Source organism: Kogia breviceps, chromosome 10 (assembly GCF_026419965.1).
Source record: "Kogia breviceps isolate mKogBre1 chromosome 10, mKogBre1 haplotype 1, whole genome shotgun sequence".
Lineage (NCBI taxonomy): Eukaryota > Metazoa > Chordata > Mammalia > Artiodactyla > Physeteridae > Kogia > Kogia breviceps.
The window spans coordinates 17,833,349-18,097,448 of record NC_081319.1 but is presented as its reverse complement, the minus strand read 5'-3'; the positions used below and the strand labels follow the sequence as shown (position 1 = coordinate 18,097,448).

At 41.5% G+C, this 264,100-nt stretch overlaps 1 protein-coding gene, 1 non-coding gene and 1 pseudogene across 2 annotated transcripts; 1 reads left to right on the top strand and 2 right to left on the bottom strand.

Annotated features, from left to right (window-relative positions):
- Positions 1 to 38,196: 38,196 nt before the first annotated feature.
- Positions 38,197 to 173,831, top strand: PPP4R2 (protein phosphatase 4 regulatory subunit 2). Its single transcript, XM_067043614.1, is given in 15 exon segments — positions 38,197 to 38,310; positions 38,473 to 38,665; positions 45,761 to 45,892; positions 79,037 to 79,288; positions 91,560 to 91,732; positions 103,400 to 103,421; positions 103,423 to 103,489; positions 118,121 to 118,202; positions 155,495 to 155,665; positions 166,632 to 166,725; positions 168,504 to 168,541; positions 169,398 to 169,472; positions 169,725 to 169,868; positions 170,880 to 171,169; positions 171,430 to 173,831. Coding segments are annotated over 15 exon segments (2,124 nt in total). The 5' UTR covers positions 38,197 to 38,224; the 3' UTR covers positions 171,735 to 173,831.
- LOC131764751 (U6 spliceosomal RNA) lies at positions 152,187 to 152,294 on the bottom strand. The gene has a single exon (XR_009337949.1). It is a non-coding gene; the product is annotated as a U6 spliceosomal RNA (small nuclear RNA).
- Positions 173,832 to 260,546: 86,715 nt separating the features above from the next.
- Positions 260,547 to 261,079, bottom strand: LOC131763572 (S-phase kinase-associated protein 1 pseudogene; annotated as a pseudogene).
- Between the last annotated feature and the right edge of the window lie 3,021 nt (positions 261,080 to 264,100).

Sequence of the window (264,100 nt, the reverse complement as noted above, 5' to 3'; positions counted from 1 at the left end):
TCTTTATTCCTTTAATCAATGATTATGATAGTAAGGTGACAGTACATTTAAAATACAAAAATTAAGATACAAACATTTCTATAAACTTCTTATGTTTTTCTAATATTTTCTAAATCATTCCTCCCTTCTTTTTTTCCCCCATTTTTATTTTTAAAATTTTTTTCACACACACACATACTGTATTTTATTTTTACAAGAGATAAATAAATTGACACCAAGCATTGTAAATGGATGACCACAACAAAAGCAACAGTGATTGCAATTACCAAACACGAAACACACTCATACTATGTCATAATATTGACATTCAGTCCAGTTATACTCCATTGTAACAGCTCCTTTACTTTGCAGTGAAAATTGATTTGTATATTTTTGCCTCTGAGTCCTTGTGGGATTTTTTTTTAATTCAAACAGAAAGTCACCAAAATTATAATCATCCTCATCAGTTCACTCAGTCCCATCTAATTAATTTTTTTTTCACCTTGATCTTTTGTTAGCACTTTTATGAATTCATCAGTTTTCCATTAGAGTTCTGAAAATGCTTGTTCATTCAGTTCAGCAGTGTCGTCAGTTACCAGAAACCTGTACTTGTCAGAGTCTTTTCCATGAATTCCTTGAAGATGAAACCCCTTTATAGGAACATTTTTGCAAAAGCATCAGAGTACACCCAGAACTGCCTGTAAATGACAAAAGACTTAAAAATGACCACGGTTAACGATTTGATGAAAGTTCATAATAATGCAACTGACAAGGAAATTTAGTTATTTCTGAGATATACATTTTAAAGTAATAACTAGAATTATGACTTATAACATTATACCAGAACATATAAGATTTTTAGAAATGTCATGTAATGTCTGAAACATTTATATTAACATATTTCCATACAAATAACCCAAAGAAAGTTTATTATTAGTTGTTTTTTTAGTTTGTTTGTGTGCTTTTTTATACTGCAGGTTCTTATTAGTCATCAATTTATTTTTATTTTTATTTTTTGCTGTAGGTGGGCCTCTCACTGCTGTAGCCTCTCCCATTGCGGAGCACAGGCTCCAGGAGCGCAGGCTCAGCGGCCATGGCTCACGGGCCCAGTCGCTCCGCGGCACTTGGGATCTTCCCGGACCGAGCACGAACCCGTGTCCCCTGCATCGGCAGGCAGACTCTTAACCACTGCGCCACCAGGGAAGCCCAAGTACAGAACGATTTTAAACAAAATGGTATCACACTCTTATTTTCACTTTTTCCACCTAACTTAGCATTATAATATTTCAATTTGACTACTTTTTTGTCAAGAATAGTATAGCATAATTATATCCTCCTTATTTATCACTGTTAGTACTGTTAATTCTTAAGAAGTGAACAAGATGATGATTCATTTTGAGAGAGGAAAAAAATGAAACCAATAGTAAAATCATAAGCATAGATCACAAAACTAGACTAAAAATAGAAAAGTTGGAATACAAACAGATAACACATTTTGAAGTTTGAAAAACAATTATCCTTTTACATACAATCCTAAGTTTTGCAATTCTGAGTTATAAACTGATTCTAAGAGGGCTTGGAAGAATTCATGGATAATTTACAGATAAATACTGGATTGTAAAAGAGGATTAAGGGATGGTCCCAACAGGATACAGACAGAGCAGACCATGAATCTAAGACTGGTGATGTCTCCAGAGTTTTTCAAACCCCTTTATAGTTAAGCACAACTATTTTTGATCCTTGCTCCAATCCGTCAGCCCATTCAAATTACAGTTGTTAAAAGAGCACAGTGTTAGCAATAATATAGCACAGTCATGGGTGTTTCTGGTGGGATTTAGCCTGATTCCAATTGTATACAAGCTCAGTAAAGTTCTGCAGAAAATCTAAAACAGTTACAGCTGATCCCAGGGTATTTTTGTTTTGTTTTGTTTCGGACATTTTTGTGCAGTGTGTAGCTAAGGGCTTAGCAACATATATTTCAAAATGCTAGTCCCATCCCATTAGATGAAATACAGATCACAGGGGAATGCTAACCAAACTGCATTTTGAATTTCCTTCATTGTTTTTTTTTTTTGGCCGCCCTGTGCAGCACTGCAGGATCTTTCTTCCCCAACCAGGGATCAAACCTGCACCATATGAAGTGGGAGCCTGGAGTCCCAACCACTGGACCTCCCGGGAAGTCCCATGAACTTCCTTCATTGTTTAATGTTGTATATCTAAAAGACATCTACAGAAGGTACCATTTTGATGCCCTGCCCAGATGTTCTTTATGGAACTGGGGAGCCCATCTGTCACTGGCTGCAAACACTGGGGATGACTTCTTCTCCAAAGACTTTCTCTAGTCCGGGGTTTCTCCACCTCAGGTACCTGGAGCCAGATAATTCTTTGCTGTGGGGGACCCACCTGTGCATTGTGAGATGTTTAGCAGCATCCCTGGCCTCTCACTTCTCAATGCCAATACCAGCCCTGTTATGGTGAGAACCACAAATACCTCCAGACTTTGCCAAACGTCTCTTAGGAGACAAAATTGTCCACAATTGAGAATGACTGCCTTAGACTGATGGGAGGCTCCCGGAAGTAATTACCACCACAAGCTTGAGGACTGGTATGGGGTAAGAAGACTGCCTTAAAGGGCAGATGACTCCGGTGTGGCTTACGCTCCAGAGTTCCTTAAGGGATCGGGCCAAGGGTAGATTTTCCCTGCCCATGTCTTTGCTCAGCACTTCCCCTTTCCCTGTCCTTCACTCCCTCCCTTACAGGTTTCCCCTGAGTAACACCCCACAATAAAGCCCATGCATCCGATGTCTCAGGTTCTGCTTCTAGGGAATAGATTGAAGGTACCTGACCTATGTGCACATCTTGAGGAACCCCTTAACATTCCTTACAGTCCCTCAAAGCTACTGGAGAAAAGTATCTACAATATCTATGGAGAATACATGACACAAATTTTTATGTTACTTTTTTAAAAGCTCTTATAATCCTGTTATCCTTAGCATAACTAATCTTTTCCTTAATTCATAGTGAACATGTTTTTAGTCCGTCATGCACAAATAATTTCTACCCAGCTCTTTTGGCATCAAAGATTGCAGTGGGATTGTAAATCAGTACAACCACCTTAAAAAATTATTTGGCAGTATCTACTAAAGCTAAACGTATGTATGCCCTAGCATCCTACAATTCCTCTCTTTGATACATAACCGAAATAAGTGGTAATCGTCCATTAAGAGACATGTACAGGAATGCTCAGAGATGCATTATTCATAACAGCCCAAACTGGATACAATTCAAATGCCCATCAAGAGTAGAATAGACAAATTGTGGTATATTCACTCAATAGTGCTAAACGGAAGTAAGAAAGAATGGACTAAAGCTATACACAGCACGCATGAATTGCATAGGCAAGTTAAGTCAAAAAGACCAGATCCAAAAGACGATGTGGTTTATATACAATGGAATATGACTCAGCCATAAAAAAGAATGAAATAATGTCATCTGCAGCAACATGAATGGACCTAGAGATTATCACACTAAGTGAAGCAAGTCAGACAAAGACACATACACGACATCACTTATACGTGGAATCCAAAAAACTGATACAAAAGAACTTATTGACAAAACAGAAATAGACTCACATAGAAAACAAACTTAAGGTTACCAAAGAGGAAAGTGGGGGGGGATAAATTAGGAGTTTGGAATTAACAGATACACATTATTATGTATAAAATAGATAAAAAACAGGGACCCACTGTATAGCACAGGGAACTATATTCAGTATCTTGCAATAACCTATAATAGAAAAGAATCTGAAAAAAGCATATATAAAAATATATATGTTCAAATATATGCATATATTTGAATCACTTTGCTATACACCTGAAACTAACACAGCACTGTAAATCAACAATACTTCAATTTTTAAAAAATAGTGAAAAAAATTTTATTTTATTTTATTTGTTTTGCGTTACGCGGGCCTCACTGTTGTGGCCTCTCCCGTTGCGGAGCACAGGCTCCGGACGCGCAGGCTCAGCGGCCATGGCTCACAGGCCCAGCCACCCCGTGGCACGTGGGATCCTCCCGGACCGGGGCACAAGCCCGTGTCCCCTGCATCGGCAGGCGGACTCTCAACCACTGCGCCACCAGGGAAGCCAGAAAAAAAATTTTAAATCCAAAAAACAGACACCCTCTGCCTTTCTAAGTAATAAAATCACTCAGATAAGAGCGTTATTAAAGAACGTTTATATGTCAGGAAAAAAAAGACCAGATTCAAAAGAGTTCATACTAGACGTTTCCATTTACACGAAGTTCAGAAACAGGCAAAACAGTCTATGGCTATAGATGTGAGAATAATGATTACTTTTGTGGGGATGGTTATTGACTGGGAGAAGGCATGAGGAAGCCTGCTGGGTGCGAAATATTTACTCTATATCTTGATTTGGGTGGGAATTATGTGGATATATACTACGTAAAACACACATATTTAAGACTGGGCACCTTACTGTATGTAATTAATCAATATATAATAAAAGAAATTCTGTGCATGACTAGAAAACAATAAGAAGAGCTGACTGACCCCTGGATGCTGGGAATACAGGCTGCTGATGGCTCACAGCTGTGTCCCTCACAGGGCATTGCCCTTGACTGCAGAAAACTGCCTTGTCCAAAGTTAGCCACCTCCAAAAGGCTCATGCAGGATACAAAGGTCTGGCTCACTGCCTCAGATGGGACAACTCTGAAAGCCATCCCGGCTCCAAAGCTCCCTGCAGGATTGGCAGAGGCCTTGGATGCAATGGCACGGCGGGCCTCTGTCCAGTGTCACTTTCTCTTTACAGGTATATCTCCCAAGGCATCCCTCCTAAAACCACCTTCACTCAATGGTCCTCCTTAGACTCTGTTTCCAGGAGCTCCAATCTAAGATGCTGTCTGTGCTACAGGTCTACTCTTCCAAATAGAGTGGAATGTCCACCTTGCTTTCAATATCGAAATTCCTAAAATTAACTCAACAGCCTACTTCTTGATTTTTCTGCAGTGTCATTTCCTGGCATTTCCTCACCAAGGGGTCTTGAAGCCATGATTTTGCCTAGATTTAAAAAAAAAACTGTTGCAAGGACTCTCTTTCTTCCTGAATGCCTTTTGATTATTGCAGCCACGCAGGAGAAAACCAGCCTTTTGGAGAAAATACTAAGCAAAACTATGAGCTCTAAGGAGGAGAAAAATAGGTCCCCCTGCAATTTGAAACAATTTCTGTTGGTTATATGTGTTGTAAACTCATTGTAAGTACTTCTCTGTAAAATTGAAATAGCATAACTGGATTATTTTATGTTATTTTCCCGGAAGAGTTCACATTAGTCACTTTTTTCCTAAATAAGAATAAATCCTTTCAACTAGAGGCCATAGTATTTGAAATGCAGATAGTAATTATGTCATTGTCAATGGTACATAATGAAGGACCTAGCCTTGAATCCTCTCCCAATCTTCTCCCTTGGCTTTGCTCCATTCTGCACTCTGGTTTTTGCAGTTTCTAAGTGCTCATTCATCCCTCAATTTATTTACACTTCTTCTCCTACCTTGACATTTTCTTCATTTCAAATCAATATTTTTTCCTTACGGGTTTTGTTTATTTACACTTGCTTTTCTTGGTCATTTCAGTATTTAACAACCTTTTTATTGTGATTTTAAGTCATAATTTGTAGCCAATTAGATGTCTTCTTTCTTTATATGAGACATGAAGAAATAAGAAAATTTAAACTTACGTTTTCACGGCATCAGACGTCTCCAGCCAACGGGACAGAGCCTGATGCCTTCATTATCATAGTTTATGGAATTTTTTTCACCCTGGAAAATAATGCTTGGATTCTTTCCTTTTCCTCTTGGCAATACTGCCCCCAAGTTATCATAAATTTATGGTATAAATGTAATCAACAATAATAGATGGTATTTATTGGTCACTTATTACATAGGAGCCATTTTTCCAAGTGATTTGCAAACAATGTCATTATTTCAGCTCCAGGAGGAAACAGCCATTATATCACCAGAACCCTCATTTTATAGACAAGGAAATTTGGACTTAACAAGGTTGAATGACTGCCCAAGTCTCATGGCTTATACGTAGCACAGCCAGGATTGGGACCCACCTCTAGTCCACCATCTATAAAACACATGTTTCTGTTCTTGATGATCTGGGAAGAGGAGAGAGAGGAAATAATACAAGATGAAAGAAATGATGTCTAACTTCACATAATTTAGACTTTAGCTATGAAAATAAAACACAGAAGGATTAGCAGTTGTGGTAGCCAATTTCCAAAGCTGTGTCTTCCCACAATGAGCCACTACTCCCGGTAATCACACCCTTGTGTGGTCCCTTTGCACAGTGAATCTGGGTTGGCCCTGTGGAGCCAACAGAATGCAGCAGAGGTGACACTGCATGACTTCTGAGAGCCAGGTCATAAAAAAAACCTTGCCACTTCCAACTGCACTATTGAAATGCATGCTCTGAAGGAAGCCAGCCACAGTGCAAGAAATCCAGCTACTCCTGAGGCCACCAGGCTGTGGGGAAGTCCATCCTGCCACATGGAGAGGTTGTGTGGCCGGCCCTAGCTGCCTCCGCCATCCCAGCCCAGGCACCATTCCCAAGAGTGAAGAAGTCACCTTGGCCATTCAAGCCTCAGCAGATGTCACATGAAGAAGAACAGAGGACTCTCACTGTCAGCCAGAAACACAGCTCTAGGTTTATGGCTCCATCCCACCCACCTCTAGGATCTGAGCCACCCCAGCTGAGGCCCCAGTTACATCAGAAGAGAGACAAGCCATCCTCGCTGTGCTTGCCCTACTTTCTAACTTGCAAAATTGTCAGCCTAAGAAAATGATTATTGTTTCACATTGGTAGGTCTGGGGGAGGTTTGCAATGCAGCAATGGATAACTGGAATTGCAATGAAAGACAATACAGTGTAGAAATTCAGTCAGAGAGATCCAGAGATAGAGAAATGCATGGGGGTTGGAACAATTAGAAAACTCTCATTGCTGATAAGTCTGGGGCCTGAGCAAAGGCTCCCAGGAGAAAAATCACATAAATGGGGTGGAACCGGGTCACCTTATCTGATGAGGAGGATACAAAAAATGAAGCAACAAGCATTAGGATTGGAAAAGAGGTTGGGGCAAATTGGTAAGGGTGGTGAACGCCAAGGAAGGTAATTCTGCAGCTGAACAGAACTATAAAAACCATCTAGTACAATCCCCTTTTTTTTTTAAGATAAAGAAATTGAAACTCAGAGAAATGAAGTGATTGGGGGAAGGTCACATAGCAAGTTGGTAGCAAAAGATAATACTCAGGGCTAAGACTTAGTTTCTTTTCTCCAGGAGCCCACAGTTGGCTAAGGAAATAGAATCATGATTCTGTGCCTAACCTAGATAAGCTTTCTCTCCTGGCATCCAAAAATACCACGGTGGATTCCCATGGTGATGCAGTGGTTAAGAATCCACCTGCCAGTGCAGGGGATATGGGTTTGAGCCCTGGTCTGGGAAGATCCCACATGCCGCGGAGCAACTACGCCCGTGCTCCACAACTACTGAGCCTGCGCTCTAGAGCCCGCGTGCCACAACTATGGAGCCCGCATGCCACAACTACTGAATCCCGTGCGCCTAGAGCCTGTGCTCTGCAGCAAGAGAAGCCACCGCAGTGAGAAGCCTGCGCACCGCAACAAAGAGTAGCCTCTGCTCGCCACAACTAGAGAAAAAGCCCACGCACAGCAACTAAGACCCAACACAGACATAAATAAATAAATAAATAAATAAATAAATGAATAAATAAATAAATAAAAACACCATGGTATATCCATCCTAAATATCTGATAAATACCTGGACAGATCCTGTAGTGTTTAATGCCAGATTCTTTCCTTTGTAGTTGTAAAGTCTCTAATCATTCTTTCCTCATCCTCTCTTTCCATGTTAAAACCAAACCAAACCAAAACCTCTAAACCTTTTAGGCTCTGAATTTTCACCAAATTCTCCATTAAGATTTTTTTTTTAATTAATTAATTTATTTTTGGCTGTGTTGGGTCTTCGTTTCTGTGCGAGGGCTTTGTCTGGTTGCGGCGAGCGGGGGCCACTCTTCATCGTGGTGCGCAGGCCTCTCACTATCGCGGCCTTTCTTGTTGCGGAGCACAAGTGCCAGATGCGCAGGCTCAGTAGTTGTGGCTCCACGGGCCTAGTTGCTCCGTGGCATGTGGGATCTTCCCAGACCAGGGCTCGAACCCGTGTTCCCTGCATTGGCAGGCAGATTCTCAACCACTGCGCCACCAGGGAAGCCCTCCAGTAAGTTTTTGAAAAAACTTTATTGAGGCATAAATTACATTTCATAAAATTCACTCTGTTTTAAGTGTACTGGTCAGCGATTTTTTTCTACTGAGCTGTGCAATTATCACTTTAATCTAGTTCCAGAATATTCCCATCCCCCCCCAACAAAATCCCTCTTCATTTACAATTAATCTTTCTTCCTGCCTTGAGTTGCAGGTCACAAATAATTTACATTTTTTTCTCTATAGATTTGCCTTTCTGGACATTTCAGGTAAATTGGACCATACAATAAGTGGTCCTTTGTGTCTGGCTTCCTTCATGTAGCATAATGTTTCTGAGGTTCATCCGCGCTGTAACATGAATCAACAGTTAATTCCCTTTTGTTGCTGAATAGTATTCCATTATATGGATATGCCGTATTTGTTTATCCATTAAGCAGTTAGTGGACATTTGGCTTGGTTCCACTTTTTGGCTATCATGAATAAAGCTGCTTCCACTAATTTTTAAAAGTAGTAAGGATTGCTTAGTATAGAGAAGTCTCACAGAAGTTTGGGGAGTTTTGTGGATTGTTTATTTAAATAAAAAAGTACAAAAAACATACAGAAGAATATAAGTTCACTATTCAGAGATAACCAGACTATAAATGGTCTACAGTTTTTTGCTAAATATATAGACTTTTCTTATAATAAGACTGACCTGTACTTACTTTTTTGATAGCTTATTTTTTTTAAGATTGTTTTTGATGTGGACCATTTTTAAAGTCTTTTATTGAATTTGTTACAATATTGCTTTATGTTTTGGTTTTTTGGCCTCAAGACATGTGGGATCTTAGCTCCCCAACCAGGGATGGAACCTGTACCCCCTGCATTAGAAGGTGAAGTCCTAACCACTGGACGGCCAGGGAAGTCCCTTGATAGCTTATTTTTAAATTAATGTTGTCATGAATAACCTTTCTATGTGAATTACATTGTATTGAATTGAGGTACCACAATTTAACTGATCTCAATGATTAGGAAATTCAGTTACATCCAGTTTGCTGGCCGTTATAAACAATGACTTTGGCTATGCTCACAAAAGTTGTCTCCAAACTAAATTCATAAAACTATTTACTTCTGTGTTCTTTCAGCTCTTTTATGGTTTATTGTTTATATTCCACTTTTTATTTCTTCCTGATGGTATTTTGGCATTTGTTTACCCCAAAGTCATCCTTCCACACTGACTTAAAAAGCATTCTTTAATGCACAGCACAGATGGATATTGTCCAGAATCATTTCTTAGGTTTCTACTCTATTTCATCAAGTGACTTAAGTGCCAATAACCTCCTGCTGTAATCAGAGCTGACTAGAGCATGATAATACATAGCAGCATTAGTCTTCCTTCAGCGTTATCTGGTTTCTTTTTGTGCAGTTCCCCAACGAAAAATCCTCAGAAGTCTAATTTCAGTTAATATGTGTATCCTGGAAATTTAGATAAAATTCACACATTTTAATAGCAAAATTGTTTTCTGAGTTCACCAAGAGAACTCCTGGTTGAAGAGACCTTGGGGTTACTTATTTGGAATCCAGATATCAATAGTCCCCTCTTGTCCCTCTTTGTCTATCATCTTCTACTCCCCCACATGACCACCACGTTCTATTCGGATGGGAGCTCTGCACTCCTTCTCCTGTCCCTGTGATGACACGGTCATGAACTCTGAGTCAGGTTGTTCTCAAAAGTAGATGGATCTTAAAACCCTAGTGTAGGGCTTCCCTGGTGGCGCAATGGTTGAGAGTCCGCCTGCCGATGCAGGGGACGCGGGTTCGTGCCCCGGTCCGGGAGGATCCCACATGATGTGGAGTGGCTGGGCCCGTGAGCCGTGGCCGCTGAGCCTGCGCGTCTGGAGCCTGTGCCCCGCAATGAGAGAGGCCGCTACAGTGAGAGGCTAGTGTACCACAAAAAAAACCCACAAAAAAACAAACAGAAAAACCCCCTAGAGTACCTACAAAGCACCAATACAATCCGTGGTAGATATGAACTTTCAACTCAGGTACCAAAAAATGTAACTCTGATTTTTCCATATATGAATTTAATTTTTCTCTCTAATAGCAGTTTACCTGTCAATTTATGGTAAACTCAGTCACTTCAGAGCTTTTCTTTAATCTCTTTGAGGTAAACTCAAGGGGTTAAGATTTTTCTCTTCCTCCCTAATTCACCCCAAGGTGTCATTTTATTTCTAGGAAGTTTTCCAAAAGTCATGGAACTGAGTAGAGTGGGGTGGGTCTGAGAGGGCATCTGATGCTTGGAGTCATTTCTGTTACACAGACACGTGCAGGAATGTCCAGTCCTGTGTGTTCCTCAGTCACGGTCATCTCTCCATACTACCATCTACGGGGACATCCAAAGTCCTATGTCATAGCTGTACAGTCCGTTTCAGTTTCTGCTGAGAAATCGCCTCATCAGCGCAAGGACTTTTATTGTCTTCAAACCACAGGTAGAGTGGCTCCTGCTGGGGCCCATGTTTTACTGAGACCCACTCTGGCCCTTGTCAGGCAGTGCCCACCAGCCCTGGACCCTCCTCCTTCTAGAACACACTCTGGATAGCCAAGATTCTGTCATTCCTTATCTAAATGGTCCTGAGCCCAACTCCAGGGTTGGTGCAGGCCTCTTTCCTGAGTGGTCCTTCTGAGGGCAAACTGCCCCTTGTATACACACCCTTGGACCTGAGCGTGGCCAAAAGGCAGCTGTTTGCAGGGGCGTGGACAAAGCTTAGACCTATGGATAGGGGTGCCCATGCATGGGCCAGGGTGGAGGGAGGAGGGGAGAAGCTCAAGGCTGGGGCTGAGTACTTGCTCTCTATCACTCCCAGGCATACATGTAGAAATCTTAAAGTTCCTCCTGGACCTCAAGGCTGTTATCAAAACATATTTGCCATGCAGGAGCATAGAACATATGTCATTTGACAGTGGTTAGTTTGACTTACAACTTGTCAACAGGTAAGCATATGGTAGATGGGTCTCCATTTTTAAAAAATTTTTTATTTTCTATTGGAGTATGGTCAATTAACAATGTGTTAGTTTCAGGTGTACAGCAAAGTGATTCAGTTATACATATACAGGTATCTATTCTTTTTCAAGCTATTTTCCCATTTAGGTTATTACAGAATATTGAGCAGAGTTCTCTGTGCTATAATGGTGGGTCTCCATTTTTACTCTTGCCCCAGACCCTGAGAATTCTAGGGATGGGCCTGATAGGGCGCTATTGCTCAGCTCAGTAATGCTTTATATAGTCTGTGACTGTTAAGAGTCAGACTGCCGCTTTTTGGGGGACCCAGTTTATTCAAGTGTTCCCACTCCAGCCTCATACCTTGCTTGGGTGGGCTCTAGGTTTTATTTCCTGTCCAAAGAAAAATTTGACTACAGTTCTGAATAATCTCTCAGGTTTCTTACTTTCTTGTAGTTTCTTGGCCTCAGAGATTTTCCTCATTTTCCCACCCACTCAGTTATACTTATCAAAAGTTTATGCATCCTTGAAGGATACCAGATAAGATTAGAACCAATAAGGGCCACTTAATCACTCTTGATTGGAAAAACAAGATTGTGCAGATGTTAATGTGTTGTAAGTTAATTTAAAAATTTGTCTTGGGCTTCCTTGGTGGCGCAGTGGTTGAGAGTCCGCCTGCCGATGCAGGGGACACGGGTTCGTGCCCCGGTCCGGGAAGATCCCACGTGCCACGGAGCAGCTGGGCCCGTGAGCCGTGGCCGCTGAGCCTGCGCGTCCGGAGCCTGTGCTCCGCAACGCGAGAGGCCACAACAGCAGTGAGAGGCCCGCGTACCGCAAAAAAAAAAAAAAAAATTGTCTTAATGCCAATAAAGTTGTTTTTTTAATTTTAGAATGAGACAAACTAGTTCTGAGTTCATATGGAAAAACAAATAAAAATAGCCTGGGAAGCTCTAAAACAATAGGACTCATCCTGATTGATATATAAGCATGTTTTAATGCTAAGTACCTAAAATTGCATGCTCACACGGGAGACAGACAAGCAGAATGGAATAGAAAACCCAGAAATATCTCAAAATACACCTAGGACTGCAGCCCATGACCAAGGCGACATCTCAAATTGATGGGGGAAAGATGGACAGTGCAGTATTGGTGTTGAGAAAACCATCTGGAAAAAAAAAAAAAGTTGGGCCCGTACTCACCCAGGATAAACGCCAAGTTAACCAAAGATTTACATTTAAAAATGCAACTATATTTATTGATAAGGGTTCTTTATGCAGATTCTGGAGAATCCTACAAATCACTCAAAGGCAACTCAACAGAAAAATGAGCAAAAGACTGGAGCAGATATTTCATAAAAGACATAAAACAAGAGTCTAATTGGCCAATACATACATGAAAAGATGCTTAACTTCATTAGTCCTCAGGGAAATACAAAATAAAACCACAATAGCACTACACACCCACCAGAGTGGTTAAAATGAAACAAACAGACAAACAAAATGTTGGCAAAGACATTTAGCAACCATGACTGTCATGCATTACTGGTAGGTGGGTACGTTGATAAAATCACGTTGGAAAACTGTTGGGTAGCATCCACTAAAGGTAAGCTTATGCCTACTTTGTAGCACAGCAATTTCCATCCTAGTATATACGCAACACACATGCATTCTTTTTTTTTTTTTTTTTTTTTTGCGGTATGCGGGCCTCTCACTGTTGTGGCCTCTCTGGTTGCGGAGGAGCACAGGCTCCAGACGTGCAGGCTCAGCGGCCATGGCTCACGGGCCCAGCCACTCCGCGGCATGTGGGATCTTCCCGGACCAGGGCACGAACCTGCATCCCCTGCATCGGCAGGCGGACTCTCATCCACTGCGCCACTAGGGAAGCCCCACATGCATTCTTATGCTCACCAAAAGACAAATACAAAAATGTTCACAGTAGGTATCCAGTGGAAACATTTCCTTCCACCCCTGTCCTCCATCTGTTCTGGATTTCCTACTATGTAAGATAAAGATGTCTTTGTTATTCAAGTCCTTGCTACTTAAAATGCTGGATCACCACTAGCAGCTAGAGCAATGTTTAACAGCTTATTAGAAATGCAGGATCTCAGGCCGTGGCTCAGATACACTACCTTGATATCTACATTTTAACAAGGCCTCCAGATAATTTGTCCACCCATTAAAGTTGGAAACGCCATAGATTAAGCCACAGTTAGTCAGATATTCTCTTCTGTTCCTTCTAACTGATACAGACATAACCCCAAACCTCCTGTCCTGCCCACTGAGGTATCTATTGGCTACCATCTTGTAGAGGTCATTTCACAGCCTTCTCTTTGTTCGAGCAACATATATACATTATACTCTCTGGGGCATGGTTAACAACAGACAGTAGACTCAGAGTACTTGAGTGAAAAATCCCAAACCTGTTTTTTAAAAGAATAGATTTTTTTTTTAAGAGCAATTTTTTAGGTTCACTGCAAAATTGAAGGAAAACTGCAGAGAATTGCAATACATGTACTGTCTCCTCGTATACACAGCCTCCTCCACCATCAACACCTCAGCACCAGAGGGATACATTCGTTCAATTCATTATCACCCAAAGTCCACATCCACCTGTGCGGATGTACTACACTTTATTGATCCATCACCTGCTGAGGGACACCTTGGTTGCCTCCAAGTTTTCACAATTACTTTTTTTTTTTTTTTTTTTTTTGCGGTACGCGGGCCTCTCACTGCCGTGGCCTCTCCCGCTGCGGAGCACAGGCTCCGGACGCGCAGGTCCAGCGGCCACAGCTCACGGGCCCAGCGGCTCCGCGGCATGTGGGATCTTCCCGGACCGGGGCACGAACCCGTGTCCCCTGCATCGGCAGGCGGACCCCCGACCACTGCACGGCCAGGGAAGCCCACAATTACTATTAAAGCTGCTATTACGAATTACTAATAACTAATTAGTAATAACCTGCACTGAAGTGCAGGCTATTGTATAGATATAAGTTTTCAGCTACTTTGAATAAATACCAAGGAGTGTGACTGCTGGTTGTATGGTTAAGGGTGTGTTTCATTGTGAAGAAACCACCAAACTGTCTGTACCATTTTGCATTCCCACCAGAAATGCATGAGAGTCCCTGTTGGTCCCCATCCTCGTCAGCATTTGGTGGTGCCGGGTACCAGATTTTGGCCATTCTGACAGGTGTGTAGTGGTATCTCACTGTTTGTTTGTTTGTTTTTTAATATTTATTTATTTATTTGGCTGTGCCGGGTCTTACTTGGGCCACATGGGATCTTCACTGCAACATGCAGGGTCTTTAGCTGCGGCATGCAAGATCTTTTTTTAGTTGCAGCATGCAAACTCTTAGTTGCGGGATGTGGGATCTAGTTCTCTGACCAGGGATCGAACCCGGGCCCCCTGCATTGGGAGCGTGGAGACTTAGCCACTGGGCCACCCTGGTGACAGAACGTGGAGCATCTTTTCATTCGCTTACTGGCCATCTGTATATCACCTGTGGTGAAGCATCTATTAAGGTCTTTGGCCCATTTTAAAATCAGGTTGTCTGTTTTCTTATTATTACGTTTTAAGAGTTCTTTGCATGTTTTGCATAACAGTCTTTTGTCAGATGTGTCTTTTGCAAATATTTTCTTCCAGTCCGTAGCTTGTCTTCTGAATCTCTTGACTTTTGTCTTGCACAGAACAGAAGTTTTTAATTATAATAAAATCCAGCTTATCAATCATTTCTTTCATGGATTGTGCCTTGGGTATTATATCTAAAAATTTGTTGCCATCCCTGAAGAGTTGTAAGCAAAGGAGAAATAGGATTCAGTTTATGTTTTTAAAAGATTATTCTGGTTTAAGGATTGGAAGAAGCCATGGGGAAAAGCAAGGAGATCAATTAGAAAGTTTCTAGGCCATAGAAGAGCCACTTCATATAATTCAGAGTCGTGGGGGATGGAGTGGGAATAACTTATGTGAAATACTATGGGAACAAGGCCATTAGGAATTGGGCAAGGTTTGATCTTGTCAAGCAAACACTATTGACAATTCAGGAGAGAAGTGGAGAGATGCCGATTATGTCTTGGAGGCAGAGTCAACAGAACTTGCTCGCTCTTTGGATATGGGAGGTGAGGGAAGTAGGTTTCTAAAACAGCTCCTAGTAATCCTGTTATTCAGGCCCTTGTGTAATCCTCTCTACCTGAGTGTCTTGATGGCATTCTCTCTCTGGCTCTTCTGATGTGCTTATTCTGTTAGAGAGAGACACCTGGCAAGGCACTGAGGGCAGCCTCTGACCAAGAGCCAGCAAGGACCAGAAACCCTCAGTCCAATGACCTGAAACCCTTCCGACGACCGTGTGAGTGAGCTTGGGAGCAGATCCTTCTCCAGTTGAGCCTTCAGATGAGACCACCACCCACCGGGCCAACACTTTGATGGCAGCCTTTTGAGAGCCTGTGAAGCAGAGGACCCAGCTAAACCGTGCTGGATTCTTGACCCACAGAAAGCATGAGGTTGTATGTGTATTATCTTAAGCCACCACACTTGGGGTAGTTTGTTATGCAACAACAGATAACTAATACAGGAGGTGAGAGGAAACAGAGAAACCAAGGATGGTTCCCACCTAATTTCTGGCTTGAGTGACTGAGTATCTAGACAAGGGGAGAAACAGATTTCTGGGGTAGGGGGACAAATACAGAAGCATTTGGTACATTTGACATCCAAGTGACAAATGGGATGAGTCATAGATATGGAATCTGGAATCTTTTTTCCATGATGTTAGATATCAGAATGGTAACCAAAACATGAATTTGGACTCAGCGGAAGGAGATAAATCAGGCCTTTCATTTGTTTCAGCAAGGTTAAAGAAAACAGAGTCCTCTGTTTGGTCAAACCTAGCTGTTCCAAGTTCTACTTTGGTGTTTGAGGCCAAAACCTTAGCTGTTAGCCAAGTGTTACTTTGCCTTACTTTATTCTTATTTCATGTGTCTCCTTGAGGAAGAGAGGACGTGGCAAGACAGTTTGGGAATTCTTGCTTCACTGGGCCACATACTAACATAATAGTGGCCATTTCTAAACTTGGATGGCCTGAACACCAGGCTTTAGCCTAGCCCAGTGTTTCTCCACAGTGCCCCCATGTTGGCAGTTGGCCCAGGACAATTCTTTGTGCTGCTGCAGTGTCCTGAGCATTGTAGGAGGTCCAGTATGTGCCAGCAGAACTTGCCAGTTATTGTGACAACCTAAAACATCTTTCCCACAATTCCAAATGCATCCTAGCAGGACGATATCTCACCCTCAGTGGAAATCGATGGGGTTTTTTTGTGCTCGTTCACCTGCAACATCTGCTGTGCACATCTTGAGCCTGCATCCTGCCATCTCTTAGGTGCCTACTTGGCCAGAGGTTCCAGGTGTTTAAATATTCTCATTCCTAGAACTTTAAGTACAATGGGATCTCATAGAATTAAAATGTAATGCTAATTTGAGAGCCATTCGGAATATAACTGAATTTTAGACGATTTATAAGGCAACATGGAATCTTGTAGAATCTCAGAGACGTTGTCATGACTGCTGTTCCTTGTCCCGTGGCCAAGCAGAAAAGAGAGTTAATAGAACGCTGGCTGTCAGTTCATGGTGAATAATAAGAAGAGGTGTCCTCATGCTTCACATTTATGATTGGGGATGCCCTGGAAGAAGAGTTGGGAAACTCTGGAAACTTGATCTGGTGATTGTGGCTGTTAAAGTCTCAGAAGAATTCATTTCTACACTGGGTTGTGAATATTACTCTATATCAAATCTATGTCAGAAAGAAAAAAATGTGCATTTATGTATATATGACAAGCTCTGTTTTATTGCACTAATTATCACAGAGCTTTTATTGGGCACCACTTGTGAGCCAGGTACTGTGTGAGTTTCTTCGAATACTTTGTTCAGTGTCATGTCCACACAACGGCTCTGCGGAGAGCAGCAATACAATCCCAGTTTGCATGTAAGGAAATTAAGGCTCAAGAAAGTTGTGCACTTGCTCATGATCACCTAGCCTAGATGATGAGCGGCAGAGTCAGATGTCAAACCCAGACTCTAGAATTCACTCTGTAACTTGTTTAGACAACGTGGATCTGGAGTGGTTATCCTACAGGTATCCACCAAGTGCCAGGCTCTGCATTGGGAAAACGGGACAGAGATGTCCCTGCCTGATTGGATGTATGGATAGGTGCACGAGTGCGTGGATGGATGGGTAAAAATAAATGATGGGGCAAATGCATGGAATAATGAGAGAATCCGATGAAGAGAAGATGGAATGGGAGAGTAGGTGAATGAGTGACGGAATTGAGGAAGTAAACGAGGGAATGGAACGCAGTGGGAGACAATGAATGAATGAACGAATGAATGAATGAGTGAATGAACGGATGAATGAGGAGGTGAGAGGTGTTTAGGTTGCCCTACCTGAAGACGGAGCGCCTGGCGGCTGGCGGGTGGGCGGACGGACGGGCGGCTACTCCACACAGTACGGTAGGCGCGGGCTGCCCCTCCTCGGGCCGGCTCACGCCTCCCCCTCCCTCCCCTTCTTCCTCCTCCGTCGCGCGCCCGCTCGCCTGTCGGCCGCCCGGACCCCAGTCCCCGGCGGGCGGGCTGAGGAGGCGGCCGTCGCGCGCCGCTGCCCTTGCCCCGCCGCCGCCGCCGCCCGGCGCGCCGCGATGCGCAGAGGGGCCGCGCCGCCCAGGGGCCGCCGCCGCCGCCGCCGCGCTGCACCATGAAGCTCCGCAACAAGGCGGCGGCGCTGCTCCTCCTCGCGCTGGCCGCTCTCCTGCTCGCGGGGCTGTCCCTGCGCGCCCGCCGCGCCGCACCCCCCTCGCCGCTCGCTCTCCCCGCGTCCGCCCCACCGCGCCGCCCCGCGCCGGCCCCCACGCGCCTCCCGGGCCCAGGGGCCCTCCCGGGGGCCGGCCAGAGCGCTCGCCGGCGCCGGCCTCCGCGTCCGCGCCCCCGAGCCAGCCGTCGGGGCGCCGCGAGCCTGAAGAAGTTGGCGAGGTGAGTCGTGGCAGCCCCAGAATCCCATCCGCGGACCCGTGTCTCCCTCCTTCCACCCGTGTCCGGTCCAAGGGAGGCTGTGGGCTGGAGGGACGAACTCCAAGTTCACCCACGGGCTGCCCACTTTTATTTCTTTCCCCGCTAGAAATGAAAAACCGCCTTCGTGGAGTCCTGTTACCAGCGCAGTGCTGGTCATCACGTACCTTTTGGAAAGAAGTGTCAGGGAAAGTGGTCTGCATGGTACATTTTTAACTGGCAGGGCAAAGGCTCTTTTTTTTTTTTTTTTTTTTTTTTTTTTTTTGCTTTCTTGCAAACATGCACCCTTTGTCGAATTTCTCAAAAGCCATCACGATGCAAAAATGCTTTATCTAACTCTCATGTTTCACTGGAGAATTTCTACCAAAAACTTAGATCTGATTGAGTTGGAAAAGTTAGATGTTTACTAAGTACTGGCTGCCTCTCATTGAACCGCGAATCTCCCCCTGTGCTTAGAACAGAAGAGGCGCTCGACCTGAGTGCACTAAGAAGTGTTCTCCTTGGAAGCGTGGGGCTTTCCCTGTTCCTCCTTCTTTTTCAGACTCATGTGTCGTCAGAGCCCTGCAAGGAAAACATCTTAGCCTTCGACATTTTGTGTGATATCCTCTTTATCTGCACAGAGCTTAACCCGCCACAGCTTTTCATCTTTGGCCTTAGGGTTGCTGGGACAGCCGCAGGTTAGGGATTTGCGTTCATTTCCTTTGTTGTGGAGAGCTTTTTAACAATCCCCTTGCCTTGTAGCCCTCTGTTTCCTCTACCCTTTGGAGACTGTTGATGTTTCTAACTGCCAGTTGCAACGTCCACATTTGCTGGGCTCCTTAATTACTCGAAACGAGTGGAAGACTTCTTTTTCACCGTAATGACTAAATTTGGTTTGGCGTTTTTACTGTAAGTGAGAGAAAAGTCAGGAAACCTAGTAAGTAGCTGTGTCAGCTTTTGTTTCTCTTCTGCCTGGTAAGAAATGTACAGATGGGTGTGGACAAGATTTAGGGGAAAAAAACTCCAGTGATGTATAGAATTGCTTTTAAGTCTATTTAGAACCATTTACAATCTCTTTTGAATGTATTCGCTCTTTAAAATAAGGATATTTCTGTTAGGAAGTTAATAGGGTTTTCCCTCCTATGTACTGAGGTTTCTTGTAATGGATTCTATTACAGTTTAACTGCAAAGTTGCTATGATTTGTAAGTTGATGGGACAAGTTGGAAGATAATTAGAATGGACACCATTTATCACAGCTAACTTTTTACGAGGCATAGTGTTAACCACAGTACATTAAAATAGTCATTATTAACACTTAGGTTACGTTCATTAACTATGCCATCTACACCATAACCCTAGATAGTGGTTCTGTTGGAGTTCCCTTTGAACCAGCAGCACCAGAGTTACCTGCGGCTTTGTTGGAAATGCTGAGTCTCACCCGTCCCCTCCTCCACCCAGGCCCACGAAATCAAAACTCAAGAGGTTGAGTTCAGTAGTATGTGTTTTAACAAGCCCTCTTCGTGTTTCTGATGCACACCAAACTTTGAGAGCCTGCTCTGTGAAGTAAGCACTGATTAAGCACTAATATTATCTCCATTTTACAGATGAGGAAAATATTACACAAGGTCTAGCAATCTGTCCAAGGTTCCGTGATGAGGATACAGATCCCAGCAGTCTTGGTACAGGTTGAGCCCTTTCGTGCTAATGCAGATTTCTTACACTAGGCTTGCCTGCACTCATGATTTTCCTGAAATTTTTCTGAAGAAACATCATAGATTTTTGGAACTGTCTTCATCCTTCAAGGTGTTGGGAACATTGGGGCAGCGTCTTCTTGTCTCTGTCTGAACAAATTGGCTCTGGCTCGGGAGGGATCATAAACAGAATCCAAATGGTTGTTTTCAGGAAGGACTATTTCCATGAGCAACAGTATCTCCTGAAGCCATTTTTCTTCTAAACCTATCTCTTAGATTATCATGGAAATCATGGGCAACACCATAAGACTAAAGAAGAAAATTTTCAAACTCAGGAAAGAGGAAAAAACAAAAAAGCCACAGGAAGTCTCAGGCTCGAATGCATAAACATGAAAGTCTAGCGTCCTCTGGCGAAGTTGACGTTTTCAGGGACTTATTAATGTTTCTATTGCTACCTGGACAGAAATAGAGACAGAGCAGTAAGGGAGCAGGAGGAAAGATCTCTGCATGGATGCCTTTGTTGCTTTCCTAATCCTGCCTGGGTTAAATTTTTGTGGTTTAGGAGGAATTTCATTTAGGGAGGGAAAAGAAAGCCTCATGCTTTCAGAAAATGAGTGCTTTAATCTCTTTACATGGCTAGAATCCAGAAGAGACGAAGGCTACGTACGTGATCTTGTATCTCGAGCCTGGAGAGTAGTCGGCAGAAAGCGTGGAGTTGGGTGGGACCCAGTCCACCACCTGCTGACCGTCCTCAGACCAGGCTGCACTGCTCCCCCCAGGGTCCTGGTGTAAGTGAAATCCTGCCACGTCAGCACAGCAAGCATGGCACTCTCCTTCCACATCTTGTTTTCATTTCGGAGAAGTTTCCAGGGACTTGCCTAGTTAGCAGGCAGACCCTACAATTTTGTAACTAGTCATTTGTATGCAGTCTGTCCTGTGGTGGGCTCTCCTTTCTATAAATATAAAGCTGGGAGGTAAGGTCTGAGTTTTAGGTCAAGGGTGGGATCTGAAAACGTACACCACACTATAAGTAGCCGTTCCAGTGCACAAGAGAAATGAAATCTTCCTTCTATTTTGGGTTTTTTTTTTTTTTTTTTTTTTTTGGTGATTTAGACCTGGCTGACTTCCAAAACAAATTTGAGACGACTAACAGTAACAGAGACGTATACAATAAGGCCATTGAAATACTTATGAAACATGAAAAGTCATAAAGAGGAGTAGGAAAGAAGTACTTTTTGTCAAAAACTAAGGCCACTGTTGTTTTTTAATTACTAATTTTTCCAAATCTGAATTCTATTCATTTTTTATTTTTGCTGCGTTGGGTCTTCGTTGCTGCATGCGGGTTTTCTCTAGTTGCGGCGAGCAAGGGCTGCTCTTTGTTGAGGTGTGTGGGCTTCTCATTGCGGTGGCTTCTCTTGTTGTGGAGCCCGTGCTCTAGGCGCACGGGCTTCAGTAGTTGTGGCACACGGGCTCAGTAGTTGTGGCTCGCGGGCTCTAGAGCGCAGGCTCAGTAATTGTGGCACACGGGCTTAGTTGCTCCGCGGCATGTGGGATCTTCCCGGACCAGGGCTCGAACCCATGTCCCCTGCATTGGCAGGAATATTCTTAACCACTGAGGCCACTGTTGTTCTGAGGATTAAGTGTTCAATTTAGCTCTAACCTTCCTGGCAGCCATGTCAAAAAGGGAACCATGGTGGGCTGCCTTATTTTCTTTGAATGATAAGGGGAAAAGTTTATCAAGAGGGATCATTTATTCTTCATGGAACTGAATTCTAAGATGAGAATTTTACATTAGTATAGACTTAGGATTTCAGAAGACTATCTCTCCAGCTTGCTTCTGAAAACTCCTCTTTGAGCCTACATCCGGAAGAGGAAGTTCAATATAACTGCCCATCTGTGTGATAGGAAAAAGAATTTGGCATCTGGAGTCCACAGGATCGGGTTCTAGTCCTGAGCCATTTCACCCTATTTGCTTATCTGTAAATGAGTGTGTCGATCTGCAAGTTTTCTAAGATCTCTTCCAGCTCTGACATTTGATGGTCCTGTGATGAGATCAACAAGTTCAGCTGCAAAATCCCAACAATGACTGTTGCTTATCCCTTTGTGCCATCTCTTGCAAAATCACTGTTTCTCATTTACTGGCTATAGCCTAGAGCTCCAACTGATTAGTCAGCCTCAACCCCCTCCTGAACTTTATTCTTTGTCTCTGTGTTAGCCTGGCTATTGCTGTTTTCTCTTAAAATATGGCTTCTAAGGGAGACTTAGGCTACCTCTGTCATTTTATTCCACAGTCATTCGGCAAATGTTTATTGCACATGTATCCTGGGGCAGGTACTCAGTGTTCAGTGGTGAATGGAGTTGCTTCCCTCCCAGAATTTGGGGGGAGGGGCGAGGGGAGACAATACAGAAACACATTACACATTTGGCAGCCTCTGGAGCTGCCCTGAGAGGAAGCGTGCGTATTTGCTCATCAAGAGATAGCACTTCCTGCAGTTCTCTTTGGTCTCCGAGATAAGTCTTCTCAGAGGGTTCAAGCCTGAATAAATGTCTCAATAAAGAGGGATGATGTTATACAGCAAAATGCCAAGTCTGTGGCCATCCTATAATTAGCTGGTCGCCCCAGAACACGTTACGGATCTTCAGATCTTGGGGACCATCTATGATATTTTGTCACTGTGAGTCCTGATTCTTGTCCAATTCATTTTTGTTGATTGGTCCATGAGACCCCTCTTTCACCCTCTCCGTGTATTCAGTTAGTAAGCCCTCTTGGTTTTATCCCTAAATATAACCCCAATCCCACTGTATCTACCACTTCTATGCTACCACTGAGCTAAACACCATAGCTTGACACATGGACTACAGTAGCTTCTCTCTGGCTTGGGGTTTCCACTCTAGCGCCATCTACAGTCCATTTTCCGTACAGCGGCTGGGATCATCTTAAATATGTAACCGGATCACTTTGCTGGTTCCAGTGCCTAACTTCCCATCATACACAGTAAAATTCAGTTTCTTAGAGTGGCCTTTGAACCCTTGTTTGATTTCAGCCCGTTTAGCTCTCTGACTTCATCTCCTACCCTTCCCCACTTCACTCACTCTGCTTCAGCCTCACTGGCCTTCAAATGCACTCATTCCTACCCCAGCACTGTTTACTTTTTCCTGTGGTGGAATGTTCTTTGCTCACATGCCTGTGTGGCTAGCTCCCTCATTTCTTTCAGGTCTGCTTTCAGATTCTGTCCTCAGCGGGATCTTCCCAGCTGCCCTAGAAAAAAAGGACCCTGCCCATCATATTCTACCTCCTTATTCTTATTTCGTATTTTTTTAAAAATAGCACTCATCATTGTATGAAAATCCTACTTTGTTTGCTCCACCCCCCTTATGCACACTTCATGTCTTATTAATCAATGTACCACTGGCACCTAGAACAGAGATGATTTCATGGTAGGTACTCAATAAATATTTGTCAAATGAACTAATGAATGAGTAAATGCAGCAACCCCCCCTTGTGCCAGCACTATATTGATACTAAGACTTTACTTATATTATTAAGTTACACGTTATCTAATAATATTCAAAACAATCTTACACCCTTTAGGAAAATAGTAAGCATCTCTAATAGTAACATCCTTCCAAGAGAGGGAATGTTTTTCTTTTTAAGAGGTTTTATTCTTTAGAACAAATTTGTGGAAAAATTGGGGAGTATGTAGTACAGAGAGTTTCCATATATCCTGCACCCAGTTTCCTCTCTGATAAAAATCTTACACTGGTATAATACATTTGTTATCAAATAATAGTGATACATTATTACTAATGTTTAATGTATTTAGATTTCCTTAGTTTTTACTTAGTGCTCTTTTTCTGTTCCAGGATTCTATCCATGACACCACAGTACATTTAGATGTCATGTCTCTTTCAGCTCCTCTCGGCTGTGACAGTTTCTTAGACTTCCCTTGTTTTTGATGACTTTGCGAGTTTTGAAGAGCACTGGTCAGATATTTTATAAGATACTCCGCTGTTGGAATGTGTCTGATGTTTTACTCATGGTGATAACTGGGGTTATGGGTTATCTGGAGGCAGACCATAGAGGTAAAGTGCCATTTTCATCACGTCCTATCAAGTGCGTATACTATCGACATGATTTAACGTTGACCTTGGCCACTGGCTGAGCTAGTGTTTGTCAGCTTTCTCCACTCTAGACTTACTCTTTTCCCCCTCTCTATACTCTACTCTTTAGAAGGAAGTCACTGTGCACAGCTCCCACCTAAGGAGTGCGGAGCTATGTTCCCCCTCCTTGAGGGCGGAGTATCTCTCTATAAATAATTTGAAATTCTTTTGTGTGGGAGATGTTGTGTTTCTTCTCCCCCCTTTATTATTCAGTCATAAATCAGGATGGACTTGTAGATATTGATTTTGTACTTCGAGTTACAATCCAGTATGACTTTATTTTTTGTTGCTGAAATTGTTTCCGTCTGAGGGATTAGTAGCTCTTTCAGTTGGCTGCTCTGCTCCTTTGGTAGACCCCCATCACTGTGTTTCGGCTTTTTGTTTTCAGTTTTGCCTTTCTGAGCACTTTCTTACTCTCTGGCGCTACAAGATGCTCCAGGCTCATCTTGCGTCTCTGGATGAGGGAGTGTTTTTATTTCCTAGAAGCGCCAGCAAAAGTTTTCTGCCATCTCATTGGCTTTGGTTGGTTTAAATGCCTACAGTGTGGATGAGGAAATGGGAAGGAGTAGAGGGGTGGGATGGGATTAGCTAATTGAAGTAAACCAAGCAAGGGTTGAGTTAGGGTTGAAGCCAAGACCACCTAAACCACTGGGGGGAGGGTGATGTAATAGACTTGTCTTTGGCTCCTGACCTCCATTCTCCCACCCCACCCCCAATCTGACAGTGAACTGTACCTCCAGGCAATGGTCTAAGCCTGCCATGACAGTCCCATCCCTGTTGTAGTGTAAACTTTATATATCCAGGGCTAAGACATATTTTCATTTTTCCGGCAGTAGTTACTGGTCTGCAGGTGTTACATGACCCAAGCTGGCCCAATCAGCTCCTGATGAAGAAGGGAATGGGATAAGAAGGGAAGGACTTATCTTACATTATTGGACAAAAGACTGTATCTTCTAGATATGAACAAGGAAATAAATAGTCCTAGGTGTCACCATGATCCTTAGAAAACCAGCTTTGGCTGAAGTATCACTCTGGGCAGTAGAGTAGAGAAAGAAGGAGACTCTGGGTCCTTGAAGACAGTCCTGAGCCCTGAGATCCACAGATCCAGAGGCCTGCCCTATCTCAGACCCTTCTCTTCCACGCTGGAGCTGAGGTTTCTGTTACTTGCATCCAGAATCCTCTTAACAGAACCAGATGGTTCTTTAAATCAAAACCTCAGCGCTGTTGATGGAGAGGGGAATGTCTGTAGGGGGCACACAGGAGATGAAGGTCCATCACACCCTGGAGTGGCCATTCTGTGCACCTGACCTTGTCTCAGGTGGCAGGTGATTCCAGGATAGGTTCCTAAGCCAAATTAGAGCCTTTTTTTTAGGGATTCAAAAAATTGGGGTCAGAGACAGCATAAGGGAAAACTGTTTCTAGTGGCTGCAGCTGTGTCTCTGCCAGGTGGAGAAAGCTGGTCTGCATGGAGAGTTCATGGACCCAAGATGACCTGGAGGGGTGAGAAGCAACATCCAGCAACTGGGGTGGGGGTGGGTCCTGACGTTGTTCCCAAGGCCAGCTTCTGCCCTTTGCCACTGTCCCGTCCCTGTCCTAGCTTCCATGAATTGAGTTTCTGTCACTCACCACCACAACGTCCTGACTGATGTGGATATGTAGCACCTGCTTTTAGCACCTTTAGAAAATTCCTTAAATCCTGGTCATATTGACACATCTCCCTAGAAACTCCATAGGTGTGAGTCCTTGGAAGAAAATTTGAGAACAGATTTGTTTTCTTTGGAAATACTTCTCTTCATGTTATAATTTACTGTAAGAAAATAAGAGGTAAAGTTTTATGTTATATCTATCTTGCCACCATTTAAAATATTTTTTTTTTAAAAAAAGGAAGATAAGAGGCTTCAGTTGGAGACGGAATGCATTTTATGTTCCCCTCCAGATCTTCCCCAGCGCTTGATTTAGCTCATAGGATGAAACTTCGAAAACTGCCCCATGGAAAGAGGAGTTTCTTGACTTGATGCCTTTATTGGGAGTCCGTGATTTTTTTGACAGCCAAGAGGTCCCTTCCCCCTGACCTCTTTTAGCAACACGGGAGACTGTCATCTTCTGGTAAAAATTCATCATGGTACAATTTAGAGTCCAAGCTTTCCATAAATAGGAGGCAATAGAGAACACATAATCTGAAGCGTGATTTCCTTTTATACAAGAGGAAACTGAGGTCCAACGAGCTAAAATTAGAATAATGCACATAAAGCACCAAGCACAGGGCTAGCTCATGGAGATCACTCAGCAAGTGACGTGCTGTTCTGAGTACTGTTGGTGTCCATGGTTGCTTTATTATTTAGAAACTGAATCTTAACTAGATCCAGCTGACTGGCTGTGTGGCTTTGAATGAATCAGTGCTCCTCAGCCAATCTAGGCTTTCTCCTAAGTTCAACGAGGAAGTGAAACGATGTGAGGTAAAGGCTGGCACGGTACCTGCAACACGAGAAGGTCTCAGCAAATGTTAGCCAGAGCTAAGATGTGGATTTAGGCAGGCTTTTCCCTGTGTTGTGTCTTGAGGAAATGAAGACAGCTCCCACATATATATAATGAATGCTACCCTAACCCCAGTGTCCTGGTCCTTCGTAAAAGCTCGGGGAATAGATGGGACAGGACCCTTTTCACTGCCTTTGGTTGAGTTGGGTGATTGTTCTGGAGACTTTGAGACCTGGAAGTCAGGCTGTCTGTAGCTTTTTTTTTAAGCGGTACGCGTGCTTGTCACTGTCGTGGCCTCTCCCGCCGCGGAGCACAGGCTCCGGACGTGCAGGCTCAGCGGCCATGACTCACGGGCCCAGCCGCTCCGCGGCATATGGGATCTTCCCGGACCGGGGCACGAACCCGTGTCCTCTGCATCATCAGGCAGATTCTCAACCGCTGCGCCACCACGGAAGCCCTGTCTGTAGCTTTGATTTCTACTCAAGGGCAGAGAACTATTGTTTCCGAGCTTAGAAAAGCAGAGGGTAAGTGAAGAGTTTTCGGGAATTACGAGGTGTCCTCAGGCACCAAAACGCAGAATTTTGTTCACAGACATGCTCTGAATTCAGGGGCCTGTGTCTCTGCTTGGGCTTGAAGCCTTGCTCGGCTTTTCCTCATCCCAGTTTAGTGGGAATTAAAAGGAGCCGGGTTGTCTGACCACTGGTTCCAAAGTAATGAGCCTTAGTGTTCAAGTATCAGATTTCATCCCTCAGGAGGAATGGGTTAATGGACGTCGGTGTTAATGTCTGAGAACTTTTAAAAATGTACAAACACTTCAAATCTCGTTTGCAATAATTTGGAGTATTGACGCTTAAAATAAATGTTTTGCTGCTCTGCCTTCCCATTTTGGGCATGGACGTAAAATATTTGGAGAAAAATGAAGGCTTCTGATGCATCCAAGTTAATATTTGATTATAATGATGATAACAACTAATATTTAATGATGACTTAAAACATGTCAGGTACCGTATGAAGCACTTCACCACGTTATTTCATTTAATCTTCGTAGCGACCTAAGGGGGGGGGTACTATTACTGGATAGGTCAAATTCTTTTTCATTTGGAGTGATGGAATCCCAGCTCATCCGCTAATATCACTTAATCATAAAAGGGGATTTACTAGCTCATAAAACTGTGATGTGCAAAGGAGATAAAGCTTCAGTCATGGGTGTGTCTAGGACGTGTGACCATCTTGCCTCCATCTTTTAACTCTGCTTCCTTCTGTGTGGGACACACTCTCAGGTCAGATTTTTCCATGCGATAGTTCCAATGGATCTGGGCTTAAGTCCTCCTCCTTTAGTAACCTTGAAGGGAAAGACTTCATCCAGCAAGAGTCCCAGGGCTGCCTCTAACCTCCCTGGCTTGGATCACACGCACATCAACCCCTGATGGCCGCACCTGGGGGAGGATGCTTCGGTCCCTCCAAACCTCATGAACTGAGAACAGTGGTTTCGCCCAAAGAAAACTGAGGTGCTCTTAACCAGAAACACCTGGAGATGGACGCTAGTAAGAAACACCAAAACCAAAAGCAAAGAGCCACTAGAATCAACAAGCCCTTTTTACAGATCGGGAAACTGAGGGTGAGAAGTAGTTAAAATGTTTGCCCAAGATGGGACAGCCAAGTGGCAGACCTAGAATTTGAAGCCAGGTTTGTGTGCATCTAGATCCATATTGCTTACAACCATACTGTACTTGGGAACAGATCTTGAAATTTGAAGTATTTGATGGCTTTCCAGAATCCCTTTGAAAAAAATCTCTTTTCTTTTTTTAAATTTGAAAATTGTTCGTATTTGTAAGGGAAAAAAACCAGATTATAAAAATTATCCCATTCTTTAAAGGTTTTTATATATTTACATATTTATATACACACACCCACATATAGTGGTTATAACTCTGGAAGATGGTATACCAAAACATTAACAGAGGTTATGAAGTTGGTTTGGTTACCCCTCGCCCACCTTTGCTTGTCTGTATTTTACACTTTTTTCTGTGATAAATATATGCATTACTTATATATTTATAAAACAATTTAAAGTATATTAATTATCATAAAAATTTAAAATCCCTATTGGCCTGAGGCATAAGAGGATGGAAATTAACTGGGGAGACCACTTTTCCTTCGTTTAAATGGGTAAGTCCCTTATGCTCTTTTTCAGGAAATGGGATAGAGGTGCCCATTCGCAGAATATGTAATCCTCATGCTTCGCCCTCGTATGTCACCAGACGTTTATTTCAAACCAGCGCTGCTGGTTCATATTTTTAAAATCGCAATAACGTCTTAATGTGAAAAGAAGAGAGAGGTGGAGAAATAGAATACCCTGTGTGTCAGGAACAATCACGGGGGGGGAGAATGAAATGAGAATCAGTCCAGGCAGCATCCTAGAGTTTTGGAAGGAGAAGAATTATAAACCCAATTGTGCGTGGCCTCCGCTAAGGGCGAGAGGATGGATTATGGAGGTAGAGATGGTGCAGGTGTGCCGTGCGAGTCACACCTGGCAGGGCTGTGGGTGAGGACTGAAGTCCAGTCCACCTTCGGATCACTGAGTCAGGAGCTCTGAGTAGAGATAAAGGCTTCATCTGCCTGGAGGGGCTCCTTTCCTGACTCGCTTGTGTGTGACCCCAAATACAGCGTCATAACTAAAAGCAGGGCTTCTTATGTCCAGCTCCCTGAGTTTGAATCGTTGCTCTGCTACTTCCTAATCATAAAGCATGTGTATGTGTACAGTGATGGCTAAAAGCAGACACACACACACCTAGAGATGCACAAAGTCACCGACTTTGGACATTGAACATCTACTGTGCGTTAGACCTAGTCTTTGTTTAGGAATACAGCCATGTTTCAAATATCATGATCCAAACTAAATACAAACTATTAGTAATTGGATGCACTTAACAAATGATTTTATCCAGCCTCCCCCCATGGCAGATATTTTTGGCACTGTGTCAACACTGTTTGTGCAGTGCTGGGACTTCAGGCTTTTCTGTCTGCCTTGGAAGATTAAAGATCGTTGATTTAACTCCAAACCATGGGTCGTTAAACGTGATTTAACTGTTAGCACAGTCCTGAGCATCACGTCTGGGTTGCTAAGTGAAGGCTCTGCTTACAGCTTCAGTGCGGAAATTTTTTGCCAAGGGTCTCCCGTGTTCCCAGACCTGTGGTTTGTGAGGAGCTTCGCTAGTGCCTCTGGCTGCCAGCACTTAAGGCAGATATAACCACCCATCACCAGACGCTCCTACTAGGGGCTGGATCAAGGTATTTCCACGTCTTCAACTGCCACTCTGACCTCATTTGTGAACTTCCACGTTCAGATAGCCATGGCTTCGTCTTTTTTTTTTTTTTCCCCAGTACGCGGGCCTCCCACTGTTGTGGCCTCTCCCGTTGCGGAGCACAGGCTCCGGACGCGCAGGCTCAGCGGCCATGGCTCACGGGCCCAGCCGCTCCGCGGCACGTGGGATCTTCCCGGACCGGGGCACGAACCCGTGTCCCCTGCATCGGCAGGCGGAGTCAACCACTGCGCCACCAGGGAAGCCCCATGGCTTCGTCTTGTAAGAGATTCCACTAGCGGAGAGGGGAGCGGCATTCTGCTAGTCAAATATTCAACCTCTTAAAATTTGTCTGCTTCCCTCCCCACCCTCATATTTCTGTGTTTCCTTCCCGGTTAAAACTAGTCACCAAATGTCTCAGGCTGTGTTTGAAAGAACTGTGATTTTTTTCCATCCAGCTCACACTGCCGGCCCGTATCATAGCATCGGGTTTACCTGAGTTAATTTAGCCTGTCAGTTAAGGAGAAGCCCTGGAAACAGAGGTAGCAGCAGACGGCAGAAAAGATGGTCTGAGTAGAAGCAATTACTCGCTTTAATAATTCAGTGTGTTTTGCAGTAATAGGCTCCAAAGTAAACAGCATACACACAAATGCCGTATTTTATTATTTATACACTCCAGAAATTGAAGTTTAATTAAGTCACACGCTTGAGACATTTTAAGCAATTAAGGAGATGCTTCGTCTTGGACAGCGCAGAGGTGGTGAGGCCGCTTCTGCCTTGAGCCTTCTGTGTTATAATGAGCATCATTTCTCATTGGATCACAGGGCTGGCTTAAGCCAGGACAATGGGGGCGGTGTTTTCCAAACCTCAGTTGTTCCCACATCAGTATCATGATTCTTTTAACATGACTGCACTACCATAGGCTAACTTTAAAAGGAAAATGTTTAAATCTATCCTTGTTATAAATGTGTGCCTTTATGTATTTAATAAACAGGTTTATTGCAGTATAATTCAAATACCCTTAAAAGGTGTACACTGAGGAGGTTTTTAGTTTACTCACAGAGTTGTGCAACCGTCCCTGCTATCCAATTTCAGAACAGTTCCATCACCCCAAAAAGAAACCCTATACCCATAAAAACAGTCACTCCCGGGCTTCCCTGGGGGCAGTGGTTGAGAGTCCGCCTACCGATGCAGGGGAAGCGGGTTCGCGCCCCAGTCCGGGAAGATCCCACATGCCGTGGAGCGGCTGGGCCCGTGAGCCGTGGGCGCTGAGCCTGCGCGTCCGGAGCCTGTGCTCCGCAACGGGAGAAGCCACAGTAGTGAGAGGCCCGCGTACCGCCAAAAAAAAAAAAAAAAAACAAAAAAAAAAAACAGTCACTCCCCATTTGCCCCTTCTGTGAGTCCCTGGTAACCACTAACCTGCCTTATGTCTCTATGGATTTTTCTATCCTGGACTTTTCATACATATGGAATCATAAAACATGTGGTCTTTTATATTTTCATGAGGTTCACAGTTCACGGTTTTAAAGGTTCATACATGTTGTCACATGCATCAGTACTTCATTCCTTTTTATTGCCAAATAATATTCCATTGTATGGATATACCGCATTTTGTTTATCCATTCATCAGTTGATGGACATTTGGGTTGGAACTTTTGGCTATTGTGAGTGATGCTCCTATGAACATTTATAAATGTACACGTTTTTGTGAGGACATACGCTTTCATTTCTCTTGGGTAGATACTGAGAGATAGAATTGCTGGGTCATATGGTAGTTCTATATTTAAAATTTTGAGGAACTGTAGAACTGCTTTCTGAAGTGGCTGCACCATTTTGCAATCCCACCAGCAATGTTTGAGAGTGCTAATTTCTCCACATTCTAAGTATATTTGTTTTTAAAGGAAACTTTATAACATCCACATGAATTGTCAGCAAAAACATAAACAGAAGGTAATTGTCAAATCAAGCACTAAGAAAACCAAGCAATGTTGTTCATTTCTAACTTGATACTCCTGCTGAAGGTTCTGTATCTAAAGTCTAGTGTCTTTTCAGTCGAAAGGGAGGATTAGGCAACATTAGAAAGGTGTTTAGGGGACTTCCCTGGTGGTCCAGTGGTTAAGACTCCTTGCTCCCAACGCAGGGGGCCTGGGTTTGATCCCTGGTCAGGGAACTAGATACCGCATGAATGCTGCAACTAGGAAGTCTGCATGCTACAACTAAGAAGTCCACATGCCGCAGCTAAGAGTCTGCGCACCACAACTAAAGATCCCGCGTGCTGCAACTAAGAGCCAGCACAGCCAAAATTAGATAAATATTTAAAAAGAGAAAAAGAAAGGTGTTCAAGACATATTAGCACCAACTCAGACTTTCTTATTGCCATTGTTGAAAAAGAACTGAAAACGGAATAACTCCTCACTATGAGACTCAATGTTATTTGATGCAGTGTCTAAATGATAACTGCAACCTAAGCATCACCCCTTCAGCACACAAGGAATTTGGAGGCACTGATGCCATATGCAAGTGTGTTTCATCTTGTTTCAGCAGTCAGCTACACAGTTACCTCATACGAGGGGCTCAGAGGTGGCTGGGGTAATGTTTGTTACTTTTTTTTTGTTTTCCTTTTCATGGTCTTGTGTTTTCCAAGAACTCTTGGGTAAATTTGAGAAACTGTCAAAATTACTACATTCTTGCTAGGATAATAGCTATTAACCCAGTAAATCCATTCCAGAGAATGTAGTGCAAGGAAATAATGCAAAGAAAGAAAATAATCTATTGGCTCACGCATGCTTAGTGCAAGATTTTTTAATATATATGACTGAGAACAATTGGAAACAACAACACAAAGGAAATGATGATATGCCATGGTGTTTTAGTTGGATGGAATAAAATGATGGTCATGAAGACTTAAAAAGTAACAAGGAAAATAAAAGAATCAGATGAAAAGAGTAGGATATAAAATTATATGTACAGCATTACTGCAGCTGTAAAAATATGTATTCAGTGGAATAAAGACCAGAATGCAACATGCAAAAAACCCCATTTTTCATGGGGCAAGAAGTTTTTTCATGTATCAACTTTACTATTTCAACACGTTTTACATTTTTTAAATTGAAAATGTGCATTGTGTGTTTTATTCCAGTCTTTTTTCTAAAGATATTTTTTATGGATTGATACACTGTCTTATATTGACTGTAAATAATATTGTGTACTTGCCATAAATTACAATGAAAGAATATATAATCACCAGCTGAGGTTTATTTTTGGAATGAAATAAACAAAGACCATGGTAGAAAATAAAAGACACTGTGCTCCTTCAACGAGGTGTCAGGGCAGGCCATTCTACTGTCCAAAAGAGAAGGAGGAGGCTTTGCAAAGAGCTAGGGAAGAACATTCCAGGTGGAACAGTTTGTGTGAAGGTCCAGGATATGAGCCCAGCACTAGGTGCTTCAGGAAGTAAGAAGGAAAAGGTGCAGGCTGTTCAGCTCACAGAACTGAAGGATCAGGAACCATCTTCTAAAGAGCAGATGAAGTCCCGAAGAATGTTGAGGAGCTGGGGTGAGGAGAAACACTGGGCAAGAAGCTCAACTCCTCAGTGAATGAAGAGGAGTAAACCGGCAGCTGAGAGATGACAGCGATAAGCAAGGTGGAATAGTTGCATCCACGGACTTCGCCGTGGAGACATGGTCCATGTCTGGGCGCAGCAGTGAGAAGCAAGGAGAAAACCAGCCCCGCCTCCTGCCCTGAGGCTCCTAGGACAGGGCAGGAAAAACAGCTGCCACTCGAGGGCTCTGCTGGGGAGGTGGCGTCCTCACAAGGCAGCATGTTTTCATTACGGCTAGAGGTGAAGAGGAGACGGCGAGAAAAGGCAGAGGATAGAATGGGCATTCCTGAGGGCTCGGGGAAGAGTTTGGGAGAGAGAGGAGAGGGGAGAGGTCAGCTCAGATGATGCGTTCCTGGCTGGAGATGAACTGCAGGCGGTTGTAGTCCAAGTGTGTTCATATGCAAACTCTGGGGCCTCACCCCAGACCCACGGAATCAGAATCTCTGTGAGCTGAGGTTTCAATACTAACAAACACCTCCCGTGATGATGATATGCAGCCAGGTCGGGAATCTGCCGTGCGAGATGGTATCTGGTGTCTCTTCCACCCACGAAACTGGTAGAGTGATGGAGATTTGATCAAGGTCCTAGCAGTGAGCTACAGAGAGGGAGTGGATTCATGGAGCATTTCAAGGATGACTCCCAGTGAGAATATGAGAGAGGCGAGTGAGTCCAAGGTGATGGGAAACCTATTTTTAAGACCTACCTTAAGACACTTTTGATTGCTAAGTTGTAAGTTTGTTTCAAACTGACTTAAGTAGAGGAGAATTTATTGGCTTGATCAGTGAACTTCCAGGGTTAGGGTCGGTGCACCTGGATTCGGGCGCTCAAGTAATGCCACCTGAGACCTGACCCACCATCTTGTAGCTCTGCTTTCTACTCTGCTGACCGCCTTCCAGGCTCTACCAGTGTGGTGGCCAAGGTGCCTGCCATCAGCTCCAGCCTCAGCAACAGGTCTTTAAAAATCCTGGACAGCAAATGTCCACTGCAGTCTTCTTTTATAAAGTGTAACTAAGAATATAGTTGACCACCAGTCAGAGCAGGGGAAGTACAGTTCCCCATCTCCCATTTGCCACCAACACCTGGTGACACAAGGGGTTAAGAAGTCCTAGGTTCATAGACTGGACTTCCCTTGGTCCTTGCAGAGCCGTCAGGTGACATTTGAGAGGGGCTGAGTGTGCTGTTGGTAAGATCTGGTGAAAGGCACACCATTTCAGCACCCTTAAACTTGATTATTCCGTGTGACCACACAACACAGACGCTTATTACCTGAAGCCCAGGATTTTTAATGTAACGTGAGAGGTAACACAGTAGGGGCAGCAAAGGTCTCGTTAAACCCCAGCCGCTGATACTTGAACTGCCACCAGGAGAGGCTTTTATTTGTCTTTTTTAGTACCTGTCACCAGACACCAAAAAAGATTGCAGGCCCCAGCCCCTGCTCTGTGTACCGTGCAGTCCCATATCACTGAAGCCTACAAAGAAAAGAAGTGGCCTGCTGTGCTGCAGGGAGGTGCAAGCTTTTTTTTTTTTTTTTTTTTTTTGCAGTACGCGGCCCTTTCACTGCTGTGGCCTCTCCCGTTGCGGAGCACAGGCTCCGGACGCGCAGGCCCAGCGGCCATGGCTCACGGGCCCAGCCGCTCTGCGGCATGTGGGATCCTCCCGGACCGGGGTACGAACCCGCGTCCCCCGCATCGGCAGGCGGACTCTCAACCACTGCGACACCAGGGAAGCCCAGTGCAAGCTTTTTTAATCAAAAAGAAAAAAAAAAGTATATGTCAAATAGTTTGGGCGTATGAATAAGACAAACAATAACATCATGCATTTCTGTGAACCCTGCACTCATCTTAAGAAATAAAAACTTAAGTCCCTGGAAATAGCCATTCCCTTGCCTTTGATGTTATAGGTCTGTGAAAAACACGCAGTGCTGTTTTGCTGGTTTTCAAGCTTCATCGAAATGGTCTCATTCTATCACTATCCTGCTACAAATTGCTCTTTCTCCTCTTTATCCTTATGTTGACACGTGACTTTCTGAGTTGTTCGTTTTCACTGCTGTGTAGTATTCCACTTAAACTTGTCAAATATATTCATGATTCTCCTGTACGTAGACAGAAAAGTTTTTTCCAATTTTTCCCTATTATACACAGGGCTGCTGTGAGCATTCTTGTGTGGGTCCTGTGCAAATGTGCAAGAGTTTCTTCAGGTCACATATGTAGGGGTAGAACCAGAAGAGTGAGGGCATATATATATATATATATATATATGTATATATCTTCACTCCTGATACGTGTTGCCAAAAGGCTTTCCAAAGTGTTTGGGTCAACTTACACTGCCACTAGTAGCATCTGAGCTGTCCCCCACCTCCATATCCACTCTGAGACGTGTATGGTCCAACTTTTATTTTTTATGTTTTGCCAGTGCATAAATAACGTGGAATCTCTTTATTGTTTGAATTAGTATTTCCCTGATTACTGAGGTTATAACTTTTAATTTATGTAGAAGCCTAAGGTGTAAAGCTAAACTAGGCGGAGTTGTTCTATTTGGGGGTGGGGTAACGGTTCATATTTAAGATATCTAAACTATTGTATTTATTATTTTAGTACCTTTGGATACCTGTGTTTTTAAATATTGAACATAATTTTAAGCAAGTGAGTTTGCATTAAATCTCTTTTGTAGCATATTTTGGCTGGTATTTTGACTGTCGTTTTTAAAAATTGACTGTGATTTTAGCATTATCTGTGACACATCCTTCCCATCCCTTTACATAAATTGGTTGGGAGTCGGCTATAGTAGCAGGTATGAAAACCCATCCATGAAGCTGAGCGAGGGAAGACGTCTGAATCCTGAAGGCAAGGGTTCTTGAGTTCACCAGGCATGCTCCTGATCTAGTGTCTTTGCTCTGACTGTCCCCTCTGCCTGGATTCCTCCTCACCCAGAAAAGCACGTGACTCCCTCCTGCCCTCCCCACCAACAGGTTGTCATGAGATCTCACTTTCTCAGTGAGGGCTTCCCTAACTTTGCACTATATAATATATTCCAGCCCATCAGCCACTCCTGTATCCCTCCTGGCTCCATTATCTATTTCCTCCTAGCACTTACCACTGGATAACTTTCTGTATAAGTTACTTAGTTATTGTTTGCTTTGACCATTCTTTCTTTGTCTTTTTCCTACCACTTGTAGAATGTAACTTCTGCAAGGGCAGGCATCTTGGTTTAGTTTGTTCCCTGCTGTCTTCCTGGCACCTAGAACGGTGTCTGGCACATAGTAGGCACTCAGTATAGCTTTGTGGGCTGCAGTTAGCAAGGCAGAGAGAGCAGAGAAGAGCATTTCTGAGAGACAGTGAATGTGCCAAGGCCCGAAGGCAACCCAGCATGGTCTCATGACTAGGGGTGAGCTGGAGAGCTGCAATACAAGTGTGACTGTGATTATGCATGGCTGCCCATGCAGGCGGAGGGTGCTAGAGGCAGTTAGAAGAGATATAAGTAGGAGCCACAGTCAGCAGTTTGGACTTGACCTTGAAGGCGGTCGGGAGCCCTACATGATTTTTATCAAGGGAATAACACGATCCTATGTGCATATTTAGAAGAACATCACTCTGGCACCCACGAGAAGAAATCACAGGATGGGGGTTAAGGATCAGATTGGAGACAGGTGGACCATCTAGGGGGCTGTCACAGCGATCAGGTGAGGGAAGATGGTGATCTCATCAGGTAGCAGCAGGGGCATGAAGAGCCGTGGACAATTTCAGGAGACACGTAGGACATCTCTACTTGTCTTTTCCTCCTATCCCCGAAATAACCAGAATCTCAGTAACTCCCCGAATCTGAGCTTAACTAAGCCAGGAGGCTCTGCTTCTATTCAGCGTGCTCTTAAGTAATCAAACTGGAAAGCTATCAAAAGTGCTCCACCCACATCTTCAGCTTTCCTCTTGGTGAAAGAAATCTGGAGCAAGGCTGCCTTTATTCGACCGAGCAGTGAATAATGGAGCAGCGCGCTGATTGAACTCGAAGGTTTTGGAAGGAAGGTAGCATTCCACGTCCAAGTTCCCCTGGTCTCGAGATCTTTTGTGCAAGTAAATTAGTTTCATTTGTCTCAGGGCACCTTTTCCAGGCCAGCTTCTTCCAGCTTGCCTGCAAATGTTTCTCCATGGTGTGTTTGAGGCTTGGCTGTGTCTCCTTGTCTGGAACAAATGTTTTATTATGAGGAAATAGCTGGATGATGATTCTGGACTTCTTGGACCCTATTCCCCTCTCAGCTGTTGACTGGATATTTGATACCTTGGTAATTTTCAGCTTAACCTGCCCCCTCCCCTGCCTGCGTCTCATTAATATGCATTTCGCACTGGAAGCTGAATTTCATACCTACCAGCTCCGCAATCTTGAGCGAGACAGTTAGGATTAACACCTGTTTCGTTAAGACTCTCCCAAGATGGAATGGAGGCCCACGTGTTGTTTTCTTTGCTCACTTCCCGGGTGTGCATGATTTTCCTTTGGTCCGGTGGTCATGCATTCCACTGCAAGCTGAAACCATCCAGATCATGGGAGTATCAAGTTGCTCCTTTCACATGGGAAAGCCACCGCCCACCTTCCTCTTGTTCAAGTTGCGTTCAAATCTAATTTCCATGGCCCATGTGAGTGGGAGCTCCACAGCCCTGTGTCAGCTGTCAGAGTTTAGCAATACCATTTCCAAACATGGGCCAGTAGGCAGCCAGCAGGCACTAGACAGCTGAATGCTGGCGGAAAAAGCCTCAGACACCTATAGCAGTCCAAACAGTGACTCATCCTGCTATTGGCAGGAGAAATATGGGAATAAACGGTATTTTTCTCTAAGCGGGGAGAATTGTCAAAATGCTTATCATTTTATAAAATGTAACAGATTGTGCCTGTTCATGTTTTGAAATGTTCCAACCCTTCACTAGCTGTTTTTATTTCTTTTATGAGTTTAATAACAGCTTTCCCCTGTTTTTCTTCTTTCTAGGAGGCCTGGAGAACTCAGGAGTTTCCAAGCTGTGCTGCCCCGCGAGCTCTGGATCCACCTGGCCGTGGTGGCCTGTGGCAATCGGCTGGAGGAGACACTGGTCATGCTCAAATCGGCCGTGCTCTTCAGCCACAGGAAGATGCAATTTCACATCTTCACCGAAGAATCTCTGAAGCCTGAGTTTGACAAGCAGGTGAGTGTGCAGGAATTGTGGCACGATGTTTACTGAGTGCAGACAGACTGCATTGCGGGAAACGCATATCCTGTTTCCGAATTATTTTGCTACATACTCGGCTGTGCGCCCATGAACCCTTGACTCCGAGCCTTACTGTTCTCATCTATAATATAGGGATAATTACACCCCCGGTAGAGAGACTTGGTGAGGATTAAATGAGATGATGCCCTTAAAGCACTTGACCTAGGGCTCCATCCCTCCTGGTGTTATTCACATTGTTCTTAGTGGGCGTCACGTAGCTAATTTTTATCTATGTGTGTATGTTTTTTGAATGACAAATAATATACGCTCATCAAAATAAATTCCAACAGTATAGATGTTATAAATTAAAAAGGTAGAGAAGTCCTTGCTACTGTTCCTTCCCACACAAGAAACTGCCAGAGTCAACACTTGTGAGTGATTCTCCCATATTTTTTTTCATATGCAGGTGTGTGTGTGTTTACACATCTGTGTGATTGTGTATGTGTGTATACGTGTATATTTGTATAAGTATAAACACATACATGTATAACACATGCACATGCATGTATTCTTTTATTATATATATAAATATATAATATACTTATTCATTATATTTATTTATCAAAACATATTTCTTTTACAAAATCCAGATTGCTCTCTATGTATTATTCTGGAACTTGCTTTTCCTCACTTAAAGCCATATCATCAACATCGTTCCAGGTGAGGACTCTTGATAGAGTCTCACCTCATCCCTTTTTGCTGACTACACAGTCTTTTATGATGTAGCTGAGTCATCATTTATTTGACTCTTCCTGTACTGAGGAATAAGTAACAGTTTCCTCCCAGTCCAGGAGGGCTTTGGAAATGACTCTTCTCCCCGGGCTTGGTACGTGTGTGACTGCAGACTGAGCTTTGTTTTCCTGGAGAGGCTTCTCCTGCAGTGAGTTCTTGTGTGCTGGCAGAGAGAGAGGCTCTTTTGTTTTGTATCTACCGACTTGTGTCACCAGCCTGCATCCTGCCACTGGGGTAGCCATGCTGATAAGGAAGGCCAAAGCAGCACGTTGGGTAGAGAAAGACGAATAGCAGAAAGCTAGAAAACCTGTTATGTTTTCTCAGGAAAAAAAATCACCTCGACATCCTCACCAAGAGAAGTCAGGGAAGAACGGTCTGGTCTTGGGGCTTTGAAATTGATTGGAAAATGGCTTGAGAAAGGTCTGAGTCAGTGAAAGGGGCAAAGAAAAACATTGAAACACACATAGGTAGCTTCTCTGAAGCTGTGGTATAAGGGGAATTATAATTAATAATAATAACAATGATAGTAGTAATAATAATTTTAAAAATAAAATAGCCTTTATCAAGGGCTTCTGACTTATGATTTACTCTTACTTAATCCTCACAAGAATCCTTGGAAGGTGGTGATAAGCATGTCCCTATTTTACTGACTGAGATCACTGAGGCTCAGAGAGTCTTAGTGATTAGCTCATCAGGTGTCAGTTCAAGGTTACTGACTCAGACCTCCACGAACTTAACCACTATACCACACTACCTCCCCAAAGTCTTGAATTCAAAATTTAGCTCCACTCTTGCCGTGTGATCTCGGGCAAGTCTTGTGGGCTTTTTGGGCTTCCGTTTCCCCCTCTGTAGCTTGGGACCAGCAGAAGTGATACAAGAGTTGCTTCTCTGTAATCTTGATAGGCTTGCTCAGGCTGCAGTGACAGCTTCCAGAAAGCTCAGAGACTTTCCGCATGCCTGCTGCATGTCATAGGCAGGCACAGCAGGGTCCCTGTCCACACGGCCCCCTCAGCCTGGGACCACAGTTGACAGAGACCATTCATGCACGTAGCTGCACCTGCTGGCACATTTGGCCTCTGCAGTTCTTGAGATGCCACTAAAGGAAAGATTGGGACTATCGGATCCTCCCTCAACTCCACAGTGACATTTCTGCTCCTCTTTAACTGTCCAGAAGCAGTTGGTCACAAGGCCCACCCAACTCCAAGGGGGTTGAGAGGTATCCTACATGAAGGAATGGAGGAAAAGTGGCTATGGGTCAACACTAGTCAGTTCATGTACAATATCCATTGAACAAGTATTTATTGAGTACCTACTGCATGATAGAAGTTGGGGCATGAGGATAGAGCAGAACAGAATACAGGCTTGGACTTAAAAAGACAAGAGAAGGAAGATGTGTATGTGTAACTATAGATGTGTAACAGATTGTGTTTTCCAAAGGGCCTCCAGTGGTCCCGCCTCCTGTTATTCACACCTTTGTATAGTTCCCTCCTGCACTGTCCCAGGCCTGGCCTGTGTGGCCAGTAGTATAGGGAAGAAGTGATGCTGTGTCACTTTTGAGATTAGGTTCAGTAAGGCACTGCACCTTCCACTGCACTCTTTCTCTGTTGGAGGTCAGCTTTTATGTCAGAGCAGCCCTTGCAGAGGCCTGTGTGTTAAGGAATGAAGGCCTCTTGCGGACACTCGTGTGCTTGAGCTTGGAGACAGGACCTCTAGCCCCATCCAGCCTTCACATGACTCACCCTCATGAGAGGTCCTGAGCTGGGACAACCCAACTCACAGATTCCTGACCCTAATAAATGATGTGAGTTAATGAATGTTGGTGGTTTTAAGCTACTAGCTTTGGGGGTAATTTGTTATAAGGCAAGGGCTAATACAGATACGTCTACATACATGATATGTTTGTGTATATAAAATAGAGTATGCCAAATGTCCTGAAGCTAGATCACTGAAAGGATACAGCTTGTGCCTGGCTCTCTCTTGGGATGCCTGGCCCTGGAACCTGGCCACCATGCAGTGAGAAAGTCCAAACTCGCCCACATAGAGAGGAGCTGAGGTCCCAGTCGGTAACTGACCTCCACCACCAGACATGTGAGAACGAGCCTTCAGATGATTCAAGCCCCCAGCCTCCAAGCCTTCTAGCTGAGGCCCCAGACATTGTGGAGCAGAGTCAAGCCATCCCTTCTGTGCCTTGTCTGAATTCCTGATCCTTGGAATCTCTGAGCATAATAAATGGTCGTTTTATACTACTAAGTTTTGGGGTAATTTGTTATGAGCCATAGTACCTGGGACATTATAAATTAGGAGGTGAAGTATGGGGAAATATTGCAGATACTTGTGAAGTTGAGCCACGTTTTACATTGCCCTGCTGACTTTACCCCTCTGATGGCTTATTTCCTCAGTTCTTTGTTAGACCAGTGAAGCTCCACTGGCAAAGGAGATTATAATAGGGTGTTCACATCACGGCAGGGCATATGGAGTCACCCCTTTCTTTTCCATGCTGGGATTATGGTGCAAGTTCAGATGTTAAATATTGGCTCTTCCATAAGTCACAGAACTTTTCTCAGTCTCAATTTCTTCATCTGTATCAAGCAAAAATCTATACCAGATATACAGAAGGGACAAACGATTCTTGCTCTGCTTATTGCAGAGTGTAATTGTAAGGCTGAATCAGATAACCTATTTATTCTCTTATTCCACAAAGATTCCTTGGAACATCTCCCTGGGTCGGGCACTGTGTTAGCCCTGAAGCTGTAGATCAGCAGCAGTTGACTTCCACTCAGCCACATGAGATGCTGGTGTGGAGGGGCAGGTGATACCATCCTTCTGAAAGCTGTCAGTGTCAACACTGAGGCATTGTGGGAATATCCAGAGTGTCTTGTGATAACTTCCGGAGCTGCTCAGGGCCACATACCTCAGGGTCAAAACAAAGCAAAACAAAATGCTAACTGCCATCATTATCCCTCTGGAAACGGCACTGAGGACGAGTTCTGTTATATTTAAGTAGAAATTTTTTTAAAGCTGCTTAAGTACACTGTCTGGTAGTATTTACTGTCTACGTTGTTGATATTTAATATTTGAAAGTTTCATTTATTTTTGTCATCTCCCAGTATAAAAGCTGAAAATGCCAGCTGATTGATTTCTTAGCCTCTCCAGGCAGTTCAGGATCAAATATATGATTTAAGTTTGGTTAATTTGTGCTCCTGCCCCAGACTCAGAATCAGGAAATAGTGCGACACAGAAGCGGGGATGGCCACCAATCCATTCTGGTGATAGGTGGGGCCCCGTGGGGCATTGACATCGTGTGTGTGTGTGTAGCTCTGACATAGGAAGAGGTGTCAACAGGAATTTCTAGTGGCTGGAGTCAGTATACTATTCAAATATAGACATAGGAACAAATACAAATGGACTGAATATTCCACTTAAAAGACATGGATTGGCAAAAGTAGATAAACCCTTCTAGAAGATAGGATGCTAAAGATCAAAGAGTCACGGAAATCAGTAGACTATGGGACCTTCCCGTTCTCCTTTCAGAGATGACTTTGGGCTGTTGTGCAGTGGCACAGTTGTCCTGGGTATTTGTGCCCAGTGTCTGTTCTGATTGGTTGGTACTGTTGCACTGAATGTTCATGCCCAGTGTCAGTTCTGATGTGTTCGTGCACTTGTATTGGGTATTTATGCCTGAAGATTTCTCTCCCAAATATCCATCTCAAAATTGCAAATTTAAAGTGGTCCCAATGGTGTGGTTTTTCAAAAAATTTTATGCGGCTATATAAGCAATATATGTACACTGTAAAAAAAAAAAAGTTATATTAGTGGACAGAGAGTAAAAATGTAAACTATCAAAAAAAGTTATAAAATCAGAAATGAAAAAAATCAACCATCATATTAATGCTGAGGAGAACAATTTTTGTGTATTTATTTACATTTCTTTTCTTGTCATATCAACATCAGAAATGAGATTATATTCTATATTTTCTTTTCTATCACTGTTACTTATATTACTGAATTTCTTCTAAAATAGGGGTTGGCCAACTTTTTCTGTGAAAGACCAGATGGTAACTATTTTAGGCTTTGCAGGCTGTCTGGTCTCACAGCTACTCACCTCTGTTCCTTCTTATAAAAGCAGCCATAGATATACCTAAACAAATGGGTGTGGCTATGTTCCAACAAAACTTGTATTTATGGACAGTGAAATTAAAATTTCATGTGATTTTAACAGGTCACAAAATGTTATTCTTGTTTTTATTTTTTTCAACTATTTTAAAATGTTTAACCCATTCTTGGCTTGTGTGCTATTTGTAGCAGGCTGGGTTTGGCTCTTCCAGTACCATGTTTTGCTGACCTTTTTCTGGAACATTGTCACTAGTGGCTGCATAGTATTCTGTTGTGTAAGCCTGTCCCAGAGCTTATTTCACCAATTTCTTATTTACCTTGTTTCCTATTTCTCACTGTTACAAACAATGCTACAGTAAACAACCTTGTAATAAGTGTGTATATACTTTTGGAATTTTTCCTTAGGATAAATTCTTAGAAGTGGAGTTACTGTGGCACTGGGAAGGCATTCACTAAAAAGAATTAAGAAGATACACAGATACATATGCAAGTAAGCATATGAAAGGATGCTTAAGATCACATGTCATTAAGGAATTGCAAATTAAAATGATGAGATACAGCTACATACCATTAGAATTGCTAAAATCCATAACACTGATAACACCAAATGCTGAAGAGGATATGGAGCAACAGGAACTCTCACTCATTGCTGGTGGGAGTGCAAAATGGTACAGCCACTTTGGAGGATGGTTTGGCAGTTTCTTAGAAAGTTAAATGTAGGCTGACGGTACAATCTGGTAATCGCACTCCTTGGTATTTACCCAAATGAACTGATAAATTGTCCACACAGAAACCTGCACATGAATGTTTAGAGCAGCTTTATTCATAGTCACCCCAAACTGGACGCAACCAAGATGTCCTTCAATAGATAAATAGGTAAGCAAACTGTGATATGTTTATACAATGGAATATTGGTCAGCGATAAAAAAAATAAGCTATGAAGCTACAGAAAGACATGGAGGAACTTGAAATGCATATTGCCAAGGAGAAAAGCCAACCTGAAAAGACTGTATGCTGTGTGATTCCAACCATATCACATCTGGAAAAGACAAAACTGAGAAACAGTAAAAAGATCAGTGGTTGCCAGTAGTTCAGAGATGAAAAGGAGGGAGAGAGGCAGGATGACTAGATGGAACAGAGGAGATGTTTAGGGCAGTGGAACTATGCTGTATGATACTATCATGGTAGACACGGAACATCATGCATTTGTCAAAACCCGTAAAATTACATGACACAAAGAATGAACCCTAATGTAAACTATGAGCTTTTCTTAACAATGTATTGATATTGGTTCATCTGTTGTAACAAACGTACCACATTAATGCAAGATGTCAATGATGGGGAAACTGGGGGGTGGGAGGGGAAGGAGAGAGGGTATATGGGAACTGTCTCTGTACTTCCTGCTCAATTCTGTAACCATAAAACTGCTCTGAAAAATAAAGTCTATAAACTAGAATAATTTTATTATAAAATTAATTTATGCAGACAAAGTAATATATACTGTCCATAAAAGTCTTAAAGAATACAGAAATATAAACTTAGAAAATGAAACCAGCACCACCTCCTCCACAGGTACCCACGTTTAACAATTAGGTGCATACCTGTTCAGATTTTTCTCTGCGTGTAAGCGTATGCATATATTTTTCCCCGTAAGATAGAACCATATTATAAATTTCGTATTGTACTTTGCTTTTACTAAAACCTAACTATATATCGTAACCATTTTCTCATGACAGCACATATAGATCTACTTTAACTGTACGTTAGTCCCCTGCGTAGTTCCATCATAATGCATCTTCCCAATTCCTTATTGTTCAGCATTGAGTATTGAGCAAGGTTTTTTTGTTTGCTTGTTTGTTTTTATTACAAACTATGTTTCGGTGAAAGTCCTTCTGCCTCTGTCTTGGGATTTGTTGTTACTAGTCTCTAAATTGCCATCTTGGAAGTTTGTTTAAATTTACCCTTGCAGTTTAGGTGCCAGTTTCCCATCATCCTTGCCAACCCTGGATGTTATTTTTTAAAATCTTAGCAATGGTCTTTTTATTCAGTGAGCATAAATTGTGGTGATAAAGTTAGACTTTCTTTGTATGCTGCCTGAATAATTTCCACCTGGCCATACAGAAGCTTTAGGTGTTTTTCATGTTTCTGGGGTCTAATCACCCTCCCCTGACCTTCCATGTTTTTCAGCTACGACAGTGGCCAGACTCATATACAAAGAAGTTTGAGTACAGAGTCTACCCCATCACATTTTCGGTTGGAAACCCTCAGGAATGGAAGAAATTATTCAAACCGTGTGCTGCCCAGAGACTCTTTCTTCCGGTAGGAACACCTGCTTTTAATAAGATGCTGCTTGGGAGAGAATTGCTCTTGGAAACATCATGGAATTAACTAGGGTGTGTTTAGAGACATTTTAATTACAGTGGAAAATATGTTCCTCTTGAGTTCTGTAGTTGATGCTCTTAGTCTTCAGGGTGTAGAGAGAGGGTCCCTGTGGTGGAGAAATTGTTTTTCCCAAAGATTGAGGGACTGAGAGCATCCAAAGCATGTCTTGGATTATGGGTCTTTGTGACTGTGGACGCACCATTTACTGACTGTGTGGACCTCCCTAAATCTCTCAACTTCTCTAAGCCTCACTTTCCTCCGTAAGCTTGGCACATAATTGGCGCTCAATAAATGTGATTTTAGATTATTATTATTTCTCTTATAATAATAACAATTTCTAGATGTAGCTATGCTAGGGGATAATTCAGAGAAAGTCCAGAGTTCTGGTTCACCTTTTCCATTTTGAATTTTCACATTGAATGTTTTTGTTTCCTTCTTTAAAATTCTAAATAGAAAAATCACCAACGATATTCCAAAACTGAGAATATCACTGAACAAAGATGGCAGCTTTGAATTGTGAATTGCACCCTTGACATTTGTGAAGGTCATGACTTCAGTGAACATTTATTGAGCTCCCATTAGGTGCGAAGCCCTGGCTTAGTGATGGTGATATGGTGGTGAGCAAGACAGTTGTGGTCTTTTTTTTTTTTTAATTGGAGTAGAGTTGATTTACAATGTTGTGTTACTTTCCACTGTACAGCAAAGTGAGTCAGTTATACATATACATATATACACTTTTTTTTAAGTCTCTTTTCGCATGTAGGTCATTACAGAATATTGAGTAGAGTACCCTGTGCTACACAGTAGGTCCTTGTTAGTGATCTATTGGTCCTGCCTCCTTGGAGTTTGAGTCTAGCAAGGCATTGAACAGGTAATTAGAAATGTGATCCATGCTGAGGTGGAGAACAATCTCATGGATGTACATGACATGGGGTTCCACTCTGGTCTGGGGGATGTCTAGAAGGTTCTCTCGAGGAATGGCTTTTATACTGAGACGTGAAAGAAGGAGTAGTAGGGGGTCACTGAGAGACTAGGGCCTGGGGTGGGTAATGAGAGAAAAGAGGTCCAGGCAAATGGAATGGTAGGTACAAAGGGGCCCTACTGCAAAAGTGGACAGCAACATGTTTGAGAAGATAGAAGGTCCAGTAACCAGAAAATATAGCACGGTAGGATAGAAGAGGTCGGCAGGGGCTGGAGCTTGCAGGCTCTATAAGCCATGTTGGACTGTCTGGTCTTTGCGTTAAGGGCAGTGAGACGCCATTGAACAATTCTTAGCATGAAAGTGAGATGATCTGACTTGGGTAATACAGAGGTCTCACCGGTTCATTGCAGTGTGGACAGTTGAATTGCTGAGGCCAATTAATACTGACTTCGGCTATGGCGGTTGCCTTAGAGATGGATGCAGACCGTGCCTGAGAAATAGAATTACCAGTCCCCGTGACTGGCTGGCTGTGGGAGTTGAAGGAGAGAGGAGGTGATAAAGATTTCACCCAGGTTTCTGACCTGTACAACTATGAAGGTTGATCTGTTTGAAATTGCCAGTATTCAGCTATTTATGACCTACAAAAAGGCAATTCCTTATAGTTCAGCCTACAAAATGGATGGTAGTGCTATTTAGAGATGGAGAAGGCTAAAGAAAGACCATTATTTGTAAGGGAGAAGATGAGTTTAATTTGGGTCATATTTCGATTTCGAGATGCCTGGGAAACACCCACACAGGGAGGACTTACCATCTGTTGGTCTGAAATCCCAAATGGCAAATGGCAGTTTTAGCATTTCCTGTACAGAACCTGTGAAAAAAACAAGGCCTGGCTGTACTCTTGGTGCTGATTTGCTGCACAAGCCCACTCACTACTAAATGACCTATTTTTCACATGCCACAGCCTTTTATACAGGTTGTGAGATGGGATTCATTGCATAAAAATGGGAGGAAGAAAAGACTTCCCCAAATCAGAACCAAAATCTCCAGATTGGTGAAATGAAAACTAACTACTATTTGAGAAGACGAGAGAAAATCTCAGGCTTCTGCTTCTTATCTCTGTTTTAGGGGAAAAAATATTAGAAATCCCAAGTTATTTTTGGAAAATTGTCTCCCCAACCTATGCAAAAAAATAGTAGCAACCCAGTAGAACACATTTGAATTTTCCCTGACCTTGAATTGTGACTTTATTGCTGCTACCAAAAAAACGAACTCACCACATGATGCTTTTCATTCATCCCCAGCTAAACAAGTCTATTCCATTTTGAATGACAAGTGAGAGCTGCCATTCCTTATCTGCTTTTGATAATGGAAATTAGCCCTCCTTGAAAATAATAAAGAGAGATTGCGGTTGACAGGACATTTACCTTCCCTGAGTTGTATATCATAACAGCAGATTATAAACATGGAGTTTCTGGACATCAGTGAGATATATTGATCCTCAGGGTAATTTGAAATAAAGTCTATGTGATGTTTTCCTTGAAATTTGTCTCTGTAAAACCAGAGCAGTGTGCTGCTGAGGCACTGCAGAGGAGATGGAGATTCTAAAATGCAGGGACTTCCCTGGGGGCACAGTGGTTAAGACTCCGTGCTCCCAATGCAGGGGGCCCAGATTCGATCCCTGGTCAGGGAACTAGATCCCACATGCATGCCACAACTAAGAGTTTGCATGCCACAACTAAGGAGCCCACGAGCTGCAACTATGACCCAGTGCAACCAAATAAATAAAATAAAATAAAATACAAACATTCTAGCGCTGATCAGTCAGTTGACTGAGAATCACAGTCTTACCTCTTTTCTTTCTTTTTTAAAATTTAAAAATTTTTTTTATTTTTTATTTTTGGCTGTGTTGGGTCTTTGCTGCTGCGCGGGCTTCTCATTGTTATGGCTTTTCTTGCTGCGGAGCATGGGCTCTAAGTGCACGGGCTTCAGTAGTTGTGGCTCGCGAGCTTTAGAGCACAGGCTTAGTAGTTGTGGCGCACGGGCTTAGTTGCTCCGCGGCATGTGGGATCTTCCCAGACTAGGGCTCGAACCCACATCCCCTGCTTTGGCAGGCGTATTCTTAACCACTGCACCACAAGGGAAACCCTTAGCTCTTTTCTGAGGGAGTGTCATCTACCACAAACCTGTAGATGAAACGCTTTCTCGGGTAAGATTTGACTAATCAGAGCATGTGTCTTTGCAACTCAAGACTGTTAGATTCTCAAGTACAATTAGTGGAATTCATATCCCACCAATGCAAGATTTATGAAGTCCTAAATCAGTGGATGCTTACTTTTCTATTTCTGTGAATGGTGGATCTAAGGACCATTATTAGTGCAAAGTAAACAGCAGATGACTTGATTAAGCTCGCTAGACTGCATTCTGCTTTCAGGTAATTCAGAAGCTCAAAGTATTTAAAACAATATGCCAATCACAAGTAAATCAAATCTGTCAATTAAAATTGAACTTGGAGGACATTTCCCTTTTTCCTTAGTGAAGGCCAAAAGCCTTTATTCTATAAGAATAATTGAGTTTTGTGAATTCACATCACCTTTTCCTCATTTAATAGGAATTAATGAGATTGCATAATGGATCTCTACATTTTGTTACACACTGTGCCTGTTTGATCATAAAGACCTGTCTTCTCAATAATGTGCTCCTCTGGAGATTCTAGAGATATTTTAAATATGACAAGAGATCACTGGATTATAGAATCTACAGAGACTTTATTGGCAAGTGGCAGCAAACATGGTAATATGAGGTAGGTTAAGGCACTTTCCGGTCATCATCCTGAGAAAGCCTTTTTTAACCTAGTTTTGTAAGTTCCAGGATTATAATAATGTCTGATGTCTTGCTCATAAAACTTGTCATAAGTATCCACATTCAAGGAAGGAGTTAGGGAAGAATATTATCAAGAGAGATTGGATAAAATTGCTCACCATCTTGAACTATAAATACATCCTGAGAATTTCTAACTCTTATGTTTCCAACAAATTTGTCCCATTCTTTAATATGTCAGAGTAGTAGCATGCCAAATAAGCAAAAATCTTAATTACCTAGATTTTCTATATCACATCAAGGGCAACAACATAAGTCTTCCCTCTTTCTACTTCTAATTTGTTAAAGAGGTCTTTATCTGGTTCACATATTTGGAAAACTGTATGCTTACCAGAAATGTTCTAATAAGTTTTCCATAGACCGATGGAAAAGAGAGGTTTACCTGACTTATTAGAAATTTTTATAAGTAAGGTTAGGCTTCTGTATTATTAATAATATTATACCTCAGAATTAGCAATTAACATTGAGACTTCCTTGGAAACAACTGTTTGGTTAGCAACAAATATTGACAGGTGAATAGGAATGTATTAAAAATCCTTATTAAGAGGAACATCAATTAGAATCACCATAAATGATGTCTATATATTTCTTCAAGCACTCAGAGGCCATAAATTATCAGGATGAGATTAACTACCTAAATATCACATGAAAATGACACGAGATACTAATTTCGTTGAACAAGCTTTCCACAGTACTTATCATTTACTCACACATTATTAAAAGTTTGACATTCAGGGTATTAGTTACAACTCTTGGTAACAAGTGAGAGGAACTCAATTTAAACTAGCTAAGCAAAGAAGGCAATTTATTCACTTATCTGACTGTGGAGTCCAGATCGGAGGGCTAATCTCAAGCACAGCTAAATCCCAAGGCTCCTATAATGTCACCAGGGCTCTGTCTGTCTCTCTCCCCATCCCTTGCAGGGCTCACTCGTGAGAATGATGATTGCTTGAAGCAGCCTGAGAGACAAATTCTAAAGCGTAGCTACTGCAGCAGAAAAAGAGCCTGGCAGGGTGGTGACATCTGAAATGGTGGCATGAGAGCTCTGGAAATTGTTCCCCAGTGAAACAAGCATAACTGTGAACATTATTTTTAAAACAACTATCTACAGTCTTTGGAAATTGTCCTAAGGACACAAGCACATTAAGAAACAGATTTCTTACTCGAGAAAATCTACTAAAAATAAGAAAGGGCAAGAGTCTGTGACACTTGAATCATGACCCACTCCCTCCCTCTCCCCTTCTAGCTCTGCATGGTGGAAACCCAACTCTAGACAATTCAGTCAAGAACACAGGGATCCTCCCAGCTCCCAGTTGAGGGATATGGTATTTCCTTGGGAGGGGCACATCATCAGCATTTCTCATCTCTACCAGCTATGTCTTACAGAGCTTAAATTTCAGATAAGTATGTCCAAGGGTTCAGAGGCTCTGTTCATTAAGAGAAAGCTTCATGAGAGCAACAAGCTAAAGGATAGGCTAGTTAGTTTACAAGGGAGAACCAGGGAAAGAGACAAATAAAAAGTGCCCTCCTGGTGTCAGAACAGAGTTCAAAGACCAACCTCAAAAACTATGCCTGCAAATGGGCCAGAATTTAATGGATCATACTGCAGAATCAACTTGTGCTCAGGCTGTTGTCAAAAACAGTAGAGCAATCAGCTGGCAATTAGTGAAGGCTAATAGCTGGGTGTAATACCAACAGAGATGCACAGCCTAAGAGGATGATTAGAAGAAGAGTCAATCAGAGAGAGCCCTGATAAAACCACTGTCATCCTGGGTGACTGTGGGCATGCACGAGGCTGCACCCACTGAGGAAAAACATCATAGGTTTCACACAGTGGATAAAGTGGACTTCACTGAAATAGTCCAGTCAAGATACTAAACAAATAAACAAGCAAAAAACATCAACAAGCCCTGCACGTTGAGTTGAGGTGTGAGGTGGGCAGGGGAGAGTTATCCAGAATTGCTAAAACATGCTAAAATGTATTATCATGCTAAAATATATTAACATGCTAAAAATATGATCTAAATTTTTTTCAACAAAAAAATATGAGGCAGGCAAATAAACAGGAAAGTGTGATTCATTCACAGGGAAAAATGCAGGCAGCAGAAACTGCCTGGTGAGAGGACTCAGCTGTCAGATTTAGTAGAAAAAGACTTCAAAACAGCCATTATAAATATATTCAAGCAACAAAAGGAACCTGTGCTTAGAGAAGTAAAGTAAGATGTGATGCCAATGTTTCATAAAATTGAGACTATCAATAAAGAAATTTAAATTATTTTTTTAAAAAAGAGCCACATGGAAGTTGTGGAGTTGAAAGGTAAAATAAATGAAGTGAAAAAAATCATTAGAGGGGCTCACTATTGATTTGAACTTAAAGTAGAAAGAATCAGCAAACTTGAAGATAATCAATAAAGATTATACAATCTGAAGAACAGAGAAAAATAACAAATAAAATTGAACAGAGACTCAGAGATGTGAAACACCACCAGATCCACCAGGACATGTATGATGAGAGCACCAGCAGAGGAGAGAGAAAAAGGAATAGAAAAAAAAATTTTTTTTGAAGAAATAATGGTTGAAAGCTTGCAAATTTGATGAAAAACAATCTACACATCAGAAATCAATTAACTCCAAGTAAGATAAACTCAAAGAGATCCACACACAGGTAAATCATAGTAAAAGTCCTGAAAGACAAAGACAAAATCTTATAAGCAGCAAGAGAAAAATAACTTGTCACATGTAAGGGAACTCCAATGAGATTATTTGCTGACTTCTCATTAGAAACTGTGGATGCCATAAGGCCATGAGATAACATTATTTGAAGTGCCAAAAAGTAGGGGGAACTGTCAACCAAAAATCTTACAGCCAGCAAAATAATTTTTAAAATGAAGGTGAAATAAAGTCACTCCCAGATAAACAAAATCTGAGATAATTCATTTACAGCAGAACCACAGAATAAAGGAAGTTCTTCAGGCTGAAAGCAAGTGACTCCAGGCAGTGATTCAAAAATCACACTTAAAAAAAAAAAAAAAAAAGCACCAATAAAGGCATTAATGCGAAAGACAATATAAATGAGTATTTTTTACCCTTTATTCTCTGGATTGATTTTAAGAACAATTGTATAAAACATTATGTATATAATAATCATGGGTTGAGCCTGTACCATAGAAATGTAATATAAATATATAAATATATATATTATATATATATATATAAAATAGCTCAAAGGAGGTTGGAATGGAGGAAAAATTGTATGGAATAAGAAAATGACACCAGATAGTAACTTGAATCCACAGGAACAAATGAAGAAAATTAAAAATGGCTTATGAAAAAGTTAATATAACAAACTCCATAAATATATACTTGCTCTTCTTCCTCTCTCAGCTTCTTTAAACACATAAAATTATAAGAAGTAGCAATTATACTGTTGGGTTTGTAACAGTATAGATGTAATATGTACAACAATGTCATAAAATGGAGAAGAGGGAATGGAATTATAGATGACTAACATTTGTATATCTCACTGGAATGAAGTTAGTATAAATCTGAAGTGTATTCTGATAAGATATATATGTTAATCTCTAGGGCAACTGCCAAGGAAATATCTAAAAAAATATGGTGAAAAAAAGTATTAAAATGCTACGTTAGAAAATTCTCAGTGCAGAAGAAAGCAGTTAAAAGAAGACTACAGGAATAAAAAAGACAAGTGATATTGAAAACAAAAAGTAAAATAGCAGACATAAACTCAACTGTATCTATAATAACATTAAATAAGAATGGGTAAAATTCCAATCAAAAGAAAGAAATTTCCAGAGATAGATGATAAAGAATACAATCCAACTGTGTGCTGTTTACAGGCGACACAACTTAGATTCAAATACAAAGAGGTTGGAAGCAAAAGGTTGGAAAAAGCTATGTCAATCAAACAGCAACCACAAGCAAGCTGTAGTGGCTATACTAGTATCAGATAAAATAGAATATAAAAAGCAACATTATTAGAGAAAAACAGAAACATTTTATAATGATAAATGTGTTAGTCCACAAAGAAAATATAACCGTTGTAAACATTCATGCATGTAACAACAGAGCCCCCAAAATACTTGAAGCAAAAGCTGACAGAATTAGAGGGAGAAATAGGTAATCCACCAGTAAGAGTAGGAGATTTCAATGCCTCACATTCAATAATGGATTAAGCAGTAGTCAGAACATTGACAAGGGAATAGAAGACTTGAACAACATTATAAACCAGCTGGACCAACAGACATGTGTAGAACAATCCACCCAATATCAGCAGAACACACATCCACCTGAGTGCATATGGAGCATTCTCCAGGATAGACCATATGTTAGGCAATATAAAAGCCTCAGTAAACGTGCAGAAATTGACAAGCTAATCCTAAAATTTATATGGAAATTCAAGGATCTATAAAGTCAATAAGCCTGTAACCAAGTTATAAATAAAAGAAATGACACAAATTACTAATATCAGAAATGAAAAATGGACATTAAAAGTACAATTAAAAAAATACTATGAACAACTCTTATGACCACAAATTTAATAACCTAAATGAAAGGGACCAATTCCTTGAAACACACAATCTGTCAAAACTTACCCAAGAGGAAACAGATGTTCTTAATAGGCCTTTATCTATTAAAGAAATTGAATCAATAATTAATAACCTTCCAAATAGAAAGCACCATGCCCAAATGGGTTTGCTGGTGAATTCTACCAAACATTTAAGAAAGATGTTATACCAGTTCATAGAAGTAGAACCTTAAATAGATCAATGGAACAGGATAGAGAGTCCACAAATAGACCCCCATAAATATAGTCCATTGATCTTTGACAAAGGTGCAAAGGCAATACAATGGAGCAAAGATAATCTCTTCAGCAAATGGTGCTGGAACAACTGGACGACCACATACAAAATAATGAATATAGACACACACCTTACACACTTTACAAAAATTAACTCAAAATGGATCATGTAAATGTAAAATGCAAAACTATAAAACTCTTACAAGATAGCACAGGAGAAAACCTAAATGACCTTGGGTATGGTGATGTCTTTTTGGATAGAACAGTAAGGACACAATCCATGAAGGAAATAATTGATAAACTAGACTTCATTATAATTAAAAACTTCTGCTCTGTGAAAGACAATATCAAGAGAGTGAGAAGACAAGCTACAGACTGGGTCAAAATATTTGCAAAAGACACACCTGATAAAGGACTGTTACCTAAAATACACAAAGAAGTCTTAAAACTCAACAGCAAGAGTATAAATAACCTGATTTTACAACGGGCGAAAGACCTTAGCAGACGCCTCATCAAAGAAGATATACAGGTGGCAAATAAGCATATGAAAATGTGCTCTGCATCATATGTCATCAGAGAAATACAAATTAAAACAACAGTGAGATACCGCTGCATACTTAGCAGAATGACCCAAATCTGGAATACTGACAACACCAAATGCTATCAAGGATGTGGACCAACAGGCATTGTCATACATTGCTGGTGGGAATGCAAAATGGTACAGCCTCTTTGGAAGACAGTTTGGCAGTTTCTTACAAAACTAAATCTATGCTTACCATATGACCCAGCAGTAGTGCTCATTGGTATTTACCCAAAGGAGCTGAAAACTTATATCTACCTGCACTTGGATCTTTATAGCAGCTTTATTTATAGTTGTAAAAAGTTGGAAGCAACCAAGATATCCCTCATGAGGTAAATGGATAAATAAACTGTGGTGCATGCAGACAGTGAAATATAATTCAGTGCTAAAATAAATGAGCTATCAAACCATAAAAAGTCACAGAGGAACCTTAAATGCATGTTACTAAGTGAAAGAAGCCAATTTGAAAAGGCCAAACACTATACGATTCCAACTATATGACATTCTGGAAAAGGCAAACCTATGGAGACAGTGAAAAGTGTTTGCCTGGGGTTTGGAGAGGGGGAATGGATGAATATGTGGTGCTCAGAGGATTTTTAAGGCAGTGATAATATGCTGTGTGATATTATAATGATGAATATATGTCATTATACATTTGTTCAAACCCATAAAATGTATAACACCAAGAGTGAACCCTAATGTAAACTATGGACTTTGGGTGATTATGATGAGTCACTATAGGTTCATCCCTAGTAACAAATATACCACTCTGGTGAGTAACGTTGATAATAGGGGAGCCTATGCTTGTGTTGAGGTGGGGCGTGTATGGGAAATCTCTGTACCTTCCTCTCAATTCTGTTGTGAAGCTAAAACTGCTAAATATATATATATATATATATATATATATATATATATATATATATATATATATAAAGTTTTTTAAAAAAATTCAAGACACCCAAAATATCCAAAACAATCTTGAAAAAGAGAACAAACTTGGAAGACTCTCACTTCCTCATTTCAAAATTTACAACAAAAGTACAGTAACTATGCCAGTGTAGTACTGGCATAAAGGTAGAGGTATAGATCAGTGGAAGAGATTTGAGAGTCCAGAAATAAACCCTCATATTCACAGTCCATTTATTTTAGATGAAGGTTCCCAGGCAATTCAGTTGGGAAAAGAGTAATCTTTTCAACAGATGGTGTTGGAAGAACTGGATATCCACATTCAAAAGAATGAAGTTATATTCTGTACCTTTTACTATATGTAAAATTTAATTCAAATGGATCAAAGACCTAATATAAGAGCTGAAAATATAAAAGTCTTAGAAGAAAATATAGGAGTAAATCTTCAAGACCTTGGATTAGACAGTGGTTTCTTAGATGTGATACCAAAAGCACAAGCAACAAAAGAAAAACTAGATAAAGTGGACTACATCAAAATTGAAAACTTTTGTGCTTCACAGAGCACCATCAAGAAAGCAAAATGTGGTGGGAATGTAAATTGATACAGCCACTATGGAGAACAGTATGGAGGTTCCTTAAAAAACTACAAATAGAACTACCATATGACCCCTCAATCCCACTACTAGGCATATACCCTGAGAAAACCATAATTCAAAAAGAGTCATGTACCAAAATATTTATTGCAGCTCTATTTATGATAGCCAGGACATGGAAGCAACCTAAGTGTTCGTCAACAGATGAATGGATAAAGAAGATGTGGCACATATATACAATGGAATATTACTCAGCCATAAAAAGAATTGAAACTGAGTTATTTGTAATGAGGTGGATAGACCTGGAGTCTGTCATACAGAATGAAATAAGTCAGAAGGAGAAAAACAAATACCATATGCTAACACATATATATGGAATCTAAGAAAAAAAAATGTCATGAAGAGATTAGTGGTAGGACGGGAATAAAACACAGACCTACTAGAGCATGAACTTGAGGATATGGGGAGGGGGAAGGGTAAGCTGTGACGATGTGAGAGAGTGGCAGGGACATATACACACTACCAAATGTAAATTGGATAGCAAGTGGGAAGCTGCCGCATAGCACAGGGAGTTCACCTCTGTGCTTTGTGACCATCTAGAGGGGTGGGATAGGGAGGATGGGAGGGAGGGTGACGCAGGAGGGAAGAGATATGGGAACATATGTATATGTATAACTGATTCACTTTGTTGTAAAGGAAAAACTAACACACTATTGTAAAACAGTTATACTCCAATAAAGATGTTTTTTAAAAAAAAAGCAAAATGATATCTACAGAATAGGAGAAAATATTCGCATATCATATATCTGATAAAGTACTTTTCTCTAGAATATACAAAGAACTCTTACAACTCAGTAATCAAAGACAAATGACCCAACTAAAAATGGGCAAAGGATCTGAATAGACAGGTGTCCAAAGAAGGTTCAAAAATGGGCAATACACATGTGAAAAGATGCTCAATATCATTAGTCATCAGGGAAATGCAATCAAAACCACATTGAGGGCCTTCCCTGGTGGCGCAGTGGTTGAGAATCCTCCTGCCAATGCAGGGGACACGGGTTCAAGCCCTGGTCTGGGAAGATCCCACATGCCACGGAGCAACTAAGCCCGTGAGCCACAACTACTGAGCCTGCACGTCTGGAGCCTGTGTTCCACAACAAGAGAGGCCGCGACAGTGAGAGGCCCACGCACCGCAATGAACAGAGTGGCCCCCGCTTGCTGCAACTAGAGAAAGCCCTCACACAGAAATGAAGACCCAACACAGCCAAAAATAAAAATTAATTAATTTAAAAAAAAATCTACAAACAATAAATGCTGGAGAGGGTGTGGAGAAAAGGGAACCCTCTTGCACTATTGGTGGGAATGTAAATTGATACAGCCACTATGGAGAACAGTATGGAGGTTCCTTAAAAAACTACAAATATAACTACCATACAACCCAGCAATCCCACTACTGGGTATATACCCTGGGAAAACCATAATTCAAAAAGAGTCATGTACCACAATGTTCATTGCAGCTCTGTTTACAATAGCCAGGACATGGAAGCAACCTAAGTATCCATCGACAGATGAGTGGATAAAGAAGATGTGGCACATATATACAGTGGAATATTACTCAGCCATAAAAAGAAACGAAATCGATTTATTTGTAGTGAGGTGGATGGACCTAGAGACTGTCATACAGAGTGAAGTAAGTCAGAAAGAGAAAAATAAATACCGTATGCTAACACATATATATGGAATCTAAAAAAAAAAAAGGTGCTGAAGAACCTAGGGGCAGGACAGGAATAAAGACGCAGACGTAGAGAATGGACTTGAAGACACGGGAAGGGGGAAGGGTAAGCTGGGATGAAGTGAGACAGTGGCATTAACATATATAGGCTACCAAATGTAAAATGGATAGCTAGGGGAAGCAGCTGCATATCACAGGGAGATCAGCTCAGTGCTTTGTGACCACCTAGAGTGGTGGGATAGGGAGGGTGGGAGGGAGAAGCAAGAGGGAGGAGATATGGGGATATTATGTATATGTATAGCTGATTCACTTTGTTATAAAGCAGAAACTAACACACCATTGTAAAGCAATTATACTCCAATAAAGATGTTTAAAAAAAAAAGAGAAGAGAAAAAGAAAGTAGGTTAGTACTTGCCTAGGGCTAATGAGGTTGGGGGAAATGGGGAGTGACTGCTAATGGGTACAGAATTTCTTTTTTGAGGTGCTGAAGATGCTCAAAATTTAGATTCTGATGGCGGTTGCACAACTCTGTGAATATACTAAAAACCACTGAATTGTTTACTATGAATGGGTGAATTCTCTGATGTGTAGATTATGTTTCAATAAAGCTATTAAGAGAGGATAAAAGCATGGTCCCTAATAACTCTATCATAAAACTCGTGGTGTATATTTTGATTGGCCCCTCATGGTTCATGTTCTTGTCCCTGAACAATTACTATGGCCAGGAAAATAGGATACTCTGATTAGCCCAACTTAAGTCACATTCTCTCCTTTGGATGACAGGGACCAATTGCATCTGAACCACGTAGATTCAGTTTTTCCACAGGAGAGAGAGTAGATACAACGTTTATATATATTTATGGAGAAGTAACTTTTCTTTGCCTCAATTTACTTATCTGTAAAATGGGAATGAGACTATTACTAACTCATAGTGTGGTGAACACTTACATTAGTTAATAAACGTAACACCCTTAGGAATAACGCATAGTACATAATAAGTGTTATCTGTAATTCTTATTATTATTGCTGTTACTATGAGTACTGATAAGTAGCATCAAACTACTGAGATCATTAACTGTTCTCCCCAAAGGACCTTATCTTGCTTAACAGCAGCAAAATTGTTTTCAGTCTAGCTGGCCAAGCCATAACCAACACAGAACAATTACAACATATGCCCCAGCAGAGGATGCTCCTGTTTTGATATCAGACACATTGTAGTCTTTTTGACCCCAACATGATTACCATCTTAGTAATTCTGGAATTACCATGTTTTTGTAAAGCATCGTACAGGAATCATGACTAATGTTTGTTGATTACCTACTGTTGCATAATCCTTTGATTGCAAGCAATTATAGTTGACTTAGGCTGAGTTAATCAGAAGAGGACTTGATTGGAAGGCTGTTAGGAACTCTCAGAATGGAACAGAAGTTTAGCCCACTAGGCTTGTGTCTGATTAGAGACTGCAAGCAAAACATTTGATTTATAGTCATTCTTTCCCAAAACTATACTAAAATGGATAATCAATTGTTTAAGTAGCATACACCTTCTATTCTAGGATAAAAAGTACAGAAGAGGAGGCAATTCAAGCTTGAAATAGATTTTACCACTAAGTTGGTGGTACCCGACTTAGTCTGCTTGAGACATCTGTATCATTAGCCAGCAATGGAGAAAGCCCAGGAGCAAACGAATAACGTGACACAATCCCAAAAGGCCAGTGAACTGGTGGCATCAGCTGGAATTGGAAGTGAAAATATTCCTAAAATCAGTGGTTTCATTGCAAGATCCTTTGAGAAACACTTAGACCAATTAGATCGCCAATTTTATATCATGTAACTGGGATTCTGCCTCTCTCTTTCCCTGGGCAAAAGATTGCCGGTTCCGTTTCTAGAGGAGATAAAATAGATTTTTTTCTGGACTATAGGAATCCAGGCACAGTGGTGGGCATCATGTTGAAACATGAGGTTCAATCTAAAAGTGAAATATGAACGCGGAGACCACGGACCTTTCCTCCCATATAGCTCTCAGAACCTTGCAAGGAAAATTATGTCTTCCAAACAGGGATTTGGAAGAAATATCTTTGGGGATTTAAGGACACTGACATCAGGAGTTTCCCCAGTAAGGTGGCCCAGCCGGAGCTTCCTACACTGAAGCGTACGGCTGACAAGTTCCCTCCACATACTTCCAAACTGCCCTTAAATCTTAATGGAAATCCAGAAATCACTAGACATTTGGAGAAACCCTCTACTAGGAAAGACAGAGGTCAAGACAAATAAAGAGAAAAACATCAACATAGAGAAGATCATCTATGAAGGATGAATAAAACTTCTAAAAAAATTATCATCAGTATTCTCAGAGAAATAAAAGAAGGTATTACATGAAGAAGCATAGGATTCTATTTAAAAACTGAAACATTTAGAGGATTTTAAAAACCTCGTAAATTCAAACTGTGGTAGTAGAAATGAAGAAATCAATAGAAGAATTTGGAGAAAAAGGGTTTTATTCAGAAAATAGAATAAAAACCAATAAAAACCAATGATATGGAGGATAGCAATACAATGTTTAGAAAATTAGAGGATAGATCAAACATCCAAAGAACAGGAGCCCTGGAAAGAGAACAGAACACAAAGGATAGGAAATCAACAGTGAAACTAATTCAAGAAAATTTCGGGACTTCCCTGGTGGTCCAGTGGGTGAGATGCCATGCTCCCAGTGCAGGACGCCCGGGTTCGATCCCTAGTCAGGGAGCTAGATCCTGCACGCATGCCACAACTAAGAAGCCCGCATGCCGCAGTGTAGATCCCGAGTACTGCAGCTAAATTCTCTTCCAGGGTAAGAAGTCAGTGGATGAGGCATATGTGACATAATGAGAAATGTATATTTGGTCTCTGGTCCCGGTTCCTGACACAGAGTTCCTAAAACCCTTGTAATTTCTTGAATAATGGGTGTGATAGAGGCATCTCGCATAGAGCTTCTAAGTCCCTTGGGATTTCCTGGTTAATAGGCATGTCTTTTTTTTCTAATGAGGTGACTCCGGGTGGGCTTCTGGATGGGGGCCTAGAAAGAGCAAGCCATGATTGGAACTTTCAGCCCTACTCCCCATCCTCTAGGAGAGGAGAGGGAGATTGGAGATTGTGTTAATAATTGATCATGCCTACGTGATGAAGCCTCCATTAAAATCTGTAAACGATGAGGTGCAGAGAGATTTTGGATTGGTGAACACATCCGTGTGCTGGGAGGGTGGTGCAAAATTTATGGAGACAGAAGCTCCTGGGCTCAGGACCCTTCTGGACCTCACCCTACGTAGTCAGTGTCATAAATGAGTTGTAGGACACCCAGTTGGTGTCTGGAGTGTTGGCGAATTGGTTGGTGTGGGGAAAAGCCCCACACATTTGGTGCCAGAAGTTGTGAGTTCAGAGAATTGTTTTTCTTCTAGCGTGTTATTTAGAGATGTGGAGGTATGTACCCAAAGAATCAGTTTAAAGGACTGAAATTGGTTGTTTTTGGTGAGAGAGGGAAATGTGGTGGGAGATGTTGAGGACATTTTTAATGTATTTGTTCATATGTCTGTTTGTCTGTCTATTACATTAAATTATTTACCAAGCCTTTGTTAACAGTTTGACCCTTGTGTTTCTCAAATACTAGAAAATTACTCACTGGTAACTCTTGTAATCAGTTTAGTGGCTAATGGTCATCTCTTTAAAAAATTAAATAACTAAAGTAGTATCAAATAAGGGACATGCGTTACTATAGTAAGGACAGATATATTTTTGAAAATGTTTCTGTTTTGTATAGTTATGTGTGCACATACTACTAGTATCATGATATAAATGCATTTCTTACTGTGGGGTGCAGTTGGAAACAGTGTGAGAAGTGAGGCTTTAAGGCAAGTCTTCAGGACATACCACTGAAAGGAGCGATCTGAATCGTTGGTGGTCAATGACCAGGCAGTGACTGTCACACTAGTACTTTCTGTGAACCTCAGGTTCATTATTTCATCAACTCTTCACTTTTGGAGGAATGTACTGATTGGTACCATTTTTTTTGTAACAAGGAAACTGAAGTCGAGGGAAGTTAAATCACTTTCCCGGAGTAAATCTTAGAGCCTGGATTGGAGCCCAAGTTTCTCCCATAATATACTCATTCTGCCCTGCTTCTTGTAGTTTCTAAATGCCAGAATTTTCTCCTGTATTTGTAGGAAAGATTCCCCAAATTTTCCAAAATACCTCCTTTGGAAGATTCCCTGGAACCTTCCATCCTTATCTGTTAAATGGGTAGAAAAATAGTACACATGTCTTTGTTCACACTCACTGGTTCAGTGAAGCTATTGTATTTAAAATTGCTCCCCTCCCTCACTTTATTTTTTCCTCTATGCTACTATCTTTAAAGTTAGAATACTACATACTTTACTTATTCGTTTTATTGTTGGGTTTCTCTCACTAGCATGTAAGCCCTATCGTGGGAAAGGTCTCTGGTCTCCAACAAGTAGAGTAGCGCACTGCACATATTAGCAAAAGGCACTGAGTAAAACTGTTGGGATGTTTGGATGAGAAGGAAGGAAGGAAAGGAAGGAGGGAAGGATGGGAAAGAGGGAGGGAGGATGGACGATCGATCGGATGCATGAATGAATGGACTTATGATAAGGGGTTTACCAAGTTCATCAAAGGGTCGTAGAGAGGATTTGAAAATTTAACACTTATAACTTGCTAGACTTGAACCCAGTGTATATTCAATGCATGTGAGTTGTATTTGATTCTTAAATACAAGGAAGATGAAAACATTTGTTGAAAACCAGTCCAGTTCGAGGGAAGAGCTACAGTTCCTTGTGACCCAATGATCCTGTTTCCAACAACTCCCTAGCAGAGAGCACATTCTCTGGGAAGGCATCATCTGACCAAGAAACTGGTCTCTGCTTTACATGACAGTTGCCAGGGCTAACAGGATGTCTACAGCCTGCAAGAGAAGATAGTGTATACTTGCTGGCTGGGATTGCAACACCTGATAAGAGGAGGAAGCAAGCCAAAGGGATGGAAGCAGATGGAAGGTCTGAGAGAGCCACTATCTCAGAGCATGCCAGAGCAACCAGACACCTTCGGTAACGCAAGGCCTGTGGAAAACGTCCTGCATGCAGTTATAACAGCTGACCCAACAGCTGAGAGGATGAAATTAAAGACCAAACACAAGCTTGACGAGCCGGACTTTTAGGAGAAGCATCCTGAACAAAGCCATCATTGATTTGCCCAACTCAGAGGCAATCTGCATCTTGTTTGCATGGAGATCAGAGATTAAACTGATCAGAAGAGTCTACTTCGTTGATGGGAACATGTGTGAATGTAGTAGCCAGGATATGGGTACAATCTGCTCTTTGTTAAAACTTCACAAAAATGAGTATGTAAGTTATATGTCATTCCACAAGAGGGCACAATAGAAGCAAAAATAAAAATTGATGTAATTTTCTCCTGGGCCACTGCATTTTAAGCTAGCAATGTAGTGACCCTTAAAAATCTAAAAACAGTTTAATTGGTGAGTCACTATTTAATCAAGAGTGGATATTTACTTTTGTACAAGTTCCCAATGGAACAGGGAAGAAAACACTATATGGGAATGATACATTTCAAGTGTTCATAATTCTCTCCCCTGCCTTAAACTATTTTAACATTATAAAGGATGTTTGAGAATATATAGAATCAAACAGAAAGTTCTTTGTTCTCTGCACATCCAAAACAAAAGGGAAATATCTCCAAGTAGAAAATTAGAAAGTATGTATAGAGTGAATCCATTGGTATTTTTAAAAATCCAAAAGTATGTGTTGGTGGGAACATAAATTGGTGCAGCCACTATGGAAAACAGTAAGGAGGTTTCTTAAAAACTAAAAATAAAGTTACCATATGATCCAGGAATCCCAGTCCTGGGCCTATATCTGGAGAAAACTCTAATTCAAAAAGATACATGCACCCAAATGTTCATAGCAGCATTATTTACAATAGCAAAGACGTGGCAGCAACCTCAGTGTCCATTGCCAGATGAATGGATAAAGAAAATGTGGTACATATATACAATGGAATATTACTCAGTCATAAAAAAGAATGAAATAATGCCATTTGCAGCAACATGGATAGACCTAGAGATTTTCATACTAAATGAAGTAAGTCAGAGAAAGACAAATATATGATAGCACTTATATGTGGAATCTAAAAAATGATACAGACGAACTTATTTACAAAACAGAAACAGACTCACCGACATTAAATACAAACTAAGGGTTACCAAAGGAGAAAAGGGTGGGGAGGGATAAATTAGGAGTTTGGGATTAGCGGATACAAACTACTATATGTAAAATAGGTAAACAACAACATCCTACTATATATAGCACAGGAAACTATATTCAATATTTTATAATAAACCATAATGGAAAAGAATATGGAAAAGAATATATATGTGTATATTTGAATCACTGTGCTGTACACCAATAACACAATATTGTAAATCAACTCTACCTCAATTTAAAAAAATCCAAAAGTATGTGCATTTGTGTGTGTGTATATATACACACAAACATTCATATACACAAGCATTCATTCAGTAATACTTATTCAGCCCCAACTATGTGACTGGCCCTAGAAATATGACTGTGAACAAATTATCCAAATTTACTGTTTTTATGGAGCTTACATCCTAGTCAGGGAAGAATGACAAAAACAATTAAAGTTCATTTCAGGTAGTAATAAGAATAATGGGGAAAAATTAAAGTGTTTAGAGAGTGATGGGGAATGGCGCTCTCTGAGGAGGTAACAATTGAGTTGAGATCTGAATTCCTGGCCTTGCGAAGCTCACATATACAGATAAATATGTAGAAACGGTCTGCGGTGATATTCACTGAGCCGTTATGGTTAGTTAATGCGAAAAAGAGGAGAGAGGGTTGCAGGGGCATGGAGTGATGGTGTGGTGGGGTTAGGCAGAAAAAGAACAACTTGAATTTCTTACTCTGTGGATTGCTAAATTGTCCATACTTTTATAACACACAAGCATGAGTTTGTATATTGTATAATTTAGACAATTTTTTAAAATGGCAAACAAGTCAGAAAAAAAAAGCATCAAAGCTTTTCGTAATGTATAGAAACTTTTTGTTCACATTTGCAAATACGTACAGGCATGCCAGAATTACAGAGAATTACAGAAGGTGCTGGCCTCTTTCTGACCAGGTGTTCTGGTTCTGGGTATATTTACATTCATACAGACAGTAAATGTGGCAATGATAATAGAGAAAATGATGATGGTACTGATCTATTTATTTGTCTCCCTGCCATCTGTGTCCCTTCCTTCCTGGATTTTTGGTTTCTGAACGATATTCTCATGTGGATTCTCAGCCCAGAGCCTTCCCAGAGTCCCTGTAGGATCAAGTCGCACCCCCTCCGCCTGGTGTTCAGGGCCCTTTGCATTCCGACCGAGTGCACCTATTGACTTTTCAGCATTATTCCAAATCATGGATTCCCATTCCAGCCAGGCTGCTCTGCCATTGTCTTTCCGAGATGCTGTTTATATTACCCCCCTCCATACTGTTGCTTGGGGACCATGCCTCTCCACTCTTCCACCTCCAGCCTCACTTATTAAAATCATGCCCAGTAATTCAAAACTCAGCCCAATTCCCTGATAATCTAAGCTCAAAATTTTCTGTTTCTTTAACAAATTATTTTTCAAAGGCACATACAGGCTCGTGAGATCAGGTATTAATGTGAATTCATGGTTTTTTAAATAGATAGATAGGTAGTTAACTAGATAGATAGAGATATGTATGTACACCTTGGGTAGTATACATTCATGTACTTCCTAGAGATCCACTAAGAGAGGCTAGAAGCGGTGACACTCCAGTAGCAATGAGCACACCTTGCACCCAAATCTTGGTTTCTAAATTCCATCCTCCAATAAAAGGAACCAGGGCTCCTTGTAGAACTTGTTGATTCTAGAACAGAGGGCAGGGAAAGTGCAAGGCGAGCCTGGAGTGTCTTGTGGTGCTAGAAAGTAAGGATGTGGAAAAAAAGGAAGGGCATGCGTATTGAAAGCTCACAGGAGCCAATCTGAAAGAGCGCCAAATGACCAAAGTTGAAATAGCTTGAGCAACAAAATAAATAATTATTTATTTTAAAATATATATCAAAATTTAACCCCCAAATAAAATAATTTTCATAAGTCCATACTAATACAAATAAATAACTGAACAAATAAATGGATGGGGAGAAATGACAACTCTTTCTTACAGAAGAATTCAATTAATACATGTAGAATGAAATGAGGGAAATAGAAAATCACCATTAGAATACTACAGTACTAATTACTGCAGGTAAGATCTGCCAGTGAATACTAAAATTAGGGGGTGTAAGTTTAACCAGAAGCAGGGTATTTTCATGGTTTCAAAGTGTCTCCTTTACAATATTTAGTAATTACCAAGGAGAAATAATAAGTTGACTGTGAAGAATACTGATAGACAGAACCTTACCCAAGGGATCAAGGGTCACATCACCAATAACGTATTGATATATCAACATCATGTACACCCGGAGACAGGCACGCACAGAGAAAGGACACTTCACCTCTGTAGTATTTTTCCTGACAGTACATACCCTCAGTCTAATCATGAGAAAACACCCAAATTGAGAGACTTTGTACAAAACAGCTGACCAGTATTCTTCAAAGCTGTCTAGCTCGTGAATAGACAAGGAAAGACTGAAGAACGACTGGAGAAGACTAAGTACTCCTAACAGCTCAAGGCACTGTGAGATACCAATTGGATTTTGGAACAGAAAGAAGACATTAGTGGAAAACCTGGTAAAATCAGAGTAATTCTGTGGTTAACAGAATTGTACCAAGGTTAATTTCTTAGTCTTAACAAATGTTGGGCGGTTATGTGAGATATTAACACAGGAGAAGCTCAGTGAAGAGTACATGGGAGCTCTCTGGACTTTTTGCAACTCTTCCGTAAGTCTGAAATGATCTCAAAATAAAAAATTTTAAAAACACATACATATATACATACAGGCACATTCTAGGGGTCCAGGTCAGACCTAGTAATTCAGAATCTGGAGGTAGGGTCTAGGAATCTGCCTTTCAAACCAGCTTCTTAAATGAATCTCATGTACGCTGAGGTTTTTTTTTTTTTAATGTATGTATTTATTTATTTTTGTCTGTGTTGGGTCTTCGTTTCTGTGCGAGGGCTTTCTCTAGTTGCGGCGAGCGGGGACTACTGTTCATCGCCGTGCGCGGGCTTCTCATTGTCGTGGCTTCTCTTGTTGTGGAGCACAGGCTCTACACGCGCAGGCTCAGTAGTTGTGGCTCACGGGCTTAGTTGCTCCGCAGCATGTGGGATCCTCCCCGACCAGGGCTCGAACCCATGTCCCCTGCATTGGCAGGCAGATTCTCAACCACTGCGCCACCAGGAAAGCCCATACGCTGAGGTTTAAGAACAACTGCTCTAGCACTAGTCACATCCATCATTCCCTTTGTGAACAAGTACAATTACTGCTTTGTGGTGGATGAAAAACAACATGGTAGAGCACAAGGAGTATGAGCTCTGGTGTCAGAGAGCCCTGGTTTCATCCAGGTGCTGCCATTTACTAGTGCTAACCTTCGGTAAGTTATTTAAGCTCATCTATTATTTTTTTATTTTATTTTATTTTTTTTGCGGTATGCGGGCCTCTCACTGCTGTGGCCTCTCCCGTTGCGGAGCACAGGCTCCGGACGCGCAGGCCTAGCGGCCATGGCTCACGGGCTTAGTTGCTCCGCGGCATGTGGGATCTTCCCGGACCAGGGCACGAACCCGTGTCCCCTGCATCGGCAGGCGGATTCTCAACCACTGCGCCACCAGGGAAGCCCTAAGCTCATCTATTAAATGAGAGTAATAATACCACTCTGGCAGGGTTGTTGAGGCCCTGGAAACAATGCACTATGTATAGGAAATGGCTGGAATGATGCTTAGCACATAACACATGCTAAAAGAAACAGAGGGATTATTATTCCTTTATGTTTGTAAGTTACTTTATTGACAAAAATATCTGCTGATTGAATATTTTCTGTAGCTGTGTGACCTTGGAAAAGGAACTTCACCTCTCTCTGTCTCAGTTTCCTCATCTATAAAATGGGGGTCATAATAGTACTACCTCATTAGGTTGTTGTGAGGATGAAATGAGGATTAAATTACCATGGTTGTTTTTTGGTTTTTTTTTTTTTGTGGTACGCGGGCCTCTCCCATTGCGGAGTACAGGCTCCGGACGCGCAGGCTCAGCGGCCATGGCTCACGGGACCAGCCGCTCCGCGGCATGTGGGATCCTCCCGGACCGGGGCACGAACCCACGTCCCCTGCATCGGCAGGCGGACTCTCAACCACTGCGCCACCAGGGAAGCCCCTACCATGGTTTTTGCGTCTTTCAGATTTCCACTCTGTTTACTAGAGGATCTCTGAGAGGTTACTCAGCCATCAGCGGACATGTCTGTCATTACCTGACTTTCTCCCTTTCCTCAATAATTATTTTCTCTGTAACAGCTTCAAGATAGGTCCAGTGTGCGTTTTTTGAAAAGGAATGTGACATGATAGTAGAGGAAAAGGGAATTTATTTTGATCAAATTGCAAATATGTATTGAAACGTAGAATTTCCTTTTTGTTCTGATTTTGATTTGGAGACTTGTGAATTTTGGTCCCAGAGGAGAAAGTCCAAGTAGCTTGAGAAATTCTATCCCATTCAATTTATCTGTCTGTAGAATAAGAAGGGGCAGGGGACCCCAAACATTTTCCCCGGAATCTACCCCCTTAGGGGAAAGTTCTCTGTTAGAGAGAGAAGGAGGCCGGTGGCAGGGGACGTTGGCCAGCCTCCTTCATTGGCAAAGGTGGGCTCTCGGTCAGCTTTGAAGGACAACTCACCTGAAGAGGTGTGTGCTCTAGGAACAACTTACTCTTCAAAACAGGAAAAGAAGAAAAAATAAAAGACAGGAACCTGATAGAGTGGTGGAAAGTAAAGATCATCTTAGAATAACTCCTAGAATACATTTTGTTTAGGGAAATAAAAATTCACAAAGGTAGAAATAGGTGAGTGAACACCATTGAGTATATTGTTTATTTGAATGGAAAAAAATGTAATAGTGGTATCTGTATTTCGTTTTTTCCCATTTTTATTGTGGTAAGATATGCATAACATAAAATGTTTTAATTAATCATTTTTGTTGTTGTTGTTGTTTTGTTTGTTTGGTTTTTGGTTTTTTTGTGGTGCGCGGGCCTCTCACTGTTGTGGCCTCTCCCGTTGCGGAGCACAGGCTCCGGGCGCGCAGGCTCGGCGGCCATGGCTCACGGGCCCAGCCGCTCCGTGGCATGTGGGATCTTCCCGGACCGGGGCACGAACCCGCGTCCCCTGCATCGGCAGGCGGATTCTCAACCACTGCACCACCAGGGAAGCCCTAATTAATCATTTTTAAGTGTACAGGTCAGTGGCATTCAGTACATTGTTGGGCAAACCACTACCACCATCTATCTCCAGAACTAATTCATCGTCCCAGACTGAAACAGTGGCTGCATTTTTTGTGCCTTTCCATGGAGGCCTTCGTTTCTTTTTTAAAAAAAATTTTATTTTATTTATTTATTTTTGCGTTACGTGGGCCTCACTGTTGCGGCCTCTCCCGTTGAGAAGCACAGGCTCCGGACGCGCAGGCCCAGCGGCCATGGCTCACGGGCCCAGCCGCCCCGCGGCATGTGGGATCTTCCCGGACCGGGGCACGAACCCGCGTCCCCTGCATCAGCAGGCCGACTCTCAAGCACTGCGCCACCAGGGAAGCCCGAGGCCTTCGTTTCTTTAGTCATGATCTGACTTAGTGTATATGGAGACTGTGGCTTTCAGACTGTACACATGAATTGTTGCTGTTTTAGTTATATTCAAGTCTCTATTTTTCATAAATGTAGGAGATGTTTCCCCTTGATAAGAAAACAAAGAAAAAAAGACGTGTTTCTTTTTTACTTCCTCTTGAAACTTGTCCTTTCCTCCCCTCTGTTTCCACTTCCTGCTTTAACCCTCTTTGAATATTTTTTCCTTCTCCTAATTATCACGAACATCATTTAACCAAGATTCCCTCCTCTGGAATTCAGTCCTACTTGAATCTAAATGGCGTTTTTGTCTTTGCTTCTGTTCTGTCCTTTGCCTCCTCCAGCTCCCTTTCCATTCCTTTAGTTTTTTGGGTTTTTAAAAAATGCTAGCGAGGAAGCTAAGTGTCCATCGGCAGATGAGTGGATAAAGATGTGGCACAGATATACAATGGAACATTACTCAGCCATAAAAGAATGAAATTGAGTTATTTGCAGTGAGGTGGATGGACCTGGAGTCTGTTATACAGAGTGAAGTAAGTCAGAAGGAGAAAAACAAATACTGTATGTAACACATATATATGGAATCTAAGAAAAAAAATGTCACGAAGAGCCTAGGGGTAGGACGGGAATAAAACACACACCTACTAGAGCATGGACTTGAGGAAATGGGGAGGGGGAAGGGTAAGCTGTGACAAAATGAGAGAGTGTCATGGACATATATACACTACCAAACGTAAATTAGATAGCTAGTGGGAAGCTGCTGCATAGCACAGGGAGATCACCTCTGTGCTTTGTGACCACCTAGAGGGGTGGGATAGGGAGGGTGGGAGAGAGGGTGATGCAAGAGGGAAGAGATATGGGAACATATGTGTATGTATAACTGATTCACTTTGTTGTAAAGCACAAACTAACACACCATTGCAAAGCAATGATACTCCAATAAAGTTGCTTTAAAAAAATTGCTAGCGAGGTAAGGAAATGGGATGATATACATATGAAGTGAGTTAGCTGTACGAAGTGAGTTAGCTGTACCATCAACAGAGGCCTGGAGGGTGACACACTGGACCACACCAGCAAAAGAATGATACTCAGCATGGTAGGTGTTATGTTGGTTTTCTCTTCAGGAGCTTAGGTCTTCTATTCTTCAACAATTCACAGACCTTCCTATTTCTCAGGACCTGTCCTTTGGTCTGCAATCAGCCTTGAAACATATTTAAAGTTACAATGTTTCTGAGACAGTTCAGCAGTTGAATTCCTTACTTTGTGTAAATATTTATTGGATGCCTAGTATAACTATTAGGCATTGCGTTAGGCACATAAACTTTTAGGAGTTAACTAGACCCAGGAGGTCCCTGTCTTCGTGGAGCTTCTATTCTAATTGGATGAGGCAAGCAACAGCCGAGAAAATAATTTAACAAAAGGCCACTGGTTGCGGACAGAGGTATGTAGAGTGGTGTGATGCGGAGCCTGGAGGGACAGAGGAAGGAGGCTCTTGGGTTAGCCTTTCTGAGGAGGTCACGCCTGAGCTCAGATCTACACCACGAGTTAGAGCTGGGCACTCGAGAATGGTAAGTGGAAAGCTCTGCCTCACATCCGGGAAGCTGTTGGTAGCGCTTCACTCACAGGCTGGGGAAGATGCTTATCCTAAATCACAGGCGCTCCCTAGGGCTTAATCTCCAGACCCAAGGAAAGGGGGAGAAATGTGAAGTGACTGCTAATTGATTTACATCAACAGATACAATTTGGGGACATCACTAATTTTCACCCTAATCATAGTTCTGATACTTTAGGCAATTATCTAAAATGAGGACTCACAAACAATGACACTGAATAAAGCATCAGGGCTGCACATGTATTTCATAATTGATACTGTTTTTCAGCAAATTTGAGCACATTATCTTCTTCACCTTGGGTGCATTGAATTTCGGGAATGAAGCGAGAAGGAACATTCCAAAAGATGATTCCATTGTTAAATGAGATAGTTTCTACCTTATGTGTTCTTTCTGAAAGGGGGGGGACTTACGTGTTAGTCTCTATCTTAAGAAAGACTTTTAGAGCATCTCCGACAGAGGAAACCCTGGCTGTAGGCAGGAAAAGAAGTAGGAGCTCCTTAACTTCCTATTAAGTCCATTTTCCTCCTCACCTTCTGTTGACTTTGACAGTAACTGAGCCATAATGGAAAGTTGTGATAGGAGGTGAAAGATCACCACTGATAGGAACTCAGTCCCCTGTAGGGACAGAGTGTGTCCATCCTGCAGAGCCTTTTAGGGACCATGGTTCATGTGTAATGAAAGCACAGTGAAAAGTCTTGAAGGGGTTTAAAGATGAAAGTGGCATCCTCTAATGTAAGTTTTTTTTAAAAAGCCCTCTGGATCTTTCATAACGATAAGGCTCAGTCCATCAGGAAGGTGTATCTACCCTAAATGAGTATGCACCTAACAACAGAGCTTCCAAATCTACAAAGCAAGGCCATGCTTAGAGAAATAGAGAAATAGACAAATCCACAATCAGAGTGAGAGACTTCAACACTCCTCTTTTGATAATTGTCTGTTAGTGTGAAAATAAATGATGGCTCCCAAATCATATCTGTTTTTTTTGTTTATTTGTTTGTTTGTTTTTGGCTGTGCCACGTGGCTTGTGGGATCTCAGTTCCCCAACCAGGGACTGAACCCAGGCCATGGCAGTGAAAGCCCAGAATCCTAAACACTAGGCCACCAGGGAACTCTCCCAAATCATATCTGTTGATGTAAATGAATTTGCAGTAACTTCATATTTCTCCCCTCTTTCTTTGTGTCTGAAGATAAAACTCCATAGAGCTCCTGTGGTTATAATAAGGCAAACAGAAAATCAGTTAGCACCTAGAAATGCTTGACAACACTATCAACCAATTGACCTAATTGGCAGCTATAGAATTTACAGAATGCTCCACCCAACAACTGCAGAAAAATAAACATTCAACATTCACCAAGATAGACCATATGTGGGCCATAAAACAAAGTCTCAGTGAATTTGAGAGGATTGAAATCATGCAGAGTGTGCTCCCTGACTGCAAGGAAATTAGATTAGAAATGAATAATAAAAAGATATCTGGAAAATCCCAAATATTTGGAAATTAAGCAACCACCCTTGTAAATAACCCATGGGTCAAAGAAGAAATGACACCGGGATTAAAAATCCCTCTGGCCGCTCTGTGAGGAATAGATTGAAGGGGAACGTGTGTACACAGTGAGGCCAGTGAATGGACCCTTCCAGAGTTCTAGGGGAGCTGTAATGGTGCCTTGAACTCAGGGTAAGGCAGTGGAAAGGGAGAGAAATGGGCAGATTCAGATGTATTTTGGAGGAAGAGCGTATGGGACTTGCTGAGGACTGGATGTGGGCAATGGGGATAGGAGGGGAAACATCAGACCTCAAGGTTTCTGGTTCGCGTCATTTCACATCTCCCCATGGCTCTTAGGATCACCTCCAAATTTGTCAGCATAGCTCCTGATCGGGCCCCTGCCCACTTGGCCCGCCTAATCTCTCCCCACCCCTGGCTCCTGGCTCTCCCACTGTAAGCTCCAGCCCCACCAACCAATTTGCCATCCTCCCTGGTGTGTTGTTCTCTCCTGGTCTCCGGGCCTTTTCACATGCTGTTCTATTTGTCTTCAGTACTCTTTGCCCTGCTCTTCACTTGCCTGTCTCTCAGCTTAGTTGTCACTTCTGTCCTTCTTTCACTCCAGAATGGTTTAGTAGCCCTGCCAAGTGCTTCTGTGCTACTTCTACCACTAGCCACATCTTATTTTGCTTTGCCCCTTCTCTGTCTCCCCCACTAAAGCTCTTTGAGAACAGAGCACATGCCTCATTCTTTTACTACCACCACTACTGCAGCCAGTTACTGGGCTATGAATCAAGGAACTAGCCCTCCCGAGAGGGAGCCCATAAGAATGTCACATAGCATTTATCGAGTCCTTACTGTGTGTATGTCAGGGGCTTCACATGCATTATCTCATCTAATCATCCGGCGGCACTCGGAAGTGAGTGACCAATCCCATCCGCAAGATGAGGAAACAGGGAGTTCCCCGGTGGTGCAGAGGTTAAGACTCCGCGCTTCCACTGCAGGTGGCACGGGTTCGATCCCTGGTCGGGGAACTAAGATCCTGCACGCCGCACAGCACGGCCAAAAAAAAAGATGAGGAAACTAAGCCTTAGCAGGCTTAGAGCAGCTTGCCCAAGACCATGGTTTGTAGTGGAAACAGAATCCAAACACAAATGGTTAGATTTCAAACCCCGAACTTTCAACCACAAAGCTGTACTGTCAAAGTCAGAACAAGGTTGCAGCACAATGAACTTGAAGGAGAGCCAGCGGCCCCTGATAATCCTGTTGCCCAGGTTGGGGTGGTGAATGGAGCCAGAGCGGCATTGTATACAAATAGCTATTGTCTGTCCTCTGTTTGCCCTTCTCTAAGAAAACAGAGGCCTCATTTCTAGTGCTCATTTCCATAAGGGAATTAGAATGGCTAATCTTATATCCTTTCGGTAAATATTCCTCTGCCCATTATAAAGTGGCCACGATGATCCTCTTCAAATTAATACCACCAATAATTGCCGCAGAATTGGCCTCCAGAGACGCAATGTTCTAGGAAGAGTGGAGTTTTTCTCCTGGTCTTTTATTTTTTCAGATAAAGAGTAAAAAGCCCCGGTGCTCTTGTTTTCAGTCGAGGTGATATGTGGATTGTGATATTAGAAATGTTCGGAAACTTCAACTTTTCTCAGCTTGACTCTGTTTATATAAAAGACACTTTGTGGCCGACACATGCTTTGAAGTGCTGTGAGCATTGACGTGCGTGGTAACTAGTTACAAGTGAGCTTTAAAAGAAAAAACACGCAGACTTCTTATAGTAGCAACACCTCTATTTATTGAGTACGTACTACGTACCAGCCACTGTACCAAGTTCCCTGTGTGTGTTTTATTTCACTGGATGTTAGTCACAACCCAAAGACAGGGGATGTGGTGGGGGTCTTGCTTTCCACTTTTTATGCATGGGGAACTGAGGAACTTGTCCAGAGTCACAGGGCACATGACGCCAGGATTGGAACTCAGGAATGCCAGACTCAGGATTCCTAAGGACTATCATCTATTCCGTCTGTGAGGTGTACCATTAGGGCTGCTTTTGTGTGTCAGTTTTGAAATATGATCTACTTACCAAAAAGAGCCCACCAAAACGCTGTATGCTTAGTTTAACACGCTCACACCCGTGTAACCACTACTGTGGTCAAGAACTAGACACATGACCATCACCCCAGAAATCCGCCATCAATGCATCCCTTCCTAGGACCACTGCAGACTTCTTTATATTTCAGGAAGGGCAGGTGCAGAGGAGGAGGGAGGGAGCGAGGCTTTAGCATCCGCCAACTCCAGTACATATGTGCCAGGGCCAGGCACGTAACTCGGGAATGACACACATCAGGTGCAATCTCTGTTAAAGGCGATTCCATCCCACCTGTTGCTCAGGTTAAAATCCATGGAGTTGCCCTTGACTTTTCTCTTACTCTCACATTCCACATCCAATCTGTTGCGGATATCCTGTTGGCTCCATTTCAAACCGTGTTATGGATTCAACCACTTCTCACTCCCTGGGTTGTTACCGCCTGAGCCAAGCCGCCATCGCGTCTCACTTAAATTATTAAAATAGCATCCTAACTGGTCTCCCTGCTTCCCCTGTGTGCCCCAAGTGTCTTTTCTCCGTGTAGCATCCAAAGTGATCCTTAATCTAAGTCAGACCCTGCCACTCCTCTGGTGAAAGCCCTTCAATGGCTTCCATCTCACGGACAGTGAAAGAACAAGTTCTTTCAAAGGCAAACAAAGCCCTAAGTGAAGTGACCGGCCCCCACTCTGCACCATCCTCATCCCTGGCTCCTCGTTGCCCACTGCGGTCCAGCCACCCTGTCTCCCTGCTGTTCTAAAAGTGGTCCAGCCTCTGCTATTTGTACTTGCCCTCTTTCTTCTCAGTGAGTCCTTCCCAGCGTCCCTAATTAAAATTGCAAGCCCCTTCCTACCTGGGACCCCCGCCCCTCTCCCTGCTTTATTTTTAACCAGCTTCTATACTGTATAATCAATATGTTTATCTTGCTTATTATTTCATGATGGAATGCCTCCGTCCTGAAGGGTTTTTTAGTTTTCCTTTTCCAGACCTTTTTCCAAGTCTTTTTTGTTTTGATGAAAGATGGTAACACTTTTATTTTATTAAAGAAAGCGATGATAACTTTAACAGTAGTATTGATTTAAGACTGAGGAAAAAATTAATCAAGTCAGTGAGCTTGAATTTAGGGACTGGATGTCTGCATAACCCTTAATTGATTCAAACATTAATATTAATACAGTTTTATTTAGGCCTTATTAGATAATCAGCCATAAAGAGAAGTCTGTTCTCTTTTAGATGGGTTGAAATAGCTTTCTCGTTCTCTGATTCTGTAATTCTAAATTAGCTTTTTAGTGAAACACCGTGCAGTCTCTCATTTCCTTAAACACATTCCAGATAGTTACCGTGTTGCAACTTTATTAGCTCCAAATCCAGCATTTGTTAGCATTATTTGACGCATTAACTTGGACAGAACACTTTTCTGTGCATTCGTTTTCCTTCCCAGTAAAATAGGATTGGCAGGAAGTTGAGTTCTTTGGATGGTCTTGAGCATGCAAAACATCAAAATCGTATTTACATGTGATAAGTAACTTGTATCATGATTGTATAATTTACTATTACTTTTGTAGAGAGTTTGCTCTTCTTCCACAGTACTCTGGAGTTGAGATTTTAAAAAAAAACAACAACTCAGCAGACTAGTGCTAATCTGTGGCAAAGTTATTACCTGTCCATGGTTAAATAAGAAAAAATAAGTATAGTGTGGTAGATGTTTGTTTAAGTATGTGTATTCATTTTAAAGAATTCATCGTAATTCTGGAATTAGGATCTTTAAACTGTTAAGATGGGTGTCTTCTTTTATGACATGGTAGATGATCATTATTTTTTTAAATTTCATTTTATTGATTTGTAAATTCTATTCTTCTAGTAGATGAGGAAGGAAAGATAAATCCTGCAGTTAATCATGTACGTTTTGAAATTATTCAAGACTGAAATCTCCATGATTCCTGTACCATACAGTGCCCGTGTTCATCAGTTTTAAATATTAGGATCTCAATGGAGTGGTGTCTTAACTTCCCATAACAAAATACCGTAACTGGATGGCTTACACCGCAGAAATTTTTTTTTCTTATACTTCTGGAGGCTAGAAGTCTGAGATTAGGGTGCTGACATGGTGAGGACACTCTCCCTGGCATGCAGACTGCTGCCTTCTCACTATGTTCTAATGTGACAGAGAGAGAGAGAGAAAGAGAGAGAGAAAGAGAGAGAGAGAGAGAATGAGAGCAAGCTGTCTGGGGTCTCTTTTAATGAGGACATGAATCCCGTCTTGAGGGTTCCACCCTCAGGACCTCATCTAACCCTAATTACTTCTCAAAGACCCCATCTCCACATACCCTCACATTGGGGAGTTAGGGCTTCAACATATGCATTTTGTAAAGACACATTCAGTCCACAACAAGCGTTGTGGTTTTAGGATGATGATCCTTCTTTTGTTAAGCTACCTCTAAATTGGGGGAACAATGGCAAAACAAGGCAAATAACTCTATTACGAACTATGACTTTAAAGTCTCAAACCCCAGGGCAAAATTCTGGTAAACTAAGCATTTAGCATAGCACAACTTATTTGCTTAAGGTGGCTGGCTTGAATGATCTACAGCAGAGGTTGACAAACCACAGCCTTTGAGTCAAGAATGGCTTTTACGTTTCAGATGGTTGAAAAACATCAAAAGAAGAAGGCTTTGTGACATCTGAAGATCAAATGAAATTCCAATTTTATTGTCTCTACATAGTTTTATTGGAACCACCCATGCTCATTTGTTTATATGTTGTCCATGGCTGCTTTTATGCTAACAGCAGTGAAGTAGCTGCAACAGAGCCTACAATATTTACTCTCTGGCCCTTTAGAAAAAAACGTTTGCCAATCCTTGCAGACAAAGCTGGCCAATGACTTGTTTTGCCTATTTCCAAGTCTAAATCTTAGCTGAAAATACTATTTCAAAAAGATGCAGAGGGCTTCCCTGGTGGCGCAGTGGTTGAGGGTCCGCCTGCCCATGCAGGGGACACGGGTTCGTGCCCCGGTCCGGGAAGATCCCACGTGCCGCGGAGCGGCTGGGCCCGTGAGCCATGGCCGCCGCGCCTGCGCGTCCGGAGCCTGTGCTCCGCAACGGGAGAGGCCACAACAGTGAGAGGCCCGTGTATCGCAAAAAAAAAAAAAAAAAAAAAAAAAAAAGATGCAGAGCCATATCCATTAACACTAAAAGAAATGGATCCAGAGACAGAGTATGTACCCTAAAGCCTGGCATGAGCTAATCTACGGATTGTCCACTTCAAGTAGTCTAATGGTAGCCCTAGCTTTTCCAAGAAAAAAACTGAGAAAGACAGATGGCCTTATTGGAGGATGGAGAAGAAGAAAGCCACAGTCGTTAGCTAATGTTTTCATTCCTCGTGACGTTCAACCCTTACCAAATATAGTCCAGGGTCCTGGAATTGGACCAGTCTGAATCAAGAGGGGTCTTCCTCTGAGTCTCTCCCCTTTGACTGACCCTTATCCCTGAAGTCCAAGGAGAAGGGAGGAATGGAAGCTAAGAGTGGGACCCTTTCTAGAATTAACATTAATCCACAGAATCATTGGCAGTGTTGACTTATCAGGCCACTTCCTTTGTTTCTTGTTTTCTCCCTCCTCACCCAATACACACAAAGGTGATTTTAAAGGATGTGGACTCCCTTCTCTACGTGGACACCGATGTTCTCTTTCTGAGACCTGTTGATGACATCTGGAAGCTTCTGAGGCAATTTAATTCCACACAGCTTGCGGCCATGGCCCCCGAGCATGAAATCCCCAAGATCGGCTGGTACAGCCGCTTTGCTCGGCACCCTTTCTATGGCTCTGCGGGAGTTAACTCAGGGGTCATGCTGATGAACTTAACTCGGATAAGAAGCGCCCAGTTCAAGGTAAGGAAGTATGTTATATTTCCTTGTTTAAACATCGGGATTTTGTCTCCGCAACAGTGACGTTCCAGGAGTGTCGGTGTGTTGATTTTGGAAGTAGCTGGCTTGCAGGTGAGAATGGACGAAGCCAGGGAAGAGAAGAGTATTTGGAGAGTTATGGAATATTTGTTGGCTTAGGAAGATTCCAGGTGATTATGGAATTTAAACTGTTCAGCAGAGTTACTAGTGAGGAATGTTATGTTGCATTTCTGAATTCCATGTTTAAACGCTCTGTGTATCCCAGGCTTCAAAAACCCTGGAAAACTTTTTGGAGTTACCCTAGGGATATATTTATGTAAATGTACAGAGATAAACGTACAAGGCTGTTCACGGCCCTGTCTTTTATCCTAGCAAAAAACTGGAAGAACCAGGGCTTCCCTGGTGGCGCAGTGGTTGGGAGTCCGCCTGCCGATGCAGGGGACACGGGTTCGTGCCCCGGTCCGGGAAGATCCCACATGCCGCGGAGCGGCTGGGCCTGTGAGCCATGGCTGCTGAGCCTGCGCGTCCGGAGCCTGTGCTCCGCAACGGGAGAGGCCACAACAGTGAGAGGCCCGCATAGCACAAAAAAAAAAAAAAACCCCCCCCAAAAAAAAAAACTGGAAGAACCTAAGTGAACATCAGTAGAGAACAAGTCAAAAAAATTATCCTCCTATTAAAAAGAATTAGATCAAATCTGTAAGTGAGATAAGAGCTCTAAAGAATATTAAGTGAAAAAATTAAAATGCAACAGAGCATGATGCCATAGAGGTGCTCCCTTTTATGCCTTAGAAACTTCCAGAAGAATATCTAAGAGACTGGTCATTAATTGTGGATACATCTAGGGAAAGTGGGAATGGGAATTGCAGGAGGCAGGAGGAAAAATATTTTTACTTTTTACATCTTTGTGTGCTGTTTGAATATTTAGTCTGAATATGTTGCTTTTGTCTTAAAAGTAAATAATTTTTAAAAACAATTTTTATTGGAGTGTAGCTGATTTACAATGTTGTGTTAATTTCAGGTGTACAGCAAAGTGAATCAGTTATACATATACGTATATCCACTCTTTTTCAGATTCTTTTCCCATATAGGCCATTGCAGAATATTGAGTAGAGTTCCCTGTGCTCTACAGTAGGTCCTTGCTGGTTATCTGTCTTATATACACTAGTGTGTGTATGTTCATCCCAAGCTCCTGTTTTATGCCTCTGCCACGTGGGGCATGATTTTCTGTGCAGAAGCCATAGGCCCAACTGCCAGTTTCTGGTCCATCTACCATTCATGTGTACACCTGTAATCGCCAGCCCTAGTTCTGCTTTGTCCTATGCCTTGAGGCCAACAGGTCCCCTCCTCTGCTGATTTCATTTTCATTCTGGGAGCGGGGGGGTGGTGAAGGGGAGAACCCGTCCCTGTACGTTGATTCTCAGCGGATGAGATGTATTTGCTGTGCCTTAGCCACTCTGATGGTTTTCTCTTTTCCAGAACAGCATGATTCCAACAGGCTTGGCTTGGGAGGACATGCTGTACCCTCTGTACCAGAAGTACAAGAATGCCATCACGTGGGGAGACCAGGACTTATTAAATATTATTTTTTATTTCAACCCAGGTAGGTTCTCTTTCAAGAATGCAGTTCTCAGAGGAGTCCGCCCACCTCGCCCCACAGAGCACATTCCAGCCTGGGCTGCATTGGCGAAGCCTGAATTGTGCCTGTGTCCCCTGCAAAGGGTGCCTTTTCATCGCCCACCCCACCCCCTCCCCGGGGTCTCACGCGGGGCGGTCCTCGCGCTGCTGACACAAAAGGCCAAATGTTGAAACCCCCAACACTGGGCTCCGTTTTTCAAGAATATCTTTTAGGTTTTGCCACGCCATTCTTTCAAGAAGTACAGGCAAAATCAATGGGCGGCACAGAACTAAATGAAAACATTATAATCTAGGCACAAGGCCCGCCATAGCCTGAACAATTGCTAGATTGAAGGGAATTGATTCTTGAGATCCTTACAATAAAGTGACTTGTTCAGGGTTAAAAGGGCCTAGAAGAAGGACTTGGATTCCCACATCCCTCTTTCTTTTCACCTAGGGCTAAAGAAATTCATCTTATATTGTTAAGTCAGTGTTTGGGTAGTTGGGGAAGGAAAGGAGATGTAAATTTCTGGTCTGTGTTTTTGTATTGACACCTAAAGCTAAAAATTTTCCTTCTTTTCTTTCATCTTTGCTAAAACCTTATTTAATGGTATTAAAACCAAAAGCTTTGGGCTTCCCTAGTGGCGCAGTGATTGAGAGTCCGCCTGCTGATGCAGGGGACGCGGGTTCGTGCCCCGGTCCGGGAGGATCCCACGTGCCGCGGAGCGGCTGGGCCCGTGAGCCATGGCCGCTGAGCCTGCGCGTCCGGAGCCTCTGCTCCGCAACGGGAGAGGCCACAACAGTGAGAGGCCCACATACCACAAAAAAAAAAAAAAAACAAACAACCTCCTCAGGCCTCTCCTGTGTCTTTAAAAATCCTGAACTAGAGACTCCTGTTTATAAAGACTTCTGTGTATGTACCTGTTTTTTTAGTTTTTTTAACAAAATTCTGAAATGAAACCTAATCTCACATGCCCTTGGATCAAAAAGGAGCAAATCCTGGAAAAGAAAAAAAGCAGGTTGATATGGAACGGGGTGCATTTCTGGCAGAGTCCCAATACTGATTCATTTGATGAAGGAGATGTGTTGGCTGTTCGTTCGTGGCATGTTTTAATCCATTTCACTTTGATGTAGCAACAGGGATCAACGGGGATTTGAAAGTCTGACCCTCCTTTTTCTTCTAAAGCGGATTTCATCTTTTTTTCTAGGTGTACTTATACTGAGTAGGACTCTCGGCTACAAATAAAAGGGCCCTGGAGCTAGACTAAGCACAAAGGATACTTTTTTTAAATAAGCAAACCGGTGTCCTGTAGAAACCTAGGGCAGAAAGGCCAGCAGGCTGGGCCCAGGACCTAAAGCAGGAGAGGGAAAAGGATGAGGAACCCAGGTTGGACTTTCCTTCTGCTGGTGAGACTGTGTATTCCTCTCTTTGAAGGTTCTCGTTCTGTGCTCAAAGCAGAGAACCAAGGTTTCATGCTCCAACTCCAGCCGTACGGAAAGACTAACTTCATCCCAGTTCCAAATTCCTGGGGGAGAAATCAGATGTTGGGAGTGTGGGTCCCCTAGGCCAGGAGCGTGGAGCTAAGGAATCATGGCTGACATTGATGATTTACTGAGTGTCAGGCGCTGTTCTGAGCATTTTCTTATTTAATCCTCACAACAACGCTGAGAATAGAATCCCCATTTTATAGACAAAGGTACCAAGGGAAAGAGAGTTAATTTGTGGTATAGCTAATGAGTGCCAGAGGAGGGGTACAAACCCAGGCCACTCCAACTCTGGCCCCATGTATTTGGGGGTGAGGGGAAGGTCCCAGAGAAGGGGGAATTCTAGAGAGCTGGGCAGGTTTCCCCAAATGTGTGTCTCTCTCCTGCATTATTTCTGCCCTTTAAATATTGCATTTTTTCCTCTGTGTCGTGTGGCTTAAACTCTCTTCCATAAGCCTATCTGTCCATATTCCCAAACTGAGGAATTCAAAACATTCACATAGTTGCCTCCCCAGAAATCCTCTTAGCCTGTTGCAGATTATTTGAGGATGTCATCAGTGAGTAAATAACACTCAAAGACTGTTTGTTGCAAGCAGCTCTGCCATTAGATGCGAGCCCCTTGTCTTTAATTAGGGCTGAAAACCAGCTGAGTTTAGTGGCATCACCCTGCCCATCTTAGGTCCACTGAGTACAAGGATATTATAAAATAATTATGAAGTTGTTCCGAATCTTGGGTCTGAACAGTAGCAAGTAAATAACCGAGTTTCCTAACTTTAGATCGGTATTAGTTAATTCCTTGATTGTTCTTTGTATGGCCTGCCTTTGGTCTTTCATACTTTATCCAGGTACTTTATCAAACATGAGCTCTTTGACCTGCAATCCAATGATATCCATCACATTGAAAGGTTTTTCTTTGTTTATATTCATTGGGAGCATTTTCTGTAAACCAGAACTAACTATATTTGAAAAAAAAAAAAAAAGTGTGTCACCTTTATCCCTGGAAAGGAGAGAGAGAAAATTGGCCATGACTCAGGAGATAAACATGCTTATTGTTATGATTCTTTGGGTTGCCATTGGTGAAGCAATACACACAAAACCCAAGCCCATATCTACAACGTTTTTATTATTATAGCCTCTCGTAGGCAATCCCATTGCTTTTAAAACGTGTTTAAAAGCCATTAGCTTAAAAATGTTTTAAAACTCTTGCTATAATTAGATAGTAAATGCCTGTGGGTGTGTAATTGCCGTGCTGGGTCCTAGACTGACTCACAAGAAGACAGCTGAAGCCCATGGGGGACATGCAGGTAGCTCATCCCACAGGACATTTCCTGGCAGGTGAGCCAAGGCAGCTTCTTTAAGGGGTGAAAGACTGAACTCACATATTTACAGGTGAATTTGAGTCAAGAGCAGACTTCTGTAGAAAGGGTAGGTTTGACAAGGGCTAAAAGAGAAGCCTATGTAGAAAGATGTGCTTGGATTCATGTGCTTAGATTGCAGGGAATAAAACTTAACTCAGACCAGCTAAATAAAGGTCCAGGTGCCAGTCCCATGAGCACATGGGTCAGATCATGCCAGGCTTCATGAGAACCGTGTCTGGGCGGCTGCTCAGGACCAAAGCTCATTTCTTCATCCCGCAGAGTCCTCATGGTTTCTCTTGTGTCACTTCTCTTCATGCCCATCTGATTCGATTCCTTCTGTCCAACAATAATGTCTGCTTGTACATGGCCCAACCCCAAGTCAACCCAACCTTACAAGCCCATGCCAATGATGATGGGTTGTCTAGGTTTCTTAATTCGGATTCTTGAAGGTAAGAGAGAGGGGGATGGGGAGTTGGCCTGTCCCAGCCTATTAACTGATTCCCAGCCCAGCTATGAACCGGTTCTCTTTCGATGGGGAGACCACCCTTGATCCGGTGGTCTTCCGGGGGCCAGAAGAGCAAGATCACGTGGCATTTTCCTCTCTGAAACATGAACACCAAGGTCTGTCTCTTCTTTCAAAGCAATTTCTAGAAAAGTGGGGGTGGCCAGGGGAAGAAATGAAACCAGCCAAGTCTAGATGACAAGGCAGGGCATCCAGCTAGATTAGAAGCACTAGGGCTCTGTCCACGAAGAGAGAGAAGAGCTGAAACGTGCATGGAATGTACATAGATCGTCCATGAGTTGAATGTGATACTAGGGAGTCGGGAGGGTTTGCTGGGGCCACAGAGGGCAGGACACACAGTCACATGGAACAGGCCTCTTCAGAGGCCCTGTCAGGCCTTGTTCTCATCCTGCCTGGGTGTGCAGCCACACTATATACTCCTCTCACCAAAAGCTTCCAGCAGCTGGTAGTTGTGAATGTGTTTTGGGGTGGACAGGCCCAATTATTTGGTTTTAGGACTGTCCTGGAAAACTGGAAACAGGTCATTGTTTTGGGAGTCTGAGAAGTTCATGAGCTCTGATACGAAGCTCAAGAGTGAAGATCGTAGGGTCCTTGTGAGAAGGGGTTACGTCTACTTTGTCTTCATTGAGTGTTTCCAGTGTGAGGGTTAGTGCCTTAACTGGAGTTGATCTTCAGAGGTGTTGGCTGGTTGGAGGAATGGGATTAAGAGACTGGAATGGAAGAAGGAAGGAAATGGAAGAGAAAGAGCACAGCCAGGAAAGTGAGAGGAAGGGATGTTGGGGAGAGAAAGGAGAGGGAGAAAGCAGAGAAAGGGGAAAGATACAGAGGGTAGAGGAACGTATACGTTTTGATTCTCCCGTTCATTCAGTGGACATCATTTGAGCACCTACCTACTAGGTGCCAGCCACAGGGCTAGGCAGTGGGGATATGGTGGCATACAGAGGAGTCAGAGTCTCTCCTTTTACAAAACCTACCTTGTACTGGGAGAGGTCAACTTCCAAAGAGTAACAATGAGTCATTCAAAATCACAAATTGTGATCAGTGCTATGAAGGAAACAAATGAGGAGTTGAGAAAGCCACTGTCAAGGCTGGGGAGAGAGGGTTCCATCTTTAAATTGTGTGATCAGAGACATCTTCTTGCAAGAATGAATTGCCCTTTTCTGGAACAAGGTACATTCTGGAAGAAGGAAGAAGAGGAGGCTGGGAAAACTCAGTTCCAGAATGAGACATTAAAAAACAAAGCAGAACATGGGCTTCCCTGGTGGTGCAGTGGTTGAGAGTCCGCCTGCCGATGCAGGGGACGCGGGTTCGTGCCGCGGTCCGGCAAGATCCCACATGCCGCGGAGCGGCTGGGCCCGTGAGCCATGGCCGCTGAGCCTGCGCGTCCGGAGCCTGTGCTCTGCAACGAGAGAGGCCACAACAGTGAGAGGCCCGCGTACTGCAAAAACAAGAACAGAAACAAAGCAGAACAAACAAAGCTCTATGAGTCGTGCAAATAGCCTCCGTTCTGCTGATACAGTGTAGTAAGTAAGTAGCAAGCCTATTCCACCAGGAAGTTAAAATGATCAAACATAAACTATTCCGTAATCTTAGAGACCCCAAGAGTAGGAGATGATCAGAAATGTAAGGAGCAATCAATTCACACAGTACTTTGCAAGTAGTTAGGAGGCTCTGGAAATAAACGTTGACTCCTGAAAAGGATCACTAAGGGATTTCAGACTCATAAATAATCAATTAATGAGCTGCTTTATCTACGTAAAATGGAGAGGAAAAATAGCAAAGACCCAGGGTTTGAAGAGAGATTGGCTTGAAAAACATTTTTTAAATAAATTGCAGTGTTTTGAGGCTTTGGGGATTTGGAATTTAAAAACCATTCACTGTATTATTTCCTCAGCAGCAGAAAAAAATAACCTGCACATTTCACCATGCTGTCATTTTTAAACATTAGATTTTGACAGCCATGGTAATCTTGCTTAAACTAGATTCGTTTCAGTATAGTTATTCGTCGTGTGCCAAATAACCATCATTAATCCACGCTAACGTGTTCATCAGCTGCTCTACAGAGGTTTTCCATCTTCAGCCCAGCCCAGGGTGCTGGTGTAGCCCCTCTCCTCCTCCTTCCCCCCATGGAGAAGGATATTTTGCAATGTAACCCACGCCAAATGTATCTATGAATGAAAAGGCACATCTGTTATTGTCACCTATGCACTCTTTTTTTTCTTTATTGGAGTATAATTGCTTACAATGTCGTGTTAGTTTCTGCTGTACAATGAAGTGAATCAGCTATATGTATACAGACATCCCCTGGCCTTGGACCTCCCCCCCTCCCGCCCATCCCACCCATTTCACCCATCTAGGTCATTACAGAACACGGAGCTGAGCTCCCTGTGCTACACAGCAGGTTCCCACTAGGTATTTTACACATGGTAGTGTATTTATGTCAAACCTAATCTCCCACTTCATCCCACCCTCCCCTTCCCCTCTGTGTCTACACGTTCATTGTCTACGTCTGCAGCTCTATTCCTGCCCTGCAAATAGGTTCATCTAAATGTCCATCTGTGCACTCTCTCCCGTTGCGGAGCAAGGCTGTGGACGCACAGGCTCAGCGGCCATGGCTCACGGGCCCAGCCGCTCCGCGGCACGTGGGATCCTCCTGGACCGGGGCACGAACCCGCGTCGCAGGCGGACTCTCAACCAATGCGCCACCAGGGAAGCCCCACCTGTGCTCTCTTGATTGCCCTTTCTTTTAGTAACAGCACGCAGTTCTCTCAGGGGAATTACTCCCCCCCCCCCCCCCCCCCCCCCGCCGCATTGCATGCAGTCTTAGAGCCCTGCCCACCCCTGACTCGCACTTAATTAGTCATGAGACCATCTCCTGGGAACCTGAGTCTGGGAATCCAAGAGCAGAAAGTAGGCAAGGCTGGCTCATCCTGGCAGCAATGCCGAGAAGCTGACATTAATTAGTCCCCACACCCAGATCCCAGGAACCACCCCACTTCCTGCCCCAATTCAGCTTTCCCTGTGATTTTTTGAGCTACCTCCTCTCTTTCCAAAGGAAAAACAAATATTTTTGGCGTCACCTGCTAGAATCAAAGTTGATTACTTGCAACCTAATATAGATTTATATTTCTTGAATATTTTAGGGCAAAGTAGTCTATTTATATAACAACATTCCTACCATTATCTTACCTCTTTGAAGAAATCGAGTTTGCCCCACCCCCCAAATTAAATGCTTTATCTCTTCTAAAACACACTCTGATTTCCAAACTCTTTGCCATGATCAGGCCATTTTCTCCTCCTCAAATGCTCTTCCAGGCTTCTATTTCTAACTGTCAGAATCCTATCCTTACTATATAAGTCTAAGTAAAGCTTTACCAAAATGCCTTCCTTTCTGTATACTCTGATAAAATATGTTCATTTCTGTACTATCTCCCTTAGAAGAGTATAAATTCCCCAAGGGCAGGGGCAGTGCCTTATCACCCAGTGACACCAATGCCTTGCATTGTGGTGAACAAATACTTGTTTCAATTCTCTTCTCACGGTATTTCACGTTTCTTCCTCTGGAAAATTCTGAAGGGAAGGTAAACACATGAATTGAATTCTGTCTGGGATTGAATTTCACATGTGATATTTAGTAGCTGTGGTTCCTAGCGGATCTTCAGGAAATCTACAAACCCCTAAATTTATAAGCAGATATTCTTCATATATTTTTCCAAAGACAGAGTCTAAAGCTTTCATTAGATTCTCAGAGAGATCTGTGACTCATAAAATGTTAAGAAAGTCTGGCCACCTGCATATCTAGAGGCAATTGCTGTAAAACATTTACCACCAATGTGCTATGTGTCCAGAAGGATGGGAGGCTCATTCCATTTAAGTTATCTTGTTTTATCCTTCTGGTAGCCTAACGCAATAGTTCTCATTATGGCAATAGCAATGATAATAGTAATGATTACAGCTTACATTTATGGGGTGTACCTTCTGTGTGCAGCGAGCACTGTTCCAAGTACTTCTAGATGTGAACTCATTTAATACTTCCCCAAATCCTACAAGTGATATTTACAATTCTTTCCCCTTCTACAGATAATGAAACTGAGGCCCAGAAAAATCATGTAATTTGCTTGAGTTCATGCAACTCATGGCAGAGTTCTGTACTGAAACCCAACAGCTTGACTCTAAAGCTTGCTCCTTAGCCACTCTGCTGTTAGGGCACGGCTAACACATGGTAGAGCTGGGATTCAAATCTGCATCATTTAACTTCTCTTTAGTGCTTCTAGACTGAGGCCAAGGGTTTCAGCAACTCACCCAACTTTTTAGAACTAGGAGGTGGTAGAAGCCAACTTTGAACTTACCTGTCTTATTACAAAGCCTTTTGGGAGAATTTCAGTAAAGTAGGTGTTAACTCTTCAGTAAATGTTTGACAGAATTCGCCTATGAAGCCATCTGGTCCTGGACTTTTGTTTGTTCGAAGATTTTTTAATCACAGTTTCAATTTCAGTACTTGTGATTGGTCTGTTCATAGTTTCTATTTGTTCCTGGTTCAGTCTTGGAAGAATTTGTCCTTTCTAAGCATTTGTCCATTTCTTCCAGGTTATCCATTAATTGGCATGTAGTTGCTTGTAGTAGTCTCTTATGATCCTTTGTATTTCTGTGGTGTCCATCGTACCTTCTCCTTTTTCATTTCTAATTTTATTGATTTGAGTCCTCTCCCTTTTTTTCTTGATGAGTCTGGCTCGGGGTTTATCGATTTTGTTTATTTTCTCAAAGAACCAGCTTTTAGTTTCAGTGATCTTTGCTCTTGTTTTCTTCATCTCTATTTCATTTATTTCTGCTCTGATCTTTATGACTTTTTTCCTTCTACTACCTTTGGGTTTTGTTTGTTCTTCTTTCTCTAGCTGCTTTAGGTGTAAGGTTAGGTCATTTATTCGAGTTTTTTCTTGTTTCTTGAGGTAAAATTGTATTGCTATAAACTTCCCTCTTAGAACTGCTTTTGCTGCGCCATAGGTTTTGGATTGTCATGTTTTCATTGTTATTTGTCTCTAGGTATTTTTTGATTTCCTATTTGATTTCTTCAGGGACCCATCAGTTATTTAGTAACATATTGTTTAGACTCTGTGTCTTTGTGTTTTGCCTTTGAGTGATGCCCTCATTGGGCTCAGTCCTCTAAGGAGGCTGCAAAGAGAGGAAAAGTTTTCTTTTTGTAGTGGAGTCCTTAAACTACTTAGGAAGAGGCACAAAACCTTCATCATCAATCTTACACTCCATGAAGGCAGGACCTGTACACATAGCAGGCATTTGATGAATATTTGTTGATTCCATCAATCCATGCGTTTACAAAAACAGAGGTAGTGTCTAGGGCAATTCATTCAGCAGAGAATACTGGCAGGTGCTTAAGCAGGGACTGCAAGTCCAAATGGCCGGGCAGGTATCAGAAAGGAGTGAAGTGACTCATTGGATTTAAAAAAGGCAGCTATTGGGCTGGGGTCAGGTCACAGTTCAGAAGCACAAAAGCATGTTTAGATATTTTCACTCCCACTATCCTCACATCCACCCTCTTCACGGAAGTGCAGAAAAGTCACAAACTAATAGAGGAGTTGGGATTCAGACCTTGATAGTATAACTTCATGATAAGCACCGCTCTCTCTCAGCTGTGGATTATGTATGTGCAACTGTGGAGGTGAATGCAAGTAAGGGAAACATCCTGGTGGAATGGAGTTCTCCCAAGGAAAGGAAAACCTCATAGTGTGTTGTGAACAATTAGGAATTAGAGGATGTGACATCCAATTAGGAATTGGATGTCACAGCAGTCTGTGAGTTTTATGTTTTGTTTTGTTTTGTGGCCGCGCCATGTGGCTTGCCGGATCTTACTTCCATGACCAGGGACTGAACCTGTGCCCTCGGAAGTGAAAGTTCCAAGTCCTAACCCCTGGACTGCTAGGGAATTCCCCAGTGGCATGTAATTTCTGAGTGGTAGAAATATTACACACCGTCTGCCAGAGGGGATTTGCGATGATGTCTTCATTCTTTGCTTTCCTTCTCGACGGTTTCTGTAAATTACCTCTAAGCAGGGGTCCTTTCCATGAGAAGGGAATGCCATCAACCCAACCAACAAGCAAATCTTTATGATGCTCTTCTGACACTGGTAATTGATTTGCTCTAAGCCTTCTGTGCTGTCACACGGGGCCTTTCTCACGGTCAGTGGCACATGTTTGCAGAGAACTTTGATCCATCCTCCTCTAGCCCCGGCCCTTAAAGGCACCAGGAAGGAGGAGCCAGGAAGCTCAGGGGTTATGAGCTTATTGCTGATTTTATAATCCCTAGTCACCAAGAGGAAATTTACTGAGTCCATCAGGATTAGAGCAGAGTTTCTCAACCTTGGCACTACTACAGTGGTGGGGCTTGCTGTTCACTGAGGATATGTACAGCATCCCTGGCCTCTACCCGCTAGATGCCACTAGCAGCCTCGTCATGTATGACGACCAGTGTCTCCCTCTAAACACTGCCAGGTGGTCCCAGGAGACTGCAGGGTAGCATCACCCCTGGCTCAGAACCACTGGCTTAGAGATGTAAACACGCACAAGGACACGTGTACGCATGCTCACCCACAGTGTATATAGTCACCTTGACGGATACTTCTTTTTGTGTTCCTTTTTGTTGTTGTTGTTGTTTTCCTATTGTAGTATTTTGTTTGTTGTTTTTTCCTTCACTTTGTTTCTGTTGGTTGGTTGCTTTTTAATCTGAAGAAGAACCTTTGCTTCAATCTTGACTCTAATTTTTCAAGTTGGTCCATTTCACAAAACCTTTTCAAAGAGTTGATTGTAACTGCTAATGCTATGGACCACTGCCGGTTGCTTGTCACTCTGCTATGCATTTTACATGAGCTTTTTAAAAATGGAATCATCAGAATAACAGGGCAATCCTGTTACATCCATCTTGCGGATGAGGAAATTGAAACACACGGTTAAGTCACTGGACCCAGGTTGCACTGTTTTTGAGTGACAGAGCTGGGGTTCTGATCCAGGCTGTCTGCTGCCCTTATTTGCCTTCTTGTCTAAGATGCTATATTGCCCTCCTCTTTGGGGTAAAACCTCCAACGTCACTAACGTGTGCTCCTTCAATTCCTGATCCCAGAATATCGACAAACGTGGTTAAAATCTGAGCTACAAGTCACAATCACAGTCACGCGCTTTGAAATCCCGTGTGGTGTGCAGTTTATGAAAACGTTGGTTTCATCGCTGACACTGATTGTACACACATATCTTTCTCTTGTCACCACCAGAGTGTCTGTACGTGTTTCCCTGCCAGTGGAACTACCGTCCTGATCACTGCATGTACGGAAGCAATTGCAGAGCGGCCGAGCGGGAAGGCGTGTCTGTCCTGCATGGGAACCGAGGCGTCTACCATGACGAGAAGCAGCCAACTTTCAAAGCGCTCTATGAAGCAATCCGAGATGTAAGTGTCTTCTCACCCCCCATTCAGCAGACATGTACTTATCAGCATGAAGCAGTGCAGGCGCTTTGGTCACCCGTTCCTTTGAAGGCCAAATAATTCCCAGAAGCTTTGAGTTCTACCACTTTTCTCCAACCTCACTCACGCTAAGTCACTCCATCCACTTGCCACTTGATACTATATTTTGTCCACTCTTGACTTAATATTTCCAAGAAAGTCACTCATTTTTTTTTCTCTGAAATAAATTCTCTGAAGGAGGAAGTGTCTTATCAGAAAGAGAAACCCTTGGTAACTGACTATACTGCTAAACTGAATGAACAAGCATTTTTAGAACTCTAATGGAAAACTGATGAATTCATAAAAGTGCTAACAAAAGATCAAGATAAAAAAAATTAATTACATGGGACTGAGTGAACTGATGAGGATGATTATAATTTTTGTGACTTTCTGTTTGAATGAAAAAAAAATCCCCCCCCCAAAAAAAGAGAACAGTAAGCAAAAAAAAAAAAGAAAGAGAAACTCTGTGCCATTTGCCATAATAAAGGGTCAGAGGTTAGGATATAGGTAATACAATAAAATTAAATATTATTCAGCTCAAGCTAAGTGTGTTGCCTGGTTGGCAGCTCCACCCTATTGAACAAGCAGGTGTCGAGGTGGTCATTTAGGACAGCAGTCCCCAACCTTTGTGGGATGCATTGCAAGGAAGACGATTTTTCCACGGGTGAGGTGAGAGGGTGTGGGGGGTATGGTTCAGGCGGTAATGCCAGTGGTGCGGAGCGGCACCTGAAGCTTCGCTTGCTTGCCCGCTGCTCACCTCCTGCTGTGCAGCCTGGCTCCTAACAGGCCGCGGACCGGTACCAGTCCGGGGACCACGAGTTGGGGACTCCTGAGTTAGGACCAGGAGCCAAACCAAAGTGACAATCACAAAGTCTTTATTTCTGGACTGCCACAGTGCAAGCAAGAGGCAAGAAGAGGCACCAGCTCTCGGTGGCCCATTTTTATACACCAAAGGATGCTGGCTGACGGTCAAGTGGCTGCAGCATGGAGGCAGGAATATCTCCTGAATAAAAGGCTTTTGCATCTTTATGGACCCATGAACCTTGGGGAAGAGGAGAGGGAAGGAAGGGGGGAGGAGGAGAAAGGTACCCCCCCACACACACCTCCCAAAGGAGGCCTCCGCATGGAGGTGCTTGGGGCAGGGATAAGCCACCCTGGCTGATACACACAAAGAAAACTGCAGCTCGCTGCCGTGCACCAAGTCTGGGAGCGCAGCTTTCCCCCGAGACCTGTCAGACAGCCTTGTAATTGCCTCTGGCTGAGTGTGAAGATCACACCAACTATTCTGGCCTGGAGCTGAGGCCCCCTCTTACTCCCTTGAAGAGGTTGATTAGTAGGAGCAGTTAAAGACCTATGTGAACTATCTTTTGCGGTAACTGGGAAGGTCGAAAGGACCTTGCTTTGTGGTTCACCACCTAATATCACGTCAAGTACTGCCTGCTGGTACCTGCATCCCTCACTTTGGGAAACACTGCTTTCCACATTGCCTTTCACCTTGAAGTTGCTGGGGCAGAACCAGCAACAGCTACTTTCAGAGATTTCCCTTTTGAAACTTTCATTCCAAAACATAGAGTGTAGGGGTCGGCTAACTTGGGCCAAATATTGAGCCAAATCTGGCCTGTTTCTGTAAGACATGTGGGGTAAGAATGGTTTCTTAAATAGTTGGGGAAAAAATGAACAGAAGAATATTTCGTAACACAGGAAAGTTCTATGAAATTCAAATTTCTCTGTTCATATAGTCTTACTGGGACACAGCAACAACTGTTCATGTCATGTATTGTCTGTGGCCACTGGTATGCTACAAAGGCAAAGATGAGTAGCTATGACAGACTGTACGGCCCACAGAGTCTGAAATATTTACTATCTAGCCCTTTACAGAAAAAATTTGCCAACCCCTGACGGAAGGCATGTAGATTTTGTTAGAGGGTTTTTTCCTTGGGGATCTGGGATCCATCATGATTCATGAAAAGGATTTGGCAGGAGTGAGATGATGAGGGTGAATCCTGCAACATAGTAATGCATTTTTGCATGTGTGGAAGTATGCATTTTGCTAAGGAGCATCCCGGAGAATTCCAATTCTGGAATCCCCAGAGAATTGTCTTCTGTGGAGGGAAAGGATTTCACATGCCAATAAACTAACACCTCTTTCTTCTCCTGGGATTCCTGCTGTTGTTTCTCAAAAGCCAGGTGATTTAATTACACAGAAAATTTGTTCTGTACTTAGTGATATCACATTTAGATATTCAAACACTGACTCCAGGCGCAAACCCATTCCGGAATACAAATGAAAGTTAAATAAGAATGCAGCAGACGTGGACATCAGAGCCATGGCCCAGGTTGTTCTGTAATCTGTCAGCCCTGGCCTGGGATTGAGCAACTATGGTTCTAGAATTACAGTCGGTCTTGTTTGTTTTCTGGGTGGATCAGAAAGAGAGCCAGATAACTGGTTCATAAATGATCCTGCATAATACAGTCACTGATTTTCCTCAGTTGGGACTAAAAAGACAAGTTTTGTTCATGCATTTCAATCAGGACAATCACTAACCCCATCCTGAAACTCGAGTAAATATAGACAGACTTCATCATAAAAGACCTGTTTCTCCACTCGCCACTGTGCACCCCAGTGCAGTGGGGTCAGGGCTTGGCTTTGGGCATCAGCAGACCTGGGTTCAGGTCCCAATTTTGTCACTTTCTGGTGATTAGTCATTAACTCTGTGCTCTTGACTTCCTGAGCCTCAGTTTCCTCATCTGTGAAATGGGGATAATAATATTATCTACCTCATAAAACGTGTTGTGAGAATTCAACAAAATGATTGTTTTTACACTTTTAGTACAGCATCCAACATAGAGTTGTTCTCAATAATTAGAAGTTTCACACTCTTTTCTTTTCTTATCTTGTCCACATTTTCTCACTTGCTCTCTCTCTTCCCCCCATAAATATTTTTCCTCTCTCTCTCTTTCGCTGTATGTCTCCTTCTTCCTTCATCTCTCTCTGAAAATATTCCTCCTGTCCCTCCCTCTTCCTTCTCTTCCCTCTCCTTCTCTCTCTCTCTCTCCCTCTCTCTCTCACACACACACACACAAACACACATACTCACATACCCTAACCCTGTGTGTATGTTTGTGTGAAGGGTAAGTGTGATCTTCCCCCATCAGGACCCAAGGAAAATTATATACGAGGCAGACATTCTGCCAGTAATTCTTTAAACAGTCATCTCTGAAGAGCCTATTTTATGCAGGAACAATTCTAGATTCTGGGAACTCAGAAGTCAACGAGACTGACAAAGACGGCTCCTCATGAAGCGTATATTTTGGGTGAGGAAGCCAGATAGTACTCACATAAACCAAGAAATCAATAAAACTCTTATCAGACAGTGGAAGGTTAAAAGGTGACCAGAGCAGGGCGATAGGCATCCAGGATGGAGGGGAAGGTTCACGAGCTCGGGTCCTCAGGGAGGCTTCTGCCAGCCTGAGCCTTGATCCCTGGGACAATTTGGGGAGAGATCCTGCCGATTAGAAGAAATAACCTGGGGAAAGTCCCTGAGTCAGGAGTAAGTTTGTGTGCCCACCGACAGGGAAGAGGCCACAGTAACCAGAATGAACGGAAAAGGGAAGCGAGGAGGAGATGAGCAGGGAGAGTTCCAGGTCACATTGAACCTTTGGGGACAGGAGAGGGGTTGGAATCTTACTCTAATTGCAGCGGGAAGCCCCTGCAGGAAAACGCTGTGCTCTGATTTATGCTTTAAAAATATCTCCATGGTAACTTGGTGCAGGGGGTGCAAGAGTGAAAACAAAAAGGCTATCTGTGAGACTTACTGCAGCCTTCCAGGTGAGAGATGGGGCTGGCGTGCACTTGGGTGGTGTTGGGAAGATGAGAGGCTGGACTCGGGATGTGCTGTAGGGGTAGAGTTTACGGTACTTGCTGTTGCACCAGGTGAAGGATGTGGGGGAAAGAGAGGAATCAAGGAGGGCTCCACGGTTTTGACCTATTCTGTTCCTGTCGCTGGGGATACAGTGATGAAAAGGATTTTATCAATGGTCTAAATTGTGCTGTGAAAGAAAAAGTGTTCCAAACATGGTCTCAGACAGAACACGTTTTTGGATTACATAATGTGTAATCTGCTTCTGGGAAGAAATTCACATTTCTGATAAACATGCTTAAGCAATATTTCTGATGAACTTTAAGGGATTAAGACTTGTTCTAGGAAACTAGACACCCACCCACTCTGCTGTCAGGCAATAGTATCTGACTTTTCATCATTCGTTTTTTATTTTTTTTCGGTATGCGGGCCTCTCACTGTTGTGGCCTCTCCCGTTGCGGAGCACAGGCTCTGGACGTGCAGGCTCAGCGGCCATGGCTCACGGGCCCAGCCGCTCCGCGGCATGTGGGATCTTCCCGGACCGGGGCACGAACCCGTGTCCCCTGCATCGGCAGGCAGACTCTCAACCACTGCGCCACCAGGGAAGCCCTGACTTTTCATTCTTATTTCCCTTTCGTTTTTTTTCTCTAGTCTTTTTATTTAGAATGTCCTGGCCGACAATGAGTCTTTGACTTGACCTCCTAGAGGCCTTTTCCCTTTCGACAAGACTGTAATAAAACTATGACTCATGCTCATAATTAGGTGGTCTGAAAGATTTATTTTGGGAAATACAGACGCATTCCATGGGGAAACAAGATAATTTCTTTTTAAAGTCCAATATGAAGTGGGGAAAAAACCAACAACCAATATTTGGTATCTGAATTACTAAAATAAAGTTCACTGATGGTACATTTCACTAGTAGTTGTTAAACTCTGAACTTCACGAGATTACCATAGTTCCTTCATTAAGATTGCTACAAAGACAAGCTATACGAACAATTCAGTATCTTATTGTAGTAGATTTCAAGTATCTACTTGAGTCTTTTAAAAAAATTTTATTGAAGTATAGTTGATTTACAATGCTGTGTTAATTTCTTCTGTACACCAAAGTAACTCAGTTATACATATATGTGTTCTTTTTCATATTCTTTTCCATTATGGGGTTTGTCACAGGATACTGAACATAGTTCCCTGTGCTCTACAGTAGGACCTCGTTGTTTATGCTTGAGTCTTGCTTCTACTCGGCAAGAGCATGCTTTAGAATATCCTGTCCTGGGAAATATACTTCACTGTTAGATTTTAAGAGCTTTTAGAACCCAGATAAATCATCTTTTTTTTTTTATTTTTTAAGAGGTAAAGAAACAGGCCCCCAAAGGGTAAGTGATTGCCTGGGGTTGCACAGGACTGAATCAGAATTTGAACCTTGGTCCTCGGAGGTCCCTTCCTCTGTATCTAAAAACGTAGCAAGCTGTGCCTTCATGCTTACAGTAATTCCCTATGTCACTTCTCAGTACGTTATTTGTGTTTTAAATGGCATTTCAGTAACTAAAATACACTTTTCTTTTTTTTTTTATTTTTAACTCATCTTTCAGTTTCCCTTTCAAGACAATCTCTTTCAATCCATGTATTACCCTCTTCAGCTGAAGTTTTTGGAGACTGTGCACACTTTATGTGGACGAATCCCACAAGTTTTTCTGAAGCAAATTGAGAAAACCATGAAAAGGGCCTATGAGAAACATGTCATCATCCATGTTGGCCCGAACCAGAGGCGCTGAGTATTTCCCGTTGTCGCAAGTCCATTAGGCATCTCATGAACGAGGAAATACTCCTCTTCAGGCTGCCTGGATCTCTTTTACGTGAATATTTCATGGTGCTCTATGACAACTAAGTTTAAAAAGACTTGTTAAATGTTGCTAAATCAGTTGCCCCTAAATGGAAATAAATGCTATTTATCTGTTTTTTTTTAAAAAATGATATTATTGTTCACTTAACATTGTTGAAGTAGGTTGAGCTAGCTGTGAAAAGGAACTCTTGTGAGCCTTCTGATTCCCAAGTGTCTGAGGCAATGTCAGTGGCATCTGATGTGGCACGTTTTATCCGCTTTTCTTGAGACTCTTTATATGCAATGGGTTTGCCCCACCCCTTGTTATAAAAGCAATACACGCTTGTTGTAAAACAAATTTTTAAAACTTATAGGGAATATATAGGTCCTTGGACCAAAATCAAGATGAGATTAGCCATAATCCTATCAACCAGGGAAAAAGATTTTTATTTTCGTGTAGTCCCTTCTAGCCTTTTTTTCCCTACTTCTATGTTTACTTGCGGGTTGTCTTTTCCATTGTCTAAACGTGTATCTAAAACAGGTAGTCTAAGTGAAAGTGGGACCCTATGCTGAGATTTTTATGTAGGAGACTAAAAATTTAGACAAAATGTTGACGCCTACAACATTTATTTAAAATACAGAGATCAAGATTAGGAGACCGACTACCTGAGCCAGACTACCTGAGCCGAGATTAAGGGAGCACAAGCCCTGCTCACGCCCTAATCTTGTCAGAGGGTCCCCTCTGGGGTGGGGACATAGTTTTTCAAGGCATGAGCCTGCAGTATCCCCCTTTGCCTGGCAAAACAATAAAGCTATCCTCTGCTACTTCAAAAAAATACATCGGGGAGAAGCATTCGGATTTTAGCTAATTGGGCAGTGATAAAGGGTGAAGCGTATCTGGGAGTGTTTTTTAAGAAAAATTGTTCAGATTTTTCCAGATCGTAAGACATGTCTATGCAGCCACAGCTTCTGAAAGGAAATTCAGTAATTGTGTTAAACCCAAGCGGTTTATTTAGCAGAGATGTGATTTTGTGCTGACCCAGAGACAAAAGCATTTTATCTCTTACTTTAGTAGGAGCGGCCTTCTATCTTTAAACTCTTGGGCAATAGGTGGAAATTAAAGGCCGACTTGGAATGTAATGTGTACGAATAAATAGTTCAGTGGATTCTACTGGCAAGAAAATTCATCTTCCCACCAGCCTAAGAAGGGTCTCTCAAATTTTTTTTTTCTTCTCTAGGGTTATCTAGCTGTTAGCCAAGGTGTGTCTTATCACCTAGCTACAGTAGAGGAAGTTCGGTATTCTTTCCCCAAAGGAATCAAAGTTAATCCCTAGTTGCTCCTGTAGCTGCTGTTAGCATAAGGGCATTTTGCATAATGCTTTATTTATCTCAAAAAAAACGTGTGCGTAAATGATCTCCTTGATGTTTGCAACAACTTAGTGAACTTAGTAGGGGCCTGTATCGTCTCCACTGGGCAAATAAGGAAATTGTAATAGAAAGAAACAAATATATTCCATATAATTACTTTCTGTAAGACACACAGATGTGTATAAGATACATCCCGTTTCACAGAGAAATTTTTGAAAACAAAAATATTAAATATTTTTCATATATAGACAGTGATCTGAAAGTATAAAAGTATAAAAAAGTATAAAATGAAAATATTTGTTTTGGTAATGCAAATATGGTAAACTATATATTGGAATCCAGTAGGATATCATAGGTTCTGTAACAGCAGAAAAAGTCTTACCCTGAAAAAAATATATGAAAGTCTCAGCACTACCAAAGAATATAGAGGGATCAGTCAATATTAGTATGCAGCATCATTATGGTAGTAACAAATTTAAATCTAAAATGGTTGAGTAATAACCCATACTTTCCTTTTGTTAAGTTGGGTGACCTGTGGTTTGTTATTTTTGTTAAGGGAAATTACCATTATGATGTGAAACTCTTATCTTTGCTGTTGTATTTTATGTTTCCTCATTTTACCACTGAAGGTGACATCATTCATTATTTGATTTCTAAAGCATGTGGGGGGAATTTTGGGATTGTGTTTTGTACGGGGAAAATGCATTCTGTATCCCACAAATAGGATTTTGGTGAAAGAGCCAGGATGTGAAGATGATTCCCTGACTTTCATTCCAGTTTTCTTTCTCCTTGTTCAGCACAGCCAGCAAACCCCACAGATGTCACTCAGATTTGCTGGTGGCTCACAGACCTAAAGAAGTTCCTTTCCTCCTTTGGCAAGTCCCACAAAAAATCTGCTTGTAAAGACATGGCATACAGCAATTCCTTTTCTTTTATGAGAGTCAGGCTTACCCACAACTCTCAAATGTGGGTTCTACTCTGAAGATGCACAATAGGATTTCCAGCAAAGGTCAGTGATAGAACTCTAGAACATTCTAGAATGATGCATTATGAGACTGTGAAACCTTAGAATTTGGTGTGGTTTTCTGCCTGGGAATTCCTTTGCTGTATCCTGAAATGTTAGGTGAGTTCGGTGGAGCATTTAGAAAGACTCTGATCTTCTAATCCCCATGCCAAAAAGTGCTAATTATTTTTTATAGTTAGGATGTTGCCATGAGGCAGTGTTTTCTCTGCCTGTGATAATTTCCAGAAAACTACTACATTAGCGCCTTTGAAATATGACAACCACAGTTTTGATTCAGTGGACTCCTGAAACATGCAGTCTGTGGTCTGAAGTTTGCCAAAGGTTACATTGCCCCCCATGGCACATCGAATCTGTGGGACGACCATGAGACTGTGTCTCTTCTGTCCTCCTCTCTTTTCCTGTCCTCTCCTTGTTTCCTGTAAAATTCTGTTTAAGGCATGACTACAGAGTTCCATTGGCGAATGAAAGAACACTTTCTAATAGCAAAGTGTAGTATTTTTATATGCATGGATAATAGAACTTTCAATGGCAGGGTCACTAGAAATGCTGACCATATTTTTCTTGCTGAGTTTTTCTTTTCCCAATATAAATCTGTGAAATTGTGACTTACATCGGAAATTCCAGTATTTGAAAAATTAACTGGCTAGAAAATCTAAGTTTTCTTTAGCATTTAGGGTATATTGCTCCAAGATTAACTATTTATTTGAAATGTCTATTCCATAGTCAGTGTTTCCACTGCAAATTGTTGTGACTTTTACTGAATTTATTATTGAAATGGATATTTATACGGACTTATAGAAGTTTGTGAGTATTTATTTCATCGCAGTTACGGTGTTTAGAAAACAAGCAAACTGTACAAAACCTTATTCACAGTCACAAAATAGTGATCCAGTAATGGAATAATCACTCCAACCCACCCTGAAGATGCCACAACATACATACAGATTTAGGGTTATGTATAAATATTGCCTGATACTTATACAAAAAAGATAAATCGCATGTGTTGGATAAACCAAAATGAATATGATTTCATGACTGAATTCAGAAATATGTTGAATGCCATGAGAGTACAAATCATTATATCCTCATGTATTAGTATGGTAAGCAAGCTTTTTTATGTCTTTCTGTTTCTCTCCTACTTTCTCATCTTCCTCTTTTTCATTTTTTCCTTTCCCTTCCTGTCTTTGATGTTAGCTTCTCAGTGGTACCAAGATGCTTGGCATTAGTGGCAGAGCCAGAGCACCTGGGGATCCCTGTGCAGGCAGAACTAACTTCTCAGCCTCAAATCAACTCTTTATGATGAGAATTTTCCAAAAATTAAAAAAACAACTTACAGAATACGTACAGACACACACGCGCACACACACACACACACCCCTCGCATGCTTTTTAAAGAAAGACCCAGCATCTACTGTGCTCTGTGAATCATAGAATCATAGATGGTGACACCTTAGGTGAAATCATTTCACAATTGCCTTGCTGGCATTTAAAAAGCTGATGAGATTTCTCTGGCAAACAGAAATTTTCACAGGTCAAAACTGGAAATATTCTCTTGAGTCTTCAAGATAAAGCACTTTGTATCACCATATGCATGAACATGTAAGAATCAGGTGCAATTTCTGCTTCATCAGTTTTACATGTTTGTTTTGTCACTGAAAAGTGCACCAATTGTTTATAGCTCCCAAGGAGAACCTGAATGCATTTTTTATGTTGGAAAACTTATTTTTTAGTGATTTTTCTTTGGGACTAAATGAGCATATGAAAGAACACTCCAAAGAGAAGGAATTATTACAGCAAATTAAAAGGAACATAAGTATTATGATTTAATTACTATCTTGTCTTTTTAAATGCCATCTCCTGTTTTACTTTTTTTTAATTAAAAGCTTTTAAAAAAGTCTTGTCCTTTGGTGTTATTTTGGAAGTGTGTTACTTTTCTTTTGTAAGATTTTGAGTTTAAGATTTTATAATATTAAATAGTAATATTTAAGTCCTTCCAGCTATTAAAGAGACCTTTGGTTTAGCAAGTAGTTTAGCCTATTTTAAAAAATCATTAAAAATCTTCTCTGCTTATAAAATACCACACTATAAATTATGTTCTTTGGTTTTAAAGGTGTCTGGTGTTTGAGATACAAGGAAGAAAATTTGGAAAATGTGAAATTATTTCTTGAGTTCTTATCTCTTATTTAGCAAAATTGAACCTGACTTGTTAGCTACTAACATAATCAAAAATAACATACCAAGGGTTTTGAGTCTACGTAAAGGTTTTTTTCCCCCCAATACCTAGACTCTTAAAAATCAGCACAAGGTATTCTGTTCATCTACTGAGTTTCCTCCTCATATTTTAAAACTTTTTAAAATGCTAAGGTATTTGGATTTGTTTTTCTGGAATAACTGGGAACCCACATCAAATTATTATGTGAGATATGAGAGTCAGGTACTATATTTAGACAACATTAACTTTAAATCCTAGTTCCACCATTTCCTGCCTGCATGTGACCTAGGCAACCATTGTGAGCATCTTTGTGCTTCGGACTTCCCACTTACTAGAACAGGACAAGGATTCCTCATAGACTGTTGTGAGGAATAAACACAAAAACATGAAATTCCAAGATTCTAAAAATTCCTTGTTTGTGGCTTCCTTACCTCCAGTAAGTAAATGGCTGATGGATTTCTTAAAGAGTATCATATTGAAAAAATGGCATTTTTATTTATTAGTCTGCCATGGGGTCAGATGTTTACTTAGCAGAGGGTCCACAGGGTGAAGTTCTGCCTTCCTTGTCTTTTTAGAGGAACACAGGTGGAAAAGTTTGAAAATCTCCGGCTTCAGTAGTTTTACGATTCCCAAAGCTATCCTGTTTCTGTTTGGTTCCTATCACACCCTTTAGCTCTTCATCGCTCACAAGTAACCCTCCTGTCCTTGATCACGATCTCATCATGTTCCCCTGTCTTCTCCTCCTTCATGGTTCCCTAAGTCAGTCACTGTCACCAGTCCACCCCCTGCCTTATCCTAGGGACCTGCTCATTACTTGTTTCACCCTCTGTCAAATTTCACATCACCATCATCACGAAATCATCACGTCCCCATTGACGCACCCCACTCCTGATACCGATTTCTGTACATCTCTTCAAATTGCAAGTGACAGCACAAACAACTCAAACTAGTACCAAAAAAAAAAAAAAAAAAAAAAAGGTGTATTGCTTCTACCTCCAGAATATTCACTGAGTCAGTCAGAAATTCCTCTATTTTCACTGTTGTCTCCACTCAAACCATTACTACCTGGATTCCTCTCCTCTCTCACCTGGATTGTTGTTCTAATGCCTTTCTTATTTCTCTGCATTCAGTCTGGTCCCTCCAAACCCTAACCCATCCCCACCCTGTGTAAAGCTCCTCAGTGTTTCCCCTTTGCTCCTAGAATAGCATCCAAAGTTCTCAGAAAGTCCCTGTGTATCTACCTCCCACCGATCTCCCTGGCTTCATTTGAGTTCTTCCTCGCTCCGCTAATGTTCACTTATGCTAGTTTGTTTTTCTGTTCCTTTAGGAAGCCGAGCTCTTTCCCATCAGGGGGCTTTGCACATGCTTGGAATCATTTACCCTAGAAATTCACCTGGCAAATTCTACTATCCTTCAGGTATCGATTTAAATATCCTTTCCCTGTGGAAGGCTCCTTGGATGCCCTACATAACGGCAGTTCTGCCTCTTGTATTCCCTCCTATAATCCTGGACTTTTTCTTTGCGGTATGTGTTATGACAGCAACAATACTTATTTGCGTGAAACTCTGAGTTAATTGACTGCCTTTCCCACTAGATACAAAGTTCTTTGAGGGTACAGTCCTTGCAGTTCTTTTCCCCTGCTCTATGTGCAGCACCTAACTCAATGGCTAATACATTGCTGGTGCTCCTAAAATATTTACTGAATAGAAGTAAAGTGATTCTGCTGCACCATGAACTGGGACCAGTTCCTGTCAGTGAAGCTTCGTAACACACTATACCTATTTTGAATGTTGTTTCCAAAAACTATTTCTGCTACAAAGGTCCAGGGTGCTGGGTTATAATAACCCATTCTCTAAAGTATCATTAACTAAAAGTATATTGATTTATTTAATTTCTTGGAGATTTATTTACTTGCCCATAAAATGACTTGGTTGGGTCAGACGGTGTTTAAGTTCCTTTCTACCTGAATGCTCTGTGTTCACGTAATCTCTCTTTTATGTCTCTGTTGTGGACATTTGTGGGATTTTGGCTGTCTGGAAACGACCCCACTCCTGGTGCCAATTTCGGTACTAGTTAAAAACTTTTTAAATTGCAAGTAACAGCAAATACAACTCAAATTGATATAGAGGGAGAGAGGGAGAGATAATGTATTGGCTCATGTAAGTGAAAAATTCAGAAATAGCTCTGGATTCAGAGGCTTAATAGATGTCAAAGGAAATGTGTCACTCTAACAATGCTTTTTTTCATTAATATTTTACTGAAAACCACACATCCTTCTAGGATTCCAGCTATAAAATTTTCATGTCATTTCAATAGAATCATTCCATCTTTGGAAAAATACATTGTCTCTGAGTGCAGCCAAAAAATGGTATTGTCTACTTGGGTCAAAACATCAAAGGGACTTTCCTGGTGGTCCAGTGGGTAAGACTCCAGTCCCAGTGCAGAGGCCCAGGTTCTACAGCTGGTCGGGGAACTAAATCCCACATGCATGCTTCAACTAAGAGTTTGCATGTTGCAGCTAAGAAGTCTGCATGTCACCCGCATGCCACGTCTAAAAAGATCCCGCATGCTGCAACAAAGATACTGAGTGCTGCAACTAAGACCCGGTGCAGCCAAAATAAGTAAATAAATAAATATTTTTAAAAATCAAGTTTAAAACATGATAGCTATTTATAATGTTTCCCCTGATATTCTGCTGTTCTTTGCATGTGCATGGTGATTTAGGAGAAAGTCAACATAAAATTAAGAGGTTGTGTTCAGTTGAGATGAAATTTAGATAAAGTCAAGAACTAATTAGGAAAATAGTTGGTGTATTACATGTTGAAGTGTAAGCTTCTTAAGGTTGCTGTCTATTTAAATACCACAGTATGTGGCGTGTAATGGATGACCAGCACACCATGCCCTGCCTTATTTCCTTAACACTCATTATTTCCATGCGTGCCAGCTTAGAATCTAATTTCCAGTCCCTGTGACTCTGCCTGAAGACTCTCCTTTTCCAGTGCAACCTGCTCTACTTGCCTATGGGCAGGCTGGAAGTGTTGGAAAATTAACACATCTGGAAGTAGCTCTCAACCATTGACTGACGGGAATTGGTGGATAAATACCCCAGCTCCTTCTCCTCTCAACTCTTAGCTGTCTGTTCTGGAGTTCCATCCCAGAATTCTACACTGGGAGCAAGCTCAGACTGCCCGCACTAGTAACTTCCTTGATAATATATTCTTTACTGGCTTCCTTCCCTTCTCTGTCTCACTTCCCCACTCTTCTACCAGCCTTTCCTTGGATTTGGGCCCCACTGTACTGAAATCTGTGTTTCATCATCTGCAACTGGTGATTTTTTTATATGAGTGAAGTAATTGAATTTCAATAATACTTATGATCTTATTTTACTTATTATGAGAATTCTTCTTCTTCCTTGTCCTCCTCCCTCTCCCCCAGCTTAGATCCCCAAATGCTTTGAATTCTATTATCCATTATTTTCCTTTTTAAGCTATGCATTTTAAATGCATCGTATTTTAGGCTAGGATTTTTGTTTTGTTTTTGCGTTTATGACTTGTGTTTAGCTAGTCATTAATATTTTTGTACAACTTCGTTAGGGTATAATTGAAATGCAGTGAACTACTTATATTTAAAAGGTACAACTTGATTGATTGTAATTTATGTATGCTCCCTTGAAACCATCTTCACAATCAAGATAACAAATAGTTCCATCACCCCTAATAGCCTTTTCATACCCCTTTCAATCCATCCGTTCCTCCACCCCTGTTCCCAGCTAACAGTTGATCTAATTCTTGTTACTATACATGAGTTTGCATGTTCTAGGATTTTACATAAAAGCAATCATACATCATGTACTCTTTTTGCTTGGCTTTTTTCACTCAACATCATTGAGATTCATCCATATTATTGCACGTATCCATAGTTCATTCCTTTTTATTTCATCCTCCTCTTGATGGATTTGCTTGTCTCCAGTTTTTGGCTATTACAAATAAAGCTGTTATGGACATTCTTGAACATGTCTTTCGACATATTTTTCCATTTCTGTTGGGTAAAATTTAGGATTGGAATGTCTGAGCTCTATGGTAAATGTATGTTTAACTTTTCAAGAAACTGCTAAACTGTTTACCAAGTTTGTTGTACCGCTTACACTTTCACTAGCAGTTCCTGTTTCTCCACGTGCTTGCCAAGATTATGTGGACAATCTTTTTAATTTTCCCCAGTCTAGTGAGTATGAAGTGCTATCTCACTGTGGTTTTAAGTTGCATTTTCCTAGTGTCTAATGATGTTTAGCATCCTTTCATGTGTGTATTTGACGTTCATATGTTTTCACTGGTAAAAGGTCTGTTCAAACCTTTTGCCCATTTTAAATTTTTATTATTTATTTATTTATTTATGGCTGCATTGGGTCTTTGTTGCTGCGCGTGGGCTTTCTCCAGTTGCCGCGAGCAGGGGCTGCTCTTTGTTGCGCTACGTGGGCTTCTTATTGCGGTGGCTTCTCTTGTTGTGGAGCATGGGCTCTAGGCACGTGGGCTTCAGTAGTTGTGGCACACGGGCTTAGTTGCTCTGTGGCATGTGGGATCTTCCCGGACCAAGGATCGAACCCATGTGCCCTGCATTGGCAGGCGGATTCTTAACCACTGCACCAGGGAAGCCCCCAAAGCTGTGTGTTTCAAACCACAATCAATTTAAAAAGTCACAGCCAGCTTTAAAAAAAGAATAGAATAGCAGAGTACATGTTAAGGTAAGTATTATTTTATAAAATCGTATGTTAATTTTATGTAATATATCAGTATATGTTTATTGGGTTGCAATATAAAATGAATTTTTTCTACTGGTTTAGGTCAAAAAGGTTTTCATGCTCCTATGTTAGAGATATGTACAAAGTGTCAGGCAATCGGATGAAAGGAGCAACAAATGTCTAGCAGAGGGATGGGGAACATTCAACACAGAAGGGATAACATTTGAGCAGGGTCTAAAGGGAATGCTTGGGGGAAGGGCATTACAGGGAGAAGGGACAGCATGTGCAAAGGCCAGCAAGTGCACAGTCATGACAAGTTCTAGCAACGATGAGAACTTTTCTGTGCCGAGAGCAAAGAATGCTAGGGGTTGGCCTAGGGCAGAGAGTGGGTGGACCAAGATGAGGCCAGAGAGATAGGCTGGGAGATATTAGGAAGAACACTTACAGAATACTAGCAAGATTAGCTTTAGTCCCTGGGCCTGTGTTTCTCAAAGTGTGGTCCCAGGGATCACCTTTATTAGAATCACCCTGGACCGTGGTGCTTAAAACATGGTTCCTGGACCAGTAGCATCCATATTACTTGGGAACTTGTTAGAAATGAAGATTCTGGGGGGGGCTTCCCTGGTGGCGCAGTGGTTAAGAATCCGCCTGCCAATGCAGGGGACACGGGTTCGAGCCCTGGTCCGGGAAGATCCCACGTGCCATGGTGCAACTAAGCCTATGTGCCACAACTACTGAGCCTGCGCTCTAGGGCCCACGTGCTGCAACTACTGAGCCCACATGCTGCAACCACTGAAGCCCGTGCACCTAGAGTCCGTGCTGTGCAACAAGAGAAGCCACGGCAATGAGAAGCCCGCACACCGCAATGAACAGTAGCCCGCGCTCGCCGCAGCTAGAGAAAGCCCGCGCGCAGCACCGAAGACCCAACGCAGACAAAAATAAAAATTAAACAAACAAGCAAAGAAGAGTCAAAGATTCTGGGGCTCCACCCCAGGCCTACTGAATCAGAAACTTTAGAAGTGGAGCCCAGTAATCTGTGTTTTCATAAGCCCTCCAGGTAGTTCTGATGCAGACTGATTTGAGAACCACTGACCTGGGAGTTTGATGAAATGGAGATTTCTGGCTCCTACCTCCAGCCTACTAGGTCACGATCTCTGGGGTAAGGGCCTAGAATACCCATTTTTATCAAGCTCCTCGAGTAACACTAACTCATTCCAAACCATGAGAATGACGTCTAGGTGGTGTGTCATCAGTTGTAGATTTTAGGATGCTAGAGGAAATGACAGGAACTGGAAATCCCTGAAAGAAGAGAAAGCACTGGGCGCTCCTAGAAAGGAAGACGAGACAAGAAACTATGGTGATTTTGACAAACACACATTGGAGCATGCCATCTCCTTGCTTAAAACATCCTTCTTTTTATCACCCTAAAGATGAGGACCAGTCTCGTTAACATGGCTTAGAAGGAGTCAGTTTCCAGCTTCTGGCTGCCATATACTTGCTCTGCTCTCCCTAACCCACCACCCTCCAACCCTCCTCCAGTTTCCCTGAACACACCTTTCCCCCTACTGTCTGAAAGCCTCTGCATCTTTAATTTCCTCAGCCCTTCCCCAACATGGATCATTTTCAAATCTCAACCCAAACATCACCTTTTCAGAGAGATCTCCCCTGATCACCCCACCCGAAGTGGCTTCCCCACATGGCTTTCATACCATATTATCCTGTTTGTTTCCTTCTTAGAACTTATTACAATCTATAAATCCTGGGCCTTTACTTAGTTGTCTACTTCCTTTACGTTTCTCTGTCCCACTAGACTGTAAGGTCCAGGAGACTGTGCCTTGTTCACCACAGTCTCCACAGACCAGTTTCTGGCATAACATACACACTGTCAGAATTTCCTGGGCTCAGCTTTATGTTCTAAGTCTGTGACTTTGCTGATCGAGGCTGACTCCTTCCCCACTTTCCTACTCCACACTTCTGGGTGGTGACACTAACAAAATCTACATATAATTAGACCATGGCAGAAGTGACATAGCTTGTGACAACCCAGAAGATAGATCCCATCAATGTGATTTGGAGTTGTCTGGAAAGTCTTTAGGGACTGAGTTGGAATAAAAGATGAAATTACACTCTTGGCAGAAAAAAAAAAAAGGAAAAAATATTCCAACTAACAGATACACCTTGGAAACAATAAAGAACACAGAGGTATTATTTTTCATACTCATCAGATTGACAAAAATTACTGAGTCCACAAGTCGGTGTACAGTGACATACTTTTGGAAGGTGACAGCTCTGTTTGAGGAAGTCCATAGGCACTGCTGATTAAAAACGTGCCTCTCGGGCTTCCCTGGTGGCGCAGTGGTTGAGAATCCGCCTGCCGATGCAGGGGTCACGGGTTCGTGCCCTGGTCCGGGAAGATCCCACATGCCGCGGAGCACCTAAGCCCGTGAGCCATGGCCGCTGGGCCTGCGCGTCCGGAGCCTGTGCTCCGCAACGGGAGAGGCCACAGCAGTGAGAGGCCCGCATACAGCAAAAAAAAAAAAAAAAAAAAAAAAAACGTGCCTCTCCAACAATTAGTGTCCTGGAGAAATGGTCATGAGGAGGATTGCAGTAGTAGCTGCAGCAGCACAGGTAATAATAACAGCATAAAAATGCAATAAAAGATTTGCCAAGTCCTGGGCTTCCCTGGTGGTGCAAGTGGTGAAGAATCTGCCTGCCAATGCGGGAGACACAGGTTCGAGAAGATCCCACCTGCCGCGGAGCAACTAAGCTCGTGCACCACAACTACAGAGGCTGCACTCTAGAGCCCGCGAGCCACAACTACTGAGCCCGCGAGCCACAACTACTGAGCCCACGAGGCACAACTACTGAAGCCCGTGTGCCTAGAGCCCATGCTTCACAACATGAGAAGCCTGTGCACCTCAAGGAAGAGTAGCCCCCGCTCGCCGCCAACTACAGAAAAACCGGCGTGCAGCAATGAAGACCCAACACAGCCAAAAAAAAAAAAAAAATTGCCAAGTCCTACCCCAGGATCTCTTTTAATCTTCAGTCTTTTATGAGGTGAATACTGTCTATTTTATAAAGGAGGACACTGAGATTTGAATTATACGAGGCCTGGTTTTTAATAGAGAAAAACTGGAGTAGCTGTATGTGTGATTCATAGATGACTGGTTGAATAATAATACTGCATCTATACTTCAAAGTACTACACAAAATAAGATTTTAATTAGTATATCTAAAATAAAACAGAAAGATCCCAAGACATATTGTTAAGTAAAAAACCAAAACTCAAACTGCAGAAGAATACGTTACCTTTTGAGAGAAATTTAAGCCAAGAAGAACTACTTCAATAAATGTTTATGCACCAAATATTTATTTTTTGAGCCCCTGTGGTGTTACAGACACTGCGCAAAGCTTCAACACACTTGGGACAAACCAGGGAACACAACAGTTTTCTGTCCTCGGGGTGTTTATGTTCTAGTGATGCAGAGACATGCAATAAACATAATTTAAAAAGGAAATGACATAATATGTTACGAGATGAGAAGGGCTATAGGAGCAAAAGAAACAGAGCGGGGGCTGGGGAGAGAGGAGCTGGTTGAAGGGTGCAGGGGAAGATGGAGGGTGCCATGGCACTTAGCGTGGCCTGAGTAGGCCTCTTGAGAAGGTGGTACTCAAGGGCATGAGAGGGTCACGTGGATATCCCAGGAAAGAGGGATCCAGGCAGAAGGAAGAGCTAGGGTACCATCCTAAGTGGGGAGTGTACACACTGGTTAAAAGTACACCATGGAGGTCACTGAGGCCCGAGTGCTTGAAGAAGGGCTGGGGGCAGGGGACAAGGTTGGGGGAAGGAGGGCAGACTGTGCATAGAGATCCCAGGCAAGGACCGTGGCTTTTACTCTGAGTGGAATGAGGGGATTGGTGCATGATCGGATCTTCTTATTAAAAGCCCTGGCTGCTGTGCTGAAAATAAATTGTAGGAAGGCAAGGACAGAAGGCAGGAGAACATTTGGAGGCTGTTGTAATACTACAGGTGAGACACGTAAACACCTAATAAACATCTGGTAAGATTTACCACAAACTCTTTTTTTTTTTTTTTGTGGTACACGGGCCTCTCACTGTTGTGGCCTCTCCCTTTGCGGAGTGCAGGCTCGGGACGCACAGACTCAGCGGCCATGGCTCACGGGCCCAGCCGCTCCGCGGCATGTGGGATCCTCCTGGACCGGGGCACGAACCCGTGTCCCCTGCATCGGCAGGCGGACTCTCAACCACTGCGCCACCCGGGAAGCCCTACCACAAACTCTTAAAGCTCCATCTAGCTGTGGTGGGTATTGGGTGAGGGAGAGCATCTTAAGGGATGTTTGCTTGCCCTGTAGTCTTTGAATTGCTTTATAAAACATTATCAGTTATTTGAAAAGTTTAAAATTGCTATTATTATTATTATAAATACTAATAATATTTACCCTGCCTTCTGGAATAATTCAGTCTCAAGCCAGTTAAGTGTGGCCAAGAAAAGTAGGAATTTGCAAGGGGGTGGGGGGGAGTAGCCTGGTGCAGGGTGTCAGAGCCCAAGACGGGTGAGAAAGGCAACTGTTAAAGGGACTGGTGATAGGTTGCTCGCATAACAGGGAGATTGATAGAATAAAAGAATATATTGAGGAGAACGGCAGCCAGGTTCAATGTTGGAGAGTTATATATATGGAAAGGGAGAAATCCTCCTGTGGTGGATTGGAATTGGAAGCTGAGAACTCATAGTTTTCACTATCTATCTATCTATCTATCTAGAGAGAGAGAGAGAGAGAGAGAGAGAGAGAGAGATGGATACAGCTAGATATAGGAATAAATATATATGTGGAGGGCCTACAAGCAATGACATCCCCATGGTCATGAGCACCCTAGCAGCCTCATCTAGGTTTCTAAATCGCATTCTCCACGAAGAGGAATTGGGACTTCTTGGAGAAATGGCTAATTCCAGGGCTGGGGAAGGAAGATGCAAGATGAGCCTGGAATACCTCTTTGTACCCGACAATACAGAAGTGCTCCAAGACTGATGGGGACATGTCAAAAGGATGCAGAAGCCAGCTTGAAGAAGGTCCCACTGGCCAAGTAAAGGACAATTTAGGTATCAAAATAAATAATGATAGCAATGAATCATAACCCATTGAATAAAATAGGAATCAGTGAGTGTAAATTATTATAAATAAAATATGAATAAATGACAGGAGAGGACACTTTCCTTTTGGTGGGATGCCAACTAATACATGTAAAAGGAACGATGGAATTAGAAAACCACCATTTGGCAACCATCATGGTCACAATTAATTCAGCCAAGAAACGTCAAAGGAGGCGAGAGCACAGGAGTGAAAATTTGATGAGAAACGGGATATTTACAAAGTTTCAAAGGACCTTCCCACAAAAATTGTTTAATTACTATAGTGGGCTGAATGGTAGCCCCCAAATGATTATGTCTGCATCCTAATCTCTGGAACCTGTGACTGTTACCTTCCTGGGAAAAAGAGTGTTTGTACATGTAATTTAAGTTAAGAATCTTGAGCTGAGGAGATCAGCCTGGATAACCAGATGGGCTCTTAATCCAATAGCTAGTGTCCTTTTAAGAGTAAGGTCAAGGGAGAAGTGATAGACAGAAGAGGAACGTGACCGCAGGGGCAGAGATGCGAGGGATGCCTGCAGCCACACGTCAAGGAACACCAGCAGTCAGCAGGAGCTGGGAAGAGGTCAAGAACAGACTCTTCCCTAGACCCTCCAGACGGAATGTGGGCTGCCTTACATCCTGATCTCAGACTCCTGGCCTCCAGAACGGAGAGTACCTGATCCTATGGCGTACGCTTCCCTCCTCATAAATTCCCATTTCGTTCACACGGTTTAAAGTGCACCCCCATTACTGCAGTCAGACTTCATGCAGGCATCCGCCCAGGCAGTACTTACTACTGTCTGCCAGCGTCCTCTCTTAACGCTGCTCTTCAGCCCAAAGTGGCTGCCAGTAGCCATCACACTGTCATGGCGCCACAGAAAACATCCCTGGGTCTTTCGGAGCACACCCTTCATGGCCCTTATTTCCAATAAAGAAACAGTTAGCTTTTGAAAGTCTCTGGAAAAAAGTGAACCTTGAGGATAGGTGAAGCTATTCTCTTATCTGTTTAGAAACGTGGACTCACCCTAATTTGTCCACCTTCCAACCTCAGCTTCATCCTGGCACTTGTTGCGATATACAGATAAGGACTTCAAAGCATGGATAAAAGGCCGTGAGAATCAAAGAGCCTCCAAGTCTTTCTATTCGTATTTTAACACAGCCTGTTCTGTGCCCTTCAGCCCTTGTAGACGGTGTGTGGATTTTTCTAGACTTTTCCTCAATCTCCCATCCTTGTTCCTCCCCACAGGCTCATCTCAGAGGGATGGCCCAACTCCAGTCTTCCTCCCTGGGGTTATCTGAAGATCCTTGCACATTTTTTTCTGACACAGTCCCAGCTGTTTTCTCTTTCCCGTTCGTTCTTCTTCTGTCTCTATCTTCTACCTTCTCCTCTGTGTCATCAGGCTTTTCCCCTCTTGTGTACTCTCAGAGGAACGGGCCAGTCTTCTTGCATGTTTGCATTTAAGGGACATCTCTTCCATTACACCCTGACTGTGCGGGGGAACAGATTCCAAGCACGCGTTCTCTGCGGTACCTAGGAGGCCCTCACGGACAGTTGGCCTGGTTAATACCGTTCCCTCTGCCTGGAAGCCTCTTCTCTTTTGGTGCAAATCTTTTCCAGTCTTTAAGTGAGGCCCTTGCAAAGAGCAAAACTTCTATCTCTGCCTGAAAGAGATGTCGCAGGCCTCTGACCACCTGGTTTGCATACTTGCCTTCTACTTTGCATCAGAGTCTATAATTATGTCTTATCTCTCCTGGTCCTTTGCAAACTTCTTGAGGACAAGAAAGAGTCTGGGCCTCTGAAACCAGTCTGGCTTTGAATCATGGGTCAGTCCCTTGCCTGTGTAGTTGTGTGACCTTGGACAAGTTAGTTCACTTCTTTATACCTTAGTTTTCTCTTATGTTAAGTGGCGATAATAATATCACATATAGGGGGACTTCCCTGGTGGCGCAGTGGTTAAGAATTCGCCTGCCAATGCAGGGGACACGGGTTCGAGCCCTGGTGCCACAACTACTGAAGCCCACGCGCCTAGAGCCTGTGCTCCGCAACAAGAGAAGCCACCGCAATGAGAAGCCCATGCTCCACAACGAAGAGTAGCCCATGTTCTCTCCGCAACTAGAGAAAGCCTGCGGGCAGCAAGGAAGACCCAACGTAGCCAAAAGTAAATAAATAAATATTTTAAAAAATATATCACTTATTGGATTTTTGCAAGGATTAAATTAAATACTTTTATACAGTGCTTAGAAGAATGCTAGACACATAGAGAATGCTTAATAAATATTATCTGTTACTATTAATATTCTCCTTTGTGCATTATTTATCTAGTGCTGTGTAACAAATTACCTCAGAATTTAGAAGCTGAGAACAATTATAAACATTTGTCATCTTTCATAGTTTCTGTGGATCAGGACTGGAGGTGCAGCTTAGATGGGTAGTTCTGACTTGGGATCCCTTATAAGGTTGCAGTGCAGATGCCAGCTGGGGCTGCAGTCATCGGAAGGATTTCCTGGGGCTGGAGGACCCACGTTAAAGCCATCAATCCTTTCCATTTGGGCGTTTGCACAGGGCTGCTCGGATGTTCTTGTGACATGGCAGCTGGCTTCCTCTAGAAAGAGCAGTCCAAGAGCCCAGAGCAGAAGCCTCAGCACCTTTCATGACCTAGCCCCAGAAGTCAAGTACCGTCCCTTCCACCACGCTTATTGTTCACACGGGCCCGCTCTCCCTGATTCACCTGGGAGAGGTCCACACTGGGCCATGAACCCCAGGAGGCTAGGATCTGCAGGGTCATTCGTGGAGGCTGGACGTCACATTTTATTCTGTTTTGCTCTAAGGGAGTTAGTACCAATAGGAGGCTCTAGCAATCGCAGACATTGGGAAGCATGCTGGCTAGAGAAGAATTCCAAGGAAGAAGGAAGAAATGAGCCAAAGAAAATATTTCTTCAGCCTCATCCCTGGCTTCTGCCCTTGCACTCTCAGCTTAAGCCAGACTGAACCTACCTGGCTCCTCTGTCTCATTTCAGCGCCCGTGCACCTAGGGTTTTTTCTCTTTGAAAGCGTCTCCTCTCCACTTCACTTGGCTTCCTTCCTCGCAGAATTCAGCTCTCAAGCTTAAACGCTCCTACTTCCTCTAGGGAAACTTTCCCTGATTCCCTTTGGCTGTCACTGCTGTGTGTACTTTGCCTCCTTTCATGGACCTTCTCCAGTTTTGGGAAGTTGAGGCATCTCCAAGTGAGGAGAACAGCTGATGAAAAGGGACAGAGCAAGGTGGAAGAAATTAGCATGGTACGTTCTCTAACAGAAAGTTCCAGAAGAACTTTTGGCAATCATGGAATCTTCTCTCAGTGCAAAAGTCACTAGCCACATGGGCCTATTGAACACATGTAATGCGGCTAGTGTGACTGCGGAACTGAATTTTAAATTTTATTTAATTTTAATTAATTTAAATTTAAATACCCACACATGGCTAGTGGCAGCTGTATTGTCCTGCACGGGCCATACGGGAAGACACCTGCTTAAAGAGAGTACTGGGTGGCAGAGAGAGTGGCGGCTGAGCTTTGCTATGTAGAGGATAGGCTCCTTCAGACTGGAAAGGACCATAATAGACTAAATCCAGGGCATTGAAAGTGTTGGCCCACTGTGATGATGCCACCCTAATACATGCCCTGCAAGGCTATTTGTAAGTGAGCAGGATGCTCAGAACAGTGAAAGGGTCTCAAGATACTAGGGACTGGTTCTCTGATGGCAAAATCCAGAAAAGCATTTTTTTTTGCAGGGGGGGCTTTTGCCTACATCTGCCACCTAGGTTCAGGGTCAGAGCCATTATCTTTTCAGAGGGTCAACACTTGTGATGGCTGTGTCCAAATTTGCACCTTCTAACACCAGTCAAGAAATAGCTTTCTGTCCTCCCTTCCTCCCTCTCTCCCTTCCTTCCTTTCACAGATTTGTGTTAGGCTTTGAGAAGAGAAGGTGGAACAGTTCAGTATCTTTTTCTTGAAAAGCTCACAGACATGAGAGGATAATAAAAATGTCTACACACTAGCTAGTTGCCAGATGTTCTGGATTCTACTGCCAGACTAGCTCTCCGTGCCTCAGCTATCCCATTTGTAAAATGTCAGGGCGGGAGAGTACTTCTGAGGTCTCTGCCCTCTCTAACTTCCTGGGTGCTTATGTAATGTAATCAAAATCATAATGATAATAAAAACAGCAGCCACATTAACTGAGTGCTTAAGTTCCAGGCACCCTGTGCGCTCAGTGCTTCATCAGCGCCGTTTCACTCAAGTCTCAGGGCTGTGTTACAAACTCCCATTTTGCAGATGAGGTAACTGAGGCTACCGGAGTTTAAGTACGTCAGACAGGGAGTAAACAGTTGAGTTGGGCTTTAAATCCAGCTGGTTCCATCGCCTAAGCTTTTTCATCCCTCTTCTGTGTGCACTGCTTCTTCTTCAAGGGTCGGTCATCGACGAGCTTTGGATTCAGGCAAGGAGGTATTTTTGCTACGATTACTAGTAATACTGAGTGCTTTTAAAATGCGTACTCTGACCGCTAAGTGTACACACTCTCACTTGATTTTCGAAGCCACCTTACAGGGTGGTCCATACTAGTGGTTTCATCGTACAGATGGGGAAAGTGAGGCTCAGAGAGGCTCAGTAAATTGCTCAAGGTCACACAGCTAGCAAATGGCAAGGACTCACACCCAGGGGGTCTGCGCCCCACCCCCCTGCCTAGTCCACTCCGTCTCCAGGTCGGCGCAGGTAGCTAGGGCCATCCCCGGGAAGAGGCGGGGCGGCCGCCCCTGCCGGGGATGCGGGGGACTGCCGGGGGCCACACGCCTCACCGCGCACGCGCTCTCGGGTTCCGGATCTGGGCGCGCCGCGGGCGCGAGGACGGCGGCGGGTAGCGTGCGCGCGATGACGTGCCGGGCGCCATGTTGGAGGGCTGGTGGTAGCGGCTCGGGGAGGTGCTCGCTCTCTCGGTCTCGCTCTCAGGCTCGCTTCCCCCGGCTCCCTTCGGTGCCTCCCCCGGTCGCCTGCGTGCCGGAGTGTGTGCGAGGGAGGGGGAGGGCCTCGGGGGGGTGGGGGGAGGCCTTCCAGTCTCCGGGAGACCCGCGGAAGGAGGCGGAGGCTGCGAGGGACTCCGGGAAGCCATGGACGTCGAGAGGCTGCAGGAGGCGCTGAAAGGTGGGGGTAGCTGCCCCCTCTCCCTTCCTTCTCACGCTCCGCGGTCTTGTCTCCCTTCGGGGCAAGTGGTTCCGCGGGGCCGGGCCGGGCAGGGGGGGGAGGGCGCGCTTCCCCGGCTCCCATCCCCCTCCCGCTTCCCCGGGGGCGGGGAGCCCCGTGGGCAGCTCCCTCCCGCCCCGCTCTGGGCTTTGTGTCGGCCGCCGGCGTCTGGGCTGGGGGAGGGGAGCCGGGAAGCTCTCGCGGGGGCCCCGGCCCCTCTCCCACTCCCGGGGCACGGGTCTTGGGCCCGCAGCTCCCTCCCAGGCTGGCTTCGTTCTCCATCGGGCCCCCGCACGCCGGGCCACGGGGGGGAGAAGAAAAGTGAAAGGTTTCGGGGGTGGGGGAGGAGAGGGGGCGGCAAAGCAACTTTCAAGTGTCTCAGGGAGCCTTTTTCAGGGCTTCTGAAGTCATCTTTCCACGCGCCCTCATTCTCAGGTGGTCGCCTTCCAAGCAACAGGCTTGAGAACAGTGGTTCTCAAACTTAGGAGAGCATGATTTCAGCGTTCTGAGAATTAGGCTTTGATACCCAGGATCATTGGGGGACGGCTACAAGAGGGAGCTGGTGTTTTCTTAAAACGCAGATTTATGAACTTCACGTAAACAGTCTGTGGGGTCGGGATCTGGGGTTTGTATTTTAGCCGGTCTCTGAGATGACTGTGGTCCTGGTGTTCCCCCGGACCACACTTTGAGAAGCACCGCGTTAGGGCTGGTTTGTGGCGAAGTTGAGTGCCCCCTTTAGGAGGGGTCTCGTTACCTGTGAAGAATGACATTTGAAATTGGAGTGTAAGAGGTGGATAGTTCGTTGAGAGGCTTTTTGAAATTAAAAAAAAATTTTAAATTGCTGCTTAATATGAGGAAGGACTGGGAGGAAAGTTTGTTGTTAGAAGGCATTGGAAATGGTTGGTGGACTTTTAGAAATTCTAATAACTTTTCTTTCTTCCTTTATCTAGATTTTGAGAAGAGGGGGAAAAAGGAAGTTTGTCCGGTCCTGGATCAGTTTCTTTGTCATGTAGCCAAGACTGGAGAAACAATGTGAGTTGAAAACATGTAATCGTTGTTATAGAACTGTGTATCCTTCAGAATTGCTCAGGAAAGGGACAGAAGTGTATTTCAGAAGCACTGAATACTCCATCTGTCTAAACTGCACAAGCTCCAGTAATTTAAAGCATTTGCTAAGTGTATATGCTTTATTTACTTTATATGTGCTCTGTAACGAATTTTAAAACTTTGTTAAAATTTTCTTTATGCTTTTGCGCATTTAGAATGTGTTAGTCTAGAAGAGCCAGAGAAAAAGAAGAATGCATGTTCCATTATGACTGTTTTTGGCCATAACAAACAGGCTTATTTCCAGAATTTTGTGGCTTTGATTCTGTTTCAGATTCTTTTATTGGTGGTATTTTCTCATATTGTCCTGTATCCAACTTTTGTTGTCATATTTATATATGTGGGTGCTTGAAGTGTCACTAATATTTATTCTCTTGAGCACTCAGGGTGATTATCCGACAAATTCCAGATGCTACAGTCTTGACTGTCCTGTAAACTTTCTAGGATAGCTAACTTGTTAACATACGCTCAGCATTTTATTAGGCTTGTTTCCAAATGCTGTGAATCTGAAACTTATACTCTGAAGTTAGCACTGTTTTCACAGGAACATTTCAGTTCATTGTTGTGTGTGTAGTTGTTTGGCAGGAGTTGTTTTCACACTCAGCCTAACTTTATTTGTAGAGAGCAGTGCAGATTTGGTGCCTTGTAGTCTTTGTGTAGGAGGCAGGGAACAGGAAGGGGAGAGGTTTTTGGGGGGGGTTGTTTTAAAAAGTGGGCTTTCTTTTGACTCCTCTACTTCATGCCTAGTTTTTAAATTCTTTTTGAGGCCTAATAAAAGAGTAAGCTTCAGCAAATGATGTATACTTTCTTTGGCTTTATTTTTTTTTTTATTTTTTATTTTTTTGCGGTACGCGGGCCTCTCACTGTTGTGGCCTCTCCCGTTGCGGGGCACAGGCTCCGGACGCGCAGGCTCAGCGGCCATGGCTCACGGGCCCAGCCGCTCCGCGGCATGTGGGATCTTCCCGGATCGGGGCACGAACCCGTGTCCCCTGCGTCGGCAGGCGGATTCCCAACCACTGCGCCACCGCGGAAGCCCTCTTTGGCTTTATTAGCAAATGTTCATTTCTCACAAGATTTGCTTATGGTTGCAGCATAGCCTTCTAATAACTGGCCTGATTTTAGAAAGAAAAAAAAAAAAAAACCCCTCTTTAATGGTCATGCAGACAAGCTGAAACTTGGTGCTTATTAAAATTACCAGTCACCTTAGGAATGTGACTGTGATGTGTTCAATCTTAAATGTCTATTTAGTGCTTTTAAAAAATGGAACCCTTCAGGAAAGAAAGGTAATTTTTCCTCTGAAGTATAGTCGCTTAGAACATCTTGATTTAAAAAAATTGATGCAGAATAACTAATTTGTATTTATATTGATTGCTAGTTGGTCCAAACTTATACCTCTCTACAGTATCAAGAGGAAAAGCATTTTACTTCATAGTTTTGATAAACAGGATTATTTGGAGTTAGATACTTAACACCTCTTACCAGGTGTGTACAAACTGCCATCGCTTTTTGATAAAATACTTTGGCTGTAAATGTATAGTTGAAAGTTTCTACAAGAAAGCTCTTTAATATCCTGTTTGACTGGATCACTAAGTGGCTAGGGAAATTCAACCTGATTTTTCTGGACAATTGTTTGTCCTGAGAGAGAACTTGAAAAGGTCATTAGTTGTCCCGTCCCTGTCCACCCCTCCCACCCCCCCCAAATCTTTAGGTCTTTGTACATTTACTGAGAGTATTTTGTATTAAAATGATTGGTGGTGTTAGATTCTTTATGGAGTTTGGAAAATATTTTTTAATTTACGATTTAAACAGCTGGTGTTTTTACATTTAGCTTTATTTAGCCGTTGTGGAGCACAGGCTCCTCACGGGCCCAGCCGCTCCGCGGCATGAGGGATCTTCCCGGACTGGGGCACAAACCCGTGTCCCCTGCATCGGCAGGCGGACTCTCAACCACTGCGCCACCAGGGAAGCCCCGTTTGTTGGTTTTTTGTTTTTTTAAATCAACATGGCATGCCTTAACTTTTGATACTGAAATTTGCAGTTTCTGTCATCATTTATGGCTAAACTGAGCTTTGTCTAACTTCCAAGACTGTAAATATGAGAATGAAAATCTAAAAGATAGCAGTTCAGATCTTTTTGAGGTTTTAGGATGGATGAGTTTCTTAAGGTAAGAATTCCTGGATTTTTTTCCTCATTTCTGTTTTTAGAAAATAGCTTTACTTAATAATGGTTATTTTAAAAAACTTCATTTATTGAAAACAGTAAGCTTCGTTTACTGGAAATATATAGTTTAGTAAATTTTGACATCTGCAGTCATGAAACTATCATCACACTCCAGATGGAGAATATATCCATTACTCGCAGAAGTTTCCTCCTGCCCTTTGTAACCTCCCTTCCCTGTGTGTGCTCTCCTCCCCTCAGGCAATTAACGATCTGCTTTTTGTCACTGTAGATTAGTTAGCATGTTCTGGAATTTTATATAAATGGAATCATACAGTATATTCTTTGTCTGCCTTTTTTTACTCCACATAAGTTGAGATTGATCCACGTTGTTCAGAAATCAGCAGTTCATTCCTTTTTATTTCTGAGTTGTATTCATTACATGGATATCCTACAGTTCTTGCTTCATTCACTAGTTTATGGGTGTTTGGATTATTTCCAGTTTTTTCTTTTTTTAAAAAACTTTTAAAATTTATTTTATTTTTGGCTGCCTTGGGTCTTCATTGCTGCGTACGGGCTTTCTCTAGTTGAGGCGAGTGGGGGCTACTCTTCTTTGCGGTGCACGGGCTTCTCACTGTGGTGGCTTCTCTTGCTGTGGAGCACGGACTCTAGGCGCGCGGGCTTCAGTAGTTGTGGCATATGGGCTCTAGAGCGCAGGCTCGGTAGTTGTGGCGCACTGGCTTAGTTGCTCCGCGGCATGTGGGATCTTCCCGGACCAGGGCTCAAACCCATGTCCCCTGCATTGGCAGGTGGATTCTTAACCACTGTGCCACCCCGGAAGCCCCAGTTTTTTCTTTATTAAACAAAGCTACTGTGAACATTTGTGTATGTATGCATTTTTTTTTTCTTGGGTAAAAATCCATCCAGGAGTGGAATGTTTGGATCATATGGTACGTGTATGTTTAACTTTAGAAACTACTGAGTTGTTTTCTTGAGTGATTGTGCCAATTTGCTTTTCCACCAGTATCATGGGAGTTGAGATCAGTTTCTCCACATCGTTTCTAACACTTAGTACATCAATCTTTCTCACCTTAGATATTCTAATAGGTGCCTATTGTATAGTGGTTTTAATTTGTATTTGCCTAATGACTAATGATGTTGAGCATCTTTTCATGTGTTTATTTGCTGTTTGTATATCTCCTTTAGTAAATTGATTCTTTACATTTTTGCTCATGTTAAAATGGGCTTGTTTGATTTGTTATTGGGTATTGAGAGTTCTTTATATGTTATGGATAGAAATTCTTTATTAATGTGTTTTGCAAATACTTGCTACCACTGTGTGGCTTGTCTTTTTATTCTCTTCACAGTGTCTTTTAAAGTGAAATTTTAAATTCCATTTTGATTTTTAAAAATTTCCTCTTTTGAAGGATTCTTATTGCGTTGTGTGTTGTGATCATTTGTTCTTGTGTGCTTTCTATTTTAGTCTTTATTTCCTGAAGTAATTCTTTCTTTTCTGATTCTTTGCTGTATTCTATTGCTTCGTTTTCTGAGTTTCTCTAATTCTTACTTGTATCATTTTTCTCAATGTGTTTAGCTCATTTTGAAAATAGTATAAGGTTTTGATCTGTTTCTGAGCAAGTCTTTCTAGCTTCCCTTTGCTGTCTTGAGGGATGTTATTTTGCTCCTTATTCTCCTTTTTTCTTACAACAATTTCCTATTAGATTTGACCTTGATATTTTTCTGTTTTGCATTTTTATGTGAAAATCGTTTTTCTGCACTTTGAGGAGGAGGCATGGTTCAGAGTAGCTGTCCTAACTTCACAGAGTTTGCTCATTGTTTTTGTGAAGTGTTAGAGTATGGAGCGTTCTTTCTGAAATTTCTAGGCTCTGTTCTGTCAATACTTTTATTTGGACCATGTCTTTCCTTCATCTCTGTTGTCTCTTTCTCTTGTCTTTGGGGTCTCCTCTGGATGGGAGCTCTGGTGGGTCACTTTCAAGAGCTCATGAAGCAAGACTTTGTCCCTTTCAGCCCTCACTGGAGGTCCTTTCTCTTCACTTATTACTGTGAGTGGACAAAACCTATCTCCGTTTCAGCTACTGTTCTCACATTGACCTCCCATGATTTCTTGTGAACACCTGTTGGTTATTTTGTGGTTCTCCTATATGTAGGCCCTTCCAGCTCACAATGACTTCTGTTTTCTCTTGTACAGATTCTGATAATGGTACAGGTCATGTGACCATAAGTTTTTCCTCATTAACTTACATTTTGGGGATTGTGAGATAACCTTGTCAGGGAGTTTTGTTGTAAATATTTTTGCTTATTGGTTTTGGGTTTGCTGTCTAGTTACGTTTGACATAAGGGGTTTTGGAGAGATGAAAAATTGTAGCACCTCTGCCATCCTCTCAGAATTACACTATTTAGGAAAACTTTTTCTTTTTTTTCTTTTTTAAATTTAGTTTTGGCTGTGTTGGGTCTTTGTTGCTTCACGCAGGCTTTCTCTAGTTGTGGTGAGCGGGGCTCCTCTTCGTTGTGGTGCACGGGCTTCTCATTGCAGTGGCTTCTCTTGTTGCGGAGCACAGGCTCTATGCGCACGGGCTTCAGTAGTTGCGGCACGCGAGCTTAGTAGTTGTGGCTCGCGGGCTGTAGAGCGCAGGCTCAGTAGTTGTGGCGCAGGGGCGTAGTTGCTCTGTGGCATGTGGGATCTTCCCGGACCAGGGCTCGAACCTCTGTCCTCTGCCTTGGCAGGCAGACTCTTAACCACTGCACCACCAGGGAAGTCCCTAAGAGAACTTTTTAAGTCAGTCCCTGTTAAGTTAGTTTCCTCATCTATAAAAGGGAATAATAGTAGTACCTCTTAGCATGAGTATGTAATACACGGAAATACACTGCTTCATAAACAGTGTTAGCATTATTTACTCAGTAATAGTAGTTATTATTGTGTTGATGATGCTTAGATTGAGTCTACTTTTTTTTCTCCCTGCAATTTCAAACTCTTTGTGTTCAGCAATTTTGAAATACTAAGAAAATAAAAGTTACTTAAAAAGTAGTAGTAATCAACAACTGAGATCTGCATTATTATAAATAAAATCTCCTTAAGTCCATGTGACTGTTAGATCTTCTGTGGCTTTCTTTAGGGAGGGAAGTTTGTTTTGTCTAAATAGTATCGAACTCTTGAACATTATTTCTAAAATGTCAGTTTCACATACTACCTTTGGGATTTTTTGCTACATCCTTATAGCATCTGTATAATTATTTACTTAATGCTCTTTTTGAGGTGAGCTTACTTTTCTTCAGATTTTTTTTAAGATGGAAGAATACTACAGATAGAGATTAAGCCCTCATTTGACCCCTCCCCAGAAGTATAATCAACATGTTGATTTCTTCCTCTTAGTTTTGTGAGAAATAAGGAGGTCTGAAACCAGTGGTTTGTTGCATTAGTTATATTTTTATATGTCATCTTAAAGTCTGTAAATACTAAAATGTTAATTAATATGAATTACCCATGTGCCACCTAAATTCCTATCATGTACCATTATCACAGTGGTACACAGAGGAAGCACAGTAGATTTTCAGTAGATATTAGTTAAGTGGTTGCCCTTTTGCATCTAAATATTTTAGTAACTGCAGTGATTAAGATAGGAACATGAAGAAAATTGTAGTTGTTTTCATTTGTTTCATCACATCAAACCTGTAAATCTGTTGTGTCATGTACACGGTACAAAATCTGCTATGTGATGCACTGGAAGCTAGATGTGTCAACTCTGTTTTCTGACTGGAATTAACTTCAAATAGTCAGCCTTTTTGGTGTGCAGGTGAGTTCATATTTTCCATGTTCAGTCCAGTTTTTAGGCTAGTCCTCTAATTTCATGAGAGTTCGCATGTGGTAACGTCATTCTGAGAAGGAGCATGGCTTGATTCTGAAATTAGCTTGTCAGAATTAGCTGTGTGAATTAGGGCAAATAATTTGTGAGCTTGTTTCCTCACTTCAGAAATGGGGTTTATACCATGTAGTTGCCTCAGCTTTTGTGAGGACTTGAATACATGAAAATATGTAGCTATAGATACTAAAATTTGGGAGAGGGTAAAAGTTAGAATTGTCTGTGTGTTGGGCATAAATAGAGTGCATTTGGCTCATGAAACAAGTCTGAGGTACTTAATCTTGTGGAAAGAGTTCTGGTTGGAGTCACGAGAGCACAAGACAGGCCTGGGTTTGAATTCCCAGCTCTACCACTTAGTTACTTTGTCACCAAGGCCAACTTCTCTGTGCCTTAGTTTCCGTATGGTAAGGTATGGGAAATAAAGTAAATCCATCTCAAAGGATGTTATGGGGATTCACTTGTACTTTATAAGTGCTTAACGCTTTGACTAGTGCATAGTGACAACCCCCTCCTCCCCATAGCTACTATTTTAGTCTCCAGTAAGTCACTTAAATTACTGTGGGCCACACTTCCCTCAGGTACTGAGTGAGGAGCTTATAAAAGATGATTTCCAAGTTTCCTTCCATTTCAGAAGCCTGTGGGAGTCTATGTTGTGGCAGTAGTTACCAGGGGTGGTATTGCAGTAACAGTGGTAAAGGGTGGGGCACAGGCACAGTGATTGTCGTTAAATGTCTGCTGATGGTGAAGATGTTACCTCTTGGGAGTATGTTACATAGGTTAGTGGTTTGGAGACAGTAAAAAAAATTGAGAATCACTTGTCTGTACTTGGATGAGAGAGACCAGTCAGTGTTACCACTAACTCATGAGAGCCACAGAGCGGTTCCCAGAGTGTCTGTCTTAGTGTTACCTACATGTGTGCCTTTTTATCTATATCCAGAGATCCTCTTTGTGCCTGCCAATAAATTGGAGTTCATAATGCTTATGGACTATTACTGGAAGCCTGTCACCAACTTCATGTGGCTTCAAAACATCAGTAAGATGAGGAATTTATGGTCCAGAATTTACAGTGGTTTCCCTTTGTTCTGTGGACTGTAGGTCTTTACCTTTCTGATATGGGAGTTTATTATTGGGGGTGGGGTGGGGGGGTGAGTGAGTGTGTGTGTATGTTTGTGTCTGTCTACCTAAATCAGTATGAATAGCAAAAAAACTTAAATCACTTACTAAAACAGAGTATAGACAGTTGAAGGGGAGAATGTTGGCTGTTATTTCATTTCATACAGATGCCTGTGAAAGCATTGTACTTTAAAATACCTGATGAATGTGAGAAATGTGTTTTAGATCTTCATTTTTGCTTGGCCTTCAGATGTGTTCAGTAGTGTTCTCTCTGGTTTCACCCACAGCGATCCTTTTCGTATATCAGGCTGCCTGGGTTTGGCACTTCTTGTAACCACCCTCCAAACTCCATTCCTACCAAAATAGATTGAATATTATTGAGAACATACACCGTTGACTGTAAAGTGTATAAGAGCTAATTTAAGTCTCAGTAAAAATGTAAAATAATAGTAATAGTGACGCATTGCTTTTAAAAAATGTGCCACATATGTGGTAGTTCAAGTACGGCTTTTTTGTTACCACTTACCAGTTTGACTTTGTTGGGGAGGGGATGAGGGGGATAGCTTTATTGTAGAGTGAAGACACACTTGGAGCTGTGTATGCCAAGGTATCTCTGTTGTCTCTGTGCTTATAATCTGCTTGACTCTAGGTTAGCAGGCTGTCCTGGTTAAAATTTTAGTTTCATTGTAACCTATTTAAATGACCATGATGGAACAAGTTAGTCACCTACGCCCTCTTTTCCTCTGTTCCGCAGCTGGAAATATGAATAACAGCACATAGATCGCAGAGTTTTTGTGAAATAGCAGGCATTCAACAAATCTTAGATGCCTTGTTTATATACTGTGATATAAAAAATAAAAATTCATAGTAAAAATAACACGTATTTAATACCAGTTTTGATACTTAAAAGTTTTTGCAGCTTACTGAAATGAAATCTTAAGAATGAAAACATACTGACGAGTAACAGTGATCTGTTTTCAGGTCCAAGAGTTCCCTGATCTCATCAAGCTTCTTTATACTTGTGACTGAGCTAGCTTGTTCATTTTACTTGCCAAAACTTTGCTTCAGCTATTATCGTTTCCTTCCTTCCCGTAGCCAGGTCTGACTTAGACTTGTGCATACCTGTACTTGTACTATCTCCCTATGATTTGTCTGGGCTCCCTGCAGGGGGTGGAACCTCTTGAGTATTTTGACTCTTTAAATCTTATTCTCCTAATGTTATTTTTTGTTGTAGGTGGTGCTTGTGAGTACTCCTTCCTAGTTAGAGTCTTGATAGATTTTAAAGTGGTGAATCAGAAATCTTTAAGGGACTAGGATTTTCACATAAGAACTTCTGTTTTGGGTTATCGGGTTTTTTTTTCTTCCTGAAGGGCAAACTTCTGATGAACATTTCTTTTGTGCCAGACACTACCAGATGTTTCATATGCCTACCCTAATTTAATCTTCACTACTACTCTTTGAAGTAGGTGTCTCCTTTTTAAAAATAAGGATACTGAGGCTTGCAGAACTTAAATAATTTTGATTGTGCAGCTGGTGAGTGACAGAATTGGGATTTAAACTCAGCCATTCTGACTTCAGATTCTCCCATAACCAGTACTTTCTACCACTTGTCACTTGTTCAGTTATCTTCTCACATCTTTCCTGTTTACTGTAGCTTTTTTGGAATCCTTACAAAACTACTTAGAATTTGAAGCTATGCATTTGGTAGGAGTCTGTTACCACTGTTACTTTTGTAAATTCTAAGACTTTCATGCTGCTTACCTAAGCCAGATCGCACGTACCTGTACACCCCTCCTTTTGCTACGGTATAATGTGATCTTCTAGGCACTGACACCACAGGTGGTTTCCTGGGGGAGGGATTGTGGCAAGTATGGGGAGGTTGGGTGTGGTGGTTTGTGGTTTAAGAAAAACTATGTTAGGGGATATTTATTGAAAGGGTCAGTAAGGTAGGTGACTTGATGTACCCTAACATTTGTGATTTTGATCATTTTCTGGTAACCCCAAATGTTGAAACCTTTCAGTAATTGTAATTTTGCAGTATACATATGAAGCATATAGGTGATGAACTAATGTATGTATTTTAGGTGGAATGTGTAAGCCTCTTTAATACATGCATCTTGGATTTGTTATTCTGTCACCCCAAAATCTTACCTTTGCAGTATTGGGAGATAGGTGATAATATTTACAGGTGATGAAATGAGAAACTACATATTATAGAAGGATTTGGAATTTGAGATATGTAAGAGGTCGCACAGGTGTATTTGTAATTTTTGCACTGTTTTGTACTGCTGGGAAGGCGGGTGAGGTAGCTTTTTTATTAACAACAAAGTATTTCTATTCAGAATTGTTTGTGCTAAAGTGAATTTAATATTTCTGGAGATAGTTTTATTCTGGTCTTATTTTAGGGGTATTATTCATGAGGACTCCAGGGTAACTTTTGAGATTGTGGGTATTTTTTTTCTCAAAGCGGTTCTTTAAGTGGAAACTAGTCTGCCTTTTCTAGGACCTTTGCACATTAAGAGTACTTCTCCAAGGAATAATCTTAAATGTGGATAGAATGTGGCCTGGTTTTCTTTTTTCCCCAGTGAAGACTGTTGGTGAACCCTGGGTTTTCCTGTTAATAAGCTGTTGTAAGACAAGTTGTCTTGCTCTTGGCTCCTGTATTGCTATTAATACCTCTCTAATCTTGTCCTAACTGTTCATATTAGAGGGTTCACGGGGTTAATACCTTGTTACCTTGTCATTCACTTTTCTTGTAAATATTGTCTGTGGCATTTGGTTTTGCTATCTTAGTTGCTCTAGCATATGGCAGAAGTGAATGCCACAGCTAGGATTTGGCCACTTTAAAAAATTACAAAATATTGATATTAGGTGAGTATATGGACAGGTGGTAAATATAAATACTTGTAGAACTTTCAGTGTTTCTGGAAGTATCTTAAATATGGAGAATATGATTATACATGCTTTTAAAATTCACATCTCCATATTGGTTAACAAGAATTTTGGTGAGAATAACTGCATTTTGAGTTTAATGGCTCACATAAATTAAATAATTATTATTGTGCCCATAGTATGAAAAATCTCATGTACAAAGATTATGGAGATTAATACTCCTTTAGATAAGTCTGTCTAGTTTTAAAAGTTTTTTTTTTTTTTTTTTTGGCGGTACGCGGGCCTCTCACCGCTGTGGCCTCTCCCGTTGCGGAGCACAGGCTCCGGACGCGCAGGCTCAGCAGCCACAGCTCACGGGCCCAGCCGCTCCGCGGCACGTGGGATCCTCCCGGACCGGGGCACGAACCTGCGTCCCCTGCATCGGCAGGCGGACTCTCAACCACTGCGCCACCAGGGAAGCCCCTAAAAGTTTTTTTTTTTTAATTACAAAAGTGCTCACAGGAAAAAAGAAAAATCAAACTAGACTGTTGTTAACCTGTTTCGTGTATTTTCATTTCCTTCTTTTTTTGGGGGGGGGGGGCGCAGTACGTGGGCCTCTCGCTGTTGTGGCCTCTCCCATTGCGGAGCGCAGGCTCCAGACACGCAGGCTCAGCGGCCATGGCTCACAGGCCTAGCCGCTCTGGGATCTTCCTGGACTGGGGCACGAACCCGTGTCCCCTGCATCGGCAGGCAGACTCTCAAGCACTGCACCACCAGGGAAGCCTCGTGTATATTCTTAATAGATTTTTTCTATGCATATATGTGTATATATGTTAATTCTTTAAAAAAAATACAGTATCATACTTCTGCAATTTGTGTGTTTCTTATTGAAGCGCATCATTTTTTGGGGTTGCATAGTATTCCATCATTTTGGCTGTATTGTAATTCATTTAACCTGTCCACTTTGATGGTCTTAAAGATTGTTTACAGTTAAAATGAAACAGTGCTTAAGTGAGCGTAATTATGTTGGCACAGATGCAAGAATGGGATTTATGGGTTGGACTTTATGTGCATTATTATCTGGCCTTCAGAAATCTTTTTGTTTCAACATATGCCTATAGAAACAGTGTATCAAAGTTACCTGTCCAGTATCAGTACTGAACATTATTAGGCTTTTAAGTTTGAAAATCTGATAGATGAAAAATGGTATCTCATTTTAATTTGCTTTCTTTTATTTTATGCCAGCATCTTTCCATTTGTTTATTGCTATTTGTAGTTTTCTGTCTACCTCATTTATTAAGCTATGATTTGTTCCTTAGTTTTTTTGGCTACATTTTTATTGATAAAATAATAGAGTACCTTGATAAAGTTAACTTCTAAATAAGTTATACTTTTGTTGTGTTAGGGAAAATTTGAGTTTAAGACAGTCTCAAGGACTTTGCTGGTGGCGCAGTGGTTAAGAATTCACCTGCCAGTGCAGGGAACACGGGTTTGATCCCTGGTCTGGGAAGATCCCACGTGCCGCGGAGCAAGTAAGCCTGCAAGCGGAAACTACTGAGCCCGTGTGCCTAGAGCCCGTGCTCCACAACAAGAGAAGCCACCACAATGAGAAGCCCGCGTACTGCAACGAAGAGTAGTCCCCGCTCGCCGCAACTAGAGAAAGCCCGCGTACAGCAACAAAGACCCAATGCCGCCAAAAATAAAATAAAATTTAAAAAAAAATCTCATTTTCAAAAAAAAAAAAGGAAAAGGCAGTCTCAAGCAGCAAGTTGTTTAAAAAGGATGGTCTAGATTGTATAGCAAAGGATAGTCTTTGTTATAATGGGTGGATTGAATTGTTATTTCTGGCATGTATCTGTCTTTTTATTCACATTCCAAAGACAGGTAGGCATATTTATCAGTAAAAGAACTTCGAATACAAAGTATGAGCAATGTCTTTCATTTTTATGACTGTATTTGAAATTTTGTCCTGGTAAATCCGCCCCCCACCCCCGACATGTGGTCCTGGTCTATTTATTTGTAAATAGGCCTAAACAACCAGTTAGTTTGAGAGAAAAAATACAAAACAGAACTACATTCTGTCCTTAGGTTGGCTGAATACTGAGAATACGCTGAGATCTCAAAAGTGTCATAAAGTCCTACTCAAGCAGAAGAAATGAAAATACTACCCCAAAAAAAGGACGTATCTTAAGATTGTTTCCTACTATCTTAAAATTAGTTTTGAATAAATACATACTTTTATTTAAATGTAAGTAAAATACTGATGGTGTCTAAGTGAAAGTAATTGAAGGTGTGTGAGATTTTTGAGATGTGGGATTTTTCTTCAAATTTGCATTTAATTCTATAATATTTATTTCACTTTCTGTTTTCAGTAATTTTTAACAGTGGTTCTCAACCAGCGGTGACAACGTCTGGAGACATTTTTGGTTGTTACAAGGGGGGGACGCAACTGGCATATAGTGTGAAGCCAAGAATGCTACATTGCACAGGGTAACACCCAACAGCAAAGCGTTATCAGACCCAAAATCTCAGTGCTGAGGTTGAAAGATTCTGCTTCATAGGAGAAAGCATACGTTAAGCTTTAAAAAGTGTCTAATAGTTTTGTTCTGTGATCTGTGAAATAAAAACAGTGATGGGTATGATAAGACCATCAAGGTCTTTAACCAAGGCTTCTAGTTTTATTGATACCTTTCAGGATTCTATTTGACAAGCTTAGAAAAGTCTGATTTGGGGAAATAAATACTACTTATTGAAGATTTGATAGTTTAATTAAAGTGTTCTCTTTCCTGATTTTCAGTTAAGATGAAAGTCCCAAATGTTTTGCCTTTTATCTAATCAAATATTGTCTAGAACTCTTTCTCCTTGGTGGTCATACAACAATTTTGACGTTAAGAAATGTGGCAATTCTGTGATACCACCTGAGTCTCCGACGGTTTGGTAGTGCCATTTTCTGCTTGGAGTTAGCATCAGATCTTACATGTTAAGGGCTTCGTCCCACAATACTGCCGCCTACCTACCCTCTTCAGACACCAGTTACAAGTCCAGGTTGTTATACCTGTTTCTGACCAGCAGGCTAAAAATTAGAGGTTTCAAAGACCCCTTCCTCAGGTTCTGCTAATTTGCTAGAGTGGCTCACAGAACTCAGGAAGTTTACTGTCTCAATTATTCGTTTATTAATATTACACGGGATGTTAAAGGTTATGAAGGAGTAGCCAGATGAAGAGATACATAGGGTGAGGTCCAGAAGGATCCTGAGCACAGACGCCTGTGGAGTTTGGGTGCACCACACTCCCGGTATGTGGATACATTCTTGCTCACCAACCCAGAACCTCTCTGGTTCCCATAGTTGCTGGATGCTTATGGAGGCTTCATCGGGTGGGCATGATCGATGATTAATTCCACTTTTAGCCCCTCTCCAGAGAATGACAGTGGGAAGTGGGGTTGAAAGTTCCAAGCTTCTAATCATGACTCCATCTTTCTGGTGACCAGCCGCCATCTAGGAGCCTGCCAAGAGTTAGAGTTGCCTCATTAGAATAAAAGACATTTCTATCACCCAGGAAATTCCAAGGGATTTAGTAGCTCTGTGTCAGGAACTGGGGCCAGAGACTAAATATTACAACAGAAGATTCTCCTAGGACCTTTATTTTCAGGGGTTTTAGGAGCTCTGTTAGGATCTGGGAGCAGAGAGCAGTATGCATAGTTCTTATTACTGCACACATATACCCATTAGCTAGCATCATTGGACCATTCTTATATGCGTAGGGGAGAGAGAGACCCTTTAACTTCTCACTTCATTGGTGGATTGCTAGCTTTGTGTCTTAATTAACTGCTCTGCATATACCTAATCTGTAATTACCCATGAACTCTGCTGACTGATAGCTTGGCAGCTGTGTGTATCTCACAAAGTCACAGGCCGCTACACAACTGGCCAGTACACCAGTGGGACATCGGTGGCAGCAGTGTTGACCACTTCTCCCACCTCCAAAGGAGTTAGCTGCCATAGCCACCCCCTGCATACTGTCTTTGAAAGGGAAGGGTTAAGTTGAGCCTGGAATAGGTGAGAAAGATTTCTGTCATTTTTCAGATTTAACTGTGTGTTAAAGTGAGGACTGTCTTCATTACTCATGCATTTCACAAACAGTCTGACAAGGTGAGAGAAATGGGAAGTACCAAGTAGAGAGGTCTACCAAACCTGCATATTATTATATAATAATACTTCATTAAATATGATACACATGGTAAACTGGGCAGAACACCAGGTGTAGGCTAGGACTGTTTTAACTAGAATGTATTGTCTGTTTCCTTTGAATTCTCCCTTGTATAGCATTACTAGTTTGTATCATTCATTCTTATACTTTTATCCTATTAGTTAGGCAAATACTGTTTTATTCTTTAAACTGGTTTCTTGATCTGGGCTCTTTTTACCTTTCCAATTTGTCTCTTGCCACTGTATGTAACTTTGCCAAGTGACTTGCAGTTCGCTGAGTATGCAGTGCTATTTTGCTAGTATTAAATTCTCATAGCATCTGTTTTTTTAAAAAATTTATTTATTTATTTATTTTTGGCTTCGTTGGGTCCTCGATGCTGCACGCGGGCCCTGCCTAGCTGCGGCGAGCGGGGGCCACCCCTCCCTGCGGTGCGTGGACCTCTCACCGCAGTGGCCTGTCCCTGTTGCGGAGCAGGGTCTCCAGGCTCCTGGGCTTCAGTAGTTGTGGCGCAAGTGTTCAGCTGCTCCCCGGCATGTGGGATCCTCCCGGACCAGGGCCCAAACCCGTGTCCCCTGCATTAGCAAGCGGACTCCCAACCACTGCGCCACCAGAGAAGTCCCTCTAATAGCATCTTTCTTTTTGTTGCCTCTGACATTTTTCCTCATGGGATAACTTCAACTTGTCTTTTAAGACTGTTCAGACAGCTCCTTGTTCAAATACATATAGATCTCCTGAGAAGCTCTCTTGGATTTCCTTTTCTCCATAGAAACTATCATGTTTATGATATGCATTGATCATATTTTCTATTAGTCTGTTTCCACTTGTGGTTCTGTAGGCTTTGAGCATGCTGAAATTGCCTTGCTCAAAACGTGGCGCTAAGTTAGGAGCTGGATTGAATATCTAAATCGGAGAAAAATAAGAATCTTATCTTCATCTATTAAAGAAATATTCTTTTCTTACTTTAGAAAAAATAGAAAATATTACTGGTATCAGAATTTTGAGCTTTGTGTATGTGTGTGTGAAAATTCTGAGTTTGCTTGCTTTCTCTCTTCCCTTTTCTTCCTGTGTCCAGATTTTATTTATCCTTTGTCAGTTTTGCCTCCCTAGTTTTTAAAACAAGATAGTAATCTTGCCTTTCTAAAGTCTTCATTTTACCATTTTCTACTCCGTATGGGTACCTTTTTTTTTTGAATGGTTTCATCAGTTGGCCTTTTTTTTTTTTTAAAGTAAATTTATTTGTTTGTTTGTTTATTTGCCGCGGAACGGCTGCGCCCATGAGCTATGGCCGCTGAGCCTGCACATCTGGAGCCTGTGCTCCGCAACGGGAGAGGCCACAACAGTGAGAGGCCTGCGTACCACAAAAAATATATATAAATAAATACAGTTATTTGTTTGTTTATTTATTTTTGGCCATGTTGGGTCTTCGTTGCTGTGTGTGGGCTTTAGTTGCGGCGAGTGGGGGCCACTCTTCTTTGCGGTGCGTGGGCTTCTCATTGTGGTGGCTTCTCTTGTTGCGGAGCACAGGCTCTAGGCACATGGGCTTCAGTAGTTGCAGCATGCGGGCTCCATAGTTGTGGGTCTCTAGCTCTAGAGCACAGGCTCAGCAGTTGTGGCGCATGGGATTAGTTGCTCTGTGCGTGTGGGGTCTTCCCGGACCGGGGATTGAACTCGTGTCCCCTGCATTGGCAGGCAGATTCTTAACCGCTGTGCCACCAGGGAAGTCCCTGTATGGGTACTTTAATGTAAGTATTATTTCTTCTACCAGACTAGGCCCTCAGAGGCCATAATTTGTTTTTTGATCATTATATGCTTCTGTATCATATGTCACTATTCCTTCAAAGTAGTAGACTTGCTGTCTTAGCTTGGGCTACTGTAAGAAAATACCGTAGACTGGGTGGCTCAAACAACAGAAATTATTTTCTTATAGTTAGGGAGGTTGGAAGTCTGAGCTCACAATGCTGGCATGGTTGGGTTCTAGTGAGAACTCTTCCTGGCTTGCCCAAGGTCACCTTCTTGCTGTGGCCACACATGGAGGGGCTGGGGCCTGGGGGACCACTCTCCTGCCTGCCCTCCACACCCCCCATTTTTTCTACTAAAAGTAGTAGTCCCATCAGGAGGGTGTTACTCTCAGGACCTCACTCATACCTGATTGTCTCCCAAAGGCCTTATCCTCAAATACCATCACACTGTGGGCTAGGGGCTTCAACATAAGAATATGGGTGGATACCAACACAGTCCATAACGTTCGCTAGTGATTTGTATGTCTTCTTATATTTACTGATTACATTCAGATATGGATTGTTTTATGCAGATGTATTCTTAAATATTTTAATGTTAAATGAGTTTTATGAAGTAAACATTTTAGGTGTACACTGTTAGAAAGTGGAAGGAAAAGGGGCTGGGATTTATTGAATGCATACTATGTGATAGTAAATGCATATTATGTGACATTTTATGTAAAAAATGATGGTGTGAAGTTTTCTGAATGCAGAGGTTTCCTTGTTATATACCATTCTTCAAGTTAGTTTTTGTGTAATTTCTGTGTATCAGGTTTGCTTAAGTTCCTTCAAATCTTCATTGAGATGTGAACAAATGATTATTGAGCATATATTCTGTACTGGGTACTGTGCTAGGTACCTTGGGATGCACTGGTGAGCACACAAACCACAGTCCGTTATAGTGTTTATTATTTTAAAAGTGTTACATTTCACTTAATATTTTGCTCACTGCTTTTATCAGTATTTGCTGGTATCAGCTATGTTAAGTTTATCTTTAAAATTAGGACTGGGGAAACTTAAAAATGTAGTTCCTTAAGAGAGTAATTTTTTTCAGTTAATCCTTAAGTCAGCCTATGCTATAAGCCTAAGAGTAATCTGATGTCAATAATTATCATTTTTGATATACATTTCTATTTTTAAGTTTTGTGTGGGGAGGTGAAAGCTTTAGTGTCAAGTAATACTAGCTTCATAATGTGTGAAGTGCAGTAGAGCTTGGTTAGATTAGATGGGGATAAAATTGAAATAGCTTTAAGATTTTGCTTTTTGAATTTTTTCTGCTATGTGTATAAATTCCAGATATACCTCAAAATTTTGACATAATTACAAATTTTATTAAGTTAACAGTTTAATCCTAGAATCTCTTTGCTACCCAGAAAGACATTTTAAAGTTAATTTTTTGTAAATATTCCTCATCAGTGTGTTTTTTTCCATGTTTTAATATCTTAGAAACTGAATGTCTTTCAAACGTCGATAGTGTCCTAGTTTTCTTAAAATAATGGAGAGTCTTACAGTTGCTTCTGATTTAGATTTGATTTAATACAGTGTTAGCTCTTTGAAGGTTTAGGAAAAGTACGTATTTAAGTGTTTTGGATGGGTAGTACAGACAGTTTGGGAGAATTATTTTAAAAGAAAGGCTTCTGAGTTTACAGTGTAAGTAGATTTAAGTGTTGGCATGTTTCAAGTAAGAAAAGGTTTTAAACATTTTAAAAGTATATTCCTTTTATATTTAGTTGGTAGTCTTTAAAAGTTGTTGGTATGAGGATTTGTGGATAAAATCATATTCTTTGTGATTGTTTGAAGGTTTTGCTTTTTGAAACATTTGTAGTCTTGAACTGTACAAAACCCTCAAATTATAGAATCGCATTGATGGAATGAAGTTTTCTTCTAAATGTGGTAATTTTTAAAATTATTGAATTTGGTATTGGTGTGAGGCATAGTGTGGAGAAATGTGGCCGAGTATTTAAAATTTTTTTTTTTTTTTTTTAATTTTAAGATCAGGGTAGGGTACCTTATTTAAAACAATTTGAACAGTGCAGTATTTCATAAAAAATGAAAGTCACTCCCATTTCTGTGCCCCCAAATATGCTTAATATTTATATACTTAAGTAAAATAAAAAAACTTAAAAAAAAGCTTTAAACAAGTCTTTTTTAAAAGTTTAGCTTTAAAAAAGTCATCAAAAAAACCTAAAGCACACTTGAGCAAACCTTTGTGTTCTGAGGAATTAAATTCAGATTTTTCAGGCATGTGTGAAAAAGAAATGCCAGTAGCCCTTTACAAATGTAATTGGATCAACTTTGCTTTTTAGTTTCCAGTTTGAATGTTTTTATTACAAAGTTTCACCATTTGTGGTTTAATTTTTCTAAATTTGTAATTTCACTGACTTTAAGCAATTAATTACACTTTTTATACCTTTAAAAGGCGAAAAGCTCACATTGAAAAAAAAATTGAAGATATGATTGGCTGAAAGCAACCTTTAGTCTTTCAAATTCATAAATACATACATTTATAAATTCAGATCTGATTTCTAATGTAGGAAAATCAAGCTTTAGAGGGCCGATGCAGGAGCATTTATGTATTTTGAAGGCCTAGGAGTTTTTTTTTTTTTTTTTTGCGGTACGCGGGCCTCTCACCGCTGTGGCCTCTCCCGCTGTGGAGCACAGGCTCCAGACGCGAAGGCTCAGCGGCCATGGCTCACGGGCCCAGCCGCTCCGCGGCGTGTGGGGTCTTCCCGGACTGGGGCACGAACTCGCGTCCCCTGCATCGGCAGGCGGACTCGCAACCACTGCGCCACCAGGAAAGCCCCAGAAGGCCTAGGATATTTATATTGGAAAAAGGTAAAATTCACCGAACTATAGTCAGTGTTGAAGTTCTGATAAAGAAGAAAATAGCCATAAAATGATGTGTCATAGGGCTTCCCTGGTGGCGCAGTGGTTGAGAATCCGCCTGCCGATGCAGGAGACACGGGTTCGTGCCCTGGTCCGGGAAGATCCCACATGCCGCGGAGCAACTAAGCCCGTGAGCCATGGCCGCTGAGCCTGTGCGTCCGGAGCCTGTGCTCCGCAACGGGAGAGGCCACAACAGTGAGAGGCCCGCATACCGGAAAAAAAAAAAAAAAAAAAAAAAAAAATGATGTGTCATAAAGAGATTTTCAGTGTGTATAAGGAAATGATGTGTCATAAAGAGATTTTCAGTGTGTATAACGACATGCAAGATCTTTGACATTCTGGAGTTACATGTAGAGAAATTTAAAACCCCAATTCTCTGAATACTGTGGGTATTCTTCTAGACTGAATATTCAAATGGCTCATTTGGGAAAGCCCACTCAGACTTAATTTACTAGGATCACAGCATTTTAAATAAGAAAATATGAGAAATAAACTTTTAAGTTGTAATTTGAAAATCCAGAAGAGCCTTTTTTTCACAGCTCAGATTTCTGCTTAAAGCTAGGACATTAAAGATTTAATTCTGAAGGAATCTTTAGCTTTTTGAAAGCATTAGTTAATTTAAAACTTTTTTGTTTGCAAGCAGCACAAACTGATTTTGGTTCACGTAAGCCCAAAAGAAAACAAGAAGAGAAAGAAAGATTTATTGGAAGAATATTGTGGTAGCACTTGGAATCAAAGTTTGACTTATATCACCAAGCCAGTGATGAGGATGGGGTACTTCATGGCATCAGCAGTAGAAGTTGCTGGACATGTTTTTTAGGTTCCTGCCAAAGGGGTGACTTAGTTCCAATAAATTCCTCTTCCTCCCTATTTCACATTTCTGGGGGAGAACATCCAGTTGGCCCACCCCAGGATTAATTCACTTTTACAAGGGGAGCAGGTGGTATGGTTAGGGAAACAGCTGGCTACTGGAGGTCCATCCTTGTATTATTCTGGGAAAGTGGGGAACCAGTTCATTGGTATATGCTGTAACCAGCATATATGCATATACAGTACCCCCCCAATTCATCATACAGGTAAAGTGTATTAAACTTATCTCACTGTTGTGAGGTTATAACCGTGACTTAACATGTCAGCAGGAAGTGTCCTTGACCTTTAAGAATCTAGGTGAAGTTGGAACTAACCCCTGTTCTATTATTGAGAAATTCAGTATACTTACCAACCTCTCTGAATTTGCTGAAATGCTTAATTACGATTAAAGCTGTAGTTTTTGCTTAGTTTCAAAGTGTTTTTATGACAAAGACAGTTCCCTCCCCAAAGAGAAATTCTGTTATATGATTCTTAGCTTCCTAAGTTTCCTAACCTGATCTTGTAAGGAAAAAAAATACATAGAACTAGCGATCATGGTCTGGGGCAGAATTTAATAGTTGTTTTAAGGGAGTTACAAATTAAATGCTTTGGGAACAGTAGAGTCAGAGGTTGATTTCTGGCAAGGAGAATTAGGAAGAGCTTCATGGTATAAGAGACATGCTTTAGTCCAGCTAGAAGGAACAGTGAACAAAGAAATAGGAAAGATGCAGGGCTATGAAGGTAGATTGGTGATAGATCAGAGAGTGTCTTGCTGTTGTATAGAATTTTGCATTTACAAAGACTTTACAAGTTACTGATGATTTTTGAGCAAGGGAGAGATAGAGCTTTGCCTTGGCAAACTTGGGAGTTAGGGCAGTCACTCAGGAGGCTATTACAGGAGTTTAATCTAGAGGAATTGAGAACTTGAAATAGGGTAGTGTGAGTATGAATGGACATGAGGATTCACAGACCACATCAAGTTATGGTTCTTTAGACACTGTCTATCCATCATTCCCATCTTGCTTGAGTTTCTGTATAGGCTTTCTAATTAGTTTCCTAACTGGAGTTTTACTTGCCCTTTCTAGAAAGTCTGTCTAATCTATGCTCTTAGCAGTGGTTGTGCTACAGTGTAAATATGTTCTTCCCATAACTAAAATCCTTAGGCACCTTTCCCCTTGCTCAAATTAAAGATAATTATAAAGCTATTTTAAATGATCATGTCTTTACTTGTTGTCCCCCAGTTTTGCTTCCTTTGTTTTTCTGCTCTCCTCATCTACTCACAGTTCTCTGGCGGATCATGCTCCCTCATCTTAGTGCCTATGTCCGTATTGTTTCCTCTCCTTGGAACAAAGACCTTTCTTTTCCTTTTTGTTCATCTTTTAATATATATGCTTAGGGTCTGGGAAGCTTTCCTTGACCCCGGGTTAGGTGTGTCTTAGTCTGCTACAGTACTTCATGATTGCTTGTATCATTGTATGTGTATTTTGTTATGTTAGTATTTTTTGTTTAGATTGTGAATTCCCTGAAGGCAAGTAAACTTCTTTTAATCTTTTCCCACTACAGTGTAGCTTAGAAATGCATATTTGTGGGTTTTTTTTTCCTTTATACTTTTCCTATAACTAGATGTATTGACTTATTAAGAGTATAGATTCTGAAGCCAGAGTGCCTGGGTTGAAATTTTGGCTCTGCTGCTTACTTGCTATGAACCATGGGCAAGTTGTTTAACCACTTTATTCTTAGTTGCTTTATTGATAATAAAATGGGTGAAATAATACTACCTGACGCTTGCGTTGTTGTGAGGATTGAGTTTTTAAGTACAAAGTGCTTAGAACAGTGTTTGACATCAGTGGTTATGTGCTTGCTGCTATTACTGACTGTTAAGCGTTGCAGTTCAAATATGAGTCTATGCTCCTAGTGCTAAAACAGTTGCACATATAATACTTCCCAGATCTGCTTGGAAAGTGGTATTTTTCTTTCTGATTTCTTTTTTTCCATTGTAGGTGGGTTGTGAATATTATTCCAGAGTAGGCTTTGGGATTTTTACCAAATAATTATTGAGCACTTATTTTTTGCCATACGTATTGTTGGTACTTGTGATATGTGCTGGTCAACAAGTATGTGAGCAGATAGATAAATATAATAAATAACATTTTGTATTATATTACTAGATTGTAAGGGCAATGGAAGAATAAGAAAAATGGTAAGGGAAATGAGAGTTTAAGGGCGGAGAGGTAGTTGTACTTTTAAATAAGGTGGTCAGAGTAAGCCTCATTTTGAAGGTGACAGTTGAGCGAGACAGGAAGTTGGACATGCATACATTTAGTAGAAGAACATTCCAGGCAGAGGACTTCCAGTGCAAAGGCCCTTAAGAAGGAGTGTGTCTCACCTTTTTGTGGACTAACAAAGGTGGCCACTGTGGCTGGAGTAGACTGAGCAAGGAGAGGAAATCAGAGAGGTTAAAGGGGATTGGGGTCAAATCATGTAGGCAATGTGGACCATGGTAAGGACTTTTTAGACTTTACTCTGAGTGAAATCAGGAGCCAGTGTGGGGTTTTGAGTTGAGAAGTGACATTGTCAGACTTAAGTGTTAAGAGAGTTGTATGAACGGCTGTGCTGACAATAGACTTTAGGTAAAGTAAACTAGAAGCAGCAGTTATTGAAGATTGTAATGTTTTTGAAGAGATGGATTAAGTGGTAGCAGGAGGTGGTGAGAATTAGGCAACATTTTAAATACATTTTGAAGGTGCAGCTGGCAGGATTTCCTGAAGATAGGGTGTGGTGTGTGAGAGAAAAAATGGAGTCAGGAATGACTCCGTTTTGCCATAGCAGCTAGAAGGATGGAATTTCTTCACACCTGAAATGGGAAAAGGTGTGGGAGTAGCAATTTGTGGGAAAGACCAGCAGTTCAATGTTGGACATGCTGAATGCTATTTTGATGTGGAGCAGGTGGTTGAATGTGGAGATCAGGAGATTTCATGGGCAAATAGTATTTAAAACCTCCAGACTTGACAGTATCACCAAGTGTAGACAGAGAGTTGATTGGTTGAGCTTTGGATTACTCCAGCGTGGAGCATTTTGTGAAATCTGAAAAGGACAATGAGTAGGAAAGATCAGCAAGTTAAAAGACAGTATCAGAAAGTAATTAAAGAAAAAGGCTCAACTGTGTGAAGTACTCTTTATATGCTGTTAAGATGAGGTGTGAGAAATGATCATTGGATTTAGCAATATGGAGGTAATTGATGACCTTGATAAGAGCAGATTAATTTTAGTGGTGGGACTGAAAGCTTGTCTAGAGTGGGTTTGAGGAATAATGGGAGGGAGACAACTATTTCAAGTTTTCCTTCAAAGGAGAGCAAATAAATGATGGGGGAGCTAGGAGGGTAAGAACAAAATTTTGAGATGGGAGAAATATAGATGTATTTGTAAGGTAGTGGAAATGATCCATTTAGAGATTTAAAAAGTTGATATGGTTGATAGAAGAAAGGGGAGAATTACACAAGTGATGCTCTTGAGTAGATGTGCAAATGGAGAATCTTGCATGTAAGTAGATGAGAACATGGGTAGTTTATAACAGGTGGGAATTCGGGGTGTGCATGAGCCTACTAGTAAGTGGAGAAATGTGGTGGGACTCTGGAAATTCAAGGTCATTAAGTGTGAGAGTGAGGGAGAACTCATTGGGGGTTTGAGGAGAGAGAATATATGAAATAGTTACCTAGAGTCTGGGAGTGAATAAATTAGGGAAATAAAATATTAATCTGGTAGTGTACTTGAAACAAGCCAGCATGGTGATGCATTTCTCTTTAATTTTGTGTTTGTGCCCATGTGTGCTGCTGTATAGGCACAGATTTGGTAGGGATTGCATTTTAACCTACTAGTAAAGTTGACTTTGTGAGTACAGTGAAGCCAGAGAGGGGCTAGAGAATCAGCTGTATGCAACGGGATGACTAATGGTTAATGATTAATTATAATTTAATCTTGATAATGAAGGTGGTGACGGACAGTAAAAAGGTGGTAGGATCAATGGATTGGAGGTACTGGTAGAGTCAAAAAACATTTGCAGTAAGTGCAATATATTTAAATATCTTATAGTTAAGAACTGTTAAAAATATGACTAGCTAAGGTTTGACAAAGCTGGACGATGTGTAGGTTTTTTTTCCTGTTCTAAATTCTTAAGTTAGCTAAAATATTACGTTTACTTTTTAAAAGGAAATAATTTTGTGAATGGGTGAAGAAGGAATATTGGGTAAATTTTCTCCTTTCTCTAATAGAAGGGTAATAATTAAAGAGGCTCTAGAAGTGCTCTTAGGCTGGAGAGATTGCCTCAATTTGTTATATATCTGTTATGTGAGAGTATATAAGATAAGCCCAACCATCTTATGCCCTAAAAGAGGTCTTTCTCACTGTCCCAATCCATTCTTACACCTGGAAAGCCGTCTGGAAAACTCTCCACATATTTCTACAATGTTACTCAGATGTTCTCCACGTCCTGAGTTTCTTCAGGACAAACAGCCATTGATTGAGTGCTTACTAGGTGTCAGCCACTTTGCTAAGCAGTCTGCTTACACTAATGTAATCCTCACAGCAGTTCTGTGAAGTAGATACTGTTACCTCCATTTTAGAGACGGGAAACAAAGGGAGTCTGGAGTTATCTCTCTTAGGTCATACAAATGAAAAAGTGGCTGAACTAAAATTTGAACCCAACCAAGCTTTCAGACTCTAGCACCAGTGCTCTTTAATTTTTTTTTTTTACCATGTGATTTTTACTTTCATCGAAGTTTTACATGCACAGGATTTAGTGAGTTTATTGATACAACAAAGGGAACAAAAAAAGTCTTCTGTGTGCTTTCCTTTTTTCCCCTATTCCCTAGAGATAACCACTTTAAAATCATTGTTTTCTTTGGGGGGGGGGTGTTAATCTGCCTATTTCTAAGTTACAGTCTTAGAAAATCACTTTTTTCTTTAAATTTTTAGAATTAATTATTGATTTCATAATAATCACTGTGAGGATTTAGTTCTTTTTACCTGCTCTCCTTCTCTCCATACATACATACTTCTCACTTCCATTGCCCAATGTCTTCAGTATAATTATATTGAAAATTTGGTCAGCTCAGCATTTGTTACATACATTGTCTTAGTGAATGATATTTTTCCCCTTTAATTTTCTGTATACTTGTGGCTAATTCCACCCCAAACTGTAGTTGTTTAGATATCATTGCAAAATATGACATATTAAGTCTTCTACCAATTTTATATTTTTAAAAAATCTCTTGTGGAGCCTTCTTAACTGCTCCATTCTGGAGTGGTTGCTCTTAGACCTGCCTTATTCCTCCGCTCTTGGAATCTGCTTTTATCATTATTCTGAAAGTGACTTTCTCGTCTTGGGTCTTTAGTTTCCTTGATAGCATGTCACATGCTCTTTCTTGGTTTACTTCATTGTTTTGGTGGACTGAGAGAAAGCATGATAGGAAATACATCTTTTTTTGTACTTTCAACGAAAATTTTTTTTTTTTTGCTAACCTTTTACTTAAATGGATAGTTGGGGTACAAAATTCTAGGTTGAAAAGAGTTTTTTTTTGAATTTTGAAGGCATTTTCCTGTTGCTTTCTTCCTGCACTGTTGTTAAGTCTGAAGCCCTGTATGTGACCTGTTGTTTTGTATCTCTGGAGTTTTGCAGGATCTTCTTTTTGATTCCAGAATTATGCAATTTTACTATGATGTCTGACCCCTAATCTATTTGTCAACCTTTGTGAGGCTCTCTCAGTTTGAAAAGTAGTATCTTTTAAATATGGCAATTTAAATTTATATTCTATTTTACTGCGGTGAAACATACATAATATAAAATTTACTGTTTTAATAATTTTCTGCTAGCTTTACTGAGGTATAATTGACATATAGTCAGTTTTAAGTGGACAGTTCAGCATTAGTGATGTTGAGCACTTTTTCCTGTACCTGTTGGCCATTTGAATGTCTTGTTTGCAGAAATCTCTGTTCCTATCCTCTGCCCATTTAAAAATAAGGGTTTTTTTTTTGCTATTGAGTTGTATGAATTCCTTGTATATCTTGGATTAATCCTATCAGCTATCTGCTTTACAAATATTTTCTGCCATTTCATAGGTTGCCTTTTAATTTTATTGATGGCTTCCTCTGCTGTGTGGAAGCTTTTTAGTTTGATGTGGTCCCATTTCTTTATTTTTGCATTTTTTGCCTTTGCTTTTAGAGTCAGATCCCAAAAAGTCATCTTTAAGAGTTTTATGGTTTGGGGTCTTAACGATCAAGTCTTTAATCCATTTTGAGTTGATTTTTGTGTAGATGTAAAATAGTGATCCAGTTTCATTCTTCTGCATGTGGCTATTCAGTTTTCCCAGTGCCACTAATTGAAGAGACTATCCTTTCCCCATTGTATAGTCTTGGCTCCTTTTCCAAAAATTAATTGACTGTATTTATACATACCTGGGTTTATTTCTGGACCCTCTGTTCTGTTCCACTGACATGTTTGTTTTTATGCCACTACTATACTGTTTTGATTACTATAACTTTGTTATATAGTTGAAATCAGATTGTGTGAGGCCTCCATGTTGATTCTTGTTTCTCAGGATTGCTTTGGCTATCCAGACAGAGTCTTTTGTGGTTCCATACGAATTTAGGATGTTTTTTTTCCTGTTTCTCTGAAAGATGCCATTGGCATTTTGGTAGGGATTGCATTGAATCTGTAGATTGCTTTAGGTAGTATTTGGCCATTTTAACAATATTATTCCACTCCATGAGCATGGAATATCTTTGCATTTGTTTATGTCTTCACTTTCTTTCATCAGTGTCTTAAAGTTTTCAGTGTACTGATCTTTCATCTCCTTGCTTAAATCATTCCTGAGTATATCATTGTTTTTGATGCTGTTGTAAATGGGATAGTTTTCTTAAGTTCTGTTTCCAATAGTGAATTATTAGTGTGTAGAAACACACTTGAGTTTTCTATCTTGAGTTTGTATTCTGCAACTTTAATGAATTCATTTGTTAGTTTTAATAGTCTTTTGGTTGTGTGTTTGGAGTTTTCTATACATAATATAATGTTACATGCAAACAGAATTTTACTCTTCCTTTCGGACTTGGTTGCTTTTTATTTCTTTTTCTTGCCTAATTGCTGTGGCTAGGACTACCAGTACTGTGTTGAGTAAAACTGGTGAGAGTGCACATTCTTGTCTTGTTCTTGATCTTAGAGGAAAAGCTTTCAGCTTTTCACCACTGAGCATGATGTTAGCTTTGGGCTTGTCAGTTACTTGTTTTTAAAACATTTCCCTGAAAAAAAAATTTCCAGTTAATCTTAGTTTCATCTTATGTAGGTGGGGATTCTCAGGAAGGGTTATCCATTTCAGTGTTGATGTGTTCGTTTTTCACATGTTCAGGCAGTTCTTGGGCTAGAGTACAAATTGTTTTCTCAGTAGATACTATGCTTTTAATGGTTATTATTTTTTCTTTGTTTTGAGAGTATGTAGATAGAGAAAAATGCTTTCTAAGTAATTATATCTTTATTAGTAATTGTAATATAGCATAACTCTGGGTCATACTTCAGAACGCTAATAAAAGTAATCTTTAAATGGAATAGCACAAAATAGACACACACCACACTATAAAAAGCCAATATTGTAAACACTATAAAGACACTTTGAGCTTCACTTTCAAACTCTAAAAGGATTCTCCAGGATGAAACCTGTGTACTAAAGTGAACAGTAATCTGCCGCCACTGCTGTGTTAACTCGTTTTATATTTCATTAACAAATTATAAAACCATTTATGTTCATTCAGTTTCCTTTAAAAACTTGAGTATTAAAGCTTCCTTTGCTTTGCAGCGCATGAATTGATATCTGGGTCCAGGTGGAAGGACTTTTTGCTGTTGTTTTTTGTTTTTTTTCCTTCACCTTTCTCAATGAACAGAAGCCTACACCAGAGGAAAAATAAATTTTATATCATATCTCCACAGCGCATTTTCCTGTGCGACTAGAAGTGATTCATGAGATAGATTTTAATGCTAATGAGTATTTTTTGAATGACTCATGTACATTTTAGAATTTCTCCTCTGTCTCTTAAAATATATATATTCGTGCTGTTTTATTCTTCAAATTTTTTGAGAGTTTGGTGTTGCACCTCTGATTTTGCCAGCCTTACTGTTTTTCAGGAACCTTTGTAATTCTCAACAAAAGAGATTGTGTATTGCAGTGCTTTTCAACTGGGAGCAAGCCTCCCTTCCCCCACAACCCCAGGGTTCATTTGTCAGAGTCTAGAGACAGTTTTGATTGTCACCATTTGTGGTGGGGATTACTGGCATCACAGTGTAGGGGTCGCAGATGTTGCTGAACATCCTACAATGCACAGGACAGCCTACCACGATACAGAACTCTGCAGCCTAAACTGTCAATAGTGCTGAGTTTGAAAAAGTCATTTGTCCATATTAAACTCCTTCTATGTTTAAGTCCTATACTTTCCCACTTCCTTTTTCCATACTCTACTCATGCTTTTAAGGTTCACCTTTGAAAGTCCCACTTTGTCCTGAAGGCTTTTCTTGATGGCTCTAAACCTACATTTCAACTCTCCTTTTTCTTTGTTCTATTATACCATCACTGAAATCTTTGCAGCTGATAGTTTATGCTGTTTTATTTCTATTTGTTTATTGTTTATGTATCTTGTTTTTCAAACTAATTTTGTTAAGGATCAATGACTTACATTGTTTCTGGGCTTTCTAACTGCTGTTGACACTGACATTACATTGTGAGTTTGTAGAATGAAAAAAGGGCCCATGGCCTACCTAGGCTCTGGCAAACGTGGTGGTAAAAGAATGGACTCATCTCTGTTGATGGCAGTTTGGCATTAGTATCAAATGGATTCTGGAAGAAGTGATAGCATCAGTGATGAACGGGATGAGAAGAGTGACTCTCTAGTAGCAGAGTGGAGGGTAGATCCACTGCAGCTATTAAACTAGTGCTACTTAAAAAAAGCTAGTACCCTCTGAATTCTAAATCGGCTGTCTTCAACCTGAGTCGTCATACTGTTAGAGGAGATCTGTCTTTGGTTCATACTTGTTTGGTTCAACTGTCTGTGTGGAAAGGAAGGATCCATGTTGGTCTGTTAATAAATTTGAGAAAGATTTTCAAAAAAGGGTCAAAGTTTAGCTAAGAGTTAAGCGTAAATCAAGCTAACCAGAACACACTGTTTCTTGAACTTTTTGTTTTAATTAGTAGAGAGAGATGGGTGAGTAGAGGAGTGTAACTTGAATCTTTAGACATGTTAGAGTCCTTATCATGAATATACAAGTTGCCAAAGAAGAAACCCAAGTTTGCACTAAGGTATTACCTGAACGTTAGCGTTACCTGCTGAAGCTTTCTTTTCCATCTGATTGGATCCTTTTTATGTACAATTATCATTAGATATTTAGCACTCTTAATTTGAAAAGTTCACTTTTAGTGCCAAATACTTTTCCTTCAGAATTTGTGTCATAATTTTATTGCTTTGGAGGCAGGTACCATTCCATCTTCAGATATGAGTTTCTGAGCAAAGAAATGTATGGCAATTTCAAAGATAATTTCACCATAGGAACAATTAGATAAATATTTTAGTGTCACTTCAACATTTATATGAAAACAATTTTTATTTTTGCAGCAGTCAGTACAAAATGAGAATGCAAAAGTTATGTTCATACTTGTGTTACATAGTATTTTTACTTTTTCTGTAATACCATGAGAGTAAGAAAAAGACAATTTTAAAGGGGGTGGAGAAGGCAGTGGTTTTTAACTGGGGATGCTTTTTGTCTCCCAGGAAACTCTTGGCAATATTTATAGACATTTATTATTGTCAAAATTTGGGGGGCAGTTGAAGGTTGGGTGCTAATGACTTCTAGTGGGTAGAGATCAAGGATTGCTGCTAACCATTCTACAGTTCACAGGACATCCCCCTTTGACAAAGAATTATCAGGCTTACAACAGTGTCAGTGGTGCCAAAATTGAGGGACTACAGGATGAGGGATTGCAAAGGGCCTATTCAGACCCAAAAGAAATGTTTTGTGGGTAGTAAACATAGGTAAAAGTGCTCAGTTTCACTTGCAATGAATGAAAGGCAAATTAAAGTGTTTTTCTACTATTAAATATACAAGAGTTTTGAAAGCATGTAATACTGGAATGAAATAGGTGTTTCTGTACTGATGGCACTGTAAAGTGGTACAGCATTTCTGAGGGGCTTTTAAATATAGTATCAAAAGTCCTTATATTTCATACTTTTGACTCAGTAATTCCACTTACAGGAATTTATCCTAAGGTAATAAACAGATGCCTACCAAGTTTATTATTGGGATATTAAACACAGTTATTTTTAATTTAATGAGCTGGAAGCAAACCTAAATTCTTTGTTTAAAATGGTGGTTATTAAATAATGGTACTACCATATGTGATATATATTAAAAATCTTACTTTCAGAGACTACTGGTCCCGTGGCAATACCCACAGTGAATGAGGTAGGGAAACAAAGGGATATTAATCAAGGATACCCAATTAAATAAATAAATATTAGTGAAAAAATACACTAAACATGTACTTTAGTAATGATTACTGGGCACATTGTGGACAATTTTCATTGTTTCTATGTTTTGTAATTTTTTTCAATGACTGTCCTATTTATATAATCAGAAAGGGGGGAACAGACATCTTTAAAATTTTTAAACTCTAGTAAAATTTTGTAGTAGCTCTGTCATTTCTCAGACTGTTTGCTGAAAAATCTGTCCTTTCCCATATACTGGGTTTCCATTTATGTATGGGTCTGTTTCTGGGCTCTCTGTTCCACTGACATTTAAATGATTGCTCAATTAATTGATAAAGTATTATATATTTTAAAGGTATAATTATGCAAAAGAAATTAGGCAAGGAATGTTCTCTTGGTTGGGACCCCACTTGTAGAGGTTTTCTGAGCTAGTGATTTGTATTTTAAAGGAAGTTCTTAAAAATGTCAAGATTTTGTGTAAGCAGTTGTGTTCTGATTTTTGCCCATCTTCAGCACTCACGTAATTCAATATTCAGAATAAATTTACTTGTCTTTGTTTGCTCCAGTCAGATAGTTACGACTGAATTCTATGGCACTTTTAAGTCTCCTGATTCAAAGCCTTGTCACCTTGTGTCAGTGATCAGCCCTATGAATTTTCTTTTTGTTTTCATTTATTCATTTTTTCCATATTCCCCTTTGTTTACAAGTGGTACAGTATCTGCTCTCCCTTGGAGATAGTGTAGGGCTCTCCCTGTGCTCTCTTCTGTTAGCTTCCCACACAGATCTTGTGTGGAAAGCAATTAGTCTGCATAGGAAGTAATCGTAATAGAATTTGGAACTGTAAGGGGCAACAAGTTAAGATGTGGCTACTGGCCACTAAAATGTTCTAGAACTGGCTGGGAAATAAGAGATGGATTTTCGGCTCTTGAGTCTCTGAAAAATACCTTTAACCTGAGAATTGTGAGGGAAACGTGTTTGTTTTAGTACTTGAGAGTTCCTGTGGAAGAAAAAGGTCAGAGTGGTGTTTGGAAGGAGGATATATTTATTAGTGATACGAGTTGTTTTGCCTTTGTAGAGGAGAAACTTCATAAAGGGGGAAAGAGAAGAAAAGGAAGTGAAGGGAGGTGAAGTTACTTTAAAAAATTAATGAGTAATGAATTTCAGTAAATTCTCGAGTTAATTTTAGCAAAGTAGATTTAAATTCTGAGTATGTATTTTATTTTTGGTGGAAATTTTTATGTGGAGGAGTTTATTCTAAAGTTGAAAACGTGTTTATGTTTCATGAGCATCTGTTTAGAATAATTTTATTTTCATGTGAAAAATAAGGGTTTTTTTATTTTGTTTTTGTTTTGTAGTTTCTTGTCCTGTGAGTACATTCCTAAGAAAATTATTTCTGTTGCCAAATTTTTAGTTGATTTACTCTTGGCCTGTTTTTGTGCTCAAATTACATAATTTTCAGGGAAGCATTTTCTTCTTTTGTTTATCAGTTGTGTTACATCAAAAGGCGTTATCTTTCACATTTTATAGAAGCATTTTTTCAGTTATATATGGCATAGGAATTTGACTTGTATTTATTGGATCTGATTTAGAGTAACAGTGCTTGATACATTTGGAACTTAAAATACAAATTGTACATAATTCATTTCATTTTATGGGACTTAATTACCGTCTGACTTAGAATTGGTGACCTAGAGTCTTTGAAGCTCCTCATAGTTTGCTTTACCTGGTCTCTATCACTCCTTGTCTCCCTATTCCCATTAATGTGTTGCTTCTGTTGTTTGGATGTCATGGGTGGATTCTCAAGCAGTTAGTGGAAAGGTGGGTTAAAAAACCCATGTGTATATGGAAATCCTAATTCATGAGACAGGTTATGTCTTAGTGGGTGACTATTAAAACTACAAAAAGATTATTAATTTAAGAAATGAAAAGTGTAAGACTCCTATTTCAGTACCCTCCCCTGGTGTGTTTAAGTATTAGTTAAATGACTGTAGGGAGTCTAGTGAAATTTAAAGATAAATTTTAGTAACCATTGACAATTGTATACTAAGAAATTAATATTAGACATCTTAGAGATTATGATATGCTGCCTCTGCTTGTTAAACCTCAAATTCCCCTTCCCAAGGAAGACTAGGGAAAGGAGGGAAAATGTAGTCATGCACATAGCTTTAGATAATCACCCTCACCATATTTGAAAAATAATAGTTGTAAAATTTACCTACCATGTAATTCACTCATTTAACAGAGTAAGTTGTCAGGTCACACATCAACTCTCTTTAATTTTCTGAGGAACTGCCAAGCCAAACTATTTTCCAAAATGGCTACACCATTTTGCATTCCCATCAACAATGTATAGGTTGCATTCCTATCAACACCGTTTTGCATTTCCCATTAACAGTTACCCTGCATCCATCAACAATGTATAGGTTGCATTCCCATCAACACCATTTTGCATTTCCCATCAACAGTTGCCTTGCATCCTTCCCAACACTTGTTTGTTTTTAAATTTATTATTTATTTACTTATTTTTGGCTGTGTTGGGTCTTCATTGCTGTGCATCATGGGCTTTCTCCAGTTGCGGCGAGCTGGGGCTACTGTTTGTCGCGGTGCGCGGGCTTCTCACTGCGGTGGCTTCGCTTGTTGCCGAGCTTGGGCTCTAGGCGCGTGGGCTTCAGTAGTTGTAGTGTGTGGGCTCAGTAGTTGTGGCTCACGTGCTCTAGAGCGCAGACTCAGTAGTTGTGGTGCATGGGCTTAGTTGCTCCGCGGCATGTGGGATCTTCCCGGACCAGGGATCGAACCCGTGTCCCCTGCATTGGCAGGCGGATTCTTAACCATTGCGCCACCAGGGAAGTCCCCCAACACTTGTTTATTGTCCATCATTTTTTTTAGAAGTATTTGCATATACCTTTATTGGTAATATAAATTGGTATGCACAGGAACATTTACCAGAATATAGGTTTTAGTGCATTAATTGTGAAAGATAAACAAAATACACCCCCCCCCCATATATATATATATATATATATATATATATATATATATATATATATATATATATATATATCTTTCAGTAGGAGATTGTCATACATCTGTTCAGTGGACTGAACCATTAGAATAACGAAAGTCACTATATTTTGAAAATGGAAATGTTAATGACACATTGTTGAGTGGAAAAATGTACGTAATTCAAGCTTCATTTACATAAAATGAAAGAAGTAGCGCATATGAAAATTCATAAATACTCTCTGGAGGATTACTGATGGTCATGTTGAGTTGAGATTGCAGATGATTTTATATTTTTCTTGTTTTGCTTGACATATCTACAATGAGCTTTATTACTTTTATAATCAGAAAAAAAGAAACCTGTAGTGGTTTTTTTGAATTTCATTTTTTAATACATCAGGTTCTTATCATCTATTTTGTACATGTTGGTGTATATATGTCAATCCCAATCTCCCAGTTCATCCCCTTCCCCGCCCCACTTTCCCCCCCTTGGTGTCAATACATTTGTTCTCTACATCTGTGTCTCTATTTCTGCCTTGCAAACCGGTTCATCTGTACCATTTTTCTAGATTCCACATATATGTGTTAATATACGATATTTGTTTTTCTCTTTCTGACTTACTTCACTCCGTATGACGGTCTCTAGGTCCATCCACGAAAAATATGGAACGCTTCACGAATTTGCGTGTCATGCTTGCACAGGGGCCATGCTAATCCTGTTCTGTATTGCTCCAGTTTTAGTATATGTGCTGCTGAAGCGAGCACTGTCCATCATTTCTTATTATAACAACTTTAGTGGGTGTGAAATGGTATCTTGTGGTGTTGATGTGCATTTCCTTAATGACTAATAATATCAAGCATCTTTTCGTGTGCTTATTGGCCATTTATCGATCTTCTGTAATTAATGTACCCTTTAAACAGTAACATCTCGCCCATCCCTTCTTCAAGACTCTGGCATATGCCTTTCTGCTGTCTCTTTGAATTTGACTATTCTGGATACCTTTTAAAAGTAGAATCATTATACTTGTTCTTTTGTGTCTGGCTTATGTCACTTAGCATAATGTGTTCAAGATTAATCATTGTTTTAGTATGTGTCATTTTTCTTCTTCTTTAAGGCTATATCCTGTTGTATATACCACATTTTGGTTATCTCTTCATCTGTTGAGGGACACTTGGGTAGTTTCTACCATTGTGTATAAGTGAGTTTCATGTGATTGAGTTTCTGTTTTCACCTCTTTTGGGTGTCCAGAAATGGAATTGTTGGATAATATGGTAATTCTTTGATTTGTTTTTTGAGGAACCGCCACGCTGTATTCCACAGTGACCCCACCATTTTACATTCCCACAAGCAATGCACATGGGTTTCAGTTTCCCTACATACTTGCCAGGCAAGTATTTTGTGGGGAGGGGGTTGTTTGTTTCTTTTTTGGATGACAATCAATCTCATGGATGTGGAGTTCTGTCTTACTGTGATTTTTGATATTCATTTCCCTAAATAGTTATGTTGAGCATCTTTCCATTTGCTTGTTGGCCATTCCTATATCTTTAAAGAAATGCCTATTCATGCACATTTTTACTTTTTTTTTTTTTTTTTTTTTTTTGCGGTGCGCATGCCTCTCACTCCCGTTGCGGAGCACAGGCTCCGGACGCGCACGCTCAGCGGCTGTGGCTCATGGGCCCAGCCGCTCCGCGGCATGTGGGATCTTCCCGGACCGGGGCACGAACCCGTGTCCCTTGCATCGGCAAGCGGACTCTCAACCACTGTGCCACCAGGGAAGCCCTTTACTTATTTTTTATTTATTTATTTTTATTTATTTTTGGCTGCAGTGCGTCTTCGTTGCAGCACGCGGGCTTTCCCTAGTTGCGGCAAGCGGGGGCTACTCTTCATTGTGGTGCGCAGGCTTCTTATTGTGGTGGCTTCTCTGTTGCAGGGCACGGGCTCTAGGCATGCAGATACGTCAGTTGTGGCAAATGGGCTCAGTAGTTGTGGTTCGCGGGCTCTAGAGTGCAGACTCAGTAGTTGCAGCACACGGCCTTAGTTGCTCCATGGCATGTGGGATCTTACCAGACCAGGGCTCGAACCCGTGTCCCCTACGTTGGCAGGCGGATTCTTAACCACTGTGCCACCAGGGAAGCCCTGCCCGTTTTTAAAATAGACTTGTCTGTTGTTTTGGTGTTGAGTTGTGGGAGTTCTTTATATGTCCTGGATATTAAAACCTCATCAGGTAGATGATTTACAAATAGTTGCTCCCATTCTGTGGGTTGCCTTTTCACTCTTTGCTGATAGTGTCCTTTGATCCTCAACTTCTGACTTTGATACAGCTCAATTTATTTCTCTTGTTGTCTGTACTTTGCGGGGGGCGTGTCACAATATTTTTTATATCAACAGTGGTTGGTTTTGAAATGTCTTGGGAATGTATCAGTAACCTTTGAAGCTCACAGTGAAGAACAAACATTTTCTAGATTTTACATTTTTTATTTTGAAGTTGAAATTTTATCAAGGGCCACCAATATTGCAGTTGATTTTCTTCAAGTGATAGACTCACTTGTTCATTTTTGAGGTAATGTCTAGCAATTTCTCTTGGTCTGAATAAGCATTATTTGTTTGACATTCCTTTCAAGTAAAAATGGCTTTCATTCAACCGGCAGCAGTATTTAACTTTTTGTGACTTGCGATGCCCATGATGTTTTGTTATGCAACAGAAGTCCTTTATGTATACTTCTTATCTTGTTACGTGGGATATTAAAAAGATGTGTGTGTTTTCAAAGGTTCAGATTTAATTAAGTTAGTAAATTTGTTATATTAAACTTTCCAGTGAAACAAGCTTTTTGTTTTGTTTTAAACTGTGAGTCTGGTGATAAAGAAGGTAACGACTACTTCTAGTATGGTTGGGTACTGTTGCCTTGATTTGTGCTGAAGTGTTTGTTGTCCATTTTACCCACTGCTGCTTTTGCAACTACTGTCATTGCAAATGTCAGCTCAGTGAAAAAGTCAACTCTATTCTTATGAAAATAGCTTTGACCTCTTGGGCCTCACTTTGAGAACTGCTGCCTTATTTGTAGGGTTGCTGGATGGGATGGAAGAGTGATTGCAGACTAGCAGTCTTATCCTGCTTAAGTCATCTCCTGTGTAAGAGATCTATAGTGTTTGGAGGATTGGTTGGCATTCCTGACTCTTGCATCTCCTAGACTTTAGGCTATTTGGGCAGGTATCACAAAATATCCTTATATTAGTGGTAAAATGTGAGGGAGCAGGGGTAAAAAGATGTTTATATTAAAAGTTCATGAACAGATGTGAAAATTACACAAGGATATGTATTTTTTTTACTTTGCAGGCTACATCTTGGATAGAACCTATGATAGATATCTTTTAAATGACAAAATACTAAAAATTTTAGTTGAAAACAAAAGAAAAGAGAAATTGAAGTTTATTTTGCTATTTAAGAGAAAAAACAAGAAACATTTATTGGTCTATATAAGCATTATACCTTGGATGTTCAGAGCTTAGGGTATGGAGTTGTTCTCATTTGTCTACTTAAAATTATAAATGTAAGGTTGGGCCAATTTCCAATAACCTGTTTTAAAAGGGGGCAGTAACGCCTCCTGGGTTAGGTTTGTTATGAGGGATAGATAGAGTCAGAACAAGATAATGTTTTAAAAACGTGGAGAAGGGGGACTTAGACAGTAAGCTTTCAGCCAAAAGTAATTAATTTTAAAGATTTTAGTCTGATTTAGGTTTTGTTTGGGTCAGGAGTTTGGGAGAATTGGATGGAACCAAGTTGGACCTTGTGAGTCAGATTGATCAGGCGTGGTGCAGGCTACTGAACGAAGATATTTTCACGACTGCTTTTCCAGGTCTTAATTTTGTTAGCATTAGTGTCATGGTAAATTCTGTATTTGTGCTTTTTGTTCAAGAATTGTGACCCTACATGGTATTATATATTTTTTTAATTTTTTGCTTATAGGATTCAGTGGTCCCAGTTTAAAGGCTATTTTATTTTCAAACTGGAGAAAGTGATGGATGATTTCAGAACTTCAGCTCCTGAACCAAGAGGTCCTCCCAACCCTAATGTCGAATATATTCCCTTTGATGAAATGAAGGAAAGGATACTGAAAATTGTCACTGGATTTAATGGGTATGCATTTAATTCTACTTTAAAGGTTTAATTTTTAGGAGAACATTAGATTTTCTCTAAGTTTTGATGTGTCTGGTTGTTTGATAACTGATTATCCATTAGAACAAGTTCTGTGTCTTGTGATTTATATAGTAGTTATTGATTTCCAGCTTACAAGTATTTAAAATATTGACAGCTTAAAAAAAAATTGAACCACCTTACATGGGTCAGTGGCATTTAGACTTTAAATGTTTATGACAGTGGAAACATTAATCAAATATTTTTAAACTTTTTCTTTCTGTTTTATATTTATATTATAAATGTTTAGACTTTGTCTAGAACCTATCACTGAAATAAGTAACATTTCTTTTAAAATGAAAAGTAACAATTTATGAAAAGATTCTACTTAGTGACTCTTTATTTTAAAACATTTTTTTAGAATCCCTCTTTTCCCTCCAGTAAGTAACCATTTTTAACCCTTTGTAAAACATTGTACTGAAAAGTTACTCTCCACTAAAATGAATCTGACCTTTAAATTGTGTGTCATACTCTGTGTTATTTTAAATACTTTCTTTTCAGGACTTTGTATTTTTAGTGTTCCCTTTATTGAAGGGAAGAAGTATTTGTTAAGTTGAATTGTTCAGTATTTAAATAATTAATTTATTTTTATTTTTGGCTGCGTTGGGTCCCTGCTGCTGTGTGCGGCCTCCCCCCACCCCCCAGCTGCAGCGAGCCACCCGCCTGCCGTGGAGCGTGGGGGGGCGCACCGTGGTGGCCTCTCCCTCCGCGGAGCACACGCACCAGGCACCCAGGCCCAGCAGCTGTGGCTTGCAGGCACCAGGGCGCAGGCTCAGTTGTAGCACACGGGCTCAGCTGCTCCGCGGCATGAGGGATCCTCCCCGACCAGGGATCTAACCCGTGTCCCCCATACTGGCAGGTGGATTCTCAGCCACTGTGCCACCAGGGAAGCACGAATTGTTCAGTATTTAAATTGGCATTAACAGTTGGGAGTGTGGAGTGAGAATACCTAATTTAATGAATTGTGGGTATGTTAACCATGAATTCATTTTTAGGGGCAGTTTTTATTTGATCACATTTCATTTGTGAGTATTTTTAGGTAGCATAAATGGTCTCATTTTTTTCTTCAGTTACGTAATCACATGGGATTTGCAACAAGATAGTGTAATTCACCTAACCCTTTATTATATGTTATGTTCTCCTGCTTAACAGTTTGGCTTAAAATATCAAAATCTTAAGCTTTGGTTTTAAGTATGTTGCCAAAATACTTTTCTTTTGGGAGAAATTAAAGCTTTATCATTGAGGTGCTCTTGGGGGTTTGGGATTGGAGGGAGACTTTATTTTCACTGTGTACTCTATTGTACTGTTGAAAATTGTTTTAACTGTATGTTTACTTATCAATACTAATTTTTTTTTTTTAAGCACATGCCAAGATGAAGACATGCTATGTATTAGAAGTATACGTAAGACTTACTATTGAATTGAATGTGGTTAAGAATACTTCTTGGGGATGTTTATAAATAGTGCAGAGGTAGTTAGACAGATAGTACTTAGACATTATGGTAACTCATCTTTTACTTCAATAAGTTATGGCTCTCATTTAAAATTACAAGTTAAGGGCTTTCCTGGTGGCACAGTGGTTGAGAGTCCGCCTGCCAATGCAGGGGACACAGGTTCGTGCCCTGGTCCGGGAAGATCCCACATGCCGCAGAGCGGCTAGGCCCGTGAGCCATGGCTGCTGAGCCTGCGTGTCTAGATCCTGTGCTCCTCAACGGGAGAGGCCACAACAGTGAGAGGCCCGCATATCACAAATAAAAATAAAAATAAAAAAATAAATAAAATTATGAGTTATGGTGAAACAGGTTAAATTATACCACTGCTTTGTGAATGTGAAGCTACTTGTGTTTCTGAGTTTAGTAGTACCATTTTCAGTTCTTTCAAATTAAATTGGATGAAATACAAATATGTAGGTATTAAATTAATCGAAATATTTGTAATGTCTTAATTTGCTAAGTAGGTAGTTGACCTGCCTCTGAAAATGACTTGAACAGTCATTAAATGCCTAAGCATATATAAACATAATTACTTTAAAAATATTTTTTATGTTTGAACCATAAATACTTTGAATTTTTTTTTCTCTGATTTTTCAGAAAGGCGGTTTACGAATTATTTTTCTTAATCTGGCAGAATCCAAGTCTTTTTTTTGTTTTAATTTTATTTTTTGGCCACACCATGTGGCGTGTGGAACTTCTCTGACTAGGGATTGAACCTGTGCCTCCTTCAGTGGAAGTGTGGAGTCTTAACCATTGGACCACCAGGGAAGTTTAGAGTCCAACTGTTAATCAGTTGGATACATTAATATTTTTCATTTCAGCCATTTTTGTCTGTATCATAATATATTGGTATGTGGTACATAAAAACATGTCTGTAATATTTTTCAATTTTTACTTTTGTATTTGAATAGACATAGATAAGCTGTTGCTTTAAAAAATTTTTTTGCTAAGAGTGGTGGGTAGAAGTAGCATTTTGTTCTCTTTTAGCTAGTTTGAGAGTATCTCCTTGCCAGTATACCTCTCCTGCTATTTGTAATAGATCATATTTTAAATTATAAAAGTGACATAAGTATGTTCATAGTTTTAAAAAGATCCCCAGTTGTCCTAGGAATATATAAAGAAAATAGGAACATGTTATATGCTAGTTGTATTTTACTTTTAGAAGAGCTTTGAAATCTTCTTTATATCAGTATATTTACAGCTGTGTCTTCTATTTGTCTGTTTGAAATAGCAGCATTATTTTCTGTTATATGAACAGATTATATATATACAGTTCATTTTCTGTGTTCCCACTGGTGATGGGCATTTATTTTTTTGGCTGTTACAAGTAGTGCTTGTAGTGAGCCTCCTTGTTAATACGTTTTTGTGTTGATGAATGTCATATGTTAAATATATGTATAGATTTATTGTTGCTTTTTTTTAATTTGTAGAAGAGGAGTTGCTAGGTCATGGTGTATGTACACTTAACATTTTTATTAATATTGCCAAATTGACCTCACAAAATGTTTTCATTTATGCTTCTATGTTTATATAAATGCCGATAGTTTATTTCTTCAGTATTTTTGTGGGCATGTACGTGAATTTGTGTCTCTCTGATTGCAAGTGAAATTGAACATCCATGTCCTTAATGACTCTTTTATGAATTGTGGTTTCATATCTGTTTTTTTTGTTCTTTTTAAATCTTTTGGTGATTTTCTTATTGGTAACTTCATTTTGTTGTTTTTGTTTTTTGCTTTTAATTAGTGAAAGCTCTGTGTTAAATGCTTCAAAATATTTTGGCATGGGGACTTCCCTGGCGGTCCAGTAGTTAAGACTCCATACTCCCACTTCAGGGGGCACAGGTTCGATCCCTGGTCAGGGAACTAAGATCCCATGTGCCGCATGGTGCATATATCTTAAAATATGTATATTGGCATGAAAAGATGATCAGTTTTCTAAAATTAGTGTTGTCAGTATATAAATTTTCCCTCTTTAAAGCGGAAATTGTCCATTCACTTGTTTGCTTGTCTTCCTGAACTGTGAGATTCTGGACGCCACGGGGGACTATCTTTTCCATATAAGGGCTAGCACAATGAATGCCTGAACATAGTAGGTTTTCAAACAAACAGGTATTGAATGAGTGAAAGGAATAAAAGCATGTTTCTGTATCTGTATTTTGTTTAATGGGGCAGGGTAGATAGAATTACATAGTTGAATGCTTAAAGTTCTTTAAAAACATTTATTAGTCATATTTTCTTGTCCTTCTAAAATTACTTTTGAACTTAAAAATTTTATAGGGGAAGATGGATTATAACTACTCTCCAGAACTGAAGTTACAGTTTCTTAGGTGAGAAACACCAAAAATTAAAAATTAACGAAATTAGAAGCTTCAGTGAGTGGTCGGTTAAAAGATGGTTGCCATTTTATAATAAACAAGAGTATATGTATGTAGGCTTACTCAAATTGAGGCCATTTATGAAAATCCTCTTCCTATCTTAGATGCCATGAATATAATTTAGAAATTGCTTGTAGCTAGTAGTTCATTCCTATAATGGTACACAAAGAGAGATTTCGAGAGAATAACTTACATTCTGAGTAGTTTTAAAAAGATTGTTTTAAATCCTAATTGAAATGGAAGAATAATGAATATAAATTACTTAAGTCTTCCTCCACCTTTGACAGTCTGTTAGACCTAAGACCTCTCTAAAATAAGCAGTAAGTTTCACTTATTGTGGGTAGTTGACTAAAACGGTGTGGCTATGTATTTATGAGGGAGGGGTTCTAGGCACACTGCACAACTGCTTGATACCTAAAAATCTTTATTACATCATTTCTAAGGCATCCAATGCATATCTTTTGGCATGATTATAGTCTGACTATAGAATTTTTTCTCTAAAGTTATTTTATTAAAAAAATTTTTTTTCACATCTTTATTGGAGTACAGTTGCTTTACAATGGTGCGTTAGTTTCTGCTTTATAACAAAGTGAATCAACTATACATACACATATATCCTCATATCTCCTCCCTCTTGCGTCTCCCTCCCACCCTCCCTATCCCACCCCTCTAGGTGGTCACAAAGCACGGAGCTGATCTCCCTGTGCTCTGTGGCTGCTTCCCACTAACTATCTGTTTTACATTTGTTAGTATGTATAAGTCCATGCCACTATCTCACTTCATCCCAGCTTATTCTTCCCCCTCCCTGTGTCCTCAAGTCCATTCTCTACGTGTGCGTCTTCTAAAGTTATTTTAATGTACATAATTAACTAGATTGTGCTTAGTCCTGAAAACTTTAACGTGATTGTTTTATATGCATGTGTGCACAAACGCAGATATCTTGTAAGTTTCTGCACCTGAGAGTTTGCCTCTTCATACTTTTTTTTTAAAAGGTTCATATACAAAGTTTTTAATACTTTAAAATCTGGATTGTAGATATAAAACATTACTCCTCTTTTGATTTTTTGTTTGCTTTACAGTTAGCTCAGATTATTCAGGGATGAAAGAATGGGTTCCAGCCTTTTGTTACTTTGTTCTTTTACTCCTTTTACCTTTTTTATCGCTTGCTGGAATTTCTGCTCCTCTGTTGAGAAAAGTAGAGTTATTGAATTTTTTATTAGTTATTTATGCAAGTATTTGTTGAGTATATTGAATCCTTTAGCTGAATTTTGTTTATTTCTTTTTCTTTACTCCGTTTCTTAGCATAACTAGTTGAGAACCGGTAGTAACCTTTCCTCCTTATTCTCCTTCCTGCCTTGCCTTGTCTGGTGGTAATAGGGTTTGATGTGATGCTCTCTCTAATAAAATTTTATAATTGAAAGAGGAAATAAACCTGCTGTATTAAAAAAAAAGAGAGGAAATAGCACAAACCTAATTAATTTTTCTTAACATTTTTATTTGAGGCAAGTAAAGTAATTCAGGCACTGTAGAAGATGGTTAACTTGATTAAAAGTGTTGACAATTGCTATAGATTTGTTTTGGAATGGGGAATGGTACAGATACTAGTTTATGGTTATTTACCATTATTGTAAGAGGCTAATTCTTCATTTTCTTAATTTTCTGTACTTGCTCCTTTACAGTGCTGTTTTCAATAAATCTCAGTGACTAATTGAGTTGATTTGAGTTGTAAAATACATGCATGTGAATATTTATGTTGTATATATTTATACAGATGTTAAATAAAGCCTGATCCAGAAAGAGCATATTGTTTTAGGTCAGATAATATCACAAGATTCCAGTGGTGATTTCTGACTTCTGTAGGACTTAAGAGTAAACAAAACTTAACCCATTTAACCTTTGATATCTAAGAGATATATGTTAATTTCTTCCTAAATAGTTCAGGTCAAACGAGTAATTCTGTTAACTAAGACACAGTATAAATGTGGTCATTAATAGAAAATAAAGATCACATCTTTATGCATAAAACAAAAGTGATTGGTTGTTTTAGCAGTTTTTAAATAGGATGTCTGGTTTTGTGATTATCTTTTACTTTAATGGCCTCTGTGTTTTATACTCCTTTATCTTTTTATGAGGAATGTTGCTTATATGGTAGAGTGAAGATATAGGTTATCTGATTTTTAAAATCTTAGACTCTGAATGAAATGTGCATTTCTTTTTTCTTCTTAATACCTTGGTATATATCCAGAATATTGACACATCTTGATGATCAAACCTTTAAACAGACTAAGATAAATTAAAAACAAAACATAAATTTTAGTTACTTAGTCTTTCTCAAGTTAAAATACAGGATAGGAAATTCTATCTTTAGGGATTAGTGTTAGTGTTTAAAATTTCTAATTTGTGCTTAGATGTCTTTCTGATTTTCAGCAGCTTTCTTGCAATTTGAATCCCCATAGGTTTTAGATATACAAGACTTGGTCTTTTTTTTTTTTTTTTTTGGTACGCGGGCCTCTCACTGTTGTGGCCTCTCCCGTTGCGGGGCACAGGCTCCAGACGCGCAGGCTCAGCGGCCATGGCTCACGGGCCCAGCCGCTCCGCGGCATGTGGGATCTTCCCGGACCGGGGCACGAACCCGTATCCCCTGCATCGGCAGGCGGATTCTCAACCACTGCGCCACCAGGGAAGCCCTTTTTTTTTTTTTTTTTTAAGTCAGTAGATGGGGACAGATTGCAGTCACATTCAGGTATATAAGTAATGTAAAATGTGTGATCCTATTTCATCAGGGTTAGTTACTTTCTTTGGAATTAAAAATAATTTCAAAAAAATATATATTTATTTATTTATTTTATTTTGGCTGCATTGGGTCTTTGTTGCTGCACATGGGCTTTCTCTAGTTGCGGCAAGCGGGGGCTACTCTTCGTCGTGGTGTGCGAGCTTCTTACTGCGGTGGCTGCTCTTGTGGAGCATGGGCTCTAGGTGCATGGGCTCAGTAGTTGTGGCATGTAGGCTCAGTAGTTGCGGCTCGCGGGCTCTAGAGTGCAGGCTCAGTAGTTGTGGTGCACAGGATTAGTTGCTCTGCGGCATGTGGGATCCTTCTGGACCAGGGCTCGAACTCGTGTCCCCTGCATTGGCAGGCAGATTCTTTTTTTTTTTGCAGTACGCGGGCCTCTCATTGTTGTGGCCTCTCCGTCGTGGAGCACAGGCTCCGGACGCGCAGGCTCAGTGGCCATGGCTCACGGGCCCAGCTGCTCCGCGGCATGTGGGATCTTCCCGGACTGGGGCACGAACCCGCGACCCCTGCATCGGCAGGCGGACTCTCAACCACTGCGCCACCAGGGAAGCCCGGCAGGCAGATTCTTAACTACTGCGCCACCAGGGAAGTCCTAAAAAGAATATTTTTTAAAACATTTTTTGCTTTGTTTCACTGTAGTTGGTCTTTGGAGGGTTTGTGCTTTCTCACAATCTACATTAAAGGTCAGATGGGATCAGGATGATGATAGGAACTAAGATTTATTGAACACTTTAAGATATTTCAGGCCCTAAGTGATTTATATGCATGATGTCGTATTCAGTGCTCATGATGATCATATGAGAAGTGCACTTTCAGAATCTCCATTTCCCAGAAAAGGACATGAAGTCTTTAAAGAGGTAAATTCGACTCGGGCAAGGTGTCCCAGTGGGCTAGCTGGTTTTTTTTTTTTTTTTTTTTTTTTTAAGCCACATTGCCTTATACATAATTTGTGCATTAAAAGTGGACTGGTTGGGGGTAAAAAAAAGTGGACTGGTTGATAGTGTTCTGTACCATTTTTTTTTCTTTCTTTTTTTTTTTTTTTTTTTTTGCGATACGCGGGCCTCTCACTGTTGTGGCCTCTCCCATTGCGGAGCACAGGCTCTGGACGCACAGGCTCAGCGGCCATGGCCCACGGGCCCAGGGGCCCAGCTGCTCCACGGCATGTGGGATCTTCCCGGACCAGGACACAAACCCACGTCCCCTGCCTCAGCAGGTGGACTCTCAACCACTGCGCCACCAGGGAAGTCCTGTATCGTTTCTGAGTAATACAATTTGAAATACTTAATGTTGTTTTTTTAAAGTTTTATTAGATATTGTAGACATAGGTTTTTTTTTGGTTTGCTTAATAAAATGCGAGCTAGTCATATCTTTTTAAAAGTTTTTTTCTTTCAGTTCCTTATATAATCTTAGTTTTCATCTTATGATGTGGGCAAATAAGGTAATATATTGGTGACATCTTGCAGAGTAAACTGACTGCGTTTTATTTTAAATAACCCAAAATATTTTTCTACTAAATTACGTTACAGTACATCTTTGCTAATGAACATCCTCCCCCGTTTTCGGGATTCTGGTTCATGCTTTTCGTTGAGAGTTAGCAGCATGCATTTTTGCTCTTTTTTTCTTCTTAGCAGGTGTCTTAATTTAGCTAGTGATATTTATTGGGTATCACGTTAATATTTTCCAGAGTTAGAATAAACCATCTTGTGTGCTTATGTGTAATGAAGGCGTAACAGAAAGCAGAACTTTCATATAGTTGTACCAGGCGTTCATTTGGGATTTATCTGGTTTATCCTTATACCTCCTTTTAAAGACCCACCTTAAATTAAGTGTCCCCACGTTTATCCTCGATTCCCTGGCATACAGTTTATTCTGTCTCCGTCGCACTGTATACACAATTTTATTAGCATTTCTTGTTGTAATTGGGTTGTTTTTAATTGTAATTGTTTACATTACGTGTCTATCGGGTCTGCTATTGAGTAAATATTAATATTTCTGCTTCATAGTAGGCTCTCATGTTTACTTAAAAGGTTAAAAAGTACAAACTTTATGAAGAGACCTTCATTTACAAGAAATGTTTGTATTTTAAGCTTGTTCGCTTGCCGGAGAGTTGTATAACATTGTAGTGCCATCTATTGGACACTTGGTAAAATGACTTTAAAAGCTTCTGAAAGTGTCCAAGAATGTAAACTCATTTTGTCATAGGCTGACATCGTTATGCAAACATAATACATTTTCCTCATAAAGCAGTATTAATATTCACCCACACATACAGTGTTAATAATTGACTAACATTTTACCTACCTTCCTAGAGAAAATTAGCCAAAACATTTAGTGTAAAAACGTTGTTAAGCAGGGAGTTGGAAGGTATTCATCTTTTAAAGTTAATTTTAAGAGAAAGTACTAGTATCAGTGTGTGAAAGAAATTTAGTTGGAGGAATAGACCTAACTAGACAATGTCTGTTTAAGTATTTGCTGGTTAAATAGTATATGAATGTTCTTAACACTGGGTGCTATTTTGCTAATTTTTGAAAAGTGTATAAAAACTCCTTTTTAATTTTAGTATCACTCTGTGGTCATTAATGAGGGAATAGCATTTGGAAGTGTGTGTGTGTGTTTAGGATTTGGAAGGTAGTGAACTCAAAGAGGGGCTAAGGTACAGGTATACCAGTAATATTCTGAAATCCATGATGGTACTGCATTTCAGATATATATGTATATAAATAAATTATATATTGACTATCTTGTATGTGAAGATATCCTGCCCTTAAGAAGCTTTCAGTCAAATATGAAAAAAGACATTTTGGAAAAACAAAGATAAATTAGTTTTGACAGTGTACTTTACTATGAATTTTAAGAAGAAAAAAAACAAACATTACTCTTTCTCAGAAACCAAAGAACTTTCCTATAGCAGTCTTGATGAATATCAGAAGTTGTTCTGTATTTCTGTCTGCTTCTGAATATTTGTGATAATGAGACACATGTTTCACCTCTTAGTGCCCTATCTTTTGGCAGAATGATAGTTTTCTGACTTTTAGGCTTTGATATATGACTTGAGAGAAGATTGATACTTGGTCTCTCGCATAACTAAATATTTGTTTTCATATGAATAATATACCTTTTCAAAATTTGTCATAGGTCGTATATTGAGTTTTTTAAAGAACATAAGAATAGTGTTGATGCTAAGAATATGAGAACTAAACATCGTTTGTCCAACTAGAAAATAAACATTAACGATTTTACGTATGTGCGGTGTAGTGGAAGGGAGAACATGGGATTTGAAGTTAGAGAGTCTGGGTTTTTGAGTCCTGGGCTGTTAATCACTAGTGGCCTTACTTTGTTGGGGGGAGAGAATTTTGTGTCGATCTGCCTGTAAACAAGAAATAACTTCGTGACTAATAACTCTGTTAATCTGAGGCTTTGTAATTGTCTTTATAAGGAGAATAAATAGATTTGTGTGGCAAATTACTGAAGTCTGAAGTTTACGTTTACACTTTTTAGCTGCATTTGTCATCTCTCTGCTCACATGTTTGCTGTTCATATTGTAACTCTCAGGAATGCTAATAGTGTGAGATAAACACTGCTGTTTATAACATGATTTTAGGTCCAATTTATGTTTCAGTTTTGTATTTTGTGTGATCAAGTGAAAATTTGATTGTGATTGAAGTATTTGGTAAACAATAAGGTACCTACCAAAATATTGAGTGTATATGTATTTTAAGTTTGATGAAACATGTAGGTTGTACATAAAATTTTAATTATGGAGCATAACTATGTTTATAATACTTTTTCATTGGAATCACTTGTCTTATTCTGTCTGATAACAAAACATTTGTAGTTTTACTTGAACGCTAAAAAAATCTTTGCGCAAAAGAATACTTGAGAAAGTTTCTGTATTTAAATAAACTCTTACTTGATTATTATTTGTGTTGCCTCTCGTAAACTTAAAATTGAATTGTCAGAATTAAGAATGTTAAAATTTTTTCTCAGTTTTGAAGCTTTCCATTAATTTTGAATGCTCTTTTTTATTGCTTTTTAAGGCAAGGGAGGGAACATTGTTTTCTTTTTAAATAAGAGGACAGGTGTGCTTATTGCCTTGCCTATTTTTAAGTGACTCATCCATTCATTTGTAGCATTTTCTTTTGTAGCTTAACACAGGGGTGACTAGATAAAGCTTGAAATAGCAGGAGTAATAATGTTCCTAATTTTTTTGATAATTATGACCCCAAACTATAAAATTATATTCTTTTGCAGTATACCTTTTACTATTCAGCGACTATGTGAATTGCTCACAGATCCAAGGAGAAACTACACAGGAACAGACAAATTTCTCAGAGGAGTAGAAAAGGTATTTATTTTATTATTGGAATTATATTAAACTGTAGCATAATAGATTTGAGTAAAGAACTTTGAATAGGCTCTGTTTCAGGCACCTTTTCTTGAAATAGGTTTCTCAGCCTACCTGAAGTTTTTCCCAATTTGTTTTCCAAATTATGTCCTAAGTTTCAGAGAAAGATGTAATAGGAGGGAGGCAGAGGAATGCTTGAGGTCAGTTAAGCTTGGGAAAAGCAGTTTATTATTGTCTTGTGGAAATTCTTAGTATACCTTAACATTAATAGCTCAGAGAAGTTCTATAAATGATATTTTAATAATAGAGGGTCTTGCAAACTTGTTTATCCACAGAATTCATTTCTTTAGTTCTAGAGTTCAGAGGTACACAACTTGGAAAATCGCTGATACAAAGCATTTAAGTTAGATATTGAGAAGGATATATATATATGTTTAAGAATGAGAGAAGCATTAGGTTTTTAGTGGGTGAGGGGATGTTAAAGGGGCAGGGCATTCTAGACAAAGGAAACAGTCTGAGACAATGAAAAGCAAGACATAGACTTGTCTGGAGTGAAGAATGAATGAAGGAGCCCCATGGGAACCAAGATTGTGGACCAGTGGTTTTGTTAAAACCATTGGTTTTAGTGATTGATCCTAAAACATAGTCTAGTGTTATTTTAAGGTTCTAATTGAAGTTCAATTTATTTTACCCTTGGAGCAGGAATGCAAAATCATTACCTAGTGATTTATAGTAGATCTTAGGGCCTTACTGGATTACTGTGTTTTGTTGAGCTTCTGTACGTTCAATTTAATAAGATTCCTGAAGGGCAGGAAACTGAGATGGTTCTTCAGTACTTATTTTCAGTTCAGAGACTTTCAGTAATTCCACTTGGGCAATCTTTGGATAATGAGGCAGTGTCACAGTAATCATAGTTGTGTGACCATGGACCAGGTACATAACCTAAGTCTCAGTTTCGTCATCTGTATACTGTGGATCATAATGAGGCTGTGAGGGGGATTAAATGTAAAAGCACTTTGGCTCAGCAAACTTTCAGTTAATATTGACTATTAATAAAGTTATTGTTACCAGGAAGATTATATTACAAAAAAGGTTTGAGTCTCTTTCCTTGAGGTATATCATGCTACACATCAAGCTTTTGATTGGGTACTGCTTTAAAAGGAAGTTTGTTATAGTAGGCCTAAATACTTCAAACTCTAAATATCTTGGTGTGATTCTATCTCAAATAAGAGACCGTGGTTCTATTCTGTTACCTGTAATACATAATGTCAGGGCTCTAAAGTAACTAGAGTAGAGTTTAAAAAAAAAAAAATGAGGCTGGCAAAAGTAAATAGTTGAGTAGGATATTAGATTTTGGTCTTTTGCTATTGTCTTAGTTTTCGTTGCTTGATTAGAGATTTTTATTTTTAGCCATTTCTTTTTTTTTTTTTTTTTTTTTTGGTGGTACGCGGGCCTCTCCCTGTTGCGGCCTCTCCCGATGCGGAGCACAGGCTCCGGACGCGCAGGCCCAGCCTCCATAGCTCACGGGCCCAGCCGCTCCGCAGCATGTGGGATCTTCCCGGATCCCGGACCGGGTGCACGAACCCGTGTCCCCTGCATCAGCAGGCGGACTCTAAACCACTGAGCCACCAGGGAAGCCCAGCCATTTCTTTTATTAGTAAAAATGTAATAAAATAGAAACTTAATACCAGGGAGATTTTGAGAAATTAAAAACAAATAATTAAACTTTATTTTGTGGTACTTTTCCTCGCATCAATCACCAATTTTTGTTATTGCAGAATGTGATGGTTGTTAGCTGTGTTTATCCTTCTTCAGAGTAAGTATAGAGATTTTTCTTTTTCTAGTATATTCTGATTATTAAATCATTTCTAATGTATTAGTCTTAAAAATAGGTTGCATTTATTTTATATGTAATTAAACATAACATTTGTCAATGTTTATGAAACTACCATCCAGTCCACAAAGTAGAATATTACCAATAACATTACCTATATGTTTTTCCAGTGAAAAGATTTGTATTAAAGAGATTCATGATTTACTGCAGTCTTAACACTGTTGGATTTATGTACTGTCTGGACCCTGGGATCCCATCCGAGACAGGCCATTTCTAGGACATAATTCTTAGGTTTGTAATAGCTACTTGATGACATCGCTCTTCATGATGGAAAATTATTTCCAGTTGTTAAGATTTATATAATAAATTAAGGTAGCAGTTTAGGGCACACTCCTTGGCACCACTGGTATTTTTTTATGAGTGGATGTCCTGGGATTGCAGGAGATTCAGCACTGTCCATGGCTTCCACTGAATGCCAGTAGCATCCACCACTTCCCGTGAAAAATTTCTTTATACGTTGCTAAATGTCCCCTGGGGATGCGGAGTGAGGTAAGGGGGATTGTTGGAAGATGTTGCCCCCTGTTGAGAAACACTGGTTTAATGGTTTAAATATCTGATTTCATAGACCAGTAACGGTGAATTTGTTTTAGAACTCTTGAAGAGTGTACCTCTATATTGTTAAATAACATACTAAGATAATCCCATAGTTATTTTTCTTAGAAGTCTTTCATTTGGTTCTGTGACATTGAGATCTTAGAAAAGATCTTTTAGACCCATGATTCTCATCAAAATTAAAGAATTAAACTATCCATAAAAGTGTTTTTTTCTTTTCTTGTAGGAAGAACAATTCTAATAGTTTAAATCGAATGAATGGTGTTATGTTTCCTGGAAATTCACCAAGTTACACTGAAAGGTGAGATTATTGATTTTTATTATTCAAAGAGTTGCAGTTTCTTAATTTTGGGTAGGAAATTCAATATACTTTTTAAGAATTGGGAATTTTATGGTGGGTTAGGATATACCGAACAGAATTAGTTAATTTGGTAACCCATGGTTCTTCAAGACAAAATTAAAGAAAATGTTTCTGTGATATGTTCATATAAACAAACCTTGGGAGGGATGACTTTACAAAAATGGGAAAACGATGTTCATTATTTTACCGTAGGTCTAATATAAATGGACCTGGAACACCCAGGCCACTTAATCGACCAAAGGTTTCTTTGTCAGTCCCCATGACAACAAATGGCTTACCTGAGAGCACAGACAGCAAAGAGTCAAACTTAAAGCAAAACGAGGACAAAAATCACAGGTTTGTATGTGATTTATATTTAAAAGAAAAAATGTTTTCCAAAAGAGTTAACATTTATTGATGGTTTTTCAGCCCTCATTATTTATTATTTACGATTTACTGTTGTTTTGAGGGGTAGAAAATGTTCTAATGCAGTTAGAAGGGGCTGCCGCTTTTGCAGCATTAGCACATGCTGACGATGGGCAAAGAAAAGGCTAATGGGGGAGATTTTATTTATAATAGGGTGTTAAGAAAGTGGTCATGATTCATTTTTTTCTTTTTGAAAGTTACTTGAAAAGAGAAGATATTTATAAATGAGTTGAAATTTTGTGAATCATTTCTCATTGTAGATCATGAAAGGAAACCTTTTTATTTATATCCCATCTCAAATTTTCTACATCACATTAAGGGAAGGAAGACTGAATGAGTGAGAGGAATTAAAGAGTATTGGTCTTGCCTGGACAAACGGGTCTTATCAGAACCGATTTCTTAAATTGGTGATGATGCAGAAAGGTGTCTGTGTTCTGACTTAACTCAGGAACAATGAGCATCTTATCTACAGCTTACTCTCAAATGGTTCAGAAAATTACTAATGACAATAAGAATAAACAGAGATGGAGACAGGGTGATGGAGCAAATGCAGTGAGTTGCTAATTAAGGGGAATCTGCTTTAGGGGGATATGATAGTTCTTTTTCTGTGAGTTTAAAAATATTTCACAGTAAATTATTTAAGAAAAAAAAAAAAAAGAGTATGTCCCTGTGGAAGACTTGTAGTTTTAGTATAGGAGGACATTTAACTTCCTGGAGAATTGAACAGAAAGGTCATGTAACTTATTGACAAGTTGCTAGTGGGAAATATTTATTAAACAGTTTAGGTGTCCTCGAAATTATTCTCTTGTGTTTTTCTTTGCCCAGATGTTATAATTTAACTTGGACACTGAAATACAGTTAAACATTATTAGACCTTAAAAATGAGAATATAAACAATGAAGAAACAGTCTTATTAATGACACTTTAAAACGATATTTACAGTGACTCTTCGACATCTGAATCAGAAGGTTCCTCAGTGAGCCCTATAAAAAATAAACATCCAGATGAAGATACTGTGGAAGCTGAGGGCCATGAGGTAAAAAGACTCAGATTTGACAAAGAAAGTGACGTCAGAGAGATGGCCAGTCAAACATCTTCCAGTGAAATTTCTTCAGTTATGGTAGAAGAAACAGAAGCTCCATCTTCATCTCAGAATAAAGACAAAGAAAGTAGTTGTACCAGGCAGCACTGTACAGAAGAGGATGAAGAAGAGGATGAAGAGGAAGAAGAAGGTATTTAGAGACCATCTGTAAAAGGGTGGAATAAGGAGATCCTCAAATTCTTGTACTTCATTTTTGCGTGAAAGAATTTAACGTAATGGAGCTCCTTATAATGCTGATGTTGGGCTTTTCTCCCTCCTGTATGTGTGCTATAGTTGCTGCTGAGTTTCAGGGATATGATTTGAACTGTAGAATATCAGAATTCATGAAACTTAACTGTGGAGGTATTTTGAAAATCAAATTTAACTACAACAACATTTGCTTATTTTTAGAGTCTTTTATGACATCAAGAGAAATGATCCCAGAAAGAAAAAATCAAGAAAAAGAATCTGATGATGCCTTAACTGTGAATGAAGAGACTTCTGAGGAAAATAATCAAATGGAGGAATCTGATCTGACTCAAGTTGAGAGAGGTTTACATTCTGAAGGTAGTGAAAATACAGGCCCTGTAAGTAGTTCCAATTGCCATGAAACGGAAGAATTAATAGGATCCAATTCCAGTAAAACTGGAGAGATTCTCTCAGAATCATCCATGGAAGCCACAGAAGTCACAGATGAACCAATGGAACAAGACTAACTATTTAGAAATATTTAGATGCAGTATTTTACATACAGTTCTGGTTTTACACTGTATAAAACTTTTATGTAATAAAGTGGACCTTTAGTTTTACAAGAGAAGCAGGTTGTAAAATAAAGTACTTTATGGGATAAATCCTGAAAGAGTTGTACATGTAAGAACTGTGAATATCAGCTCCTCTGGGTCCTGCTTACCGCTGGCTTTTTTTGGTCTGGTCAAATCAGTGGTTTGTGTATAGATTTTTTTTTTTTTTTTAATTTAGAGTTAAAAATTTTAAACTGGAAGATAATTATAATTTTGAAAACTTTTGGAGATTATCACATTTAGTTTATACGTATGCAAGAAAGCTTTTTGTCTTGTCTCTTTCTGACAGCTCTAGCAGTTTTCATATTTTGGTCATAGTTTCAACATTTTAACATGTGAATTATAGGGTTTCATGTTGGTTTCCAGATTTTATTGTTTGACTATGTACTATGGAACTTTAAGTCATATATACATATATATATATTATTCTAAGGGGGGAAATGTTATATTTTTCTTTTTCTATAAGAGATGAATACAGTGGATACTTTTTCTATTGGTAATGATTGAGTTCACCTCTTTCAGAAGACAGTTTCTTTCTCTTCTGAGTAATTCACATAAAATCTGGCCCTTGTGAAACCCTGGAAATCTTAAGTCTGTTGAAATACCAGGTTAAACACATTCCAAGAGATCTGTTCAAACTAAAATTCTTTTGTATACTTCTGAGGTGCCTGAGAAAAAGACTTCATTATTTATGAGAAAATGTGCTTTATCTTGGAAATTGTGTTCAAACATTAGCTTACTGTTTTGTAGAATGAATGCTTATAAAGCTGACATGAGACCGTCTCAGAAGAACCAGGCAGGTTCCTTTACCTTTTGCTTGCTTTTCTGAACAGTGTGAATACTACACATTTCTTTCTAAATTATTCTAGAGTATACAGATGTCAATGGTATGAAACACCACTGTACTGGAAGAATTAATATATTACTTTAGTAATGTACCGGAGCTAAATGACTGAAGCTTTAGGGGTCCATAAAAACCACCGTAATTTGTATGACATTTTGAAGTGAATTAAATATTTTTGAACATGCTTCTTCGACAGCCAGTGTTATATTTTTCAGATCAACACAAAGCACAATGGTTACTCTAAACTCAGTATTTTCAAATTCACATAATTTAAAGTCATGCAAGCTGCAATTTCCCTGTCTAAATTACTGGCTGCCAAATTTATACCTGTTTCTTCAGCTGTACCTTTTGATATTTAGAATTTTTAAATTTCTGTAAAGTAGATTTTGTAGAATGTTAATGTGTTCACTGCCTTTGTGAAGCGGTATATAATTGTATAATTTCTGTGTGTAAACCGAATGCTTGGGCTTTCAATACAGTATTCATATAAAGCAATAAATATTAATGTTATGAAATATTTGAGTACATTTTTATCAAAATATATAAGAATCCCTTTTTTTAATTTCAGATACCTGAAGTACACAGATGAACTTATAATCTGATGCAAACATTTTCTGACACTGTATCATATGCTCTGGGGTGATTTGGGCAGCAACCACAAGTTTTGCATTTTGCCTACTTCAGTTGCTATGACTAAAAATACCAAAATGAGTTGGCTCCGTTTATGTCTGTAGGATATTATACTACTGACTGACTTGACTGTCAGGTTTACAGCAGCTAGATGATATATTTGTGAATATGTCTCATAGTTGAAATGAAAACTGAGTATTGATTTACTTACTGTTATCCAAGAGGGGAAAGAAAAATCACACATTGTAAATTTTTTTAAAAAAATTTTGCAAAAATGTTAAAATGAAGCAAATTTTAAATGTGACATTCATTTGTAGTGACCTATTCTTTGTTTTCTTGAGGGGTATTTTGCCAATGAGAGCAGATTTTAAACATTTTAAGTTTAGAAAATTTGAAATTTTCTTTAGAATATTTATGAAATTATTGTCAATAAACCTATTCTTTAAGATCCTGTGACCTTTTGATATTTTTTATTTTAATTATGCCATGGACCACTTGTAAACTGATTTACTTCTGTCAAATATAAGTTGAAGATTTAGCATCTGACTTTGAGGTCTGTGGTTTTATTTGTAAACTTGCAATTGCTATTTTGGCAAGGGCAAATGTATTTCTTTATTAAATAAAGTACAATAATGGTGAATGTACCAAAATGCCATCACTCAACTCTATGAGAGATCTGCATTTTAATCTATAGTTTAATAGTTTTAATATTTATTAGATATTCTTATGTTGATCATAGATCAAACTTGTTGCTGTTTATACAGATACTTGTAGAATGCTCATGGAATATTTTCTTTAGGATAGGTGGAATACTTAGGTAGTTAAACTGGGAAACCTTGTTCAGCTGGTTTGAGATACGATGTCCGTTGGGAAGTAAATTTCCTCGAGTATATGCATAGGTGCACTTACACAGACTTTGCTTCATGGAAATGTCAGTTCTAATAGTAACTGATTCAGATGTGTATTTTTAGAAGGCTAATTTTAGGCACATTTTCTTAACACACATCAGCAAAGTCATATTAAAAGATCTAAATGAAGAATTAGGACTTTGGTGATTACAATATTTTCTCTTTTGGCCTTGAACAGATTGTTTACCTGTTAGACTCTAGACTCTGAACCCAACATGTAAAAAGAATTTGAAATGCTGATAAGGAGAGTGAGAATATTCATGGAATACACTTTTAGCACTTTTCCCTTTTAAGAAAGTGAAAACATTATCCCAGTCCATTTTTAAAAATATATCTTTTCAGTTCTGAAAATGTTGGCGAACAGAAATGAGTAGTGGAAAATGTCATATTTTAAATGTTTATCAGATAAATTTAATCCACTTAGGGTTTATTGTAACTACACCTTTCAGAAGTGTGGATGGAGCAGTGAAATTGCCTGTCAGAGCTATAAAACCCTCTGGCTTGGAAAGGCATCCCAGAAACCCTGGGTAAGAAGGTGTGGCCTGTTTTAAAGCATGGAGGTTCAGAGTGTTTTGTTTTGCTGGTGTAGATAGGCATGTACTTATGCATTTTTGCATTTGTAAAGTCAGCAATTTTTCAAATAATTGTAATATACTAGTTTACTTATAAAGATACTTGGGGCAGAATCTAAAGCTACGATGTTTGATTATGAGAAATGTAACTTGTGGTAAGGACAAAAATGCAATTTGTAGAACCAAAGGAAATAAAAATTTTGGAGAGTGTTTCACAATGTCTTCTGAACAGGAGTTTTTTAAATACATTGGTTTTGATCAGATAAAGCTTAGTTCTCTCGAGATTTGTGCTAATCATAAAATGGATGAATGCAAAAACACCTTGTAATTTCATATGGAATTATTATAATTAGGTTTATTGGATTATTCGCCTAGCAAGAATGCTAGTATGTATCGGTTAGACTACATCTACTATTTCACATTTTAAAAATAATTAGTACACTTTCTTCAGAATTTTATTTCATCAACTTGGAGCCTAGATTACTTTGCCAAATAAATGTATTATTTTCATAATGCAATAAAATATAAACTAGAAGAATATCTTTATGTGTGGAATTACTTTATTTGCCATAATAGTTTACACTCCCTCCCTCCAATGCCCCCTTTTCTCTCACCTTAGGGAGGTTTAGATCCACAAGCATTTCCTGATCCATAGGGAGAGGAGCTGCATGACTTCGTTACAGCTCTGTTGCTTAAGTGCTAACAGGATGTTTCCACAGAGATGGTGCATCTGAGTTGAATGGACGATTTCGCTTTGCTGGGCAACTCGTACCTGGTATCTGTAAAATCGAGATTTACCAGGTAAAAATTTCTCTTGGCATAATTTGGCACTAGTTGTCATGCACAGATCTACACCATCTGTATTAGAATCATTTTAGAAATGGCAGTTTCAGACGTCTACATGGTTAAAGTGTAGAGTTGCCCTCAGTGGAGAGGGTGGATTCCATTTTCAGTTCTGGGTTCTCATTTCTTCATACGTATTACTGCACAGTAGGTGATAGTAAGTGGTGACATCTGTGGCTCTCAACTCAGAAGGTAGTGTTAATCAGCATGTTTCTGAATTTAAGTATTGAGTTTCAACTTCTCATATTTGATCTCTAACTTCTCCCCACTTTATTTACTAAATGCTATAGCTAGTGTAGAGTTTTGGGTTAACTGAAATGAAGATTGATTCTTCTATTGATTAGGAATAAGAAGCATGATCTCTAACCACTTGCCCATCTAGAATGACGAGTACACTACTGTTGTATTTTAACAGATTTTTTTATTTTTCAGTGTAAAGTTCAGTTGAGTCTGGGATCTTTGGATGTTTTGTACGCTTTCAGAGTTTTTCTTCCCAAAGGCAATGCATTTTTTTTTTAACTAAAAATAATGACAAATACACAAAAATGCCAGTAATTCCCAGTGTCCTAGTCAGAAGACTCCACTGGTTTACTGAGTTTTTTAATCTTGCAAGCTAGTCCTATGCTTGGCAAGAGGTAACAGTTGAAATTAAATGGGCTTTGTGGATACCGGCTACACAGACACTTTATTCCTGTGATTACTTTCTCTCTGCTTTAAAAGGGTTCCAAGTTCATCCCTGAAGCCTTTCACTGTTGCAAAGTTTGTGGATTTGGGAGCAATACATGCCATTGGATGTTCCTAAATCCAGGGGCAGATAGACTGAATCGCCAGAAAATGTGCATCCAAATAACAAACTTCTGTGACTGTGGCCAGCTCCCCTGACCTACAGAAAGTCACCACACTACACCCTTGCCCGATAGGGGACAGGTGTTTCTGGAAGTGGTAAGTTGTGTCATTAAACTAGCGAAATCCTGCTTTAATGTGCTGTAACGGGAGTTGCTCTTTGGCCAATAATGCTTCGCTTCAAGAAATCTTGGTGGTTGAATAGGTTTGCAAGGCCTTTAATGGTGCCTGTGTTTGCTGAGACTTTGAGGGGTAAATGCATGGTTAGTATTTGGCCGTCTTCATTTTGGATCATTGTTTTTCTTTCCATTGCTTGCAGTGCTACAGAATAGGAGGTTCAGCTTTATTGTCACCAACAGAATTCATATATGCATTTAGGAATGCACATAATCTCCCACTTTCAATCCGGGAACCTAAAATTTTTAGGTCGCAACTTGTATGAATTGTTGTGTATTTGGGCGGCTAGAAGAGTAAACTCAGTCCATTCAGTCATGTTTGGAGAACAATAACTATTGCAAGTTTTTAGCAGAAGGCAGCTTGCGACTTGCACAGGACAGACATGCTGTTGTGGCGGTCTGGGAAGGCGTCTCAGGTGAGGTGGGGTTCAGTTTGGCCTTGAGAGGTGAGCAGGACAGCCAAGGAGACAGTATGGTATAAATGGGCAGAGTACAGAGATGCGGGTTAAGTCACAGCTTCAGAGTCCACACCTGAGGTTCCTTGGGTAAGTTACAGTTTCCTCATTCGTAAAGTGGGGGAAGTAACTGTATCTTCCTGGTAGGATTGTGGGGAGCATTCGAGGTAATTATGGGCATAAAAAAGCTAGATCTAGTCCAGGACCTGGCATTTCTTTTAAGGAGGAGAGTCATGCAGGGAGAGAGAGGGTTTGTCCCTGGGGAATGCAACAATTTTGCTGGAATCAAAAGTCGAGGTTTCAGTCCTGGTCAGTACCTGGTAATAATGGCAAGCACCAACTGAGCACTGACTTTATGCTCTATGTGTCCTTAACGTGTGTCATGCATTATCTCATTTAACCTTCCCACCAACCCTGTGAGATGCTTAATATTATCTCATTTTACAGATGGGGTACTTGATGTAAAGAAAGGCAACTTGCCCTGGGACCCTTCAAAAGTGGACGGTGAGAATTCCAAAGCCCAATGATTTTTACCTATTATGCTTAGCTGCTGTCTAGTCTTAGGAGACCTGTAGACAGTAGGGCAGTAGAGAGGAAGCCATTCTGGTATCTGAAGGTTCTCGGAGACACTCAGACCTGCCCAAGGTCAGGTACATCAAAAGGCTTTGTCGGTCACAAACCCAAGCACTTGGTTTCACACTCCGTGAACTTCACAATCTAGCTTCACATCTTTTTCTTTTTTTTTTTTTTAATCACCCGTGGTTTTCCAGCTAGACATTTTGAGTATACCATCTATTTTTTAAAATTTATTTAAAAAATTAGATAATGCATACCTGGCAAAAATTCAAATAGAGCAGAGCAGTATATACCAGACGGTTGTTGTCCTACTAGTGTTCCTTCCAAATCCCTCAGTTTTATCCTCCTCCTGAACCCCAGGCGAGGTGCCCTTACCAGCCGGGCTTAGTGCCTGACAGTCAAGATCCTGGGGCAGATTCCCTGGGTTTCAGTCCCAACTCTGCCACTTGCTGGCTGTGTGACCTCTGACTGTAAGATGAGGAGGAGGTCCCAACCTCACGGGGCTGTTACGAGGATTAACCATTAGAAAAGAGTCTGGCGTGCAGTAAGCGCTGCTGGCATGAGTTCCAAAAAACAGCATTATGAAGAAATTGTATCTTCCCAAAGATAACAATTCCATTGCAAACCACCGTGGTGGTCCCTACCTCTCCCCCGACTTCCCTTTCCATAGTGAATGTACATTACACACATTGAGCTACCCTTGGCCTTTTTTCTTCCCTATGTATTTTTGTGATAACTTCTTTGACATCAGTACCTGGAAAGCTACCCCAGTCATTTTAACGGCTGCATAGTATTTCAGTGGTAGATGAACCATAATTTATTTAACAACAGGCCTCCTTTAAGGGACCTCATGATATTTTGACTTGTGGCCATTGTTTGCTCGGTGTGAGCAGTTTGACACTGAGACATGTAAAATCAGCCCCTCCAACCCCCCTCTCTGGAAAACAACAACTAAACAAGCCTTTGGATTTTAAGGAATCCTTACAGAATTATTGTGTGTGAAATAGATGTCCTTGCCCCTGGGGAAGTGGTGGAGAGAAGGATGAATTATCTGTCAGGCAAACCACATACTATATTTCAAGCCATCTCAGTTGTAAGATACGCCGCTACTTTACGTAAAGTAAGAAAATAAGCCGCCCGCGGAAGCATGAGACGGGCTGAGTGCTATTCCTGCACAGAGCTTTCGCGGGTCACAGCAGCCTCACTGTCTCCTGGCAAATTTTGCAGTTTGTCTGCCCTGCTGTGGCTTGTGATGGTCCTGCAATGAAACAAAACACAGCTTCACTTCTTTGTGGGTATTTTTTCTTTCTTGGACTCTGCAAAACTCTTGGTTGTTGCTTGGCAAGAAAATATGTAATTTCAGTAGTTTCCCCAATAACGAATACTTGCTTTTCTAATGTCAAAGATTTACTCCTTGCTGTTCTGTTTCTGTGACTTTCATGACGTGGTAACACACACACACACACATTTATTTTGGTTGGGGGACATGATAACTTGTGGTCTCAATGAGGGATCACAGCATAAGCCTTTTTTTTTTTTTTTTTTTTTTTTTTGCAGTACGCGCGCCTCTCACTGTTGTGGCCTCTCCCGTAGCGGAGCACAGGCTCCGGACGCGCAGGCTCAGCGGCCATGGCTCACGGGCCCAGCCGCTCCGCGGCATGTGGGATCTTCCCGGACCGGGGCTCGAACCCGTGTCCCCTGCATCGGCAGGCGGAGTCTCAACCACTGCGCCACCAGGGAAGCCCCCTCACAGCATAAGCCTTTTAAAGACGTTTCCAGTGGCGATTAATTTCGACACACATGGTGCGCATCACTCGATTGGAGGGACAGGAGCATGCAGAGGGACGACCACTTTGCACGTGCCCTCACTGTGGCCACTGCCACGACTCCCGCAGGTCCTCCGTGGTTGAGATGCATCCAGATTTCTGAGAAGACAAAACTATCAGGTTAGAATCCAGCATCTTAGAAGGAGGCATCAGTCAATCCAGGCAGTGATTTGCTACTTTGTTCACCCGGACGTCTTTATTAAGGGGCTACTTGTGAACCTGGGCCTGGAGACACAGCAATTAATGAAGACAGATAAGGTAAGTAGAAATGTATATAAGACAGTGATTACCTCTAAGGACCCAGGTGAAGCAAGGGAGGAAGATGGGGAGTGGGGGGATGGGGGGAGCAGTAGTTCTATCTTAAATCGGGTGTCAAAAAATGACCTTTTGTGCAGCGTGTGTTGGTCGTGCCCCGTAGAGGGGCTCAGCTCCCTGGAGGGCAGCCACTGTCTGTCTCTGAGAAGTCAGGGAGGTCTCTCTGATTCTTTGTTCTTTCTCATACTCATGCCCTTCCAATTAATAAGCAGATTTGGCTTCTTAATAATGGGACTTAATTGTTTTCCATGTGCACCAAAGAAGATATTCAGATTCCTTTTGGAATATGTGAAAATAGACGTATTTACGACCATGCATCACATACTCCACCTACCCCCACACTCTTCACCCCCCACCCACATACTCATAGGAGCCTGAGACATTGTTCAATCAAGTTTTTAAAAATGAACAAGTGAAGTCCTTATTTATTTATTTATTTAAATTATTTATTTTTGGCTGGGTTGGGTCTTCGTCGCCGCGTGCAGGCTTTTTCTCTAGTTGCGGCGAGCGGGGGCTTCTCATTGCGGTGGCTTCTCTTGTTGCGGAGCACGGGCTCTAGGAATGCAGACTTCAGTAGTTGTGGCACGCGGGCTGAGTAGTTGTGGCTCACTGGCTCTAGAGCTCGGGCTCAGTAGTCCTGGTGCACAGGCTTAGTTGCTCTGCTACATGTGGGGTCTTCCCGGACCAGGGCTCGAACCTGTGTCCCTTGCATTGGCAGGCGGATTCTTGACCACTGTGCCACCAAGGAAGTCCCAAGTTTACTTTTTTTTTTTTTTTTTCTGCGGTACACGGACCTCTCACTGTTGTGGCCTCTCCCTTTGCGGAGCGCAGGCTCCGGACGCGCAGGCTCAGTGGCCATGGCTCACGGGCCCAGCCGCTCCGTGGCACGTGGGATCCTCCCGGACCGGGGCACGAACCCACGTCCCCTGCATCGGCAGGAGGACTCTCAACCACTGTGCCACCAGGGAAGCCCCCATATTTACTTTTTTGACTTCAAAAAATTTTTTAATTTCCTCATGTAGGTTTTGCATGTTTTTCTTGTTAAGTATTGCTCCTGAATGCATTATCTGTTTTATTTCTCTAACTCACGGGTGGGCAAACAGCAGGGCTACTGCCTGTTGTTGTATGGCCCGTGAGGTAAAAAATAGTTTTTAACTTTTAAATGGTTGGGAAAAAAATGGGAAGAGAAGTAAAATTTGTGATGCATGAAAATTATTTGAAGTACAATAAAGGGCCATAAAAACACACTTAGTGTTTTTATTTGGTGTCTATAATAAAGTTTTATTGGCATGCACCACACCTATTCTCTGATGTACTGGCTCCAGATCTTTTCTGGCTATGAGGGCAGAGTTGAGTAGCTGCTACTAAGGCCATATGGTGCACTGAGCCTAGAATATTTACTCTTTGACCCTTTACAGAAAAAGTCTGCTAACCTCTGTTCTAAGGGGTTGTTGTTCTAATGTGTACTGCTGTCCTCCTGGTGTGTAATCGCTCATGGCTAGCTAGGTCCTACATTTAAGACAATTTAGAACCTAACCAACCAAGGTTGAGGAAAAATTAGCAGGAAAAACAGGCTTGAAGGGTTACTACCAATAACTGAAACACCTATAAGTTATCCAGTGGAGAAATAATTTATAAAACCATTGACAAAAGTTTGAAAGTTTTCTTTTTCTCTTCCAGGTGCAATTTGCTTTCCTCCTTTACATGGGATGGTTTCTTGTGAGAGGTGCAGTCTTCTTTGGGGAAAGGAGGGAAAGTGTCAAACTATGTCTTCACAGAAGAGAAATGACAGCTCACCCTCTTGGAGCTACTGTCCCACCGTGCTTGTCATTCCCAGTTGTGGTCCCAGCGGTGGTGGAGCCTTTGCGTTGGCATCAGATGCCTCGAGTCAGGGGTCCCCAGCCCCTGTGTCCGCTTGGTCAAGACTTGGCCCAGACCGCGCTCCCCTTCATGAAGGCCTTTGCATTTGGATGACTGACCCCCGCCTGCTCCCGTGTCCTTCTTGTCATTCAGAAGGTGGAACCGCAGGTCCCAGCCTGGTTTCTAATAACAGAATATTAGTCATGCTCTGGAACACAGACGGACAGATGTGTTAGTTTGGCCCAATATTGTACATCTTCCTTTATGACAGCTCATAAAAGTTTGTGCCCAGACTTAATTCCACTAGGATTTGTTCCATGGTCATGAGGATGAAGAAATCTGGAAAAAAAAAAAAAAAAAAAAAACCAAAGTATTTTTCTGTGTTGTGTCTCCAAAAACCATAGGCTCCTTGGTGTGGTGTCTTGCGGGTCTCCCTGCCGATGAGAAGGGCAGCCCTTCCTCACACCGTTTCCAGAGTGGGTTTTGAAGGAATGCAGAAACCAAGGGCAATGTGGAGAATTTCTCACTTAACTCAATGGACGCGAGGTATAGAACAGATCATTATTCTGAGATTGTCTTTGCTCCTTTTGAAGCGTTAAAATCTCTCTTTTAGGAAATGATGGAGGTAGCAGGGGAGATGGTGCTGCGTTAGTGTCTTTAGTTGGTAAAATAAAACAATGGAAACCCTCAGCCCCGCGGCAGCCTATTGACAGATACACTCAAAGCCATGATCCTCCACTTTCCCTTTGCCTGCCTTTACTGTAGAGGCTGCAGAGGTGACTACTGGCCCTTAGTTCCCGGGAGCAGCCATAGCATACAGCTCTGGCCAGTGATGCGAAGGCAGAGTTCCACAGGGTGTGCTTCTTCACTAGGAGAAAGGGCTTTGTTCTTTGCCTCTGTATCCTTTGTCCTTTGCCTTTTGCCCTTTCTCTTCCCTCCCCTGAGCTCCTCGTCTTACATGTAACTCAGACCCAAGTCGTGAAGGGAACAGCCGTCTTCTCCTTCCAAGAGACCAGAATGAGGGTAAAAACCAACACGTAACACTTGGCTGAGCAGAAATCAGAAGTGTCCTAGTTAATAAAGCCCCAAAGTTTAGGAACCACATCTTGGTGTATCAAGAGATGAATTTGCCAAGTAGCATCTCACCAGCCTTGGTTACAAACTCTTGTGATCGCTAGACACCTGAGATTACATTTTGCTGATGTGATGTTCCAGTGAATGCTTGAGGTAACTGTTGTTATTGAAACTCCTGTCATTCTTATGGAGAGAGACTCCTTTACAGCAGGGTGTGGGGTTTTTGAGTCCCCCTCTTCCCAGCTCCTCTCTACTCCCTGAAATTTGAGCTAAGCAGGCTTTGGATGTTCTGTGAAACCCGTGTCATTCAAATGCTTCCTAAAGTATTTTGAGGATGTTCTTATTTCAGCCACTGACCGGATGTGGATGTCAACGAGTAGGTCCTTAAATATCTCTCTATCTGCTGTGGTAGGAAGGTCTGAAGCAAATGGCATTTATCAAGTGGTGATAATTTTCATGAATTTATTTGAATTTAAAACTCCTGAAATCTTTCCTGGCATCTCTTGTGGAATTTCAAAAGGGGACCTAATTCATAATCCACAGCAACACAGAGACATCTCTTTTAGGGACACCCAGAGCCGTCATTTTTCCAGTCATTTGACCTGTCCAGCCTGAGCATGTGAGATAAATGATAATTTAGCTTAGACCTTTCAAAGCATCCGTCATGCATCAGATGATTTAGATTTGCTTTTCCCAATCTGGAAATAGGTACTCTTATTAGTCTAGTGTAGAAATTTTTTTAAAAGTTGGCTCAGAGAAGCTAACTAATCTCTCTAATGACACACATTTAGTTAAACATCGAAAGGGGTTCTCTGATGTCAGTTTTCCCTTTGGCCTCAACCTTATGTCAGGGCAACTGATAACATGTACTTAAATGTTTCAAACCTTTTCCTACCCCACCCTCCCCAATTCTTTCAAATCCATCCATCAAACCATCCTGTTTACAGTATTACTGAAGGTCAAAAGTTCCCCCTGAGGGTGTTACTATCTAAGAAGTTGATGGAGTAGCAATGGCCCTTTTTGTGACAAGAGTGCCTAAGTCCCCTTTATCCCTTTCAACTTCTCCATCAGTCTTGTCTGGAGATTCTCTCATGGAGGAAGTTTTCCCAAAGGCTGTAATTTACAGGAGTTTCAGATTTCTTTGGTTTATGCTTATAGCTGTTGATCTATACACTGTCACTCAACCCTGATAAAAGAACTTAGAAAGAAGCCTATTTGAATAAATATGGTACTTTTGTTAAATTCCTACTAACCGAAAAAAGTTCTGCAGCTTGTTATTTAGTGCTGTTGTTGTTATTATTATTAATGTTCTCTTCCAAGCCTGCTCCCCGAAGGGTGTACTAACCACTGAGAGATGCAGATCTTGGAATGAAGAATGATTAAGGGTCCCGGTGCTTTGCACCATCCCCAGCATATTTTCCATACATTTTACACTGAGCAAAGCACGGCCTCAGGGTGCCCTCTTGTGGTCATGTTTTTAGTTGCAAGACGGTGATGGAGTTTTTCTTAAAAATTAAAATAAAGAAAAAAGAGAAGAAAAAAAAGTCGTGCATATGTTTTTAGTCAGCAATAAGTTTCGAGATGTGACAGTCCTGTCAAAACACAACAATTCAACAAACTTCAAAGTAACCACAACAGAAGATATGCAGACACATATGGAGGCTTGGCGACAGAGCGTTGCCGTTAAATGTGCCAAAAGCATTTTGAAGGACAAACCGTAGGATCTGAAAGGGGATCGGGGTAAAACACACTCAGGTGCGTGAGAATTAGGACAGGGACCCAAAAGAACACTCGCTGAGAGACAGAGGCAGAGCGTTAGTGTAAAGGCAGAACAGAAATCCCATTTGCAATTTTCTGGTGCTAGAAGCCAAGCTTTCTGCCCATTTCTTAAGAACACAGGTTCTCTGGTTCCTTTATTTATTCATCTGTCCATGCGAGAACAAGACGTTGTCCTTGTGTTCTTTGAGCTTACATTCATGGGAGGGGGGGAGACAAAATAAACACATAAGGAAACAAATAAACAAGATAATTTCAGAAAGTGCGAAGTCCTTTGGAGGAAATAAAACCGCATGATGAGATGGAGATAGAAATTGACAGCGATGAAAAGAAAATGGGAGAGAGAGAGGGAGAGAAAAGGTCTCAGTGAAAGAAGGGGTGCATTTCTGGGTACGTTCTGAAGGTGGACCTGACAAGGTTTGTTGACAGACGGGCTATGGACGGTGAGAAAAAGTGAGCCAGCGTGACGTCGAGATTTTTGACTTGAGCAACTTCCATCCACTGAGATGGGGAGAGTCCAGAGAGGGCAACCTGGGGAGTCAGGTCCTGAAGACGCTGAGTTTGCCTGGAGCTGTTGAGCAGAGCATGGGACACAGTGATGACCTGGGCTGCGCCCCAGCCTCTGGCTCAGCTGTGCACGCTGAGTGGCAAAATCAAAACTTCTCGGAGCTAAATCCTGCCTGTCCAGGGAGAGACCTGAGAAGGCCCGGTTTCCAGGGCAGGCGGATGTGACAGACAATAGCCCATTAAAGAGCTTCATGGAAAACATCACATGGGTTTAGACCCAGTCCCTTCAGGGGACTGAGCTTTGAGCCTGAAGACCTTGGAGCCAGAGGCCACTTGGCAGGAGAGGCTGGGCCACACACCTGCTGGGGGGATTGCTGTGTAGCTGACACAGAGTCCGCTCTGCAGACCCTCTCCAAGGACGCACAGGGGGAAAGAGCACCTCCTTCTGGAAGCCATGTTCACTGGCATCTGCCGGGTGCCAGGCCCTGTGCTGGGCCCTGGGGAGGCGAGGTGTGCATGGCAGATTCTATTGGTTTCCAAGAGAGGCTTAACATTTCAGTCTGTTGTATTGAGTTGGATTTTTAATTGCACTGGATTGGATTAATTAAAGATCTACTATGCGCCCACCGCTGTGCATGGTCCTGAGGGAAAATGGGGTGCAAAGCCAGAGCGCTGCCCTCTGGGAGCCCACGTTCTCAAGATGAAGAGCACCACAGAGGAGTCCGCTGTGCCATTTAGCAGCTGTGTGCACCTGGGCAAGTGTCTCACGTCTCCAAGCCTCAGTTTCCCAGTCTCTAAGATGGGTACAGAAACTGGACCTACTGTTGAAAGGATTAAGTGACAAGAGGCATGAAAACAGCAGCTGCCAAGGCACTTGCTACACAATAAGCCTCACCTACATGTTGCTGTCAGTGAATCATCAGTTACATGGGAATAATAATAGTTCCTACCTCCCAGGGGTGATCTGATGCTGAAGTGCTTTAGTCTCGGTAAAGGGCTAAACCCAGCATCGCACAGGCGGGCTACGTATTAGGGACCTGGGGGCAGCAGCAACGTGAGGCCTTAGTTCTGCCCGAGCCCAGCCAAATCAGCTGTCCGCTCAAGGTCTCTGTTTCCCAGTCTGCGAAATGGGCACAGTCGTAATTTTGCCTCTTGGCCCTGTTGTGAGGATTAAAAGAGGCAACGTTGGAACAGCCTGGCCTGCCCCAAGCTCTGGTGACCTCTATCCTTCCAGCCTCCACGTGTGTTGTTGCTGTTCATTTATTTGAAAGCACTCCGTTGGGGTTCCCACCCTTGAGTTCCTGCCGTTACCCTGCCACTAACCTGCCGGGTGACTCCCTCCCTTGGTCTTGGGTTCCCAGTGGTAATGATACAGGGGTGGGACGAGAGCAGCAGTTTTTACCTCGGGGTGGGTTTGAGTCACCTGGAGAGCCCACGCCCCACCCTAGGGGTTCGGAGGCTCCAGTGGGGGGATCCTGGGGGACTGAGTTTTAAATTAGGGTCCACGGGATTCTGATGCCCACAACAGCCAGAGACGCTCTGGACCAGGGTGTCTCCAGGGTCCCTTCCACCTGCCCTCTCCAGCCGCGGAGGCAGCTCTTGGCAATGAGCCTCACACGGGCCCCAGAAGCGGCTGGGTCCTGGGACCTCCCTGTGCTTGGCGTGTCCCTGCCACTTGGGGACAGGGAGGGCTACCGTTTGTGCCCCTCAGCGGCTGGTGAGGAGGAGGGGGAAGGGAAGGAGAAAGGCGGGCGTGCTCGGCCTCTCTGGGATCTGAATCCATCACTTCCACCTGAAGAGCAGGAATAAGAACCCCGCCGCTGGGGCTGGAGTGGAGGGAAGGAGGCAGAGAGCGGACAGAGCAAGCTCCCTCAGGCCCACGCAGGTAAGTTAGACATTAATAAATCAAACAACAACAGCAAAAATGCCCTCCCATGTTTGGCAATGTAAAACTAGGTCTAAGTAACTTAACGGTCAGTGAAGAAATAATGATGAAAATTTCAGTGCTTAGCACGTAGCTTAAGTGCTGGGCCTGACCCAGAGCAGATCTGTTTAGAAACTGGATGGGGGGGGGGGGCTGCTTTTGCAGGCTGTTAAAGGGGCCTCCAGCCAGTCCCATACCAGCCGAGTTCTACCCCCTTGAGGCTTGGGGAGGCAGGCAAACAGGGCTGCCAGGTAACACACAGGACGGCCAGTTCAAGTTGAATTTCAGAGACACGATAACTTTTTAGTATAAGTGTCCCATGCACTATTTGGGAGATACTTAGGCTTAAAAAAATGTCATTGTGTCTCTGAAATTCAAATTGAACTGGGCATCCTGTACATGTGTGTACGCACGTGTACTTTCAGCCCGGTCACCCTAGCAGGGCGCTGCAAGGGGTGGGAGGGAAGGGCCTGAGCCCCGTCCGCCCCAGGCAGCTCCCAGCGGCCTCGGAGCAGGAGCTGATGCTCCCAGGCCCTCCCTCCCCTGCGTCCACTCAGCCTCGCCCTGTTTCACGGCCCTCAGGAGGTACACCTGGGCCGCAGAGGCCTCTCGCCTTCCCAGAAGTCTGAGGGACAACCTGCCGCACGTGTTCCACGCCAGGATCTGGCGCCGCCCACCCAGCTCCTGCTCAGGCCCCGGATGTGCGTCTCCTCTTCGCGGCTCCCACCCGGCGCTGACCCTGGAGCCCGGACGGTGGGGACAGTTCAGGACTTTGCTTCCTTGTGGTGGAGCGGGAAAGACTCCAGATCTGGAACTGGATTCACCGGGCCTGAAGCCAGACCTTTTATTTTGGAAAACCAGCAAAAGAAAACACAGCTGGGACTCCTCTTCAAACAAACCAAAACCCATCCAGTGGACCTCAGGTAAATTGCCTCACTTTTCTGACTTTGGCTTCCTTGTCTGTGAAATGGGGATACCGGCACAATCTCACGGCTTTGTTATGAGGTCAAGCGAGGGGCCCATAGGTGGGCCCAAGAAATAGTATCTGTTGTTGGTTTTATTTAGTGCTGGCTGGGACGGTCTTAAGGGGCTCTCTGGGGGTGGGTCTGGAAGCTGCACTTACATTGGACTTCACATAAACTAGAAAATGTCACTTTTAAAGATGGGCGGTGCGCTGAGATGCTCATGAAGATTTTGAGAGCCCCAAATTTCCTTTTGTCTCTGCCACTGATAGGATTTAAACACTCCTGAGCCTGAGTTTCCTCATGTAAAATAACCCAGGAGTTAAATGAGAATGTCCCTAAGCTTTTGGTGCTGTCCTTAGTCAGAGCAGGAACTTGCTGTGACTGATGCCATCAGGACTGCTGTTGCCATGGCCACGTCTGCTGGCGTGGCCCGGGAGCCCTGCAGTGCTTCTGGAGACAGCCAGCCAGGGGGATGGGAGGAGTCTGGTGAAAGCTCCCTTTGCTCTAAAGACTTCTCTCTGGGTGCATGTGGGTCCATAGGAGAGAAGCATTGCGAATTGCTTGATCAGAGAAGTCACCCGCAAAGAGTTCTAGAGGGTTCCAGAGGGGGCTGATGGCTACGAATCGGATCGTCTTTTCAGGTCTTTTTCTGTTTAACTACTGGGGCTTCGAAGTTTTCCTTAAACGTTTGAACAAGCTCTCTATGTAGCAGAGTCACTTACTTTTCTACCGTATTCCATGAAAAATCCTACCTTTCTGGATTTTTTTTCTTTTATATTCTAGTGTTATTTTTCAGCCCTTAAGGTTTTACATTATGTACAGGTAAATCCAGCAGGTCCCAAATCTGGCTGTGCCTGAGACTTACCTGGGGGAGTTTGTTTCCTAAAAATGCAGTCGCTTGGGCTCTGCCCTCAGCTTCGGATGGTAACAGGCCTGGGACTCTGTATTTCAAGACGCTGAAGGCAGGGGTCTAATTCTGATGGGTAACCACGCCTGGGAACCCTGGGTCCGATCTCACTTTTCTGTTTGTCTTTTCTTCCTTTGCTTCAAAGGGAGTAACTTACCCTGAGATCACAGAGCAGCTGTGCTCAATGCAAGGCTGTGGGTCCCTGGATGAGCAGTATCGGCGTCACCTGGGAGCTTGTTAGACATGCAAATACGCAGGTCTCGCTGCAGCCCTGTGGGATCAGAAGCTCTGGGGTGGGGCCCAGAGCCCGTGTTGTAACAAGGCCCCCAGGTGGCGCTGGTGCCCCTGAAGTTTGGGAACCATGGCAATGGACTGAATATTTGGTTCTTTAAGTTAACTTTTTGAATTCTCCTGGAGTTTAATTTTCTTAACTTTATTTTAAATTTTAAAAGTTATTTTTATTTTTAAATTTTTGGGCCATGCTGTGCAGCTTGCAGGATCTTAGTTCCCCGGCCAGGGATTGAACCCGTGCCCTTGGCCGTGAAAGCACGGAGTCTTAACCACTGGATCGCCAGGGAAGTCCCTGGAGTTTTAATTTGTGTGCATTTCTCAACGAGTCATTTCCCCCAGTTGTTAGGAGTTTATCCCCAGATGATTGATTAAATGATTCTTCCCATCCCCGAGCTTTGGAAAGCATTTACTGAGCCCCCATCGCATGCCGGGCTGGCCTAGGTAGAGGGGTTCGAATGCTCAGAATCATATAGGGGTAAAGGAGACCCCTATATGAGTGCTAAAATAGGCCAAAGCAGACGGGCAGCAGCTCCATGGGGGAAATAAAGGCAGGAGAGAGAGGGCGCCTGATGATGGGGAGACAGGGAAGGGCTTCGCAGAGGGGCCTCTGGGATTCACCTGACATGGGAAAAATGTCCATGGAAGGACTGGATTATCTTCTTAACTAGTGATATCTGGAGTAGGAAGAAAATGCTTCCCACACTCCCCCCATTCCCCGTCCCCTCGAAGTCCCAGTTCAGTTACGTGCAGCCTACTCTTGTTCATGCAAATACATTACAAACACAGATGCCAGTTCTGGGGTGTCCTGCCCCTGGCTCCACAGCTTTCCTCCCTCAGCAGTATACACGGCCGGCCCTGCAGGTCAGTGGACAGAGTTTACACTCATTTCTTCTCACAGTGCAGAGTTTTCCATAGTGTGGAATACCTGCTTGATTTAACTGTTCTCACACTGGTAGCTTTTAGCCTGCTGTCTCGTTTTTGGCCGCTTGAGATGAACGAGGGGGAGTTTCGGTAGGTAGGAGTGATGGGAAGCTGGAAGGAGTTTAGCTCTTGTTCAGAACAGGGTAGGAAAATTGGGCATTTTTCAACTTTACCAACAGAAAACACTTACCAAGAAAGAGGGGGGCTTCCCTGGTGGTGCAGTGGTTAAGAATCCGGCTCCCAATGCAGGGGACACGGGTTCAAGCCCTGGTCTGGAAAGATCCCACATGCCGGGGAGCGACTAAGCCCGTGCGCCACAACTCCTGAGCCCGCGTGCCTAGAGCCCGTGCTCCGCAACGAGAGAAGCCCGCGCAGCAATGAAGACCCAACACGGCCAAAATAAATAAATAAATACAATAAATTTTAAAAAAGAAAGGGGGGCGATAATACTGATTTCCGGTTGGGAAATATCTACACATTAAAAAAGTTGTTGAGAGGAGTGAGCTGGGTGGAGTTTTTCCAGCAGCGCTGGCACCCCTCAGCACTGCGTCCCCAGGTTCAAATGATCTGGGATCTGCTTTCGAGTGGATGGTCCAGGCGACCGGCACACAGCTGCCTTCTGTCTCCGGCTTGGCAGGACCCAGCTCCAGCTTTCTGCCCCAAGCCGCGATTTCCTTTCATGCTCCGCCCGCGTGGATTTCCAGGGAAATCACCTCCACGTATTTTCATAAATTTACACCAGTCATCAAAGGGGATTGCGTAAGAAACGTTGGCGGCCCGAGGAGGCTCTGAGCGCTTCAGATCCGGTCTACTTTGCAACAGGAAGCCCTTTCTTGCTCAGCATAAACAAAGCCGAGCACTTCCCCCACCTCCCCTTCCCCTGAAGGTTCAAGTTTGCTTTGAAATTCACAGCAGAACTTTTGATTCGAGGTGTGGCCTCATTCTGGCATCAGCCCTTAATTCCCATTACTTTACGACGACTCTGTACCCATTACCCTCCCCCCTCTCACATATAATTTAATAAAAGTCACATGTGAGAGGGGATTATCACTCAGTTGGCTGGAGTAAAAGGCCGTCTCTGTGTCCGCAAGCCCAATTCCCATTGCTTTCGGCGAGCAGGCGCCGGGGATTGGGTGGTGTGGGTACTGGTGTTGCAGTTTGAATAATGACCACCGGAGGGAGCACGGTGCTTTGAAAACCGCCGGGTCGTTCCTTTCCATCCTGGAAAAAGGGCGACCTGTGTGCCACCAACCCTGCGTAACAGAGGAGTTGTCAGCTCCCTCCCCACACGTGAAGCAGCTAATGAGATAAGGCGAGAGGTTTCTTGCTGGGAATTTGAGAATTCAAGGAGAGACACGTCCAACAGTGCAAATATTAAGCTCTGTAAATAATTCACACCACTGGGCAGCTAGCTCGTGGGTGTGGACCTGGTTGGCTGTAGTCAAGTGGCATTTACACCTCTAAGTGAACGTGGATAGAAGTTTGTTTCCTGCCTTAATGAGTAAGTCAGAACGTGCCTCGGAGGCCCTGTTAGTTTTTAAAAACTGATCTTTGGGTCAAGTTGTAAACAAGTGACAATTAATAATACCTTGGTCCCCAGACCTGTTCGATAATTATCTTCAACTGTCTATAGCAGCTCTGAAGAGACCTGTGCTGTGCTTGTTCCGGGTAAAATTATAGATTTGGAAGCCCAGGGCAGAACTGAAGGTAGAACACAGCCTGAGGTACCTGGGTTTGCTCTAGGAAGACTTCCGTTCTCCACTTACCCTGCCTTGGACGCTAGCTGTGTCTGGCACTGGGCTTCATGGGCAGCATCTCACTTAATCTCCATGACACTCTAGCAAGGTGGGAGCTTTCATCATACCCAGGAAAGAAGATAAGGAACTGGCTTAGCATAGTTAACTATTTACCTCAGGTCACATGTTTGTGGAGCTGGGATTTGAACCCAGGGCTGTGTGACTTTGCTCATTCATTCATTCATCAGACATGTACCGTGTGCCTTTTGTTCTAGGCAGTGTGCTAAGTGATGATGGGGAAGCAAATAAGGCATAAGGAAGACGAGATTTGTTTCCTTGTAGAGTTTACATTCCAGTAGGCAATGGCAGACTCTACACAAGTAAAGTAAAAAACAAGATGCTTTTGATGGGTGCTCTGGAGCAAATAAAGAGGACGATTTGATAGACAGTCATGGGAGTGGTGCAGGGACCATTTTAAGTAGGATGTTTGGTGGAGGCTTCATGGAGAGGGGACAGTAGAGTGAAATCTGAGTGGTGAGAAGTTTCCATCCTGGGGCAGATACAAGGAGGAGCACTCCAGAGGGAGGCCCAGCCAGTGCAGAGCCCTTGGATGGGGACAGGCTCAGTGGGCTGGGGTAAGAGCCAGGAGGCCAGAGCACATGAGCGGGGGTGACAGAGATGGGGGACAAAGGCGGGCAGGCTGGGCTGTGGATGCTGTGTGTCACCGCTGCACTGAGACGCCCCTGAAATTCTCCCCCTTAGAATCCAGCTTCTGGACATATGTGCCGCTGTCAGATGCAAGGCGAGCCTGTGGCTGGATTCCAGCTCATGTCACCATTTTTTTTTTTTTTTTTTTTGGTTTAACATTTAATTCATCCTTACTGCATCCCCGACCCCCCCCTACCCCCCCACCCCCGATTCCCAAAGGAAAACCCAGCTGCCAGTTCCCTCTTTATTCTAGTCTCTCTCTGGGTCTCACCATCTGCTTCTGATCAGGGTAGAAACTGCCATCTTCTCCTCTGCCAAAATCAGCCCTACATCTTTTTTAACCTAACTGGTACTCAGACACCAAACCTCCAGATCAAGGGCAAGCCAGGCCTTTGGGATGACCAAAGACGTGAGGAGAAGAGAATTCAGCCCCGTTGAGTTGGAAGGAAAAATCCGGGCTTATGCATGTGCCAGGATGGTCACTGCGATTTGTCTACAAAAGGAGGAAAATGGAAACAGCTTAGCTGGCTATCAGCAGGCGCTGTCTATCAACAACATTTTGGTCTCTTAATGAAACGGTGTAGCAAGCCATCATTAAAATAATGCCATAGAGCCACATTCATTGACCTAAAATGATGACCACCACATAGGGTGAAAAGGAAAAAGCAGACTAGAAAAGAGACTTGTCTGGTTCTGCGTTTGAACAGGTTACAAGTCTGTGCTTGTGAACATAGGTGCCTAGAAAAAATTTCTCAAGGGTCCGCAGCAAAATATTAACATATTAACGTGTCATGTCTGGATGGTGGGATCCGGGTGATTTTATTTGTGCCTTCTCTTGGTTAAAACGCTTCAGTGGTGCTCACTTTCCTTAGGCTGAAGCTTTCCAGTCCTCACAGGACCTGCTCACAAAGCCTCGTGTTGTCTGACCGCATCATGGGCTGTCTCTCCTTTCCACCAACGAGCTTTGTCCCTTCCTGTCTCAGGACCTTTGCACAGACTCTTTGCAGGGATCTTCTTTCTTGATAGTCCACCCTACCCACTTGCTCCCCCTCCTTCCTTTACCAGCTCATCTTCCACTTTCTGGGAGATCCTGCCCTGCACTGACTGCCCCTGACCAGCCTGCCTCCGTCCCTCCTCCCCCCAGTGAAGAGCCTGTCATCCTTCGCTCCTGCCAGGATATCAGTTCCAGGAAGGCAGGCGAGTTGTCAGTCTCAGTCCTGTCTGCTGTGTGTCCCTCACAGCAGCTGCTCACAGCTTTGCTGAATGAATGACACAAAAACCCTTCTGCCTGTGTAAATACGTTTCTATAACTAGCACTTATCCTTCATTTGGGAAAAAAAAATAATGACAAATAAAAATATTTTTTCTGACAGTTCATAATCATTGCAGGAGTGTAAAATAATTCAGAGAATGTTAAATTACCTCTATTATATTGTTCCGTGGATCTGAACACTAAAACGATTCTCATCTGTGGGAAAAAGGAAAGAGGGAAGGTAAAACCTTTCCGTATTCTTTCTTTCTTGAAAAGTATGGTGTGGTGGAATGTGGTCTGTGGAATCAGGCTGCCTAAAATCAGTACCTGTCCAGCACCAGTCTTGACCAGCTGTGTGACTTTGAGCAAGTGGTTGTACCTCTCTGAGTCTCAGTTCCGATGTATTAAAGGGAGAAAGTAGAAATGCCTGCCTAGGGTTGATTGTGAAAACGAAGTAAGATAATAGATGTAAAGTGCTCGGTAAGGGAATTCACCAGTGAGTATTCACCCAGACACCCACCGATCTCTTCTTGGCTAACCCGGAGCCCCAAGTTGGCCATTTGGTAAGTCCAGAGATATAGGGACATGGTCTGTTTTGCTACCTGCCATAATCCCAGTCCTAGGATGGAACCTAAGACATATTATTAAGAGTTCAATAAATATTTCTTGAATAAGAAGTTCATAAGCCTCATGAGATGCTTGTCAGCATTACTCAGTTTTCTTAGACTGAGAAGTGGTAAAAATCACTACCGTTTCTTCTTCTCTGCTTATTTTAGACGTGGCTGTCCTCAGAGGTCAAAAACTGTGCAAATAGAAAGTGAACTTTGGGACTTGAGGTCTGAGGAGTAGTAGCCTTCAGTGATAAGAGAGGATGAACTGCCCCAGCTTGGCTGCCTGAGATGATGTGTCCTGTGGCCCCTTGAGATGGAGCCTCATTTGACAGGTGTCTGGGTGTTGCTAAGGCCTCTTCTTCTGGCGCTCAAGGCCAAGGGATGGCCCTTTGCTGCCATGTCGTTACCAGATCTTCGGGAGTTCATCCAGTCACACTGGCTGTGGGCAAACCTCCAAGATGTACCTTGTCTCACCCTCTTTGGCCTAATGAGTTAGATTCAAAATCTTCATTGAAAGTTTTCCTCCTTACTTCCCTCTCTTTTGCTTCTCTCTGTGCATCTAGAGATCATTCCAATGGGAATCTATACAGAGAGGAATCTTTTATGAAAAACAGGAAGAACAGCACACAGGTGAAGGGCCCCAAGCAGAATTACGAACACACACTCACCAGCTAGTATCCCACTTGTCTCTTAAAGTGACAGTTGGTTCTAAGCTTTTTCCTGTTCATCCAGAAAAGCTCACACACCTTTGCTTTGCTTTCTAGGCAAAGGTAAGGTCATATCTCTTAAATTTCCTAAGCTGTGTATAGGGGAACTAGGATCCTGCAACATGTTGTATTAAATCAGTTAAGCAATTAAAAACTGTGTGTTTACACGTCGAACATTTATTGAATCTGTACTAGGTGACATAAGGCAATGTTGTATTTGCTTTATCTCCATTAACTCAGCTGATCCCCATAACACCTCTGTGAATTCGGTCAGCTTTCATCAGGGAAGAAACTGAAGCACAGAGAGGGTGAGTAACCTTCCTGAGGTCACACAGTCAGGGGCCAAGTCAGGATGTGGACCCAGACACTGGTTCCAGAACTTGCACTAAACCACTGTGCTCTGCCACCTCTTAAATAGGTCTGGGGTTTGTGACAAGCCCGGGTTACACAGCAGGATTTCATGCTGTAGGACTTCTCAGAGCCTTTAATATGCTGATGTGCGTTGTGAGTCTCCAAAAGCTCAGAGGAGGGGGCACCTTTTCTCAAATTCACTTGACCACACACCCTTTGTCAGACATTCCTATGAACACCTTCAGGATCTGATGTTGCATGAAAACACTGGGAGGGAACCCTATGAGTTCGGTTGGGGCATTTGGGCTGTTTCATTAGGAATCCGTTTTTAGAATGAACTATTGCTTTCAAGCGGTTTGTCCCTGGAATTGAATTAAAACTGTAACCCTACTGTAAAGATGAACACAATTTCGATTCTATACCTAATTCCTTCTGTTTAGTAAATTCACCACGGTTGCTCTCCTGGTCCTGAAAAAGGGACAGGTCTGGAACTCGTTGGTGCCTGGGGCTATTTACGAGCATCAGTACTGCACCGGCCTCGGCCTCGAATCACCTCCTGTCTCATCTTGAGGGAACATTTGTGATTTGGTCTCCGCTGGTCTGGTGAGCGCAAGGCCCAGCCCACCTGAACCTCCTGACATTCCGATGAAGGTGGATGTGCCAGACCTGCCAAGGCCACCCCCTGCCAGGGCAGCGATGCCCAGCTCGGGCTCGTGCTTGGGGAGAGTCCACACACCTTGAAAGTAGGGCACCTGGCTGGCAACGGGCGTGCGTGATGACTTAAACCCACACACACCCACACCCACACCAGCCTTGAAGTCCTAATTTCAGTAAATCCAGCAAATAGTTGCTTTTCACGAGAGAAGTGTTTGGGTGGACATTGGCTGAGTGCTGCTGAGAATCGGACTCGTTTCGATTTCTGGGCACGAGGCAGTGGTCCTCAGTCTCTAGTACATCTGAATCCCTTGGAAGGCTTGTGAAAACCCAGATTGCTGGGCCCGGCCCCAGAGCTGCTGATTCAGGAGGGCTGGGGTGGGGCCTCAGAATCTGCATTTTTAAGACGCTCACAGGTACTGCTGCTACTGCTGGTCCAGGGACCACACTTGGCCAGAGCCACTGTTTTATTTTTATTTTATTTTAATTTAATTAATTTAATTTTTCTTTTTACTTCAGTCCCTAGTTTAAACTCCCAGCTCTGCCATTAAAAAAAAAAAAAATTGAGGAGAAATTCACCTGTCGTAAAATTAACATTCTTCTTTTAAAGGAGGGGAATATTTCTTTCCTTTTTTAAAAAAATATATATTTGTTTGGCTGCGCTAGGTCTTAGTTGCGGCATGTGGGATATAATTCCCTGGCCAGGGTTTGAACCTGTGCTCCCTGCATTGGGAATGTGGAGTCTTAACCTCTGGACCACCAAGGAAGTCCCTAAAATTAACATTAAAAAAATTTTTTTTTGAATTCTATTTTATTTATTTTTTACACAGCAGGTTCCTATTAGTTATCTGTTTTATACATGTTAGTATATATATGTCAATCCCAATCTCCCAGTTCATCACACCACCACCCTCTGCCACTTTCCCCCCTTGGTGTCCATACGTTTGTTCTCTACATCTGTGTCTCTATTTCTGCCCTGCAAACCAGTTCATCTGTATCATTTTTCTAGGTTTCACATATATGCATTAATGTACAATATTTGTTTTTCTCTTTCTGACTTATTTCACTCTGTATGACAGCCTCTAGATCCATCCATGTCTCTACAAATGACCCAATTTTGTTCCTTTTTATGGTTGAGTAATATTCCTTTGTATAGATATACCTCATCTTCTTTATCCATTTGTCTATAGATGGGCATTTAGGTTGCTTCCATGACCTGGCTATTGTAAATAGTGCTGCAGTGAACATTGGAGTGTATGTGTCTTGTTGAATTATGGTTTTCTCTGGGTATATGCCCAGTAGTGGGATTGCTGGATCACAGGGTAATTTTATTTTTAGTTTTTTAAGGAACCTCCATACTGTTCTCCATAGTGGCTGCATCAATTTACATTCCCACCAGCAGTGCAAGAGGGTTCCCTTTTCTCCACACCCTCTCCAGCATTTGTTGTTTGTAGATTTTCTGATGATGCCCATTCTAACTGGTGTGAGGTGATACCTCATTGTAGTTTTGATTTGCATTTCTCTAATAGTAAGTGATGTTGAGCAGCTTTTCATGTGCTTGTTGGCCATTTGTATGTCTTCTTTGGAGAAATGTCTACTGCGGTCTTCTGCCCATTTTTGGTTTGGGTTGTTTGTTTTTTTAATATTGAGCTGCATGAGCTGTTTATATATTTTGGAGATTAATCCTTTGTCCACTGATTCATTTGCAAACATTCTGAGGGTTGTCTTTTCATCTTGTTTGTAGTTTCCTTTGCTTTGCAAAAGCTTTTAAGTTTCATTATGTCCCATTAAAAAAAAATTATTTCCATTACTCTAGGAGGTGGATCAAAAAGGATCTTGGTGTGATTTATGTCAAAGAGTGTTCTTCCTATGTTTTCCTCTCAGAGTTTTATAGTGTCCGGTCTTACGTTTAGGTCTCACATCCATTTTGAGTTTATTTTTGTGTATGGTGTGAGGGAGTGTTCTAATTTCATTCTTTTACATTACTGTAGCTGTCCAGTTTTCCCAGCGCCACTTATTGAAGAGACTGTCTTTTCTCTATTGTATATCCTTGCCTCCTTTGTCATAGACAGTTGACCATAGGTGCATGGGTTTATCTCTGGGCTTTCTATCTTGTTCCATTGATCTATGTTTCTGTTTTTGTGCCAGTACCATATTGTCTTGATTACTGTAGCTTTGTAGTATAGTGTGAAGTCAGGGAGTCTGATTCCTGCAGCTCCATTTTTTCCCTCAAGACTGCTATGGCTATTTGGGGTCTTTTGCATCTCTATACAAATTTTAAGATTTCTTGTTCTAGTTCTGTAAAAAATGCCACTGGTTATTTGATAGGGATTGCACTGAATCTGTTGATTGCTTTGGGTAGTATAGTCATTTTCACAATACCAATTCTTCCAATCCAAGGACATGGTATATCTCTCCATCTGTGTAATCTTTGATTGTTTTCATCAGTGTCTTTTAGTTTTCTGAGTACAGGTCTTTTACCACCTTAGGTAGGTTTATTCCTAGCTATTTTATTCTTTTTGTTGCAATGGTGAATGGGATTGTTCCCTTAATTTCTCTTTCTAATATTTTGTTGTTAGTGTATAGGAATGCAAGAGATTTCTGTGCATTAATTTTGTATCCTGCAACTTTACCAAATTCATTGATGAGCTCTAGTGGTTTTCTTGTGACATCTTTAGGATTCTCCATGTATAGTATCATGTCATCTGCAAACAGTGACAGTTTTACTTCTTTTTTTTTTTTTTTTTTTTTTTTTTTTTTTTTTTTTTTTTTTTGCGGTACGCGGGCCTCTCACTGTTGTGGCCTCTCCCGTTGTGGAGCACAGGCTCCGGACGCGCAGGCTCAGCGGCCATGGCTCACGGGCCCAGCCGCTCCGCGGCATGTGGGATCTTCCCGGACCGGGGCACGAACCCGTGTCCCCTGCATCGGCAGGCGGACTCTCAACCACTGCGCCACCAGGGAAGCCCCAGTTTTACTTCTTTTCCAATTTGTATTCCTTTTATTTCTTTTTCTTCTCTGATTGCCATGGCTAGGACTTCCAAAACTATGTTGAGTAATAGTGGCGAGAGTGGACATCCTTGTTTCATTCCTGATCTTAGAGGAAATGCTTTCAGTTTTTCGCCACTGAGAATGATGTTTGCTGTGGGTTTGTCGTATATGGCCTTTATCATGTTGAGGTAGGTTTCCTCTATGCCCACTTTCTGGAGAGTTTTTATCATAGATGGGTGTTGAATTTTGTCACAATCTTTTTCTGCATTTATTGAGATGATCATATGGTTTTTATCCTTCAATTTGTTAATATGGTGTATCACATTGATTGATATGCGTATATTGAAGAATGCTTGCATCCCTGGGATAAAATCTACTTGATCATGGTGTATGATCCTTTTAATGTGTTGCTGGATTCTGTTTGGTAGTATTTTGTTGAGGCTTTTTACATCTATATTCATCAGTGATATTGGTCTGTAATTTTCTTTTTTTGTAGTATCTTTGTCTGCTTTTGGTATCAGGGTGATGGTCGCCTCATAGGATGAGTTTGGGAGTGTTCCTTCCTCTGCAATTTTTTGGAAGAGTTTGAGAAGGATGGGTGTTAGCTCTTCTGTAAATGTTTGATAGAATTCACTTGTGAAGCCATCTGGTCCTGGACTTTTGTTTGTTGGAAGATTTTTAATCACAGTTTCAATTTCATTACTTGCGATTGGTCTGTTCTTATTTTCTATTTCTTCCTGGTTCAGTCTTGGAAGGTTATACCTTTGTAAGAATTTGTCCATTTCTTCCAGGTTGTCCGTTTTATTGGCATAGAGTTGCTTGTAGTAGTTTCTTATGATACTTTGTATTTCTGTGGTGTCCACTGTAAGTTCTCCTTTTTCATTTCTAATTTTATTGATTTGAGTCCTCTCCCTCTTTTTCTTGATGAGTCTGGCTAAAAGTTTATCAATTATGTTTATCTTCTCAAAGAACCAGCTTTTAGTTTTATTGATCTCTGTTATTGTTTTCTTTATTTCTATTTCATTTATTTCCGCTCTGATCTTTATGATTTCTTTCCTTCTATTAACTTTGGGTTTTGTTTGTTCTTCTTTTTCTAGTTCCTTTAGGTGTAAGGTTAGATGGTTTATTTGAGATTTTTCTTGTTTCTTGAGGTAGGCTTGTTTTGCTATAAACTTCCCTCTTAGAACTGCTTTCTCTGCATCCCACAAGTTTTGGATCGTTCTGTTTTCGTTGTAACCTGTCTAGGTATTTCTTGATTTCCTCTTTGATTTCTTCAGTGATTGCTTGGTTATTTAAACGTATTGTTTAGCCTCCATGTGTTTGTGTTTTTTACTTTTTTTTCCCCTGTAATTGATTTCTAATCTCATAGCGTTGTGGTTGGAGAAGATGCTTGATATGATTCCAATTTTCTTAAATTTATCGAGGCTTGATTTGTGACCCAAGATGTGATCTATCCTGGAGAATGTTCCCTGTGCACTTGAGAAGCACATGTAATCTGCTGTTTTTGGATGGAATGTCCTATAAATAGCAATTAAATCTATCTGGTCTATTGTGTCATTTAAAGCTTGTGTTTCCTTATTAATTTTCTGTCTGGATGATCTGTGCATTGGTGTAAGTGAGGTGTTAATGTAACCCACTATTGTGTTAATGTCAATTTCCTCTTTTATAGCTCTTAGCAGTTGCCTTATGTATTGAGGTGCTCCTATGTTGGGGGCATATATATTTATAATTGTTATATCTTCTTCTTGGATTGATCCCTTGATCATTATGTAGTGTCCTTCCTTGTCTCTTGTAACAGTCTTTATTTTAAAGTCTATTTTATCTGATATGGGTATTGCTACTCCAGGTTTCTTTTATTTTCCATTTGCATGGAATATATTCTTCCATCCCCTCACTTTCAGTCTGTATGTGTCCCCAGGTCTGAAGTGGGTCTCTTGTAGACAGCATATATATGGGTTTTTGTATCCATTCAGTGAGCCTATGTCTTTTGGTTGGAGCATTTAATCCATTCACATTTAAGGTAATTATCGATATGTGTGTTCCTATTACCATTTTCTTAATTGTTTTGTGTTTGTTTTTGTAGTTCCTTTTCATTTCTTGTGTTTCCCACTTAGAGAAGTTCCTATAGCATTTGTTGTAGAGCTGGTTTGGTGGTGCTGAACTCTCTCAGCTTTTGCTCGTCTATAAAGGTTTTCTCCATCAAATCTGAATGAGATCCTTGCTGGGTAGAGTAATCTTTGTTGTAGGTTCTTCCCTTTCATCACTTTAAATATATCGTGCCACTCTTTCTTGGCTTGTATAGTTTCTGCTGAGAAATCAGCTGTTAACCTTATGGGAGTTCCCTTGTATGTGATTTGTCATTTTTCCCTTGTTGCTTTTAATAATTTTTCTTTGTCTTTAAGTTTTGTCAATTTGATTACTATGTGTCTTGCTGTGTTTCTCCTTGGGTTTATCCTCCCTGGGATTCTCTGTGCTTCCTGGACTTGGGTGGCCATTTCCTTACCCATGTTAGGGAAGTTTTCAACTATAATCTCTTCAAGTATTTTCTCGAGTCCTTTCTCTCTCTCTTCTCCTTCTGGGACCCCTGTAATGCGAATGTTGTGTTTAATGTTGCCCCAGAGGTCTCTTAGGCTGTCTTCATTTCTTTTCTTTCTTTTTTCTTTATTCCGTTTTGTGGCAGTGAATTGCACCAGTCTGTCTTCCAGGTCACTTATCCATTCTTCTGCCTCAGTTATTCTGCTGTTGATTCCTTCTAGTGTATTTTTCATTTCAGTTATTCTATTATTCATCTCTGTTTGTTCTTTAATTTTTCTAGGTCTTTGTTAAACATTACTTGTATCTTCACGATCTTTGCCTCCACTCTTTTTCCGAGGTCCTGGATCATTTTCACTATCATTATTCTGAATTCTTTTTCTGGAAGGTTGCCTATTTCCACTTCATTTACTTGTTTTTCTGGGTTTTTATCTTGTTCCTTCATCTGATACATAGTCCTCTGCCTTTTCATTTTGTCTGTCTTTCTGTCAGTGTGGTTTTCCTTTTACCTGCAAAATTGTAGCCCCTAAAATTAACATTTTTAAAGTGAGCAATTCAGTGACATTTAGTTTATTTACACTGGTGCTCAATCACTGCCTCTATCTTGTTTCAAAATATTTCCATCATTCCAAAGTAAATCTTGTGCTGATTAAGAAATTTCTCCCTATTCCCTTCCTCCCCAGGGCCCCAGGCAACTACCTATTTGATTTCTGTCTCTATGAATGTCATCTCTTCTGGATATTTCATATAAATGGAATCATACTAGTATGGTCTTTTCTGTCTAGCTTCTTTCACTTAGCATGATGTTTGTGAGATTCATGTTGTAGCATGTATCTCTACTTCATTCCTTTTTATGGCTGAATGATATTCCATTGTATGGATATACTACAGTTTGTTCATCTGTTGATGTCTGTCATTTTTGGAGCAGTGTGTTGTTGAACAAGTTACTTAACATCTCTTAGCCACAACTTTTTATCTGATCACTGTAATGGTAGTTCCTCCTTTGTTGAGTTGCTGTGAAGAAGAGTGAGAGAACACATATAAATTGCCTGGCATAATTCTAGGCATGTAAAGTCTCATTGAATGGAAGCTGCTGTTAATACTCTTTTTCTTAATTTGTTACTTCTCAGATCCTGTGATGAGGATTTGGGTACCAGTAGCTTATTTGGGAGGTAATCCCAAGAAACATCTTTAGGGAAGTTAAGAAGTAAGATGGGGCAGGAAAAGGGTCAATCTAGATTGTCTGTCTTATCAAGCCAGCAACCACTGCAGGCACCTGGAGCCTAATCCTGTTGGAATCACATCTCCCAGCATTATCCCACCACAGGGTAAGGGGCCTAGGCTATTTATACAACAGCTCCTGCCGGCCATCTTGGAATTCTCCAGTGTTTTGGGCCAGAAAAAGGTGTGGTACTCAGAGAAATTTCCAGGTAAAGTGATGCAGGTGCTGGTCATTGGAGGTCTGACCTGTGTGTGCTGAAGTGGCCAAGAGGATGTGGGCTGGTACTGGCAGCATCCTTTGTCTCTTCTACCTGGATGATCCTGTTTTTGTGCCAGCACCTTCCTTATCATTCAAGCCCATCTATGTTTGCTCCATCTTCCTTGTGAGATAGACAGATAGTGCTGTTAGAAGCATCTAAATGGCACTTCTATCTATATTTCTCACAGAGCATAGCATGGTGCTTGCTCAGTAGAAGCTCTCACAAGTTGACCTCACTTAACATCTGATCAGCTGGTGGTGTTCATGCCTCAGGAAAGGTTCAAAGTGAGGCAGGCCCTCGGCTTGCCCACCAGGCAGTTATCAGCTGACTGAGCTGAATGTCTCTGCACCCATGCCCCAACTCCCCTCGGACTGAATTTGCTCCCAAACCTGTTTATGTTGATTATGTTGTAATTTAGAATAAATCAATTCAGTTAAATGGATTAATAAATAAATGAATTAAATTGAATAGCATGTAATCCATTTAGATAAAAGTGCAAAAATTTTCATTTCTATGAAAACTAGGATGAATGCATTAGAAAGATAATTTGCTGGGAAAATGCTGTTGAATTACACGTGGGCAAGAAAACTGAAATGTTGAAAAATTTGTTAAAATATAGAAGTCTGCATTCAGATGGCTTTGAAATGCTCGTAGGTTTTCTCTCTTTTGGCAGACCCTATTGACTGGGTAACTCAACATCTGTTTCAACCTTCTTTCCTCCTGGTCTGACACTTCCATAGAAGCTAAGTACATAAATTCCAAGCTGTCTTTGGAACCGGATATGTCTGTGATTCAGTTCTGACTGAAGAATAGGTGAAAGTGTCCTGAGGAGGGGGTGATTCTGAGAAAATAGGCTTTTCTGTTATAAGGAACAAATGTGTTAGGCTCTACTGTTTCATCTTCTTCCTGCCTTGAATGCAGATGTAACATCTGGAAGTGCAGCAACCATTTTGTGATCATGAGGCTGCAAGTCAACACCTAAGGCTAGTAGAGTGGAAAGAGAAAAGAAGCATGGGTCTTTCACGGCATCATGGAGCCACAGCATCAATGCCAAAATGCCAACTTTCAAACTCTTTGATATATTAAATAATTAAATGTCTGCATTGCTTCAGCCATTGTTAGTTACAACTCAGAGCATTCCTAATTGATACAGCCTCTTCAAAGAGCTTGAAATCAAAATTTACAAATGGTACATTATTGGTACAGTTCATGCAAGAAAGATGGTGTACATCTCCAGTCAGGAAACCTATCCTTGGAAGTATTGAGCATTCATCAAAATATTGGCTAGTGAGGGTACATATATGTGTTTTAAGTTAAAATAAAATGTTATATATATAACCTCAATCTAATCTTGAGAAAAACATCAGTCACGCCCACAATGAAGAACATTCTACAGGATACCTGCCCAGGACTCCTCAAGACTGTCACAGTCTTGAAAACAAGGAAAGACTGGGAAACTCTTACAGACCAGAGGAGGCTGGGGACGCCTGACTGCTAAATGCAATGTGGAGCCAGGAGAGGATTCTGGAACAGAAAGAGAACATTAATGAAGAGAACTGGTGAAATCCACCTCAAGTCTGGAATTATTAGTAATGTATCACTGTTAGCTTAGTTTTGACAAATGTATCATGAAATTAGAAGATGTTAGTAATGGGGGAAGCTGGCCGAGGGCTATATGGGACTCTCCATTCTATTGTTGCAACTTTGTTCTGTAAATCTAAAATCATTCCAAAATAAAATGTTTACTTAGGGACTTCCCTGGTGGTGCAGTGGTTGAGAATCTGCCTGCCAATGCAGGGGACATGAATTCGATCCCTGGTCCAGCAAGATCCCACATGCCGTGGAGCAACTAAGCCCGTGTGCCCAACTACTAAACCCGCGAGTGACAACTACTGAGCCCGCGTGCCACAACGACTGAAGCCCGCGCACCTAGAGCCTGTGCTCTGCAACAAGAGAAGCCACAGCGATGAGAAGCCCGCTCACTGCAATGAAGAGTAGCCCCCGCTCGCCATAACTAGAGAAAGCCCGCATGCAGCAATGAAGACCCAACCCAACAACAACAACAACAACACATAAATAAATGTTTAAAATGTTTACTTAAATAATACTATGTATGCATTATTTCTTGTTTTTCATATCCTCACTTGGACAGAGTCCTGATTAACTCACCAAGTACCAGCCTTTCAAAGTGAGACACGAGGGCTTCTAGTGTACTTGGGGGAACTTAGTAATGCTTCCCACCTTGGTCACATGGAAGAAGAAAGATTTTACAGGGGACTTTCTCTCCCTTTCCAGTCTGCATCTCACAGCTTCCCTATCCTAGGGCTGCTCATGTTTTTAAAAGTTTATTTTTAAAAAATTTATTTAAAATTTAAATTTGTATTACTTAAATTGAAATTATTCTCAGTAATTTGTCATGTAATTATTTTTACTAACCTAGTTTTAATGTTTAGTTTTGTTATACTTTTTAAAAAAAATTTTATTTTTTATTGGAGTATAGCCGATGAACAATGTTGTGATAGTTTCAGGTGCGCAGCAGAGTGACTCAGCCGTACGTATACAGGTATCCGTTCTCCCCCAGACTCCCGTCCCATCGAGGCTGCCAAATAGCATTGAGCAGAGTTCCCTGTGCTCTACAGTAGGTCCTTGTTGGTTTTCTGTTTTCAGTATAGTGGGGCGTATATACACGCTGATATACTTTTGTCGTGCTCAGAGAGCAGCTAAACATTGTGGTCAGAGTTGATGTCTTCTGACATGCAGTGATTGGTTTAGGGATACGTGTAGGGCTCAGGACGTCCCTGGCATCCCTGGGAATGGTGCCCTGACTTTTGGCTGGGGATGCTAAGCTGATGGATGTCTGCCTGGAGCCGGTGACATCTGTGCCATCGTCAGTGCAGAGGCGTGCATGGCAATGAACCCAGAGGTAAGCAGAGCCCACGGTTACAGACGAGCCTTCCTGACATTGTTTGAGGCACTGGGATCCAGCCACTGTCAAATTCCTGGACTTTTCCATTTAATGAGCCAGTGAGTTTCCCTGTTCTCTTTAAAGCCACGTGGAGTTGGATTTCTCTTTCTGTCACTTGCAACTGCAGGCGGTCTGTAGAAATAGTCACTTGTCCCCGTTCCTGTAAGTTCCAGTTTGGTCCTCTCCCTCTGCCCTCCCATGGTCATTAGCATGGAGCCATCCACTGCCTTTTCTTGCCCAGTGTTCCGAACTAGTTCCACTGGGTTGGTGTCCTTGCTCTGCCCCTTCCTAACTATGAGCAAGTTATAACCAGAGCGAGTTCCTTACCTTCTCAGAGCCTCAGTGCCTTTGTTTGTAAAATGAGAATAAAAACCCTACCTGAAGGCTTGTTGGGAGAGTGAAATAAATGCAGCACCTGTAAGGCGTTCACAGGGTTCCATATTAAGTATTCAAATGTCAGTTATTTTTATCTTATTGTCAGCAAATGGCAAGGTTATGGCAGGCAGTAATCCTATCTTATTTTTCTTTCTATCTTCCACTATACTTGGCCTGTAGTTGGTGGCTCAACAAATTTAAAAAGTGTTAACGGCCTCTGTGCTGGATTCTAGGAATAAAGTGATGAGTAAGACAGAGTCTGTTGCCTTTAGTTCTTCAAGGCTAGTGAGAGCCACCACCCAAGGGAAGGCCAGTCAAGAACAAAGAGGGAACATACTTAAAGTAACACGGGGTCAGTTCATGAAAGCAACACGTATTTACAATGCCAGGCCCTGTGCTAGCAGAGCAGCAGTGAATGGAGACAGGTAAGCCCCTGCCCTCACGGAGAGGTGAGGAGACAGATACAGAACCTGCCTGTACACTTGTAGGCACAGGTGGAGCAGTGGAGCGGTGGAGCATAAACGGAATCGACCCTGAGTTTGAGGGCCACTTGTCCAGGAAGGATCAAAATTTTATGGAGTGTTGGATGGATGGCCCCAAAGAAAAGCTTTCCTCCTAAACGGGATGGGTCAGATGGCCTCTCTCAGACAGGTAGCTGCTACTTTTAACTTCAAGCAAAAGAAAGTGGCACCAAACTTGTCACAATTTAAATATAATTATTTTCATGATGTTATTACAGAGCAATGATATATATATATATATATATACATACATATGTGCATATATATATGTTGATATCTATATACATACATATATGTGTGTGTGTGTGTGTGTGTATATATATATGTATATATATTTTGGCCACATCATGTAGCATCCGGGATCTTTGTTCTCCAACCAGGGATCGAACCCGGGTCCCCTGCAGTGGAAGCGCAGTCTTTTAATCTCCTGGACCACCAGGGAAGTCCTGAGAGTGATGATATTAAATCAGAGAAAAATAATGTCTCTTGCCACTCCTAGCCCTTGTCGAAGAAAAAAGTAAATTTCCTCTTGCCTCTCTTCTTTATGAAACAAAACCGCTTGAGAAGCCAAATCTAAGACGTTTCAGAATTGCAGACGTGCAAAATAATCTTAATGAAAAACATTTGACCTGATTTGTTTTACTAATCAACAAAGAACCCTCCCCTGAATGGCATGTTTCACCCAACAGCACAGTTATAATCAACGCATAAATTGTAGCAAACCAGGGTTTTGAAGAAAACCACAAAAGGCCACCTTGCTCCAGAAGGATGGGAGCGTGTCACAGCAATAACACAGCGGGAACCTGCATGAAAGGAGCGGGGAGTCACTTGGTGAAGGGAATGAACTGTCCGCGTGGAATCACAGATTCCTGCCCTGTCTGGATGTGCCGCAAACGGCCACTAGGAGGCGGCTGGAGGAAGTCTCCCGTAGAAGTGCACGGTGACGCCTGGTTGTCATCCAAGGGGCTGATGGCATCCGTTGGCATCCAGAACAATTAAAGGAGAACTAGTTTGGAGAAAGAAGATGTAAAGAAGTGCATTTCCGGGCTTCCCTGGTGGCGCAGTGGTTGGGAGACCGCCTGCCGATGCAGGGGACGCGGGTTCGTGCCCCGGTCCGGGAAGATCCCACGTGCCGCCGAGCGGCTGGGCCCGTGAGCCATGGCCGCTGAGCCTGCGCGTCCGGAGCCTGTGCTCCGCAACGGGAGAGGCCACAACAGTGAGAGGCCCGCATACCGCAAAAAAAAAAAACAAAAAACAAAAAACAAAAAACAAAAAACCCCAAAACAACAACAACAAGACTGAACCGTTGAAGTGACAGGGTCGTTGGGAGAGAATTCCCTGTGGTTCCCTTGGGAATTGAGTGCTGAAGAGGTCTGTGTTCTGCTTAGGGTGTGCCCGAACCCTGGTGCCTGAGAGTGGATTGTGACAGCCTGTAGGTGAATTTGGCAAAGACGAGAGAAGCTGATCCAGGAACACGATACCCCCCGGCTTTTAGAGAGAGAAGCTGCGTCTAGTTTCAGGGCTGTTTACATTCTGGGGCGTTGCTGTGCTTCATTTCCAACTATAAAACGTTAGCCTTTGATTTTTCCTGTTTACGCAATAGTTGAAAATAATCTTCTAGGGATTAGAGTGGTTCGGATCCTGCATTAAAGGGGGAGCTGAGTTTCTCTTTCTTTCAATCCCCCTCACCCTCTTTCCTCCTTTCTCCCTTCCTTTCTAAGAGAAGTCCTCAGTGGATCTCTTAAACCTAAATGACAGTTCAAATGTTATGAAGTAGATTTAAAAAACCTTAATACACCCTGCTAATTAAAATTCAATCAATATAAAAATAATCTCAAAAATAAACGTCTCTCATGATCCTATTTCCCAAGGATAATGACTTAGCATGGTTTGGTGTATATCCTTCCAAATTTATTTAATTAATTAATTAATTTTTTTGCTGTACCCAGGCCTCTCACTGCTGTGGCCTCTCCCGTTGCAGAGCACAGGCTCCGGACGCGCAGGCCCAGCGGCCATGGCTCACGGGCCCAGCCGCTCCGCGGCATGTGGGATCTTCCCGGACCGGGGCACGAACCCGCGTCCCTTGCATCCCCTCTCAACCACTGCGCCACCAGGGAAGCCCCAAATTTATTTTTGATGTGAGAATGAGCCTGATTGTCTTAACAGAAAGGCACCGTTCATATGTCTTTACTTTGTTCACTGTTGGTGGTTATTTGTATTTGTGGCTGCCCTATATCTTTGAATGCCTCGTGACATCTTGACAGTTTTCCACACGCTGATCTGCTTTGCTTGCTTAATAATCTGTCATGGAGATTTTTCCATTTTGGGACTTACTGATGCACTGCTTCATTGCTGTATTTGTTTAATGCCTGTGGCTGCATGGTATCCCATTCCAGTGCTTTTTCATCTGTTCCTCACTGATGGACAGGAGCAGAATGTATAAATTTGGAAACTCTCTCAATCTCTACACATACACACATATAGACAGTTGGAGTTTATAGCTTTTCTCTGTAGGTTGAAATGAGGTTGAAGTTTGTGCGTGAATGTTTATACATACATGTAGGATCTGTATACCTGTGTGTGAATTCAGAGGTGATGGAATCTCTTTGTGTACGAATTGCTTTTGTATGGTTATATATATTGCATGGATTCTGAGAAAGTTACACTGGTGAAGATGGTGAAGATCCTGTTCTTCCTAGAAAGGCTTGATCAAATAAGAAAGAGACGGTAGGCTGCAGAGTCATGCTCTGAGCTCTGCAGGTGCTGGGTCAGACCCCTGCTTGGAAAAGAGAAATAGAGGGGCCACAAGATCCAGGTACTGAAGACCAATGCATAGTAACGGGATGTTAATAAATAATGTTTCAACCAAGGCAACGTTCCAGGAACTTGGGGGCTGTAGGAAGAACGACGCTAGAGAAGAATGCTGTGTTATTCCAGTGTTTTGAAACGCAAGCTGGATAGAGACGGAAAATAAAAAGTAGGCTGGAAGTCTCAAGAATCCGGATTGATGCTCCTTTGCCTAGGAATTGTGGGGTAAAGTTAACGAGCACATAGCACTCGTGGTAAGTTCTATGTCCTTTGCCCATGCAGACATTGCGAACTGATGACAGCATCTTCCTCCCTTTGAACTCAAGGCAGCTTCAAAAGTCTCTCTGTATTGTTTCAGAGCAGTCTTTGTCAGTCAGAGTTAGCCAGCAAGATGAGATCTGTTTGGTAACCCAAATCTGTAGGGACCTTGTCTTGTGAGGGGAGGGGTGTCAGGGTGGTGGGACTTAGCATTGGCCTTGATGGGTTCTCCTGCTGTTTCCAAACCTTTGTCATCCCAGAAGGAAAACAACCACAGAAAACGCAGTATGGAATATAGGGAGACAAGAAAGGACTTTGGGGTTATCCAGAGTAGAAGAAAAGCCACTTGTTAATTTGGGAACTTTAGATAAGTTAACTAATTTATCTTTGACTTAATTTCCTCATTTGTAAAGTAAAGAAAAAAACAACGGCCCCACAAGACCACAAGAGACGTTAAAAAGTGAATGGCATGCTCTTTGAACAATGTAAGTGCTAGATTGACGATTTACATTTAAATAATGTAAGACCATTATTTTCTTCTTTATCATCATCTTGTTTTTATTATTTCTTAGAAGTTAGGTTAAGTTGTATCTTGGTGGGGCTGCAGAGCTCACAGTGGCCGGTTCATGTTGCTTTCCTCCGCCTGTCCCTCGGCAGCCATTTGATCTGAAGGACAGAACCATGTGTCTCTGACCGGAGTCCTTGGTCGAAGGGTGGGTCCTGACCCAGGTGGGCCCATCGCAGTATCCATTCCCTGGCACGATGGTTTGGGAGTGTGAGCCATAAAAATCCACTCTGTTGCCTGAGCTGTTTGGGTCAAGTTTTCTATCATTTGTAACTAAGAGAGTGCTAAGGACGGCTAGGGTGCCAGGCTCTGTTTTGCTGTTGTTATTGTTGTTTAATATGACTCCTTGATTGAACATAATCGTTGAGGCGGGGCTGCCCAGGGATTTGGCCCTGAACCCACTGCCCCTGCCTGCTGCTTCTGTCCACTGCTGGAGGCCACACATGCACCAGCCCAGGGCAGGAAAGAGTGGAGACACTGCCCCTTCCAGAAGGGGGCTGAGTGAAGGAGGAGTGAAGGACTCAGACATCGGAGGTTTTGTCTCTTTGCGGGTTATGTTCTCCATAAGGGTCTACCTACCAAGATATCCTCCATGGGTTATTTTTAAAAATTAATTAATTATTCATTTTTTGGCTGCGTTGGGTCTTCGTTGCCGCACACAGTCTTTCTCTGTTGCGGCGAGCGGGGGCTACTCTTCGTCCTGGTGTGCGGGCTTCTCATTGCGGTGGCTTCTCTTGTTGCGGAGCACAGGCTCTAGGCGCGCAGGCTTCAGTAGTTGTGGCTTGTGGGCTCTAGAGTGCAGGCTCAGTAGTTGTGGCTCACGGGCTTAGTTGCTCTGCGGCAAATGGGATCTCCCTGGACCAGGGATCGAAATTGTGTCCCCTGCATTGGCTCCATGAGTTTTATTGGGAGTGTGTAGGCTATAAGCAACAAATTCAATTGACCACAAAGAGAGAATTTATTGTAACGATAAAGGCGCAGTGCTCAGCACTTTACATGGATTATGTAATTTAATCCTCACAACTGCAATTACCCCGATTTAACAGATGAAGAAACCGAGGCCCAGAGAGGGTGGGGAACTTTCCCAGGAATATGCAGCTTGTCAGAAAAACCTTTTATAAGGGGTTACTCTCCATCTTGCTTGTAGGTGCCAGGGTCTTGCTCGTGGAATCTTTGCCCGTTTGTGTCTTTGCTCCATTCCTTTTCTATATAAGTCAGGGTTTGGTGACCTTCTTAGTTTGCCAGGGCTGCTGTAACAAATTACCATAGGTGGCGTGGCTTAAACAGAAATTTATTTCTCATAGTTCTGAAGGCTGGAAGTCCAAGCTCAAGGTGTTGGCAGAGAGCAAGGCCTCTCTCCTTGGCTCATAGATGGCCATGTTCTCCCTGTGTCTTTTTATGGTCTTTCCTCTGTGTGTATCTGTGCTCTAGCCTCCTCTTCTTATAAGGACGCCAGTCATATTGGATTAGGGCCCACCCTAATGGCCTCACTTTAACTTAGGTACCTCTTTAAAGACCTCCATCTTTAAATATGGTCACATTCTAAGGTACAGGGGATTAAGATTTCAACATATGAATTTTTTTGGTGGGGAGGGAGTGGGGGCACAACTTAGCCCATAACTGTGGCAGAAAACAGAGATCACTCCAGGTATCTTAAGCAGACAGGGATTTAATAAAGGGGACTAGGTACTTCCAAAGCATAAAAAGGGGTGAAGGAGCAGGCACCAAGAATGACTGCCTGAGGAACACTGCAGAATTCAGCCACCAGGGGAGCTGCTGCCTCCTCCACCATCAGGGAAGAGGTGATTGGGGATGCTGTTACTGGAACTGTTGTCACTGGAAACACCACCATGCGCGGCAGCTGCTCTCTGGAGATCCTGAAGGTCCTGCTCTATGTGTTGGCTCCAGAGCCACACTGAGCCAGGAAAAGCAGATGCCCACAAGACTTGAGCCCACTGGGACTGGCTGTGGAAGAATTCAACCCCATCTTCACTATCATGCTTGCTTCCTATGTAGCAGAAACCTCTGTGTCATTTCTCATATGGGTCTGACTGATGGAACCTAGTGTATATGGCAAGCCCCAGATGCAAGGTGCTCTGGGAAGTGTAGTACCTTCAAGAGGAAGGCAAGCCTGGAAAAGGGCACAAGGGATGCTGACCACAGGTCTATCCAGCCCATCCTTTATATGCCCATTGGAGCAGCTCCCTGTGCTTACTCAGTTTCTCCCCTTTATAACCTCAACTTATAAATGGCCTTGGCTTGTCATTCTTTCGTGCAGCTTTCACAGCTCACCGCTGCTGTTTCTGTGTTTCTCAGACCAAATATGTATGCAGAAGAATCTAATGAGCTCTGTTCAGTCTTACAAGCTAGGCCGCATCACTGGTCACTGGACAGCTCTTGGGTTGAATGGCTGGCCTTAGGTCTTACACCCCTTCCTCATCCAGTCAGCTTTGTCCAAGGAAGGTGGGCGTGTGGTTGCAGGTGGTAGGGGATACAGAGTGGCTGCCTCGGCTCCAGTGGTTGAGGGTGGAAGGTTTCACTTGGGAAAGTGTGTGAACGTGATAGACAATCACTGATGATTCTAGCACATTTTACATTCACAATTCAGCTCCAGTCCAGCCTCTACTGTGACTTGAGCACTGCAGCTTCTTTCACTGACTCCTGAGCATCACGTTAAAGTTTCTATGGAACTGAATTTGTCTTTTACACCTCTGATTTATTTTACTCCCTAATCCTCTTATCTAAAGTATCACTTCCACTCCTCTGTGTCCCCTCACCAAGCTTTTGTTTTCATCATATCGTTATATGTCTTGTAGGTTTTCACCTGTCTTTATATCCCTCCCTACCTCCCACTAGAAGGTCATCTCCACAAGAGGAAGGACTGGTTTTGTTTTCTGCTGCATCCTCAGGACCTAGAATTGTGCTCAGTGTATATTTGTGACTGTATTGACTATCTGCTGTTGTTGAGGGCAGAAGGGATGAGTAGCAGAGTATGAGTGGTTGACACACAAGCAGAAGGGCATGGTGGTCAAGAAAGTGCAATTGAAATGAAGCAGAACTGGGCTTAAATCACGTTTCAACCGAATTCTAGCTATGCAACTTGGGGCTAGTTATTTCTTCTCTGAGCCTCGGTGTTCTCATCTGTAAAATGGGGATAATGGTGACTTGAGATGTCTTTAACACAGCCAGGACTAAGCCTTAAATATGTAGAGGGTCCCTGTGGAGGCTGTGACAGATAAGCATGATGAACAGGACAGTACATGCCCTGCTAAAGCAGGAGCCTCTGCTTGGTTCCTGCAGGGCATGGAAAAAAAATGACCTTGTATGGCCAGCCCTTCAAATATTTTTGGAGTTGCTGGGAATCCAGATGCTTAAATGTTGAATCCATGAAAACAGTACCACTCTGTGAGTCAACTAAAAGATATGCACATCCCACACTGCTGGTCTCTTGGGTTGGAGAGTTTGTGACTTTTGATAAAAGCAAATAAGCACAGTCCATCAGGAAGTCTAAGCTCTGCTCAGAGTCTGACATGGCTGACTGCAGGGAGCTCCGTGACCCATCTGTAACGAACCATGCCCCTCGAACATCCGTGTGGCTGACAGGGTCTTGGTGCTCCAGCTGGGAGTCAGGCCTGAGCCTCTGAGGTGGGAGAGCTAAGATTAGGACATTGGTCCACCAGAGACCTCCTGGCCCCACATAATATCAAATGGTGAAAGCTCTTTCAGAGATCTCCACCTCAATGCTAAGACCCAGCTCCACTCAAAGACCAGCAAGCTACAGTGCTGGATACCCTGTGCCAAACAACTAGCAAGACAGGAACACAACACCACCCATTAGCAGAGAGGCTGCCTAAAATCATAATAAGTTCACAGACACCCCAAAACACACCACTGGACGTGGTCCTGCCCACCAGAAAGGCAAGATCGAGCCTCATCCACCAGAACACAGGCACCAGTCCCCTCAACCAGGAAGCCTACACAACCCACTGAACCAACCTTACCCACTGGGGGTAAATGCCAAAAACAATGGAGACTACAAACCTGCAGCCTATGAAAAGGAGACCCCAAACACAGGAAGTTATGCAAAATGAGAAGACAGAGAAATACACAGCAGATGAAGGAGCAAGGTAAAATCCCACCAGACTAAATAAATGAAGAGGAAATAGGCAGTCTACCTGAAAAAGAATTCAGAATAATGATAGTAAAGATGATCCATTTTTGGAAATAGAATGGAGAAAATACAAGAAACGTTTAACAAGGAACTAAAGAAGAACTAAAGACCAAAAAAAAGATGAAAAACACAATAAATGAAATTAAAAATTCCCTAGAAGGAATCAATAGCAGAATAACTGAGGCAGAAGAATGGATAAGTGACCTGGAGGATAAAATGTTGGCAATAACTACCACAGAGCAGAATACAGAAAAAAGAATGAAAAGAATTGAGGACAGTCTCAGAGACCTCTGGGGCAACATTAAATGTACCAACATTTGAACTATAGGGGTCTCAGAAGAGGAAGAGAAAAAAAAAAGGGACTGAGAAAATATTTGAAGAGATTATAGTTGAAAACTTCCCTAATATGGGAAAGGAAATAGTCAATCAAGTCCAGAAGCACAGAGAGTCCCATACAGGATAAATCCAAGGAGAAATATGCCAAGACACATATTAATCAAACTATCAAAAATTAAATACAAAGAAAAAATATTAAAAGCAGAAGGGAGAAACAACAAATAACACACAAGGGAATCCCCATAAGGTTAACACCTGATCTTTCAGCACAAACACTGCAAGCCAGAAGGGAGTGGCAGGACATATTTAAGTGATGAAAGGGAGAAACCCAAAACCAAGATTACTCTACCCAGCAAGGATCTCATTCAGATTGGACAGAGAAATTAAAACCTTTACAGACAAGCAAAAACTAAGAGAATCCAGCACCACCAAACCAACTTCACAACAAATCCGAAGGGAACCTCTCTAGGGAGGAAACACAAGAGAAGGAAAAGACCTACAATAACAAACCCCCCCAAATTAAGAAAATAGTAATAGGAAACACATATCGATAACTGCTTTAAATGTAAATGGATTATGCTCTAACCAAAAGGCACAGACTGGCTGAGTGGATACGAAAACAAGATCTGTATATATGCTGTGTACAAGAGACCCCCTTCAGACCTAGGGACACATACAGACTGAAAGTGAGGGGATGGAAAAAGATATTCCATGCAAATGGAAATCAGAAGAAAGCTGGAGTAGCAATTCTCATATCATACAAAACAGACTTTAAAATAAAGACTATTACAGGAGACAAAGAAGGACACTACATAATGATCAAGTGATCAATCCGAGAAGAAGATATAACATTTATAAATATTTATGCACCCAACATAGGAGCACCTCAATACATAAGGCAAATGCTAATAGCCATAAAAGGGGAAATTGACAGTAGCACAATAATAGTAGGGGACTATAACAGCCCACTTTCACCAATGCACAGATCATCCAAAATGAAAATAAAAAGGGAAACACAAACTTTAAATGATACATTAAACAAGATGGACTTAATTGATATTTATAGGACATTCAATCCAAAAACAACAGAATACACTTTCTTCTCAAGTGCTCATGGAACATTCTCCAGGACAGATCACATCTTGGGTCACAGATCAAACCTTGGTAAATTTAAGAAAACTGAAATCATATCAAGTCTCTTTTCTGACCACAATGCTATGAGACTACGTATCAATTACAGGAACAAATCTGTAAAAAATACAAACACATGGAGGCTAAACAATACACTACTAAATAACCAAGAGATCACTGAAGAAATCAAAGAGGAAATCAAAAAATACCTAGAAACAAACGACAGTGAAAACATGATGACCCAAAACCTATGGGATAGAGCAAAAGCAATTGTAAGAGGGAAGTTTATAGCAATACAATCCTACCTCAAGAAACAAGAAACATCTCAAATAAACAACCTAACCTTACACCAAAAGCAATTAGAGAAAGAAGAACAAAAAAACCCCAAAGTTAGCAGAAGGAAAGAAATCATAAAGGTCCGATCAGAAATAAATGAAAAAGAAATGAAGTAGCAAAGATCAATAAAATTAAAAGCTGCTTCTTTGAGAAGATAAACAAAATTGATAAACCACTAGCCAGACTCATCATTTGAGAAGACTCAAATCAATAGAATTAGAAATAAAAAGGGAGATGTTAACAACTGACACTGCCAAAATACAAAGGATCATGAGAGATTACGACAAGCAACTCTATGCCAATAAAATGGACAACCTGGAAGAAATGGACAAATTCTTGGAAAAGCAAAGCCTTCTGAGACTGAACCGGGAAGAGATAGAAAATATAAACAGACCAATAACAAGCCCTGAAATTGAAACTGTGATTAAAAGTCTTCCAACAAACAAAAGCCCAGGACCAAATGGCTTCACAGGCGAATTCTATCAAACATTTAGAGAAGAGCTAACACCTATTCTTCTCAAACTCTTCCAAAATGTAGCAGAGAGAGGTACACTCCCAAACCCATTCTATGAGGCCACCATCACCTTGATACCAAAACCAGGCAAAGATGTCACAAAAAAAGAAAACCACAGTCCAGTATCACTGATGAATTTGGATGCAAAAATCCTCAACAAAATGCCAGCAAACAGAATCCAGCAGCACATTAAAAGGGTCATACATCACGATCAAGTGGGGATTATCCCAGGAGTGCAAGCATTCTTCAATATACGCAAATCAATCATTGTGATACACCATATTAACAAACTGAAGGAGAAAAGTCATGATCATCTCAATAGATGCAGAGAAAGCTTTTGACAAAATTCAACACTCATTTATGATAAAAACCCTCCAGAATGTAGGCATAGAGGGAACTTACCTCAACATAATAAAGACCATATATGACAAACCCCCAGCCAACATCATCCTCAATGGTGAAAAACTGAAACCATTTCCACTAAGATCAGGAAGAAGACAAGGTTGCCCACTTTCACCACTATAATTCCACATAGTTTTGGAAGTTTTAGCCCCAGCAATCAGAGAAGAAAAAGAAGAAAAGGAATCCATATTGGAAAAGAAGAAGTAAAACTGTCACTGTTTGCAGATGACATGATACTAGACATAGAGAATCCTAAAGATGCTACCAGAAAATTACTGGAGCTAATCAATGAATTTGATAAAGTTCTGGGATACAAAATTAATGCACAGAAATCTCTTGGATTCCTATACACTAATGATGAAAAATCTGAAAGAGAAATTAAGGGATCACTCCCATTTACTATTGCAACAAAAACAATAATATATCTAGGAATAAACCTACCTAAGGAGACAAAAGACCTGTATGCAGAAAACTGTAAGACACTGATGAAAGAAATTAAAGATGATACCAACAGATGGAGAGATATACCATGTTCTTGGATTAGAAGAATCAACATTATGAAAATGACTATATTACCAAAGCAATCTACAGATTCAATGCAATCCCTGTCAAACTACCATTGGCATTTTTCACAGAACTAGAACAAAAAAATTTCACAATTTGTATGAAAACACAAAAGACCCTGAATAGCCAAAGCAATCTTGAGAAAGAAAAACAGAGCCGGAGGAATCAGGCTCCCTGACTTCACACTATACTACAAAGCTACAGTAATCAGGACAGTATGGTACTGGCACAAAGACAGAAATATAGATCAGTGGAACAGGATAGAAAGCCCAGAGATAAACGTACACACATATGGTCACCTTATCTTTGATAAAGGAGGCAAGAATATACAAAGAAGAAAAGACAACCTCTTCAATAAGTAGTGTAGGGAAAACTGGACAGCTACATGTAAAACAATAAAATTAGTATACTCCCTAATACTGTACATGAAAATAAACTCAAAATGGATTAAAGACCTAAAGGTAAGGCCAGACACTATAAAAATCTTAGAGGAAAACATAGGCAGAACACTGTATGACATACATCACAGCAAGATCCTTTTTGACCCACCTCTGAGAGAAATGGAAATAAAAACAAAAATAAACAAATGGGACCTAAAGAACCTTAAACACTTTTGCAAAGGAAACCATAAACAAGATGAAAAGACAACTGTCTGAATGGGAGAAAATATTTGCCAGTGAAGCAACTGACAAAGGATTAATCTCCAAACTATATAGGCAGCTCATGCAGCTCAGTATCTAAAAAACAAACAACCCAATCCAAAAATGGACAGAAGACCTAAACAGACATTTCTCCAGAGAAGATATACAGATTGTCAACAAACATATGAAAGGATGCTCAACATCACTAATCATTAGAGAAATGCAAATCAATGAGGTATCACCTCACACCAGTCAGAATGGCCATCAGCAAAAAAATCTACATAAAAATGCTGGAGAGGGTGTGGAGAAAAGGGAACCCTCTTGCACTGTTGGTGGGCATATAAATTTTTACAGCTACTATGGAGAACATTATGGAGGTTCCTTAAAAAACTAAAATTAGAACTACCATATGACCCAGCATTCCCACTACTTGGCATATACCCTGAGAAAATCACAATTCAGAAAGAGTCATGTACCACAATATTCGTTGCAGCACTATTTACAGTAGTCAGGACATAGAAGCAACCTAAGTGTCCATCGACAGATGAATGGATAAAGAAGGTGTGACACATATATACAATAGAATATTACTCAGCCATAAAAAGCAATGAAATTGAGTTATTTGTAGTGAGGTGGATGGAATTCAAAACTGTCATACAGAGTGAAGTGAGTCAGAAAGAGAAAAACAAATACCGTTTGCTAATATATATATGCCAATATATATATGCACATATAGGATATATATATCCTAACGTATATATGGAATCTAAAAATAAAAGAAATGGTTTTTAAGAACCTAGGGGTAGGGGCTTCCCTGGTGGTGCAGTGGTTGAGAGTCCGCCTGCCGATGCAGGGGACACGGGTTCGTGTCCCGGTCCAGGAAGATCCCCCATGCCGCGGAGCGGCTGGGCCCGTGAGCCATGGCCGCTGAGCCTGCGCGTCTGGAGCCTGTGCTCCGCAACGGGAGAGGCCATAACAGTGAGAGGCCCGCGTACCGAAAAAAAAAAAAAAAAAAAAAAAGAACCTAGGGGCAGGACAGGAATAAAGATGCAGACATAGAGAATGGACTTCTTGAGGACATGGGCAGGGGTAGGGTAAACTGGGATGAAGTGAGAGAGTGGCATGGACATATATGCACTACCAAATGTAAAATAGATAGCTAGTGGGAAGCAGCCACAGAGCACAGGGAGATCAGTTCCGTGCTTTGTGTCCACCTAGAGGGGTGGGATTGAGAGTGTTGGAGGGAGATGCAGGAGGGAGGAGATATGGGGATATATGTATATGTATAGCTGATTCACTTTGGTATACAGCAGAAACTAACACACCATTGTAAAGCAATTTTACTCCAATAAAGATGTTTTAAAAAAAAAGCGCAAATAAACAGCCTTTATAACATTTGTGAGTGATCCAAAATCCTCTTGTTTTCTTCCTCTTTTCCTCTCTGGCAAAGCCATAGAGTCTCTAACCAAAAACACAAGCAACCATAGAGAAATAAACTGAACTTCATCAAAACTATAAGCATTTGTGGTTCAAAAGACACCATCAGGAAGGTGAAAAGGCTCTTCAGAGACTGGGAGATAATATTTGCATATCACTGTATGTGATAAGGGACTAGTATCTAGAATATATAAGAACTCTTACAATTCAACAATAAAGATGACTCAGTTAATAAATGGGCAAAAGATATGATCAGACATTTCTACAAGAGGCATAAATGGCCAGTAATGGTTAACAAATCAATGCTTAACAAATCAAAACCCCAATACATTACCGCTTCACATCCACTAAGATGGCTGCAGTAAAACAGATAAATAATGATAAATGTTGGTGAGAATGTGGAGAAATTGGAACTCTCCTACTTGGCTGGTGGAAATGTAAAATTGTGCAGACACATTGTAAAACATCCTGTCATTGCCTCAAAAATTAAACAGAGTTACCACGTGACCCAGAAATTCCACTCCAGGTATATGCCCAAGGGAACTGGAAATGTATGTGTGCACAAAAGCTCATACATGAATTTTCATAGCGGCATTATTCATCATAGCCCAAACATGGAAACAACCCAAATGTCCATCAGCTGATGAACAGGAAAACAAAACATGGTATATACATATGAGGGAATATTACTCAACTATGTAAAGGAATGTAGTACTGTTATGTGGATGAATCTTAAAAACTTTATTCTCAGTGAAAGAAGCCAGACACAAAGGCTGTACATTGTATGATTCCATTTATGTGAAATGTCCAGAATGGGCAAATCTCCAGAGATACAAGGTAGATGGGTGGTTGCCAGAGGTGGAGGAAGGGGAAGTACAGTGTTATCGTCTGTACCTCTATCCACCTTTGAGCCTGCGTCCTCAAACCCTTTTCTAACTAGGCTGACAGTGTCACTTGTAGCCTCTTAGCTTCCCCACGTCCCATCAATCCTAAGCTCTGATGACTCCACTTTCTTTGATTAATGGCTTTCAGGATGGATTTTGCTCCTGCTGGATGTTGACAAATTATGGGATGGACTGAGGCCACAAAACCTGTTTTCTCTTGTGGCTTCAGTGAGGTTTGAACCCAAGTCTCCAGAGAAGAAAAATTACTTCTTTAATCCACTACATCAGGAGGCTCCCCTTAATCTGATTCCACTGGGGCCTGATGTGCACTGGCCACACAGCTGTTGTGGTAATCGACTATTAATCAAAACGCCCACAAATGGAGGGAGAGCAGCTCCATGCTGCTGAAAAGCCTCAGTTGGCTCAGCTGGGCCATGTCAATAAGCCATGTAATCAATGAAGGAATGGCTGTAAAGCATCCTTTTGAAACCTTGAGAGGAATGAGACATTTACAAAAGTGAAATGGGATGTTGGATATCAAAGGATCTGTCACTACAGCCGTTAAAATAAAGATTTACGGATTTACGGCTCTTTAGTTATTTCCCCCAATTGCAGAGGGATGAGATGTGACATATGGCCTTTCTTGTTGTTAAAGCTCACAGATCAAATGTTATAAATTGTCGTCTCTCACTGGGAGAAATGATAAAGCAAGGGGCTTCCATATTCAAGCAAAGAATGAAAGAGTTTATGTTCCAGGTAACACTGTTATTTAGGATAGGCAGCATTCTTCTTTTTAAAATTTTATTTATTTTTGGCTGCGTTGAGTTCTTCCTGCGCGCGGGCTTTCTCTAGTTGCGGCGAGTGGGGGCTACACTTCGTTGTGGTGCGCGGGCTTCTCATTGCGGTGGCTTCTCTAGTTGTGGAGCACGGGCTCTAGGCAGACGGGCTTCAGTACTTGTGGCTCACGGGCTCTAGAGCGCAGGCTCAGTAGTTGTGGTGCACGGGCTTAACTGCTCCGCGGCATGTGGGATATTCCCGGACCAGGGACTGAACACGTGTCCCCTGCACTGGCAGGTGGATTCTTAACCACTGTGCTACCAGGGAAGTCCTAGAACAGACACCCTTCTAAATGCTTTACAGATGCATTCTCTAAGTCTCAGCAACAACCCCAGGAGATAGGTGCTGTTATTATCCCCATTTTATGGATGAAGACACTGAGACACAGAGAGGTTAAGCGACATACCAAGGGTCACAAGGGTAGTGGGTGGTAAACTGAGACTGCATGAGATTTCCAGAACTTTTAATGTAGTAATAAGGATTATAAATCTTTAATATCTGGGTAGAGGATATGGCATTTTTCAAATTAATTGTCCAAAGTCAAGATGTTTGTACTTTTGCAGAAGAGCTGAATTTAGACCCACACAATCTGGTTCCAGGGTCCAAATATTTATTAAACCATTCTGTCATACTGTGTCTTAATGTGGCCTAATTTCTCAAAGCTGTTTTCCCCTAAAATGATAAAAATTAGAACTGTGAATTCTAAATCTATGTTTAAAAGCTGATCATCACCCTAGTGTAACTAAATACAACCCGTCTATCCTGACAGAGGACATCTGTCATTTTTGCCTGGCTAGCATCCATAATCCCTTCTTTTTCCTGTACCCCACTTTTCCTCTGGGGGTCTCACACACTCTCCTTGCATGCAGTCAAGGTGTTCTGCTGTTTCCTGCAAAGTGATGAGCACAGGATTCAAGTGAAGGCAGGTAGACACTCCCCTGGGAATTTGAATATTTTGTAATTGAGCCAAAGGACTCAAGTACAAAAAAATGGTGGGAGCAGTTGTGTTGCTGTGTGTGGGAGCCTTGACATAGCTGGGGTGCCTACCTTTCTGAGTTACCTTGCTTGTGTCTTTTTTGAGATCTGGTTATTGTATCAGTTATCTGTTGGGATAATAATGCTGCATGAGAAACATGAGAAACAGCCACAAAAACTTCAGTAGCATTCAACAATAAGCCTTAGTTGCCTGTGTCTGGGGTCAGCAGCCATTTGGCTTTGCTGTTTTGCTCACCTGACTGGGGCAGATCTGCTGGCTGTCGGCAGATCTAGGGTGGCCTTGGCTGGGCAGCTAAGGTGACTGGCTCTGCATCACATGTCTCTCATCCTCCAGCAGGCTCGTCCTGGCATGTTTTCATGGTGATGGTAGAGGCACAAGCGAGAAATTCCTAATACTTGAGTCCACTGAAAAACACAATTCTAATTTTTCCCTTTAAAAAGCTATTTTGAGATGATTAAAGATTCACATGAAGTTGTAAGAGAGATGGCAGGATCCCATGTACCCTTTACCCAATTCCCCTCAGTGATGATGTCTTGCAAAACTATAGGATCACAACTAGGAGACTGACATTGATGTAACCCACTGATCTTGTTCAGAATTTCCCAGTTTACTTGCGCTCACTTATGTGTGTATATATATATTTAGTTCTTTGCAATTTTATCACAAGTGTAGATTTCTGTATCTGCCGTTATGGTCAAGATATAGTATAATTTCAACACGACAAAGATCCCTTTTTATAGCCATAACCACATTTCTCTATCCCCTACACCCCACCCCCAGTCCTTAACCCCTGGAAACTATGCATCTTTTCTCCATTTCTCTAATTTTGTCATTTCAAGAGTGTTATTTAAATGGAATCATACAGTATATGATCTTTGGGGACTGGCTTTTTCACAGCATTATTCTTTGGACATTCAACCAAGTTGTTGAGATATCAAGTTTGTTCCTTTTTTTTTTTTTTTTTTGCAACAGAAAAATTTTTTAAATTTAACTTACATATAATTTTCTATTTCTTTTTTTGTTGTTTGTTTTTTAAATTTATTTTTTAACATCTTTATTAGAGTATAATTGCTTTACAGTGGTGTGTCAGTTTCTGCTTTATAACAAAGTGAATCAGTTATACATATACATATGTCCCCATATCTCTTTCCTCTTGCATCTCCCTCCCTCCCACCCCCCCATCCCACCCCTCTAAGTGGTCGCAAAGTACTGAGCTGATCTCCCTGTGCTATGCGGCTGCTTCCCACTAGCTATCTATTTTACGTTTGGTAGAGTATATATGTCCATGCCACTCTTTCACTTCGTCCCAGCTTACCCTTCCCCCTCTCTGTATCCTCAAGTCCATTCTCTAGTAGGTCTGCATCTTTATTCCTGTCCTGCCCCTAGGTTCTTCTGACCATTTTCTTTTTTTAGATTCCATATATATGTGTTAGCATATGGTATTTGTTTTTCTCTTAAGCTTGTTCCTTTTTATTTCTGAGTAGTATTCCACAGAATTGACCTAGTTTAACCATTCACTGACAGAAATATCTGGTTTGTTTCCAGTTTTTGGTTGTTACAAACAAGGCTGCTAGTAACAGTTGCTTTTTGTTGCATACAGGTTTTTGTGTGATTATAAGTTGCTGTTTCTCTCGATAAACGTCTAAAAGTGCAGTTGCTGGGGTGGGGGGCATATGGTAGTCGCATGTTTCCTTGTAGAGTTGACCCTTGAACAAGGTGAGGGTTAGGGGTGCTAACCCTCCCTGAAGTTGCAAATCTGCCTGTCACTTACAGTCGGCTGTCTGTATCCGTGGTTCCCTGTATCTGCCAATTTAACCAACCACGGATGGTGTAGTACTGTACTATTTATTATTGAAAACAGTCTGCGTATAGGGGACTTGAGCAGTTCAAACCCATGTTCACGGGTCAACTGTTTAAGAAACTGCCACACTCAACGTGGCTTTGCTACTTATCTTTCCCAGCAGTGTATGAAGGATCTAGTTTCCCTGCGTCCTCGCTGGCATTTGCTTGTCACTATGTTTTCTCTCACACTTGATAGGTATGCAGTGATATCTCAGTGGGGTGTTAAAAATATGCATTTTCCTAATGGCTAATAAAGTTGAAAATCTTTTGATGTCCTTATTTGTGACCTGTGTATTATCTTCAGTGCAATGTCTGTTCATATCTTTTGCCCATTTTTAAATTGGTTTGCTTGCTTTTCTACTGTTGAGTTTTGAGAGTTCTCTACATATGCTGTATACCTTTTGATGGATTTATTGTCTCCAAGTCTGTAGTTCGTCTTTCCATATTCTTAGCAGGGTCTTCTGAAGAGCAGATTTCAGCTTTGATGCAGTCCAATCTATCAATTTTTCCTTGTGTGGATTGTGCTTTAGGTGTTAAGTCTAAGCGCTCTTTGCCTAGCCCTAGGTCCCAAACATTTTCTCCTATGTCTGTTTTAAATGTTTTATAGTTTTACATTTTACATTTTTGTTCATGGTTCATTTTGAGTTGATTGTTGCATAATGTGTGAGGTTTAAGCCATGGTTCATTTTTAGCCTATGGATGCTCATTTGTTCCAGCACCAATTGTTGAAAAGGCCATCGGTCATTAAAATGCTTTTGCACTTTTGTGAAAAATACGTTGTATATATTTCTGGGTTCTCTGTTCTGTTGTATCAATCAATGTGTCTCTCCCTAAAGCAATACCACATTGTCTTGATGACTGTAGCCATATAATAAGCCTTAATATGAGGTACAGTGAATCCTCCCAATTGGTACTTCTTTTTCAAGATTATTTTTGCTCTTTTAAGTCTTAGGCCTTTCTATATAAAGGTTACAATAAGCTTGTCTATGTCTAGGAAAAGCCTTGTTGTGATTTTGATAAAAATGACATGAAACCTATAGATCAATTTGGAAAGAATAGATATCCTTAATGTGTTGAAACACAATCCTTGAATTTGGTATAGCTCTCCATTTATTTAGGTCTTCTTTGATTTCTTTAATCAGAATTCTGTGATTTTCAGCATACAGATCCGATATCTGTTTTACTGTATGTATATTTGAACATTTCATTTTCTTTGGTGCAATGGTAAACACTGTACGCGGGCCTCTCACTGCTGTGGCCTCTCCCGTTGCGGAGCACAGGCTCTGGACGCGCAGGCTCAGCGGCCATGGCTCACGGGCCCAGCCGCTCCGCGGCATGTGGGATCTTCCCAGACCGGGGCACGAACCCGTGTCCCCTGCATCGGCAGGTGGACTCAATCTCTGTGCCACCAGGGAAGCCCCACATGTTCATTTTTAACATGTAGAAATGTGATTGATTTTTGTGTGTTGGTTGATTCTGTACTCTAATACCTTGCTGAACTCACGTGTTAGCTCTAGAAAGCTTTTTTCGTCTTTCTTTCTTTTTTTTCTTTCTTTCTTTCTCTCTCTTTCCTCCCTCCCTCCCTCCCTCCCTCCCTCCCTCCCTCCCTCCTTTCTTTCTTCCTTCCTTCCTTTCTTTCTTTCTTTCTTTCTTTCTTTCTTTCTTTCTTTCTTTCTTTCTTTCTTTCTTTCTCTCTCTCTCTCTCTCTCTCTCTCTCTCTCTCTCTCTCTCTCTCTCTGTTTCTTTCTCTCTCTCTCTCTTTCTCCTTGAGGTTTTCTATATAGACAGTTATAACATTTGCAAATAGGGACAGTTTTACTCCTTACTTTACAATCTGTATGACTTTTATTTCTTTTTCTTGCTTTATTGTACTGGCTAGACATTTCAGTGCCGTGTTAAATCAGAATTATGACAGAGGACACCTTACTTTGTTTCTAGTATTAGGGGGGATGCAGTCAGCCTTTCATCATGAAGTATGACATTAGCTGTAGGTTTTTGTAATAGATGCTTTTTATCAAGATGAGATAGTTCCACTGTATTCCTAGCTTGCTGTGAGTTTTTATCATAAATAAGTGTTGGATTTTGTCAAATGCTTTTACTGCATCAGTTGATATGATCATATAATTTTTCTCCTTTAGCCTGTTGATATGGTAGATTACACTGATAGATTTTCAAATGTTGAACCAGCCTTGCATACCTGGAATAAATCCCACTTGATTATAGTGTATAATTCTTTTTGTACATTGTTGGATTCTATTTGCAGTATGTCATTAAAGATTTTTGCATCTAGGTAGCGTGAGAGATATTCTGTAATTTTCCTCTTTTATTACTGTCTTTTTCAGTTTTGGGTATCAAGGTAGTACTGGCCTTATGAAATGAGTGAAGAAGCATTTCTTTCTCCTCTTTTTTTCTGGATGAAGAGGTTGTGCGAAGTTGGTGTTGATTCTTCTTTACGTTCTCCAGGGAAGCTGTCTAGTCCAGAGCATTTCTTTTATAGGTAGCTTTAACATTTTATATTCAGTTTTTTTAAATGATTATACGAGTATTCACGTTACCTATCATCTTGGTTAGTTTTAATAATTGGTGGTTTGTAAGAAAGTGATGTTTTTCTTCTAAATTGTTGCATTTATGTGTAAAGTTGTTTTTAGTGTGCCCTTATTATCTTCGTTTTTATGCCTTCAGGATATGTACTGATCTGCCTGTTTCATTCCTGATATTGGTGATTTGTTTCTTTTTTCTTTTCCTTTTGTCAGTCTTATTAGAAGTTTTAAAATTTTGTAGGTTTTTTTCCTCTCTCGATAACCAGTTTGGGTTTCATTGGTTTTCTCTATTTTCTTCATTTTCAATTTCATTGATTTCTGCACTAAATATTTTTATTTCCTTCTTTCTGTTTGCCTTGAGTTTATTTTTCTTTCCTTTTCCTAATTTTTTTGATGTAGTAACTTAGATTATTAATTTGAGACCTTTTCTCTTTTCTCATCTAAGCAGTTGGTGTTATAGATTTTTTTCTCAGCATTGCTTTAACTACACCCCACATATTTTAAAATGTTATATTTTAATTTTCATTTGGTTTCTGTGTACTTTAAAATATTTACTTTGAGGGTTTCCCTTTGACTCATGGATTGTTTGGAAGCATGTTATTTAATCTCCCAGTGTTTGAAGATTTTCCTTTTGTCTTTCTGTTATTGATTTACAGTTTGATTTCCTTTTAGTTGAAAAACAAAATGTATGAGTTTAATTCTTTTAAATTTGTTGGGGTTTATTTTATGTTCCTGGATATGGTTTATCCTGGTAAATGTTCCATGGGCACTTGAAAAATGTATTCTGCTGTTGTTGGGTGTTGTATAAATGCAGTTAGTTGCTGTTGGTTGATGGCAGTGTTCAATTATTCTGTATTTTTGCCTATTTTCTATCTAATAGATGTGTCAGTTACTGAGAGTAGGGTATTGACACCCCAGTGATAATTGTAAAGTTACCTATTTATCTTTTAATTTTTGCTTCATGTGTTTTGAAGCTCTGTTTTTTAGTGCATCCACATTTCGGATCACTCTGACTTCTTGATGAATGGATTGTTCTGTCATTATGTAATGTCCTTCTTTGTCCCCTGTAATTTTCTTTGCTCTGAAGTCTACTTTACTTGAAATTAACGTAGCCACTTCTGCTTTTTAAAATTATTACTTATGTTAGCATGATATATCCTTTTCCATTCTTTTACTTTCAAACACTGTCATTGTGTTTGAAGTGAGTTTCTTGTAGACAGTCTGTTGGTAGGTCATGTATCTTTTTTGATTCTGTGAATCCCTTTTAATTGGTATGTTTAGACTACCTACATTTACAATAACTGTTGATATGTTAGAGCTTAACTCTGCCATTTAATTATTTTCTGTTTGTTTCCTCTGATTCTCATTTCTCTGCTCCTCTTTTCTTGCCTTCCTATGATTACTTGAATATTTTAAAGCATTTTTTATACAGATGTTTTTAGTATCTATTTTATTGTTTGTATTATCTTTTACGTTGTAATTTATATATGTATTTTAATGGTTTCCCTAGGTTGTACAATATATTTATGGAGTTTATCACAGCCCATAACTGTTGCTGGTATTGATGTCTGTCACACTGAATGAAGTATTGAAACCTTAGTTCTATTTAGGTCTCTGTACCACCCCTACTTTTAATTAATTTATTTTTAAAAAAGATTTAATTTTATTTATTTTTGGCTGCATTGGGTCTTCGTTGCTGCATGCGAGCTGTTTCTAGTTGCTGTGAGCGGAGGATACCCTTCGTTGAGGTGCACAGCCTTCTCATTGCGGTGGCTTCTCTTGTTGCAGAGCATGGGCTCTAGGCATGTGAGCTTCAGTAGTTGTGGCTTGCAGGCTCTAGAGCACAGGCTCTGTAGCTATGGCACACGGGCTTAGTTGCTCCAAAGCATGTGGGATCTTCTGGGACCAGGACTTGAACCTGTGTCCCCTGCATTGGCAGGCAGATTCTTATTCACTGCGCTGCCAGGGAAGTCCCACCCCTACTTTTTAAATACAATTGTTTCAGGTACTTTCTCTGCATGAGTTAAGCACCACAGCATATGATGTTGCAGTGTTTGCTTCACCCATAAAATATGATTTCAACAATTCACGAGTATGAGGATAGTCTATTATTTTAACCCAATTTTAAACCAATTCCATTGTTCTTCCTTTTTTAAAAATGAATTTCTTATGCTTCTTCTATTATCATTCTCATTCTGGTCTGAGAGTTTCCTTTAGCTATTCTTTAAGGGTAGGTCTGCTACTGACAGAGTCTCATTTTTTTTCTCACTTGGAAATGTCTTTATTTCCCCTTTTTTCTTGAACAACAGTTTCACCAGATCCAGAACTCATGGTTGACAGTTATATTCTTTTATCCATTGAAAAATGTGCCTCTCCTTTCTGGTCCCTATGGTTTCAGATGAGAAATAAATTTAAGATTATTCTTTGTTTTTAGTTTTCAAGAGTTTATAACGTGTCTTTGTGTTGAGTACTTTCAGTTTATCATATTTGGTGTTCACACAACTTCTTGAATCCATAGGTTTATATTTTTTGTCAAATTTGGGAAGTTTTCAGCTATTGTTTCTTTGAACTGTCTTTTTCTTTTTTTTTTTTTTTTTTTTTTCTCCATGCTGTCTCTTTTCCTTTAAGGATTCCAAAGATAAAAATGTCTTTCTTAGTGTCCCATAGGTCCCTGAGATGCTGTTCATTTTTTTTTTCTTTCTGTTTTCTCTCTTTTGCTCAGATTGAACAAATTCTATTTATCTGTCCTCACACTGACTCTACATTTTGTCATCTCCACACTACTCTTGAGCCCATGCATTAAAATCTTAATTTCAGTTTTTGTTTTTTTCCAGTTGTATAATTTCCATTTTAAAATGTTTTATTTATTTGTTGAAGTTTTAATTTAAGAACATTTTAGTTTGTGTAAGAGCATTAGTAATTACTTGTTGAAGCAGTTTTAGGACAGCTACTTTAAAATCTTCAGCAGATAGTTCAAATGTCTTATTCATTCAGTCCTGGTGTCAGTTGATTGTTTTTTCTCATCCAAGTTGAGGTTTTCCTCATTTTAAACCCTATTTAAATCTTTTTAATTTTAGCAGAACGTCACTTCATTTGGTTTAGTGTATAGGTTCTGGCTACTTTTGTGGGCTGTAGTTTCAGTGACAGTTTAGTTTTACTTTGCTCTGCTTTGTTCTCTGGCTCCCTCCTGATCCCAGCTGCTGGACCCTCCTGGTGCTGCCCAGGGCTGGGAGGTGGAGGGTGGGCCCTTTCCTGTGCCACCTGGTGTTGTTAGGTGGGACTTGAAGGTTTCTGGACCTACAGGACAGAGAGGGTTTCTCCTAATCTGTTCTTTGACCACCTGGTGTAAGCGGGCTTCTCGCTCTGTCTGTGCCGGTGCCTCAGAAAGGAAGATGCCTGTAGCTGGGTGAATGGCCAAGAGTCACGAGCTCTGGTGGTTCTCTGCCACTGGGTGGGGAACCAGGAGGGTCCAGGCCTGGTTCACCTGCTGTTGCTGAGTGAAGGGCTGGAAATGCAAGATCTGGGTTGCCTTTTGTGTGGAGTGCCAGAGATGCTCGTGTAACCTGGTGTGAGATGTGGGTTGATTCCACCTGCCCACATTTCTCTCTTATTGATGCTGTGGGAAGATTAAAATGGCTTGTTCCCTGGACCTCTGCTGGTGCTGATGTTGCAGGTAGATCAGGCTATCACTGTCCCTGGATATGGGTCTCCTTTCTAATTCCCTGATGAGGACTTTGCCCAGGATACAGCAGACTTTCTTGAGGTTTTTGTTTTATTTTGTTTTTTAATGCCTGTTGATGTTTCTGGGTTATACACTCTCTGGTACCTGGCCTGGGACATGTGGGAGAAGAAAACCCAGGGAACTTACTGTGTTTTGTTCCTGAAGTCCTGAGGTCCCTAGCCAGCCCACCTTCCTCTCTCCTCTTTTCATGGTCATCTGTTCAATTACTGCTATGGTACTTGGTTGTACTTAGAGGGCAAGTGCGAGAAAAGAGAATGACACCATCTTGATACCCAAAGAAGTCCATTTTTAGCCTCTGCTTGTATCACATATGCTAACAACCCTTTGGCCAAAGCAAGTCACAGTTGAGCTTACTGTCAAAGGGAGGAGCAGGTCAGCCCAGCTATGGTGAGTGGGCGCTGCAACGTTACATGCAGAGTGCATGGAGATTGGGAGGGGTGAGAATTTAGGGCCATCTTTGCAATCGACCACAGTTGTCCTTCTAGTTAACTCCTCTTTTCTTTTGTTTGGAGTCAATAAAAGTTCTTGCTTATAAGCAAAGAACATAGATGATGCAATTTTCTGTCCCATGCTTGGTTTAAAAGTTGATGCCTCTGTGGGCTGTGAAACCTCACGGGGGTTGGGACAATGTACTCAAGTTAGTTACTATATCCTAAGTGTCTAGAGGAGGCAATTCAGTGAAATATGTTGAATTCAACAGCACTGGGGTGTGGCATCTTCCATCTCTGTCAGGATGCACAGTCAACGCAATGCCGCTTTGTTCTTCCCTGTAGGTGTCCAAGCCCAGAGTTGGACCCCGATATCCCACGTAGCCATATTTCAGAGTCCAGGCAGTAATACTGATCCAGGTTTATGTGTGCACCTTTACTATGTGATATGGTTGAGTGTGCTGCCCTGGTACTTTCTGTGAAAATGGCTACCCCAGACCCCAAACCTCAGTGCTGAGAAGTCTGATAATCTGGGCCGGCACATGTAGAGTTCCCTGTTCCTCTTAAGTCATTTGGATCCAGACCAAAGAAGATTATGAGACTTTATTTGATCTCCCCAGTACCCTAGACTTGGATTTCACAGCTCTCCATGCAGCTGTATAGAAAGAAGACAGAAGACAGAACCGTGTCACAATCTCCTCACACACATTGAATTTGCAAATGCTAGACCCACTAGGATACATTGACACTCCTGAAAGGGGCTGTACCTGTGGAAAGGCTATATAGTTGAAGGACGTTTTGCCATGTTGCTAAGTCAGGTACATAGAAGCGCTGTATGTATTAGCTCCTTTTGTTATTGCTTTATCCTCTGCATTTAAAACTTCCACAGTAATGAAGATGACATAGCTGTGAGTAGTAATAAGAGCAACTAACATTTATTTATTCATTTATGCAGCAAATATTTATATAAACTTACTAGGTCCTAATAACCGCCCTAAGAAGTATGCACTGTGACTCTTCCTGTTTTGAAGGTGAGAAAACTGAGGCACAGGGAATTTATGTAATTTGAATACCATCTCGTAGCTAATGAGGAGTGAAGCCTGAAAAAAGTTCTCCTAGTCCTCTGCTCCTCCACATAACCCCAGTCTTTGGAGAGGAGGAAAGCAGGCAACTGAATTCTCAAAGAAACGATGGCTTCTTTTGACACTGGAGGCACATGCTGCTCCCACGCTCAGCATCTTTTCTTCTCTAGCAGTTTTGCAATATCAGAGGATGGCCTCTGATTTATCTGGTATATCTAAATGCCAATTCTGAGCTACATATTAATTTCCTCGTAATTTTGGCTTTTATCACATGCTCTCGGAGCATAGCCTGTCCCCTATAAGTCACTGTCAGCCACCTGTCCCTTCACTCAGATCTGCACCCAGTCCTAATAGGGAAGGGAAAGGAGTGACAGAGCAGCTGTGCTGTCACTGTCGGGAGTGCCGAGGAAATTAATTGAGAATCAAATATTTGCCTGCTCCAGGGTGATTTATCACAATTAAAAGGAGTAATTATTTGCCCTTTGGTCAGTCAGAGGTTCTGAGGGTTTGACTACTGTGACGTGTAAATAAATCACACTGCACTAGAAGAGTCTTCTGGATTTGTTAGGCACAGCAGAACTTTCCAACTGCGATGCCCACGGGTGCTCAGGGAAGTTAATTCCTGCACCGGGGAAGGTTCTAAAGGCAGTGTGTCAGGAGCACGTGGAGGGCAGCCCCAGAACCACGGTTCCTTCTCACAGTAAATCCAACACAGGGACCTTCTCCCCCCTGAATTGGAACTCTCTGTGGTTTCTTCAGTTGAGACCAGATGTGATTAAGAGTTGGCTCAGGCTTAGAGTGACTGTGGGGACAGCTGAGTCTTATTTCCAATTTCATGTTCTCTCTGGGACATATGCTTATCAAGTGGATGGAGGGCAAAGTCTTTTGCACTATTTCAATTATTTCCCTTTCCACCTCTCCCTGTTTTTTTCGATTTGGCCAGTGCATGTAATTGAATTTGCAAATGCCAAACCCACTAGGATACAGCCGTCCCCTAGTGAGATACCAAGAAGCCATGACTTCAAAGTTAGAAAACACTTTCGTGACAGTTCTGGAAAATTCCATCCTATAAGCCATGATGACAGCTGGGGTTGATTAACTTTCACTAGTGATTCCAGTCAAGCCCAGGGCGGGACCATGTGATCAAAGCAGATGCAGGAGTTAAAATGTAACGATGTCTTGGTGGCAAAGACTTTTTTGTCTTTGATAAGGCTCTTACAGATCAACTTTTAGGGATGTTCTTTTTAAGCAGGAAAATGTGGGTTCTGTTGAAGCTTTTTCAGTGAACAGGGGGCTTTCTCATGCTTGCCTGCGAGGCATAAAACTACCCCAGATGAACTGTTCAGAGGCAAGAGCTTGCAGCTCCAGGATTTCACAGGTTTTGGGAGAGAGGAGAGGGTTTGCTTCCAGAGAAAGTGGGTGATGTGCACCGCAGTCTGCGTATGTGACCTCAGGCTTGCCTGAGCTGTTAGCGGAGTCTCCTAATTAACTCCACACAAAACAGCCCTCACCTGCCTGCAGGCTCTCAAGGCCTTTGTCACCGCAGTAACCTGAAACTCTGCCCCTTCTCCTCCTTGGGGGACAACGGATGGCTGCTTTGCACTCAGATGGGAGAATGGGAACTGCCAGCAGCTGCCCTCGCATGCCCTAAGCTAACAGAGGGCCACTGTTCTGTCATTTTCCTTCTGACTTGTTGCCTTTTCTGCTTTAATGACCGAGGCTAGCTTTTGGGCCAGCTACTTTCTAATGGTGCCTGTAATTGAGACTCAAATAGTAAAATATACGTAACTGGCCATTTTACCCAGTCATCATTTATGAATATAGCTCGATTAATTTGTTTAGTCAGATGGAGAGGGGCAATAAAAAGTGATTGACTAAAAACAATTAAAACAGTAAAAGTAAATTGTTTGTGTCCATTAAAACCTGCTGAGGCCTCAGTCGAAAATTGTGGGCCTCCATGTGAAAATTAAAACTATTGATTTTCCCCTGTATGTATGTGAATATCAGAGTTCTAATTTGTTTTGTTTTTACTGGCTGAAAGCCCCTGAGGTCAAAATGCAGGTGGGCTTTCAATAAGCTCTTTTGGTGGAGTTAATAAAGATTTGGAAAGGCAGATAGGATAAGAAATGGCTGAGATGTTTTAGAGAAGAATTATGTGTCTGATTGGTACCAACTTGCACTGCTGCATGCTAATACTTTGTAATTTATGGCATTTTGGGGGTGAAAGTGGAAAATCAACTGCAGAATATATGATAGTCATAGGTTGAATTTTTAGGGCTTTGCCTTAATTTATGTGAGCGAGATGGATTTTTTTTTATTATTGTCATTTTATTTTTTTATGTGCTACACTAAATCTTGTATTCCATGAACTATTATTTTTTAGTGTTCAATTAAAATACCAACATAAAAGGAATTTTACATGGACAAATCTTGACTCATAAGAAGAAAACTTGGGAGAAAAAACCCTCTGGGTCAGATGAGTAGGTTTTTCAGTTGACAAATATGATGGGATTAAACGTTGGAAGGGTGTAAAAACAGTGCAACATGTTTGGGGTTCCAAGTATTAGGTTATCTCTCATTGTACCAAGTTGGGCATGAGTTAATATCAGGTTTGCATTCTTAATAAACCATACGTTGAGAATGCAAACTGTTATATTTGGTAATTAAGTTAATGATCAGTAAACAAGTCAGACTTTCTTTTAATCTTTAAATATAAGTCAGGCACGTTTTTTTTTTTTTTTTTTTTTTTTTTTTTTTTTTTTTTGTAGTACGCGGGCCTCTCACCGCTGTGGCCTCTCCCGTTGCGGAGCACAGGCTCCGGATGCGCAGGCTCAGCGGCCACGGCTCACGGGCCCAGCCGCTCCGCGGCACGTGGGATCTTCCCGGACCGGGGCACGAACCCGTGTCCCCTGCATCGGCAGGCGGACTCTCAACCACTGCGCCACCAGGGAAGCCCTGGGCACGTTTTTTTAAAGAAGGATTTATTAGGACGGAGATTTGGCCCTTTGAATATGGCATTTAAAAAGCTGTTGCAGGGACTTCCTTGATGGTCCAGTGGTTAAGACTCTGTTCTCCCAATGCAGGGGGAACGGGTTCGATCCCTGGTTGGGGAGCTAAGATCCCACATGCCTGGTGCGGCCAAGAAAAAAAAAAATGTGGAGTTTTTGTTTCATTCTCCACCCACATCCCACCCTGAAGAGTTTTCTAAGGAGAAAATAAATTCTTCACCTACGGGAAATGCTGTGCCTTCTGCACAATTCGCTTTGTTCCTCTAAATTTTATTTTTTTCCAGCGTTATTGAGATATAGTTGATAAATAAAAAATGTATATAAGGGGTAAAAAGTGATGATTTGATATCCATTTACATTGTGAAATGATTACCACGATCAAGCTAATTAACACATCCATCACCTCACAGAGTTACTGTTTTTTTGTGAGGTGATAACATTTCAGATCTACTGTCTTAGCAGATTTTAAGCATGCAATACAGTATTATTAACTCTAGTCACCGTGCTGCATATTAAATCTCCAGAACTTATTCATCTTGCATGACAGAACCTTTGTGCCCCTTGACCAACAGCTCCCCCTGTCCCCAGGTCCTGGTAGCCACCATTCTACTCTCAGCTTCTAGGAGTTGGAGTCTTTTCCCCCCCAAATTCCACATATAAACAAAGATCTTACAGTATTTATCTTTCTGTGTCTGGCTTATTTCACTTAGCATCCTGTCCTCAAGGAAGGTGGACTCGAATACTGTTCCATTGTCTGTATTAACCACATTTTGTTTTTCCATTCATCTGGTGGCAAACACTTAGGTTGTTTCCCTGCCATTGTTCATTGTAGCATTAGCCACAATAGCCAAGATAGGGAAACCACCTGTATACTTCTCTTATTAGTGACTTTCAAATGTGAGGGAGCTGGAGACTCCTTTTTGTTTTATAGGTAGATCCTTAGGCACTGCCTGCAGATATTCTGTTGCGAGAGGTAACCAGTTTGTAGGAATATGCATTTTAAACAGTGTTCTTGGCTGGGTGTCCCTGATATGGGAAGTCTTGGGACCACACATGGAGATGCATGTTCCAGAACAATGATGCTTAAACCTTTTGGGGTCAGAAATCCTTGAGAATCTTCTTAGAACAATATACGTATTTTTTCTTTCCTGAAAATGTCTCAATTTTATGATCTTATATTAAGAACTCCTGCTACAGTTTTTTTTTTTTTTTTATGGGGATGGGTAAATAGTTTCACATGGGAGCATTAAGCAGGGAAATACCCAGGTTTCAGCTGGTTTTTTTCCGAGAACTCCTCTTGGTCGTCAAAGATTTATTTGTCTGTGAACTGAGGGTTTTTGTAATTTGGTGGCTTCTGGCTGGTGTCTGGATGCCAGAGATGCCAGGTAAGTGGTGCCACGTATGCAGCCTGTGGTGTTCTGATCAGTCTTTCTCCTTCCTATGCAGGTTAGTTCTGTGGCCATAATTCTGAAGTTATTTAGGAAAACGAAATCCTGTGCAGATTAAGTTTGTGAATGGTGAATAGGGGTTGGGGCATGCTTGGGATGGAGGGGTTTATCCCATGCCCAGTGGGGAAACGTCATCCCAGCTCTTTCTTGGTGCCAGCAAGGGGGACCAACAGGAGGGTTGGGCTGGCCCTGGTGAGTCACAGGGTCCAGCTAGACTAAGAATAGCTTGTGCTGTAGATTATCAACTTTGCACCATTCATTGTCATCTTTTCTTAAAAACAAAAGCTGAAAGACTTCCTGCTAAATTTAGGAATAAGGCAAGAATGCCTAGTCTTACCACTTCTATTCAACATAGTATTGGAATTTCTAACCACAGCAATCAGACAAGAAAAAAAAAAAGGTATCCAAATTGGAAGGGAAGAGGTAAAACTGTCACTATTTGCACATGCCATGATACTCTATATAGAGAGCCTCAAAGTCTCCATACAAAACCTGTTAGAACTAATAAATGACTTCAGCAAGGTAGCAGGATACAAGATTAATGTACATAAGTCTTTTGCTGTTCTTTACACGAATAATGAAATATCACAAAGAGAAAGTAAAAATAACCCCAATCTGTTTAAAATTGTATAAAAAATGTCTAGGAATAAACTTAACCAAGGAGGTGAAGGACATATGCTGAAAATTATGAAACATTGATAAAGGAAATTGAAGATGATTCAAAGAAATGGAAAGATATCCCAAGATATCTTGGATTGGAAGAATTAATACTGTTAAAATGGCCATACTCTTTCTGACTTACTTCACTCTGCATGACAGACTCTAGGTCCATCCACTTCTCTACAAATGACCCAATTTTGTTCCTTTTTATGGCTGAGTAATATTCCATTGCATACATGCACCACATCTTCTATATCCATTCATCTGTCGATGGACATCCTGCTTGCTTCCACCTCCTGGCCATTGCAAACAGTGCTGCAATGAACACTGGGGTGCATGTCTATTTTTGAATTATGGTTTTCTCAGGGTATATACCCGGTAGTGGGATTGCTGGGTCATATGGTAGTTCTGTTTCTAGTTTTTTAAGGAACCTCCATATTGTTCTCCATAGTGGCTGCACCAATCCACATTCCCACCAACATTGCACGAGGGTTCCCCCTTATGTGGAATTTAGAAAAATGATACAGATGAACCTATTTGCAGGGCAGGAATAGAGATGCAGACATAGAGAATGGATGTGTGGACCCCGGGGTTGGGGGGAAGGTGGGGTGGGATGAACTGGGAGATAGGGGTTGATATATATACACTACCATGTGTAAAGCAGATAGCTAGTGGGAACCTCCTTTATAGCTCAGGTAGCTCAGCTTGGTACTCTTTGGTGACCTAGATGGGTGGGATGGGAGGGGGAGGGAGGTCCAAGGGGGAGGGGATGTACGTATGCATATAGGTGATTCACTTTGTTGTATAGCAGAAACTAACACAACATTGTAAAACAACTCTACCCCAATTTTAAAAAATGGCCATCCTACCCAAAGCAATCTAAAGATTAATGTGGATCCTATCAAAATACCCATGACATTTTTCACAGAAAAAATAATCCTAAAATTTATATGGAGGTTTTCCCTGGTGGCGCAGTGGTTGAGAGTCCTCCTGCCGATGCAGGGGACGTGGGTTTGTGCCCCGGTCCAGGAAGATCCCACATGCCGCAGAGCGGCTAAGTCTGTGAGCCATGGCCACTGAGCCTGCACGTCTGGAGCCTGTGCTCCGCAATGGGAGAGGCCACAGCAGTGAGAGGCCCACGTACCACAAAAAAAAAAAAAAAAAAAAAAAAAAAAAAATTATATGAAGCCACAAAAGACCCAGAATTGCCAAAGCAGTCCTGAGGAAAAAGAATAAATCTGGGGGCATAACCCATTCAGACTTCAGACTTTACTACAAAGCTACAGTAATCAAAACAGTGTGGTATTAGCACATAAACAGACATGGATTAATGGAACAGAATAGAGAGCCCATAAATAAAGCCACACACCTACAGTCAATTCATCTACAACAGAAGAGGCAAGAATATACAATGCAGAAAGAACAATCTCTTCAAAAAGTGGCGTTGGGAAAGCTGGACAGCTACATGTAAATCATTGAAATTAGAACGCTCCCTCACACAATATACAAAAATAAACTCAAAATGTTTAAAGACCTAAATATAAGACATGACATAATAAAACTCCTAGAAGATAACATAGGCAAAACATTCTCAGACTTTAATCATAGCAATATTTTCTTAGATCAGTCTCCCAAGGCAAAAGAAAGAAAAGCAAAAATAAATAAATGGGACCTAATCAAACTTAACTTTTACACAGCAAAGGAAACCATGAGCAAAATGAAAAGACAAACTATGGAATGGGAGAAGATATTTGTGAATGATGCAACTGATAAGGGATTAATATTCAAAATATACAAATAGCTCATAAAACTCAGTATCCAAAAAACAAACAACCAAAAAATGGGAAGAAGACCTAAATAGACATTTTTCCAAAGAAGACATAGAGATGGCCAACAGGCACATGAAAAGATGCTCAACATTGCTAATTATTAGAGAAATGCAAATCTAAACCAGTATGAGGTATCACCTCACACCAGTCAGAATGACTATTATCAAAAAGTCTACAAACAATAAATGCTGGAGAGGGTGTGGAGAAAAGGGAACCCTCCCACACTGTTGGTGGGAATGTAAATTGGTACAGTCACTGTGGAGAACAGTATGGAGGTTCCTTATAAAACTAAAAATAGAGCTACCATATGACCCAGCAATCCCACTCCTGGATATATATCCAGAAAAAAGAAAACTCTAATTCAAAAAGATACATGCACCCCAATGTTCATAGCAGAACTCTTCACAATAGCCAAGACATGGAAACAACCCAAGTGCCCATAAGAAGATGTGATATATATATATATATATACACACACACACACACACACATATACATACACACAATGGAATATTAGCCGTAAGGAAGAAGGAAACTTTGCCATTTACAGCAACATGAATGGACCTGGAGAATATACTAAGTGAAGTAAGACAAAGACAAATATATGATATCACTTATGTGTGGAATCTAAAAAATAATACAAGTGAATCTATTTACAAAACAAATAGATTCACAGATGTAGTAAACAAACTTATGGTTACCAAAGGGGGAGGAATAAATTAGGAGTATGGGATTAATAGATACAAACTGCTCTATGTAAAAGAGATAAGCAACAGGGACTTACTATATAGCACAGGAAATTATGTTCAATATCTTGTAATAACCTATAATGGAATATCTGAAAAAAAAAAACTGAATCAGTTTGCTGTACCCCTGAAAGTAACACAACATTGTAAATTAACTACACTTCAATTAAAAAAGAAAGTAAAACTGAATTTAATAATTTAGGTAGGCAGTACAATTCCAATGTTCACAGCTTTAAAAGTATAAAAGTTGCACAATGGAAAGCCCTCTCCCATCACAGGCCTCTGGTTTGTTGTGTAACTTAGGGGAAATTTTATGCAAATGAAAACAGGCAACATGTATATGCAATTATCTTCCTTTTTGTTTTAACACAAATTGTAGCATATGAAACATTGCTTTTTGTTTTAAAATCTAGGTTGTATTCTTTTCCGGAGCAAAATTCAGAAAGAGACTGTGATAATGCCTGTGTAAATTTTATTGCTCCTTTTTTTCCATACTAAACCCTGTGTATAATCCCAAACAGATGTAGAGTGGGTATAAACATCAGCTCTTTTCTCGAGGGCGGATTCTTCCAGCTTGGAGCCATGCTCTGGGGTAAGGCCAGAGACACAGGATTGTATAAGATGCTGCATTTTAAGTATCCACTAAGGATTCCACTGGGGGTTGTAACAAATAAAAATAGGGAGAAAGATGTGGCCACCATTGGCACAAAGTCCCCTCAAAGTGGTGTTTCTGCTTTCCTGGTTCCCAGGATGGCCCCAGGGACAGAGGAGGTTGTCTAGGTAGCTCACCTATCCCCTAGCAGAGCGCTCAATGGGGAATCAGGGCTGGGGACTGCGGCATGTCACTTGGTTTTTCTCACCTAGAAGATGAAGTTTCTGAGGTTCTTTTTTTTAAATTTTATTTTTACTTATTTATGGCTGTGTTGGGTCTTCGTTTCTGTGCGTGGGCTTTCTCTAGCTGTGGCAAGCGGGGGTCACTCTTCATTGCGGTGCGCGGGCCTCTCACTATCGCGGCCTCTCTTGTTGCAGAGCACGGGCTCCAGACGCGCAGGCTCAGCGGCCGTGGCTCACGGGCCCAGCCGCTCCGCGGCACGTGGGATCCTCCCGGACCGGGTCACGAACCCGTGTCCCCTGCATCGGCAGGCGGACTCTCAACCACTGCGCCACTAGGGAAGCCCTGAGGTTCTTAAATGTGATGATCACGAGAACCCCATGGGAGCTTCTAAAACAACATGAATCCTGGCTTCTGCCTCTGGCAGTTCTGCAGCAGTCCTGCTGTGTGGGTCTAGGATAGCGCATGATTAGCTAGCGGCCCCCCCCCCCCCCCACCCCGCACGATTCTGATGTAGGTGGTCCACGGGCCAGAGGCTTTCTAAAGTCTTGCCAACTCTCGATGGAAATCATTTCATCAGTATCTATTGTATAGAAGAACTCATCTTACCTGGACCAGTAAGAGTTAGTGTAGGTTTGACTACCCACCTTCAGGCTGAATCTGCAACGGATACCGTGTTGTCATCTGTCTTAGACTAAACAGAACTCCCTAAACTGTGAACCACAGAGCCCCAAACTTTCCCACCAATTAAGTGCACCAGCTGTGGTTCAGACACCCCCTTCTGTCCTCATTAGGAACAGGTTTATTACCAACCAGCCGCCTTGTAAACAGTCCCCACCGCCCCCGTCATTCCCGGGAATCCCGTATTCCCTGCAGCACCTTGCTCTACCACTTAGCCCATGCACAGATGTGGAGGGGTGTGGGGGGGGGGAGGGAGAGAGATGTATTTAGGAGTAGACAAGGTTCACTTCTTGTCCAGCTTCATCCCATAGTCCTGATGTCTCCTCCTCCAGCTGATGGAGACAAGAACTTCTAACACTAACGTCATTTTCTTTTGAGTTCACGGCGTCATGGTTAAACCCTGAGGTGTTCATTATCGTGTGTTTTGGGACCGTCTGCGTCAGAATCATCTGGGAAGCCTGTTACAGCAGGCACGTTTCTAGGTCTCAGCAAAGCCCTTTGAATGGGTGTCTGGTGGCAGGGCCGTGGAATCAGAATTTTCACATATTCCAGGGGTGATAATCACAGCACCAGGGCCAGCATTTCACCGATAGCCTACACACAGGTTTGGTCCTATTTTGCTGTGACAGCCCTGTGAATGGAGGCTACGTTAAAGCTTAGCTTTCTGAGCCTTTAAATCAAGGGCTCTTTCCAAACCAGATAAACAGGCATTTCTAATTATGGGAGTGTTGCTGCTGAAACTTTTTTCTTTTGTCGATCTTCTAGCACCGTATCCCATAAACTTTAATACGCTTGTGAATCCCTTGGGGATTTTGTGAAAATACAGACTCTGACTCCGTGGGTCTGGGGTGGGGCCTGCGACTCTGCATTTCTAAGAAGTGTCCACACGATGCTGACACTGCTTGTCTGTGGATCACACGTGGAGTCGCTCTGTTAGTGGGCAGATGTCTCCCACCTCTGATTGGGGTGCCCTCCCTCCTGGCTGAGGGTGTGTTAATATAATAGCTCTAAGGCCTGTCACATGCAGCTGCCTGGTCACATGAGTGTCCTGGTACCGCCTCTCAGTTCCTCTGGTTTTATTCCTTTTGTAGATGAAGGAACCTCTGGGAGAGAAGCTGGGCTCTGTCACCACCCACCTGCACCTGCGGTGGAGGAAGGCAGCTGATGACATCGTGAACCAAAGGGTCTATTGATCTGGGGCAGTGGGCATAGCATTGAATGGGAACCAGCCCGCTCCAGTGTTTCAAGGGAGCCTCTGGAGAGCAGAGACCTTCCTTGCTTTCGTTTATTTTGTAATTAAGGGGAGGAGAGCCCAACCTAAAACGTTGTTTGAGGGCCCTGGCCTTTAGATTTATGTCATTGAACACTCTGTGAATCAAGGCACTCAGTGTGCAGCTGTCGCTTCTGGTATCAGTTCTCTTTCTCAATGGCTGTATGCAAATTCGCTGAGCTCTCCGGGCAGTAAGCTTAATGGGGACGCCAGGCCCGGTCCATCCTAAGCTGGATGTGTGTCGTGGCTGTGCATTGGCGTCCGAATATGGAACTCCTCCTGCTTTGTCTCCTCAGCTTGGGGAGCGGAGGTGATATCAGTTATTTCAAAGGCCTGTGTGAGGGGAACGGACTTGGAAGTTCTGATAAGTGTGAAGATTTATAAGCCTTAAGTCAGATTCCTGTACAAAGCGATTTCAGTTCAGGAAAACATCTCTTGGCTGTTTTTTTTCTTTTCTTTTAGAAATCAACAAAATCAAATAACCCTAAAAGATACCTAGTTAAAACATATAAAATTGTTAGTTCCTTTGCGTGGTTTTTAAGTTCAGTTATAGAGAGTTTGCTTTTATCATCTTGATGATTTATTTAGCTTTTCTTAGTTTGGCACCTACCAAGGACCAGGCATTTTGCTAAGTCCCGTGAACGACAACAACAAAAGAATGGTCAAGCTATAATTGCGCCGTTACAGGATTTATAGACATTGTATGTATGCCTTTCTGTTTACAAAGCAATTTTGTGATATTCAAATAATGCCTTGGGAGGATGGAAGTTGGGAGAGTCTGATGCTGTGATTATATTGTTCCATCATGTTTGTGTAAATATAATTAAACTGATTCCATGTTAGCACAGGCTTTGGCTGGGCAGCCCAGATGTCAATTGCCTGCTCCTTGGAGATCTGATTAAGCTTGACATGGATGTTTAATTTCTCATTGTTCCCAGGTTCCAGAGACCTGCTTCCTCTTCCCTAGAGATCTAAAGCTTCCTGGACCTTCCTTTCTTGTTGCTTCTCTTTGTCTTCCATTCCTGTTTTCCAAGTGTGCTGCTTTGGTTTATATGTGAGTTTATTTAGTCCTTCCAGCTAGATAGTCAGGAATTTGAGATCAGGAGCTGTGGCTGCTTCTAGGGAGTTTCCCCCAGTTGTTAGGCTGGGGTTTGATGGGTCCTCCCTCCAAAGCTGGGCTGACCCGTGGAAACAGCTAGATTCTCAGAGCACGTGACTTCCATCTCTGGTGTTGAGGTGGAGACAGAAGTGGGCGGCCCCAAGGTCAGTAATAAGGGGTCCTGAGTTCCGTTCAAAAACCCAAGCAGTCTGGGCTGTGGGGCAGAACGTTTGTCCCTGCTTTTTAGGTCAATACTTCATTCGCTTCCTCTTGCTTTGCCTCCTCTGTTTTATTGTGCCTGATAAAATAGAGTGGTTATTTTTTACTCTTTCATGATTTCTAACATCAAAGGAAGTTAAGTGGTCATTTCTGCTCTTATTAATTAGTCTTTCCTTTCTCCAGTTAGTTTTCCATTGTTGTTCTCAACAGATAAATGCAGTGTCATTTATTCCTCTCCATGAAGGCCATCTAAAGTCTTAGCGGATTTAGCTTTTAATGGATTGTTGAATTTTAAGTAGGAAAAAGAAATGGGAATGTAAGTTAGAACAGATACGTTTAAATGGACAAGTAAGTTGCTTTCCGCCCTTGGATTCTCCTCTTTCTTAAGCAAGCATGCCGTCCAAGCACCCACGAATCCCACATGATTGTACTTACATGTACCATCTGTAGTTTGTCATTGGGGGGTGGGGGTGGAGGGAACATCCTGGCCAGGTAGTGAAATAATTCAATCGCATGATTTTCTAATCTTTGTGGCAGGTGTCCTATTGGTGTTTGTATTCTACTAAATATAGTGCTTCACTGCAGAAAGTTTTGGCAGTCTTAAGCTTCGGAACTTTAGGTGTTTCCATGATCACAGAAGGCACGTACTCTCAAGGAGACAAAAGTTCTGGGGAGGTTCCCAGAGGTGTCACATTCCCGAGAGGGGGCTGAGGTATTCACACTTCTAATTCTGGGAGGACCCGTGGAAAGGCACGGTCATAGCAAAGAATCCGGGCATTTACGTTCCTCAGTTATGTTCATGGACCGTGCTGGGAACCTTCGTCAAAGCAGGAGCCAATGGTATCTCTGGTTTAGGAAGAAAAATGCTTTCCTCCGCTTTCTCGTAAACCAGGTTGGCGGGCAGGCCCGTCTATCGAAGGGAAGGTGGTTTGCATGACTTTTTAATTCTATTAGGTTACTTGCTAATTGGAAAATTTAAAACCTGGGTCTACCCTGAAGATGAATAAATAAATCTCTCAGGTTAGGGTGGATTAGTTGTTACACTGCATGTTACATAACAGTCTTAAGCTGTTTGGGGTTTGTTTCTGTAGTTAAAACAGTGCTTGAAAAAAGCTGAGAACGTTCAATTATACCAACATGTAAGTATTTGTAGGCAAACAGCAGCAGACCATATCTTCAAGGACTTGAAAGGATGCTTGGCTGGTGTTATCGTCCCAGAAGCTAAAGGCTTACAGCCAACCAGGGCAGAACCTGCCAGTCTGAGCCACCAACTCCTCTTGGAAAAGTTTCACAGCGGTATATTTGTCCAGATCCGTATTTTCCCTTTGATTTTTTTCTTAACTTGCACTTTTGATTAATTACAAACATACTGATGTTTGGCTGTGCGGTGTGGATGCTTCTCTGCACTTTCTCAGTGAAGGCTAGACTAAGGTGGCACACAAAATCTAATTAGTCCTTTTGAAGTCCCCTCCAAACCCCATTTCTTTCTAAGCCTCTCCCTTGGATAGTCTCAGGTTAAGTGTGTGGTCTCTTCTGGTGTGTGAAAGGGTTTTCATTATGTGTTTAAAAGCAGTTAGCACGCTACACATATGGAAATATTTAGGGGGAAGTATACTTGTGTCTGCCACCTCCTTTGAGATATATGTGTATTTCTTATATGAAAAATAAGATGGATGGGTGAAGGAATAGAGCAGTGGATAGATATGTGATAAAACAAGAATAGTAAAATGTGAATTGTAGAATTACATAGTGGGCATATAGAGATTCACTGTAAAATTCAACTTTTATGAATGTATGAAAATTTTTGTAATAAAATATTGGGGGGGGAAAAGGGCAGGTTTCTATCCTGTAGGATTATCACTCGGATAAATCCCAGGCTATGGAATGAATTAACTCTTTTTTTTTTTTTTTTTTTTTTTTTTTTTTTTTTTTTGCGGTATGCGGGCCTCTCACTGTTGTGGCCTCTCCCGTTGCGGAGCACAGGCTCCGGACGCGCAGGCTCAGCGGCCATGGCTCACGGGCTTAGTTGCTCCGCGGCATGTGGGATCTTCCCGGACCAGGGCACGAACCCGTGTCTCCTGCATCGGCAGGCGGATTCTCAACCACTGCGCCACCAGGGAAGCCCTGAATTAACTCTTAATGCTACAGGAAAACTCAGGGGGTGTTAATTACCTCTGGAGTTTGGAAAATTCTGTCAACATGAATTTGTTATTTTTTAATATATATATTTACAAATTAACTATAAAACCTTGCTTTTTCTTGAAATATAAGAGTTACAGGTGTGTATGACTTAAAAAAGTGAAACTTCTGGGAGTATTTCTTTCTTTTTCTTACCCCTTTTTCCCTCCTTGTTTCCACGATCTCTCCAGATTGGAAAAATCTGCATGAGCCTATATAGCACTTTATTTTTCAATGGGACTATGATATACATGTAGTGATAACTTGTTTTTTTATCACATAATAAAGGTGGAACATCTTTCCATGGCGTTACATGTGAATCAATCTGCATTTCCTCTGAAAGCCTCCATGGTACTCCAGTTGTATGAATATGCTGTAATTGATGTAACCAACTTTTGACTGATATTTTGCATTTGCCTTAACAAAATACCACAGACTGGGTGGCTTAAACAATAGGCGTTTATTTTTTCACAGTTCTGGAGGCTGGAATTCCAATATCAAGGTGCTGGCAGATTCAGTTACTGGTGAGGACTCTCTTCCCGGCTTGTGAGCGGCTGCCTTCTTGCTGTGTCCTCAGATGGCCTTTCCTCTGGGCTTGTGTGGAGGAAGAGATCTCTGGTATCTCTTCCTCTTATAAGGACACCAGCCCCGTAGGACTGAGGTCCTACCCTTATAACTTCACTTAACCTTCATTACTTCCTTATAGGACCTGTCTCCAAATACAGTGACTTTAGGGTCAGGGCTTCGACATATGTATTTGTGGGGGGAGACCGTTCAGTCCACAACAATAGACATTTAAGTTGTTTCAAATTTGTGGGCTACTATAAGCAAGTCTGCAATGAATTTACATGTGCAATGGACGTGGAATTGCTGGCTTACAGGTTATACACTTTGAATGGGCAATGCTAATTTATCTGTTGGAACTAACTTATGTGATAATTTGTGTTTTCTGCACATTGCCCACAGTCACTTCTTATCAGATCAGTGTTTTTAATACGTGTGTGATAAGTGAAATATTTTGTGTTAATTTGTTTTTCTTTGATAACTAGTGATTACCCATTATTGTATTTAATTGTCTTTTGTATTCCTCTGGATTTTCCTCTTCATATCTTTTAGTATGTTTCTACAGGGCCATCTGGATTTTTTTTTAATTGATTTAAAAGACTCTCTTCACATCAAAGAGTGAAGTCTTTGTTGGTAACAAAGCTTGCAAGCATTTCTCTTCAAGGTATTTTTTTGCCTTTTAATCTTAGTTCTGGTTTTTATAGTTTCTTATTCTACTGAAGCCTTTTCATTTTCTACCGGCAGTTTTAGTATATATATTAGAGTAAAACTTTGCTCCTTCGTAAATTGGCGTTGTCCATTTGTCTAACTTCTTCTCCACCTTATCCTCTGTTAGGGGGTAAATTGTGGGCCCCTCAAATTGCTATGTTGAAGGTTTAACCCTCAGGACCTCAAAATGTCACTGTTTTTGGAGATAGGGCTTTAGATAGGTGGTTATGGTAAAATTAGGTCATTAGGGTGGGCCCTAATCCAATGTGACTGGTATCCTTACAAGAAGAAGAGATTAGGACAGAGACAACATAGACTGAGGGGTGATAGTATGAGGATGCAGTGAGAAGGCAAAGTTTACAAGCCAAGGAGAGAGGCCTCAGAAGAAATCAACCCTGCTGACACTTTGATCCTGGATTTCCAGCCTTCAGAACTGTGAGAAGTGGTATCTCATGTGGTATTGATGTGCTTTTACTTTTTCCCTAATGACTAATGAGTTGAGCATCTTTTCATGTGCTTATTGGTCACCTGTATATCTTCTTTGAAGAAATGTCTATTTAAGTGCTTTGCCTATTTTTTAATTGAGTTGAGTTTTTTTGTTGTTAAGTTGGAGGAGTTCTGCTACATGGATTTTGAACTGTTTCCCAAAGTGTGTTCCTTGGAACACTGGTTCTGTAGAGTCTTATTTATTTATTTATTTATTTACTTATTTACTTATTTTATTTATTTTTTGGCTGTGTTGGGTCTTTGTTGCTGCGTGCGGGCTTTCTCCAGTTGCAGTGATCAGGGGCTACTCTTGGTTGCGGTGTGCGAGTTTCTCATTGTGGTGGCTTCTCTTGTGGAGCACAGGCTCTAGGCGCACAGGCTCAGTAGTTGTGGCACACAGGCTTAGCTGCTCCGCGGCATGTGGGATCTTCCTGGACCAGGGCTCGAACCTGTGTCCCCTGCATTGGCAGGCGGATTCTTAACCACTGCGCCACCAGGGAAGTCCCCCGCAGAAACTAATGGGATTTTTGAGTAAAAAGGGTTCTGAGAGCAAATACTCAGAGTATGCTCTGGGTTAAAGTTTAAATTGGTTTCTTACTAATACATACAGTAAATCTCCATGTGGGGAGAGTATACAATATTTCCCAAACTTAATTGACCACAGAATGCTTTTTATGTAGGGCATTTTGCAGGACTAGAGTTTTGCAGAACAAGATCTCGAGACTGTTGGCCTACCTGATTCACTGTGTCAGTTTCTGTAAATTTCCTTCTTTAACTGCATGCCTACCTTATACTCTCTCTCATCATCTGTTTCCTTAATGGCTTCTGGCTTCTCCTCAGCCTCCTCTCTTCCTTTTTACTCACTCTTTCTAGTCAATGGGCAACAAATCTTGTTGATCCTTCCTCTCTAAAGGTGTTTTGAATCCACCCAGTTCACTCTGTTTCTTATTCCTCAGTATTGGCTGCTTGGACTTCTGCAAAAGTCCAAACCGCTCTTACTTTACATCAGGCTACCAGAATGATCTGTTAAAAATATAAGTTAGATAAAGTCATTCCCCAACTTAAATTCTATAATAGCAGTTAGCAGTGGTGTGTCACAATCATTTTGGGCTGTGTTGGAAAATGTTTTTCAAGCAGCAAACTTAGTGATGTCTATTAAAAAAAATAAATTAGAGCAGATTCAGTTCTCTCCGATCCTTTACTCTTAATTACTTGTGTTCTTCTTGAAAACAGAGAAAACAATCTTTTCTTGAGGGGCAGCGTTAGAGGGGTATGATGTAAATTGCATATTATCTACTGCCTAATGTCTTTATACCATAATGACCAACTGCTACTGTTCTACAGTTTATATTCTGTGGCAATTGTTTATAGCAATAACTTGTCTCTTCTTGGCATTTCTTGAGTTTTGTCGAAATGTGATTATACTTCCTGCATCTTAGAAGAAAATGTAAGTAAATCTCACTTACCAGTGGTTCTCAACAGGGGGCGGTATTCCTTGCAGTCCGGGGTTGTTTGGAATGGATATGGGAGTTGGGAATGTCATAATTATTGGAGGTGCTACAGGCATGGAGTGTCTGCTGCCCAGGATGTTAAATATCCTGCAATGGATCGAACAGTTCCAGACATAACGAATTGCCCCACCCCCAAACGTCCTCATCATGAAACACTGTAACAGGGCCACAAGTCTAAAACTGTGTGATGGATAATTTCTAAGCGAAACTGCTTTTCCCATCCTCTCTCTCCATTGCTGGGAACTAAAACTTACATCCTTTGTTACTGTTCAGTCTTTGTTACTGATTAACGTGCGTGGGCATTCTTGCTATTTTTGCTTATTCCCCTGATCTTAACCCCAGCCCCAAGCCTTTCCTTTAAATATGCCTGCTTTCTACCCACAAGGCAGGACGGTAGTTTTCAAGACGCTAGTCTTCTACTCTCCTCATTTGCTGGCAGATCAATAAAGTTCTCTTTCCTTTATCCTCAAAACCTCATCCTTGTTATTCTCATTTGGCATCGGGGACAAGGACCAAATTTTCGATTACGGTAGTGTCGGTCATCACAGCGTAAATTAACCCTGCCTGTGGTCCTTCATCAGACCTAGCCCCCTGACTGTGTTTTCAGCCTAACACACACACCCTGTCCTTCTGCACCTTACTTTGCCCCAACACATGCACATTTATTGGGCAAATGAACCGTTTTTGTGTTTTTCTACCTGGAATGCTGCTCTGTTCTTGACTAGTTAAAAAACTCTTCATACTTAGCATGAATTCCTCTGCAAAACCAGCTCTGACCCTTTCTACCCCAAGGGGAGGTTAGTTGCTCTTTTCTCTGTGTTCTCATAGGAGCCAGCATATGTCCAGTCGTTGCTGGGGATGGTCTAAATATCTTATATCCCCTAGTTTGGGAACATGGTAGGATTATATTCCCCTGTCCCTCCTTAAACTTCAGCACAATCAACTGACTGTGTAACTTCCCAGTGGAAGCTTTAAGAGGAAGTCACAGTTGGCCATTTTCTCTTCCATTCTGCTCTGGTAACTCGAATTAAGCCACATGGGGGCTGCTCTGACTCTCGGTCCTAGAGTTAAGATGGCAGGGAGCTCAAGCACAATTGACATGTAACATGCCAAGAATAAGAAATAAGCTATGGCAGCTCTACCCACCACCAGTCCCTCCCATCAGGAAACTTTCACAAGCCTCTTAGATAGCCTCATCCACCAGAGGGCAGAAGCAAGAAGAACTACAGTCCTGCAGCCTGTGGAACAAAAACCACATTCACAGAAAGATAGACAAGATGAAAAGGCAGAGGGCTATGTACCAGATGAAGGAACAAGATAAAACCCCAGAGAAACAACTAAACGAAGTGGAGATAGGCAACTTTACAGAAAAAGAATTCAGAATAATGATAGTGCAGATGATCCAGAACCTCAGAAAAAGAATAGAGGCAAAGATCGAGAAGATGCAAGAAATGTTTAACAAAGACCTAGAAGAATTAAAGAACAAACAGAGATGAACAATACAGTAACTGAAATGCAAACTACACTAGAAGGAATCAATAGCAGAATAACTGAGACAGAAGAATGGATAAGTGACCTGGAAGACAGAATGGTGGAATTCACTGCTGCAGAACAGAATAAAGAAAAAAGAATGAAAAGAAATGAAGACAGCCTAAGAGACCTCTGCGACAATATTAAACACAACAACATTCACATTATAGAGGTCCCAGAAGGAGAAGAGAGAGAGAGAAAGGACCTGAGAAAATATTTGAAGAGATTATAGTTGAAAACTTCCCTAACATGGGAAAGGAAATAGCCAACCAAGTCCAGGAAATGCAGCGAGTCCCATACAGGATAAACCCAAGGAGAAACACACCGAGACACGTAGTAATCAAACTGGCAAAAATTAAAGACAAATTATTGAAAGCAGTAAGGGAAAAATGACAAATATCATACAAGGGAACTCCCATAAGGTTAACAGCTGATTTCTCAGCAGAAACTCTACAAGCCAGAAAAGAGTGGCATGATATACTTAAAGTGATGAAAGGGAAAAACCTACAACCAAGATTACTTTACCCAGCAAGGATCTCATTCAGATTCAATGGAGAAATCAAAAGCTTTACAGACAAGCAAAAGCTAAGAGAATTTAGCACCACCAAACCAGCTCTACAACAAATGCTAAAGGAACTTCTCTAAGTGGGAAACACAAGAGAAGAAAAGGACCTACAAAAACAAACCTAAAACAATTAAGAAAATTGTCATAGGAACATACATATTGATAATTACCTTAAACGTGAATGGATTAAATGCTTTAACCAAAAGACACAGGCTTGCTGAATGGATACAAAAACCAATCACAAGTAATGAAATTGAAACTGTGATTAAAAGACCCATATATATGCTGTCTACAAGAGACCCACTTCAGACCTGGGGACACATAAAGACTGAAAGTGAGGGGATGGAAAAAGATATTCCATGCAAATGGAAATCAAAAGAAAGCTGTAGTAGCAATACTCATATAAGATAAAATAGACTTTAAAATAAAGAATGTTACAAGAGACAAGGAAGGACACTACATAATGATCAAGGGATCAATCCAAGAAGAAGATATAACAATTATAAATATATTCTCCCCAACATAGGAGCACCTCAATACATAAGGCAACTGCTAAGAGCTATAAAAGAGGAAATTGACAGTAACACAATAGTAGTGGGGGACTTTAACACCTCACTTACACCAATGGACAGATCATCCAGACAGAAAATTAATAAGAAAACACAAGCTTTAAATGTCACAGTAGACCAGATAGATTTAATTGATATTTATAGGACATTCCATCCACAAACAGCAGACTACACTTTCTTCTCACGTGCACACAGAACTTTCTCCATGATAGATCATATCTTGGGTCACAAATCAAGCCCCAGTAAATATAAGAAAATTGAAATAATCTCAAGCATCTTTTCTGACCACAATGCTAGAGATTAGAAATGAATTACAGGGAAAAAAACGTAAAAAACACAAACACATGGAAGCTAAACAATACATTACTAAATAACCAAGAGAGCACTGAAGAAGTCAAAGAGGGAATCAGAAAATACCAAGAGACAAATGACAATGAAAACACAATGATCCAGAACCTATGGGATGCAGCAAAACAGTTCTAAGATGGAAGTTTATAGCTGTATAAGCCTACCTCAAGAAACAAGAAAAATCTCAAATAAACCATCTAACCTTACACCTAAAGAAACTAGAGAAAGAAGAACAATCAAAACCCAAAGTTAGCAGAAGGAAAGAAATCATAAAGATCAGAGCAGAAAGAAATGAAACAGAAACAAAGAAAACAATAGTGAAGATCAGTAAAAGTAAAAGGTGGTTCTTTGAGCAGATAAACAAAATTGATAAACCATTAGCCAGATTTATCAAGAAAAAGAGGGAGAGGACTCAAATCAATAAAATTAGAAATGAAAAAGGAGAAGTTACAACAGACACCCCAGAAATACAAAGCATCATAAGAGACTACTACAAGCAACTCTATGCCAATAAAATGGATAACCTGGAAGAAATGGACAAATTCTTAGAAAGGTATAACCTTCCAAGACTGAACCAGGAAGAAATAGAAAATATGAACCAACCAATCACAGGTAATGAAATTGAAACTGTGATTAAAAATCTTCCAACAAACAAAAGTCCATGGCCAGATGGCTTCATAGGTGAATTCTGTCAAACATTTAGAGAAGAGCTAACACCCATCCTTCTCAAACTCTTCCAAAAAATTGCAGAGGAAGGAACACTCCCAAACTCATTCTCTGAGGACACCATCACCCTGATAACCAAAACCAGACAACGATACTACAAAAAAAGAAAATTACAGACCTAAATTACAACCTAAATGTCTATCGACAGATGAATGGATAAAGAAGATCTGGTACATATATACAATGGAATATTACTCAGCCATAAAAAGGAACGAAATTCAGTCATTTGTTGAGACGTGGATGGATCTAGAGACTGTCATACAGAGTGAAGTAAGTCAGAAAGAGAAAAACAGATATCATATATTAATGCATGTATGTGGAACCTAGATAAATGATACAGATGAACCGGTTTGCAGGGCAGAAGTTGAGACACAGATGTAGAGAACAAACATATGGACACCAAGGGCGGAAAGCCGCGGGTGGTTTTTGTTGGTGGTGGGACGAATTGGGTGATTGGGATTGACATGTATCCACTGATGTGTGTAAAATTGATGACTAATAAGAACCTGCTCTATAAAAAAATAAATTTAATTTAATTTAAAAATTAAAAAAAAGAAGAAATAAGCTATGCTATGTTAAGCCACTGAAATGTTTAGGTTGCTTGTTACTACAGCATAACCATGCTCATATTGATGGATACCCCTGTTACAGCTCTTATCACATGGTGGTGTTACTGTTGGTTTTTCATAGTTGAATCTTCACAGTGAATACTGGAGATTTGTTCTGGTAGAGACTGTGTTGTTTTCACTCTGATGTTGCTAGAATTTTGCAAAGTAACGAGGTGTTTTCATTATTTATTGCCACATAGCAAATGACCCCAAAACTAGTCATTTAGAGCGATCGTAAACGTTATTCTCCTCTTGGTTCCCATGGGTGGTCTGGCTCCGTGTCACTTGTGAGGTTGCAGTCAAGATGTCAGTTGGGGCGCCAGTCCTCTGAAAGCTGGGCAGGGCCTGAAGGATCCAAGTTCAAGGTTGCTCTCTTACATGGCTGGCTAATTGGTGCCCATTGTTGAGGGGCCTCAGTTCTTGCCCACAGGGGCCTCTCCACAGGCCATTTGAATGTCCTCACAACATGGCAGCTGGCTTCCCTCAGAGCAATACAGTAAGTCCCCTACGTACGAACGAGTTCCGTTCCGAGAGGGTGTTCTTAAGTCCAATTTGTTCAGAAGTCCAACAAAGTTAGTTTAGGTACCCAACTAACAAGATCGGCTATATAGTACTGAGGTGTAATAGGTTTATAATACTTTTCACACAATTAATACATAAACATCAACCCCCAAAAATAAAGAAAATATTTTTAACCTTACAGTACAGTACCTTGAAAAGTACAGTAGTACAGTCCAACAGCTGGCATCCAGGGTCTGGCATTGAGTGAACAGGCAAGAAGAGTTACTGACTGGAGGAGGAGAGGAGGTGGGAGATGGTAGAGCTGAAGGCTCGTCAGAAACAGGAGACGGAGAGCGAGCTGCAATGTCACTCACGCCTGACGTTGACAGAATGCAAGTTCTCATCTTTGAAAGTTCGCAACTTGAAGGTTCGTATGTAGGGGACTTAGTGTAATCCAAGGGCGAGTGAGTTGGGAGTGATAGTGTCTTTTATGACTTAGCCTCGGAAATCACACGCGGTCACATCTGCCACATTCTACTGGTTAGAAGTGATTCACTAAGTCGGGCCCACATTCAAAAGAAAGAGAATTAGGTTCTACCTTTTGGAGGGAGGAGTGTGACTGTGGTCTGAACATTTGTGCCTCCCCAAATTCACACCTGAAATTCTGACCCCTGAAGATTAAGGGATTAGAGCATGGGCCATTTGGGAAGTGAGTAGGTCGTAAGAGAGGAGCCCTCATGAATAGAATTAGTGCTCTTGTAAAAGAGACCCCCTCAGGGATCCCTTGCCCCTTGCCCCTTTCACCATGTAAGGAAAGAGTGAGAAGACTTCAGCTATGAACTGGGAAGAAGGTTCTCACCACAAGGTGGCCATGCTGGTGCTTTGATGTTGGACTTTACAGCTAACAGAACAGTGAGAAATAAGTTTCAGTTGCTTATAAGCTACCCAGTCTGTGGTATTTTGTTATCACAGCCTGAATGGACTAAGACAAGTATCAAAAAAAATAATAATAATTCTGTGACCATGCCTTAAAACGATCACACTAGCACATAATGGATCCTCAGTAAATGCTTCCTGAAGGAATGATCTGCTTTTTTGTTCAGTACGGTAGAAAGTGCCTCAGCCGGTTTTCTCTTTCACTTCAACATGTCCAAGTTGTTTTTTCCCTCTCTTCAATTAACCTTTATTTCAAACTTCATCTCTTCATTTCTTTAGCTTATTTATGCTCCAGAGAATGAATTATGTATAACCAGTACCGGACATGCTTTCTGAGTGTGCCTGAGGAGCTTAAAACAGTAGGAGAGCTAAGTCTCATCTGCCCTGTAAATTAGACCCCCCCCAAATCATCACAGGAAATAGAAAATTTTTTCCTTTCCAAAGGTTGAGAAAATCATCTTTACCTTGTTATTAGAGGTTTTTCCAAACGGCCAGTGAGATGTGGGATTTCATCATCATTTTCCTCACCCGTGCTTTTCTGGACAAAACCGTGGTTGGTCTCATTAGTCAGGTCATTTTGTCAGCTTTAAGCTGATATAAGATTCTGGGTAGTGTTTCTGTCAACTGCATTGCCTCAGCACGGACTACAGTGCTAAAAATATTCCTTTCCAAAATGCCTGAACTTCTAGGTTTGTTAAAGTGGATTGCGTTAAATATTCACGTCTTCAGTTCAAGAAATATCATTTACCTCCAGTTTTCTTAGGGAGAAATGGAGCTTCTTGTTGACTAAAGCTCTTCCAGGCTCTGTCTTCTCATGGACAGACCCTTGCTGAGCCATGGCATAGATTCCTCCCTGGGAGGTCAGGGCTGGTGCACCAACCCAGGTGACGACTCCCATGTTGGTGAGGAAAGGCCATACCTGGAGCCCATCCTTGGCCCTTCATTGTGTGGGAAGTATGGAGGGAGAGGTTCTCCAGCGTTCATAAGCCACCCCACCATCTGTGCTCCATCTATGGCACCATGTAGAGCCCACGTCTCATCCTCCCCAGAGGAACCCCCCCCAGAGCCCATGCTGTTCAACCTCTTCTGTTTCTCTCCTTCACTGACGTCTCCACTTCTACATATGCTAATCTTCTTTATTTGGGGAGGAAATTTCACTGTACCCTATCTACTGTCTTCTTGTACATTTTATAACCAAGCTTTACCAGGATGCTTAACTGTTCTGCATTCATTTCTTCACAGTGAAGTCCCTTTTTATCCTCCCGCACTTGCAATATTGCCTGTCTTGTATTTCAGTGCACTGATGTCTCCAGGAAGCATTTTGGGAATTGGTGGGGGCCTCATAATGATCGGGGGCCTCTAAAGGAATATAGCAGGTGGAAACCAGGGATGTGGGATATTCCACATGTATGGATTCATTCTACACAGTAATGAATTGCTTTAAACCTGTATAACTCTTACATGCCCTGCTGGTTGCTTAGATGAAAACTAACCTGTTTGATTGTATAGACACCAACTACTTTTTATATAATAAAACATTATTTATTTTTTTGCGGTACGCGGGCCTCTCACTGTTGTGGCCTCTCCCGTTGCGGAGCGCAGGCTCCGGACGTGCAGGCTCAGCGACCATGGCTCACGGGCCTAGCTGCTCCACGGCATGTGGGATCTTCCCGGACCGGGGCTCGAACCCACGTCCCCTGCATCGGCAGGTGGACTCAACCACTGTGCCACCGGGGAAGCCCCAATAAAACATTTTTTAAACAGTTTGAGTATATGCTGACTTTTCCAATAATGCTACTACGAAGAGTTTAGCATCTTAGAAAATTCCCTGACTCCTGGGAGCCACTTGTATGCAGATTGTCAATACTATACACTCCCCCCATCTGTTCTTTTAATGGCAGTGTTTCTGTGATTCTACATGTAGGTGCCTTTGTCTTTCTTCTCTAAGACTCTTTTTTCTCCCTTTTCTGCAAATGTACCTACTGTTGGGGCTCTGTATCTTACATGTTTATGCCAAATTAACCTAAGCAGCAGTGGATTTAGGTTATGTATTGCTTTTAGTTGGAGTGGCTGTACAGTGTAATGGTTAAGAGTACAGATTCTGCCCAGCTCTGCCTGGGAGCAGGTCCTGGCTCTAACTTTTAGTAGATCTGGGGACACAGCATCCTCATCTACAAATAACGAGACCCACTGAAGAAGCTGGAGGGGGTGAGGGCTAGCTACTCTCCCATAATATCTTTATCAGGGTTTACTGTATAACAAAATGAACTCAGTCAAAATTTCGCCACATACACAGGCATTTGTTAGTCATACAGTAACAAGTGAACAGAAAACATGGAGATCCTCTTTTTTTTGTGAGTGTGAGATGTGCTCTGTCATTTTTTGCTGTTCTGGCTTTCACCTTTCATGCAAGGTTGACTTGAGGTGCTCTGACAGGTAGCAGTGGGCAAATCCCATAACAGTGGACAAATACAGGACCATTTAGGGATTGAGATTTGGGTACCATTCCCAAGGATGCAGGTCACAGATCTTGGTAGATTCTTATATCTTGTTGAAGGGGGGAGATATCCTAAAACTATGTTAGCCAGAGTACCTTAATGTTGCCTGTCAAGAGTCTTCCTTGAACATTTATTATGCTGTTTAGCAAGCCATTAATTTCACCAGTAAGAGTCTGTTTCTGACATTCATCATGCTAATTAACCCAACCTTGAGTGCTGATGGAAGTACAGATAACAGAAACTTGGTAGTAGCTGCCTCTGGAGTGTGGTCCTTCTGATATGACATCAGTTAATCATTCTGAAGTACAGATTTTTTTATTAGAGCAATGCATTGGCCTTTTGTGTTAGAGCTTCAACTAGCTAGAACATACTTATGTGGGCGCATTTTAGAGTAAATTACAGACCTTGTACCATCTCTTTGGGCTGTTGTGCTGCTTAAATGAGGTGCTATATGTGAAGCGACGTGTGTGCTGTATAAGTACAGTTGACTGTTGAATGACATGGGTTTGAACTGCATGGGTCCACTGACATGTGGATCTTTTTCAATGGTAAATATACTACAGTACTATATGATCTGCGGTTGGTTGAATTTGCAGACATGGAGGACCCACCCTAAATTATATGTGGATTTTCAACTGGTGGAGGGTTTGAGCCCCTAAACCTCACATTGTTGAAGGGTCAACTGTATATGCAGTATTGTTATTATTGTTATTAGTAGTCTGAGTGCTTTGACATATGTTGTCAGTTTGGTATCCTAACATGGTCTTATTTTCCCACAAATTGGCTGGGTTCTCATACAGCAAACTGAAAAAAAAGCATAGTGCAGTCCCTCCACATTATTCACGGATTGTGTGCTTGCAAATTTACCCACATGCTAAAATTTACTGGTAACCCCCAAATGAATACAGCACTTTCAGTCATTTGTGAGTATGCACAGAGTGGTGAAAAATGAGGGTCTGGGGTCCACCAAAATGAGGTGGAACAAGGTGATGCTCTGTCTCCTCGTTGCAGCTCTCACACTGTAAACAAGTGTCCTTCTCGTGGGTCACTCAGAGACAAGTTTTTGCATTTTTGCATTTGTTGTTGTTGGTGGTGGGTGATTTCACTGTTTAAACAACACCCTTGCTTAGTGCTAAACTGTTGTCTAGTCTTCCTAAGTGCAAGAAAGCTGTAAGGTGCCTTATGAGGAAACTTGTGGTAGATAAGCTTCATTCAGGTATGAGTTATAGTGCTTTTGGCAGAAGTTCAATGCTAATGAATCAACAACATATTCTAACTAACGTGTCCTTAAGCAGAAACACACGTAACGCATTGATTGGTTGATGAAAATGTTGTGATCAGAAGCTCACAGGAACCTAACCCTGTATTTCTCCTAGGAGCATCGTTCAATACTCATTTAGTCAGTGTTCATGGCAACTTTATAGAACATAGCTACCATGAGTAATGTGACTGTATCCCTTTCTTGAGGCCGCCTTTCCAAAAGTGTTCCTCTGCAATTATTCAAGAATCTCATGGGCAGACCAGTTACAAAATTTGTAGGCTCACGCAGAATAAAAATGCAAGACCTCTTGTTCAAAAGTTAAACAGTTCAAGATGCGCATTGAACTAGGTAAGCTGAGCATATGGGGTCCTCCATGAGTGCCAGTGCCACAGGCCCACAAAGATGGTCCAGCTCATGGGTTTACTCGATCTGAAAGACTGCAGCTCAAAACAGCAGGCTGGGAGAGAAGGGGGAGAATGTGATGAGCCCACAATGGCTATTGCTTTTGGTGGCCAGTGTGGAAGGTGTCACAGTTGAAAGTGAAGGCTCACAGTTCAATGGACACAGCTTGTCCACTAGCGTACAATGTCCTTGCTGGTCCAGGTCCTGCCCAGGCTGCCGTGTTCCTATTTCTAGAGTTCCCATTACATGATCAGTTACCCATCCCCAAAGCACAAACACCATGGGAGGGTAGCCAGCTCTTGGTAGAGTGTGGAGTGCAGCCCAGACTTCTCCCACCTTTTTGAAGCTCTCTTTGGAGGACTTATTTGGCATCTCATCTCAATCCCTCCGATGGTTTTCTAAAACGTTTGATTTGGGGGAAGCAGATGTCCTTAATATTTTTACCCAGAAAGGTCCTGGAACTTGATGCTAATTTGACTTTTCTTATTCTAGAGGTCTTCACAGCAAGGGGGAGGGGACAGCTTTGCTAACTTAAAGGACCAATTAAAAAAAAAAGAGAAGATGAGGATTTAACTTTTTTTTTGGCAAGTTGTTTTATTTACAACGCCAACTTTTAGAAGTGATTAAAGTAAAGTTAACTGGACAATAAACTAGGCAGAAATTGCTTTACAAAGAGAGGGAACGCCCCAAATGCCACTTTCTCTAGAGAACCCACAGTTCAATTTTATTGAGAGCAAAGAAAAAAGAACTTTTGATCATACTAGAAGAAAGAAGTTTGGAATCTGTACTGAAACTACGCGTGCAATGAGGACAACATTCTGCTAATACAACTGATTTGCTGCTGCATTTGTGGACTGTTTTTCTAATATTAACAATTATAAACAAAGCAGTGCAACTAGTATTTGGAACAGTCCTTACAGCGTTACGGCATCAGACACAAAATTTCACTTCTCCTCACACCACTGGTTCTCTTTGTGTACCTGGCCTTCCTCTTCTTCAGTAAAAATCATTTTGGATATTGAATGTCTTTCTCATCTCCTCAGGAGTTTTCCCCTTGATCATATTGGCAACAGTCTTGCAGGTAACATCAAGCAAACCTTTGATGTCTAAGTAGTTCGTTGCCAGTATAGGCTCAAAAAGCGTTCCTTGGTCAACTTTCAGGAATCCTTGATCCCAAACAGGGATATCCTCTCTTCGCTTTTCTTTGTTCTCATCATCCTCAGGAGGAGGATCATCCTTGTGGAGGGTGCACCACTGAACGACCTCTTTTCATGTTGCTGCATTAACATTTGGCAAGGGGACTGGGTCATCATCTCCTTCGTCACTCACTCCCAAATATTTCAACATGGTCTTAATAGTCACAGATTGTTTCGCAATTTCAACATCAACTTCAAGTATCTCTCCATCAGAACTCTGCAACTCAATTGAAGGCATGGTGTTAGGACTCAAGGAGATGGCGGGCCAGAGGCTGATGAGAGCAGGGCAGCGTCTGCGAAAAGAAAAACAGAAAAGCGAAGAACAAGGCCAGCACTGCGGAGCGGCACGACGTCTGCCTCGGATTTAACTTTTTCACTCTCTCCTTCCACATACATACACACACATGCTCGTGTACACACTTCCAGTCTCCCTAGCCTGGCCATTCAGTTAAATTATACCTTTTGGTTCTATCAATATCTTTGTTTTATTACTGTGAAATTTAAATGTAATTCACAGTTTTTCTATTTATTATGTCATGCATCTTATCATTTATTACTTCCTTTGTTGTACGACTCTGCTTGGAATAATATTTATTTTTTAATTACTTAAAAAAAAAAGAGACCAATGGTTTCAACCCCTCAAAGTGCGAAAGCCTAGGAGTTTGGCCACATACGAAGAGGCTACTTACGTAGAAAATAATGACAGTGTACTCCAAGGTACTGTCTGGCTCTGCCTTTGGAGCAGCAGCGAAGAACTGACACAGAGAGGTCATACACATTCATTTATTTTTTTGGTTTGGCCTGTAAAGAGGTTTATTTTTTTGTAAAGTTTTAAACAAGTTGTCAATATTTGAATTTCATGAAGAAATCGATCGTAACCTCTCTGGGAAAAATCTGTGTGTCTGAAAACAGATGGCTTTATATTCCCACACCTGCCATTATCTGGAGCTGACAGCAGCTTCCGCTACACGGCAGGCACGAGCTTTCCTCTTCCACAGCCCCCTGTGCCCACTCTTTCCTTTCACCTGCTAGGCCACGTGGGCAGGGCTGATAGATGCTGGCAGGGACTGTTCTGAACCCATGGGTGCCCAGGTAGTGCCAGTTGTTAAATATTCAATATTTTGAATATCACCCCCTCCTGGAGCCATTTGAGCTGCTAACCTTGCTCTGCAGAGAAGCAGCTGTCAGCTTCTTGCTAAAAAGCTAAATTCAGACCCCTGGGTCATTCTGTTACAATGATTAATCTGTTCGATTGTCAGAATTCTTCACCATTTTCATTTTTCCGGAGCGGGGCTTCTAGATGAGTCTAAGGAATTCACCAACTCTGGCCATGTCTGTGCTGGTGGGGTGGGCACCCTGGGAAGCCAATCTGCATGAGGACTGAGGCCCTTCCTGGGGGATAGTTCGTCCTGATGAAACAAGGAGCCAGCTCTGGAGAGCCCGACCCTGTTAGAGAAAGCTCCGCTGTCAGATAACGGGTGTGAAGTCTGCCATCTGGATTTCTCTCCGCATCCAGCCCTCACTGGATTCTGTCTGCATTCTCGGAGAGTAGAGCAACAAGTAAAAAAGGAACAATTTCTCTACAAACTCTTGGGTATCCCTTTAACAGAGTTGAACATAAAGGAGATAAAGAGACATTCCCCCGTCAGTTCCCCATGGGCACTTTCAACGCTTTGAACACACCTGTACACCTGGCAGACACTCCAGTGCCCCGTGGGAGAAGACTTGTGGCTCCTGTGGATGTTTTGGGGTCCTCACTAATCAGCGTCACACCTTGGCAGATCCTGAAAGTGTAGCAGACATACGGAGCCAAACGGGTTCAAACTCAGAAATTGAAAATATGGCAGGGTGGTTATGTTGTCTGCAATTTTCTTAAAATATTTCACTGTGGATGGTGGTCTGTGGTGTGTGTGTGTGTGTGTGTGTTTATTAACTTCAATGTATACCCTAGGAACTGTTGATTAACATTTCGATTAGTTGTAGTCCGGTTCCGTATTGCTGCATAAACCACCCTAACATTTACTGGGTTAGAAAGCAGGATATTACTATCGATATTTCTCATGGGTCTGTGCTTGGACTGACTCAGGTGGGCATTTCTCACCTGGAGCTTTTTGCGTCGTTGCAGCCTGACGACAGCTGGGGCTGCAGGCACCTGGAGCCTTATCTGGGCTGGATGTCAACATGGATTCTCCCCTCCTGGCTGGCACCTGGGCTGGGATGGCTGGAACAGCTGGGGCCTAGCTGAGCATCTCTTTCCCCTCAACCCCAGCCCCTCCCCTCTCACCCCTACAGTGTGCTGCTGTCTTATTATGCCCCTTTAGTCCGTTGGTAAATGTCTTTCCCTACTCCCTCCCCACACTTTTTTTTTTTTTTTTTTTTTTTTTTTTTTTTTTTGCGGTACGCGGGCCTCTCACTGTCGTGGCCTCTCCCGTTGCGGGGCACAGGCTCCGGACGCGCAGCCTCAGCGGCCATGGCTCACAGGCCCAGCCGCTCCGCGGCACGTGGGATCTTCCCGGACCGGGGCACGAACCCGTGACCCCTGCATCAGCAGGCGGATTCTCAACCACTGCGCCACCAGGGAAGCCCTCCCCACACGTTTATTAACAGTTTCCATATTAAACTCCCCTTGCATTTCCCAATCTGAGTGTATCCTCTCTTTCCCGCTTGGACCCGGACTCAGACACTAGGTCAGCTGGTTTCTCTACTAGGGGCCATTTTGTCCTTCAGGAATGTCTGGACAGCTTTTTGGCTGCAATTAAGGGAGGATGCTACTGGCATCTAGTGAGTAGAGGCCGGGGATGCTGCTAAACATCGTACAATGCACAGGACGGCCCGCAGCAGAGACTTACCCACCCCGAATGTCAGCAGGGCCCAGGCTGAGAAACCACACTCTAGGTGTTAACTCTCACGTCTGCTATACAAGTATAAAATTAACGCAGATTTACACATCACAGAGGAATACAGCTATATAACCCACGACGTTTAAATGAACAATGTTAACTGAAAGTGAAAGGTGCTGTCGTCTTGCTGAAATTAAACTGCTGCTCACAGCACGAGGTGGTCCTGGCTGCTGGACGCTGGTTGCCTGTGAATTTGGTGGATGTCCGTCCGTAAACCAGCCAACTCCTTTCTCTCCAGACGCCTCTCTGCTCAAGCTCCCAGGACACCTCTCCTCCTAGGGCACACAGCGGGGTCTTGTTGGCTTTTACTTGGCATCAATATAATTTTCATCTAAAGTCTACCACTATCGTTTCTCTCTTTAACTCGTGTCCTTGGAATTGGTACCAATGTACA